The sequence below is a fragment of the Aulonocara stuartgranti genome, assembly GCF_965226115.1.
Source record: "Aulonocara stuartgranti genome assembly, chromosome: 10".
Lineage (NCBI taxonomy): Eukaryota > Metazoa > Chordata > Actinopteri > Cichliformes > Cichlidae > Aulonocara > Aulonocara stuartgranti.
The window spans coordinates 16,839,398-17,056,783 of record NC_138946.1 but is presented as its reverse complement, the minus strand read 5'-3'; the positions used below and the strand labels follow the sequence as shown (position 1 = coordinate 17,056,783).

The following is a 217,386-nucleotide window of genomic DNA, read 5'->3' as shown; positions in this document are numbered from 1 at the left end:
AAAATTGAGGGTATCTTTGGACCTTGGTCTGTAGTCTTAATAATTCTGTCCTCATCTTTACAAATGTAAACAAATATGAAAAGAAGTCATAAACCATATCTCGTAAGGAAATGTATAACTTGATCAAAGAAAGGCTCTATAAAGATGGTATGAGAAGAGTTTGTATGGGGACAGTTTGTCTCATGTTGACTGTCCTGACACGCGAGTGTTCAAATGACCGTCTGGACCACTTAATCAAAATTTTAACAAGTGACAGATTTAGTTTGTGATACCGTTTGGAAAAGCTCAGAGTTCACCTGCTGAAATCCAGATTAGTGACATCAAATGAAGCCGGATCCATACTGTGAGAATGATTTTCAGTTTCAGCTTTTTCCTTCTTTGCTTCCTTCCAACCCTCAATTGTTCATCCAGCTAAGGTCATGTGGAGGCTGGTGCATACTGGAACTGAGACTGGGCCAATGAGGTCTTTACAGAATAAAGCAACCATTATCCTCATTACTGGTTAGTCTAATGGGAGGTAAGAAATGCGTGCACACCTTTAACAAACTGTTTTCCTCATTCAGCTCTGTGCATTTGAACAGGGACGTTGGAGATGAGCGTGTAGTCGCTGCTCGTCGGTGCAGCTCAGCTCAGCGGGGGACAGAAGTGCATGCTCTTGTCATTTATTGAATTTGCCTTGAAAGGCAGGTGGTTTATCTAATGCAGGGAAACAGACTCAGCCAGCAGTCGAACAGTATGTGATTAAGGCCTGGCACGGACCATAACCCGAAGGCAGATTGTGGTGTGTGGGTGTTTTTCCACTGAGCTGGGCTACGCTGCAAAAGTTCAAAACTCAAGTACATGTGCATAAGCAACGAGGAGCACAGCTTGCCTCATAAACAACACAGGAAAAGGAGCAACATTGGACGCTTAGCAGCCTCAGAGTGCACAAACACTGGACTGGACAGCGTGAGTGTGCTTTGACTCTCTGCAAATAAATAATTTAAATACACAGACAATCCACATCTGATGCTGCTTGATGTCCACTCTGACAGCAGTTTAAAGTGCAATCTTCATGTTGGGTTAAAATTTAGTTAAGAAGGACACTGACTTATCTGTTTGCATCTCCTTAAAAACTTGAAATCTGCTGATGTCAGTCCATGGATCCTGAAACCAGCCGTGTTACAAATCCTTAGCAGACCCTACCTGCACATGTCTGAGTGTGCAAGGCGTTAATACATAAACTACACAGTTTTGTTTTAAAGCATCACCTCACAAGGTGTTTACTGTAAGATGCATTAGATTACTGTGCTCAAAGAAATGAAGAGAAGATTTTATACAAACATCAAATCTCAATAAACAAAATCATCAACCCTTTGAGGGCTGGATTCATAATCTACAAAAATCAGAATTACTAGCTGAAATTGCTCATCCAGCTTGCATTATACTGTGGCTCAGTTGTGTATGTGGCTGCATTGCAAACCCTGATTCTGATGAGACAGCAGATGGTGTCCCGGGGGACCCCCCCTCCCCTCCAGACCTGGATGCCAGCACCAGTGAGCCTTATTTGGTGACGTCAGTCACTGATTCATAACATCCCAGAGGTTCTTAATTGGATTCAAGTCTGGGAAACGTGTGTCAGTCAGTGGCTTCACTGTCTACATCATCCAGGAATTGAGTAAACTCTGGCAACATGGGCTGGACAGTGTCTTTCACCAGCAGAAGGTCTGACGCTGGGTCTGAGGACATCATCCCAGCGCCTATGAACAGTCACAGCAGTCTGTGTGACCCTCCCAGGAAATCCCTCATCCTCCCCAGTGCAGACATCCTGGATAATGTTTCAGGGGGTGAAACGTTTCATGTGCTCAGTGTGAGCCTGCTCTCTTCTGAAGGGGACGGGTCCAGTTCTGGTGTCTTCGAGCGAATGCCAGCTGAGCTTTGAGGAGAGGTCCGACTAAAACATGCGAGGCCCTCTGACTGAGTGTGTTTGTGACAGCGTGCTCAGATATATGCACGACTAACCTGCTGGAGCTCATGATATAGAGTTTATGAGACTTTCTCCGGCTCTGTCCAGTTCTCCTTGTGTAAGCGCTCATCTTCTAGTATCTCCTCCACACTGTGCTGGGAGGCATAACATATGGATGTGTGATCCTGAAGGATCTGGACTACCTGTGCACCCTGAATGTGCAGCAGGTACTCATAACAAGGACACTAACAAAAAAGCAAGACTGGAGAAAAATCAGTCAAGAAGGATCCAGAGAAAGCAGTGATCTGTTGAACCACCTGTAAAAACCATTTTCTTTTGAGGGTTTTCACCTGCTGTCAATTTCATTTACAACCACCTGGCTAACACCGAGGAGCGCCCCCCCATAAAAGCTCCAACCCAGTACCTTTGGGGCTGTCTTGTGGTGTCATGCAGTCATTCTTCACCAACGGTTTTAAAGTTCTGGTTAAACAGTGCAGTTGTTTTGAAGTCTACTGACATTAAATGTGTTCACATAACTGTTTTGATTACAACTGGATATTATACAAGCCCTTTAAAAAAAAACGGCTCACCCTTTTCAAACATTCTTAATAGCTAAAATATCTCTATTCACGACAGCCTCTGGCATCAGAGCTAATCATACCGATAAAGCACAAACCACATCAAAGTAAAAGAAAGAGAAAATGAACATGTCAGGTTTTTATAGAGAATTATATTGATACAATGGAGGGTCTGACTGGGTGGATGTGAAGCCAAGTTAATCAGCAGTGACAAAAAAACCAAAACAAAACCAAGAAACTAGCAACACAGCTGCTCATGACTTCCTTCTATCAGCAAGTACAAACCTAAAAATGAGACGCACACTACAATCGTTTCCAGAAGCAACTCTACAGTCGGACAGTTCTGACACTTTCTTTTTCAATATATGGTTTTAAAAAAAGTTTTTAATATACAGAGCTGTAAACAAAAGAGCACGTTTTATTTCTTTGTTTAAAAGTAAATTCACACAATTAACATTACATTAAAAAAAAGGTAATGGTTAATCTCTTTCAGTTTTTAAAAGTTGACACGGAGGGAGGTTTGATAAGCAACGCCGCTTTTTGGGAGCACTTTTAATAACATGAGTGGGCAAAGGCTTTACAGCATCCGCCCAGTCAGCGTCAAACACAACAACAGAACATGAAACAGACATAAGAGACTATTTACAAGAGCGATCTATTTTTTTTCCTTTGTTTTTCCTCGTTAAAATCATTTCTACTTAATGTGGCTTAACGTCATCACAATGCAGCACAAAGCAACAACCCACAGCTGACGATGCGGATGTATTGATGTAGTGTGCACGTGGAATATGCAAGTGTGTAAAGTCGGTGTAACAGTAGGAGCGTCGGCTTATGAAAAGTTTTAAAAAGTTCAATGTCCATTTATTTTGTTTCGTTCTTGCGTCATTCCTCCGTGACTCTCGAGGAGACGTGCCGTCTTCTTTTGTCCTCTGTTTTTGTTTTAAAGTTTTTTTAGCTCATCTTCTTCGCCCAGCTGCCTTCTTGCGACCCTGAAATGAAAAAGGATGAAAACTGAACAAATAACCAAGCATATAAACTCCTTTAAAATACTTGAGTTGTTTTAAAAGACACTAAAATGGATGTGACAACACTTGACACCTTCGGTGTTGGCTCATCCTCCTCTTCCTCCACTTCTTCCTCCTCCTCCTCTTCATCTTCTTCCTCAGACTCATCCTTAGTGGCAGCTGCCTTCCATCGGCCCCCGCGCCTGTATCCGCGGACAGAACAGGAACAGCTTAGCGTGCACATATTACATTTTGTGCCCTTGGAGGAGCAGTCGCAGTCGCTGATGTGCATTTTTGCAAAAGTGAATCTTACGTTGGCTTCTTGGCCGCCGGCTGAGCCGATTTAGGCGGACGTCCTCTCCTTTTCTGCGGCGTGGACTCTGCAGAGTCAGATCTGTTAAAGGAAGACAAAACAAAACGACTTCCATCAAAAACGAAGCTCGCTGACAGAACTTTGAAGCACATCTCGTGTTTCTGCGTGCGCCGGCTGTTTTCGTACCCCTGTGATCGTCGTGGCGCCCTGGCTTGCCTTCCTCCCCTGGTCTTCACCTCCATGTTTTCACTGCTCCTGTCGTCGTCCTCGTCTTCATCCTCTACTTCCTCCTCACCCCTCTCCTCGTCCTCCTCCTCTTCCTCCTCATCCTCCTCGGGTGGAGGAGCTGCCTTCTTCCGCCCCCTCCTCCCTTTGGCAGGCGTGTCCTGACTGGGCGTAGCAGACTTCGGAGGCCGGCCCCTGCGGCCTTTCTTGGGCGGACTGTTCTGTTCGTCCTCCGGCCGGTTGTCTTCGTCCCACGGGTCCTCAGAGTCAGCCGCTGCGGTGGTGTTGGCAGTTGCCTTCTTACGTCCACGCTTCGGCTTGCTCTCCTGGTCATCGCCGGAGGTTACGCCCCGTTTGCGACCCCGGGGCTTTTCGATATCCTGCACACAAACTCATTGTTCACCATTTCTTTGTTTCACAGTAAAAAAGACTGAAATTCAGTTTTTACAGCAGCACAAAGAAAAGGAAGAAGAAAAATGGTGATGAGAGATAGAGATTTGAGATCTTTGGAGTGGTTTCTCACACGTGACTGGTGAATTGATCTGTAAGCAATAACACACAGAGCCCTTCTGTGACCTTACCGAAGGCTGAAAAATTACATAAGTCGTCTCGATTCCTGAGGTTAACCCTTCTAAAACCCACAAACTCAGTGAGAAACTCATGTGAAATTCATATTTTTGCATAAAAAGATACCATTACTTTTTTCTGTTGTTTGTTTTGAAAGGAAGGATTTCTGAGTCAGATGAAATCATGCATGCAAAGCAATAATGATGGTTTACACAATTTGTACACGTTAATCTAGTCTCGACTTCAATCCAGCTGGTGTTTGCACAGTCGTATCATAAAGCAGAGACACGGGGATTTACGACAGGCAGCACTCTGCCGAATCACGGCAACGCTCCCTTCACTACTTTCCATCAGCTTCAGTATAATCTTTTATCACGGTTTTGCTTATTTGCTTTTGTTTTACTTTAAAAACAAACAAACGAAAGAAACAAACAAAAACCACCCCACACTAGAAAGAATAACTTACAATAGAGTAAGTCTGCACAGCCTCTTTGCTTTTAGATTACAGTCATATCAATTTCAATCAAGGTTGTAACAATAACTACTCCAATACACTTTTTCAACACATATTATTAAACAATACATCCTGTTAAGATCTCATCAGAAATAAAGACGTGATCGCCACATCGACGTTTATCTTCCAATCAGTCTCGCAGCGCCTAAAGGAGATTTACCTTGTCGACACTGTCTGCTCTCTTTAGGCTGATGTCCTCGTTTTCACTGTGATCCATCTCTGTGCTGTCATGCCTGAAAAATAACATCAATCATTACTTGTTACTATTTTAGTTACAAACAAAACAGGGTGCAACAAGTGACACAGTCTCCTGAATTTTCAACATTTGAAAATGATCCATAGACCCTACAATATTAGAATGAAACCCCAACAGTTAGACAAACCCCTATGAGCAAGTGCTTGGCAACAGTGGGAAGGAAAAACTCTCCTTTAACAGGAAAAAGCCTACGGCAGAGCAGCTACGTATGGAAACATCCTACGTGCAAACACGGAGTGCCTGGAGCTAATCCGAGTCTTTTATCAGACCAAAATATTGCTGATACGTTACGTTTTCTGAGTGTGGGAGTCTTGCCGTTATATCTCCTACCTGCTTTTGCTGCGCTGCGGAGAGCCCGGGTTGGACGAGGAGTCGTTACTGGTGGTCTCCATACGAGAAGCTTTACTCTGGAGTTGTTTGCCCGCTGATGACAAGGGCTTGTTTACCGCCCCCAAAACGTTAGCAGACTTGGGCTTAAATAGGAAGGAGAGGCGGTCAGAGTGGAGCAGTGAGCTGGATGTGTGATCAACAAAACTAGTGAGCCCACATTATCATTTAAAAAGCTCGAGCTTACCTTTCCTGGTGTGAAGAATGCCTTCATCTCTGCTGGGAGATAATTTTTTGTGTTGCTGAAGTTCTGAAAGAGAGAAGCAGAGAGAACAGCAGCAATTAAAACAAAGCAGAAACACAAGCAGACGATCTCATTAGACAAAACATGCCTGCTTTTTTGTTTTTCCCCCCTTTTTTGATAATTTCTCTTCAAACAAGGACACGTTTATACAAAACTTAAGGCAGCTACTTTCTCATAACTCTTCGGAAGGATCTGCTAACACTAGCAATGCTGTCGTTTACTCATTTTAACAAAGTGAAAAATGTTTTGGATGCTTTAAACTCTTCAGAGCGCAGAGACCGACCTTGTCTGGTTTGGTAAAGAAGCGTGATGGCAGCACGGGGTCCTTTGGAGACTCCAGGCTGTAGGTGGTGCTCTTCGACATGATAATGTGCATGGCAACGTCACACACTGTGTAGAGTTTCTGCACAAGGAAGAAACAACAAACGCACGTCAGGGCAGCACTGATGACGGCGGCTGAAACACTGGCTGGATATCTACTGTCCATATTAGCTGCACGTTAAATGAGCACCTCATTCGTTTTGGGATCGGTGGCGGCCTGGGCGTCTTTCGTCTGCTTGATGTTTTCCACCATTTTTCTTATGAAGGCGTGGCTGTTGTTCTCATTCTTGGCCATTATAATCTCGAGGACAAACCACAGAGCCCTATCCAGGACAGCAAGTTTGACATTAAAAGGTACAAGTCATGATTAACCATCATAAAAACAGACTAAAACGTGACTGAAACCACAAACGCCAGGTTGGAATATTAAAAACCCATTTAAGAGATCATACACCGCTTACTCTTTAATTTCCTTTAGCTGCTCGATGTCTTGTACTTTGACATAGTCCGGGTCGTGTGCCAGAAGGTGGATGGTGTAGGGCACCACATACTCCGGCAGCAGAGAGAACAGCTTGTCTGTGGGTACACACACAGTGAATATGACACCACCCTCAAATGTCATTCGAAATCATCAGATATCGTTTGGTTTCTTTACCGCTGAGGGCAGCGTGCTGTTTGAGGTACTCGCGGCGTATGTTGACGTTTTTCACCAGGCACTGGCGAGCGTGAGCCCGCCTCTCCTTAACGGGGTCCTTGGCGCACAGAGCGAACACTGCCATGTATTCCAGCGGTAGCCGCAGACGGCACAGGCCCCGGTGAAGCTTCTGGGCAAAACACTGTCGCACCTGGTAGCACTCATCCTATAGCGCAAAGACGAGGACACGGAGAACAGGAAACGCGATGATGAGGAGGATGAAATGGGACAATATCAGGGAGAAGAGGCAGAGGTGGAATAAAGATGAGCTGCACAGAAAAGGACTTTAACTGAAAACGCAGAGCCGGCAAATTAAATATGGCAGTTCTTACATTAATGACGAGCGCGCACAACTGATATTGCTCCAACGTGATGATTTCGTGGTAGCAGGGCTCCTGTGCCAGCTTCAGCAGGGCGCACGCCGCCGCCAGCCGCAGCCTCGACATGTCCGGTTTGCTAGAGAGAAACAAGAGGAAGCAGATTTATTCATTTATCTACAAACGTTCTTACCATCAAAACCCTCAAAGGTCCAGAGCACCCATTAAAAGTGAGCGCTTCACTGAAAATTGCACGACCTTAATCTGAGGACAAAGCTTTCTTTGAGCTGCTCAAGGGCCTGACTAGGTTTGTCTGAGAAGCAGAGTTTATTTATTTTAATTACCCCATCTTGCCCTGTTCTGTTAGGTCTCCATCGCTGTGTAAGATAGCAGTCAGCATCCTCAGGGTGGAGTTGCCCGATTTGCTCTGGTTGTTCTTCACGCCTAGTAACCACCTCACCATCAGCTTGATGCCCTGGATCTGAATGAGGAAGATGAAAGAGTGAAAGATTAAGTGTTTTGCATTAATACATCAAGAGTGTGACAAAGTAATTAGGAGAATTCTGGCTCAGAGTAATCTTCAGATTAAACTACTTAAAAAACAAAAACAGCAGCCAGACGGAGCTTTTGAAGAGACACACAAACGTTCACTGCTGACCTTGGCCATGGTCTCTGGGGACACTTCATCATCGGGAACCCAAAGTTTGGTTGTTTTCTTTCCTGGGATCTACAAATAACACAAACAATTTGAATAATTCACATAAACTGAGACTTTAGGTCAACACAGCTGGGAATATTTATACAGCACATTTAAGCCAAAGTGCAATCAGAAGAAAAACCCCCACTTATAATAATTAAATGAGTAAAACAAGACTAATTACATCAAAATGAAAAGTAATAAAAAAGTTACAAATAATAATAGTAAAGGAGAAGCACTAATCTTAGGCTCAAAAGGCTAAAGAGAAGAGGCGTGCTTAAACACTGCAGAACAGTAAGAGGTATACGTGGATGCGTGTGTATACCCTGTCGTTCATGAGCAGATCCTTCACAATGAAGTTGGCGACTAGAGATTTGAGAGGTGCGGCAAACTGTTCTGGGGCCAGCTGGGCCAGGTGACCCAGGGTGGTCAAAGGAGTGATGAGCTGCTCCAGGTTAGCAGTGTCCAGACTTTTATGAAGAGGCTGAAGAAACACAACATGTCACTGACACAGTTTTAGGAGCACATAAAAAAAATAAATTAAAAAATCTCAGGATGGATTTGATGTAAAGTTAATGCAGACGTCACATTGGGGTAAATATTCTGAGCACATCCATGAATGCAGACGGATTCTCTTTGTAACACAAAAAACAGGAAAATCGGCTGAAATAACACAATTAAAGGGTAAAGCACTCCAAACCACATTGGTTTCCCCTCTTAGATTCAGTTGCTTTGAAAGTTCCAGATAATCAGCAGTCACCCAATACTGGCCCAGAGTTCACTCACCGTCTAAAACAACATGTTTTAGGTCTTTTCGCCTTCCTTTTAAATCGAATTTCATTTTGATTGGCTGCCCGTCACAAACAGGATTTAAGCCAGGGATAGGGATATCCTCTCTCATTGACCACATAGATAAAAACTTGGCACCAAAGTGACTGACCTCAAAGATTTGGGCAAAGTGTGTGTCTCTGTTGCTGAACATGGCGTTGATGCAGTGGATGGCATATTTAGCCTGGCGGGGAGGGCCTCTCTTGGCTTTGGCCTGTAGTACCGGCAGTAGAACACTTGGGGGAGCAGACAGGAGAACACCACGAACAACAAAAACACAGCAGAAAGTTGGGTCACAAGTCATGCACAGAGCAGCGTGTCCTAAGTAAGCGTATAAATAATGCATCCCTGCATTCCAGGAGTGTCACTGCACATTACACAGCGCTGCAAGGCAAACAAATCAGCCAAATTTAGCTCATCAAACTCACGATTTGATGTGAGGAAAACTCTCCTCCATCTTGCTGCCTGTATTCTTGAAGATCTGCAGCGCTGCCTCTGCCACCTTCTCGTCATCCATTTTCAAACAGCCCAGCAGAGACTCAAACGTCTCTGCAGAGTGGAATGACACTGGATGTGTGAATGACAGCACCTGCGAGTGATGAAAGGTGAGTCAAACAGCTGCGCAGAGTACAATCAACACCTTTTCACCTTAGAAAGAAAAGAAACAAGCGTGATTGATATTTTAAGCAAACCGTAAAGGGTCGAAAAGATGTGTGTGTGTTTTACTCATTAATTATCTGTTGTGTTTGTGTCACTATAAAAAGGCAGGACTGCAGGAGACATCATCCATCACCGAGTGCTTCTTTTTTCCCCCGTCACTCCACAATTTCAACCAACAACAATTTATATATCACTGATTGCTAGACTGCAGGTAGCAATTGACACGACAGCAGCAGAAGTTACTGAGCGACTGCAGAGCCTATAATTTAGATTAATTCTTGCAGGTATTCTATTTTTGTTAAATGGTGCACTCACGCACGATAATGAAAAGGCTTACAACAGAGTATCCATCGTGTCAATCTGCAGATAAACACCACAGGCGTTCGTGTTTATTACCGATCTTTACCTTCAGCAGTTCCAGCCCTGCTCTGATGGCCTCTTCAGTGGGAACACCTTCCTCTTCGTCATCAGCTGTTCCATCTATAGATTTGTTTACCTGTTTTATCAGAGCACTGAGAGATGATGGTAGAGGTTAAATTTCTGCACGCTAGACTCGGATATGGCTGTTGTTTGCATTCTTTTTATTTATTGGATGAGCTAAAATTTGCATCCTGACGCACAGTACCTGATGGACTCTGTGTCGATGTGCACAGGAGCAATCCTCTCCAACAGGAACTTCACCATTTCCAGGAATGGATTGCTGGGTTGTTTGGGGCTGCCAAGTTTTTTAGTGATGTCTCTCTGAAAGGACGACAATTAAGAACTTCAATTTATTTATGTAGCACCAAACCACAACAATACGAAGACCCTAACAGAGAGAAAACTCCACCAATCAGATGACCCCCTATGAGCAGGCACTTTGTGGCAACGCTTACAGCACCAGCTCAGGGTTTTATGGCCGTAATATTCTCTGTGCCTTTTCAGTATTTCCAAACCAAAGCCACCTGGAGTGATATTTCACAGCTGGACTAAAATCTAATGCTGCTTTTTTTCTTTTTTTTTCTTTTTTAAAATGTGGAAATACAAACACAGCAGCATGAACGCCCAACATCTCATATACTCACAGCAGTGAGCATCATCATTTAGTTCACTTAATTGTTGCCAACTTAGCAAATCTGCCGCAGGATTAAGCAACAAGAAAAAATACCAAAAATACTTTCTAGTGAAATACTCTATTGTGCAAGTGTCTCATGCTTCCCCTCATTTCTTTCCATTTTCCAAGAAAAATGGGAAAGAAGCACAGTGATTTATGTGCAAACAAACGTAAATACAGTGTATAAAGCAAAAACAGAGTCTGTGCAGTTCTAACAGGCTTGAAAGTCAATATTTGGTATGACCACCAACTCTCTTAGCTGATTTTTCCTGTAATTTCTTTAGTTAATCTTCAGGAATACTTCTCCAGACGTCTTGAAGGACATGGCTGCCTTTCGTTCTGTTCTCGGTCAACATGAAAGCACACTGCTTCAATGCTATTGAGGTCAGGGCTCTTGGAAGGTCAATCCTTGACAGATAGTGTTTCATTGTGTGCTTTTCTATCCAGCTATGCTTTTAGTGCACTGGCAGTGTGTTTGTGATCATTGTCATCCTGAAGCTGCTGCCAATCAGATGCTCTCCAGAAGGTACTGCATGCTGGATCTAAATCTGGTGGTACTTTTCTGCATTTGTGCTATTGATTCTCAGTCCAGGTCCTGTATAACTTGGCATACCTGAGCCTTTTCTGTTTCCTTTAAGAATGGCTCTTCCACTGAGACCATTTCTGATGAGGCTTCAGTGAGTAGCAGATGGATCAACTGAAGGTCTCTAGGCATTTCTGAGGTCCTCTGTCAGGGCTTTGATATATTTTCCTCCCCTAATTCTTAAGATGGATCTTTAGGTCTGCCACTTTTTTTTTGGACTCGACTTGTCTAGTTTCCTCAAATTTTAAAGGACACGCTGCACATCATGCTGAGATACGAGTTTTTGGCCAGTAGCTCTTTTCGAATGACCGTCATGTTGCAAAAATACCACGTTGCCAAGACTGTTACCTTTGGCAACGTTCGCAGATTCAACTAACGAACCAGGAAAACGTTTGTTTATGCATCAGGCTGCTACTAACAAAGTGTCTGAGGACGCAACGTAAAATTGTGTCTTTGCTAAGTTGTTTGCGCAGACACAACGCTGGCGCACAGGTGCCTTTTTGTGCTTGAGTGATTCACAGGTCAATGTTTTACAAACAAAAAGAAATCCTCTGTATATGATTAGGTACCATAAATGGATTAAAAATGAGTGAAAGAGCAGCCGACGTCCAAAGAAAAACTTTGAAGGATCTTCAGAAAGCCGGGAGAATTACTGCTCAAGACCGCTACAGTCACACGTCTCAGTCTGTCTTCTGTGTTCGGCGAGACATCAGACAGAGAGACAGAAATTATGGCGGGCAGCCCTAATAACATCCTCCTTACAGCGGAGCAGGGGTGGATTGTTTCAATACATTTCCCCACCGTGACAACGATCGGTCACTAAAACTGTCATGAAACCAAGCTTAAACATTTTAAAACCACCTTTGGAATGTACTCAAGTCGAGTTACTGCTCATTTAAAGGTTATTACAGATTAGATATAATAAAGACAAGGACACTTTGGACTCAAAATACTGACATGTGTATAAAAGTGTTGTCTTATGCACAAAAATTGGAAGATGTGAACTCTATGAACAAATAAGTACATTTACGACTACAGTACCTATATGAAGAATCGGGTCAAATAACACAAAGCTAGTGGAGGGATGAAAGTATTTCGCTTAAAGGAAACCACATCGTTATCTCAAAGGAACTCAACACTCACCACACAGACTTCAGCTTGCTTGCAAGAGCACGCGGGGCTGACCAAGGTTTCTAACTGATCTCTGATTCGCTCATCATCATCCAAGACCTGAGCCAGCTTCTTCACAAAGTCCTGAGCCTTGCCAGGGTCTGGCAGGTTCCCTGTTCACAGAGAAATTTCAGCATGTCACAGTGAAATCGATGTGAAATCAGGGTGAGAAGGTCACCCTGCGATCACTTTTGTTCATTTTTCCTGTTTGAAAGGACGTGCTGAATTCAGAGAGATGCCTTACTTGTGATCACCATGACTTTGGCAAACACAGCCTTGTTGGATGCTTCAGACTGAAAACAAACAAGCACACAGTTACAGAAAAACCTTTTAGAGACAAGTATAGTGCAGTTATTACAGTCTGTGGTGTGCGTTAGTTACCTTGGGTTTTTTGATCAGGTCCAGCAGGTCTTTGACATGGTGTCTCAACAGATTCTGGCACTTCCACATCTCATTCAAAGCTCTGCAGGTGAAAGAAGCAAGGGACACAATGATGTGTTTGCCAGGCCTCCTTTAATACACATGTTGTTGCATAACAATTAAAAACTGACTTACTTAACAGCATTTGTGTCCAGGGTGGCATACAGGTAGTACAGACACTTCATTCTTTCAGTGGTTTCCAGGTTGTGAGGAACCATGTACTGGGCAAAAACCCGCTCCACCAGCAACCTGTACGTACAGAGGGCACATTTTATGGAGAAAATTAAATTAATAATAATAAAATAATAAAAATGTTTGGGTGCGAGTGGTTAGTAATAGTTAATAGATCCTAGCCAGTACAGAAAGCAGCAGCTGAACCTTTAACTAAAACCAGAAGAGCGATATGACATCACTGAGCATCTCTACACAGGTTACTGATTTGATTTAGTACTCTTACTAATGGCTCCTGGGAGCTTTACTTTACTGCAGACATTACTTCATTACTTATTTAAATTAGCCCATTAGCCTGTGGGCAGCCAGAAACCCTCAACAAAACCCTGCTGGCAGCTCCTGGGTCTAAATTCAAGTCTAGACGGGACTGCGCCTTTAACGTCAGGGCACCTCGGCTCTCGAAGGGCCTGCATTCAGAGCTCAGACCCAAACTGCCATCAGCACATCGACTGATCCTCTAAATACTCTCTTTCACTCTTGCTTCTATCCTTCTGTAACAAATCACCTCTGAATCTCCACCCACTCCACCCTGCCTGGACTAGGGATGGGTATCGAAAACCGGTTCTTGTTGAGAACCGGTTCCCACTGTTTCAACTCCTTGGAATTGTTTGGCATTTTTGCAAACGATTCACTTATTGATTCCAGTCGCCCCGAATGACGTCACCACGTTGCGGAGCGTCATTTACCTGGCAGGAAACACGGCGCCTACGCGGCTCAAACGCTCAAAAGTTTGGTTATACTTTACGAGAACGGATGACAACGGGGCAACTTGCAATACTTGCAAAGTAGATATTTCATTTAAGGGAGGAAACACTACGAATATGCAAAAGCATTTGCTCACAAAACACGTGATAACCTTAAATGAATGTCGTGTTTTTAATTCCACTCCGGACTCGTGAATCTCAACCCAGCAGCAGCGTTAACGTTTGCACGTCCTCTCCCCTTAATACGGCAGGTAAATAATCAACTAACAGTGCATATTATGTTAGCGCGATCTGCCTCATTACAAAACCTGCCATTACTGTGTGTTTAGGTGACCATGATGAGAGAGACAGACAGAGTCTGGCTGGCTCAGATGCTGGCAGTTCTCGCTGCAGTCTACCGGTAGCGTCTCCTTTCAGGCCAGGATAGACGGATGTCACCGAGCAGTGACCAAGTTTGTGGTCAAAGGCTTGCACCCATTTGCCACAGCAGATGCCCCCGACATTCGGTATGTGAATGTGTTTAATTGTAGGCAGGGACATTACTGGATATTCTTGTGTAATTGCTACAGAATAATTTATGTTATACTTTGTTATTGCTACAGAAGAATATTTATTTTATTATTTTACATTTACAATTTTTTTTCCTGGGGACCCTCTGACACCCCATTGAAGAGCCGTAGGCTGTGGATCTCTTAAGATCTCACTGCTGGGTTTGTAAGGCCATGTTACTCCTAAATCTCTATCTTGTTCAAAGAGACGATATAAAACAAAGTTCTAAGCTAATCAACCTCAGTGTTCTCCTTTTTAAAAAGAATCGATAAAGAATTTAATCGTTAAACAGAATCGAAAATGGAATCGGAATCGTGAAAATCTTATCAATACCCATGCCTAGCCTGGACCGTCTTCTTCACCTCTCTCGTGCACCACCTGCTGCTTTGGATGGCTGACCGCTAGAGCTGGGCGATAGAACGATAACGATATGTATCGCGATATAACTTTTACTCGATAGAGAAATTAAGCTATCGCGATAGACCTCGCCGCTCTTGTCCTCTTAAAAAAAAAAAAAAAAAAAGTCAGCCAATCCAAATTAAGTAGCGCAGAGCCGAACCAATCACAGCCGCAGCGTCACGTCGCGTGACTTGTTACGTACAGCACAAGTGCCAAGCCGCACGTGTGTTTGTTTGGGAAGCAGCCAGCGGGTAATGGAGCCAGCGCGTAATGGAGGAAATGAGTGTGCCGACTAGAAAAATCAACCGAGCGTGACCGAAGAGAAAACAGATGATGGTTCCAATGCCGGAGAGATTGTCGAACGGAAGAGCCAAAGAAGCTCCGTAGTGTGAAGGTATTTCGGCTATTTCAAGTCTGACAAAAAACAGAGTAGCGTGCACTGTAAATTGTGCCGAAAGCAAGTCTGGAAATACAATAAACTGGTGCACGCGTCACACTGTGCACCACGTTATTGTTTCGGTGAAATGAATTTCTACAATACTGTTAATTCTACTCTCTGCAGTGTTTAAATGCTTACATATACACACAGTTACTGTCCCTCCACACATACGACTCGGTTCTGCTTCTATGCCCCAGCTTTGTTTACTTTTTCCCACCGAGGCTTCTAGACTTCTGATTGGCCAACATTTCTGCACGGTTAGGAATCTAGCGCCACCTGCTGCTTTGGCATGTTCATAGCAGCGTTTTCCTTCATTTCTGCCTTTATGTGTGGACGGGATTATTTTTTAAAACGAAAATGGAAAATCTCCGTTTTCAAAAACACCCGTGTACGTGTGGATGTAGCCTCAGTCTCTGACTGGAAGCGCTAATTCGTCATTCGGCTTTTGTCAGACTAAAGTAACTGTTAAAACTGTTTGAAAAGCTCAGCTATACAACAAGGAGAGATTGAGAATTTCCTTTTAGTTCTCAGTTTATTTGATATTGACAAAAGTTAGTCAGTTTTGTCTGTTCTTCTGTAAAACAAACTAAGATTTATTTTTAGAATTAATATTTTGTTTCTAAGTGGAATTGACAATTTAGTCGTCTGTTTCGTTTGTTCTATTTTGAAACTTAAACGCTTTAGCGGCTGCCTTTTGTGTAGTTTGCAATATTTGCCTTTATTTATCTGAAAAAGTCTCATGTTCCTTAAGTACATCTACCCTGTTGAACTTATTATGGGAAATAAATATTTAAATAAAAACAAGCTGCTGATTATTTCACATTTTACTTGTGAGCAACGGCACATTTAAATCTTACAAATATAGTTATTTGGCTTATATCGTGATAGATATCGTTATCGCCTGAAATGAAAAAAACATATCGTGATATGAAAAAAATCTCATATCGCCCAGCTCTACTGACCGCACATATTTAAACTCACTCGCTTAAACACACTTCCTGCCTCCCTCTCATTCACACACGAGTATTCTGACTTCCTTCTATTGACTTTCATTCCTCTTTACTCCACATCATACCTCCACCTCTCCAGGGTGTCTTCCACCTACTCCCACTTAAGATCAGCCTTCTGTCACTGTCTCTCAGCCCTCATGGTGCTGCACCACCATCACACACCTCACTGATATGTAAATTAATTAATTCAAACATAAGCTCAAATGTCAACACTCGTCACAACAACAACGACAACAACAAAAAACCCTTTTCAGCCTTTATGTGCTGAAGTTTTAGAGCTTTTCAAGGGGAAACTGCTGAACCAACACAAGTAAAGCTACCCTGCTGTTCACACAACACACATGCATACACTCCGACCACATCGGGCACTTTCCTGCCAGCAGCTGAGTGACTCCACAGCAGCAGAGATCACCTACACCCACAGAAAGTCCACTGAGATTCGAGTCCGACGCCTCGTTCTCTTCCTCTCCCTTTTCTTTTACTCAATTTAGGCTTTAAAAACCCATCTCAGTTTGCCTCGTATCATCTAATCTACTTCTAATTCAGCTGGTGACATTTTGCAGAATGATGGTTTCCATGTTGAGTAAGTGTAGGTGGAGAGATGGAGAAACAATCACACACCATCAAAGGAATGCTGCTCAAAGAATAATAAAAAGTCCCACGCACACAACTTGCTTACAAAAATATTTGGGACTGCTCTACATTATGAGCCTCGGCAGGGTGACAGAACCAGTCTCTCTTCCTCCATACAGCTATGACACCGCACTGATAAATGCAGTGCAGAGAAAGGTGGATATTAAAGACAGATTTTAATGTTTCTGCTGGGAAAAAACTTATTAGAGCTCATTTTCTACATTCAGTTAGTTATGCACAGAGCAGGAATTGTTCATCACAGTAAATTAAGACTCTGAAATGCACCACTACCAGCTTTTTCCTCTGCAATCACACAAAAGGTTAAAAAGTTAAACTCCCAGGTACTAAATGAATACATTTTGAACTGTAGCCAACAGAAAAACATGCACACAAACCTGTCATCAATGCTGTTCTGGTAGTAGATGTGCAGCAGCTTGTCTTTGATCCAGGAAATCTGTTTTGAGGCCTCCCTCCCGCCTTCTCCCTGCAGCGAGTACTTCCTGTAGATCGATGCAAGGCCCATCATGGCCTCCTTACGCACGCGCCACTGACGGCAAATTAAAAAGAAAACGTTTCAATGAAACTACTAGTTAGAAAATAAAATATTCAACGGGCAGGTGCAGCGGCTGATGTGACTGTTTACTGCCATTTAAGCCAAACGTGTACCAACAAAAATATTAATAATCAAATTATAAATCTCACTATTAGATCAATAAACCCAAAACAAACAACAACAGTGTAACTATATCTGAAACAATCTGATACATCAACAATAAAATAATACTAATAATAACAACATCATCATCATTATTGACCAGGATTTAAAAAACATGACTTACTCTCTTGTCCAAAGTCCTCTCCTTTACATAATTGAGCAGTGCATCATTGACTAGAGACAAATCCTTCTTGGCAGCAGTTACTATAGAGACAATGACATCATGGCGAATAGCCTCCTCTGGGTCATGTGATCTGACCCTCAAGTATTCTGGGGAAGGAAACAGGAACAAATGAGTGGGACGTGAGAGGACTGGCTACCTCGAACGCAAAGAAAGCACCAGGCAGCTGCTTCTCATTTGACGTCGAGCACACACTCGAGCGGCCTTCACGCACATGCAGTTCTCAGCACACAAAAGCACGAAAGTGTCCGTGTGTTTTTACCTGTAAGGTCTTTGGCCAGGTCTGGGTGGTTCATGAGACAGTGACTGGCGAATTTGACACACTCCAATCTGATAGGCACGTGGATGTCATTAAACCTTTTTTTGATAAAAGAAACGGACGTTAATGTCGGCGACTTTAAAAGGTGGCTCGTACATGAACATAGCTCTAAGAAGACGGCGTCTCATGTGGGTACACAACATACATCAACAAGCTCACTTTATATTACACTCTGTCACATGACTCCCGCCAAACCCTCCCACATATTTTGGACACGCAGTAAAATTCAGGTATATTGGGGCCGAATAAGTCTAACTCTAAGCCAGATAAACTAGCTAAGCTGCACTTGACAGGGTCGAACCCTGTAAAACTAATGAGATACAAATTACAGCCCAGACTCTCTTTGTGGATTAACAACAACATGTAATCTGTTTAACCGTCTACAGACAGGCTTCACCAGACTCTCCCAATGGGTTTAAGAGATATATTAAGGTGAAAAAACTCACACTTCTGGTGTGTGACGTGCTCAGTGTCACACACACCCTGATATAAGAGAACCCAGTAGATTCTATTTTATTTCTCATGGTAAGAGCAGGAAACTGTAGATACGCTGCATGTAAGCAGTCTACTGCTAACGTTTGTTTCCATCCTGTGCTCTCATCTACTCTACTTTAATACATAGTATTATCTATGAGCCATTAAAGGGCCAGTTCACCCACAATTCCACACCTGAAAACTGCTTGATCAGCTGCAGGAAGTATTCTCAACTCTTCCCTTTGTTCTTTGCAAGACTTGATTTTATAATACAATTGTACGACTGTTCAATGCAACACCATGACACGCGTACATTAAAGACAAGCACAGTTCTATTTTTCTCATTTATTTTAATTATCTACGGCCTCGTGCTCACACCCGATTCTCCATCTGTCTTTGTTTTGATCATCTCTCCGGCCTATGGCAAACAGTTCGCTGTGTTTTATCACACAGGATTTGTGTGGCATTTATGTAGTAATAATAAAGTGAAGAATCCAGTGTAACCACAACAAAAAGAAAATATATTTAGTTTTAATATGGTTTAAAATATAGTATTAATCCAAAAGTGAACCAACCAATTGATACTAAATGCAAGCTAAAAAAGAAAAGATGATTCTTTTGTCTCTTTGAAAGCAAAGTTATCAATCAAATCGCAATTATAGAGACATTTGTCAGATCCACAACACTGAATCCCACCTGCCCAGGTAACACTGCCAGAGTGGTTTGTTCTGCGCAGCCAACTCAGAGTCCTTGGCTCCAAACATCTTAGCCAGCAGCTTCACCACCTGCAGCCTCTCATCATTATCATTACTCTGCAGAGACGAGCGGGGAAAGACAAAGAGATGGGGAGAGAAATGATGCACCAAAATCGGCTGAGTCGATTGGAACGAGGTGCCAAGTCATTTACATTAACTACACGGGAAACATTACCGTTTTCATAACAGACAATGGCAGTACTTTCTTTGGTATCAATCTTGTTTGCAAATCAGAAGCAAGACAAAGGGAGACGAGGAAGGAAGAGGAAAGGGGTGAGCATGAAAGAAAGACAAAAGTGCAATAGGGGGAGGAAAGAGGAAAGAAAGAGTGAGAGATAAAAAGATGAAACGAGCGTGAGTGAGAGAAAGGCAAAGGGGGAGCAAGCATCAGAAAGAGAGAGAGAGCGAGAGAGAGAGAGAAAGAGAGCGAGAGGGGTTCTGGTCTAAAGCAGAGAGATTTTATCACAGCTATTATTTTGAGGAGACAGCAGTGATCCTCACTCCCCATGAACAGTTAATGAGCGTTATCCATCAGCGGGATGCCTTTATGAGACACTGCAGAGGCAACATTATGCTGACTGGCTGACTGCTTTATCTTTCTAATATGAATCAACAAACCTGCAGAGAAAGTGAAAATGTGCAGTTCTGTGTGTAATGGCTACAAGACTTAAGGCTTTTGCAGTTTGACTGTAGTTATAATATCAATACTTATTGAAGTATTGCTGCTTAATCTAAAACTACTGCTAACATCACAATGCAACTGCTTTAAAAATATTAAATTCTTGTAAACATCATAATATTATGCAAAACAACTACACAGACAAAGATAAAATAAATAGATAAATGTGGATTTTTTCCCCTATACCTTGAGCTTGAACTCCAGCTGCGGCAGCACTGAGAGCAGCAGGTGGCTGTCTATGTTGTAAAGCTCCAAGATGAGGTCAAAAACGTGCTCGGACAGATCGCTGACTGAGGTCTTTCCCAGCATCAGCACCTGGTTGAAAAACTGATGCAGACGACAGAGCAGGAGGAGTAACGATTACTGATGAAACTCCTACATGATCGCACGACTCAAACTCGGACTGCGTTAGCGGAGAGAGGAGTAAGTACGTGTGTGCAAGACCATAAATCATCTTACGTATCTGAGATCCATCACAGAACAGCTATTGAAGGTGGGAGGGATTCGGTATTTTAACCAAGGACGTGTAAACCACGTGGATTAGGAGGCATTAGAAGTTTGCCGTAATGTTCACCATATCTCTTAGCTTCATTAGCACAGATATGAAACTCCTACAGCACAGAAACATTTCAAGCATGGCAGGCTGTGCTTTAAGTAGAGTTAATATCACATTCTTCATATCACACTACACGCCACCGACTTCAGAGCCACAGTTACACCTCTGAATGTATCACTTTTGAGTGTTATGACTGTTAACAGCTTTAAATATGACTATGTCTCCTGTGTAAAATGAAGTAAAGGATTAAAACAGCACTATAAATAAGAGTGTCAAAGATTTCATCTTACATTGGTGATGTAGGGTTCAATAGCCTGGGCAGTCCTCTTCAGCAGAGCTTTGGCCAGGTCATATGCTTGTTTATTCAAATTCTGGATAACAACAACAAAAACAAATTGGTGAATAAAACAGCAAATCACAGCAATGTTCAGAGATGTGGCTGTGAAAGACGAGGGTGTAGTCCATCATCTCTTGTCTGAATGCCATTTGGATAGTTCGGGAGCAGATGTCCACTTATTCTTGTGGACCAGTGCTTAAGCTGCTTTACCTCTTCCCACCTGCAGGGGTCTCACTGAATTAGACAGGATGGAAAATCATACTGGCCTCTGTCTAGTGAACATTTCAATTTATTTTTTAAGGTTTTCCTTTACTGAGCCGGTTCTACTTGGATCATCTCTTGTGGCGGTACTACGAGCGCGTTACTGAGACAGTTAAACAGATGCGCATCTGCACTTCACCCGACATACCTTGTGCGCTGGCACTAGATTGACCAACACGGTGTCCAGCAGCTCCTGCGATACGGTGTCTCCCTCACAGATGATGGAGCTCATCAGATCCACCATATGCATGTGCACTTTCTGGTTGTGCCCATTGCTAGGGAAACAATGCACAAAGATTAAGGACGGACTCTTTGTATAACTGATGTGACTTGTTTTTCTGACAGGACCTCTCATTTCAAAAAGTAACCTTCCTCTCAAACAAAACACTATGCGTCTTTGAAAATGCACCGCTCACACAAAGGGTGGGTAAACCTGCTCATAATGATCTGCACTACAGCAGGGCAGCAAAGCTTATTAGCTAAAGTTAAATCTGATTGACTGTCTTCCTTAACAGTACCAAGCATTACCAGTCTCATTATGTGGCACTCTCTGGAAACACCACTTCCACACATACTAACACCATCTCACCAACACCTGCTGGATCACTGAGAATATTTTAAATGGAAAGCAGGCTTCTTTAGATTCTTTCAATGCAGTAAAAAGAAAATAAAAAGAATTAAGCACCGTGTTGGCACAACCTTGACACAGACAACCACAATCTTTCCAGTGGCAAAGAGCCAGATTCTGTACTGCAGAATTTAGCCCTGGAGGTTGTGTTCAGCACAGTAAAATTGAGAGGTGGGGGTTTAGAAGAAAAAAGAAGAGAGGCGAGAGGGCAATCACTTAGAAACAACTGTACCGCTACTGTGCATTTTTACGATGCAGCAGCAAAGACAATTTTCAGATGTTTGAATCACAGCAGCTTAGTGCTGTCAGGACTGCAGGAAGGCAAAAAAAAAAAAAAATTAAGGAAGGAATTAGAAAAAATAAAAATCTGGGCACAGACTCACATGCAATACACCATGAAAACCGAGGTGGTTGGTTGTGACTTATAAATAGGGACTCACTTGATGACCTGGAAGAGAGTTCTGTAGAGCTGGGTGAAAATCTCGTTGCTGTCTTCAAGCTCAAAGCAAATGTTGTAGGATTTCACCCATGCGATGTTCTGGGGGGAAAAAAAGAAAAAGAGGCGACAAGATATATATGAAAATATTCATGCAGCACAGCTGTGTTTTCTTGTCAAGTGGTTAAAACACTTATAGGCTTCAAAGTTGATATGGTGACAAAATTCAGCTCTTATGAACGAGCAGCAGCTCAGTGAAGTGTGCATGCGTCTACCTGCTGAATGCTCCTTCCCCCTTTAATTCAATTGTATTTATCTAGCACCAAATCACAGCAGCGGTCTTCTCAAAATGCTTTAAATTGTATCACAGAGATAAAGCCCAACAATCAAAGAGCACCCTTTGAGCAAGCACTTGGCAGTGGGAAGGGAAAAAAAAAATCCTGAGAGAACCAGGCTCAAGGAGGAGCAGCAATCTGCTGTAACTGGTTTACCTTCATTTCTGGTCTCCACCAACCTCTGAAGCCCTTTAACAGTTCAACGCTCCAATAAGTGTCTCCCATTAAGTTCACTTCCCATTTTCTGACTGGGTTGAGCTGGAGGTTGGTGCTAAGTGGGTGCTAGGGTTGGGTACTAAAATATTATGCAGGTTCCAAAACCTAATAGGCTGTACAAACAAAAAATATTGTGCCACTTATCATTAATCCATAAATATACACTGTATGGACAAAAGTACTGGGCCACCTGTATATAACATCTACAGGAGCTGCATAGATTAACAGACTGTAGGGTCCAATCCACCTGTCCTTATCATGTAGCTGGTAGAATCCTCCTCTATGGAAGGCTACTGCTACTGTCAATCCAACACATTTGCAGTTGTTGTCAAAACTCATATTGCTTTACAACATTTAATGGAAATGCATCTTGATGCAATACATGCAAAATTGTAGTTTAACATAAGCAGGCAAACACCAACAAGTACGAGAGACTTACAAATAAAGCAATCTTGAAACAATAAGTTGCAGCAAGTCTGACTGCTTTAGAAGTGCCTACTGTACCGGGTACAGTAATGCATGCAATCTTATGCTAATGGAACTTGCTAAACAAGAGGGAAAAAACCAACAAACAAAAAACCAACAGCTATAAATGCAATCATTTCCAGGTAACATTCAGTCTTGTTTTTTAAAATAAGCCTGAGGGTATTCAGCTGTGACACCGTGACCAGGCACCAGCCGCCTCTTAAGAGGACTGAAATTGGACACTAAAATAAAACTCGCACTCAGTCCCAACAGGTAAGGACAAAAGACACCAGAGGAAACAGTATTTCAGGGCAGTGACCAAGTTTAATGATAAAGTATATCAATACTGGCCAGTGCAAGGGCTTCAGTGTATTAGGGCTGCATGGCTCTGGATCTGGCTTGCTCTGATACACACAGCAGAAAGCACTGAGATAGCACGACAGTGGAGAAAGCAAATGTTGAGAAAGAGTGAGAAATTGTTCTTCCAAAGCCAACAACTACTCTGTGTGCTGTTAGCACAATTAAAACCTTTGCAGTTGAAAAAGCAATTCAAGTTCTTCATTAAGCCACCCACTTAACATGCTTAAAAGTGACCTTTTCCACTACTCCCACTCTCCACTGATATGTTTTACATATCCACCGCATGCTTTGTAAGGATAACATATATTCTTTAAAGCTAGTTAGTATGAACTTGGCCTGCTTTGAAGTTAGTGTGAGCCGACTCTACTGCAGGAAGATTACTTCTTCATCAGAACTGCTTAATATAAGGCTGAGATGAGCTCACAGTGATCTTGACCATCAAATTTGAATCAGTTCATAAATTAGGCCTGTGCCATATCAAACCATCTGTTATAGTAAGGTAGAGATATTTGTAGTGATATAAAAATGTCAAATCATTGCCATGTGTTTATGTTTCCTAGTGCATTTTACAACACAATAAGCCCAGGCACGTCTGAAAGCGAGAGTTGTGTGTCAGCCTCTGATCCAGTACCTAAAAAGAAAGCTCAACAATGCACAATACTTTGTAAAATATGCAAGAATACTGTTCCCTCTGAAGGTGGAACATTGAAGTTGTTTCACTGCTTGAGGCTAAAACACACCGCCGAGTACCAGCAGTCTACAGAGGAGGAGATACTAACAGCTGGTGACATGTGACCCAAAGGTAAACAGACAACTCCACTGAGCTTCACTGGAGCACTCACTAGCTGCGCTCCATATGACAGTAAGAGCAAACAGTGGATGAAAATTACTGATGCAGCTACATGGTGGCAAAGCAGGGCTTTAAGCATTTGGTTAAAAAGACTGAGCCAAGTCACAACATCTCAGGAAGACAATATTTTCCGATTTCATCACATGGCAGTATTTGTGCAGGTTGTTGAAGTGCTTCAAGGCTAAATTTCGAGCAAAAACATTACCCAGGTAAACGATATCTCTCACGACCATCATGAACACTTGTGCTTAGTTTAAGCATGTACAACCCTTGCCCCTCCCCCAAAATTCAATAGGTGTAGTTCCAGCTATTAAAACTCTGTATTACACACTCCCACAACAGATCATTTGGACTTCACTGTTGCTGTATTAACAATAATCATAAAAAAAAGAAGAATAAAAATGGCAAGATTTCCCTCGTCTTCATGCCACAGTTAGAACTGCAGCTTTAATTACAATCCTAATAATCATTACGTTGCATACAAAAGACAATGACTTGCAATTAAAAGCAGTTTGTCTCTTTCAATTTGTGGGGAAATTGCTTCTTGGCACAAACTCATAATTTAATGAAAAACGCACACACACACCGCAATGAACCACACAAGCAGGAAGACCGAAAAACAAAACAAACCATTAACGAGGGAAAAATCAAATCAGAACGAGATTCTTCAAAGAGCTTCCAAAAATGCTAAAGGCTAATTTAGTTTAAATAAATAATTTTCTGAAGGCGCAGTACATTTTTTAATCCTTTAAACGGAGTTCAGATACGGTTAGCTACAGTCATTTATTATGCAACCAGGAGTGCACACATGCATTAGGCCTCAGTCGCACAAAGTTGGAAGGAAAAGGTGTACTCTCCGACCAAACAGAGAGTGGTTGCTAGGAGTTGCTGAGTGAAATCTATTGCAAAGAGGAAGCCATCCTTTCTCAGTGCACGGCTGACCTTTTACCTGCACAATGCAACGCATGCTGAATGCGGTGGCACTTTAACATGCCTTTCAGAGACATCAGAAATACTACTTTATTGTAAAAAAGCATCTCTGCTGCCATTTAGAGATAGCATCCACACACAGAGCAAAGCCTTCAGCAAAAGAAGTAACCAATATCCAAGTGGCTGTTCCTGACAGTTCTGTGATGCACAAGCCTCCATTGTAGCAATCAGGTGTACACCTCTTGGTATTTAATGTCACAACAAACAACTCCACACACTCCACTGTTGCAATTAAAGAGCCAGGACAGCACAGCACAACACAACACCACAAATTTTGTAAAAGCTCAAATTAAACTCCTCGCTGTATTTTGATCAAACTACTTGGGACCAAATTCAATTTACTGTGACCAAAGCCCCAGTGCTACACGTTAGCCACAAAAGCTCAGTCACGCACCTCCAGCAGGTAGAAGTATCTGTTGAACTGTGCGCTTTTAGTGTCCTCCAGGCCTTTCAGTTGTCTGGTGATGAACATGAAAATGTCCTAGACAAAACAAAAACACGCATACAGTGAATCCTTCATGTGAGCAGCTCTACTAAGCAAAATTCAGGCATGATCAAAAAATTACACTAAAGTAAATAGAAATACATTGAAAATGTTCAAACTGTTAATAAAAGGACACACATTGAATGAATTTCAAGTACACCTGTTGACTGAATATATCAATTTGTCCAATTAGCATTAAATTATTCCTCTAGAGAAGCAAAAGCAGAGTTGTCTAATTACAACAGTAACTCTAACAAGACAGAGTGAAGACATTTCGAGAAAATATGAATCACCCTACCTTTAGTTTGTCTGGGGAAGTGTAAGGGGCCTCTGGGGCATAAATCCTGAATATGTCTGCCAGACAGCAGGCCACCAACAGACGCACATCTTTATCTGGGTGTTTGAGAAAGAAGTCTGAGGCCAGGTGGAGGGCCAGGTTCAGGTAGAGCTCCTTCTCTTCCTCAGAGTCCTGGTCCATGTCCATGAAGGTCTTGACGACCATCTAGAAAAGAGATGGGGCATTTTAAATGGGGGAAGGCAAGTCCCCGAGGTTAATGGCCGAGCAAGGGGTAAAACAATCATCACTCCAAGACAATGAGGTTTAAAATGGGTTTATTCAGGTACACCAAGCAAAGTGAAACATTTTGTTTTAAAAAGATGATTATTCTTTCACTGATATATCAGCAATATTCCTCAATAGAAGACGACTCCTAAAACTACTACTGAAGCAGTAATGACCAATCTGACACTGACCTTGAGCCTTCGAACCATTTCCTCCTTGGAGATTTTGTCAGAGATCTCCTTGACCCCCGGGGGGTAGGTCACCTTCCCGTCTGTGGCTCGAGCTTTAGAGTGAGCCATCCTCTTTAGCTCTTCACTGCCTGCAGAGAGACACAAGAGCATTAATTACAAACACAAGAGCGGCAATACTATTTTGACAGAGAGCAAAGGAAGAGAGTCAAACCCCAGAACCTTGAAAACTTGCTGAATCTTGATTTTATTTTATTTTATTTTTTTGGGGGGGGGGGGGGGGGGGGGGGGCATGAAAAGGCACAATGTTAACTTCTTGAGACCCACAGGAAATCTTTTACTTTAAAGCTTCTAAAGCAGCCTGAAAGAGAGCAACCTCTGAAATATTCAGCGAGATATTCACAGCGCAGCAATAGCTTCCTACAAGCTGTGTCCAGGATGAAATTGCTGCATTCAGAGAGCAAGGCTGATTTTTTTTTTCCCTTCCTTGTAAGCTTCTGCTACCATTGTGCTCCACATTTCATTACCGCAGCCACAAGCATTTCACGGATTTACACCCAGTTTGCGTTTTAGGGCATTCACATGATACAAAATGTGCTTTGACGTCCAATTTAGCTGCTCTTAACCAGATAATAATACATGCGGCACCTTTCAAACACCTAAATGAACCATTCCCACTGTGGCTTTCCCCCCCATTAATGACATTAAAAGCAACAGAAATGTGTGCACCCAGTAAGAAGAATTTACTCTTCACCTAAAGCCTGAATTGTCAGACAAACTAAAGCCCGGCTAAGGTTTATGACTATACCAAGAGCTTGAATGAGCTGAGGGGTGCACTATGAAATCATTTTGACATAGCTAGGCTTTCTTTGTGTTAGCTGGCTTAACAAAATCCCAGTCAGAGATAACAGGTATCACAGAAGCGGTTATCGGCTTTCTTTGTTAACCCGGGATTTCTGCTTCAGGCTCCGTGTGCTCTCAGACAAAAAGAGGCATAATTTAACTCTTCTTCTGCACAAAATGGATTAACTGAGTGCAGCCTACTTCAGTCAGAGACATTATCAGAGGAACATGTGATAGAGATCTACAAAAAAAATGTTACTGCAGAAGTTAACAGTGGCAAATATGGAAAAAGAGCAAAGCTGCAGAAAACGGTTAATCTTTTAAGCAGATATCTGTATTCCCCCCCCCCCCCCACCCGGTGCACTCTGAGTGCTCTCAGGCTTTATAATTAAAGCATTTAAACATCAGTGCATTCAGTTCTGACACGGTACCACAGTCTAATAACAGAGAAGGTTGAACTCAAATTAGTTTTTAGTCAGATCAAAGTAAAATTAATTTTACAGATTTAAAAAGTTTTGGTGATTCAAATGAACCGATTCATTTTCTCATTTGTGGGCATTACAGCAGTTTAAAAACAGACTTGACAGCTCTTTAGGATCACAAGCCAACTAGAGCTGGGCGATATAAGATTTTTTCATATCACGATATATTTTTTTCATTTCAGGCGATAACGATATCTATCACGATATAAGCCAAATAACTATATTTGTAAGATTTAAATGTGCCGTTGCTCACAAGTAAAATGTGAAATAATCAGCAGCTTGTTTTTATTTAAATATTTATTTCCCATAATAAGTTCAACAGGGTAGATGTACTTAAGGAACATGAGACTTTTTCAGATAAATAAAGGCAAATATTGCAAACTACACAAAAGGCAGCCGCTAAAGCGTTTAAGTTTCAAAATAGAACAAACGAAACAGACGACTAAATTGTCAATTCCACTTAGAAACAAAATATTAATTCTAAAAATAAATCTTAGTTTGTTTTACAGAAGAACAGACAAAACTGACTAACTTTTGTCAATATCAAATAAACTGAGAACTAAAAGGAAATTCTCAATCTCTCCTTGTTGTATAGCTGAGCTTTTCAAACAGTTTTAACAGTTACTTTAGTCTGACAAAAGCCGAATGACGAATTAGCGCTTCCAGTCAGAGACCGAGGCTACGTCCACACGTACACGGGTATTTTTGAAAACGGAGATTTTCCGTTTTCGTTTTAAAAAATAATCCCGTCCACACATAAAGGCAGAAATGAAGGAAAACGCTGCTATCCACAGAAGGACTGGTAGCTCCCCTTACGATAAGGGTTCAGATCGCGCGAACAGGTGTGAAATGTGCGTGTTTAGTTAGTTAGTTTGTTTGCTTGTTTTAATCAATTTTAAATCATGCTTTTTATTTGTTTTTGTTTCTAATGTCTCTGTAAAGCACTTTGAATCACCTTGTTGTTGAATTGTGCTATACAAATAAATTTGCCTTGCCTTGCCTTATGAACATGCCAAAGCAGCAGGTGGAGCTAGATTCCTAACCGTGCAGAAATGTTGGCCAATCAGAAGTCTAGAAGCCACGGTGGGAAAAAGTAAACAAAGCTGGGGCATAGAAGCAGAACCGAGTTGTATGTGTGGAGGGACAGTAACAGTATTGTAGAAATTCATTTCACCGAAACAATAACGTGGCGCAGTGTGACGTAAAAAAATGCGCACACCTTTGACGCTGCGTTTTCTCCGTTTTTCTAGTCCACAGTAAATGCAAAAACGGAGTTTTTAAAAATCTTTGTTTTCAGTGACCAAAAACGCCGTTTACGTGTGGACGAAAGGTGCAAACGCATAGAAAAATCTAGAGAAAAGTTTATTGTATTTCCAGACTTGCTTTCGGCACAATTTACAGTGCACGCTACTCTGTTTTTTGTCAGACTTGAAATAGCCGAAATACCTTCACGGCGGTACGGTGGCTGGCTGCTTCCCAAACAAATACACATGTGCGGCTTGGCACTTGTGCTGTACGTAACAAGTCATGTGACGTGACGCTGCGGCTGTGATTGGTTCGGCTCTGCGCTACGTAATTTGGATTGGCTGTTCTTTTTTTTTTTAATTTTTCTATCGAGAAAAAGTTCTATCGCGATACATATCGTTATCGTTCTATCGCCCAGCTCTACGAGCAACCAACTGAATGCATGGGCACCGCTGTGAATAAGAGCTGCATTTTGATCACTTGTGACTTAACCTCTGCAGCATTAGTATGACATGACCCAACAGTTTGCATATATAAAATGCTGATGGCCCTCGCTGCCCCTTTTCTGCCCCCTATCTAATAAAGTCAGAAGCCTGTGACACAATTACTTAAAAATGGTACTCCAGACTATTTCAACTCTTAATGTAACCTGCTTTGGGCCAGGTTTTTCTAGCTAGGCAAAAAGCCAGTCATCTGTAATGTTGAGAATGCAAACTTTAAGCTCGACATACCTCGCTGACTCATTAATTTAGCTTTGCAGTGCTCCCCTGTGGGCACTTCATGACACTCAGTTCTTGTTGTTCTACCCTCCACGACAACACTAATAGCTATAGAGAAAAAAGTGTACATGTGAGAGTACATTGGCATGATTTAGCCAACCCTAATTAGTGGTAATAAGGGTACTAAGTCATAACATCTGTCTTGTTCTTTATAATCTTTGCAGGCTGTTTTTTAAAAACATGTTGTGGCTTAAAGAGAACAGCAGGCTGACATTAACTAACAAAATGTCTGCAGCTCTTGTAGCTTTTGCACAATGTTTAGGCCCAGTGAGCTGCTTGGTTTAAATATATCAAAACCCTGATATTAGAAACTAGAATCCAAGACATGGCAGCTTTCCTCGGTTACAGCTCAGAAATGCTGCTATTAACCAAAACAGTAATTTTCTCCAGACTCACGTCTTGGTCTATTTTCATGTCAGCCGTTAACATAAACTCACAAAAACAGCTAACAACGCAGACATGTAAAAATATTTAATAGATGAAGCAGATTAATGTGAATGTAGGTACTTAGCCGAAGATCGTGAGTGCACAGACTCATTTTGCAGTCGTTTACTTTTCCCATTTCAATTCAATTCAATTTCCAGAGAACCATCAGAACATAAAGTCCCCTCAGGATAGCAAGATGGTAAATTGTTGCATCACATGTAATAGGAAGCAATTTATAATTTGCTATGCTGTCCAAAGAAACATTGACTAAAGGAGCCAGTATTCAAAGAGTCATATAATGGGTTTCTCAACAATAAACCAACCAATCTGAAGACGCTTCCTTTGACTCTATGTAACTCGGGTGGGCCATCTTTTATATACAATTATAATTTACATACATCTCATTATTTCCTTATAATTTTAGTTATTTAAAATAAAAATGAATCAAAATCAAACTTGCACATAGTCATCAGTAATGAAATCAGATCAGATGGCGGTTTAAATAATGCAATCAAGTTTCAGAGCGAGTGATAATGATTACCTTTGTGAGTCATATACAAAAACCACACCGCAAAAGCGTCAGTGTTAACACACACAGGTTAGATGTTCTAGCTTGATATTTCTCTGCAACTTTAGTGGCGGCTATGATAATCAGCAGAGGTGTTAGCTGCTCGCTGTTGTGCGTCGCTGTGGAGGAGTTTGTTTGTTAATTTTCTCAGACTCTCCCACATCTCATAATGAAATTTAGCTCCCTACTTGGGGATGTGATTACTTTGTGTCGTGCCCAAGTATCCGCCCCTTTCCGACTCGCCCGCTGGCATGCACTCACACTGTGCTTAATGATCTGGGTATGCTTCAGTTTGTCTCGCACCTAAACTCCTCACACAAAGTCACTGTCGCTTTCAGTCCTAGACAGTGACATTTGTGATTCTCTGCATTTTCAGGTTTAATGGGGCCCTTTTGAATGTGATGACAGACCGTCCAATCACGTGGCTTATAGATTTGTCAACATGGCAAGGTAGCTGTCCCTGAGGAAGCTTTAGAGTTCCATACTTTAGAGCAGTTAGGGCATCACACCGCACTACTATGCCGATGTACAACCTCTTTAAGCAGCCCCCCCCGCCCCGGAAAAAAAAACAAACAAAAAAAACAGAGCATCACCGAAACGTCACATGCCATGGAGCAAGCAGCCCTCATGCATATCATGGGGCTTTCAGTTTTTGCAACCTTGCATCTGTGGCATCACCACACACTGAAGGAATGAGTGTATGATAATGATCTAATGATTCATCAGAGCAAAAGATTTCCAGATTATACCAAGGGAGACGTTGGAAAGACAAAAAAAAATCCCAAAAGACTTTTGTACTCCAGTAATAACACTGATGTGGAGGTTTTGTATGAGTGGTGACACCTCTGCCGCTTAGGAGAATACTGGAGCCAGCCCAGTGCGCCCTCACTGGTGATATAAATGATGACGTCACTACTTGTGTGCACAATGACCACTGCAGCAACCATAATGAGCCCTTAAGCGGTCATACAAAGGTGGCCATTATCTCAATAAGTCAGGTAAGCATGTTAGATCTCCAGAATAACTTACCATTGCAATGCACCCCACTAAGAATTAGACTCTTAATCACCTGATCACACTGAAAACTGGGTAAAAGCTTGACGGTGCTTGGATCAATCCAAATCTTTCTTCATAGCAAAGGCCTCTGGTGTATTCAGGATATGTTAACATAGCAAAAAACCCATGTGCACTTAGTAGTTGTGAAAATGTTACCTGATTTAATGACACACCAATGATCTTGGCCTTCATTTTGCTCACTGTCACATCCACACTATGATGCTATCCTATTGACAAAATCTGTCCATAAAGAGAGATATGGACACCAGCTAAAGGCACATGAGGCACACTTCAAACCCATTGTGAGTTCACCTTAGGGCAGCAAATTACTGTGCTTTCAATTCAGGATATGCAGGCACATGCTGATAACTTGACTGGCAATTTGGACGTGTAATGTCAGGTCACACAAGCCTAGAGACCAGTCTGCAATCACCTGGCAACCACTGGTCATGAAGGAAAGAAAAATGGAGTATCCACTAGGGCTGGGCCATATTATACCGTTCATGGTAATACCGGTATAATGTTAGGCAACGATAGGAAAATGAAATATCGCGATAGAATGGGAGTAAAACGCGCATGCGCAGTGCCTTTGTTTTCATACGCACATGGCCGATTGTTGAGTGAAACAGATGAACCAGAATTGGTTTGTAAAAATGGTGCAACTTCCGTGATGTGGAACTGGTTTGGTGTTTGTCCGTCAGATACACGACAAAGCACATTTTTTTGCAGAACATGCAAGCGGCCGTTGTTATTGTCGTATTTGTTGGACTAAGATGCTCTTAAATCTGGGAGTAATCTGGGTCCTAAACTCCGTATGCTTCAGGTCAAACAACACTGCAGCATCACTTAGAGTTAAAAACTGTCTAAATTCTTTCATCTTTAATAAAACGATCAGCATTGCTGCTTTACCAGGTGTAACTATGAAGTTTAACTTCCAGGCATCCATGAAAACTAAAGTTATTACATTTAATGGAGTTAGACGTTAGCAGGAAGCTAGCGGAAGTGAGCTCGCTAGTTTCGCTAGTTACCCAAGCATGATATAGCATGTTTTGACTGAGAGATTTCTGAAAAAAATCAAACGTACAGTTCTGCTATCACTTTCAACATAAATGAAGACAGGAAACTAAACAGCAGTGACGTTTGTAGGGTTACTGAAGTTGGGCTAGCTGGTATATAATGATGTGCTACGTGATCGCTAGCGACACAGCTATGTTAGCATAACATAAACAGTGAAGCTGGAGGACGAACACTAACACTTTTCCACTTATAAAAGTTAACGTGAAGGTTCTTCATGGTTAGAGACAAATGCAATCGCATGGCAGGATGTTGTAAACGGACCAAACTTCAGTCAGGAGAACAACTGAGATAATCCATCCACAATACGAGGTTAGTCATTAATAGACTGCAACAACATGGGAATAGAGCAGCTGCCAGAGAATTCAACATTAATGAATCAATGGTACAGAAGTGGAGGAAGCAAGAAGAATGAGTTTAATAAAGTTTGATTTATCTGACTGCTTTGTTTCGCTTAATGTGCCTTATAATCCCGTGCACCTTATGGTCCGAAAAATACGTACTGCACACTGCAGTTTAATGTTGCAAAGCACCTCTTTTTAACTTCAGTGGATATTATACATGGTTATGCTCAGGATATGTCAGCCCATTTCTACTGGAAATGCCTTTTGGTTAAACTTTCAGCAAGGAATTTGCATTTGCACTGTTACATTTTTATAAAGCTTTAATGTACATAAAAACCAGCTTCTTGTTTAAGTGAAAATAAATGGAAGGTTGTCTTTTTGCGCTAGTAATGTTGTGGAGTTGTATTTTGTCTCGCATCAATTATATCGTCGGTTATATCGTTATCGCAAATTTTCAAATATATATCGTGATAAATATTTTTGGCCATATCGCCCTGCTCTAGTATCCACAACTGGTGAAAACCACCATGCTGCTTTGGTTCCTAGCTGATTCTGCTGTCACTCGTAGTATGCACAGAACACGCCAGCTTGTCTGCAAACACTCGCCAGCTACTCCTCCAGTAGCAGTGATAATGTGAAAACTGCCAAAACTGAGACAGTTTGCCTTCAAAGTACAAACCAGGCCTTTGCAAAACTTGCTGACTGTCGTGCTGAAACAAGTTTTACTCTGAAGGCAAATGCAGTTTTCTTCACACTTTTTCCAAGTTTACTACTGCTCGGCTAGCACGTTTGCAGAGATTTTTGGTGCAGCAAAAATCTCTTCTTTGTAACCAATTTCACCCAATAACCACCAGCAACATCCAGGAATTACTCACCAAGCACCAATATGACAGACAGCTGTCAAGCAATGTGCATGACATGGTGTTACAAACTGCTATATGACTGCAGAAACCCAGACTACGGTTGGGTATTCTGAAAAAAGGGATCATATCCCAATCTTAGTTTCTGCAATCCTGTGGTTATGCGTGCATATAGATCTCTATTCAATTCAATGTTATTTATATAGCAACAAATTACAACAACAGGTACTTTATATTGTAAAGTAAAGATCCTACAATAATATCTATTAATACCTCTGCAATATCTCTCTGTAAAAAGGCATCACGTCTGCTCAAAAGTAAAAACTTATTTCACAAACCCCAGTATCCTACTTGGAGCTTTCAAAATATAACCTTTCAATATAATTCGAAGGTTGGTGATTCGATCCCTGGCTGCTCCAGCCTGCATGCCAAAGTATCCTTGAGCAAGCTACTGAACCACAAGTTGCTCTCTCATGCGTTCATTGGAGTGTGAATGTGTCAAAGTGTTAGACAGAAAGCATTTAAGCTTAGTAAAAAACAACAACAACAACAAAAAAACGCTCATATAAATGAGTGTGAATGGGTGAATGAGGAAAGTTGTACAAAGTACTTTGAGTGCTCAAGTAGAAAAGAAAAGCACCATAGAAGAACCAGTCCATTTACCATAACAGATAAGTACCTTTTAGTGGGGAAATCTGTACGATTCCTTTGGAAAGTGCACAAAATGCCAAACCGAGATCCTCCTCATCCAACTGCTCACTTCAGCTTCCCTGACAGGCATTTGTTAGGCTGCCCGATCCACAGTTCAGACCAGGCAGCATGAAATTTAGCCAAATGTTTTTTGTTTTACTTGGCTCTAATATTATCTCCTTCTGCTCCTTAAGAAAAAAAAAAGTAGTTGTTTTATTCAATACAACTACATAACAAAATACAATTAAAAAAACAAAACACTGCACATATGCAGCTATTAGAAGCCCTGAAAAATGAACAGATTATTTTCTTCTCTCACAACTGAACTGTTTGTTCCTTCAATTTCAGCTACTTTTAACCCCGAAAGAAAAACTGATTTATGAAGCGGCCTCGGTCAGTGGGTCTGCCGTCTGACAAAAGCGCTTGATTTAGAGACCAGACTCCAAAACCTAGTTATGAATCACAACCAAACAGTTTTCTGTAGCTGTAGTTGAGCTTTTACAAAAACACACAGACACACACACAGGACATTGGCAAGCTGCCAGATTGCTTGATTCTGACCTTCTTTTCCACCCACAGCTGCTGCCAAATTTGAGTCCATCCCTCTCTCATTCTGCCACACTGATACACAGTTGAGCTCTGGCAGCCAATCACAGCAGATTATTTCTCAACCTAGGGAGGCTGCGTGGGTACCATCCACCAGGGAACCAGCACTAAATAATCACAAAGGAGCAAGCTGTCCCATACACAACCTCCTGAACATGAGCTACTTTCAGCTTATTACTGGTTTATCACAGTAAAAACACATTTATCCCCCCCACCGAAAGCCTTTCCTGCCCCCCATTAGTTGCTTATGCTCTTCCCACTTTTGTCTTTTAAAGGCAGCTGCCAGCAGAAATGTGAGAACTTTCCATTCTTCGAACCTAATTCGAACTCTGACAGAGACATCCTTGATTTTAACCCCCCTCCCATTTGGGTGATCACAGGGATGAGGGTGAATGTCAGCAAACAGAGAGGGAACCGGACACCGGCCAGCTTTAAGGGCGAACTCGTCAACCTCCGCACGGGCACTCTCACAAAAACAAAGCGATGGAAACTGGCTGAAGAAGGGAAACGCTTTCAAAGAGTTGAGCTTTTCCTCAGATTAAATGAAATGGACAAGTGAAGGCTGAATCACATCTCTACGGGTATTAGGCAGCACACACATCATTACTCCTCTGTATCCATTCACCACAAGGCAACCATCAAAGAGAAACAAACTGAAAATCTTGGTTTTGAAGAGGAAGAGCTTGACTAAACATAATTGAGCTCAGTTTACAATTCAGTTAATGCTTAAAGGAGCACAGCCTGCATTTGATTTTTTTAAATAGGGCCAAATTATCTCTTGAAGAAGTGCAAAGCAGCTCCTGATAAATGAGTTCTGCCTGTAGCATTATTTTATTTGCAATTCGCACAAAGAATGAATACATTAAAATCCTATTTGGGATTTTAAATTGTGTTATTTTTAAGAGGATTTTTTTAAAATTTATTTATTTTGTTTGTGTTTGTGTGTGTGTGTGTGTGTGTGTGTGTGTGTGTGTGTGTGTAGAGAAATCCATATGAAACAAATATCTAACCCAGCGTTTCATGGCCATGTAATCAGATATTTTAGACTGCTTACAATCTTTAATCCGCTCATCAAAACGCAATGCTGATGATGAAGCGATTTAAAAACAATAGCAATAATAAAATTAAAAACATATACAGAGATTATATTTTTCATATACACATATAGACTGATAGCGGTCACATCAGATGCCCTACAGCTCTCTGGAAGCGACTTAGCTGCAAAAATAAATATGTCCTATTTGATCACACGCTACTTTTTCACCCCCAAAGCTTCTATTTGTGTTCATATTTTCATTGTTGCGCAAACTCGTTAAGTAAAAGTCTTTAAAATCTCGAGAAGCCTTAAATACACAATTACCGCTAGAGGATCAGGTCTCTGCAATTTAAAGAAACAAAAAAAAAGTAATGCGCCTTTCACTAAAAGCCCGCAATAATGAGCGTCACAACGAAAATACTACGAGATCACTACCAGAGTTAGGCTAATAATTTATTCTCAAGGCCGATTTCACGTGGGTGAGTTTATTACACAGTCGGGAAGCTGTTCGTGAATAGAGGGTATTGTTATTGGTACAGCAGCGTGTTCAGGCCAGGCTGCCTTATTGCTGTTATGTTGACTGTGGCTAATCCATCTAGCTGCTGTTAGCTCGCTAGTATCCACGCTAAAAACTAGCGTGCCGAGCTAGCGTTAGCAGCAGAGCAATCTCAGTGACAGAGGGCGGACTGAGAGTAACGCTGCACCGAACAAAACACACCGGCTAACTACCGTTATATCCATATCAATATCCCGAGCCCGCTCACACAACCAACCCGACCCCCACTGTCTGTTCGTGCTGCGGGGAGCCCAGTCAGCAGACTACTATTTTACTAGCTAACCATTTTTTTGTTCCGCCGCAGGACCAGGTCAACCAGCGCTGTGAATCGGACAAGGCTGCCGAGAACACAGGCAAGCGAGGCGGGCTCTGCTCCGCCTTTTTTAGCGCTGGAAACCCGGGAGCTCCGCGGATACATCCTGGATCACATCGACTCTGTGGCAACGACGTCCGAAAATATCGCTGCTTTTCAATCAAAACGATTCGCTTCGTTGTGCATTTTCTTACCTGTTACGGTGAATTGTGATAAATCGTGTCCTCCTCTGCAGCTCTCTTCCCCCTCCTAGCTCCAAAATGGCGCCAATATGTATAGATTCAGTGCCCGTGGGTAAAAACCATCGATGGGTGGGTAGCGCCACCTATAGGGCGAGTTCGGGTACTTCTGCTGAGCCCTTCACGTGACGCGCAGAGCGTCTTTTTCAGTTTTTGTTCGTAAAAATTTCCAAAAAGATTTCGAGTATTCAAACACATATAAAATAAAGTTCCTGTAATATATCTAACAGTCCTCGTGAAGCGCACTTTAAAGATAAAAGCAGGTAATTTGCAATAAAAAAACCCCACACTAAATTAATTTAGAGTGGATTTTATTTAGCACAGGCCTATACAACACGAACCCTGCCAAATAAAACATTAGTCTTCTTAAACAGAGATTACATTTAATCCCACAGTTTTAAAAATAGAGTTTTAAACATCCAAACGATAATGTTTTGACACTATTCTTTAAGGCATTGTTGTCTGTTTTGCATATCAAACGGAAAACCCAGGATTCCGACAGAGCCTGAACTCACCACCAACCCATGATTCAACTAAAGGGGTTTGTGCGTGAAAATGATCGCATGAATATGACAGTAATGGTGCATTTACGTTAATCCTGTGTAAACTGGAATTACAAATATAAATAGTTGCTGCTGAATGGCCCTTCTGGCGTTTTAAGTGCACCCCTACTGTTAGAATATATACCATATAAAGTCATTTATTCACACAGACATTTTAAAAATAAAAATCGCATTTATGGGACAATGCCCATGGGTATTTATTTCTCAATTTCCTTTGTTTGCTAACCTACTCATTCACATTTTTAATACGTCTAACACATTTTTGGCTTTCAAATGATAGATTTTCTGACTTCAGTGGCTTTACTAAAAAAGCAATATTACTGAAGTTATACAACCTTCTTGCCAAGCTAGTTCACATAACGTCCAACTAAAAATAAATAAATAAATAAAGATGTAACTGCATGCCTCATTAATCTCCTGCTTGCTTTGTCTTTCTCCGATGGGTCTCTGGCCAACATGAGCCAGCCCATAGAGGGAGCTCCAATATAACATTTCGGATTTGGATCGTTCAAATAAAGCATCGCGCTTGCTGCAGAAGTGGATTGGGCACAGAGTCTTGTTTCAGCAGAGATTTTCTGTAGTTTTTTGATAAAAACAATTTTAATTTAACTTAAATTTTAAAGATGGCCCCAAAAATGTACCACTACACTTTCAAATGCATAGCCAGCCATTCTTGCTGCAGTCAACAGAGCCTTATTATTAATAAATAATAGAGGGCACCGTATCTCTACCTATATTCGAGCCTGCACGCCGCTGTTCTCAATTAACCAATCAGTGCCTAGAGAAGGTACGCGTAGGCTATAAATCTCACGAGCACGAAGTTGGACTGGTTTCATGGCTCCAGGATGGAGGGGTTCCTGTCCACGTTTCCACCATACAATGTATATGGTAACCCTGTCTGCGCTTCCCCGGCTCAGGTCGGCAACTGGGGCAAGAGAGATGGTCGCTTCATGAACCCCCAGAGCCTCAACTACCTGGAGCTCTACAAGACCCTCCTGTCCCAGGTCAACCCCAGTTTACCCCCTCAGCTCAAGAAGGCGAACACCAAAGAGTGCGGCGTGCAAGTGAACGCCAGGGTGGATAAAATTGTCCAGTGCTCTCTGGGCCCCAAAACGCTGTTTTTCGATGAATTTCCCACTCCCTGCAAGCTCCCCATGAGCCCCGATGCGTCCACACCGGAGGAGAAGGCGCAGTGCCACACGCCGCCAATGAGCAACCTGCGCTTCCAGAGGCCCGTGTCCATCTATTCGCCGGTGTTTGACCGCAGGCTCTTCCTAAAGAAACTCGAAGACTGCGCTGGTGAAGGAGAAGGTGAAGCCGCCGCCGAGCAGGCCACGTCCGAGGCCGATGGGGATCAAAGTGGCGAGGAAGCCCCAGAAGACTCCAAGACAGCTTTCCACCGGTCTCCAAAGGGATCCAACTTTCAGGTGGATGCGTGTGGGGAAATGGCAATGAGCACTGTCTTTAGCTTTCCAATCCACGATGTAACTCAGAAAAGTCCCTCAGTCATCTATGGTTCAAGCCCTCAAACTATAGCCTAATTAGTATGACTGTCATTTAAAACCTATTATCCATCCGAAAATATAGATTCTTTTAGTTAATTGGCAAATGTCATCGTAGGCTCATTTAAATTTGTTCTGATTTTAACTCGGTACTTTTTTTACACTAAAAAACATCTAACGAAACTCGATTTATTTAAGATTTAAGAAGTGTAAAAGATCATAACGTGTTCAAAAATACAAAGAAATAAAGGGCAGTATAAGATACTAATTGCCCAGACTGTTCTGTATTTAGAAAAGATAAAAAATGTTTTTAAATTGAAAAACTATCTTGTTTATTAACTACTTTGTAGTATGAATGGTAACGGGGTAGAGCCATTATTAATGGGAAACTCAAAACATATCACGATAGTTAAGTTCAAAATCTATGCACTCACTCACATTCTCCATAAAAGTATCATCAGAATGTTTACAGTCAGTGCAGCCCACAGGGAAAAACCCAGCTGTGGTAAAAAAAGATTTTGTACAAATTTTATTTATCTTTGTTTTTTCCAGTTCCTGGAGCAGAGGTATGGGTTTTTCCACTGCAAAAAGTGCAACATCCGGTGGGAGAGTGCTTATGTATGGTGCATCTCTGGAACGAGTAAGGTTAGTGGTAACGAGCATTGCACAAACGAATGCCTGCTGAGCTAAAATAGAGCGACTGCTTTGGCAGGTGTACTACAAGCAGCTCTGCCGGAAGTGCCAAGTGGGGTTTAACCCCTACAGAGTGGAATCTATCCTGTGTAAGGTACGTGAACTTGTTTTTGAGGAACTTTCGCAAGATGATTTGTTCACTTGGACTTAAAGTGGAGTCGCAGGGTCAGTCAGATTCTGTGTGGGGCATTTAAATAAACTGGATCACATTTCTAAGGCACTATCAGTCTCAGTAAGGCATTCCTTCTGTAGGGATGAGAAAAGCCTGTGCTGTTTCTTATGCTGGTGATGTTCTTTTACACCCCCTGTCAGGGTTGCTCTCAGACTTGCTGCATCTGTGAGAAGAAGCAGAGGCACATTAACATGAAGAAGCCTCACCGTCAGGACCTGTGCTGTCGCTGCAAGGGAATGAAGCTGTCCTGTGACGCCACCTACAGCTTCAAATACATCGTCTAAGTTGCCCGCCGTGAAAGCCTGAGGTTACACCAATAAGGCTGATGTGTAAAGTCATGCCACAAAGAGAAGCTGCCACCGCCCCCAGTAGCAAACTTGAAGAGTCACTCCAATCGCTGCCCTGGTTTGAGCCAACTTTAAAAATTCATTCCCCCTCACTGATCCTGGTACCTAACATGAAAACTATTTTTGTATGAAGAAATAAACACTGCACCTTAAAAGTTGAGATTCCTGAATGTATACATACACTATGAAGTCAAAATGGAAATGATGGGGTGCTTGCCTATTATACACAGTAGACTATGTTACTCTACTGCAATGATACAATGTTCTCCCATACAAACTGATGGCACAATTTCTAAATTACTCCAAGCTTCTTTTTTTAACAATACTAGCGTGTCTAGCTAAAAATGTTCAGATTTCAAGCTGTTAAGATCAGGAGAAAGAGGATTAGAAATGAATATACCTGAAGGACAATTCAGGTTGAGCATTTTGGAGACACAGTGAAGCAAAGCTGAGAGGGTTTGGACATTTGTAGAGGAGGGATGTTAAAGATGGAGCTGCCAGGAAGGAGGAAGACTGCAGAGAACATTGATAGATGTAGGAAGAGGGCAGAGCCCCTTGAATACAATTAGTTTTTCAGTCATTTATAAAGCACCAAAAGACAACATAAGTTATAGGTCTTTACTTTAACAACTTTTACAGAGCTTCAACTCAAAACAACTTCACAAAGGCTGTGAAAATATTTACAAGGTGAAAAAACAACTACTGTCTTCATCTAAAAAGCTTTAAAAATGTGCAACTTCTTGTTTGGCATGCAAACACATTCTCCCACACACAGGAAAAAGAAAAACATACCCACGTGAGCTTGTGGCTCCCTTTTGTACCTCATACAAACGTATCTTTCAGATAAAATTATCTTGTTAATAAATATTTCAAACACTCCATACAGTAAACAGAAAATGCATGCATGGCAGTTTGATTTGAGAGAACAAACATCATTATAAAACTTAAGTCAAATAAGTGTCGTTTCATATCTGATCAGATATAAATAGGAAAAGAAGACATTTGTACAGCAAAATGATTGCTTGATCCGAACCAAGGGAGAGTCTCTCACACACACACAAAAAGGCTGACAACGACGAGTTCAGATTCAGTAGTGTGTAGCGTGGGTTTCATTTCGCACATCTACAATGAGTGCAGAATGTCAGCATTTCCCTTACGTGTAAGGTAACTACAAACCACACAAACATATCCTACTATGGTTGTGTGACAGTAACGATTAGCAGTATACAGACGGGCAAATACTTGACTGTGTACATGCGCCATCTTCTCTGCATGTGAACACCAAGTCGACAGAAATATAGTGTTTACGCTCACTAAAGATGCTACAGCTAGCCACGGAGGGGTGCACGCCACGCACGGATAATGGCATGATTACTCTACCAATGTTTACAACAGTAGTCAGGGGACAAGTTGATTCACTGATACAGAATATCAATAATAGAAACAGGCCAAAGAGCAGCGTAAAGAAATGCGCTTGAATATTCTGCATCTGCTCTGTCAGCAAGTCTTTCAATCAGGCTGAGGTCAGACGTCTGGGCCAAGCGAAAAGGACAGGACGGGAGCGTACAGTAGAAAGCATTCAGCTGGGTCATGCATTGCACAGTTTCCTCCAGAGGAGGCCTCAGAACAGTAGAGACAAAATCACTCCAGCATTTGGCTTTTCCTTCTTAATAAAAGTGACAGCCTTTTTCTCTCACAGTAACAAAACATACATGATCTCCTTTCTACAACATTTAGAAAAAACGTATAACAAAACTCCACAGAGGAAACTTCTTCCAGTGATGCTACGTAGTGTCACGGCTCATTTCCTCACTGTCTCTTTCATCCTTCCTGAAGGAGGCAGCAAGTGTCAAGCATGTCTAAAAGTTCCTCTGGGAAGCCAGTTTAAGTCCAAGCTAAAAGCCTTCACAGGTCCTCGGAGTGCAGCACAGATTAGATGCTGAATTATGACCGTCAAGCGGGACTTAAACAAGGAGGTACATTATTTTTCACGACATCTAGCTTTAGAAGCAAAGCCTGCGCTTGTATATAATCACATCAGGTCATTCTTATCAGCAGGCAGCAATCTGTAGTATCCAGAGATAAATCCCATTATACATGGGATATGATTCCCTGTCCTTAAACATTTAAAGTGTCCAGTTATTTCTGGTATGTCATTGTCTACTTTTCAGATGCAAAGACCTGATGTTGGATCGTTAGGTCCTCTGGCGTGGTAACTTTAAAGTCTCAGGTTTGGACATCTGACGGTTCAGTATTCAGGAGCCCCCCTACTGTCAGTAAGGGCAGGGCAGCTTGTCCCACCTTCCCCAGGTAGCGAGTCAAAGGCGTAGCAGCACCGCCGAAGGAGCAACAACAACCCCAAGCTGCAGCCTCTCCTGGGCCGGTGGGACAGGGAGGGGGTGGTGGGGGAGGGGGAAGAGATGAACTCGATGAAGGGCTGTGAGTTAAGACCGTGTCACGGCCCGGGTGCAGAATCGAGGACGGGCTTGAGTGTTTGTACGGAGAGCATGGGAAATGGGGAAGATGAGAGCCCCGGGAAGAAATGGGCGATGGGTTCGTGTAAGAGTGTGTGAGCAAGGTGGGCGCTGAGGCCACAGTTGGGAGAGAGCTGGATGTGAGAGATGATATCGGGTGTTTGCTGCAGTGGAAATGTGATTGCGGTAAACTGCATGATGGATGTACTCTGATAGGATAATAAAGGCTTGCGTTCTCATCTAGATAACGTCTCTTTGGCTCTTGTGTGAGCGGCAGTGTAAAATGTGATTGGCCTGGCGTGTTGGAGCTATGAGCAGAGAACAGGTCGGGGGGTTTGGGAAAATTAAGTAAAGAGGTCTCAGAGTTTGCAGTGGATGAGGATGAAGAGTGGAATGAAAGGTTTAATTCAGGTTCTAGTGCTGGGCAGGGTGGTAAGTGGGTATCTGCCTGGGGCAGCTGTGAATCTGGGGCAGCAGACACATAGGAGGCGGCAGGGGCCAGGTATGTGGGTGCTGGGCCCCCTCTGTAAGAGCAGGCTGAGAGGATTGCAGAGGTTGTCTTGGAAGGGTCAATGGCTGCAGTGATGGAGGGAGTAAAGGTGGAGAAGGAGGGGGTGGGGGGCTCCTGAAGTCCTGTCAGAGACTGGTCGCGGAGGCACTTGAATCGGGGAGGTAAGTTGTGACGACCCGGTAACCCTGGGCGTGGCGGATCATGTCGCAGATTTCCCCGTTGAGCTCCAGCAGCTTGGAGCAGATCAGACTGAGGTCCTGCCGGGAACCGACCAGGGCGATTGTGCCCGTCTGGCCCAACGTTTGGTGACGGAAGTAGACGTTGAGCAGCGTCTGAACCTCACTCTCTGAGCTTCCGCCAAACACTCCGTTGGGCCACTGCCTCCTGAAATGGACACAAAAAGTATTATAATTATTACAGGTAGATATAAAGAGACATACTTTCTATATTCAATATTCAATGTAGCTTGATTCATTGGATCAAGCTACAAAGTATAAATACACAATTAATATATTCAACTTGATAAAATGTGTCCATAAGTACAGGAATGCCACTAGACCCACATCTATACCTTGCCAAATAACACCATATAGAATAAACTACGCAAGTAATTTTTCAGTTCGAACTCTTGCCTAAATATTCTGTAATTTATACAGATGCTATTGTTAAACATATCAGGTCTATCAATTTTGCCTCAGGTTTGGATATTCTCATCTTAACAGCTGCTTTTATATAGCGGTCATTCACCACTCCGGTATATCCCCATAAATAAGAAAATCCCGTATAATCAAATATTTGTTTTAACTTCCCTAACCGTAACTTCAAAACACCTTTATCATATTGATTCTTTGGAAAAATAGACATTAAAAGTACAATTTATTCCTATTTCCATTCGATAATCTAAACCTAAAACCAATCATCCTACATTTAACTTTATCTTTATCAACTTAAATCTCCCCACTTCTTGATCTCAATAAGTCAAATGATAGGGTGAGGCAAGGTCTAAAAATGGTTTCACCCGAAGCTTACGCTGATAATGGACCACACCCTTTTTTTCACACCTTGGATCATGTGATGAGCCACATGAGCAATAGTGGGTCAACGACCCTCTTACGGGGCAATCCCCTCTAGGGCTTAAAATCTGGAAGTCTTCATCATTTGGTCTTAGAACTGAAGAAGCTTCTTGGATGAGAGGTGAAACATCTTCAAGACATTTAAAGAAGTTCAGTTGCTTTTCATTCCAAGCTCCTTAGAACAGGGGTGTCAAACTCAAATACACAGTGGGCCAAAATTCAAAACTGGAACAAAGTCGCGGGCTAACATTAATATTTACTGAAAAAAAAATCTTCCTCCAGATTTAAGAATGAATCTCTTCTTATGGACTCAAACAAGTTTTGCTGGAAAACTGAATATGGAACAAGCAAAGCTTAATACTAAACAATATATATATTAGCTGTATAATACCAGTAGGCCAGCTCTAATAATAATTTGGTATGGCTTCGCAGGCCAAATGTAATTAGGCTGTGGGCCAAATTTGGCCCGCGGGCCAGAGTTTGACACCTATGCCTTAGATCCTCCTCTACTTGTATTACAGGATTTCCAAATTTAAAGCCACAGAACTGTCCTACTTTACCTCATGCAAACATTACAATTTTACTTTCATTAGGATTTACACTTTCCTGTCTACACAACATCTTTCTACTCCATCTAAAGCCATCTGAAGCTCTGATTCTGTCAATACTACAATATCATCTGCGTACAGAAGCACAAGAGAGATAGATAGACCTCAACATCTCCCAAGCTTAAGTTTCTCAGCCAGGAATGACAGCCCTTTATAATGTCTACTTATTATATACTTCAAAATCATTTGTAAAGATTGGAGAAAGTGATGGGGACACAGTGTGTTCACATGGTCATTTTTTGGATCATTTGTTCTTTTACGTTGAGACAAAATAATAAAATCATTAAATCCCAGGATACACTCATGTATGCTGATGGCCTCGTGCTGCTCACCTGCATTCCTGGATGTAGCGCACGGCTTTGGTGAACTCATGGTTCCTAAGGCACTCCAGTATGGCCTGCACCGCTGCCTCTGAGGTGGGGAAGCTGGGCACAACCATGGCTGCCACCTGGGTGGCGTGTGAGTGAGTGTGGGCCAAGTGTTTGTGTTCCAAGTCGCTGGCTACGGCTGCCTCTGCTGCCTGCAGGCTGCTCTTCAGATCAGTAAGCTCTCGAGACATGTTCAGCAGCTAAGAGGTGGAGGGACAACAGATGGTGGTGGGTGAGTGTGTATGTGAAATTTATGTCTATATTAAAAGATTAAATGCTCAAGATCAAGTCTGCAGTGTAGCAGGGTTTTTCTAAGGGTCAACATCATTTTAATTTAACTAGTAAACCATACATATACTTATAAAAGCATATGTCTATTTAATAGGGGTGCAATGATACTCGTATCGATATTGAACCGTTCGATACAGTGCTTTCGGTTCGGTACGCATATGTATGAACAGTACAAAATTTGTAATTTATTTTATCAACTTTCCTTCTGATGATGCTGTCTGGGTTGAGCGCTCAGTGAATCTGCGTTCGACTACTTCGCCTAGGCTGCACTGTCGAGCGCAGATCCACTGAGAGTTCAACACAGACAGCATCTCAGAAGGAAGAGCGCAGGGCAAGCTAGCGAGACAGAAGCTCTCCTTGCAACATGGCAAATTGAACCTCCCCCACCCTCATTCAGATCTGGCGTTTGGAATTATTTTGGTTTTCATGTGACGTATGACCCTGAAGGTAAGTGTGTCATGGACTAAAGTAAAACAGTATGTTGGATGTGCCACGCAATGCTCAATTACATGGGTGGGAACTAGTGTGTTAGCGCAGTTAGCTCGTTAACGTGTTGGCCGTCTAGCCCCATGCATGCGGCGATCAGGGGTAGCTCGTTAACGGAGATTTGCCGTGTTGTGGCGTTAACGCTGACAGCACTAGTGGGAACACAACGAATATGACTGCACATTTACGCCAACATCATCCTAGTGCAAAGACAAAAACAACAAGCATGCATGCTACAAACTTTACCCGAGTCATTTAGACAGCCGTTAGCACATGATTCTCCTTATGGGGACCTGATATGTTTAATATTGTGGCGAGCTCAGACAAGGTGGAGACGGAGGTGTCGTTTGGTCTTACTTCCCGTGAGCTAGCCAGGGAGCACAGCCGTTTATCGACATCTGCAGAAGAACACTGCCGCTAGCTAACTGCTCAGCGCGGCAACCGCACAGCAACAACACACAGAGCGCCCTCTGACCCCGGAAGGACACACCGTCGCAGCGAGAAGGCGTCACCCGTCACTATGGCAACATAAACAAAACATAACTGTATAAACAGACCCCCGAACAGCCCTGACCCGCTACATAGCCCCCACCTAAGGGGTCAGTCGTCCCCGACGACCCCATTACCCCACACAAAGTCCTGCAAATGTCCAGGTGCCTTCTTTTGGCGCACCGGCCGGTCACGACCGGTAGGGGAAAATTCACGCGGGTCAGAACATGGGGTGCCACCATCATCCCACTTCTGACAGCAATGTGGCGAGCTCAGACAAGGAGGAGACGGAGGTGTCGTTGGGTCTTGTTTCCCGTGAGCTAGCCAGGGAGCACAGCCGTTTATTGACATCTGCAGAAGAACACTGCCGCTAGCTAACGGCTCAGCGCGGCAACCGCACAGCAACAACAACAACAACACACAGGGCGCCCTCTGACCCCGGAAGGACACACCGTCGCAGCGAGAAGGCGTCACCCGTCACTATGGCAACATAAACAAAACATAACTGTATAAACAGACCCCCGAACAGCCCTGACCCGCTACATAGCCCCCACCTAAGGGGTCAGTCGTCCCCGACGACCCCATTACCCCACACAAAGTCCTGCAAATGTCCAGGTGCCTTCTTTTGGCGCACCGGCCGGTCACGACCGGTGGGGGAAAATTCACTCGGGTCAGAACATGGGGTGCCACCATCATCCCACTTCTGACAGCAATGTGGCGAGCTCAGACAAGGAGGAGACGGAGGTGTCGTTGGGTCTTGTTTCCCGTGAGCTAGCCAGGGAGCACAGCCGTTTATTGACATCTGCAGAAGAACACTGCCGCTAGCTAACGGCTCAGCGCGGCAACCGCACAGCAACAACAACAACAACACACAGGGCGCCCTCTGACCCCGGAAGGACACACCGTCGCAGCGAGAGGGCGTCACCCGTCACTATGGCAACATAAACAAAACATAACTGTACAAACAGAACCCCGAACAGCCCTGACCCGCTACAATATGCTGCTGAGAATATAACCCAGAAGAAGCGTATAGTATAGCTTTTATTTTGGAAAGAGCCATTTCTCTGTAATAAACTCTCTTTTCCAAAGATGAGTGATTCCTCAATCAGATACAGGGCTTGCAAAATCGCTAGCCCGACGTCCCGGGGCTAGCGATCTTTTCCAGTCGGGCTACCAAAATCTATATCTGCCCTGCCCCTCGGGCTATTGTAGGAAGGAAAAATATATGTCAATGCTTTTGCATTCTTTCGGAAATGTAGCTGGGTAATTATGTCATTGGCATCGGTGAGCCACTGTCAATATGTGACATTGAAATCGCGTTTGAATTTGCGCTTGTGTTTTGCTTTCACTTTGCAAATGTCCAGGTGCCTTCTTTTGGCGCACCGGCCGGTCACGACCGGCGGGGGAAAAGTCACTCGGGTCAGAACATGGGGTGCCACCATCATCCCACTTCTGACAACAATGTGGCGAGCTCAGACAAGGGGGAGACGGAGGTGTCGTTTGGTCTTACTTCCCGTGAGCTAGCCAGGGAGCACAGCCGTTTATTGACATCTGCAGAAGAACACTGCCGCTAGCTAACTGCTCAGCGCGGCAACCGCACAGCAACAACACACAGAGCGCCCTCTGACCCCGGAAGGACACACCGTTGCAGCGAGAAGGCGTCACCCGTCACTATGGCAACATAAACAAAACATAACTGTACAAACAGAACCACGAACAGCCCTGACCCGCTACAATATGCTGCTGAGAATATAGCCCAGAAGAAGCGTATAGTATAGCTTTTATTTTGGAAAGAGCCATTTCTCTGTAATAAACTCTCTTTTCCAAAGATGAGTGATTCCTCAATCAGATACAGGGCTCGCAAAATCGCTAGCCCGACGTCCCGGGGCTAGCGATTTTTCCAGTCGGGCTACCAAAATCTATCTCTGCCCTGCCCGTCGGGCTATTGTAGGAAGGAAAAATATATGTCAATGCTTTTGCATTCTTTCGGAAATGTAGCTGGGCTGTAGCTGGAAATGTAGCTGGCCATTTGCTTCAAAAAGCAAATGGCCTAGATCTTGGTTCCACTTGTCTCTTACCCGTGACTTCAGTGGAAATTTCAAATTCAGGATCTGACACAGACTGATTCATGTCCTACACAGTTCTTACAAGTTCATAGAAATTTCTGTTCAATTAGAACCAAGTATTTGAGTTGATGATTGTAATTTTTATACAATGTTGTAATTTGTTTTTCAACAATTTTTTGATTAATGTTTTGTTTCCTTTACAATATTATACATTAAAGTATAATATTGTAAAGGAAACAAAACAGGAAACAAAACATCAATCAAAAAATTGCTCTCTTTTTTATTCGGGCTACTTACATTTATTTTGGGTTACCAAAAACCGAAGAGTCCCTGCCCGAAGGGCTACCAGGGATTTTGAAATTTTGAGAACCCTGAGATATATTTATTTTTTTAATTACTTTTGTTTCAGCAACATTAAATTTAAAAACTGTACTTTTGAGTTAAAATATATATTTATAATTTTAATAAATGACAAATTAAAAAGGCATGAACATTTTTTTTGTATCGAAAAAATATCGAACCGTGACACCAAAGTATCGAACTGAACCGAACCGTGAATTTTGTGTATCGTTGCACCCCTACTATTTAAATAAAAATAATGTGGCTCTATATATCATAGACATTTTTCTTAGAATGTTCCTTATCATACAGCTGGATGATACAAGGAAAGACCAAGTCACAAGGGGAAATTGCCCTAGTTGATATCAATCACACTGACCTAGAAAACCTCAAATTTGATGGACATTTAATGTTTAACTAATACATTTAGAACAACAACAGTCATGCAGATCTTGGTATTTAATGTGTTTGATTGTGAATTACTTGGACTCTGAATCCTCTCACATAGACATAAGGGAACCAGCATGTTCCTCTGTTAGCCTGCAAGTCACACTTAATGAAGAATGATTTGACTCACCTCAGGCACAGAGCTTATTGCATGAACTTGACCAATGAGCGAGCAGTAGGACTGGAACAGAAGGAGGAGCTGAAAGTGAAGCTTGTAAAGCCTCTGACAAAGCTCCAGTTGCTGGAAGACACAAGTGACAAAAAAAAGCTAAGATTTATCAGAAGCAGAGATCACAAACAATCACAATCACAAATTGTTGTAAGCACATGCAAAGGAATACAAACACGTGACAACAAAACTGACTGATTCAGTTGTGCAAAGTTAATTAAGCAGTTTAAGAGGAATCTAGAGTGAAGTGAAGAGAACTTACTGCAAGAGACTCCATTTGCTAGACAGCGAGAGAGCATGTTAGGGCATCAAGAGTGAAGTGAGAGGAAGACAAAGTATCAATCAAACACATGCACAGCAAGTTAAAAATCCTGACTGTTTACAGCCAGGCTGCCAAGAATTAATCAACACTGTAGAGAAAAAACAGCAACTTTAAACTTAACGACTCCGGCACGGAAAAGAAATTTCAGGAGGATATAACGATATAGAGACAGAGCCAGCGTGCAAAGAGGGCAAACATTTCAATCCACAGAGAAAGAAAGCCATTAATACAACACAAAGATTAAGCTACATAGACTGAATCAATTTGCCAGTAAAAATCTGTGCTTTCATTGGTACAGTAAATAATAAATAAAGTTGTTTGTACCTTCTCCTCTGAATCTCCAGGTTGGCAGGTAACCACACTGTCACCAGGACATCTGGGAAATGTGTCCTTACAGTTCCTGAGCCACTGAAAGACAATAAACGGAAAACTTCATTGGAAAGAGGAGTGGACAGAAGAAAAGGTGGTAAATATTTTATCTGGCACACATTTGAAGGAGGAAATAAGTAAACGTGCACTTACCAATACAGCAGCCTCCTCTTTGGTGTTGTAAGTATCCAGGTACTCTTGCAGCTCCAGTGCACTGAACTTCATCTTTTCGAGGAGGCCGTAGGACATGATCTATACAGACCAACAAGAAGAAAGGAGCAGTAAAAATGAGCTCAGTATTAGATTTGTCTTTGGGGTTTTTAGACTCCCATAGACTGAAGCAGCTACAATACTGTGATCAGCAAGAAGCCTGCCAACTGTACTCACCGTGTCAGCATCAATGTAAATGGTAGGACAATCTGAGCATGTGGTGAGCATCTGTGAGGACCTGAGAAACTTTGATCCAATGCCTCTTAATCCCTCGCCAAGATAAGTGGCAACATCTTTTGTTAAGGTGCAGAATTTTCCCTGGATGTTCTGGAAAAAGACACTGTACTGTAATTCATGCTAATGGAAGAGATATAATATATTATTATACATAATATGAGTGATAGCTTGAAAAAAATGGGTGTACAAAAAACAAGAAATACAAACATAAAACAAAACAAAAAAAAAAAACCCCTAAAGGTAATCCTTCATGTGATGTACCTTAAAGAGTGATGAGAAGACCTGAAATGTGTAGACAGCACATGACCCATCTGAGTCTGTTACAAGCTGGTTGATGTGGCAGCGCCATGCCTCCTCGGCATCGTCACACACCGTGGGTTGGAACGCTGCCAAGATGGCGGAAAAAAATGGAGAGGGGGGAGGAGGAAACCCAAGGTCCTCCAAATCATCAACATCATCACGCAAGCTTTAACAACAGAGATGAGAAAGAAGTGAGTCTGTGCTGTTTGCACCCAGTACGATAAGTATTTGAAAAATGTATCTAACAGGGTTTAATAATATCTCAAAAATGTTAAAAATAGGACAAAATAGGCAAAACATCCATGAATAATGTCCCATTAGGTTTTTTCTGGCTTAGTAGTTACGCTTTGGGAGTCATTTTCTGTTGCACTATTAAACAAAATCTACATTTTCTGCCATTTTTGGTCATTATCAGAGTTTCTATTGTTGATCAAACGCAACAAAACTGGTGATTTTCCTTTGGCTTGAGCAAAAACTTCTTTCCGTGTGCCACCAAAAGTTTTTACGGTAGGAAAAACCCTGACAGAGACTCTGGCAACAATCCAGCAGTGTATTCAGCATGCAGGGATTAATATTTAAATCCTGTCTTTCAAACTTACCTGGGCAGACAGTTTGGGTCTAGAAAATCCAGTGGAGGCTGGCAATAGTCTGGGTTAAGACCACGGTCCAGATTTGGCAGCTGATTTTGAGGTTGCCCCGGCAAATCCAGAGTGAAGCTCTCTCCACAGTCGGAGCCGGGGGGGAGCTCGTTGACACTCAGCGACAGTTCATCATCCTGGGCCTGAGTGTCCTCGTCCTCACCACACACCCTCACCTGAGAAAACAAAAGCATTACATTTTTGATGTTTCAAAATGTATCTAGGCAAACAACACATCCACGTCCAAGTCTATTATTTCTCACATGTAGACCAATGTGATCGTCATGGAGAGCTCCCTGGCTCGGGGTGGTGGCGTTGAGGGACTGGGGGTCAGCAGATGTGTCGTATGAAGTAGACAGAGAATCGGTGTGATTGGTTTCCTCTGATGGAGACGGGTTGGTCTGGAACAGGGAGGCAAATCATGAATGTTGACTCAGGAAAAATAATAAGCCTTTTAAGGCTTCAGAGGATTTTTAATGTGTTGATTCAGCAGCTAAGGCTACACACAAGCTGAGAATGGGAGAGGCTCTGGCTAGTTGAAGACTCCTCTTCCTCTGATGACTCGTCTGAATCGTGAGGGTCTTCGTGACCCAGACTGGGGGTACTGCCTGAGTGCTGGCTCTCCTCCAGCAGGTCGCGCAGCTCTGTGCTGTCCAGAGATCGCCGGCGCACACCCCAGTTAAAGTTATCGACAGTCTCACCCTAGATTTAAAAAAACACAACAACAACAAACACACACATACATGTTGGAAGACATGGACACAATGAACGGTAGAAGTAAAATCCCTGCGATGAAGGGAACATTTTTACTTTAATCTCTCAAAACACAAAATAATTGCTTTAGTTACAAGAACAAGATGCAAGATGGACTGTTATTCATGGCATGAATATATGATTATATGTTGGAAAGGTTGTTTTCAGCCTGTAAAATTATCTTTTATAATAACTATAACATATTTATCTCTATTTAAAAAATAGCAGTGCTGTCATAAATGTCGTTCTGCAATCAAGCCGTGAGAGCAAAATGAAGCACAAAGAGGATTTTGTTTTTACGTTCCAGATCAAAACAAAAGAGGCAGGAACACCAAAGAGCTGATGAAGGCTAATGTTAAGTACTCAATGTGAGGGACTTACCTGGAGCTCCTAGGCAGCGAGGGGAAGAAAGAGAGAGACAGAGTTAGAGAGAAAGAGATGAGGTGGGAGGACAGAGAAATACTTTTCAAATATGTTGAAGAAAGACAGGTGGATAAGTTGAAAGACACAGTAAAGGTAAAATGAAAGAAAGGACCACTGTGTCAGCATAAATCAAATGAACACAGGTGAAATACAGTATTATTGTGACTCTCACCTCTCCATCCTCCAGCTCCACATCCAGGAAGTCAAAGTCTCTGAAAACCCTAAACTGCTGCTCACTGGCGGTGTCATCTAATGTGTCCTCTCTGGTACCACCGTCCTCAGATGACACGCCGCTCTCCCGCACCTCCATCATGTCCAAGTCACCACAGGATGAGAAGATCACCTGACAAGAAGACAGAAACAGGTTTTTAGACTTGTCAGAGGCAATTAGTGAAGCCATCTTAATAACAGAAACATCCCCAGAAAACTTTAGAGGTTTTACTCCCTCTACAAAATAGAAACAAAAAAAACAGAAATACAAGCTTGAATTTTGTTGACTGTGTACATAAAGAACAAGTACAACAAGGAAGTTAGCTTACAGATGGGTTCTTGGTAAGTCCAACTTCTTGTCCACATAGAGACAAAACGCTCACCAGCTTCTCTCTGGTTCTTTTCTGCATGTAGAAGAAAAACTCATCAGTAAAGTGATGGATTTTCTTCTCGCTTCACATGCCTCATGCTTTGATGATCAAGGGATAATTTCTAAGCATGTTATAAACAGAAAGTTTTAAATCTGTTTTTCTTGGGCTATTTGAGGTCAGTATGCTAAAGAAGAATGACTTGATCAACACATTTTAATATAATATTCTTTTACAAGTCTTACAAAACCAAGCAGCACTGATGTGAAACCTTAGTTTTGGGCATTGATGCTACCTGAGATAACTGTGGTCGCCTCCAGCTGACAGGCACCAGAATGGTGTTGGAATTGGATCCAGAAGAAGTGGAGGAAGTACTGCGGGTCACAGCCATGGCTCTGGCTTTCCCCTCTCTACCCCCTGATCCTTGGAGCTCATCAAAACGGCGCCCGATCACCGGTGTCTGGGAAGATAACAAACAGAAAGACATGCAAATTTTTTGATGATTTGCATATTGCATGCGTTGAGGAAATCCTTTTCTATTTATGACCTAGCAAAACATGGGGGTGTACTGTAACTGCAAGTCAATGATGGGCATTTACAAAAAGAAGCTCAGTAGCAGCAGCTTTCTTACCTCAGAGATGTCAAATGTGAAATCCAGAGTTTTCCCAGGGAGAGCTTTAGCAGAGCCGTCCCACACTCTGCTGACCTCTAGGTTGGAAAGATCACCCTGTGTGTGGCCGTACACTGGATGAACAAGGCTGGCAGAGCGTGATACCACCAGCTTCAAGATGTTTAAGGCATCCTTCCAGTGTACTGTCTATAAAGTCACATGTCAAAGACAGAGTAAGAGAAACAGCAGTGCATGCAGTGCATTTCTCTAAAATGAAGACCGAGTACTGTCCGACACTCACCTGGACAAACTTCTCAATGGTCTTCAGGACATCAGCGTTGAACTGTTTGACCTGCACAGCAGTCAGGTCCATGTGGCTAAGCAGACAGTAGATGATTTGGAGGAGAGACTGTTGCATACTGGGAAGTCCCTTATCCAGCAGCTTGGAGAGAGAAAGTCACATTCAGTAAGCACGCAGACATAAACCCAATCTTGCTTAAGGGCAAAGTCAATATGTGTATAACCAACTTGTATAACTTGTATAACTTGACTGTAAATTATTGGATTGTCCTTTAACAACTGGCTGAACAGTGAACAGGACAGGCTTCCAACAAATAATCAGCACAAACCACTCACTCAACATTCTTGCACCAGCTTCCATAGAAACATCCAATAAATGTAAAATCCTAAAAATAGAGAAAGATAAGACATATTTTCATATATAGAAGCACTTACCTCAGCCATATAGGTGACCATGTTGAGCGTTATGTCAGAGAAAGCCTCGTGAAGGTAGCGGCAAACCACGCTGACCCAGGAGAAAGGGTCCCTCGTGTAGGAACGTGTCTTATAGAGCGTCATCACATGTGCCAGATGGGACAGCTTTGTGTTCTTTTCCACCAAACATACCTGAGAAAGTAAACAAAAAAGCAGACAGACACGTTATGTGAGAAATATTGCCTTTTTTGATCTTTTAGTTGTTCTTCTGTGTTTTGAAATGTCAGGTTTTTCCAATCCACTCTGGCTTTTTATCTTTCTCCAAATATACATCTTTACTGTTTGTCTAACAAACCTAAAAAAAAGTCAAAGGAAGTAAAGCAAAAGCAAACTAAAGCCTAGACTCAGCCCACTTGAAGAATCCATAGTATTGCAGTACCTGTGCAATCCTCTCAGCACTTTCCTTACAGAACTGATTTGGGTGGCTAAAGTGCTGGACCAGGTGAGGAAGCAGACACAGCACATTCAGAGGAAAGCCTACACAGGGAGAAGAGTTTGAACTTCAGATACAGCCAGTATAAATAAAAATAAACACGTTGCCGTACGACTACTAAACGATACAATATAAAATCCTCAGTACCTACCTATAGACTGTGAGCTGTCGACAACAGGCACGCGGGAGACTGGCGTGAGCTGGCAGAATAGCTGTAAGGTCAGGTCAGATGTAGCCTGGGAGGTAAATCCCTTCAACAAAAGCTGTTGAATCCCAGAGAACCCGCTCCACCTCAGCTGAGCCTGCAGCTTCTCCAGGCGCTCACGGTTCTCTGCTCTGTCTAAGGGCACCTGGGAAATGAGAGATTTTGGCTTAAGTGAAGCTGAAAGTTGCTTGTGGTACTTATTGTCTTCCACCTGCAAACTGAATATCTGAGATGCTAAAACAATGAATGAATCAATAGCCAGTTGCTAGGTCTGTGGTGGCCTTGAATTAATAGGTTCCAAAGCTTTCTTTCATTTTAAAATAGAAGCAGTGTGAGCGTCTTAGGATGACGTAGTCTTCATGGCATTAAGGGAAAACACAGGTTACAGGGAATGTTTGCTTTCTTCTGCTTAATCTTGGCTTTAAGTTAACTGTTGTTTTTACAGATACATACATTGTCCTCTGTAATCAGCAATTTTTTTTATCTCATCTACCTTTGACAGCAGCTTGTGAACGAGGCGAAGTGACATCTGGTATTCAAACTCGAAGTCTGACTCCATGAGCGACACCGCCACCCAGAAGACTGTGGCCAGTATCGACGAAGGATGAGACACGTGCGCGGGATCCGACAGAACGCTGGGATCAATGCGATTTGTCGATGATGTGCAGGAGCCTGAACTTCTTCCTGTTCGTGCAAGGCCGTGACTGTTGCAAGCCTGTAGACCGAAAGCGAGTACAAAATTAGCATTAAGGATTTAGCATTAAGGTGTCAGATTACACAGCAATTTTCCTTTCTTGCCTGTATGCGATCCAGAGTTGCACTGCGAGGGGGATCACTCGACTGGTTGCAACACTCGCCGAACTTCTTGGGGACAGAATAGGAGCGCTGGTGGCGCTGCGATGACAGGCCGACAAATCCTGGGCCAGGGAAGTTCAGCTGACCTGTGCTCTTTCTGTTCATCAGTTTGTCACTTGTCACAAAGTCTGGAGAGGATGTCCTACAAATCAAACACAATGAAAGCAAAATGTTGAATCTGTTTGAGTATCAAGTAGCTCTGAAACACCAGAAGGAGGCTGTTTAAATCTGTACATATGTTGTAATCTTCAAATTATTATTACTTCCAAAGATTTAACATTCAAAGCAGACTAACCTGGTAAGAGCTGCCATAAGGTCACTGTTTTTCAGACACTCTGCTAGATTCACCACTACTGACTCTAGAGTTAACAGCACCTCCATCACATAGCCCTGAAACAGGTACAGGTATGAACATCAGCAATAATGTGAATCTTCACCAAATGCATCAGGTTGAAAGCACTACATCTCTATTATATGTCTCTTCTCTCACCTGCACCTCGTCTCCATGTTCTCCCACCACCTCAACGAGGCGTGAGACCAGATCAGAGACAGCATGGTTGTTGATCGGCTGTTTGAGAGCTCTAAAGATCTGGAAAGATCTGCCGGCATAGTGACGCGAGGAGCTGCACAGAGCCGTCTGTAAGGCCACGTCACTAAGCTGCTGCTCCAGGTGGAAGTCTGTGAAGATGGACATATTTCACCCCTTGTGCAGGTCTAAAATGAGTCGATTATTGCTCCATTTGTGAAGATTGGGTGAGGTCTGCTGTAGCTGTTATTCAGTGGTTTCTCACCTGACTTGGACTCCTTGAAGACAGAGACAACGTGGCGCAGGAAGTTGCTGAGCTGCTCTGTGCTTTTGGAGTTGGGGTTCTTTGGTGTGATGTCCTCATGCACCCACAGTGGCCCAAATGATCTGTGCAATAACAACACAGTACTCCAAGCACTGTATACCCACCACCAGTAGCACCACATAAACGTTACACAAGCAGCTCACACAGTGTGGACTACAGTGAAATTTAAGCGCACGTCACACCCACACGCAGTGTCCAGCTCGAGAACAGCACAAAAGATGACCAGAGTTGTGTTTACCTGGTGGAGAGAAACTCAATGAGTTTGTTCGTCTTCTCATCCGTCTCATTGGGCGCATCTTCAAGATCCTCCAGGTCATCGGGTGTTACAAGGGGCAGATTTCCAACACTGCCGGCTGTGCTGCCACCACCCAGGCTAGCAGAGGATGAGTTGGAGGTGGAGCTGAGACCAGAGTCCACCACGGGAGATGCCTGCCACTCCCGCAAAAAGTCTGGTGCGTCTATAGGAATATTATGACATGCTATAGAGAAGTGTACTGCTACAGTAATATAATTTCTGGAGTCTTTAATCTGATTTTTGTGTACTACACTGTTTAGTTTCTTAGTTTTCCAATGAAAAGTGGTCCATCAGGTCATATCTTTCTAGTAAATGTCAGAGGACTGTTAAATGCTTGTATACACACTCAATATTTTCTACTTACGTGACTGCTGGTACTCTGTGTGGTAGCTGGACTTGATTGTGAGGGTCTTGTTGTCGCTGATCTCTCTCGTCAGCATCAGTACTGAGGCTATTACCTGGACCCCCAAAAAGAAGTGTTGCTCAGTGAATATGTAAAGCTTTGCAGAACTCAGTAAAGTAAGTTTCAGTCCTACTTCATGTAATAAACTGGCCGAATAATAACAAACATTAAAATGGAAATCTGACCTGAAAGTTGTTGTTGCAGGAGAGCGCAATGAGGAGGTGAAGAAGGAGACGTTTGCTGTGTTCATAGACCTCTGACCTGTAGTGGTCCAGACCTAGAAAACGAAGTACACACCGAGTAAGACAACAACAGCTTTTGTAGTATTACAAAGGCTTGTTGTGCCTCAATTTGTGCAACAGTGAATGAAAAAAGCTAAAAAAAATAAAAATAAAAATAAAATAAAATCAAACATGGATTCCTGGATAACTTCATGCAAAAAGACCAGATGATGCTGAATCTCATGAACTTGAAAGTTAGTATGTAGAATATGCTGAGCGCATAATAATACAGCTGGCATCTGGGTGGGGGTAGGTATGTGTCTACATGCTAGATTGAAAGTGTTTCATTGTGATACTTGAGAACGGCCTGTCCACTTCCACGTCTCTGTGTGATGGCGATAAAACACATCGTCACGCTATGAGCTCAGTGGACGTCACAGAAAATACCTTCAACATCTCAAGGCTATTTTTGTGTGTTTGTTTCGGTGGCAAACACCCTGACACCCGCGCTTTTTGATTTTATCTTGTTTTGGTTCAAGTTCTTTTCGATCTACCACGTGTTTCATTTGCTTTATCAGCGTGAGACTGAGGAATTTTTTATATAACCCATCAAGCACTTCCACATTCTCCAAAATGCATGTAGTACATTCTATGCAGGCGATTTTGGCTTATTTTTCTTCTTACCCCATTTTCCCCAAAATTAATCCATACAGGGTTTAACCGATTCAAGCGTGACATGAGTTCAGTTATGCTTACCTAAGAAGAGGGCATGTAGTAGTAGGGGCAGGTGTAAAGCCCAGTCTTCTCTCACACTGTGGTCTACTACCATCTCGGTCATAAAGATCACTGCAATGTTACACCTGAGGAACACACAAATTTTATGTGAGTACGATAAAATCTTGGCATGTTTGATGGAAACATTTGATGTTTGATGTTTCCTGTAATCTGTGCTAGTGCATGAACTGTACATGGATCATAGATTTCAAAGCTCTCTACAACAGTCTTCATTTTATTTATTTAGAGTATTGATCTCTGAAGTGTCAGGACAGGCAGAGAAGATTAAGTGGGAAAGCTCTTTTAATATGAACTATTTTCCTAGTAGACCCTGAGCAAGCTGGCTTGGCTTCATTCTGTGCTTGAGTTTATCCAAAAATCTGAAAGTAGGCGTAACATGTCTCTGAAACGCTGTCTGGCCCTGCTGATTGTAACATCACTCTTCTAGCTAAGATCCTGTTTTTTCAGAAGTTTACTAAAGGTCATCTGTGTTTGTTCGTGTGCACCTGTGCAGTGGTCCTCTAGGTGTGATAGTTTCTGGAAGGTAGTCAACCAGAGGTGCCCAGCAGCCTCCATTAACAGGCATGGGTAACGGCTGAGGACGGTTGGTCTCGAGAATACTCAGCAGCCATCCAGCGTAAGGTGGAAGTGGGTCATCTATGAGCACAGAAAGATTTGGTTAGTAAAATCTGAAACATATATCCCACCAAAGCAATAATTCTGAATTAAAAGTAGTGCACAATTAACCATTTCACTTAAAAAGCATAAGGACTGATCCTTTGAGAATCCTCAAAGCACAGGCCGAGGAGGGGGAGTGGCAGCAATCTTCCACTCCAGCTTATTAGTTACCACAGACCTGGAGTTTTAAATCAATTGAAAGCTTAACTTTTTGCCTTGTCCACCATAACTGGAAAACTCAATAAAAAGTGGTATTTGTTTTATTGTAGGGACCTTTACCTTTCCTTAATACTGTAGTTGTGATTCAATTTTGTTGCGACTTCATTTTATTGTGTTTGAAAAATACTACCAACTGTAGCGCATACGAGGTTGTCATTTTTACACTTTGTTTTTTGCATGAATGAAACAAAGAGTAAGCTTGAAAGATGGCGTTTGGAGTCAGTGTTCAGTCTGTAGCTGTGTAGTAGATGGTTGATGAATTGGCCTGTGTGACTGGGGCCTTAGCTAGCTGTTTAAATTATAGGAATCATCTAACCTACTTTGACAAGAATGTCAATGGCTGCTATTACTAGGTGCATGACAACACATTTAAAACATTTGCTTTTAGTCTCTGTATCTGGCCAGAAAAAAAAAAATGTGGGATGAGAAGTTATAGCACAAGAACTGTCAGTAACAATTACCATTAAAGTCTAAAGTTAAAATGGTGAAGATTTATCACTGAAAAGTCTACATCCTCAGAGTCTCTCCAAATAACAGCTGTAAGCTGTGAAAACCCCTGGGCTCTGTGTGTGTCAAAGATTGTACTTTATTCCTCATGAGAACCAAGTCAGGGCTTACTTTTTTCATCCTCATAGGAGCCTCCGGAGCTGTTGCTGTAACGAGACTCCAGTCTGTTGTGAGCCCTCGCCCGGCTGTGAAAAATCCACCACATTTAAAGTCAAACTCAGCATTTCCAGATTTGATTGACAATATCCTCATGGTATTATCATCGCTACATACAGTAACTGATACGATGCTGACATTTTTTAGCTATCTTTATGACAGCCTCTTGAGAGACTGTCTCACCCAAATAAAACACTGTATCACCATGACAACCCATGCTGCAGCTATAAGTATATAAGGTATAAAAAATGACTTACCGTTCTTCACTCTCTCTGACCATCTTGGTCTCATCTGTCTCTGGCAGGTTTTCCTGACCAGCCACTACGGTGTTACTACTGGAGGTGGTGCCTACACATTTAACAGAAACACAGCAGAGTCATCCATCTGTCACATGAAAAAAGCTGTCAAGTTCAAACCAGGGGTAAGTGTTGAGATGAAAATCTAATTTGACTCCACAGACTGTGACAGGAACACATCCCCTCACCTGTCTGGGATGTGGAGGCTTTGTTGCTGGCAGCAAAGCGATAAAATGGAGGATTATCACAGTGCAAAACCACAGGGTTGACAGGGTCGGTCTGCTGCAGCTCAAACAGGAGCTCCTCCATAGTCTGGATGGTGTTATTGCGACACATGTAAATCACCACCTTCTTAATCTACAACAGATGAGCAAGCATTAGTTAGAAATTCTGGGTTATTTGCATTACTTCTGCATATTTGTTATGATATCTTTGTGAGGATTACTGCATTTAACTAAAAAATGCTCTTACATAAGGCAGTAATGTGGTGTCACTGCTAACACCACACAGGCTGATGAGGAACTGCAGGGTGACTCGCAAGTTGTTGCTCCACCTCTCGTTCGACACTAGAGCGTTCCAGGCATTCTCAATCTCTGGTCCGGGAACCTCATCTCCATACTGTAAAGAGAAAAAAATCTCATTAGAAAGCTAGAGGTGCGTTTGGGAGTTTTCACAAGTAAGAATTAACTCGGCTTCCCACCTTAGCAGTCATGAACATGAGGTTGTTGAGCACCAATGATGTTGCCTGCAAGGAGCCCCAGCCGCTGCCTCTCAGGCTGGGGGATGCACTCAGGCCCCGAGCCTGACCTCGAGGTTCTTCCTCTGGTGTGCAGGGACTTGAAGCAGGAGGTAAGAGACCTGTGTCCACTAGCTCAATGTTACTAAGCCAGGGTAGCAGGTAGGATAGCATGATCTGTCTGCCATTAGGATGGGTGGTTGGGAAACGTTGGCTCACCTCTGCAAATACCAGGAGAATTCACTTATTCATTTTTTTTTTTAACTTATGCTGCTTCCTTATTAACTTCTCTTCCACATTAAAGTGTAAGGAGATACCTTTTTCTAAAAATGCATATAGATATATTAGTTAGTTTATATTTAACTGTTCTTTTTTGTTGCATTTGTACCATTTGGAAGAATTCCACAGAAGAACAGATGAGAAGAATTTACCTGAGAAAAGAGGCAGCGTGAGCTCTGGGTACATGCTGGCAAGCTGGATGGAGAGCTGCGCAAGGCTGACACTGTACAGAGGAGGGAGGGGGCCGTGCGTCCCATACAAAATATTACCAGGCTTCTGCTCCACCATCCGCTTGGAGTATGCACACAGCTTAGATTCCAGCACCTGCAGGAAACATTTATTTTTAAATCTTTGCCAGGTTTTGGCTTTATGACTTTGTTTAATATGTGCCATGAAAGTGAGCATACCTGCATCAGCTGCATGGAGATTTCATATATTTCCCTGCTGGTGTCTGAGGCTTTGAACAGCACGAGGTTGAGCAAAGTCACAAGGTCACATGGATAATTCCTGGCATAATAAATAGAAAGAGCTATTGGTTACTGTAAGAACTCAACCAATGAGTATTAACAAGCAAGCGGGCATCGTGGTAAATAAAGTAAGCTTTATATCTACATCTGTTCCCTGATGGTAAAAACATCAGGAGTTCAGATTAGAACCAGGGTGTGATTCCCGACCTGTTACCGCACACTGTGGCGATGGCCTTGAAGCAGCCAGATGCAAGCTGGTAAGACCCGGTGAAGCAGCGGTCCACGGCCCAGTTGAACAGGTTGATCTGATCTGGATTCAGTTCTAAAAGCAGAATGACCACCTCACACCCCAGACGATGCACCTAAAGGACGACATGTTATTGTGTTGTGGTGCATGTATTAAAAACTGATTTGTAACTTCTTAGATTAAACTAAAATGCCAAAATACATGTCATAGAGAGCTAACTGTACAACAAGTTAAACCAAGAAATCCTTGAGTCCACCTACCCGTAAGTCATGACAGGCCAAGATGTTGTCAAGCCATTTGTAGAGATAACCATCAGTAGAGAGACCCACGTTGTCAAAAACTGGACCACAGCACAGAACTGCTGACATGGCCTGGGAGACAAAAGCAAAGCAATGCTTATATTTCTGTAAAATATCCTGAATTACTGCAAAAAGAAGTTTGGTGATTTGGGACCTGCTTACCTTGAGAGCACTATACTGGTAGCGAGTGATCTGGTGGTTGCGGTCACTGTACCGGTCAAGAGGCGTAAACATAACACTGAAGGGCCCGGCCCACTGGCTGAAGAGAATGAAGAGATGGTGCCTCAGAGACTGCTGAGGGAAGAGGAAGCGCCTGTGGTGGACTGCACAGACGTGAGAGAAAGAAAGAGAGACACTGAGGGTGAGAACAAGAGACAAAATGACTCCGAAAAGGCCAGTATGTTGCCTGATACTGAAAAATGGACGTGTAGTAGTCAAACTAGAAAATTACTATAAAATTAAAAGGGTAAGAAGTAAAATAATAATCTTACCAGGCACACACTGGATGAGATTGGCTACCATCCCACTGAAATGAGCTCGTATGTCTTTGAGCACGTCCAGTTCTTTCTCATTCTCAGCCTCTAGAAGCATCCGGGTTAAGTCCACGTACTCGAGGAATAAAGCACCCAAGGCCAGGGAATCACGCTCCAGAGCTCCATTAGTGCTACAGGAAAACAAGGAGGAAAATATGACCTTGGTAAACTAAACGAGACTAGAGTTACAGACAGGAGGAGATGAGAGATGAATATAGTCTAACTTTTTGTGTGCATAAGGATCAAAGCCCAGTAAACAAAACGAGATGACTCAGTGCATGATACATGTATGTGCTACCTGTCACTGATGACTCCTGCGTTAGCCAGTAGTTCAAATATCCTCAGCAGCTGCAGCCTGAGAAGATCCCTCCTCTCTCTACGCTTCTTGTTCTGGAAGCACAGACAGGTTGTTAGTTTCCTGCCACAAAGCAGATCCAGGATGTCAAAGTCATTTTACTTCCTGGGCCACAATCCACCAACTCTGACCTTAAGTAGGTCAGACCAGTGAATCTCCCCTTTTTGTCAGTGTAAAAAACTTGAACTACACACTGAATCCCTCAGATATCTTCAGCTAAGAAAAAAGAAGTGCAGTATTTCTGTTTTTCTACAGGATAATGGAATACTGCTGTAGTAAATGGAAGAAATTAGCAATTAACTCTTTCTTTCTATTGTAGATTTTGGACAAAATTGAACTTTTCTGTCATTTAAATGTTCATCTATTACTCCTTTACTTTGGTGTAGTATATATGGCCATGGTCATTTGTCAGTAGGAAAAGCTTTAAAATGTTAAGGAAAAAAAATTACAGTGAAAGTCCAAAATCGTGATTAACCTCCTAGGACCCGGGGTCCACATATGTGGACATCACATTTTGGGTTATTTAGACCAAAATACTCAGTTTTGCTTTACAAGGGCCTGATATCCACTTACAAGGACATTATACTGTTACTGTTCTATTGAAATTTTAAATGAATATCCTTATATGTGGCTCTCATTTGTCTTAGAAACAAAAATTAGGTAAAACAAAATCTGGTAATTCTTTGTTTTTACATTCATCATGTCCCAATCAGCCCAAAGCATCAGTACAACATGCAGTACTTCTGATTATAGTGGACTGTGGACAAAACCTATATTCCATTTTCATAAACAAAACATTATTAATCTATGGAAAACATCAGCTACAACCCTGATTTTATAGTAATCTAGTTTTATACTTAATCTAGAAAATATTCTCAATTTTGCACAGTCAGTTTTCTCTCACAACCTCGGTGTGTGTTTTACCTCAGGCCTACGTTCCAGTGCTTCTTTCATCAACGGATGGAGTTCTTCGACAAGCTCCCTGTTTGAGGGAGAAAAAAAACCAATCAATCAATGACCTGATTGCCAAAATGCTAAATGAGATATCCTCCCCTGTATATAAATAGTTATTATTCATGGGAACAATGAAGATGTGTGACATAAATCTATGCAGTGCAACCCAAATGTCATGTTCCCTAAAACCACTAATCCTCAGACGCCGTAATGATGGAACAAATTTGTCTGGGCAGACCTTAATCTTTTTAATAACAATGAGAGCCTTTTCAGAAAATACTCTAGGTTAAAAATAGCTGATCTCCTTTAGAATGAAAATGCCATCCTGTCACAATGGAACCTCTGTGCTTTGAAAAAATGTGATATGTCTCTGCCCCTCCAAGAATTTCTCTTCTACATCACTGACTCATTTTCTTCTCTCAGTGTCAGGTATGCAGCTCATAAACAGACAGGTGAGAGTAGGTAAGATAAAACCCACTGAAGAATCGTGTCTTTCTCATGGAAGAGATTCAGATCAAATCTGGCATATCATCTACTTAGAACTGTATTTGTTCTGTCTATTCAGTCTTTTTCAGTTCATTCTCTGCCAAAGGCAAGAATAACATTAGCACTGAAACCAAGGCTAACATCATCAAAGCAGGATTTGTGTTTTATTACTGTTGTGTAGGTTATTATTCCAGTACCTGAAGACCAGAGCATTTGTGCATCCGAATCCCAGCACTAGGGACTCTGTGATTTCCAGACTCTCAGCTCTCATCAGTGGGACGAGCTGCTTTAAAAGCCAGGCCACAGAGGGCGTGCCTATAACCTATGAAACGTAAATAAATAAGTAAAACACACGCACACAGAGATCAATCTTTACATTTTAAAATATCACACTTTAAGTCCATTTTGCTCTTTGTTTCCAGATCCAATCATTTAAGCTTTTCATTAGTTGGAAATCAATAAATAATAAGATAAGATAAGATAAGATAAGATAAGATAGAACTTTATTAATCCCTCGGGTGGGTTCCTCTGGGAAATTCGATTTCCAAAAAGCACAGCACCGACAGAAGTTACAGAATATTATATATATATATACACACACACACACACACACATATATAAATACAGAGACAAATATAAATAAAATATATGAAGGGGATAAATAGAATAAATAGGAATAAAAAAAAAATTGTGCACATTTCTAAACTCTACGTCTCTGCTATCAACTGAAGGACAAATGCGCACCTTGTTGTCGTAGGTGACGCTGCCATCAGGTGTGGTGGCAGTGATCTCAGGTGTAGACGCTCTGAGATGGCCAGGTGACATGATGCTTGGCTTAGCCACTCCGAGACAGAGGATTAGGTAATTGCGCCACAGTGAGATGTAGCTGTCGCTGGCGCCTGCCGTGCTCGTCTTCTTAGCGTTCACTGGGCTGCTGCATGAAGACAGGTGAAAATGCATTAGTTTAATCTTTCATACACAAGTTGCTATCATTGCATGTCATTTTATTTAGAGTGAAATCCTTAAAGTGTAATGTAATAAATGTGAATTCATGTACTTGGGATCAACCAGAGGCAGCAGCAGCTGTAGCCGTGTGAAAACGTAGGGCCAGGCGTATCCTAGAGCAACGGGGCAGTGCTTAGGCAGATGCTCTTGCCGCAAAAAGATGTGCAAACAGAGCACCCATGGGTCCTTCACACACTGGGCAAAAATCCAGACATGGCTGGGGCTCTTCACGTCGTACGAACTGCTCACCAGTCGAGCCGTCCACTCCACTAGCCACTGGAGGTCAACGTGGTGGCTGAGAGGCAAGGTGGACTGAGAGAGGCAACAGGAGCAAATAAGTCATTTGTAAAATCACTTATCACATCGATACACTTTTGTTACTGATCACTCTCACATTCTAAGCACAAATATACATACTGAGTCAGAAACAGCCACGTGAACAAAGCTGTCCATTACAGCAGGGCTCAGCTGGTCCATGACCTCTATCATGGGTTTGTCATCGTCCTTTAGGGAAAGACATTTATAGAATCAGCTATTTTTATAACAGCGTCACACAATGCATGTCTAATCACAGCAAGTCAGATGGCTCTCCTTCAATCCTATTTCCATACCCTTTCTCCCTCTTTAATCACAGTTTGTCACAAGATTGCTGTTGCATTTGTTACCGAACTGTTTTTGTATTTTTCTTCACTGCTTTGTTACCGTCTATAAAGTGAGACAAGCTGGTGAGCTGGTAGGAGAAGATGTGAGTTTTCTGTGCTTTACCTCAGCATGTCCCAGTGCCGTGAAGAGACAGCGTATTTCTCTTAACACGCCGACTGCCAGCTTCCTTGTGCTGATCTGACACGAACAGAGGAGCAGCAGAGCAAGGCCCTCCACCGCATGGAGTACTGAACAATGAGGGCTTCGCTCTGGCAGTCTAGGGCTGGCCTGATGGAAAGTTAGGAGGGTTAGTAAAAAGTAATTAAGCATGCATTTTCAGACCGACAAACCCAGAAGACCTCAACAACCTTTCAAGCTCAGTGGCTTCTCTAAATGTTTTTAATATAATTTTAAATACACTGAACATCATGTCTCCTAAAGGAAAGGAAATAGTTGGCTTAAGTGTGACTGTCATAATGATAAAGTACTCTATACAAACCTCAACTCCCCCTCGCATCTTCCCCTGGAGCTGCAGAGCTAACCTCCACTGTGTGAGCAGCTGGAGAAGAAGCTTGACGGATGCATCCTGCAGACACTGATGGGTGTCTTGGACCTGGAAGTATTTAGCATACGACACTCCTGTTGTGAAGTGAACCCCCTTCGGTCATAACTGGTAACAATGTTTTATGGCTAACACTTTGAAATTATGAATAAGCATATAATAAAGAGGTCCTATTGTAAGAAGCTACTATGATGGTTCTAAATGTTCACCTTTCAGTTTAAGGACCACATCACTCTGTGAGAATCTAAATTAGTTCTGGGGAAATGTTTCTAATATGTCACTATGTAGGTAGTATGATTTTAACACTTTAGAAGAGCAGCATGAAAACATCCGAAGGTTGTGCTATACCTCACGTAAAAGGAAATGTGTGTAACCAAAAAGGACGTCTTCCCTCCAGTCTGAGAAATCAAGTAACAGGCTCTGCAGGGAATTCTGGGAAATAAGACGAAGCTCATCGTCCATGTGCACTGTGAGTCTGAGGGACAGACAGACAAAAAATAAGCAAGATTTCTGTTACAAAGCTTGTATTTCACCAAAATTAAACTAAAATTGCAACTGAGTGAAAAGAAATTTGAATCAAAAAAAAGGATAAAACAATAATAAAAATATAAGGAAGCAGGAAATCTGGTTAGTTTTTGTGTATTGTTTGCACTGAATGCCTGTTGTGAAATTCCTACATGTTTCCCCTGAAAATATGCAACCACATTAAGACAAAAAAGCCTTAAAGTAACACAGAAACTAAAAAAACTAAACTGAAACCAAGAACTTGTACTGATATAGTTTGACTTATAATTTAATGTATTCTATTCTTTTAATGATTCAGTTTTTTATTGTATTTGTGAGGAACTTGAGCTAGACCTGAAACTTACCTTGATAGCAAGTCTATGAGCTCAGGCTTGGACATGCCATCAGGAAGGATACGAGGAATGGCAGCCACACATGTCCTGAACAGGTCGATTTTAGGCTTCCTTTCACCACTAAAGATGGAAAACGGAGGAGTACATTGGACACTTATTTTCGATCACGTTTGCAAAATTTCAAACGGAATGAAACTCCACTTTGCAGTTACATACGTGATCATATCCTCTGGCTCTTTGTTGAGCATCTGGACGCTTGTGAGCATCATGCAACGACCCACCTCCTTATCCAAGTGCCTCAGGATGTTGTCCAGAGCTTTTCGCACCTGGGAGTAGTACAAGGACATGCCTGTGGGGAACCAGACAGAAACAGAGACGATGAAGGGGGAGACATTCAAATTACAGCAGCCTCCAGACACCCACACAGACCTATTAGCTTGGCTTCCTCTTCAGTGAGTGTCTTGCTGAGATATGTTTTCTTCTTCTTCAGAGAGTTTCCAGAGGGCAGAGTGGCTCCTGTGTTGGGCATAGGAGGCTCTCCATCCTTCTGTTGGAGAGCATCTGCTATCACCAGGAACGCCCGCAGACCAATGTTCATACGCTGGAAGACAGATACAGCGCCAGTTTTTATGCCAGTTTTTCAAGAGCAATGGAAGATATAAAGCAGAATTCAATGTAGATCAACATTATTACATTGTTTCCCAGTAAGACACAGATCCTGCAGTGAATGTAGCTGAGCGGGATCTATTTATATAACTGTTGATATACTGTCAAAAAGCCTCACTGTGACTGTAAACATCCTTAAACTGTGCAAAGCATACTGCACTGTCAGATTACACCAATCGATAGTTTAGCACATAATGTCCAACACAGGATACGCTCACTGCCAAGTCCATCTCTCCTAACTATTATTAGGTAAAGTGAATATCCTCCGTTTCAGGCTAATTACGTTGAAGCTTCCAGCAGACCACATACTGTTCTTTACATTCCTTTGATAGAAATCAAAGTTGGAATGCTTAGATCTATAAAATGTCCCGGGGAGATCCACTGTTGATCTTTGTGCAACTGAATGCCTGTGTCCGCTCCTTTTTACCTCTGGGTTGAGACTGAAGGCTTTGGCAGGCTTCCCAACACTCAGCAGGTCAAATATGATCTCCTTCATAGCAAAATCGAGTCTCTCCTGAAGAAAGGACAAACATGCTGGAGTTACAGGATTTTAGAGGCAACATGGTGTGAGGCAGCAGGTGTATCTGCTGTCAGCAGTGGGACATTTTAATAAAAACTATTTATAAAAAAAAAATCAAAGAGAAAAAAAAAACAAAAAACCGGACACTGATGGTCTTATTTATACTTCTTATTTTGTCGGAGTCACAGAAACTCATGTCATGTAGCAACTGGGGTTTTACACGGTTGCTACATGACAGCAGCAAATGCAAGAGCAAAGAGTGCGCTGCAGGTTTCAAAACCCTCTGCCGCTAATTCAGACATCAGATAGAATGTAATCAATTTTGATAATGGATTCTAGTGAAATGTAAAAAAACATCTCATGTCCTACATTGTTGGTCAGCCTCTACTTTTCATTACTGTTTAGCTTTTGAGTAGTTACTGGAACCGTGTCAGCTCAGAATTTTGGATTAATCATTGCATTGGTCTGTTTTTCAGTAACAGTACAGAAAAAAACACTATGCTATGCACACAAATGTGACTTTATTTCTCTGAGCAAGAACAACACTTTATGTGGTTTGGTCACTCATGCCATTTATCAAGGTATTCATTTTTTACAGATAATGAAGGTTATAATCTTGGTTGTTTCTGTGTTTTATTTTTTTCCTCTTTGACTATATTTAACTGGTTTATGGATTTTTATGTGTGTGTGCTATTAATTTATGCAACTTATGAGCGTACCACTTTTCTTCTTGTCCCCGGACACTCTTGAAAAAGAGATTTTTAATCTTAAGAGTTTATTTTTTTCATGGTTAAATAATAATAATAATAATAATACCTGGGCAATAAACTGGATAATCTTGACAAAAATATTCAGAGGCATGTCTCTGGGCACGACGCTACGACTCCCTTTGGGGAAGAGAGTGGTGGTGATGGACGTCAGGCGACTGAGGGACAAAGAGATGTAAATAATCTTAGCATTGTAATTCCTGATGCATTTGACTATATTTACAAGTGTACCATGTTTAAGGGAAATTCCACTAAATAACTTAATCATACAAGTTATGGCACAATTTAAAAAAAAAGAAGAAGAAGATTATTTCTGGAAAGATAACTAATGATTGCTTAACATGATGATACCGAGCTTCCGATTACATCTTACATGCTATTTTATAGAAAAGTAACAGATGTAGCATTACCTTTGTGTAGCAGTGTTGCTTTCACACTTTATCCGGATCATGTACACCCACAGCAGGCGGTAGAGTGATTCCAGAGCCACTCGTGCCATCTTGGGGTCTTTATTCTGCATTCACACGCATGCAGACAAAAAAACGATTAGACTTAAAACAGGTAGAGTTTGTTACACATTGGTAACAGAAATGTTTTCTCTCAAAACAAACCCTAAGGGGCATTTCTTTCTGTTATTGTACAGGCACAGTATAAATTGTTGCTGTGTGCCCAACATACACTGGATTCTAAAGATTTAAAGTGTAATCATAAACTTTACGAGGCTTTATGAGCCCCGGTCAGTCAGTCTCTAAGCTGCAGTGCTTCACTTGAAGCAATAAACACTGACGGGTGATTTTAAAGCTGAAGGGCTAGCGGGTAGAGCAAATATTTTGTAGTGTTTTGTGCATGTACAGTTCACTTTTCACACATAATTTATTTTTATGAGTATACTGTTTTGGGAAACAAACAGCCCTTTCTACAGTAATTTGTGGATTTGCATCGTACAGACGAAGCAGCTGACCTTGAGGTTCGAGAGGCAGTTGTTGAGAAAAATGTGCCAGCGGCTGAGGAAGAACTGCTTCTGACTGACACACAGCAGGCAGGTCACCAGAGGATACAGGGCCTGGTGCAGGGAGGGAAGACAGATGGGAGAAAATTAAATGAGGCGCATGACAAATTTGGGAGGGATGAACCGACCTGTCAGCCAAACATTGATGTTGATAAACAGCACTTCTCTGATTTGTTACAATTTTACTCTGGATGAAAGCTCAAAGGTAGTGCGATGATGGCACATCAATGCAAATTTCATTACTCATTCTTTCTCCCCAACTACACAAGAGACAGAGACAGTCTGACTAGCTGCAAACTTTAACCCAGGTATTGAAATCCATCTTTGTCCTTTAAAAACAAAAATGTATATCAAACCATCAACAGTGTGAGTTTTCAGAAGTGACTCATATTTACGGATTTTTAACAGAAATTTCATGTCCAGCAGGCTCAGACCTGACATCTCCTCTACACAGTCATTCTTAAAGGTTATGTAAGTCAGAATGCAGATCATTCTTTAAAACAAATTCTTTGCTAATGATCAGCGCGGGTCGAGAGAGGCGTCGCGACTGGTTTTGGAACGTCTAACCTTGAGAAGCGCACCTGTCACTCCTTATCAAAGTGAGCACTCTTTATCTGATTCTCGCCCATTTCTTTCTTTCACTCAGACACCCAGAATGCAAATGAATAACAATTATGGAAAAGCACCACATTGCTATCATTCCTGTCATGTTTGTCAATTATGATCTCCCTGACATGGCAGATGACTGCTTGTTAGTGTGCATGCCTCTGTGTAATTCACTTGGAAAAAGTGAACCCCCCCCCCCAAACAAGAACTTTTGTTTGGAGAGAGGTGTGTCAGGTCTTGGCTGCATATGGGTGGCTTGGAGTATGCAGAGAATCTGCAAAAATAATGCAGCACAGCGGCCTGATGGCATGTCTTGTTATCAAATGTGCCCGTCAAATAACCGCAGGACACATCCCAAAGGTGGGGCTACATCTTAGAGAATGCACCACCTCAGCGAGCGTTGTCATGCATCTAAGAAATTTCTGAGAAGTTGTGTCTATATTTTAAGGAAGTTATAGCACTGAAAATCACATACAGTTCAGTAACCTTGTAATCAAAGCCTAGCCTTAGTGCACTGTTTTAATGAGTCAGATGAACTGCTGATTTCCCTGCCTACCTCCATGCTGTAGGCAAACACTGCCCATCTGGCGCAGCTTCAAAAAATAGCCAGTGCGCTGTACACTACACTCTTATCTCGTTCCCACGAAGAGATAAAAGCCCACATGTTGGGAGAGTTACAGTAAGTGCTTTCACCAACTGCTAGTAATGGAGAGGAAATGAAGAGAGATTACCAGTGGTGAAACCGAATACGGGGAAAAAGTTACCAGAGAGTGTTTCTTCCTAGAGGACAGGTCCAGTGTGGTGTCGTACAAACTTTCGACAAAATTTCGTAGACACGGCACGTTCACCTCATTCTTCACGGTCTGGAGGAGGAGAGATAATGCAGAAGTTATGTCGATATACATTGGATTTCATTTTTCCCCCCACCAGAACAATTTCTGTTAACCTGATCGAGACAAACGGAGCATTATATACTGATGATCCTAAGACATCAGACTTATCATATAAATGGAGAGCAGTAATTTCAATCTGGGCCTGTCCTAATGTCTACTCTTTTTTGTTCTGAGGAGTAAGATTAAATGCACTTACAGCAGCTACAGGTACGAGTATTTCCACAAAGAGTCCAGCTAATGAGTGCTTAATGTCTTTATCTTTCACTTCCAGGAAATACTGTGCACACTCCTGCAGACAGAGAGAAGGAAAGAAAGAAAGAGAGAGAAAGTGATAAAAAAAAATCTCTGTATGTGTCCATTGCTTTGTTTTGCAATGGATCATGGGAATTCTTGCAACTACGACTCACATCAGAGGCGTGAAAAACAAGGCAATTAACCCAGATTACTTTGTAGAACTTGGTTAGAAAGCCATATGATGACACTTAAGAGCTTCCAGGTACAAATATTCCAACCAAAAAAAACAAAAAATCTACATCATTCCTTTAAGCTTTCTAAATACAGCCCACTTTGGCAAGGAAGCTATTACAGTAGTAGCTCAGTCTACCTGCATGAACTGGAAGGAAGCTTCAAAGTCTTCCACTGGGTACATTTTGATGCGGAAAAACTTGAGTCCCATGATGAGGCTGATGGTGGACTGGATGACGTACGGGCTCTGCTCTTTCTGCCTCAGCTCCTTGAGCTCGGAGATGAACTTCTTCCTCACTGCTGGGAACCTGCCGAGGAAATGGTGACCAGATATGAGCAAGTCTCGTGAGTTTTAGTAAATACCATTATATCTATGTCTAAGTGGGGGGGGGGGTTACATTTGAAGAATAACTAAAACAAAGCATCAAGAGTCTTCTAATCTCTGTTCATTTGCATAGATTGAGCACATTTAGTCTGCCCCCCCCGCTCTTTTAAAAACACATGCACATGGGTATATGCTTTTTTGCATATGTACCAACCAGCCAGATAGATTCTACCAACAGTACAACAGTGCTCTACAAGCCTATATTTAGAAAGGCGCTGGAGGGGCAATGTGCAGGGAATATGTACGTGTGTTACTGCAGCAGTTTAGTAAGTGAAATAGTTATTAGCCTTGTTCTACGTGCAGAGAGTTTAAATAAAGCACATATAAACACTGTTATCATTAACTAAACTGAAAAGAGTATGTACTCAAATTTGTCATAGTCCTGTGTGTGCAGAATGCAGTGCAAATAAATAACAGAAAGGTGATTCAGAATGCTACTTGGTTAGTGTAAGAACACAAGACAGTTTTTCTCCCTTTGCTCAATTAGATCTCATACTTGGTCGATAACTTTGTTCCATTAAGTTTGTGGATTTTTGGGGTTATTATCTTTGTGTGTGTGTGTTTGTGTGTGACAGTTTGTGAGCTGCCATGTGTAACTGTATTACATAGTAATAACTCAGTAAAATTAGATTTTTTATTTCTTTTTTTATCCTTCATCGCACATGACATTACGTGACACAGTTGGAGGACCCTTATCATTACCCTTATGCACACAAACACACATTCAGACTTGAGGAACACAGCTATTACTACACTATGTTCTTTACTTGTGCTGAAGTCGGAGAGACGGCATTTGTAATCTCAGATTTCACTGAAAATTGGGTCAAAAAGAGGGCAGATAGCAACTGTTGCCACATATTAAATTTTTAACCCAGACAAACAGGCCCACAGCTGTAACACGACCTGGATTCTACTTCAAATTAAAGACAAAAAATACTTTTTTTTCTCTCTGTTGTATTTCTACTCTATGACCACACATCCTTAGTCAGCAGTTTTTAAAGACTGACGAGACAAGCTGGACTTTCTTTTTATTGTGAGTTCCACAACCCCACTCACTGTAGACATCTGGGAAAACAATAACACTGTGAAATATTAAGATTTCTCGTACCCACTTCAGCTGTTACATTTTGAAAACACTGGCCTCAATATCAAGCACTCGCTTTCAGTTTTCATTGAGCTTTGGCTCTGTACATGTTGGGTCTTCAGGGAGATTTATTTCTGAATAAAAAAGTACTGGCAACAGGTACAATTACATGAGAGACACAAACATTTATTGCGTGCAGCTACACAAATATGCATACAGTGTAAGCAGTAATTAATTCAACAATACCTCGACTGAGCAACGACTCCCACTACTTCAGCATAGAGGTCAGCTACTATGTGCATGTTCCCTGTGTTAGGCCCCAGATACCTAAAAATTAAACATTAACATGAATATTATCAATCAAGTGCACTAGTTAGTTTTTACGAATTTGAAAACTAAAATGCATTTAATGCATTCTATTGTATCAATATAATTTTTATAGGTCGTCTGTCTTACCCTTCCTTGTATTTGAAGTGCTTGAAGGCCAGGTTAACGACTTCTTGGATGAGTCCATCCAAAAGAGGATGGAGGGGGATCTGCAGTAAAATGTAATTTTATTACATTTACTTTGTCACTTAAACACATACGAGCTATTCTGGAAGGACAATAATAATATGCATTATTATCAGTGCTTCTCCTTTAAACATTTAAAAGACGTTATGCCAAACAGATCAGACTGCAAAATGTGCCCCACCTGCTTTAAAACTTCAATAAGCACCAGTGAAAAGATGAAATCTATCGCCAGATCCCTCCGCTCCAATAAGTAGTCCTTCTGTTGCTCATCACTGAGAAAGACAGACATAAGACGATATTAGTACACTTACAATAACGGTGTCTGTTCTGTTAGGCCCAGGTGCACAGAGCTGTGAAGGTCACTTTTGACTGCGCTATGTAATGCATTAATGTTGCCGGGTCTTCAAAGTTGTCATATTTTGGTTTCTACCTCAAATTCTATGTCTATGTTATATTAATGAGTAAGCGCGACATTCACACCTATGTTTGGACAATGACTGACCATCACTCTAATCATCCTCATCTAAATTTCAGGCTGGTTTGGGAATATTTGAGCCTACATTGCTTGAAATAAATCATTTTAAAAGGAAGGTATTTCACGATCCAGTTCATGTGTTCATGTGCACAAACAGCTCCAATATTTTAATCTTCTCTCACTTTTTTGACTTGGTGTTGGCCCGGGGTCGATATTCATGGGATTCGTCCTCCAGGCCATTTTGCCTCTTGTACCAGTCGAACAGAGTCTTCAGGATGGATGGCAGGCAGTACTCAGCAAGAGAACTCATAGAGTTAATCAGCTGGACAGATGACAGGAAGAAGAGACGGAGCCAAGAGACAAAGAGAAAGGATGGCAAAAAGGTTAGTCCTGTTCAAAATATGTGACAGTGTATATAGTATGTGTCCACATGAGACACACACACACCTGGTCAAACTGTGGGTCTTCTCCTCTCTGCAGAGATTTGTTTAGTGGCTTCTCCTGCCAGATAAGAACAGACAGAGGTGGAAAACACTCATGTTAGTCTACTAGCATTAGTAAATATTTTGCTTTGAATTTCAAGGAAAAGAAATTCAGTTCAGTTTCCTGATAGAACAAAATGGTCATTGTGTCCAAAAAGAGAGTGAGTGAGACTCAAAAATCACTAGGTCAGAAGGTCAAAGCTAATAGTCGCATTTATTAAATGTAACAAAAAGTGAAGAAGTTTACTTTGTCAAACAGACAAAAAGGTGAGATGAGAGGTTCAATATTCTGGCTCAGACATATTAGGGTTACTTTGTTGTTCAAAAAACTGGAAACACAGTGCGTCTCATTGTGAACCATAAACTGAAAATTATCATATAGAGACAAGCAAAAGTGTAAACATGCACAGTTCAAGTACACTAACAGGTACATGTAAGCCTGTACTATTTAGGACTGCCTGCTTTTTCAAATGATAACAGTACAGAGGAAAAAAACCTTGGGTTAAATGTGTATTTGATCACTGACTCTGGAGTGTGCGTGGGTTTCCAAGGTAAAATACAATCCACTAAACACAGCGATAAAGAGAAGGCATTCCCTGATTTACTGCTTTGTCCATTTATTGCTTGGCTGAATTTTTTTTTTTTTTTTGCCTTTCCCATTTGTTTTTTTAGCCATCAGAATTGATGTCTGAACGCCAACAGAGATACCCAACGGATTTACTTTGCCAAATGGATCGTCACGGCTTTGTCGTTTTGTTCCATTTGATCGACCTTTGTTGTTATTATTTATTTTATTTTATTTTCAGTTGTTACAGACAGGACAGACATGGCTGGGGGATAGGAAAGGGAGAAATAAAGATGAAGGAACAGAAAAGGATTTCAAATTCATTTCAATTCAAAAGGATTTTCTGGATAGTTAAAAAAGGTTGGAAACTGTGGATTGCATAAAAATGTCGAGCCAATATACACTGTCATCCAAAGTTCCGATGACTAACATAATGAAATAAGAGGGCCAAAATGCGTGTTTATGATGCTGTAACACAGACAGAAGTGGACTAAGCGTCATGGAGAGAAAAAAAAAAGAACGAATCGAAGCTCGGTCACTCACCAGTGGTTCAGCCATGATGATACGGATCTTGCGTTCAGAGAGCAAGGTGAAGTTGGCAAATAAGCTTTTTAGGACAAACTCGCCCGGCTTGCTCTCTGGGTCCACGTTGACAGGCGCCATGACGACGGGGCCCTTCCTCTCACCCAAGGGACCGCTGGCTGGTGGGATGGATGGCTTCAGCCCCACTGGAGAAGCTGATGACATATAAGACAGGCCAGTTAGTCTGAAGTACTCTGACTCTGTGGGTCACCCCTGAGTTACAGTAAATACTTCTGTGCCCCCAGCGTGCACACATTTTTTATCAGCGTTACTGCTAACTGGAGCATATTTAATGCTAAAGGTTTTTGAACTACAGATCTCATCATTTTTGGGCCTTCAGCCTGCTTTTGCTTTCTGAACCATGACAAACAGCGCTGAATATGCATTAGAAGTTCATATTTGCAATGCTCTCATGGTTGATGACTCTCACTTGTAGAGTCACGAGGAATGGGGTAGTGTAAAAATCATCTTCTTGAGCATAAATTGTATTCAAACTAATAAAAACCACATCTGTGTGTTCAAATTTCGACTGAGTTATGGCTCGGCGATGGACACCGATTCTGGCAATCCTTACACGATCCTCCCTGCTTTGCATTCACGCAGCTGAGTGCTATCTCCTGTGGTAATAAATCTCATACTTGGATAAATAAACAGAATGAAACATTTGCAGGTTTGATTCCCAGAATATGCCGGAGGAAAAAAAACGTGTAAAGTACTTCCCCAACCCCCCAAACAAAACAAAGCAATAATTACCACAACATTTCCCAGATGTGTCTAGTGTGCTTGCATTAAGAACGATGCCAGATCCTGACCTTTCATGACCATGTGACCTGACCTCACAGGAAAGGTGAGATGTAAATACTAACTCATGGACATGACAGGCCCCTTGAGTTAAACCTGAGCACTCAGGCTTTGCAAACAGGTGTTCATATGAATGCGCAAGCCTTTACGCTTACCAAGGCCCTTGATGAAGCTGATCACACTAGCCCTGCTCCATTTCGTTGGCACCTCCATGGTGCAGACAGCCTTACAAGGACACAGTGGGTGAAATGGGAAAAAAAAAAAAAAACGGTGGGATTTTACAGGCTGTGAAATACAGCAGCCATGATTAAAAACAAAAGCAATTCCTTGCAAGAGGTTAAAGTCACAGAGGACGTTTGTCTACTCCACCATTGTCAAAAATGCTACAGAAGTCCCTTTGATGTAAAGCTTTGGCACCAGGTCGGTTTAACCAAAGCTAAAAGTGTAAATCTCCATCCTTACGAAAATGAACGACAGAAAAAGCGAAACACACGAGCCTGAGGTCAAAAAGAAAACTGTCATGACAGCAGCACTACAGCTCTATCCCACATTCAGTCCAAATCAAACAGGGTGATGAGCTGCAGCCACACACTGGAGGAGCCATAGCCAGAGCAAATCCGCCCAAGTGAAGATGCCTCGATGCTTCAGAGCCAAGAGAGCTCCAGTTGAAAGTTGAAGAGGAGGTGCAGAAGTGTCTTCTTAAAATAAAAGTAGACAACCAACAACCATTTATTCTGTCATAAGGGCAATCTACGAACAGGGATCAAAAAACCTTTCCAGTGTCCTGCTCCAGGAGAGGTTTGAGTAGATTAGAGGCTGCGTAGGGCCTCGTGCTCGAGAGCTATATGAGCCTACAGGTCAGCTATCAGTTTCTACTTTTGCTTCTGCTCCGCCTCCGACCTGCCAACACTGCTCTGCACAACAATTCCTGTGACCTTGAATTCTTTGAAGCCCTTTGGAAAGAAGTATTGAAATTAAGTGCTTCTTTGAAAATGGTTAAGGGCTGTCCTTAAGTAGCCAATAGCAGTTAAGTAAAGTCTGCCCTTTGTGGAGATCTGACCAGAAGAGTTAGGCTGGAATTTCAACACTGCTCCGAGAGCGAGCCGAGGGGCGGAGGGAGGTGCTATATATAGACTGCTGGCGGTCACTCTCTTACATACCCACCACTCCCACTGACCCCTACTCATACACAATTGCAGACACATGAGCACAAAGACATAATATACAGAAACACACACACTCACACACACAATAGAAGGTGGTCTCAAACTGAGATAATCTATTACAACTGCTCAGTGAAACACAGTGGTGTACAAGCTTGTGTTTGAGAGTCGAAAGTCGTGGCGGCCCAGGAAAGCTGCGGTGGAGCACTTCCTGTGATCATCTGTAGACCATTTGTATGACTCAGCAATGAAGGGAGTAATTCAGCAGAATTCTACCATGTCCAGTCAATACAAGCCTGCCTTGGTTTAATTACATTTACAATAAATTTCAAATTTTAATTGAGAAAAATGTATTTAAAAATGTGCGAGCGAGAACGAGACAAAGGACGAAAGGGACTGAAATGGCAAAGAGACGAAGAGGAAGAGGAATAAAAAGCAGAATTGACAATAACAACACTGTTTTTCCTTGAGCCACAATTCCACTGAAGGAAATTCCACTGCCGTTTTGATGCTGGATGGAGACAGCAACACATTTTAAAACCCTGACTTGGACTGTGGGCATCAAGTCTTAAAAATAATCAGCAGATTATCTGATAAAAATAGACCAAGTGGAGAGAATTTACATCTGGTGTTTACCTCCAACCATCATGTCATACTAGCAGACAAGCACCCTGGTGGGATGAGTCATGAATAACACGCATTATGAGACAGGGTGACTGCATACACATCTTGATGCATCAACAATGCAGCTGTCACACAGAAATCCTAATATGGACGTTTAAATTAAGGTTAGCATTTAATACCTTTACGTTTTTCTGGGCTTGTGAAAAGACATCAGTTGTGCACATGCTTGCACAGTCTGAGGGCAGTTTAATATGGACTGTGATGAATCACTTGTAAAAGCACAGACAACAACACAAACACACACTGACTCAACTCACCAAGACCAAGAAGAGCTAAACCTGTATGCTGGTAGAGAAGGTACCTGATAGATAAAGGTATTCTGGAGTTTTTATTGTGTTATTCTTGGTCATTTTTGAACTAACCCATAGTTGTGTAGTTATGAGAGGTTTAAATTTGAATGAATATCAACAGCAGTGCAAATCTTAGCCACTGTAATCCAAAATACTGCCGTGTTGTTGTGAACATTACAGGTGAAAGAATTTAGAAATGTTTTTAAGGATGTAATTTTAAAAAAGGATTAAAACTAAAGCCGAAGTAGTTGACATTACGCGCATGAATATTTCAAAGCGATGGCAGGAGATGATGAGGTCAGCTATTTGTCTAGTGATTTCACTCCACAGCAACTTAAAAGTTAAAACACCAACCTAAGTTGGAGCTAAAAGCCTGATTCTTGGCTTTTAAGTCTTCTGATTGCTATCGATATCATGACCTTGAGCCAAACAAAACCAACATGTCTGCGTCTGGTCTACAGCTGTGACAAGTGAGGAAACACGTCTGTTTCTGCAGTGATTTCATTTTTTATTACATCACCAATAGCTCAAGGGGAACCATCGACACGGCCCATGAAATTCCTCCTTAACCACTGCACCGACGTAACCCCTGCTGTCAGTAACCTTCAAAGCACACCTGACACATGAGCTGTGTGGAATCTAGAGACTTCTCAAAGAGGCACACATAAACAAACTGAAGACTGCCACAAAAAGTGATCAGCCAGTACAGGAAAATCACTGCAGTACAACAACAACAAAGCCTTATTTTTGCATTCTCTACAAGGTAAACTACAGGCTGCACGCAGATGAGTCCAAATGGGGCGATAATACAGCGATGTGTTCTGACTACTGTAATGTCTCAGATTTGTAAAGTACAGTATGTCCCAGTTAAAACAGTCGAGAGAGATGCTGCCGGTGACGGACTGCCTCACAGCGACCTACGGTGGCTTTACCTTCTGTTTTGTAAACAGATATTTTGAGTCTTCTGGACCGCACATAATAATATCACATGTAAACAGACAGCTTTGTTTTGTTTTTATTTATTGACAAATTCTGATTGACTTTAGAATTTCTGTAAAAGGCTCAAAGTCAAATAGTGACACTTTTTTTCTGTTAAGTAATGTTATGTATAGAAAACTGCTGAGAAGCCAGATTTACCCTCATTCTCTGGAGCTCTTGCTCAACTACTTGTCTTCCATTATTACGTTACGTAATATTGCCAAATGTTGACAGTGTCGATCACATTGTGTGCCGTCCGTTTGTCCCTGAACTCCAAACGTAAACACAAATAAGCATAGTCTGCACACTGCAGGATCCATTAATGATGAGTTGAGGGCAGACTGTATCACACATTTGTTGGGCACAGCAGCAAGCAACAACAACAGTGATCTGTTAGCTGTACTCACTGCCTCCAAAGGACTTCAGCAGAGACTTGAGGCTGATGTCAAAGAAGCCCGAATCCTGCTGGCTGGTCGCCATGGCTGCGGAGGCTATGTCGCCACGGTGACAGACAGCAGAGCGGGGACAGGACGGCAGGATGAGGCGTTGCAGACGGAGCAAGTAAGAGAAAGAGGAGAGCGCTCCGACAGGAATAAGGCTCGGAGAAAGGGGGAGAAGGATGCGGGTGGGCAGCGAGCGATGCGGATGTTGCGGCTGTCTACTGCTGAGTGTGTGTGTTTGTTTGCATGTGTGCACGAGGAAGAGTGTGTGTATGCCAGAGAGAAAGAGAAATAGTGTCTCTCAGGCTTGCCTGAGCTCTGTGTTGCTATCTTGCTGGCTAACACCCCCCATCCCCTCTCTGTTTTGCTCTCTCAGGACAGTGATACACAGATGTTGGTAGACGCAAGCAGCCAATCCTCTTAGAGGGAAGACAGAGAAAGAGTGCGGGGTGGGGGGGGGCAAACACACACACACACACACACCAGCTAGTGCTACATAGAGGGTATGTTGAAAATAGAGGGCGATAAACTGGGATGGTGAAAACTAGTGAGTGAGTGACAATGAAAAGGCAGTTTTCATACCGCTGTAGCTATAATGGAGCAGACTAACAGCACTAATGTTTCTATTGTTTTCCTGCTCTGTTTCATATTGTGCTGAGTGAGCATGCCGTCAGCCTGCACTGACCAATAAGAGCCAAGAGTAGCAGTGATAGGCAGGCTGAACCAGCAAATTGCCAGAAACAACTGGTCAGTGCAGCACCACCTCAGGTATCACACACAGATTTTAACTGGCTTCTGACTTTGTGTGGTGTGGAGCATGCTAGATTTTATATAAATATGGATGGAGATCAGCTGGGGATGGAAAAAAATCTCCTTCAGCAACTATTATGTATCCAGAAGGGGCCAGACAGCCAATATATTAATTCAGCGTTCCTACAGAACAGACTGTAAATCATTCCCAACACCAAAAGTCAATAAAAATAGTTTAGCAGCTGATTTCTGTACTTAAACCCCCCAGAACATTTATTATAGCTCTATTATGTAGAAAAAACCCCACTTTTTTTCCCTCAATCTTTTCACTCAAATATTAAGTTAATTTTGAAAAGGGTTTTAAAACAATATTCCCATTCTAAAATGCCATGTCACAATCTCATTGGCAAGGAATCTTAAGTCCTTTGATTATTGATTTTCCATAAATACAAGTGAAAAGCAGCAATTTTTAGTCAGTTTGTTCACAGTCTTCAAACGTTCGACCAGATACATTTGGAAATATTTGGAAACCTTTTCAGAGTAACTGTGCACAGATTCCAACATGTATCCAAGAAAATACCAACAAAGAAAAAAGGATTACGCCGCCTCTCCTTCCTGGTGTGGCCAGCCAATTTCCCCAGATGGCGCCTTATTCATTCAAAGGGCATTAGAGGAAAGAAGGAAAGGAAAGGAGAACTACAACCTACCAAACAAAATTAAACACCTTGAAGAAGAGAAGCTTCAACTCCAGGAGAAGTGAACACAAATAGAAGCACAAAATAGACACCTTGAAGAAAGACAACAACGCCAGCCTGACATAAACATTATTAATGAGGGCTGGGGAATAATGTTTGGTCAAGCACGAGAGCAGATTGCGTTCCTGATTAAAGAGAACAAGAAAAAGAGCGCCGAAGTAAAAGAGATATCTGCCCAGCTTCAAGACAGGAACGCTACTATTGAGGTGATGCAGTGGGATCTCCGAGACATGAGCCAAAAAAATCAGGAGCGCCAAGCAAAACTTGATGAAGCACTGGAAAAATTTAAAGAAATCCTCCAAGAAAAGGAGGAAGAAGACAAAAAGCAGAGAGAAATGCAGTGCAAACTCAAAGGCATGGAGGAACAATACCAAATGCTCAAGGTAAAGCTTGATGAAACAGAATTCAAAAATAAAATGCTTCTTCAGGTAGAAGAGGAACAGAAAGAACAACAGAAACAAGAAAAACTTGTTCTCCAGGACGTTGAGAGGAAAAATGTACAACTGCAAGAATTTTGTAATGAAATGAAGGAAAAATCAACTGAACTGGAAGGAGAAAATGAAAAAGTGGAAAAGCTATGCTCGGAGATGCAGCGTAGTATCAGTGGAATTGCAAGAAATAATCAGAGCTCATTAATGGGATCTTGTTGAACTTCAACAACTTGAGGCGCCAGAACAGTGAAATGCAGGCGGAAAAGCAACAACAAGAGAAAATACATGACGACCTGCAGCGTACGCTTAAAGAAATCCAGAGAAGAAATGAGCACTTTGAACACCTGCACAACAACGCACAAGAGAGAAATAGAGACATGCTTAAGGCAAATCTAACACAGGAGGCATCAGCTAAAGAACTGAAAGAAAAGCTTGGAGAAACACAAGCAACATTAGAAGGAGTGAAGCAAAGATGCCAGAAACTGGAGAAGCAAAATGCAGAAACAATTGATGAGTTGACGGCCCTCATCCTGGCCCTCCCGACCCTGTGTTCTCAAATGAACACAGGGTAGAGAGATGATAATAAAATGATAACAATAAACACAATTGGCTACATTTTACATGTGTCAGATCAATGTCTTCATTTAAGAATAATTCATCTTAAGTATAAAAACAAGAAATGGGCAATAGTGTGTTTTTGTGTATAGTATGCATACTTTTCTTGTTGTATCCAAATCCCAGAAGGAAGAAGAAGACAAAAAATAAACAAAAATAAAACTAAAATATATTTCTCTTTCTTTAAATGGATATTTTTAACACCATTCAATACATGTGCAAGTTACATCGGGTGCAGACATTCATGTTCCCTCCATGATTCATCATCATCTTTGTCACTAGTTTGCTTGCAGTGATTTTTTATTCATTAAATCAAGCAAAAGAGTTATTTTTTAACCTTTTTGTTACACCCTTCAGATGAATAGAGATTTTTTTTTAATTAAATGTGTTGTTGTTGTCAGCCAGCCTAGACATTGACACTGATAATGAAGTCTGACTTATTCCTGACTTATCAGCTGGTACAACTGCTTCACACCTCTGGCAGAATTGAAATGATTCATGTGGCACATGGGAAATTAACCTGTCAATAATTTAGATGCAATGTTCATGCTTTACAAATTTGATCACGTAATTAACAGCGCGACATTTGAGTGAATGTTTTTGTGATCATTTCAGGTGCCTTGGTGCTGCTGGATATCATTTCCAGACGATAAATATTTAATGTGGCGAATGTGAGCTTGATTCTTTGTTTTTTTTGCAAACGAGGTATCTCTGCTGTCTTGAGTGTGTAGTGAGAAGATACAGAGTCATGGTGTGAAAAGTCAAATCGAAGCAAAGAGTTGGCTCCCTTTGCTTATCACAGCTTAAGAGATTTGAATCTGCTTTGCTTGATGAAGCATCCCTTACCTCAGCAGTGCAGCTGATATTTAATTTTGTCTTCCTTTAAGTAGATACACAGGCCAATACCAACACACTGTATGTCAGGACTCTGCTAGCATCTCATAATAACCTGCCACATCTCATAGCTTTAGTTCAACTTCTAACTGAGTCTTTGGTGTACCTAAGTACAAACTAAATTCTTTCTACCTTAAAAAGCCTTTGAAAATGTCTGCCTAAGCATAAAGTTGTGGCAGTGATGTTACGGTTGGCTGAAAAAGCTTGGAAGTACAAGTGGATAATTAGGGTCATTGTGCAATTCCCTGGATGAACAGCGGAAGTGCCACAGGACATGTGAGCGGCCGAGGGAGGGAGAGCAAAAAAATGAGAGTGAGAGGAAGAGTAAAGAGTGTATAGGATACAGTATTATGCAAAGCTTGGCAGCTCACAGGAGAGCTGCCAAGCATGGATGGCCTGGTTCATATTAACAGACAATTACAGTTTAATCCCACAGGAGGAGAAATATATCAAAGAAGCACTGAAAGCCTATTCCTGTCTGCAACGTCTGTTGTCCCATCACAGTGCTGGGCCTGACAGAATAAGCAAATCACAATTTTGTCTGTTAACCTGCATACAAGACAATCAAGCCCAACTGACAATCATTAGATATGAAGCAATTTTCAAAATGTTCTCCTGAAACTTTCAAAACATCCTGTGTATAACAACCACTTGACTTCTGGTGCACCAAGTGCTGTACTGATGAGATGACAGCTAAATATTTAAAAGTCTGCACTCTTATCTTTCTCATCCAGTCTTGCTCGTGAGACTGCATGAAAATGTTTGCATGTTTGCTTGTTGACCCACATTAGGTTAAACAGTTACATGTGCCGGCTGGTGGTGGTGGTGGGGCTATATATGGGAAATTTGAAATGTTATGTACTGCCGTTTGACTCTTTCTGCTCTGACTGATGTAAATGAAGCCTGCAGAGTGTTCGCCGGAGCACAGCGCAGATGCACAATAGGACAATCAATAAAATTTCAGGACTTACAACGGGGAAAGGGGGCATATTTCCCATTGGGTTACAATGACACACATATGGAGCCTATAAGAAAGAGAGAGAGAAAAAAATCATGGACATAGAGATGAACACACCCCTATGGAGCGGCTGAGATTCCTCACATTCTGAGCAGGGGCCCGGGCATGCCAGCTGTTGGAATGTGACTCCTTTACTCACACAGGCAAACACACATGAACACACACATATATACAGGGTACTTATACATGTGAAGCGTAAATTAAGATTTCATTTATACTTGGTCTACAAGTATAATGGGTCACCAATTCATTTTTATTGTATTTATACGTCTGTTTATAAGTCTAACATAATAACCTGACCTTTTGTGGTGCAATGAATGAGTGATACAATCAATAAGCATGAGGCTGCTCAGCATCAGATAATGCAAACCTGTTGTTCTGAAAATGTGGCAGTTATAAGATGGTTATAAAACAATACATTAGCGAGGAGGTGTGAGGACGCTATCCACATCAAGGTATGCTACCTTTGAGCCTCGGAAACATCGAGCCACTGCACACTTCTACAAAGCTTAGCCCAAAAGACTCCACTGCTAATGATGGTTACTAACTAGGGGGCCACTCCATCTAAACAATCAAAGGTGGAGCTTAAATCATGTGCAGTGTGTAAACCAGCAACGCTAAACAGACTATCTGCAAGATAAGTAGCTGAGTCATCTCCATTAATGGTACTCATTCTAAATCAAAACCGTTTACAGGCTTCAGATTGAACTAATGCTATCAACAGAATGTGAAGAAACAACACCACCCTTTCAGCTTTTGAAAGTACAAAGGGGCCTTTTGTGGAAAACCATTCTGTATCATGAGATGGTGGAGCATGTCAATGTATCCCCAACCCTGCCCTGAGTAGAAGAGAAGAAGAAAATCATGTGTGGAGTTACATATATTCTAGTCAGACAGCAAACAGTGGCTAATGAGAGACAGAAGCCAAGCTCAGAAGTGATAAGAGAAGGGAAGCAAACAAGAGTAAACTCCAGAACAGCTTTCACTGCTGGGGCTTTTATTTTTTATTTTTTTATTGTTTTGCTTTTAAAGTAAAGGAATAAATGATGATGATGATGATGATGATGATGATGATGATGATGATGATGATGATGATGATGAGCTGACGTCATCTCTTCTAGACTGGAAAGATCAGAGCTGTTCATGCCAATATTTGCCATGTGTCAACTATCTAATATGACAGTGAAAATGTTTCAACCAGAAAAGTTGAGTGGCTGTCACAGGGAGGGTGGAGACAGTCTTACACTACATGAATATAACACTTCCCACTTGCTGAGTGGCACAGAATGGGTACAGAGGTGTAAATAGCTGCCCTCCACATCAGCACAAACACAGAGAGTGATGCAGAAAGAGGCGATTTCTCACTTTCAGCATGAGGAGAAAGTTTATAACAGGCACAGAGTCACAGTCATAGTTAACCATGTGATCGTCACCGTACCTCAAAACTGAATCACTTTTTAAAAAACTTTTTTAGTATCACACTAATTTGCCAACTTTTGAGATAAATCAAGAATTTATTGTTTCTCTTAAATTAAAATTAACAGTTGTGACTTTAACAATTTACAATAACAATAGAGGGAGCGAATGGTATGTCCTTTAAACAACATCTTTGAATCAAAGACACACACTTGAAATGTAATCCCAGTGAGATTACACAATTTCATCAGTCAAACAGAGACTGTTTGATACATTGTGTCTAGCACAGACAGACATCGTTTCACTGGAGCATTATCATTCACGACCTAATGATGGAGATGTTGGAGCTGTGGATGTTTAATATTACATTTCAATCAAGGAATGAACTCCTAGCATAAATGTCTATTCATCTGTGATTGTATTACTCATTTCAGCTTCATAAATCAAATTGACACAATCACAAAAACCATAGTAAACAAGTCAACATGTGTCAGACATCTGTTAATGTGATGTGTTTTTGTCATGCTAACCGAACCAGCATAACACAGCACATGAGCACACTCTCACGCATAAACACAGATTGCAAATAAATTGCTTCAAACGACCACAGAGAGGCTGTTTGAGGCTCGGGGCTCACACAGTGTGTGTCCTTGACACAGCTGGGTCAGATAACTCTAGTGAGAACACATTTGTGTACCATCAAAGACTAACACATGTACATTATCTCAGCAGCAGAGGCTTCTATAATCTTACATTTCACCGCATTTCTTTAACATTTGCACTCTACAAGCTCATTTATTGAGAAGTCTCAATAAAGGCATGTTTGTGCAGGTGCTGCTTTGTTGCACAGACACTACCTCACACCAGAATTCCCCCTTTTCACTCTTCAACATGCACCTATGTTTCCATCTTTTTTCAAGTCCAATCAGAGACACAAAATAAGCATTCTGCTTTTCTTATCCTAAAGTGCCTTCAATTGGATCTTCCTTCAAATGCCATTCAGTATTACTTGACTTAATAAATCTAAAAACTGATACATTATTACAAAATTTAAACAATACTCTGATCCGAAGTGTACCTGTAAAGACTCCCTAAAATGTTGGAAGTGTATAGACATACAATTCACAGAGTTTAAGGTAAGCTGAGAGAGAACAAGTGGTTTGAGGAAAACAACAATCCTGAGGCCAGAAATGGCATGCCTCTTTCTGGATTCATGATCAGTGGAGTAACCTTGTGGCATTTTCTAAAGACACAGAGGGTATCAGTTTTCACAGGGTCTTCAAAACCCACAACAAATACACCTGTCGAGTCTAGTTTCCAAGTGACAACAAAGACGAGCTTTGCAGTGGTGTACATAAAGAGGCAGACGGGGTCTAAACAGGTAGCAGAAGATCTGAGTTATTTAAAATCTCAAAGCGGCTAAAAACCGCACACACCCACATTCCAGCTGGCGAGCGGAGGATCATTTTTTCAGCTGGATGTTCGACCGGTCTTTCTGCCATTTCCACCCTTAAACTTAACTCCTCAGGTCATGACAAATAAGCAATCACATTCAAACTTCCTGGGAATATTACAAAACATGTATCTCATTGCCTCCTCTCTGTGTTGACTCATCTTGTGTTCATTCACATTTGTGCTCTTCAGAAGAAGAAAACAAAAAAACCCCCAAAACACACAACATTTGTAGAGCCAGTCTCCACATACCTCTATTAATGATCCCTCTCCTCTTTCTGGACCTCAACTGGATCTTTGAAAACCTCCCTGTGAAGTCACTGGGATCAAACTTATCCACTGACAGAGAGGCAATACGGTCTAGAACGATCTCATCCTGGCCTTCACTTTGGTTCACCCCGTGATCCTGATGTTGGTTCAGACAGTGGCCATTGCAATGATCTGAAGCACTGCTTTCAGCCCCAAGGCTGGTGGTGCTTTTGACATCTTCTAGAGACATGTCTCCCCTATTTGCTCATTAGCCAGTCTCCACAGGAGCTCACCGACACCTCGTAGAATATTGTCAAAATGTGGCCCTCCTCAGAGGAAGAAAGACAACTTTACATTGTTCCACAGAAGACTCAAAATATAAAAAAAAATCCTTGTCCCAGAGGAAGGAAAAATACTTAAAAAGGCCATTCAGTCCATTTTCACTCTTCACCTTTTTCCCCACATTTTGGTATCCAGTTTCAGGGTTTATTCGCTTTATGTTGTGTTCATTCAATCCCGAGACAGTGAGCTCATCGCTTTGTTGTTACACAGTTCTCCTGAGAGTTCAGGTCTTCCTCTCGAGGCTTTCTCACAGTTGTTTAAGATTTTGAAAACATTTTTTTTGTAAAAAAAAATCTTATTTTATTTGAAAGCAGATTTTCTGTAAAACCTTTCTTCTCTTTGCGTGCCCCACTTCAACTCTCACCTGCTCTCAGAGCGTTTCTCCTTCTGTCTTTTTCAGCCCTCTGAGGCACAGCTGTGTTTCTTCACTCTCAGGTGGTGAAAAAAGGGGAGGGAGCCAATTCCAAGAACGCAGCTTGATTGGGTGGTTTGTTAAATCTGGGTGGTTCTTTTACCCCTCCACTCCCTCGCATTTTCTTCCTCTCTTTTTCCTCTCTCCTACTCACCTTCCCTCACAGAGGCATTTTTGGCAATGAGAAAAATGATTTCTTTCTTGCGTCCTCTCTCACACACCTGCTTCCTGACTCTTGTTTCATCCTTTTTCCCCTCTCGCGTAGCAGTAGAGCATTAAAGAATGGCATCTGTTTACTGCTTTGGATAGCCGGAACACTGCGTGTTGGTGTGTCAGATACCCTGCGCTCACTGGTCGAAGCTGTTTAGCCAGTTACAGTAACCTCAATTGTTAATGGTGTAGGATTCCTGAGGACAGACACACCCATTAACAAAGCTTGGAGGGGTGGGGGGTAGGGTGTTTGGGTGGGTGAAAACACAAACAGGAAGCACAGTAGCCTAAAATTATGTTTGTAACAATCAGCTGCTGATTAGTACACACATTTCAGAGACAACTGTGGGGTGTGATTGTCATGTGGTTTTAAATCTGTCAAATAAAGTCTGGCAAATGCATATTTATGTACACTCATGAAAAAAAAGAAAACAATGACAGCTATACACGGAAGTGTTACAACATTATGATATAAGTAGGCTACTGTTACTGTTGAAGGTAAAACTTCCTTGATCTAATTCTGGAAAGGGACCAGGAATTACGCCAAATGTCAAAACGCAAATGACATCCCAGCCCCTTATCCAAAAACAAATCTCACGGGGAATACACTGCACTGTTTTAGTTTAACCCTAATTATGTGGTTCTTTAATGCTAATCCTTTAATCCTAACTCACATTACTAAAAGTCTTCCTCAATATGTAAATGGAAATTTTTAAAGTCAAAGCCTCGCAAATAATGTGCAGGGTCTTTTTTCAAACACTTACACTACATGAATTATTCAAGTAAATGTTCTTTATTAAAAAAGTGTAATCTTTCTTTACTCCTCACTCAATCTTCTCTCTGCAGGTAAGGTGGTAAACATCTCTTGGGAGCTCCATATCCTCCGGTGACTTCCTGCTGTGTATGCCATCGTCATGACATCAGCTTCACTTGGTGAATCATCCCGGGATTTTGCGCATGTAGGTGTGAAAACAAAACTTTCACGCCCTCCATGTAAAGACTGCAACACAGGTTTAATTAGGATGATTAAAACTCTCTCGTATGGGAAAACACTAAACCCACTTTACACATTAAACACTGTTTGCAGGTTCAGTGGAGTGGGAAACCACATTGTGAAAAATGCTGGATAAAGCGAGATGGTGTTGTGCAGAGGGTGATGCTTTTTATACACAGGAAGTGATGTCTTTGTTGAAAATGAAAAAATATATACGTAAAGCATGTGGAATTGACGTTACCACAACTCTGTAGCCCTCTTCTCATCCCTGCTTCAGGCCATCTGCTTGAAGCTACACCGGCCACTGGCTGCTAACAGGAAATGAGAATTTTCCTTCCTTGAATTTTGTAATCTGTCTTTCTTGAATCTCCACAATCACCACAAACAAAGGAGACTTCAAATGCCATCAAGGTCAAAGGTCGAATAAATACATCACACAAGCTAGTGTCTGGAGACAAAACAAAGAGCAAGGAAATAACTAACGGCTGGCAAACAGGCACAGTGAGGCTCGGTGCCAAAGTCAGTTAGAGAGGCGTGCCGTCCCCTAAGGCAGTACAACAGCCAACTATTAAAAACAGACTCATTCACTCTTCCTCACATGAACACACACAAACAGGAGACTTTTATTCTGTATTTAATCTTTAATTCTGACCAACCAATCAAAGAAACCCCACAGATAAAAGTATCTGTCTTTTCTGCATTTTCATTTTATCTGCATTAAGATATGTATTAGAAACAACCTGACCTGACTATTAGTATAATATTAGTTTTTTAGTCATAATTTCTGAGTTACTTAACAGCCTGCACACAAATCAGCCTGAATATGAATTATGAGATAAGCACCAGCTTCTGCCCGCAGTACAGACATGGTTTGGTGTTATGGGACAACCAAATAGACCCAAAGAGACACACACACAAACCACAGGGTCATAGGCTAAAATAAACAGCTGCCATTCCTTAACTGTGATTCCTCCCCTGAGCGTCCCTCTGTTTTTGTTCAGTTTTATGTAGACTGTGCAGCTTTTCAACTTTAGTTATCAGCCACAACACTGCCAACAAAGAAAGAAATGTGTCCCTGCAAGTCAGAGGTGAAAGTTGAGCTGAGAAGACAAAGCGGAGCCATCCAGTCTCACATTCAACATTCAGTCTGAAATGTAGAAACTACTTCCTCCCACACAGTCTAGGTCAAAGGAGACTGTGCCACAACCATTTTTTGTGGGATCTTTTATTTTAAAAATCAAAAATTGCAATTTTGCTGCTTTTTCCATGTGTTCACATCCCAGATTAACAAGATTCATAGAATTAATTATTAATCTGAGAATGATGGTCATTTTAAACCCAATTTTTTTTCCACCTTTTTCTGCTTTGTACCTCTTAGTTTAACCTCAGCAGCCCAAAGCAACCCCTTGTATTTCTTCTCTGATCATCCCTCCACCTACTATTTAAATTGCACCATCTGGGACCTCTGTGACAGGGGACTTTTATCTCTCTTGTCAGTCAAATACGTTGTCTTGTTAACAGTTTCCAGACTCCCCCGTACACTCAGCAAGCCGGTCGAACAAGAGAAGATAAACAAGTTTACTTCTGGTCTTAAGCAACAAATCAAGACTAATTCAGTTCACAGTTAATGACACCCGCGCCTCACCACAAGCATCAGTCCAGATCACAGGGGACATTTGCTCCCGCAAGAGCGTATGACTGAGTGCATATTTTGAGTTAACACTTATAATAAAGGAGAGTGATTTTACTTTGTGGTTAAATCAAGCACCAAATACCTTTCAGCCTTACTAAATCATTATCATCATTGATGCGTGTGACAATAAAGAAAATGAAGGTTAGTAAATTGTTATTGTTTAAGTAAAAGTTACATGTAAGAATCCTACATTCAAATTTTCCTTGTGAACAGTACAAAGGAGTTAACATTTAATTAAAAGTAAGGGAATCCTTCATGATGTCACTAAATGTTAGAATTGGCTGGTTGGTGTGTGATGAACAAAGCTGATTAAGTACAACACCTACTTTATACATGCATGCCTTCATAAAACTGGTTTAAACAGGCAAAGTAACTGACATGTTTATATTTACTGCATGTTTGGGCAGGGTTTAAGCTGAGAGTGACTTCTCGGAGTGAAAATGAAACTTTCACTTTTAGCGGCTGCATTTTCCGCATGCTTTCAAAACTACTTTGATTTTTGTTTTATAGTGTAAAGTATGAACACCACATTGTACACTGCGTACAAGGTTGTACGCAAAAGAATTGCATTCCATAAAGGTGTGTAATTATTTTTAGCCAGTGCTGGGGAAGAATGGAAGGCTTGATTATCAGACTAATAATTCATTTTTGTTGACTTAAACTCAAACATCAAACAGATTCAATTGATTAAAACAGCCTATACAAGTGAAAAGATGTGTCACGAGTTTAAAATTGATCACGTTTAAAAGTTTGCAATGCACCACTACAATTACTGTACTGTCTGCCACCCTATTGTGATATTTTGCCTCAGGCTCTCTGCAGGTCTTTTAAAATACCTTTTTCAATCACTTTCAGTCCGGTCCTTGTCTCTGACCATTTTCAGAGGATTGTCTTTCAATTGTTAAGCAACTTAACACTAATCTAAGAACCATTCAACCATAACATAAGACAGCCTGTCACAAAAAACAAAAAAATAAAACAAAACATAATATGACCCCATTTCTTTAGTTGAATCAATGAAAATTACCGACATGAAGGCAGATGTGAAGGAGCTATTATCTCAAAATGTCTCATATCTTACAAAAAGAAGTGGCGGTATATAAAAATGTATTAATAGCAGATGAACAGTATCTGAAAGTCATGTCTTTAAGGAATAGAAAACAAGCCAGATCCAGACAGGACCTGAGAGATGCATCTGGCCTTTCAGTTGACCCATCTACTGTTTGCTGTGGTCTCATCAGAAATGATCTCAGTGGAAGGGAAACAGGGAGAAATAGCCAAGGTATGTCAAACTGCACAAGAACTTGACTAACTAAAAATCAAAAACAGATCTTAACTACTTGGTTTGAACCAAGAGATCAGGAGAGCGGTACAACAGTCTACAGGTATCAGTAAAACATAGTGGAGTCTTCTTTTTTTAGCATGACAATGATTTCAAACACACTTCTAATGCAGTAAAGGCATACCTGGAGAGAAAAACACACAAAGCAACACTATCAGCCATGGATTCGTCTCTCTACAGAGTCCAGACCTCAACATTACTGAAGCAGTGTGGGATCTTGGCAGAGAGCAGAATAAAAGGCAGCAACATCCAAAGAAGAGCTTTGAATGTGCTTCAAGAAGCCCCAAGAACTATTCCTGAAGACTACTTAGAGATATAACAAGACAGCTTGTCAAAGAGATTTCAGGCTGTGTTGAATAATAAAGGTGGTCACACCAAATATTGACTTTCAAGTTTGTTAGAAGTGTAAAAACTCTGTTTTTGCATTATATAATGTACTTGCATTATTTTTGCATGCTTCAACAAATCACTGCACCTATTTTTCATTTTCCCGATAAAATATAAAGAAATGAGGAGTGACTCAGCACTTTTTCTCAGTATTGTAGCTGTATTGTCCACATTGGTAGTTTAACAACTGATTATCTTCCATCTTTTTTTTCTCCTGCCATTATCATGCCCAAACACCGGCTCTACAATGGTGCCCTCTTGAGCCCATTACAGAAACAAAAGCTCTGCTTACCAATAGCGTTTCTTTCTGAGGAGGTCAGGTTTGTTAGTTTGTACGTTGACAAGATTGCTTTAAACACAATTAGCTTTGCCTGCAGCGCAGAAAAGATAAAAGCAAGGACTGATGGCTTGATTTTAAAAACAAAATGAGACATCAAAACATCAATTACAAAAAAATGCATCACGGCATTACATCACACTAGCCATTGAAGTGTACGTGTAAACAGACACACACACAGCAATATGTCTTTCCATATAGAGCTGTGTTATATAACAGTATCTCTGGAGTCTCCAATGTGCGGGCTAATGCATAATCAAACAGCCTCAGAGCTCCATTAAATCTACAGGCGTGAAACAACGCTCCCTCAACAATTTCCTAAAATCTTAAAACAAACACACACACACACACACACAAAACACACACAAGCAAATTCAATTAATTCTTTGTTAAATCAATACATCGACACGCCGCTCAAACAGGCTTAACAGGCCATGTAAGACAAAAACTATTTAGCTGCTCTCTGAATAATATTCGGAGAACAGCACACCCATAAAATGAGCACCTGGGGCAAAACAAACAGGGAGCGTGATGGTAAGGACTGTGTGATGATGTCTTCTGTGTGTGAGTCAACTGGTGTGTCTCTGGCAGAAGAACCACGTTATGTAAGGCAGTGGGAGTGAGGTGTCTAGTGGTATCTATGGGAACAAAGAGGGTGAGGAAAGACAGAGAGCTCAGCTGACTGAGGTTCACCAGTCCAGAGTGTGAGGTCGCACTTTCTGTTGTTCACACATACGCGCGTGTGTGTGTGTGGAGATGGCTGAGCAGTTACTTTCTGGCAGATTTACTTAAACAAATAAAGGGTGGCCATGCTCATCCACACCGTACAACCTTAATTAAGCTTCCAAAAATATATTTTGGAAACTTACAGCAGCATTATACCAGATTAGTCTCTGCCACTCATGTTAAAAGTTGTCTGGAAAAAATAAAAAAAAAGTTGTCATGAGCTCCTTAGATCTGATCTCTGTGACCTGTGAGCGGGATTGAAGGGCCTGTCGACAAATAGACGGTAAAGCTTAAAAGAACTCAGCCATTTACACTAACGTGCCAAAAAACCAGAGATCAGTAATATCTTCCCCACTCGCTGTCTGAGGAGGGTGCACAGTATCCTGCGGGACCAACATCACCCTGCGCGCCACCTTTTCCATCTGCTGCCCTCAGGGAGAAGGTACAGGTCTATACAGGCCAGAACATCCAGACTGGCCAACAGCCTGTATCCACAGGCTGTGAGGCTCCTGAACTCTCTGCCCCCCTCTCACGGACAATAACCATATCCAACTTCTTAATAGCAATGAACTGGTCTGCATTGGTGCATCATATCTTTATTCTCTTCCCCCTCCTGCCCCCCCCCCCCCCCCCTCTTTCTTAAATAGATAACTATCATATCTGATATCATATCTCACAGTACAATAATATTGAATGGGTTGCATTGTTGTATTTTGTCATGTTTCTCAGGTCTTTGTCTGAATTTCTACGAACATTATTGCTAAGGATTGTCTTATTGCATTGGAGTCACACTGGGTTAAATATGTACACTTGGGTTTTAAGGGGTATTTATTATTTTCTTCTTTTTTTTGGGTTGTATGGAAGCCCCAAACGCAATTTCATTGTTCTTGACAATGACAATAAATAAATAAATACTAAAACAGAGTCTCAAGTATCATAAAAGGGGTGAAAGAAGGCTTCTCTACAAAACTTGAGAAACCCGATAATAGAGGGCCAAAAATTTTATAAAATGATACTCTCACATGGATAGTGGCTGATAGCAAACTCTTTGTTTGAATAGCCAATATTCTCTACAACTAAATGCACAGAAACAAATGCCAATTCTAATTTTAAATAATAAAGTTTCTCTCAAAATGAATTTTTAATGTGGTTTGATGATGCTAAAAGGTAATAAATGCAGGGCTTTTTGCTCCACTACAGTGGTGCTGATGTATAAATCAGTCATGCTACAAAGGCAATTGAAGCCCGAGTGGGGCAGCGCATTATAAAGCACCTCCACGTATTAAACAGCAAGTACAAGAAAATTTAAATCTTAAAAAAAGTTTCAGATTCAAACAATTAAAGAAGGACTTCCTTAAATAAGCTTTGAATCTGTAAGAATAATCACTATCTGTGCAAATGCATTATGCTTATTTAAAAATGAAATCAAACTAGACTGGTGTAGAGGAAACTTATTCCAAAAACACCAGTCTGGATTTCAGGAATTGTACATCTTGAAATCCAGATTGGGAACAAACTTAAAGGGATCGAAGGAACCTCAGAGAAGCACAATACTCTGACACACATGTCAAACTGTGTGTGTGTGTGTGTGTGTGTGTGTGTGTGTTACTTGTAGCGTAAATCCATATCCAGAACAATAGAGTTAACTGGGTCACTCCTACTGCTGCTGCTGACTGGCTGTGCCAAAAAAGCTGGAGTGATGAAGAGGACTATGATTCATGAGAAAGAAAGGGAGTAAGCCTGAGATGTGTGAACAGTGTGAGCAGCACACTTCACCACAGCACAGTACAACACAACACAACAGAAGAGCACAAAACCCCTATTAAATATCAATCAGATTTCAAAACATTTAAAACAGTCAGCAGGGTACTGCTGCCTGCAATGATACATCCTCAAACACTGGCTTCCTCTCACAAAACATCCAAGCTGACTGCTTCTGGACATCTCAGCAATGGGATAATAACAACGGGAGACCACCCGACCTGGACTACACATTGATCCACAGCCCACAACTCTATACGTCTTCTCAATGACGAAAAACACCTCATCGGTGAGGGGTCCAAAAGGCCCAGACAGGGTATCAGACGGGCACCGGAACTGAGAGACGTGCGTGTTTTCTCTTCCAGACGTGACACACTTTTTTTTTAATGCTCCCAGATTGTAATCACTGGCAAGTAGCACTGCTGGTATTTACATTAGCTCCCTCGCTGATAGCTAAAGTGTAGCGTAGCCATCATAAAGTGTGATTTACTATGATAGTCGCTGTTTTAGATAAACACTGTTGCTTTAGCTAACTTGCCTCACAAAGCCGCTCGGCATTGTTCGCTGTGTTGGTGGCACCGAGGCAACTAAAGAAGCGAGTTTAGGTTAAGTCACATTCTCCTTTTCTTTCTTTTAATGGCCGACCACTGTAACCGGCTAAGCCTATGGCTAACTCAGCTGCTAAAGAGCTAGTAGAAGCCCCCCGTGGTAGTTAGAGCTATCGATGTTGTATTAAGAAATTGCTCGGTTCCCTTTGTGGTTGACACAGAGCCGTTAAACAGCACCGGGCATAGCACTGGCGAATCATTTAGATTAACTGTACCTTTTCTGCGTCGACCTCGGCCACTACAGGATCATTTCCTAGCACCAGTTCTTTGTTTATGTGATTCGGTGGCTTGTTTTCATCAATCCTCCTCGTCTCTCTCCTCCAGGAGTCGTGCCGCCTCAGCTGACAGCGCTACTGCTCGGGATGTGAGTGCCCCGCCCTTAGCAACCAATCGAACGCCAAGAAGCCGGTAACTGAGGCAAGACAAGCTTCCTATTGGTTAGCAGCTGTGTCCATAAACGTGTCGCTAGGGGCGCACCTTGGACCAAGGGCAGGACACCTGCTATGAAAGGATGCTGAGAACCGCAGGTGAGACCAAATCAAGAGAAGTAAAAGCCGTGGAAAACAAGTCCAAAGACACGTTGTAGCAGGATAACAGGCACGTGTATGATACGTAGCTGCACAAACTAATATGGAGGTGAAACAGCTTCATTTTTGTATTGTGATTATCATTACCTTTTCTTTTTTTTTTTTACCAAGAACTCCCACTGAGAACAGCATCTCGTTTACAAAAGAAACCTGGCTAAACTAGAGACCATACAACCTAACACATCTAAAAAAAAAAAAAAAAGCTAGAAATACAACAAAATGTGCACAATCCTACACATAATAATATGAATATAAAATATGAGTGCTATTGTTATGGCTAAAAATAGTCATAACATAGAAGATTAAAGCATTAAATGACTTCTCAAAAGAAACACCCACAAGTGTCCTTCACTACATTACTTATTATGCTTTTAAATTGAATATATAAATATTACTTCATTTTTCATTTAAATTGATTAGAAATGTTATTTTTTGTATTAAAAATTTATAATTTTTTATTAATATTTATTAATACAAAAAAATCAGCAAGGAGGACAATTTGTATTACCGATAGCAAGTACCAATTCAGTTATAAGAAGTATTTTAGATGGTGCTATTAAGGAATAGAATTTGGTGCCACTGCAGATAGAGAGAAACACTTTTGACTACGGTTAGAAACTGTTAACATGAGCCTGGATCTGTAAAAGTTATATCAGGTATAATTTGTGCTGTGAGAAGCTGTTTTTTGTTGTTTGTTTGTGTGTGTGTGTGTGTGTGTGTGTGTGTGTGTGTGTGTGTGTGTGTGTGTGTGTGTGTGTGTGTGTTTAACAGCAAACTATTAAAATGTAAGGATTTGTGACCCCAGGAATAAAGGTGCTGCACTGCTTCAGCTAATAGGAATCTTGAGAAAATAAACTGAAGATAGAAGGATGTTTAAATGTAGGTCTGTTTTGTAAATTATCCCATGTCCAAAGTGACAAAGTAACCATTTAGAGAAGTGTAGCTGGTAGCTATTGGTATGTGGACAGAGAGGGATACAGAGCTAAACTGGAAGTTTAGCTAGAATGGTTTTATAGAGGAAAACAATGCCAGCACTGTTTTTTGGTAATCAAGGTTTTCAGTCATGTTCATTTTATAATAGGGAAATATTCATCTCCGTGTGTATGTAAATAAACATACATAAAGTACACCACTGCTTATTTTTGTTTGCGCTGTCTTCCTTTCAGGTTACAGAAAGCCTTAAAGAATGACCTACTACTGCTCATACAAAAAAGCCAAAAATATATGAATGTGCTTCATGTTAGTTCATGTCTTTTTATTGTTATTTAATTTAAGAAAAACCAATATAGAGCCTGACACCAACAAACACCATCAAAAAGCACACAACTCACACCAAGAGGATGCGTACCGAATTTTATACACTAAACAAACATAAGCAATTAGATATAAATAGAAATAATAATAAAAGATTATGGGAAATCCTGAACAGTGTTATAAAATGTGGGACTGGACAAAAGAACTATCCCAAGTATTTCATTTGTAATGACCATGAAGAATACAATATGGATGTTGTGGCAAATAGTCTCAATGAATTCTTTGTAACTGCTGGACCAAATTTAGCAAGAACAATCACTCATCCTGGGAAAGCACAGGAAAAACCCGATACACTGATTGACAGAAATCCATATTCTATGTTTCTCACAGCCGTTGATGAAAATGAAGTTCTTGAAATTGTCAAAAAATGTAAAAATCACAAATCTTTGGATTGTAATGATATTGATATGATAGTGGTTAAAAGAGTCATTGAGGCTATTATAAAACCATTTACATACATCTGTAATTTATCATTTCAAACTGGTCGATTTCCAGACAGAATGAAAATAGCAAAAGTTATACCTCTATACAAATCTGGAAACAAACACCATTTCACAAACTACAGGCCTGTCTCTTTACTACCTCAATTCTCAAAAGTTCTTGAAAAACTGTTTAAAAACAGACTGGAAAAATTTATAGATAAACATAAACTACTCACTGAGAGTCAGTACGGATTCCGATCAAGCAGATCAACATCATCGGCACTATTAGATTCAATAGAATACATCACAAATTCCATAGACAAAAAGCAATATGTGGCTGGGTTATTCATAGACTTGACAAAGGCATTTGACACTATAGATCATGATATATTAATAAGAAAACTGGAACGTTATGGTGTCAGAGGGGTAGTTTTAGATTGGGTCCGGAGTTATTTAAGTGACAGAAAGCAGTTTGTGAAAATAAATGGTGGTTGCTCCTTATGTATGGACATTGCTTGTGGTGTACCCCAAGGGTCAGTTTTGGGTCCAAAATTCTTCAACTTGTACATTAACGACATCTGTAAAGTGTCCAAAGTATTAAAAGTGGTTCTCTTTGCTGACGATACAAACATTTTTTGCTCTGGTGATGATCTGCAGAATTTATTGGAGGATATGACTAATGAAATAAGTAAAGTGAAGTTCTGGCTTGATAAAAACAAATTATCATTAAATTTGAATAAATCTAAACTGATGTTATTTGGAAATAGTAGTTTAAATACTAATGCAAAGATTCAAATAAATGGTGTTGATATTGAAAGAGTCAGTGAAAATAAATTTCTGGGGGTAATAATAGATGAAAAACTTAACTGGAGAGCTCACGTAAGATATATTCATTCCAAAGTATCACGAAGCATTGCAGTACTAAACAAGGCAAAACAGGTATTCGACAGAACATCACTTCATATTCTCTACTGTTCACTGGTTTCACCATACTTAAGCTATTGTGCAGAGGTCTGGGGCAATAACTATAAAACCACATTACATTCACTTTTTACTCTTCAAAAGAAAGCAATTCGAATCATCCACAATGCAGGTTATAGGGAACATACAAACTCACTATTTTTGCAGTCTGAAATATTGAAAATTGACGATATAGTGAAATTCCAAACAGCACAAATTCTATTCAAAGCAAAAAATAAAGAACTGCCAGGTAATATTCAGAGTATGTTTTTTTTGAAAGAAGGAAGTTATAATTTAAGGGGTTTTTGTAACTTCAAAACAATGAAGGTACGTACTACAAGAAAAGGCTTTTGTGTTTCTGTTCATGGAGTGAAACTATGGAACAAACTGAATATGGAATTAAAGCAATGTCCAAACATAAAACTGTTCAAAAAGAGTTATAAAAATATGATCTTCTCGATGTATAAAGAAAAGGAAAATATTTAAATTAAGTGAATGTCTCTATTTAAAAACAAACAAACAAAAAATTCATGATGTGATATTATAGTATATAGTATATCAGAAATCTGTTCACTATTTTTATTACAAATTATATCAGTAAGGAAGCTGACTAAATATTCACTGATAATTTATGGGACAGGGGTGGGATTAAATAAGTGTATACTTCTTCCCACTCCCTTTCAACATGTAAATTAATCAGAACGTTTTTTTGTATGTAATTTGTATAGTATATTTTTTTTCTCTCATTTCTTTTCTAAATGTACTTGTATATTGTTCACATGTTGAAATAAATTACCAATCAATCAATCAATCAATCAATACAGCATAACAGGAAATAAGGGCCTTGTTAGGATTCCATTGCTTGGCATATTAATGAGAAATGTATGCAAGTATTAAACAGCCATTTTTATTTATCTGTCCAGCTTTCCTTTTCATGTCATCAGTGTCTAAACTCCTCCACGTTTAATGATTGTCACTAAGTTAAAGGAGCTTTTAAAGGTCCATTGGTGCACTGATAAAAAAAAATAAAAAAAATCAGTCATCAAAACATGAAAGAAATCTGGAAAAGTCCAGCTCCAAAGTCTCATGTGCAGATGTTGAGAGTGTCGCAATTCAGTCTCCTCATTTGTCAGTTTGTTAATTACATGTAATATGACATACGTGTACAAAATGCTTTCATCCAAGTTGTCAGTCAAATGAAGAGTTCAGAACAGTTCTCTTAAACAGCATGACTATGGCACAAAGGGCCAGCACCATATTGGTTCAGTTTCAACATTAGTTCAGTCAAAGCAGATACAGTACATGTAAATGGAAGAATATGACATGAAACCAAGAATTATGAGGATAGTTAAACAAGCTGATAAAAACCCAAAAAGTGATGGGCATGGAGGAATTAAAGGGCAAGACAAAAAAGAAACCAGTAGGTAAGCAGAGATTAACTGGATAGCTCTGTATATAAAATATGTTCTTCATTAATATTATGCCACTGGTATTTGTCAGTCTCTCTGTGTTTGTCCCACAGCTTCTAAACTTCATAAAAAGTTCACCATAGGGACTGTTTAGGATCTATGTGTGTATTTTACAAGAGTCATCTAAACACTTTTCTTGATAGACTTAAGGAATTTTAAGGCAGGGATGTCAAACTCATTTTACATGAGCCACATAAAGCTCATTTTCATCTTAACTGAAATGCGCTTTTCTATCGTTTTAAAGAAGTTAACTGCACAGTTAATCCCTCCTATATCTTAACAGATTAATGAAAAGTGCAATTTAAATTGGGCATCTCCTTTTACGTGATAAAGAAATGCTGCTGTAAGTAAATAAAAAGAAATCTGTCAGAATGACTTTTGGGCTTTGACAGTAAGAAATAAATGTGTAAAATTACATAAAAAGTTTTGGTAGCTCATTGCCCAGAGTGTCCTATCATTAAAAAAGTTCTGTTTTCACTGGGAGGAAGTGGGGAGCGTGGTTTTTATCAGTAGAAAAAAAGCTGTAAAACTTATGAGAGTACGGTAAAAAGTCCAAGATTTATGAGCTCCTTCAATTTCCCCAAAGCAGCCCAATGGGACTAGAGTTTTTGCCTGGCCAATTCTAGCCCCTGGGCCCTATGTTTGACACCCATTTTATGGTCTGCGCCATCCTCAGGATGGCTTGACATTAACAGTATATTTTATAAATTATGACTGGACCAGTTGTAAGATCTTGAATTTTTATATTATGTTCATTATATTTTATTAATTCAAGTGGTGAAGTGCAACAGTGGTTAGGTCTTTTGCCTCAAAGCAAAAAGGTCTGGCCTGCATGGGCTCTCTTTGGGTACTATTTGTATTTGGGTCCAAATATGTTCATGTTAGGATATTTGGTGATTCTATCCTGGATGTGGGTGTGAATGTGAACGTAAAACAATAAAAAAGGACTAGTATCTTACAAAATGCTGTATCTTTACAAATACATCATCAGGCATAGAGAGGATCTGCGCTTATAAGTGACACCTGCTGGAGGTAAACGGGTGGCTTTTGCGGTCTTTCTTCAGACATAATACTCCTCCTGGCAGAAGAGTATTAGGAGTATTGCCAGTGACAGAGTAAAACTTCCACCTGCTCTCTGAAGAAGCTGGTGGTCAAGGTGTACAGGATGGGGTTCAAGGCACTGTTGATGGGAAGGATGAAGATGACAACCCAGCTGGAGATAGTGCCTAAGGAAGGAAACATTTCACAAGTGATTGAAATCTAGAGAAATATAATTGTGTTGATGCTTGTTAGCAAACTATTCAATAAAGTAACACAGTGACCTATACATACACACACACATGTATATACACACACACATATATATATACATATACACACACGTATACACACACACACACACACATATATATATACATATACACACACATGTATATATATATATATATATATCCATAGGTCCCTCATCCTATTCATGCAGCCCCTTCCGCCGGGGTTACTTGCGTAGTAGCATTCCAACAACGCCCTTTTTTTTGTCTCTTGCCCACCGATGCCTTCCTGTTCCAGTAGCCCACTTTTCGTCAGGGTACCCTGGTTCCTCAACACCTGACGCGGACCTCGTTGATCCGGGCGACGTCCGAGCCGGCATGCCTTCATATTTATCCGTCTCGCTCATGTCTGCGGTAGGCTTGCTTAGTATAGGGGGTCTAGCCTTAGGACCCTTACTGGATACAGACGCCCCAGGCAGGAATCGAACTCGCAATCCTGTGTTCCAAAGGCGTGTAGTCTAACCACTACGCATTCGTAAGAAGGGACTGCTAGATATATATATATATATATATATATATATATATATATATACACACATATATATCTATACATACACATATACACACATATATATGTTTCACTTCTTACCAGGGATCTCCACCTCCAGCAGCGAGAGGACTTTCACCAAAAATATAGGAATCCAGCAGAGGGCATCAGAGAACACGATGAAGAAAAACCTGTTGGCCACAGCCACATCTCTGTGCAGTCCGCTCCTCAGGTCGGTGGCATTGATGCCGGTTTTATAGATGGAGCAGAACATACTGGAGTAGGAGAATACAATCACCAGGAAAGCCACCAGGTTTAGACCTAAAGAGATACAAATGCTTTTCATGCTGGCTGGGACTATATCAAACACCGTTATGCAGTTCATACAGTATTAAATACAGTATTTAAGTGGTTTTGAACACAGGACAGTTCTGCTTCACAGATTTGTACTGCGTAGTTTTTTTTACTTTACACTTTGTATATTCTGTGATAATGAACAATTTCGCATTTCTTTGGGTGTTTAAAGTTTAAATGGAAGATTGTCTTTCTTTTCTGAAAAAGACAATTTAAAAAAAAGATTTTACTGAACTCCAATTCAATTCAATTTCATTTATACATCACCAAATCACAGCAACAGTTGCCTCAAGGTGTTTTATGTTGTAAGGTAAAGACCCTACAATAATACAAAGAATTATTCCCACTTCTGAGTGCTGTCTCTTACTTATGTAAGTATAAAATATGGAATGAAAATTCATGAAAAACAAAATCTTCTATTCACCCAGAAAAATCCCTGTGGAATATCCTTTGGCAGTAGGTTTTTCTTGCCTGTCAGAGTGCAGGGGAAAGCAGACCCCATTACGTCCGTAGTAGTTCCCAAAGACGTCCTCATTCATTAGGGGCACGGCTGCAATAATAAACCCCAGCAGCCAGATCGAGGCCAGGACCACCTTAAAGCAGGACAACATACATGCTGTCAGGATTTCACACAAAGTACTCTTCAAATTCCCCAAATAAGAAAAGTTATGACTGCCTGGGTTTCCAAACTCTAGTTGACATTTATTTAATCAGATTTCAAGCATTTGCTTCAATCAAGTTGCCTCCTGCTGACTGACGAGTCACTTCATGTTCTGCCTCTGTGTGGACAATCTGGGAGAACAAGCAGTAGGTCTTTTAATTCTTTACTGGTGGATGTGAGGTGGGTGGAGGCATATTTACAGTAAATGGCTGACTCTTAGACTTGGTTCAAAGCAGTAAAATGAATAGTAGACTGTAGTAAATCTGGAAATGATCAATATTTTGGGGATGGTGATGTTCAGGGGTTACTTTATACTTCATACCAAACCAGTAGAACAAAGGATATCTCTCTTTTGTTCTTCACACAAACTGTTTTCCCTTACAGCTAAGATTACTAGTGGACTAAAATGAGCTACCTGCACTTTACACCTACTGAAGGCATGAAGCTCCCAGCAAACAGTTTTTGTGCTGATGTTAATGCCAGAGGAGGTTTGGAGCTCTGCAGTTACTGAGTCAGTGAGCGTTGAGGACTTTTGTGCAGTGTGTTCTTCAGCAGTTTTTCTTCAAAATAAGAGTGACGATTACTTTGTAGACAAAGACAACAGCTGGATGACATTCATCAGGCACATTGTTCCCCATTTTGAAAAGTGCAACTTACCCCTGTCTGAAATTTGCCTGGGCGCAAATTTCTAAAAGGGAAAACAATGACAAGGAACTTCTCCAGAGTCAGGTAGGTCAGGAGGAGAACAGACACCTGAGGAGAAACATGCACCGCAAATGAAAACAACATGTTTTTAACTTATAAACTGAACACTGCTTTGAATATTGGCTGCACTGTTATTAGTAGAACCTCTATTATGACAGAGGAATCAACATGCAGAGGATGGAACTTGGGTTCACATCATTTATAAAGTCAGTCTAATGATGATTTATCCTGGAAAGTGCATAAAGTTCTGAGACAGGTTGTTAAACTCCAGCTGAGGCTTGTTATGTCTCCATCTGCAACAGCTAAAAGCAATGAGTGAGAGTGAATTATAAACACGTTTTTAAAGTAAAAGAGAGCATAATATGAGTACCTTAGTCTGCAAACATGATATTTATATAATGCAGAGCCGAAACAAGCTGATACAGCCAGTGAGCGGAACAAAAGATGATTTTAATCTTGAAGCTACTTTAGCTGAAAACAGCAGGGCAAAAGTACAAGCAAAAAGCGAAGGATGTGTAAGTGCAACTCCTTGTGATGTGTCAGTTTTACAGTACAGATCAGTTTGTCTCAATCTGCATGCCTATTTGCGTGTGTTGAAGTGTGATATATACATGGGCAGTACCTCTGAGGAGAGCATGGCCAGGAATCCAATGGTCCGACACTCCGCACTTTCCATCCACAGCAGGGCGTTACGGTTGTACTGACCGCGGAATTTTACATCAGATACGCCAACAAAAAACAGGTACACGCCCATGAGGCAGTCAGCACCTGGATGATAAGGATGACATCTATGAGTCTATTTACAGGCAGATGTGCCCTGTGTGATTATAAGCCCATCTGTCAGCTACATCCTTCCCAAAAACAGTATCATAATATTTTTTAAGTCACCACAACAGGCAAGATTAATGGAACCACAAGCATGGATGGATCTTGCTATATGCAGATACACTCAACAAAAATATAAACGCAACACTTTTGTTTTTGCTCCCATTCCCCATGGGATGGACGTAGAGACCTAAAATTCATTCCAGATACACAATATAACCATCCCTCCCAAACAGTGGTCACAAATCAGTCCAAATGTGTGGTAGTGGGCACATCTGCTATATTGAGATAATCCATCCCACCTCACAGGTGTGCCACATCAGGATGCTGATCTGACATCATGAGTAGTGCACAGGTGTACCTCAGACTGCCCACAACAAAAGGCCACCCTGGAATGTGCAGTTTTTTGCGCTATTGGGGGTCTGGGGTCCCAGAACCGGTCAGTATCTGGTGTGACCACCATTTGCCTCATGCAGTGCAACACATCGTCGCATGGAGTCTATCAGATTGTCAATTGTGGCCTGTGGAATGTTGGTCCACTCCACTTCAATGGCTGTGCGAGGTTGTTGGATTTGCATTTTTGGAGTAGGCTTTGCAACAGTGGCATAGAAAGGCACAGGGAATGTGAAAGAGGAGAATGAAGGAGAAGTGTGTAGATTGGGAAGTCTCCAAGCAGTTTGATCCCATCCCAGTATAACAAACTTCTTCATCCTGTTTCATTGGATAGAAGCAAGGCTAAGCTGACTTATTCACTTTCCAAAAGAACAGCTTGACATTTAGATTTATTGCTGCTTTTACAAGTACTTTTATTTTGCGAGACTGTCTCACCCGGTGCTACGTTGTTACTCACAGCAGAGAACTTTGATGCAGGCAGCATGCAGGTTGTTCTCAGCACGAATCAGCGACCTCATGCCGATGACAAACAGATTACCAAAGCAGGTGATGAGGGCCATGACCCAGACAGACACCCGCAGCACCATGCTAGCCAGGAGGTCCTCAAAAGAAGAGATGCCATCTGTGTTGGGTTTACAGGACCTCACATGAGGTGCATAGGAACAGTACTGAAACTTCTTGAAATAGCTTGTAGAGAAAAGAGAAAAATTGTAAAAAACAAACAAAAACACAACCGACAAAGAAGAGATGACAAAACATGCTGGTTCTTCTGAAGTGACGGCTGTGTGTTACACATACATGTGGGAGAGGTTCTTCATGGGAAGGAACACCTTAGTCTGAATATCTGCGATCTCAATTCCCTCCAGCGCTCTGTAGGAAATAACAGATTTCACCACCGCACTAGACTACAGCAAACTCTGAAGACCAGTTTCAGCATTAAGACATCAAAGTGAAGAAGCCATTAATGCATTAGAAAGATATTCTGGAGAGTCCCAGATGACTTCAAAGAAGTGTTTGAAGATTTAAACTAGTATTCATGATTGAGGTTAGAATAACATTTAGAGGAAAGTTATTAAAATTAAGCATGTAGTTGTGATGTTTGAGGCTCAGGGCAATAAAGGTCCTCACATGTATAAAAACAGGCAAACGTGTATATGTCAGAGTACTTACAGAGACTGAAGATGTGTCAGGTGGTGGAAATGGCTTGGATGAATACGGAGGAGAGGATTATGGGAGATATTTCTGAAACAAGAAACAGATGATAAACACAACAAAGCCTGTCAACATGAAATATAACAAATGGCCAAATGACAGTACATTCCTGACATCCTTGATTGTTTAAAACAAGTAAAAAAACAGGTCTGTGTCCAATTACACCTGACATTAGATACAGAATGCTTTCTGCACTTTTCCCCCTGCTCAGATTACATAGTTTAGAGTAGATTTAAAGTCTTCTTTAGAGGGCCTGAATAACTACAAGCCAGAAATGTTGCAATGAGCAATGGCAGGATAGATCTGTGCAATAGCATATTTTGATACTTTGACATAATAAATTTTTTCCTGCTTTGTAAGTCACTTCACGATGGACAGCTTTTGAAGTGACAGCAGTGATCTGTGAGATCAGCCTGCACTTCCAAGAAAAAAAAAAGGGCAAGCGTAGGGATTTCAGCGAGTTTGACGAGGGCCAAACTGTAATGGGTTGACGACTGGGTCAGAGCAGCTTTTTTGAGGTGTGCCCAGTCTGTAGTGGTCACTATCTATCCCAAGTGGTTCAACGAAAGAACAGTGGTGAACCAGCAGCAGGGTCATTGATGCACGTGGGAATCGAAGGCTGGCTTGTGTGGTCCGATCCAACATATGAGCTGTTGTACTGCAAACTGATGAAAACATGTCAGAATATACTGTGCATCACAGTTTGTTGTGTATTGTGCTGCATTTTCACAGATCATTCATGGTACCCATGTTGACCATGCTGCTTTTTGGACCCAGTGTGTCCACTGCAGGGCACCAAAAAGCAAAAAGTAGCACAACGATGAGTTTGAGGTGTTCACATGGCCTCCAAATTCCTAAGATCTCAATCCAATCGAGCACCTGTAGGATGTGCTGGAGAAATAAGTCTGATCCATGGAAGCGCCACCTCACAGTTTACACGATGGAAGGATCTGTTGCTAACATCTTGGTGCCAGATACCACAGCACACCTTCCGGGGTCTAGTCGAGTCCAACCCTTGATGGGCCAGGCCCGTTTTGTCACTGAAAGGGGGATGCACTCCATTGGATGTGTTACTGTATGTGCATTATGTGACATCGAATGAGGGCAGCAGATTGTCCCAAAAGTCTCAATAAACAGCAATTCTTCTGTGATGCGAGTGATTCAAATAGCAGACCCCTAATCCGCCTTTTCCGCCTGTCTCTTTCCTGTGAGGTGTGGGATCAACAAGACTCAAAAACATTTCCATGGATAGCTCGTGCTGTGGAAAATAGCCTAATCTCATTGTTCTAGTTAAGTCTTAGCTAGTGATCGTTAGGGAGTCACACACACACACACACACACACACACACACACACACGGAGCCAGCGGACCAACTGGAGCGCAATAGTTTTATGAAAGCAATTATTCATGCGCTGTTACTCTGACTGACAGCATCTCCAGTCCTGGCCCCTCCTTTCCCAAAAAAAGGTCTTCAGCTGCTGCTCATAAACAGGTTTGTCTCAAAGTTCATTCATTTTGATAAATTTTTTCCCTTCAGCACTAAGAGGCAAAAGTACAGAAATGTTGTTTTTACGTAATAAGTGGAAGATTTGAGTATGCATAGAAAAGGCTGAGACATTTTATACATACAATTAACACTACAAAATCAAAACAGTCCATATGCCTTAATGCACGACACAATGCATACGAGGAGCAGCTCTAAAACTGTGAGTTACACGGACGATCAGAGTTAACCTTGTAACGCTGAGTGTATCATATTTGATTTGATGAGCCTTTGAAACCGCCTACATCAGAGAAGTCAAAGTCATCATACATTGTGGTTCACAAACAGTGAAGTAATACTTAAATATCAAGTACAAAAAAACCCTACTACATACTGCAGTTTGATGCAGGATTTTACTGCCTGTCTTCAGTTTGTAAATATTTCTTATGTTACATTACTATATATCATTTTCCTCTCACACAGTGGAAAAGAAGCTCAAAATACCACTAAATGAAAATGAAGTAAGAGGATTAATGGAGGATTATATAGAATTGGCACATAAATAAACTCAGTTTATCTAAAAATATGATGCTTGCACTTATTATTTTAACTCAATGCAACAGTTTCGTGATTGATTTTTCTTTTACATTATAAATTCTTTCTTTCAGAGCTTCCAACAAAAATAGTTTTATTCTGCATCTGATTACAGCCACCATGTATCCCACTAAGAATAAGTCACATTCTCAGAAACGTTCACAAAGTTATTTTTTCTTAATCCTACTTTAGACCTTGTCCTAATTCAGTCCTGTTAAAAAACCCACATAATGACGAATGATTTTCCACACTATCATTTACTCACAGTTTAAGGAGGGAATTGGAGAGACTCTTGAAGGTGTTTTTTGGCAGCTCCCTAATCCTGTTCCTAGACAGATCCCTAAAGAGGATGAAAGAGAAACAAGGGAAAAATTAAACCTCCTGACTCATTTTATAGCACATTTACATTTTTCTCATTCAATTCCAAACATGGACAGCGTAAACATGCATAGAAAACAGCAAAGGCTTTAAATAAATGTGCAGATACATAATGTTTGCATGAAATTCTACACAGGTTTCTTTTCTTACTCATCCCTGACACTTCATATCTCATCAGAACAAAACCTCTCTAACACCAGCCTCACCAGAATCTCTTTGAGTGAACTTGAAGACAGTGGTGTATATTTATTTATTTATTTTGACATGGTTTTACTGGCTTTCTGTGAATATGCTCTTACTCACAGTTCGGCCAGCTTCCACAGAGACTGGAAGGTGTTTTCGGGAATTGTCCTAATCCTGTTGTCTATCAGTAACCTGAAGAAGGCAGAGCTGCTGTCAGAAACCATGCAGAGAGCTGCAAAGTGCTGTTGGAAAACTGGTATAAATGGATACAATCTCATTTACTTTAGTCAGTCTTAACCATGTCCTCAAAGTTTGCATGACCCTGCTTAGGCCTCCGTACTCACTGAACTTCGTGTGAATCCTTTCCTCTAATTCAGCTCATTTCACTGCCAAACCTCATGGCTCATCTCCTCTCAGCCCTATGTTGTGTTTTTATTTGTGGAGTTTAAAAATGCCGCACATGCATTCATTTGAAACAAACCTTGATTGCACTTCTGTCTAGATCTCAGTTTAACCTCCTCTGAGGCACATGAGCTGCTCTGATAGGTCCTAAAAACAACAGGCTTTACTGTTGGGCTTTGCAGGGCCATTTGTGAAACAGCAAGTCGGCAGCCTTGGTGAGGTCAGGGATGCAGCATCCACCAAGGAGATTGCGACTTGGCTCACCGAAGTGGAAGAGCTTAACCCTTGTATGGTGTTCGGGTCTGTGAGACCAGTGTTCAGTTTTTTTCAAAAGAAAAATTAAACAATTAATTATTTTTTCACGTGTAAATGTGTTGTGTCTTTCCACTCACTCCACTTGATTATAACTGATTTATTTATAACATGTTATATAAAAGAAAAACGAGAAGCACATTAATTCATAAATGTGATCTAACAAAGGTAAAGGGAAAAAATTAACCATGTTTGCTGTTCATATGTCTTGTAATTGGGATGAAGTAAACATCTGTTGAGTAATTTAACATAAAATTGTTTGATAGTGTTAATTTGGAAAGCCAAAACTCTAGCGGGTCCACCAGACCCATGAACACTGGCTGAGTAACAAAAATACGAACACCACACAAGGGTTAAATTTAAGTGTATGGCATTTGTCTGGCTTCTGTTGGTGTATGAGGTGATCGTGTTGACAGTGGGAAGCAAAAGATCCATATACACAATCCACTGACCCTATAGTTGAATCAACAGACATGGTGTTCTGGCAGATGTGGTGACAAGTGAATGAATAGGTGCCATCCCACAAGCTCACTATCACATGGTAGTGACGGACCTGGAATAATAACCTGGCAGACTAAAACCCAGAGCATTAATTTCTGTTTATGTCCTATTTAACCCAGTGACCCTCCACATCTGGGATAAAAATAAATGAAGAGCACAATGTGCCCAGGAAAAGCTTTACTTAAGCATATTCTCCAGAGCTATTGGGTCTAGTGACATGATTGCATGCCGAGGCCAACTCCAAGTATGACTGCAGGAAAAGAGCTGGTGAGAAGCCTAATTAAGCCAAGATCAGCAGGCCTGCCTACCACAGTGTAATTTTTGGCCTGAGCCAAGTTTCCAAGCAAGTTTAGGCCAGGCCTGATAGTCACATTTAGTTGCGCCAATTTCTATTTCTATGCTTGTTTGACCAATTTCTTAAAGATCTGATTGCACAGCAGAATTTGTTTTGTTAATTAATGAAATAAATAAAAAGAAAACAAGTGTGTCTGAGGGTGGGCGCGCCAAGGGGAGAGAACAGGAGATAAACTTAGATGAACAGATAAAATAAAATGAATAAAACATAATTAAAGGATTAAAGTGGGAGATTTTCTAAAAACTTAAGCCACTTAAGTCCCTTAAGGATGATTAACTAACTGCATTGATATATGAAAAGTCCATCATTTCTAATGTATTTCCTGTAAACACAACATTAACTGCGTTTAGGCACAACTGAGACCTCAGAGATATATTAAACATGCACAAACACATCCTCATTACACTTAACTAACACTTGCTGTAGACTAACAATGCAACAGCTGTAATATTGTATCTATATCACATTCTGTTATAGTTCTGACACGAGCAACATTTCAACAAGTGATTCTTTTTACTGTGGACACTTTGTAAAATGCAAAAAAATGAAAGACACAAACTTTTTATTTAATTGTTTATCTACTAATTTGAATGGCTGTGGGGGGGGAGGTCTTGTCTTATGCATAGTTTTGTCTTTGTTGGGCCATTGTGTTTGAAACACCTGCTCTACTGGGTTGAGATGTTGAGAGGCCATGTCCAAGAAACCAGTTCGAAGTGATCTGAGCCATGAGAAGATGGGTGCACTGTGGTCATGGTCAGCAACAATACTCAGGTAGGCTGTTGTGTTTAAACAATGCTCCACTGGTCTGAAGGGACACAACGTGTGCCAAGAAAATATCCCCAACACTATTCCACCACTAACCCGATCTTTGACACAAGGCAGGATGGATCCATGCTTTCTTGTTGTTAATGCCAAATGCTAACATCCAGATGTTGCAACAGAAATCATGACTCATGAGACCAGACAACATTTTTACAGTCTTCTTTAGACATCCTAAAAACTTGATTATGTTCATCTGGGCATAGTGTTTTCAGTGGGAGAAACGTTTTGTCACTCATTCAAGTGACTTCTTCAGCCTCGTGACATTCATTTGAACTTCAGCAGGTCGTCTTGACCATGTTTTCATGCCTACATGCACAGAGTTGCGGCTATTTGTTTGGCCGATTAGATATTTGTGTTATTGAGTAGTTCAACAAGTGTACCTAACAAAGTAGCTGCTGAGTATATATGCAGCATCTGAAGATCAAACAACACCTCTCGTTACCTTATCTTTTGGGAAACTTTCTGTGTGGTGCGCAGATTTAAACCCTGAGCTTTCAGCATTCTTATTGAACTTTTAATAAAGCAGGATACTCACAAAACTTCAAGCTTGCTGCATGTCTTTAAGATAGAGTAGTTAAGAGTTTGAATCTGGTTTCCCTCAAGATCCCTGAGAGTAGTGAAAACAGGAGGAGAGGGAAAATAAAAATGTACATTTACTAAACATACAAATATAAGGGTGTAATTTTCATAGATCTTTGGTAAAAGTTATGAAAGAAAAAATAAATGGAATATTTTTTCTTGCACTTAATCTGCTCAGAAAAAAATAAAGCAAATCTGAGCAACCCCAGAGATATCGGCTGACTCAAACCGTCATGCAACTCAGTATCACCTCTATAATACCAGTTTAATTTGTTATTTATATATGCAAACAAGGACAAACACACATCAGCATAACTGCTACACTTTTTAGTGCACTAACATCACATGCACTACACACCTGCATGCACACAAGTACACTCTCACTCACAGCCAGTCCAAGGCAGGCATGTGTTGACAGAAGCTTGGATGAGGAAGCTGCTGCAGTGAAGTGTTCACCATGGACCTGAAGGGGGGAGGAAGACATTTAATCGCAAAACTAAATAAGACTGAACAGAGTTGTAGAGTGACTACTAAACAGATGTAAGGCTTAGACTGTGACTTTTAAGGGCCAATTTACTCCTGGACTTCTTGTCATCCATATGGTCAGTCAAGCAAAAGTGAGTCAAAAGTCAGACAGACAGCATGAAGCAGCAACATGTTTGCATGGAAAAATGTTCACATGTCATATACTTGACTCATAACTTTATTATCTTTGTTTATGTACAGGCTGTTATTTCACCAGCAAGGCAGGCTGTAAATTCTAAAAAGAAAAGTTAGTGTATACACGACATTATCACACAGTTTATATGACTTTGGGATGTTATTAAATTATGTCCCAGGAACTTTTATATACATTTTGAAAGGTAAGTATTAGAGATGGCACGATAGCACTTTATGTCTGATACCGATATCATAAATTTGGATATCGGCCGATACCAATATGAATCCGACATAATGTGTTTTTTAATCAATAAAACGTTTTTTAAATATCTTGCTGCTTTTTGTATAAGTTCATACTTGAGTTAAAAAAAACAAAAAACAAACAAACACTAAAGCTATTCTGTTATATCTGTATGCAAAAAATGCACTGCACCCAAAATATTTCATAGTTCAGCAATACTGATCAATCTAATAAACTTAAACCTACTCCATCCTCCCTATTCTGGTATTTTAAAGAGTAAGCAACCTAACTAATAGGGCTCTAAAACTCCCAGCAAAAAAACAAAACAAAAAAAACAAACAAAAAAAATAAGGAACCACCCTCCACCTCATGATGCTTAATCGACGTAATCAACCTTAATTTGATGCAGTGTGAAAGAAAAATGCACAGAAATAAATTATTTTTCAAGAATTATTAAATAGATTCAACATCTTTCTTTAACAGAACTGCACAGATGGTACCTCCCCAAAGGAAAAAGTAATATAGCTTACTAGGGTATATTAGACTTAATAGTTACTATATACAGTAATGGACTTATTTACATTTTACATCAAATTAAAACTTTGGGTGTAAGATTCAGATAATTATTTAATAAAAGCTAGACATTTTAAATGAGAATAAGAAAGAAAAGTATGTCTTTGTGCCCCCTTCTCCCTGTTCATGTCCTATCGGCCCCCCTGGCTAAACTTTGCTAGATCCGCCCCTGCACAGTTACCAGCCATCAGCTGCATAGAAAAGGATCCTGGTCTAGAAAGTAATATTAAATAAATTTTAACAACAGATTATCAAGCTTAAATGTGCTTCTGTTATTCAGCCGCTGGTTTCCTCTTTCTGGTGCAAAGTGGGAGATAAACAAACAAGAGAGACGGACTCGCCACAGAAAAGCCGATCAGCTGATCATTAAGCAGTTTCATGATTGAAGTAGCAGCAGGAGAGGGAGGGAGAGAAGAGGCAGTCGCTCCATATATGGGTTGTTAAGCTTAACGCGGGAATGCTTTACAAACATTCAGAGATGAACTTACACACTTGCTTTACTTCTCTCTGCATGGGATCACTTCCTCGGAGATGAAATGCTGGTTTGGTAGCGAAGCTACAAATACACAAAGCCGCTCTATCACGTGAGCACACTGCTCCAACGTGGTACGGTTATGAGGAGAGTTACGCCGTGTCGAAAGTTTTGTGTGGTGCTTTTTTGATATTTAATGGATCGGATTACATTTTTTATTTCTCTCCGATATCCGATCCAGTAATTTACGTCAGTATCGGACCGATACCGATATGTAATATCGGATCAGTCCATCTCTAGTAAGTATATTTGCATGTACAAAAGAATGTCCACCCACGAACCTTTCAAAATAAAGTTACAGGTACATCTTTGCTGAGAAAATCAGAAATTCTGAGTATTTTTTTTCTCTCCATGAAGTTGAAGCTTGATTGTTTTGCACGGACCTGTTTTATCTAAAAGCTTACAGTTCCTTGAGTTGTATCTTTTGTTCATATCACACAGGTGGATGTATTACATTTATTAGAGGCTAATTAACTAAATGATCTTGCAGCCATTGTTCACCTGCTATAAATCAAGGGGTTGAAACTGGAGCATTTTTATCCAAAGCATGGCCGGAGAGACCAAAATGCTATGACCTCAAAGAAGATACACATCAAGCTTCTCATCAGTGATAGAAAAAGGTCTCTTCTAAATCACTTCTCGGGAAAGGAACACATGTCCAGATGCTTTGGGTGGGCTTAGACATATCCGCATTTCACCGCGGATGACTGGAAAACTCAGTTTTCTGATGAAACCAAGTTTTTGGTTTCTGCCAGTAATAGAAGTCTGAGATGTACAAGACAGAGAATGATATGGCAGCGCATCAAGCCCACACTGAAATGAGGTGGTAGGAATATTCAAGTGTAGGGATGTTTTGCCAGTTCTGGACTTGGACAGTTGTGTCAAACTGACTTCCCTCTAACCAATGAGAAGCGTGCTTCATTCCTCAAGAAATATGCTAGATACATAAGTTCTTCCAAGGCAGGAATGACATATGCTCACAACTGCACTGCCAAACAATAACAGAATGGATGTACCAAACTGTTCACTGTAATTTTCTTTCTTCAAATCTCTGCTGATGCTGAGATGAACAAAAGAAAAAAAAAATCAGACATTGAGCCAGCTATATAAATGGTAGCTGATGGGGTTTTATTAACTATGTGGAGTAAAAAAAATCCCTATTTGCTTAAGAATTATGGCACAGGCAGACCTCAACTCTGAAACAGTTTCCATATCAAAACAATGTTTAATATTTTGGGTGGCAACACTTCAGCGGGCAGTAAGGACAAGGGACTCTGATTCCAAAGATGAATGGGGAATCAAATGAGAGACATATGGTCATCCCCGTCTAACAGTCCCTCCGTGGAAGTGCAAACACTCTTTGAGGAGGCAGGTGGAGTGAGAACACATTTTATGTCTGAAACATAAACATTAAAAGGGTTATTTCGTGAGACGGATACCTGTTGTGGTTGGATTTAAGAAAACATGCAGAGAATGAGCCAAGCAGATGCAGCTCAGGGTGACGGGTCTGAAGTTGATTTCCAAGAAATTGTATTGTGAGAACCAAAATCACGTTCTCATGTCGTGGAAAGAGCAGCAGCTAGGGTTGAGCTAGGCCAGGTCTATGAGTCAGAGTGGACAGAGTAGAAGGAATTAATCTAAAGGGAACGATGGGCGGAAAATAGGTAAAGAGAGATTGAGCATTACCTAGTGTAAATGAATCCAGGGCTTTAGGACCTGACCTCCTGAGACCCTGCGTCATATGGGTACATAACGTTTTGGCTTTTCTGCACCTTATACGTCATCCTGCTCAGTAAAGTGTTTAATACTTTGTTGATATTAAGCCATTGTCCCCATAAGATGACTTAATATCTGTTAAAAGATTATGATTTTTTTTTTTTTTTACATTATCTGATCCAACTAAACCCAAACAGCTGGGAGAAATTAAAAATACTTCCCAAACGACAGCTCAGGTTTCAGAAAGTATATTAAAATATGATTAAAGTAGTCTGTGAGTCATGAAAAACGAAGTTAAGCGTGTTACTTGTCATCACTTTACTCCAGTATTCACATTTCTACCACTATATCTCTGTGTTGAGTTCAAGGGGTTAAGTGAAAGTAGGTAAAACGGTTGTTCAAAGGAATATGACAAAACTTCCTGTCACAGTCTTTCTTCCCTCCCTTAAATGGCTGGTTTCACAGACTAAGCTCAAATTAAGCCAGGCCTCAATGGATTAGTTAGCCTACTATCAGCTGCCCTAAATTCAGCTTAGTTAATCAGAAGTGTGTCATGGCCCAGGATATTGGACTCTTTGGAATATTTGGCCTTGTTTACTAAAATCTTCGATCATCAGTTCTTAGTTTGGTTATAGCGTTTATTTTGTTTTGCTCTTAACTCTCATTTTGGTTTGTATTAGAGGTTGTTTTTTAATCCTTTAGTGTTTCATGTCAAGTGTATTTATTTGTCTGCATTTCTCTGTTTAGTTATTGTTTCTAACTTTCCATTTTGTTTGGGCAGTTATTTGTCCCGTGTCTTGAGTTTAGTTTTACTTCCTTCCTCTTGTCTCGCTGACTTCATTGTCTTCAAACTGTGTCTTGTTTACCTTCTGCTTTCACTTACCCTGATGACCTTAGAGTATGCGTATGTGTATAAATAGACTCGTCTTTCCTTGAAGTCTTTCTCACTGTGTCTGTTGAATCATCGCTGTGTCACTGCTCGTTTGAAGAATTTGGATTTCATTTTTGTCCCAATGTGCCCTGCCACCACCTTCAATAAGAAGTTTGCCTTTTGTTTGATGATTTTATCTCCCGAGTCTGCATTTAGGTCCTTGAACCAGCATTATGTGACAAAATCAATGCCTGTTGTAAGACATTCATAAAAACCCAAAATAAAAGATGAAACATCATCGTTGGTACAAGTCTTGAGAGAAACCAGTGGCAGAGGCAAACATTCAAAAATATTTTAGTGAGCATGAAAAAAATAAAAGGAAACAAAAAAATTCTGTTAATCCATGAAATTGTTGTTGATAATCAAAAACATGTAACTGCTACTGAGCAAAATAAAAAGAGAGGCTGAATCCACTTTGCTGTGACTTCAGTGGAAATGAAACTACAAGAACAATAGTTATCTCATATTTCTTATATTCATAACATCAATTATTTTGAAAGTTCTCTACTCTTAGAGACAAACCTTGTTCTGCATCACTTAAAGCCAGGCCGGTTTTTGACTAATGAATAAAATGAGTGGGCGTAGAAACCAAGAATATGGAAGATATTACACAACTATCAAAGTGAAAGATTGCAGATGACGAAAACCTCAAAGTGATCTGAAGTGCACTGGAATTAGCGGCTTCATTTTTGTCCTGACAGGCCTCCGTACTGCATGCTAGCTCCCTCATAAGCAACAGTAATATGAAGTTAAACATGCATTAAACTTAATTCTTAACATTAATCATAGATTTACTCTCACCTTTCCTCTTGCAAATAGCTTGCATTGTAGCATATTTAAAGATAAGTAAAGTTCAGTGCAATGCACGATATTACTTTTGTAAGATGATAAACACTTTTTTTTTTACATGTGCTGCAAAGTAAGGTTTATTTTCCTACTGAGTGCTTTCAGGTTTGCAAGAGTTTAAGACTTTTGATTTTGTAAGTGAAGACCTCAGAGTAGACCTAGACTAGAAACAAATCCAAGTCAAAATTATTACATAATATTAAAAGAAAAATGCAACTCACAAATACATGAGAGACTGGAGCCCAGTGAAGGTGTCCTGGGACAAGCTGCTTAGCGGGTTATGGTCCAACATCCTGACACACAAAACAAGATTACCCAGTTTGACTGCTTAATTGCATTAAATAAGTCATTGGTGATTACAATTTCTTTAGATAAGTGTTACAAATGTGACCCAATATGATTTTTAAACAAATGTGATTTTCAGTATTTCACAATAGCAGCATACAGTACAACATTAGCTCTTGTGTTTTACAGAAGAATTTAGAAAGAAGGGAAAAAACTACTTGAGTCAAGTAAGATTTCACGGGTAGAAAAAAAGCTCAATCCACACATCTGTGCACCGTTTAAACTTGTTATTTTTGCACCATTTCCACTTCTCCACTCTGCTGCTTAAATAAATAATTTTATATCCAGCTAGTGGATTTGTTTCCAACCTGTGGATCAAATGGACAACTTTTGCATCTCAACCTTTAAAATTAAAAGCAAAATTAACAAAATGTTGCAGTCTTTGGATAACTTTTTTTTAACACAGTCTCCTTGCTACCATGTATTCGTATTTGTGACTATTGAAAGTGCACATCTGTATGCTTTTGAGTTACTTACAGCCACTCCAATTGATTTAGATCCCCGAACACACCGGGACTGAGGAAGGAGATTAAGTTCTCACTGAGAAACCTGAGAGAAAGCATGAAAAGCACAAGAAGTTTGGTCATAAAAAAAGGCAACTATAATGACTACATTTGAAAGTAACAAAATACAGCAAAGGTATAATCATAGGACATACCCGTAGTTTTGGGTATGATTCTTGGTCAGACAAAAATTGAAGTCATCTTTAGACAGTTTAAATAAATGATGGCATTTTTTCCACAGTTTTATTTGTTGACATTTCATAAACTAAATCTCTCTCTCTCTCTTTTTTTTTTTTTTTTTTTAAATGCACAGCTTTGCTCATTCCCACAGACTCCACAGAAAAGCCTGGAGTCAAAACACAAATTACAACTGCTTTTCTCCATGTAAGAAATGAGTACCACTCAGGTTAAAAAAAATTAATTGAAGTTGACCTGTAACACAAAAGAGAACTGAAGGAAAACAAAATTAATACACTTGCTTCAGGGGAAACGAGGCAGGATACTTACAACCTCTTTAGATTGTGCAGACTGCTGAATGCATGCTTAGATATGAAGTGGAGGCTGTTGTTCTGCAGAAACCTGAAAACAGAACAGAATAAAAATAACAAATGCTCTTTTATTTCAAACTATGTTTGAGACAATAGGAAAAACAGAAAACTTTCATATGCTCTTAAAATCCTATTTTCACCTGTAAGAGAAATATTATTGTTACCCTTTATTACATGATTATTAAGAAATAACACAGAAAATGTATCTTCTTGTCAACAGACAAGTAGATGGAACAGTCATCTACTGGAAAAACTGGATGCTCAGGTCCAGTATGTCACACTATAAGGCCGCTGTACCAAACTACTAAATGAAAACGTGTATGAAAAGTGTAGAAATCAATACACCCCTTGAGCCGTTGTCATTTCTGAGCTACTATTACTACAGATTCTAAAGGAAGGATAAAATCAAATAAAAGTGATTTGACATTTGCCATTACTAAAAACTAAATTGCCCAGAAACAGACAGCGAAAAAACAAAAACACAAGGATGGCAGCATAAAAATACTCACAGTCTCTCCAGGGCAGAGTATTCTGAGAAAACAAAATCGGACAACACTCGGATCTCATTGCTCCTCAGGGACCTGTAACACAACCCATCAAATGTGGCTGTAAGAAAAACACAAACATACGTTTTGCACAAAGAGGAAAAAACGGAGAGAAAGCGATGAAATGTCTGACACGTTATGTGCAATAAACCATCACACAAACTACAGGCATGCAGAAATATGTATAATATATATAAATTTAATTTGGCACTGACTAATAAAAATAAGTGAATGCGATTTTTGAAAGAACTGTAGCTGCAATTCACACAAGGCTCAGTATACCTTTTGTAATTAGTCTGCTGACAATCATACCCTATTTTTTCCCCCAGGATATTAAACTGTGCTTCAATATTTTAATATAGATCTAAAATATAAATAAAAATCTTTTCAACTTTTCAATCTCAATTTTTTAAACTTTTATCTTCAGTATTCAAATCAATGGATCAATAAATTATTACAGTAACAAGCAATTGAGCTGATGGAATGAGAAAAGCAAGATTAATGAGATATATATATTTTTTTTTTTTTTTCTTTTCTTTAGAGACATGCAGAGAGGTTTTTCTCCATTTAGTCAGTATCCATGGGCTCTCCAAACCTGTAAACCTTTGTGGCTGTACCATGTATGGTTGTGGGACTGTGACAGACAGAGAAACACCTTTGAGTACTCAAAACTACCTCTTTTGTTGTTCTTGGCGTATAGCTGTCTTCAAGGCCATATTTTGCCACGGTGACACACCCACAATGACATGGGCTGTTGTTACCTGCCAAGCCGTTACAGCTTGTAATAACCTAACCTACAAAATAACAAATCACTTGAAGAGGACAGAGTGCTTGGAGTCAAAGGACACTTACAGCCAGGTAACATTTGGCGAGAGCGACGGAACATCCTGCAGGCTGACCTCCACACACTCAACATCTGTCTGTATGCAGTCACAGCTCTCTGGAAACTCCTGCAATACTACACACAGACACACACACATTGTTTTTTATTTAGAGGCTCATTGAAAATTATTTGTCGAATGAAAACATGGCATTTGTTTTTCTCCAGAGCCCAACACAGTTCTCCCTCAGTGTCAACATAACAGTCAATTCTGTAAGTCGTGTGCTGTCGTATCCAGCTGTCAGAATTTGCTAATTGCTGTCCATTAATCTTTGGTGGGGCAACTTTTTCTTTTCTAGGTCACATCATTTGTATTATTTGCTAGCTGATGTCAAAAACTGATCATATTTTCCTTCTTTGATCATTTGTATCATGTCTCTCTGTGGTCTACATGTATTAATGTATCTGTGAAGGTTCTCAGTCATCCAGGTCATCGTAGTCTAAGGAGCTTGCAAAGAAAAGCGTCTGGACTTCTTTAGGTTGGTTTCACCTCTCATCCGAGAAGCTTTTTCAGTTCTAGGGTCAAATGGTGGAGAGTCCCATATTTCTACCCCGGGGTGTATTAATGTGCACACACACACTTACAACACTCATTGAGGAAGTACTGGTCCACAGGGTTAGTCTTCTGTAGTGTGCGGGCAAATAAATCTGCCCATCCGATGTTGTCCCCTGCCAAAGCAAAGAACAAAGAGTTAAATTCACTTGACTGGATAGTAATGATAGTTTATCAAGGTTTTCCTACACTGGCATCACCAGCACATGAGCATTATGGGTACTTTCAGCTGCTCCCTTCTTTTCAAACGAATCACCACAGTACATGGATCCAAACCGGATGCCATTCCCGATGCAACTCTCCCATTTTTCCTGGCTTGGGAACGGCGCTAGGAGTACATTAGCTCGTGACCGCCTGACGCTGGGTTTGTCTACTCCCAGTCGCAAATCAGGAATGTGTTGACCCACCTCACCACGAAGTCACCACCAGAGTATAAGCATTATACTGTGTCAAATGACCTGACATATCCTTGGAACATTATAAGCATTTTAAACGCATCCCTAATGCTATACTGGGAGCTATAAGTGCCCACAAATCAGAAACAGCTTTGACAAATCAGTACCGATGAGGAACAGCAATGATGGAGCAATATTTTCTGTTTTATGGGACTGAGCTACTTTTTGGAACGATTTTATCCCAGTTTTTTCACAAAATGAACTCTAAAGCCTCATCTACCATAGCTACATCTTTCTAAAGCTACTAACAAAAAACCCTAATCTGTTATCAAGCTTCTCTTTAAGAAACATACAAAATATGCCAATCATTATCACAGTGCTGTGTAAAAATGTTCCAAGGAGACAGATTTCTTGTTTTTTTTTTGGGTTTTTTTAACGGTCTTTCAAAGTTTCTCTTTGGACATTGTCTGCTTTTTCAATCGTTTTCAGTCCAGTCCTTGTATATGACCATTTTCAGAGAAATATTTGTTTGTTAAGCCACCCATAAATCATTCAATCATATAAAAAGCACCTGACTCAAGGGATGAACCACTTCTGTGTCTACAGGTAACATACAACTTAGCACAAAAAACCTGAATTAGATCTTCAGGTAATTTCTTACTAGAAGCTGGTCACAATGTGCATGAAAGTGATTTGAGCCTAGTGTAAATAACGGGGAACAAAAACACAGAAATCTTATGGGTGCAATCATTACCAGGGATTATCGCATAAAAAGGAAATGAAAAAGAGCTTCATAGTACTTTTGTCATGGGGGCAGAACGATCTGGAACTGGTGCAGATGTCCTTCTGTCTTCTAGTTGCAGTACTTCTTCAGTACTTACAGAAGCAGAGCGAACAAAAAAAGGGATAAACATTTTTTAACTGGCAGGTAATTTTTGAAAGTTTTCTGAAACTATCTGCAAAACAAACAGTGTGCAGGATAAACTGGTTAGATTTATGATGTCCTTCAACAAAGTACTTACTTTCCTTCTTTGAGTACATTTCAGAGCAGATTGAACTTGTATAAAGTAAAGAAGTAAAAGCACTTCAGTACTTTTTAACTTCTACTTAAATAAAGAATACCTATACTTTTGTGCAAATTACACAAGAACTGGACTGAAAATTAGTGGGAACAGGTCTTATGGAGTGATGAATATGAATTTGATATCTTTAATTGGTCTGGTCTGGTCTGTGTATGGAGGAGGTCAGGAGAGAGGTACAACTCCTGTCAAAATTGATGGAATTCACGTATCATCAGTACCATCAGATTCTGATCCAGCCTGAATACCAACTGGTCTGTGTCAAGTGTCTGATTGGCAGTAGCTTCACTTTTGAGCATGATAATGGTAAAAACGCACCATGGAGCACGATTCCTGAAGAAATTACAATAGAGCTTGTCTAAGAGAGTTCAGGCTGTATTGAAGAACAAAGGTGTTCATACCAAATATTCACTTTCAAGCTTGTTAACATTGTACAGACTCCATTTTTGGCTTATATACTGTACTTTTGCTGTTCCAATTTTCCTAAGAAAATTAAAAAAAAAAGAAGATTGATAAAGTGCACAAAGTGAACTTCTTTACTGCTGTGCTTGTCATCGTTATGGCAGTGTTGCATAGTGTGGTGGTGAGGCAGATGACAAGAATGGAGAAGTAATATAACACAGAGTGGATTTCTGATAACTAGCATGCCCTCGCAGACAGACTGAAACTAATTTGCGCTCCTTCTTGACCTGGGTGATGAGAAAACTATGCTCTGCAGAAATGAAAACGTTTCATAAAAAGGGCTTAAATGATTAAAACAAAAAAACACAAAAAAATACTAACTCATGTTTACCGTGGGACTAATGCTAAAACAAGCATCCTAGGGAGTGTTTACGAAATAGTTACAAACACATTGGCATTTTAATTGACAATGACTGATGAATATTTGAATGGCGTAGCGACTCTCGACTGTTGATTAAAAGAAATAGATTATTCTCGGATGTCATGGTAACATTTATAGTATTCTTTTACACAATAGAGGTAATATCCAACAGATGATGACCCTGGTCTTGAATGGTAATTTGAAACAGATTAGTTCTCTAAAACTGGCAAAAACGGGATGTTTCTTTTGGAAAATTACTCTTGGCTCTTGGCTTCAGTCTTTTTCTGAGGCTTTGGAGATTGTCAGGATTACAGTCTTCGTGCCTATGCTCAGCTGGTTGATTTGCAGTTGCAGGAAGACTGTCATGAGAGTTTGATCCAGTGGCTAATACTCCGAGGCCCAAGAGAGGTTGTAGGAAAGCGAGGCTCGATTTGGTCTGGAGTCCCACCAAAGAAAAGAAGGGTTCTTTTGTTTAAGGCGCATGTCACTCCTAATTATCGATGTATAACAAACAGAAGTTCCTTCACTGCTTTATTTATGACACTCAATGGCAGGGGGTAAGTGAAGGTCTGGAGAGGTATATCTCTAGTGAATGAGAACTGAAATGCATAATGCTGGGCTGCGGCAACAGGCCAGAATAAAGGAAGTCAGGACCCGTTGCCATCCTCATGGACTCTGTTTCTGACAGTTTAGTCAGAAATATGCACATGAGTATCCCATCTGAGGTCATTTTGTGTGACTCTGGCATTGGTAGTCCTGGTCCTCCTCCCACAAAGGAGTACACACCAGACCTGATGCTTGATCGACGCCCTTCTACAGTACTTCTTGTGTAACAGCTTTTCTCCTGTTTCAAGTAGTCTTGCTGCAAGACTACCATGCTGTCTGTACCTCAAAATTTTGAATGAAAACTAAGGTATTCAAGATCAGCTTTATTGATTGAAAATTGACCAAAAGCTTATAACCTAGAAACTACGATTCTTACAAGTGTGGTGTGAATTCTCAACAATAATATTGTATGAAGTTTTAAAATATTTCATATTTGATCACTGACTCTCTTTTTAGGGGCAATAGATTGATCTGAAGGTCAAAGTGTTAAGAAGAAGCACTACAAGAGTGCAAACTCCAACTATATAAGGTTTTGCACTCTTTTAGTGCTTCTTAACACTTTAAGAAGAAGCAGTATTTACCTTAAAGGGAATCTGCCTGTTAAATATGACATCATTAGCTATTTCCAGGTCCAAAAGCCCTTCAGTTCTCAAACAAACGCTACAGCATGACTGAGAGTTAAAAGCCGTCAAAATTCTTTCATCTTTAATAAAATGATCAGCATGTCTGCCTAACCAGGTGTAACTATCAAATTTAACATCCAGGCATCCATGAAAAACAGGATTATGAAGTTTAACAGAGTTAGAAGTTAGTGGGGAGTTAGCTTGCTAGTTTTTATTTAAGATGATATACCATGTTCTGACTGAGAAAAATTAAAACATATAGCTCTGCATTCACTTCGGATATAAATGAAGAAGGAAAACTAAACAGCAGTGACATTTTTAGGGTTACCGATGGTGGGCTAGCTAGCATATGGTGGTGTGCTACGTGGTTGCTAGTGTTGGGATTAAATAATTTGTAGTGCCTCAATAATGCTATGCTTCTTATTAATAATAACTGTTATAAAGTTATATAGTGTAGTATTAAGTGGACACAACCCTGAAAAATAAAGGCATGAGACCACGTGTCCTTGGGGAGTAGAAAGCTGTAGCCTCTCGCTCACGCTTCCCTGGGAAAATGTAGATAAGAGGGGACCATCTCTAGAGGAAAGTTACTGAGACACTGTTGTTTAGACTAGAATGAGAGAGCTTCTGTAATAAAACTGTTAGTGGCACACCACCATTTTGAGATCCGTGGCAGAGTGTCATGCAGGACGCATCTCCCTTCTAGAAGTAATAAAGTGTTAAACATTCTACTGAGCAGTGTTTTGTCTTCCATTAGATGCCTCTGAGGAATCAAAAGAACTTGGTGAAGTGTTGATACTTAGAACTGGGGGCTCGTCCGGGATTTGAACCCAGAATCTCTCTACACAGCTATGGTTAGGATAATATAAACACATTAGCACAGCGACACTGGAGTATAACTGCTAACTTTTTCCCATAGATTTTATTTCCAATAAAAGTTAACGTGAGAGTTCCCGATAGGTGGAAACAAATGCAATCGCACATCAGGAAGAAGCTTCCAAACTTCAGTCAGGTCAACATCTGAGATACATCGACAGCACAGGGTTAGCCATTAATATACTGCTGCACGTTTTAGATTACTCGCTATGAAAAAGTCCTGATCCTCACATTCATGTACTCACTCAAATCTTTGTTAGCCTCAAAGTGATTCTTTTCTGACCCATTCAAATATTTGGTGTCAGGCAAACCGCGAACAGCTGTAGTTACATCGTTAGGTTTTAAAAACTGAGCTTTAAAATGTGCTGCAGATGAACAGGGGTAATAAAAACCCAGAGAAGCCCATGGTGATCACTGACTATTTTTAGACAGTTGTTTATATTAAATAGAACAAGATCCAACACAATAAAACACAAAAGAGAAGACAAGATCCTTAATGAATGCAGTGTAGTTTCGACCAGGAAGCAGGGATTGTACATGATCACTAAACAACCTGCTAGTCGTTAATGCTACTATTGAATGCTGTTTATATTATTTATTCCTTTGTTTTGAAATGTACAAAAAAAAAAGTAGGAGTAGGTAATGGACAACAGGCACTGATTTATAAATAACTAAACATGAATACCTTAAACTTATTGTATAATATTATACTACAGGATATTTCTGACTGGGCTTGTCGTTCTCTTTGTCTTGCTAAAACTTTTAGTGTCACCTTGAAAGAAAGACAGTTATGAAGTGAAATCACAGGTTAAAATGTGAATTTTCGACTCATGTAAGGTTAAATAAGGCCAAATCTTCATTTCATTAGTTCAGCGTTTCATAAAATGCGAGCTACAAACATCTAAAGTTTATTTAAAAATTCTAACTTATATTAAAAAATAAGAAAATATAATAAAGTCAATATAAACAACATACTATTCCCTTAAAAGTAAATACTGCCTTTGGTCATTTATAACCACTGTTACACTGGCTCACACTTACCACACTGTCTCTCATCAGCTCCATTGGGACAGTCTTTGTGTCCATTACACTGCAAAACTTGAGGGAGGCACTCACTCGTGTTTCCACATGGGAATTGGCCAAGAGGGCATCTAACCCCTTCTTCCACCCAGCTGGTCTCCAGAGCTGAGAAAGGGAGAGGAAAATATAAGAAGAAGGTGCAAATTTATCCAGATAAGAATTAAAATACACAACAAAAATGAAAATAATGCAAAAACATATTTAAAAGAAATGAAAATGGGCTGATAATATTGCACTGATACCTGTGAGTTAGGAGAGATCAACTCGTGCAGCTCTAGGCAACAAAAACGTCAGGTGCAGACCAAATTTAATCATGAAATTCATAAAGAATTCATCAATCTGAGGGTTTTCTGTGTATATTTAAAAACTATTTCAAAAACACCCCTAATAAATCCATCAAAGGTATCATTAAATCTTTGACTAGACTGCTTTTTTTCTTTTGCATCTGTGTCCCACACATAACGACTTGTAAACCATCGTGTCTGATCAGAGAATTCATTTATTTTAAGGTCTTTCACAGTGAGTCAGACACATGACTCTTTAGTTAGCATGACGTACTTTAAAACAAACCAGAAAGAAATTCCTCATTATTTTTATTTATTTTTTGCCTGTTGTAAAGAAACATGAATTACTGAATGCAAACCTTTTCCTGACATAAAAAAAAAAAATCACAAAATGTTCCGTCTTTTACATGTTTTTTTTCCCCGTCCACTAGATTTACCAGTAATCAAACCTAAATATACATTGGCTTTTTAGTGCTTTTTTCCATCTTCTGTCTTGAAGTATTTCTTTCAGACGGGGTTATTAGCTGCAGATTTTTGGCTGCACATTCTTGATGCTCTGTTGAGCTGAGATCTGGGGGGCTGTGGAGGTCATTTGGGTACAGTGAACTCATCGCCATGTTCAAGAAACCCGTTTGAGATGATTTGACATGGTGCGTTATCCTGCTGCCATCAGCTGATGGATACACATGGATACCCAAAGCGCTTTACAATGCCGCTATTCATTCACTCTCACATTCACACACTGATGGAGGCAAGCTACAGCTGTAGCCACAGCTGCCCTGGGGCAGACTGACAGAAGCGATCGGCCCCTCTGGCCAACACCAGTAAGCGGTAGGGTAAAGTGTCTTGCCCAAGGACACAACGACCAGGACAGAGAGCCCGGGGATCGAACCGGCGACCTTCCGGTTACAGATGCGAGACTCAAAAATCCCAACCCCCTGAGCCACGGGGCGACCAGGGGGTTGGGATTTTTGAGTCTCGGTGAGCCTGTGCAAATTAGAGCCTAATTTTCTGTTCTTAGCTGTGTGGTCCCTGTTTTCTTTTTTCAAAAACCACTCTGTATTACATTTGCTTTCCTATCAGCTCACAGCAGTCTAGCCATTCTCCTCTGACCTCTGACATTTACAAGACCCTAGAGCACTGCCGCTCACAGGATTTTTTTATTCCTCTTTTTTGGAACATCCTCTGTAAACCCTAAAGATGGTTGTGTGGGAAAATTCTGAGACCAACACGAACAACTGTGCCACATTCAAAGTCCCTCAAATCACCTTTATTCCCACATTCTGCTGCTCAGTTTGAGCTTCAGCAGTTTGTATTAATTTTTTTTTCATACCAAAGAGGTATACTGGAAACCAAGAGTGACAAACCCACAGGCTTTCTTAGCGTTAGCTGGTTCAACAAACACAGAAATCTCTCTGGGCTATCCCAGTGACAGATATCAGCTTTTTCTGCATTTGTCACTTTGTCTCTTCTTCTACACAAAATAGATCAAGTGTTACCTGCTTTGATTAAGAGGAACAGGGATGGGGAAAATAAAGCAAAACAGCACTGCTGGGGCTTAATTTACCATTTATCATTACTTATCATCTGTTATTACCATTGTTTAATCATGGCAGCTGCTCACTAGAGCCTCATTCTGTTTGCTTGATCATGATACTGAAGAAAAATATTAAGGTCGGAAACTCACACTGTTAAAATGCTTAACCAATATTAACAGCAGGGCAGAAATGAATCAATCTGCAGAAACATGTAAAATAGTTTTTATCTAATGAACAATGAACCTGATGTTCTGTGGGCTTGAAACAATTACCGGGATTATTCAAACAGGCCAAAGTCTCATCTTGTTCATGCTGATGATAAACAAGAATCAGAGTGCAGAGATAAACCGTTAAAGTCCCAAAACCCAGAGTGTTCTTGTCTCCTAATGTAATTTCCTAACGTAACATTATTACCTCATAAAACATGTGCAGCATTTCAACCTTAAAATACATGATTTTATTGCCTTTTTTGGATGTAAAACACAGTCCTGAGAAACACATTTGGGTCCTTAAGCTGTTCAATGCTCCGGTATGTACACACGTTATACTAAATGCTAAAGGAATATCAGTGATAGCTGTTTAGCAGAACTCTGTGTAAAAACAGACACGTGAATATTTCAAAATACTTTTTTTGTTAATCAAAGCAGTTCTCAAAGTTTCAGCAAGAAAACAGGCACATTTGTGACCCATCTTTCTTTCCTCAGAAACTCCCTATCAATTATCTAAAAACTTTTATTGTTCTTGTCATATTCACTTAGTACTATTGCAAAAAAGGTAATAAGCGTTACTTCGTTACTTAAACCATGATTTTTTTGTGAGTGTCTCATGACAATGATGTAAGCAAGTGCGACGTTCGTGACAACAGCTCAAGAATGGATAATATGTCAGTGCGGGAGAGAGTATGAGCGTGCAGCGTTTAAAGTGTGGAAGTACTGGCCTTACTTTGAGTTTGATTCCATAAAAAGTGACAAAAACATTAGTGTCCATTGTGCGTGGGAAGAAAAATTCTTTTTACAGCGAAAAAAACCCCTAAACTTCCAAGCAAGCACCGAGTGCGCTGCCACATAATGGGAAAGAAACTCGCGGATTCTTCCACTGACAGCTGCGGCACACCTGCACCAGGGTAAACCTCCGCCTACCACAGTCCTGCTTTACAGGTGAAAAATAGAGCAACAGGACCCCTAGTCTTTGATTTTATTTATTTTCGGCTGTGTTTTACTTGCATCTATTTGAAAGATATTTTAAAAAATATTTTATTTTATGTGCTGGAATGTGCAGAAAATAGGTTTAAATGTTAAACAAATTTCTTCCAGTCTGAGAATGTTGCATATAATTTCATTTTTGCTTGATGCATAAAGTAAAAAGATTAAAACTAATAAAACAAGTTTTAAAAACGGACTTTTCCATTTGATTACATTTTGTATGATGGATTATGCAGAAAAAGTAGAATTGGGCTGAAAGATCTATTTCTTTATCACATATTCAGGTTTAAACCATGTTTTTAAAAAGTAACTAAGTAATTAATTACTTTTGAAAATAAGCAATCAGTAAAGTACCCAGATTACTTTTTTGGGGAAGTAATCAGTATTAGTTACTGATTACTTTTTTCAAGTAAGTTGACCAACACTGCTTACGAGCAGAGATGGGCGTGTTACTGTAATCTGATTACTTTTTTCAAGTAACGAGTAAAGTAAGGGATTACTATTGCAAAAACGGTAATTAGATTACCGTTACTTTCCCGTGGGAACGCTGCGTTACTGCGTTACTAAAACCGTGATTTTTTGCAGAATGTCTCATGACAGTGACGTAGTGACAACAGCTGTGTGCAGATCAACAATGGATCATATATCGAGTGCAGGAGAGAGTATGAGCGTGCAGTGTTTAAAGCTTGGAAGTACTGACCTTACTTTGAGTTTGATTCCATAAAAAGTGACAAAAACATTAGCGTCCATCGTGCCTGGGAAGAAAACTTCTTTTTACAGCGAAAAAAAACGCTAAACTTCCGAGCAAGCACCTAGTGCGCTATGACGTAATGGGAAACTCGCAGAGAAACTCACGGATTCTTCCATTGACCGCGGCACACCTGCACCAGGGTAAACCTCCACCTACCACAGTCCTGCTTTACAGGTGAAAATAGAGCAACAGGACCTCTGAGTCTTTGACTTTATTTATTTTCTGCTGTGTTTTACTTGCATCTATTTGAAAGACTGAGTGCAAACACAAAAAATATTTTATTTTATGTGCTGGAATGTGTAGAAAATAGGTTTAAATGTTAAACTCATTTATTCAAGTCAGAGAATGTTGCATATAATTAAATTTTTACTTGATGCATAAAGTTAAAAGATTAAAACTGATAAAACAAGTTTAAAAAAAGAGAGTTTTCCATTTGATTACATTTTGTATGATGGATTATGTAGAAAAAGTAGAATTGGGCTGAAAGATCTATCGCTTTATCACCTATAGGGGCAGGGATAGCTCAGTAGGTAAAGTGGTCGCCCCATGATCGGAAGGTCGGCGGTTCGAATCCACTTAACGGCTACCCTGAGGTACCCCTGAGCAAGGTACCGTCCCTACACACTGCTCCCCGGGCGCCTGCTTAGTGGGCTGCCCACTGCTTCACTGAGTGAATGGGTCAAATGCAGAGAAAAACAAGTAATTTCCCCATGGGGATCAATAAAGTATCCATTATTATTAGTATTCAGGTTTTTAAAAAGTAACTAAGTAATTAATTACTTTTGAAAATAAGTAATCAGTAAAGTAACAGGATTACTTTTTGGGGGAAGTAATCAGTAATTAGTTACTGATTACTTTTTTCAAGTAACTTGACCAACACTGCTTACGAGTTATGAAATTATTCTTGAAAACTGACAAGATATTTTTTTTTGCTGATCCCTTATTTCTCCAGGGGTCTCCACAGCACATGTATCTGCATGTTTGAATTGGCACTGAGTTTACACCGTATGCCCCTCCTGAAGCAACTCTCCCATTTTTCTAGGCTTGAGCCCAGCACTAGTAGTTCTCTAAGTCATGACCTCTGAGGTTGGGTTTGTCTCTGCTCACAGTCTCAAACTGTGGGTGTTTTGTATGTATAGTAAATCTGTTAACCAGCTACAGATTAGCACTCACAGTGTGTCATGGCTCTGGAGCCAGCGTTTATGTGTTTGGGCTCTTGATTTTGGGTTATTTAATATTCTGAGGCTTTGCTTCTTACTATAGTTGTAATTCCTCTGTTTAATATTTGTTCTCGGGTCTTCTTATTTTTTTTGTAGTCTTTGTGTATCCGTTATCATGCCTCCCCTGTGTTCCACGTACCATGTTTAGTCAGTGGTGAATCCATGTTTATTTTCCCTTTTGTGAAGTTTGTGTGCCTCAGTTTCAGTTTCTGTCTGTTGTCCTGTGTTCATCGTGTTCTGTTTTGTGACATTAAGTGTATTCAGTTTAGCTGTGTGCCCATGTGTCTCCTCTTCCTCTAATCACCTGCCTCTACATTTACTTTCTGAGTCTCTCTTTGTCCCTTGACAGAGCATTAGTCACCATCCCCTCCTAGTGTTTCTAGTTTTCCAGAGTTTGTTGCCTTTTATTAGAGATGGCACAATACCACTTTTTTACGTCCGATACCGATATCATAAATTTGGATATCTGCTGATACAGATATGAATCCGATATAGTGACAAGACAAGAACTAACAGACTTAAAAACTCCTTTGTCCCACACGCCATCAAACTGTTTAACTCCTCTCTGGAGGGGAGAGGGAGGGGAAACAGGAGGACAAAGGAGGGGGGAACAACTAAGCTGTAGTGCCTCTTCACCTCACTGTGCAATACCTTTTGTGCAATACTTTTGTAAATAGTCAACAGTGCAATAGACCTCAATACTTGAAATGTGCAATTCACTTGTATTTTTATTTTTATTTTTTATTCCTATTTATTCTATTTATCCCCTTCGTATATTTTATTTATATTGTCTCTGTATTATATATATGTGTGTGTGTGTGTGTGTGTGTATATATATATATAATATTCTGTAACTCTGTAACTTCTGTCGGTGCTGTGCTTTTTTGGAAATCGAATTTCCCAGAGGAACCCACCCGAGGGATTAATAAAGTTCTATCTTATCTTATCTTATCTTATCTTATCTTATCTTAGTGTATTTTATAATCAATACAACTGGTTTTTTTTAATATCTTGCTACATTTTGTATACGTTCATACTCAAGTTTTAAAAAATAAAACATTAAAGCTATTCTGTTATACCTGTATGCAAAAAATACACTGCACCCAAAATATTTCATAGTTCAGCAATACTGATCAATCTAATAAACCTACTCCATCCTCCCTATTCTGGTATTTTAAAGAGTACTTAGCAGAAATATGTGTTTGTAAAGCATTCCCACGTCAAGCTTAACAACCGATATATAGAGCGACTGCCTCTTCTTCTCTCCCTCTCCTGTTGCTACTTGAAATCATGAAACTGATCAATGATCAGTTGATCGGCTTTTCTGTTGCGAGTCCGTCTCTCTTGTTTGTTCATCGCCCACTTCGCACCAGAAAGAGGAAACCAGCGGCTGAATAACAGAAGCACGTTTAAGCTTGATAATCTGTTGTTAGAATTTATTTAATATTACTTTCTACGTGTAGCTGACGGCTGGTAACTGTGCAGGGGCGGGTCTAGCAAAGTTTTGCCGGGGGGGCAGGTAGGGCATCAACAGGGGAAAGGGGGCACAAAGACATACTTTTCTTTCTTATTCTCATTTAAAATGTTGAGCTTTTAATAAATAATTATCTGAATCTTACAACCAAAGTTTTCATGTGATGTAAAATGTAAATAAGTCCATTACTGTATATAGTAACTGTTAAGTCTAATAGTTAGTAGGATATGTACTCTTTTTTCCTTTGGGAAGGTACCATCTGTGCAGTCTGCAATTCTGTTGAAGAAAGGTGTTGAATCTATTTAATTACTGTAGAAAAATTATTGATTTCCGTGCATTTGTTTTACACATGCATTAAATTAAAGTTGATTACGATGAGGCAGAGGGTGGTGGGTAGTTCCTTATGTTTTTTTGCTGGAAGTTGATTGTTGTTTAATATTTCCCCCAAGTACTCTTTAAAATATCAGAATAGGGAGGATGGTGTAGGTTTATTAGATTGATCAGTATTGCTGAACTTTGGGTGCAGTGTATTTTTTTGCATACAGGTATAACAGAATAGCTTTAGTGTTTTGTTTTTTAAAACTTGAGTATGAACTTATACAAAATGCAGCAAGATATTTAAAAAAAAACAGTTGCATTGATTATAAAATACAAATGCTCAACCAGACCGCCGACATGTCTCGCACGCCACAGCTGCTCTATCACGTGACGCATACCGCTCCGACGTGAGGTCACGAGTTGGGCTACGCCATGTCGCAAGTTTTGTGAAATATTTTTGTGATATTTAATGGATCGGATTACATTGACTGATACGTAATATCAGGTTGGTCCATCCCTACCTTTTATATTTTGTTGAATTTTTGTATTTACTTGTGAGTCTGCATTTTGGGTCCAAACTCGTCACTTCACAACATGACACAGTGAGGAAAAAATGCTGACATTCACTTTGAATGTCCTCGCTCTCATCAGAATACAGATGTAAACAACGAGTCAAGGTTTTACTTCAAACCCACTGTGCCAGAGAACAGGGCCAGTGCACACGTGGTTTCTTAATCATTTATTATTAATGTGTAATGATTAGCTAGATCCACCAGCTTTTATTGTTGTTTTTTTGCACATTAAGCATAAAAAACGAAAACACATTCAATGGAATGCAAGTGAATGTGACTGACCAGGGAATAAAGAAAAGACGTCACAGTTTTTAAAGCCCTCTGCCGATCAGATCCAAAATATGTTATGGATATTTTAATTCCCCAATTTCCCTTCAGTTCATTGAGGTCATCCTCCCAAAAACGTCTCTCAGTGGTCTCCTCTCTCCTAAAAAACGTGCCGAGGCGAGCTTTCTCTGCTGTTGCTTCTGGGCTCTGGAATAATCTGTCTTCCCACATAAGAACCGGTCCAGTGATTCGCAATTTTAAATCAAACGCAAACACAAGTCAAGCCTGAGATGCTTCGTGGTTTTGTCAAACCATGTTTCCATTACATTGGATTTTATTTGTGCATTTAATTTTCTAATTGATTTTTTTATTTAAGCCCTTTTATAAATTTAACCCAGGGCGTTTATACAATTTTATTTTGTTATCTCATTTAAATGGTTACTGTCATGTTTTTTTTTTAATCTTTGTTTATGTGATCTTGTTGCTATGTACACTTACAGTGTAAGTAAAGTTACCTGACTTAATGAGTGAGCTCTCCAAATAGGGAATTTTAAGGCTCATAGTGTTGGTATGTTAAACCGAATCCCCGTTTTCTTTGTGTCATGTCAGAAAATGTGGGCCCTGATCCACAGTTTTAATAATAGTGATTAACAGTCCTGTAAAAATTTGCGATAGAAAACATGCAATTTAAACAATGCAACGATTTACTTTCAACATAAATATTAAGAAAAACAATGCACTTAAAGTTTTTTCCATGCTTTATGTAATATGTAGAACAGCGATGCTGAACTCATCTTAAATTGAGGGCCACATACAGCTCACATTGATCCAATTTTCCAAATGGGCCAGATTTGAGTCTTTGAGGATCAATTCAGGCCCCTGAACCTTATGATTGACACCACTCATGTAGAAACAACAAAAATTCCCTGACCACTTTTATGTGGTTTTTCAGGTTCCTGGCAGTTGCTGTGAAATCAATTTCTAAAGCCCTGGTCATAGAGACCCGTCAGTAACGCCCTAGTAACCACTGGTTGCTAAGGAAAATAGATAATTCTCTATTCAGTTGACAATAATAAAAAAATAATAGAAAAAAGAAAAAAATTGTCTAATATACAATAAATAAACGATATAGTTAAAATAAAGGTGTGACAGGCGCATAGTGAGGGCTTACGGAAAGTTTCAGGCTTTTTAAGATTTACTACTGCTTGCTGATGTTTAGTCAGTGGGTGTTTGGAGGCAAATTGCCATCTTCAGTGCAAACTACAGGCAGCCCTAGCAATCTGACACCAACCAAAGCAGTCTTAGGGAAGTTTGTAGCGTGGAACCCTCTTTGACGCCAATCGAGGAATACTCACTTTTCCCTAGTGACCGAAGGTCCTGCAGGCTGCCAGGACTGTGAGACTGAAGCTAAAAGCAGCAACTAATAAAAGAGAAAGTGAAATGTGGCTGTGACCTCTTCTTTTTGTGAATGCCTGTTTCAGTACTTCGAAACCAGAGGTGTCAGTCGTTTTATATCACGGGCCACATACAGCCTGCTTTAAACATAAGTGGGCAAACTGGTGAAACTCTGCTTCCTGTGTAAAGAAGTCAAATTTTTTAACTGTTTTTCTACATGTTAAAGAAAAAGCTGCTGTTACAAAAACGGAAATCTGTCAGCGTGACTCTGCAAAATTACAGAATAAGTTCTGGCAGCTCATTGCTCAGACTGTCCAGTTTTCTATTTTTATTTTTGTTTATTTTTTTAACAGTAGTCATAAAACAGGATTGGAGAAGTTTGAAACCTTTTGTCCTCCACAATAGAAAATAGCTGAAAATAAAAAAAGGTATCACTGTAGCCAGCCCCTAATTCTATAAATTCTGCACTCAGCTTTGCATTGAAATGCAGCCAGACACTGCTCAGTTTGCTTCACTTTTTCCCAACACGCTTGCATTTGAATCCAGTGTTTTGCCAAAAATTGATTGTCCGCCAAAAATCGCTATAAAAGCTATAAATCACTCGTTGGTCCATAACATGTGAAATTATGGTCCCTCGTGAACAGTATAATTCATATAATTCATCTTGAGCTACAAACATTCCTGTCAGCATGTAGTTTTTGGCACTTTTCATATATCCTTTATTTATCCAGTTAAAGGGTCTGGCCAAGTGGGCGGCAGAAATTGCAAAAATATAGCAATAGTTCTACAAAGATATTTTAATTGGTTATAATGTAGGTAAAATGATGAGGTCCTTAAGATACTTGCAAACATTATATTTCATATATAACCCCTTTGTCCTGCCCACTAGTCTATTTACCAATACGAGTAAGGACATTACAGATAAAAAAGGTTTTGGCAGTTCTGCCATCTCTCTGTGTACTTGACCTGCAGCACTACACTTGCTGTCTTGGAACGTCTGCCCCGTTCCTTCCTTCACACAATGGCCGATTGATTGGCTGAATGGTGTGCCAGTCCCATCCCTGCCTGCAAGGATTTTCAGCAGGGTTTAAAGTTAGTCTCCCACTTACTAACGGGCCAATAATAACTGACACATAAAATTATCTAGTGGGGTGGATATAATTGTATTGGACACCACATCCTGCCCACGGGCTGTACATTTGACACCCCTGGTATAAACTGTTGCTGCTGTTATGTCTATGACTGTGAAAGAAAACCCTCTCATGGGCACAAAATATGGCTCAAGGGTCAGAACAACTCCGTGAAACAGCTGTAAAACCCAAGTGCTCTCGAGCTTCTGGACACTCTTGTTCAGGGTTTTCTGCTGGAGAGACGAATTCGTGGTTCCATCAATTACAACAAGTCTTCCAGCAGCAAAGCAACCCCAGACCGTCACACTATAGTGGTATACCACCACCATGTTTGATTGTTGGTATCATATTCTTTTTACGTAATGCCTTGTAATGACTTTTTCACACACGGTCAGGTCGACTTTTTCCCCTTAATAAATAAAATCAGCATTTGAACACTGCATTTCGTATTTGCACTGCATGTTTTTGTCCAATATTAAAATTTGTTTGATAATCTGAAAAACCTAAGTGCAAGAAATATAAAAAAAGATGAAATCAGGATGATGGAAATGTTATTTTCACAGCACGATTCTTTTAAGTTTGTGATCTCACTCTTTGATTTTAAAGCCAGAACTTACTCGTGCAAAATTTGTGGAGTTTAGTATAATCCCGCACTGCATGCATCATGTTTTAATTCATGTTCAAATTGTTGGTGACTGAGTTGTTTGTTGGATGAATTACAGGCCACTTCCATCAAAGGATCAACACTCTGTTCTGTTTTTGTGTATGATGAACATAGAAAGAGAGATACAGCCTGCTTTACTTGAAATATGACCACATTTGAGAGAACTCAGGCAGTCATGGAAGAAAACAGTATACCGGTGTCACACCTTTGTCTGAGGCAGAGGGAACATTCACACATAAAGAGAGCAGTGGAGAAAGAACACAAAGTGACATCATGTCTGCCTCTGTGCTGCCTGTTCACCTCGAGTGTTTCTATTCAGTCACCAACGGGTCAAATATCAGGTGATCAACGCCAATACATACTCAAATGATGATTTTATGCATATCTGTAAATATATTAAATATATTAATAAAATCAAAACTTCTTCAATTTGCAGATTTTTTTCTCCAAATTTTAAAAATAAGCATGATTTTGAGATAAGCTGAGGAGCCTCTGATTCACATCACTGTAACTTCAAAACCTAAATTAGCCCAAAACACTGAATTGTAAAAACAGTAATGGGTTTCACTACTGGCTGAATTATTGCTCTTGCTTCACTGTATTTTCTGCAGTTGAACCTCCCTGGCTGCACAACTGGAAACATCTGTAGTGCAGGTGAGCTGAACACAGAAAATATGCCTGACCAGAACGAGGGAAGGACTGGCGCAACCTGTGCTGTCAGCTGCTTGTTGATCCATGACTCATAGATTAAATCAGTAAACTCAAGAGCGTCCTGGACACTGAATTAAAATGTAAAAAATGGGGTCCGTTCTGTAAACATGTATTAAATAAACTCTTGTAAGTGATGCAGCTGATAATTTCCTGAAGTGTGAATGTTGTGTGGTCTCTTGTTTGCCGCCTGACTCACACATGCCTCCGTCATGATGTTAGCACTGCTCATTATTAATGTCCCCCTTTTGTTTAAAAAAAAACAAAGCCTACAGTATTAAACACATATAATTTATTGATCTTCATATTAGGAAGTGGTGATTTTCTTAAGAGTTAATTAGGCGCTTATAGACAACATCACACAGTCAAACTTTTCTAATGCTGTGGGAGATGAGATGAGTCTCAGGGTGGCAAGTTGTGGAAGAAATGTTCATTCATGTTGCAGTGGATGGAAAAAAATCAGAAAAACGTAAAATAATATCATTCATACTTTAATTCGTCACAATGGTTGATACAGTTTCGTCCCGTTGAGCAATTTAGCGCTTACACAAATTCTCGGCAATGCAAATTCAAGCCTATCAGAGCGTCCGTATCGCATCCTGAATTTTAGGGTCTGTGTTCGTTTTGTTTCTCTCAGATCATTCTGCTCACGCTGAAATGAGCACTCGCAGTGTGTTTGAGACTTTTCCACCCTCTGCGGCAGGAATAACACCTCAGTCCGTCTCAGATCACTGCAGGACAGACGAGACTCTTTGAAAGGGGAGCGCATGGTTTCAATCCTGCAGTTAACAGTGTAAATAATGCTGCGCAGATTTTTTGCCCCTTCGTGTTTCTCGATATTCGTGTCCATCAAACATGCTGGCACATGAACAAAAAATTAAAAAAAAATTGAATCTGTTTAAAGTACGAAGAATAATTGAAATAACCTATTGAATGCATTAAAGTGTCTTTACCTTTCAAATGAATGTGGGTCAAGTGGATGAGCAACATGACGGCAGGTACATTCATCCTGAGGCTGTGAGGCTGTCCTGCTCCCGCTGCGCTCCGGCGGCGATGCTCAGACCAAATAAAATAACCTGCAGGTCGCCAAATAAAATAGGCCTACAGGAGTGAAGTCCGAGTCCGACCAGTGTCTCAGAGCATGTCCGACATGTGGAATTCAGAAAAAAAAAACCCTCAAAATGTAGGATTACTATCGAGTTAAGCATGTACCGTGCAAAGTTAAACTGAGATGGTGCTTAAATACATCCCGATAACACTGTGGACTTCCAGGAGCTCAGTGGATCTCTCTCTCTCTCAGTGGGTTGGCTTTATTGGAATGTAGGTTAAGAGCCTCCCCAGAAAATAACATATTCATCCACCTCTTGCCACCTTTGCCTTGTTTACGGCTGCAAATTAACCCCACCCCATCATGCAGCTTTCCCCCACTTAGTTTTAACTCGATACCTCGATACCTGTTCAAATGCCTCTCGTGTTAAATATATAAAATTTATAAAATATATAAAAACGTATATAAAATGTATTACAGAACTGAATCTGATAAATGCTCCCCACAGCTAAATTCACAGAGGAGGTGCATTACTGCTTTAGCCTCACCTGCTGACCAGGTTATAAGACAAAATAAAATAAGATAAGATGCTACATCTGAAGGTGCATTAATACTGAAAAAAACACAATGAAATACAGACATGTAACAGAAAAGTCATGAAAGCAGACATCAAAAAGTAACAAACACAAGTAAACAGGCATGTTGCTTAAATCACACACAACCAAATTATTGGATCTGAGAGTTATACTGTCCAAATCCAAATCCAATTCATTTATATAGCACATTTAAAAACAGAAAGTTTGCCCAAAGTGCTGTACAGAAACAAAGGGGTAAGACAAAAACAATGACACTCACATAAACACATAATAAACATATCAACTCACACCAGTCTATAGAAAAAAGGTGTGTTTTCAAAAGTGACTTAAAAACAGGAAACAAAGATGCCTATCTAATATTGAAAGGCAGCGTATTCCAAAGTTTGGGAGCCATAATTGAAAACGCTCGTTCTCCTCTATGTTTTAGCCTATTTCGGGACAACCAAAAGCAGCTGGTCAGCTGATCTAAGGGCCTGCGAAGGAATATAAGGCTTGGAAAGGTATGCAGGACCAAGACCATTTAGGCATTTATAAACCAGCGTTAGGACTTTGAAATAGATTCTGTCATGAACAGGAAACCATTGAAGAGAGGACAGGATAGGTGTTATATGTTTGTGCCTGCGGGTATCAGTCAAGAGGCGGGCAGCGGCATTTTGAATGAGCTGAAGATGTGCAAAAGATCCTTGGGCTGACTCCAGCATAAAGTAACACTGTGTGTTATCAGTGTTAGGAGTGTGTATTTAGTGTCCTTACCGCCCATGTGGAGAAGCTATTTCTTAATCAACTTGTTCTCCCATATGGAAAAGAAATAGTAAAAACTTATATGTGATTACTCATGAAAGTGGCCACTTTCTCATTACTTTCATACATTTTTTTAGTAAGTATCCAAAACATACAAGTTTCATTATATAATTTTTCAAGGGATCTTATATCTGTTTTCACTCTTATATGCTTTTCATACAAGTTTCACACAAGACAGATACAAACTTTATAAGATATATCTTTTCCATATGGGCTACTTTTGATGCTTCTGCACTTCCTTCTTGAGGGCGGTATGGCTGAACGAGTGGTGGCCAGGATGAGGCGGTCTCAGATTCTTTTTGCTCTGGTGAGAGCTAGCACTCCCATACAGAGAGGTTAAAGGACATCCTATAGTCCTTTTTTAAGCTGACCTTAACACCATTTGCAGTGTTTGCTTGTCAGGGATGATGGTATTAAAAGTCGAGGTATAGTCGAGGTATAGTTGCCAAAGAGCAGTCTTACAGCAAATCTAAGGCATTCCAGGTGACTAAGAGCAATATGGAGGGCAGTGGAGATGGCATCACTGGTGGATCTGCTTGCTTTATCGCCAGACTGATGGGGGTTAGTCTTTGATCTGTTGAAGCACCAGCCTTTAAAGCATTTTGTTCCCACAGGTGTAAGAGTGATGGGTCTGGAGTCACTGAGGCTGCGGGACAGCAGCGAGGGTGACAGGGTGAGATCGATCTTTTCATGTCTGCCCTTTTCACTTTGTTCACAGTGAGTCTCTCCTTGATTAAGTTTTTTTTTTAAATTCTGGCTCAAACTAGAGAGACATTGTGCTTATTTATCTCTTTTCAGGTCCAAATAACCAGTTTTTGCCTTTAGTTTTGTCTTTTCGGTGGCTGTGCTTTGTTTTTCCTTTTGTGTGATGAGACTGTGTCTTGGTACAGAAAGCAGGCAGTTGGTCTCATCATCCAGTGGCATAGGTTGTACTTTTCTGGCCTCAACTCTGGTGTTTGGAGGGCATCACTGGCATCACAGCTGCTGTGGTCCCATCAAGATGTTTAAATGTTGATTGATAGTTCAATGATGTCAAGATCAAAGAGCTTATTACGATTACGAGACAACAGTCTGTGACACAAAGATGGTTTCTTGCTGAATAATAGCCACTAAACATTCCTGGAAGTGAATTTCAGAGGTGGTGAAATCTGTTTTGTGTATGTCTGTGTGCTGTGCATCTATACTCATGAGGAGCCATTGGAGTTTCAGACTTCGAGGAAAAATTTTGGAAGTGAAGATATTTTATGTGCTGTGCTGAGTGTTCTCTGTATGACGCTGAGGGACGGGAATACTCAATAAAGCTGAAATGAGTTGGCACAGCGCAACTTTTCTCTGGATGTTCCTCATGAGATGACAGGGTTGAACAGCAGCTGTTCTTATTCTCATGCTTTTCTCTCGGTCTCACTGAAGAGCCTGGGGGTGCACTCGGTAACATCTTTGTTTTCTCGCTGATTTCTCAGAAAACACAATTTGATATAGTTCAGACGGTACGTGTTCATTTATCATCAAATTCCCAAGACGGACCTGTTATTTCACCTTCGCAGAAGTAACGTGAGCTGGAACAACAGTCACGTGCAGCTCATGGCACAATACTCAGTGAAAGCACTGTAGATCATTTAGAAAGTATGCAGGTTATGTTATGCTGCTGGCTGTTAACGCTCACCACAAATTACTGGTAATTCCATTGTTTTTGCTGTTATTTATACATTTTCAGTTTTCCCCATTAGTTCAACATATCAAGTCATGAAATCACTTTCAGCATTTGGCACAAAACTGGGAGAAATTCTTAAACAACCTCCCAATAAAACACTTTTTTTCCTCACACAGTCAAACGCTGAGAGGCACTAAGGAGGATGCAGGCATAATAAAAGACCCCTGCCATCGATATGGAATCAACAAACAGAGAAAAAAAATCTACCAAACTAACTTTCAGCAGAACTCAGTCCTCACCACCATCTGCAGTGGATTTTGCTTGGAATGACAAATACACACCCGCTGAAGCGCTTCATCGCAAAAAAAGGGGAAAGGGCTTATGTTGTCGCCTTATATGTATTCAGCAGGAGATTGTAAACAGCTGGAACGGGAGACGGTTTTCTGCTTTCTGTTGCGAGAAGCGCTGCATTAATCAACATCTATGAACGCGAGAGATCAGAAAAGGGAGCGCTCTTCCTCGTCCTTCATCGCTACAACCCACTTGTTCATTCAGTCACAAAGAGTATTCAGTATTTAAGTTTGTTTCAAGAAATCAATTTTGAAATTTAAGTTATTTAAGATTTTAATAGACAAAAAAAATTAATAAGCCCGAAAAAAGGCAAAATAAAAACTTCTCCCATTTTGTATTTAATTAATTTTGACTGAGTGAACTGCACACACTACAAATTGTTGCAGACCTCTGTTAAATTATTTGAAAAGCTATTAACAACATAATCACAGTAACTTGCTTGTTTAAGAATATGAAACAAATAATTTTTTTTTACTGGAGTAACATCAATCATGAGGTTTTGCTAGTAATTAAGCCACTACATATGATGCACATTGATGGGAAACATTTTTTTGCTCTATTCATGTGAAAACACGTTTCTCTGAAGTTATGTTATAATAACAATACTACTACTACTACTACTACTAATAATAATAATATTACAGCACAAGTAAATCAGTAAAGCAAACACATGAACCCAGTTCATTCATTTCTACCTGCATTTAAAAACTATTTAAAAACGTATTTTTTAATATTTTTCTTCCCTCAGAAATGTAATTCATTTGATTTAATTACTTCTTGCTCATTTTTGGATCATTTTATAATGTTCGTCTTGTCGCCCGGTAGTCTGTTCGTGTCTGTCTGCACTGAAAATTACACGTTTAATGGAAAAATTAAGTTAGTTTTTATGACATTAATATTTCTGATGAATACAAGCAATGAATACAGTATTTGTGTGTTATAGGAGATGGTGTTTGTTCTGTAATTTTACTAGAGAGAAATGTATTTGTGCCACAGTTACACAATCAGTCAGTTGTAGACACATCACATATTGTAACTGAACTACATATACTTCACATTTTGCATTTTTTTCATATGCAAATGAAAATGATGATATGCATATTTTCACTTTAGAAATATCACCTCCCTTCTTAACCACTAATTTGGTGCCATCTTTCATCTGAGATCATTTAATAAGATTATAACCAAGAGCTTGATGTTCTCGCATGACGCAAAAGGTTTTTTTGTGTTTTTCTCTCTCTCTATGCTGGCATCTCTCTGTGCTGTTCTACTGTCTATACATCAGAGAAATACATCACATGAGTCACACAAACTTAAACGTGGGCTTGGATAATAACTAATTCTCTGTGTGTTTTTGTTTGTTTAGAGAGGAGGCTCCTGGCATTGCCACCATTCAACTTGTGACAATTAATTCACTGGTAACGTCTCACATTCCTGGTAGCGTTTTACTTATCTGCATTAGTTTCTGTTTTAGATTTCAGTCTGTGTTTCTGTGCAGAAGTCCTCATGCTTTCTTGGTGATGGTGTGTGTTTGTGCGCCCACATACCCCCAGCATTATCTCTACCATCTTCTCTATAATTCACAGCAACTTCAAATCAAATCAAATCAAATCACTTTTTATTGTCACATCACATGTGCAGGCACACTGGCACAGCACATGCGAGTGAAATTCTTGTGTGCGAGCCCCACAAGCAACAGAGATGTGCAAACACAACAACACAAACGAGCAAAATACAAGACTTCCTCTGTCTCTAATAATTTGTGAATAATCTTTTTCACAGTGTTCTGTGTGGGTCTATCATTCTGTTGGTCTTATGACAGACCGATCTGACCACCATGGAGCCATCACCTCAGGACACAATCACATCCCTAGGAGAAGAGCTGAATGAACAAGATTTTCAAAAGCACAAGGGAAGTGTTTTTGGAGAGACAATGGCTGTGTCCCAATTAAGAGATTGCACGCTTGAAGTACGCATTTAAAGTGCGGTTACGTCACTGCCACGCGACGACGGCTGTCCCAATTCGAAGTGTGCTTCAAATGCATACTCCAAATGCTCCGTCGATTTCCCCAAATATCAAGCGTGCTCCGGTGCACACTTCGTGGTCCCATATATCCCACAATTCATAGCGCGGCGGTGGGTGTGGATAATTTTGCCGCAAAATACGGCAGAAGGGAGCGGCTGAAGAGGTTGTTTTTTGGTTATTTTTCCAAACTTTATTGAAATCATAAAGCGAACAGTCAGTCATTCCAGTTCAGTTTGTACAGTAGACATACAAGGCAAATAAGAGTAACAATATACAGTACAATGAAATAAGAAGGATAAATAAATAAAGGATAAAAAAAGAAAAAAGGGGGGAATGTGACAGACTTCATAACAACTTTGTATTTGAAAGTTGTGACAGCTCATTCGTTAAACATTTCTGACTGAATTTCAATCAATGATAAACCTTTTTTATTGGAAGTTAATTTAAGAGAGTTTAAGTAATATTCAATCAAAAACAAATTAAATGATGGGGTTGAGTTTTGAAATTTACATTTATGTATGTGGAATTTCCCTAATAAGATGGAGCGGCCGAAGAGTGAACTGTCAAAAGTACTGAATATGACGTCACTTATTTATGTGCCAATGTGTAATAATTAAAGTCAGTCATATATCCACAAACACAACAAGCTGAAAGTCAGTGATATATATATATATATATATATATATATATATATATATTTGATTTGTGTGTGTGTGTGTATGATAATAAAAACAAAAGATTTTCTCCTTCATTTCTGTCAAACAAAGCTGTATGACACGTTTCCAGTGGTTAGTATCATGGTTGCTAGGCAACCTGAACAGCGCGACGAAGCGTATACAGTCCCATTTCACAAGCCTCTCACTTCCGCACTTCTCGTACTTATAGTACGCACCGTACGTGGTACGCGTAGTGCGCGTACTTCAAGCGTGCAGTCTCTTAATTGGGACACAGCCAATAACCCGACGGACCAGTTGCAGGAACCAAAATATGCTAAGAATTGCGCTGGGAGACACTTAAAAGAAGTGGAGGATCTATCGGTTTTGTGAGAAAAGAAAAGATGAGGTGAGCTCATCTTTTCTTTTCTTAGCCTAAAAACCCTGATAAAACAGGAACACCACCCCAAAAACAGTTGTTTTTTCTGCAACTGGTCCGTCGGGATATTGTCTCCCCAGGAACACTTCCCTTGTTCTTTTGGAAATCAATTTTTTCCTATTTCTGTTTTCTTTTTTTCTTATTTCCGTTGTGTTTTGTGTACTTTTGCAAACAGGCATAAGGAGCAACAGACGAAGCCATACATCGCAAACACAACCATCAATGAATATTATTTTAATTTGTTAAGGCACTGCATAAGCACCAAGAAACCCTTTTTCATAGATGTATTAAAAACAGCTTTAAAAAAAAAAGTTTAAGTTTTACAAATATTTTGACAGCAAAGATTAAAAATGGTCTAAATCAGCGGTCCTTTTTTGCGCCACGGACCGGTTTGTTCCTGACAATATTTTTACGGACCGGCCTTTAAGGCGTCGCGGATAAATACAACAAAATAAAACTAGTACCAATACCGAAAAAAGATTTATTCATAACACACGTGAAAAGACCCAGGAAAACCAAGTTAACGAACCCCCCCCCGCTAAAAGCCGATGAAAAAAACTGAAAACCATACATTTCGCACCCGAGTCTCAACTCTCGCGGCCCGGTACAAAATGACTCATGGGGACCGCTGATCTAAATGATCGATGACCAGAACTACAACCTGCTTACTCAATGAAGTCCATTTCTCATTACATACAGCTGCATGTTTAATCTTTAAACTCCCTCTGGAACCCCAGAAGCAAGATGTCCTTCCTCCTCCTCCTGCCAGCAAACCACCTCGTAGATCTGTTTACTAATTCAAAAAAGCAAATAAACCTCGAGACAAACGTAAAAAACATGTCGCAGTGATGTTCATTCTAACATTTGCACTTCCTGTCATTCACTCCAGTGTTGCCAACTCCTCAGTAAGGAAAATCGCTCGGTTGTCCTAAAAGTCGCTAAAGCCGCTAAATGACGTCATCGCCTAATTTGCATAATTTGTCATGCTAATATAATTGTAACCTATGTTGTTGGAGAGAGAAATAACATCGTGGAAGAGACATAAAGTGAGTAAAAAACGTCCTAAATGCATTTAGAGTTTATTTAGAACTACAAATTAAATTTATTTTAGCAATTATTGTTTTTTTTAATGTCACAATTCCAACCCTGCTCCTTTACCCGGGCTTGGACCGGCAAAAGTGACCCGAAATAGGCACTCTGGTGGAGTTACTTTGTGTGTGTGTTTATAAGTAGTTTTAAACCTTGTGATCCACAAAACAGCATAAGAGTAAAAGAGTAAAAGAAGAATTGACTGCGTTACAGCACCCGCTGCTTGTTGAGAGTAAAAGCGATAGGCGCTTTCACGTCTTTTTTTTTAGCGACTTTTTTTTTTTAGAAAAAAAAAGTCGTTAAGGGGTCTGAAAACTCGCTAAATATAGCAACAAAGTCGCTAAGTTGGCAACACTGATTCACTCTCGCATTGCTTAACATCACTCTTCCCTAGTGAAAATATTTAATGGTTTCCGTGGTTATGCTGAAGCACGTGGTCTCTGTTTTCAATCAAAGGTAGCAGCAGTGGCTTTTTTCTTTTAGGGTTTTGGCATTTTAGTAATGTCAGAATTGATGAAGATGCAATCCAGAGACAATGTACATTTCCTCTAAACTATATCTGGCAAACAAAAATGCCAGAGTACTTAATATTATAGTTATACAACAAGGCAGCATCTGTTAACAGCAAATGGGACACAAATGATGATTAAAGGCAAGAAAAATTAAACCTATTAATTGTTTTTTTGTAAACTTCAGTTGTACATCTTTGGTTTTAATTTACAGCTTCTGTTTCTTTTTAATGTGTTATAGTTGAAACCTTCAAAACTGGAGATTATTTTCTGGAGCACGGAGGTCTGTGTGTCATTTTCCTCGTTTGACAGTGCAGGATGAGAGACACAAATTTAAAAGTTTCAATATGTATATAGCTGGAGGAAGGTTTTGGAGAGTTAAGAAAGTAAGGCAGATCTTATAAATATTGAATTCATGCAGTTATTTGTTAATTACAGGTAAGAGAATAACCAGGTGATTGTTAATCCAGACTTTTAATGTTTGTCCGAATAGTCATAAAGTACGCAGGGGTTTGGAGTGGTGAATAAATAGTAGGTTTCAAAACATCTGCTAATATTCAGCCTGCTGAAGAGCCTTCAGGCATTTTTAGAAACCATTCATTTCATGTGGTCCTCTGCACTAAATTAGCTTTTGTTCCAGGGTGTGGACAACTTAATTCAACAAAAACAGAAGCAGGGCCAGCTCATCGTAGTTGAAACAATTAAAACATAAATTAATAAATAAAAATCACTAAAAACAAACAAACAGATGAAACCGTCATGGTCCTGCAGGCCTGATCGCTCTGCCTCCTCTCTCCCTTCTCTTACTTTTTCTCCTGATCTCTTTGCTCTCAGGTGAAGCAGGGGGCATCCTTTGGTTCCTGGCTTGTTCTCTGGGAATGGGGTGTTCCCAGCTTCAGTCCAGCTAGCATGCCAACCTCTCATTAGTTCATTAGGCCCTGTGGCTAAAGCCGTTTTTCTTTGTGGTGTTTTCCTCTGGTGCGTGCCTTGGCTGGACTTGAGGCGCCTGCAAAGGAAGGATTTATTACAAACCTAAGCTTCTCTGATTCACACTCTCCTGCCCACCCACTCACCAACAGACAATGCTTTATGGAACGAAAAACACTATGAATCGCCTATAGATTATAAAGGAAACACGAGTAAGGATTCAGTTCAAGTTTGATAACAACTCTGCTAAAATACTCAGCTGCAGCAGTACTTACTTGTCTTCTCCTTTCTGGTGGTTCCCTGCTGACTTCCCCCCTTTGTCCCTGTGCTGAAAGACAACTTAGCTGAGTTAAATTAACCTGTTTCTTTGGAACGAAATGAGATCCTGTCAAGACAAATGTGCATTGGTCTTTGGGGTTCTCATTTCATGTGCATTGATTCCTGTAATAATGGCAGAGATGCAAGTGCAGAGACCCACCTGAGCAGCACCAATTAGATCATGATGAGGCAGAAATGAGCGTGAACCAAATATTAACACTATCATGGTTTCGCCCACCCAAGATTTTGGCTGCTAGGATGTGAAGGGTGTGGGTCTGTGTTTCACATGCTTATTCCTCGTGCCACTGACTGTGGTCCATGTAGATCCCAGAGGTGTGTTTTTTGTTACATCGCACAGCATTTTCTTTTATCATTACAATTTTTTATGACCTAACGATGTCACTACATTAGTGCTTTTTAAAAATACAAATGTTTTAGGGTCGCAGTCAAAATCTGCAAATTCGCCTTTACATTTTCAAACATGTGAACTTTTTGTTCACTTAATATTTGCCAATCAGCCTAATTGAAAGTCTCATACAATTTCAATAGGGGGTAAGGGTATGCAAGACATTGTTATATCTACCTGAGACTGATACATGCTGTGGTCATGCAACACATGAAAAGGAAAACTGATGGTGCTACACAGCGCTAATCTGAACAACAATGAGTGACGGAAAATTTCACCTGCTGATGTGGCTGTTCAAGGCTCGGCAAGAAAATGAATTTGAAAAAGGTCCTGGAAGGCAGACAGGAAGGAAACGGCAGCTACTTATTTCTCCGGTATGATGCCAGCTTGTCCCTAGCAAAGCATGAGGGAAACTGCGTGCTATAACCGCATGGTGTGTGCGTGTGTGTGTGTGTTGTTTCCAGTCCATGTGCAGCCATAGTAAGAGCCTGTTTCCCATTGCCAGGAATAAGTTGCACACATTCCTGGTGGATACTGAGCTCCACCAGCGCTGCTCTTTGTCACTGATTTTGTTCACAATACTTTTTGACAGAATTTGGCAGCACAGCCAAAGGCTGGAGGGAAGAGGGTGTTGGGTTTGGTGATCTCATCTCTGCTGTTTGAAGATGATGTGATTCTTTTAGAATAGAATAGAATAGAATAGCCTTTATTGTCATTGTACAGAGTACAACGAAATTGGAGTGCCACTCCCTTGGTGCAAGTTTCAATAATAAATATAAATGTAAAATATAAAAAGTACAATAAAACAATCGCAAGTATTCAAACAATAGTAAGTAAGATATATACAGGATAGCAGCATCAGTCGGTGATGTCCCAATTGCACTGTAGAAGTTTGCAGCTGAATGTGAAGTGATTGACACTCCAAGTCTGCAGCTATCGTTCTCAACCAGAAAGGAGTGCAATGCCCACTCTGGGGTGTGAAGGATTGCTGCCCCAAAAAGAGGTGTATAGATATATATCTCTGGATTTGTTCACAAGGGACGGGAGAGTGCAGCAGGAGACTTACAGATGGATTGGTGCAGTGATGTGGACACTGTACCAGTTTGTTGTGGTGAAGAGAGAGCTGAGCATGTAAGAGAGGCCCCAGGGCAGACCCAGGGCACGCTGGGTGGCTGGTTGTGTGTTAATTTCAGCTCTTTTATACTGGGGTTAAAATGATCCCAATTGTTTTCATCATGTAACTATAACACAAATAATGTTTACTTGAAATGACTGCACGCTAAGTGATAACTGAATCAAAAGTATACTTTGGATAAAAGTTGAATGCTAAATTGTAATGTGGTGATGATGGAGGCGACAGATAGAAAAATAGACAGGTGACACGACAATATATAGATGATTACCACATGCAGAGCGTGTAACCAGTATTATAGATGAACATCTGTTATACTTGAATTTTGTTCTTCTTGACTGACAGTACAAACCACCATCATCCCTCCTGCTCAGCGTGTAATTCATTTGGGCCTGGTGTTCATGATAGATAGATAGCCAGAGGGAGTGTTCGCCCAGGGCGCCAAACAGGCTAGGACCGCCACTGCACACGAACACGGGCAGCCCCGCGGCACTCTTAACATTAAAGCAGAAACACACTGAGTAAAACTACAAACATACTGTATACCAAGCTTTATACCAAGAGTTATAACTCCTCACCCTGTCTCTGAGGGAGAGGCCAGCCACCCTTTGGTGAATGCTCATGTCCACCGCTTGTATTAGCAATTTTGTCTTTCTGGTCACTACCCACAGCTTGTGACCATAGGTGAGGGTAGGGAAGTAAATCAACTGGCAAATTTACAGCTTTGCTTTTAGGCTCAAACAGAAAAACAGATACTTCCATGCAGCAGACTGGCATTTTATCAGGATCTCTTGGGTCTCTCTTCAGCTCACTGCATCATGGATGATTAATTCTGCTAATGTATCCTATTTAAAATGTCACGGGTCAAAAGCTCGGGAGAATCTGTCGGACACATTGGCACAGACATTTTCACTTTGAAACCTCTCATTAATTTCCAGCTTTAATGCCTTTGTGAATGCAACATCTTGACACGATATTTGTTTCATGATCGGAGTTATTCTGGTTTTATTCAGTTCCCTGGTGCACACTTGTTCAGTACTGCAGCAGGATAAGGGACTCTTCACCTCGAATCTGCTCACCATTGAAGAAAAGCTTTGATTTAAAACTTCTTTCATACGTAAATTTATTTTTTTTTAAATCAATTGGATCTGATTTATTTATCTTTAAAAAATTATCTTACGTTAAACCAGATAAACTAAAAACATACTGTATACCAAACTTCCTACAAACATGCACATGAGCCAACATTTTAAAACAAAACAATACATAAATTGGACTGGCACTGTGAAACTGCAGTGATTAATCTGTTAATTAAATACTGACAAAAAGCAGATTTTTAATGCTTCGATATTAATTTTATTAACTATTAGGTAATAATCCCAAATGCAAAAGGATTTGATGCTTTATATGTTCGAATTTTGGATGGTTAATATTAATATTTAATATTAATATTTAATATTTCTGTTATTTTATCGACATAGTGATTTATCAAGGATCTCATTGACAGATAGGTATTGAAAATTATTAATGCTTGTGCTTTAATAAAGGTCTGTTATTAGTTTAGTTTAGTAGTTTCTCCCTGGTACGTGCTCTATGCTCTTCCATTTCATTTCATAATTATCTACTCTACTTAGCAACATGTACTAAAGACATTAATTACATATACAATATTTTAACAATGATGGGTGTGTTTAGATTTTATAGATTTTTCTGGTATTTCCCAGTGATGCTTCGGAATGTCTTGAGAGTATTGGTGAAACTGTAGCCCTCCTACTATCCATGCCCAAAGATCTTCCAGGAATGGTGACTCTATTTTCCGGTGAATTGAATAGTCAGTAGATAGAGATTCCACACCTGCTGAACATACCAACATGGAAGGACAACATAAAGACTCAAAGACACAAAACAGAGAATAACAAAGATGAAGAGGTGAAAAAGACAAATAAAAAAAACTCAGATGGGAAGAGCAGATATCACCTCCGATATCCCCAGCACTCAACACACAGTGACCAGCTGTATTTGCAGACACATATCTTAAAAAACGGGGGGAAAAACCCACTCATAACTCTGCAGCTACAAAAATACAAGACAGAGGGAGAAACAGAGCAATGCTAAAACAACTAAAGCTGCTGCTTTTAATAAAACTTGACACAAACCACAAGACATGATTACAAAAGTGAAACTCAGCACTAGAATATCAATAAAGCAGAAACAGGAATCAAATACTCAGTGCTAAAATCACCAGAAATAAAAGTGACACACTACTAAAATAATAAAACCCAAACCCCAAAATATTCACTGAGAATCCTGGTGTCTACAACGAGAAGAGTGGGAGGGTGAGGATCACAAATAAGGAATGTGGGACATGCTGCTCTGATGCTGTGATAATGAGTCTCTGTGGTAGCCTCCATAAGAGCAGATCCAAGCCAGCTTCTTGATGAAGAATAACACCCTGTCCCATGATGGCAATTCATGCAACACTGCACTGGGAACAGTCGGTACGACAGAAGCTAAAACACACCATACTATGTACCTCCTTATCTTAAAATGCCATGCAATCCTCTCTCCCCCTTCTGAAAATCTTAATCCTTAACAGACCTATAATTTACTCTGTGAAGAATGTTTACTTCTTATGCTAATTTTCCCTTCAGTTTTCATATCTGTGTAAAGTCATATTGACTACAGCGACTGATGTATGTGTGGAAACAATCTGAGCTTTATTCCTCTGTATCGATGTTTCACTTGGCAGCAGCTAAATGACATCTCAATGCTGCGCTTTCAATATGCGCGGTGTGAAACTCACTGGAGCGTGTCAGCCTACATTTTCAGCCTCTGAATGTTAATAAAAGACTATCCGCCCCCTTTTCAGCCAACTCGTGTTGTTTGTACAGCATGCGTTGCACAGTTTGTGTTTCACACGGATGAAGGATGTGCGACTGCATACTCAGAGAGATCTGCTAGATCAGTTCAAGCCAGAATGAACGACTTGGAGTTTCATATCTCTACTGATAAGTCACAGTTCATATCCATGTCTTCCATAAAAGATTAGTGTCATCCAATTAGTATCTGGAAAATTACAAAAATATATATTTCTGTTTGTTGTGACTTATCATGTCACTGTGAAGTTAACTTTGGACCTTTTGGTTGAAAGACTACCACTTCCTCATCTTATTCTTTTAGACTGACTCATGAATAAAAATGATGGAGAGGAGGAAATGAACAACTTCCCCGTGTAGAGATTTGACACTGCCGTGAATGATCCAGAGCTCAGTATTTAAATTTAAAATATCAATCAAATTCACTGCAGTGGATGTGGTTTTTTTTGTGTGGTTTTTTTTGGTTAAAGTTTAAATCCTTCATAAACACAAACATGTTTTCTCACCTCTGTCCTTTTACGCCTTTATGCTCTTCTCCCCCTCAGTCTCACACTTTTTTCTGTTCTTTCTACACCTTGAATTTATGTAATATCCTTCGTTTGTTCTCATCTTTTCTTCTCTTACTGCTTTCATGGAGTAAAGGCACCCTGCCCCAAACCTTACTTAGTAAATTATTTGCTAGCTTATATAAAACAAACTGCTAGGAGACAAATTGGCAGAGTAAATATAGTCAAAATAAATATGGTCAATTATGCATGTTTTTTCTGTTAATTATTACATATTTGAAGATATGGAATTGGGTAAATGTTACTGAAATTAAACTGTTTTGTTTAAGAATTATACTTGTGAATGTACAAATATACCAGATTTTTACAAGACTTTTATTGTGAAATTACAGATGAAAACGGGAAAAGTTTTTAAAAATAATTTTCTTATAATTGATTGAACGACAGTTGATGCAGTTTTATCTGAGAAAAAAAAATTCTGAAAAACTGTTAAAGTCATAGCTCCATTCACTTCTGGGGGCCCCCGAGGCGTTCTTAGCCCAGACGAAAAATATAATCTCTCCAGCAGGTTCTGGGTCCACCCGGGGTCTCTGTGCTGTCTCTGACTAAATTAGGAGTCCAATGATAACAGGCAGCAGATGAGTTGCCTGGCATGGACTACATTTGTTCTTTAACCTTGTGTTGCAGATGACAGTCTGTCTCTACACAGCAACATACGTTTTTGTGCTGTGAAAACACTCCTGACAACCCCCCAATCCACCCCCCCCACGCCAAATACAGACATGGAGACACTGAAATCACACATTGTACACAATGTTTTAGGAATATGGTATAAAGGAACTGCAAAAAGGCAAAGAAGACATGCACCTACTGTTGATTTATAGCAGTAAACCGCTTATTCAAACTATCTATCAAAAATTACAGTTGTCAGAATAATTGTACATATCAAATATGTTTGGCCTGCCTTCCTTGTCCGTCTAATCCCTTCCTGTTTGGCATTGGTAACATAAGACTAACACTACTATGTCCAGTCCACTCATCCCGACTTCACAGCAGCAGGGTGTGGACACAGATGTTGAGAGAGGGTAAAGCGCCAAGCTGATGTCAACAAGAAACGTGCTGATTTATTCTGACAGTAAGCATCAAGCAACAAAAGCACATGATGAGTTTCGGATTTCGCATAAATGCAGGTCAATGAAAAAATAGCCTAGCGTTGAAGAGCTTGACTGGCCCACTTAAAGCCCAATCTCAACCCACAGCTGGAGACATCTGGAACATCACTTCACTTCACTGTCTGACCTCAGTAATCTCTTTTGACTTAATGGGAGCAAATCCTAATAGACAGGTTTCGAAACCTTGTAGAAAATCTTGTAGAAAAAGTTTATTATGACAGAAAATGAAAAAATTAAATCCGCTCCAACAAAAAAGCCTGATAAAGTTGCAGCAATGCTATACGCTCGAAGTCTTTCTGTGAAGATTTAACATTGAGGGTCGAAAAAAATGTCAGCATGACCTTAAGTGACAAAAAGAGTGTTTCTAATAAAGTCTTTAGTATTTATTACAAATAACTGCTGCCTAATTTAAAAATGCAATCAATCTGAGTCAGTCTGTCACAGTGAGCCCAGCTCAACGTGGAATAGAAGAGTCAAATCAGCTGGTTGTATTCTGATTATAATCCACACTAGTGTCTTTACTATTTTGTAAATGTCACTATTGGCACTAGAATTTTAGAATTACTTGTTCAGATCTGTGAGGTTGTGGCTAGATTACTGTGAAAGTAGATATGTAGGTAGATATTTTGATGATTTATCACATTTAATCACTGTATTATTGGAAAAAGATTTCACGCGATTGCCAGCTTGACCCGATTCAATCATAAACCAGTAGCAGACTGACAGGAGACTGGCTCAGTTTTATTGCATTACCACGGCGTCTTGGAGCACCAAAGTTGCGCTGAAGACAGCAATTAACTGCAAGTTGTTGCACACCCGTTTCCCGTCTTCAAAGCGACCCTTTCAAAGTCAACAAGACAGCGAGATGATTGTAAATATTTCACTGTAAATCGTTTTGGTCATGCTGTGTTTCCCAGCCACTCTTGTGTGACTGTAGCATTAGTGTAAACATGTGAAAAGAGGCAATGTGCAGGGATGCCCTGTTCTGAAGCACATCAATAGGAAATTACAAAACAGTGACAACAAATTGCAAGAAAATAACCAAAAAGTTGATACGCTTTGTAGAATGAAAGTAAAAACAGAATGCAATGATTTTCAAAACTCGATAAACTCATAAATCTCATTAAAATGTTTAAACTGAGAAGATGTGCCACTGTGAGAAAAAGATGGAAGAAAAGCATCTCCAAAAAGTTTACGCCTCTGCAGCATCCTCTCCTCTTTTAACTACAGTCTGTAGTCCCCCATGCCATCAGAGATGTTTTAGAACTGCGTGCTGACAACAAGCTGGATGGTCCCTCTCCTCTCTTTTGTCCATCTTTTCTAATTCCAATTTCAAATGGTCGAACCAGAGAACAGCTTTTTCCATTTTGCCTAAGCCCATTTGAAATGAACTCTGACCCAAAGAAGAGGGGACGTTTGTGGAGCATGTTCACATGTGGCATGATAGAGAGGGTGATTTCTGGGAGCCTTCCTGAGCCCACACACTGATTTCCATCACAGAATCATGTTTTTAATGCAGTACTAACTGAGGGCCTGAACATCACAGGCATCCAACACTGAGTTTTGGCCTTGTTCCTTGCAGGCAGAGATTTCTGCAGATTCTCTGAAACTTTTGACGATATTATCTTTTGCAGATAATGAGATATTCAAAATCTTTGCAATGTTAAGCGGAGGAACATTATTCCACAATTTGCAGACACATGTTTTCTGCAGATTGGCAACCCTTTGCAAATAAATGTAATTACAAACAAAACATTTCTGCAGCTGTCTCTTTTTTGTGCCACTTACTTTTCGGTTTTTTTCCCAGCATCCCAACTTTTTTGAGACAAATTGCAGTTATCAAATTTAAAATAACTTAAAATGTTTCTTTTTCTCAGTTTAAACATTTGATGTTTTCTATCATCTACATTTTACACAGCACTCCAGCTTCATGAATTTGGGGTTTATATTGAATTAGTTTGTAATTCACTGGCACAAAACACTCAAAATACACAAGCCAAACGACAGACAAAGCTAACTGCCATTAGCAAGGCAAATATTCCTCAGAGAGGACACCACCCCAAAAGAACACGTGTAACACAACAACGTAAAATAGCTCGCAGTGTCTGCAGATCTTAAAGCAAACACAAAATGGCAAAATCCACCAGCATTAAAAGCAAAGTTTGTCATCAAGACTTGATTAGCCTTTGAAAGGGATGACAGATGACTGTCTGGCAGGCAAGCGCAGAGAAAAAAATGAGTCTTTTAAGCCTTCTGAAAGCAGTTGTTGGCAGAAGAAGCACGACATGAGCATAATAACAGCTTCTAAATAAATCAGAAGCTGCATGGAAACATTTTGCAACCTTGAATAGGACGATGTGCAGAAACTGTTTTGTAAAAACTATGATGACAAACTTGTGCACTAGCTCCAACCTAATCAACTTAAATGATCCCTGTAGACCAAACAGCAGAACAGCAACTGTTTTTACATGGATCTTTCTTAAATTCACTCAATACCATCTGTTTGTTTTCTGGACCGAGCCATTCCACATGATATTCCTGGGAATCGGCTATTTGGGGGGAAAATGCCTTATAAGATTTTAAATGTTCTGGGGTGCAATTTGTTTAAGTGTAGAAATTGTAGGCAGAAGGATTCCAGATGTGTAGTTGAAGAAAATCATAGCATAGAGAATCATATCTAGTGATATAAGATTTCATGGTCATACAGCTCGATGTCCCCACTTTATTTATGATGACTTCCTCATGACAGAAAAGAAGGGGAGCATGTGTGCATTGTGTTATGCTACACTACATTAAAGGCCTAAACTGGTTAATAAAAAGCAGGATGCAGAAAATGACGTGCTTTGAAGTTCAGATGTCCCCCTTAATGCGTCACATTCATGAGTGGTGACGTTCTCTCAGTGCAAACACCCACCTCTGTCCCACCATCAGGACATTTACCTGCATAGTTTTGATGATTCTATTTGGTGTTATTCGGCAAAGTTTAGATGTGGGACAGGCAGATTTTCTTTTCTTTTCTTTTTTCTCTCTTTAGAGATTTTCTTTTATGCATACTCTGTAGTTTGTAGATGAGTATTGTTATTTATCTGGTCTTAAATTGCAAAGACAGAAATATCTGTCTGTATATTTCAGGTCGAGTCCAAATGCATATAAGATGGAGACGTTGTTTAACTCGAAAGATGTTATTATGAAGGGTAAACTTGCAAAGGTTTGCACTTTAATTTCATCTACATTTGGACTTTGGGTAACTTTTTGATACATGTATTTACTTCTTTTCCTTTCTTTTTTTCTTTTGAAAAAAAGAAGTTGCTTATTAACTGACCGCTTTATTTTCCTCAGGAGGGTCTAATGAGAATAAATGAAGTAGAAGCTATTGGCACAAACGTGAGCAGTGTTCATAGGGCTTTCTTTTTTTCCATCTCTGCTACTTTTCTCTCTATGATGCCAGGTAAGACTGATACCTACTCTTTTTGTTTGGGTCTGTTGGGATCCTCAGCTCATATTAGCAACTGTTTTACTTGGCACACTAAGTGCAAAAAACACTAAGTGCAAAAAATTGTTCAAAAACAGTGAAAAGTCATAGATGGCTGGGCTGCAGGCATGGCTCCAGGGAAGCTTCTGGTGATATCTGTAAGTAAGTGAATTCAAACTTTATGGATAAAGCAAAACTTTATTATTATTCAGTTTGGTTCAACACACTGTAGCCAGTCCTATCGGTTTTGTCCCACATTATACAACTTTACATCAGGAAAGACTGAAACACTGCATTTAACCTTAAATTATATGGAAAGAAGAAACACGCTGCCAATTCTGAAAAAGTTAGAATAGTGTGCAAAATGGAAAGAAAATCCACATATTTTTAAGTCATATTATGGGGCGATCGTGGCTCAAGAGTTAGGAGTTCGCCTTGTAATCGGAAGGTTGCCGGTTCGAGCCCCGGCTCCGACAGTCTCGGTCGTTGTGTCCTTGGGCAAGACACTTCACCTGTTGCCTACTGGTGGTGGTCAGAGGGCCCGGTGGCGCCAGTGTCCGGCAGCCTCGCCTCTGTCAGTGCGCCCCAGGGTGGCTGTGGTTACAATGTAGCTTGCCACCACCAGTGTGCGAATGTGTGTGTGAATGGGTGGATGACTGGATATGTAAAGCGCTTTGGGGTCCTTAGGGACTAGTAAAGCGCTATATAAATACAGGCCATTTACCATTTATTAGAACAGAAAACATATCAAATGTTTATACAGAATGATTTTACTATTTCATGAAAATATGAGCTCATTTTGAATTTGATTAAAGCAAATCATCTCAGAAAAGTTGAGACAGGGGCAACAAAAGGCTGCAAAAGTAAGTGGTGCTAAAAAAAAACAGCTGCTGGGACATTTTGCAACTAATTAGGTTACCTGGCAACAACTCAGCAAGGTATATGAAACAGTTTCACCAACCTGGAAAAATTATGTCTACAAATTGCAGATTTGTCTTAAAATAATAAATTGTCTGAGTTCGAAGATGTTAGGAAGCCTTCTGTTTTCACATTTTTCACAGCATCCTAACTATATTGACATGGGGATGTAAAATGCCATAAATACAAGAGGGAGAGGGAAAGCTTTTTATATGATTTTTTAATACAACATGCTGACATCTGACCTTTGACTTATGACACTGAAACATCGCGCATTAACATTGTCTGTTTTATTATCTTTAACCATATGATTGGACTAGAATTGGCTGACAAAACTTGAGATTTTAAGATATATTCATGCAGCGTGTGATTTGTGTCTTTATGGTGTCATTGTGACGTCGTAGGGCATTGCGTTAAAAAAATAAAAGTGCGTTGTACGGCTCTAGCTCTCTCCATGCCAGTGATGGATCTAGAACATTTTAATAGGGGAGGGGGGCATACACCTCTTCAGTGAAATAGGTGACAATCCCCTTCATGTAATTGGAGTCAACAAAATATCCAGAAAAAACACTTTAAAACTATTTATTGTACTATTATATCTTCTAAGAAAACAAAGCCAATTTTTAGGTATAATTTACACCTAAATGTGTCTGTTGTTGGTAGATGACGTTTGATATAGGGGGACCCTAAGATTATTATTAATTTTATATGGTAAGTTAATATTTAATTTGAAGGCTATAAAAGGATTTTGGATGTGTTTTAAGGACATAAAAGTTGGGGGCAGCTAGAGGACAAGCCTCTACAGGAAGGGGGCAGTTGCCCCCCTGTAGAACCCTTCATATGCTATATTACTCAATATGGTTTCTTGACCTTTGTCCAAGGGTCAACTTGGGCAAAGGTCAAGGTCAACGCTAACACTGTTTCCTGGGGTCATAAAATTGACATGGGAGTAACTGCCTCAGTGCTTCAGTTACTTGGTAAATAATCTGTTTGTGCTTGCAGTGTGGTAGAACATACTCAGTAATTGTGGACAAACCTGATTTATTACCACTTAAAACAATGATAATCAGTGCTTGCTTAATGAAAGTAATTTACTGTTTATTGATGGAAATTCCAAAAAAAAAAAAATAGTGAAGCACTGGACCTGCCGAGCAGGCCGTGTCTCATCTGCACCACTGAACGTACCCAAAGGTTTATGAAATCTACATCAGTGTCTGCATGTGTGAAAGTGCAACGGGAACACAATGATCCATTTGTGAAGTTTGCCACGTGACACCTAGAAGTCAAAGACAAACATAATGATAGGAAATGAGATGTGTGACATTGTCGCAGCCGAATCCGGATATTAACGCTGGAAATGGAACTTCTGGGAGTCAAGGAGAGCAAAGGACTCCGAAACAGTGTCTAAATCAACCAATTTTCCTCGGATGAATAACGTCAATGTGATGAATTCATTACTTCTGCAAGAATTCATGCTGAATATAAGGGTCTACCATGATACACAGCCCCCACTGTGGCCCCTGTTCCAAAAAATTACTGTCACAGTGACATGGCGCCAAGCTGCCTCTCGGGGGATTTTGGCCTCAAGGATGTGATGAGCCAGGAAAAAATAAACGGCACACAGCCCCAGGCAGAGAAAATGATGAGTTTGCTGTAATATCATCCAGGAGCGGTGCCCCCAGCGTGATACTCAAATACTTATATATGGCAAGACAGACAAAAGAAAGAAGAATTTCAGACGAGATGCGAATTCGACACAAAACAAAAGTCACAAAAAGCCAGCGTGTCAGTCGGATATTTTATTAGTGCCTTACCAACAAGCTTTGAAGGAATTTCCCCCTCAGGCTACTGAATCCACATCCACACTATGAATAATAGCTTTGTTTGGGCGACTGCATTATTTATTCATTCATTCATGTATTATTTACCCCTTTAGTTTCATTATATGACCTTGTGAGGAATAATTTCTTCGAATCTTAAAACCAAATCTAGTTTTCCAGCAAATCTTACCAGCAGAAAAAAGAACTGTTCAATTCTGCACTTATCATAATGCCAGGTTTGGACTCTGGTTTGAGTTCAACATTTTATTTCTGTTTATTGTTATGTGTTGTTTTTCCTTCTTGCTGGTTAGTTTCATATTCTGGTTTATATTTTGTTTATTGTTGTTTTATATGTTTTGTTTTATATTTTGTTTTCCATGATTTTCCTCTCTGGTTTGGTTGTTTTATTGATAATTTGTCATCGCAGCTGATGTTAATTCCCTGAGTTTCAGATTTCCTGCCCTCTTGTGTTTCCAGTGTCTGTGTTTCTCTGTTAGATGTTAGTTACCTTTTTATTTTGATAGTCTCTCCTTTTGTGAGTTTCACTTGTGTTTTCCTTTTTTTTCGCATCTCCGATTAGTCTTGTGTTTTTAAATCCTCCCTCTGTTGTGCTCTTTGTCGTGTTGTATTGTTGGTACTCGGTTCTTCTCCTCTCGTGTGTCTTCATGTTTGGATTTTTTTACTAGATTTCAAAAATAAAGATCTGTTTATTTCACGAGTCTACATCTGGATCCGCCGCCACACATAATACAACAATTCTTAATGTCAGTAACTCAACAAAAAATAAAAAGGCTTTGTTAAATGTTCCTGAATATTTATTTCAACATTACGAAAAAACCTCAAAAGTTAATTTAAAGACATGGCAGATTTTCAGTTAACACGCCAACATTTCCACACAATGGATGAAACATTACATTTTAATTCATCTCGTCACCTCTGATGGCAACTCTTTAACTGACCCACATTCGCACAGTGCTGCCGTTCACACATCAAAAATAAAGTTCTGCTTACTTCAACTGAACCTCAGATTTTCAGATTTATTCACAGAAAATAGACAAAAATATGCACACGTGGAATTTACTGTACAGATAAATAGTCTTCACAGTGTGCATTTCAGAATCTTTCTGTATAGTGATGACATATGAAATGGTAATTAGTGTACTTTATGAGACTGATCTCAAATCGTCTTTTTTCAGGTTTCAGACCGAACCCCCCCCCCCCCAAAATAAATAAATAATCTAATTTTACAACACAAAGTTAACAAGTTTTCACAATCCAGGCAACAGCTAGTCTTTAACCAAGAAATAGGAAAAAATTATCATGTCCTCCAACTTTTGTCTATGCTGACCAGAAAATACGTCAAAACTGGACAAATTCACACAAATCGCTGTCCGATTTTGTGTAATAGTCTGTGGGATTTGTGGCTTTAATTTTGCCCTTTTGGACAGGTTTTCAGCTGTTCTGTGTTTGATTCCAGTTTTTCTTTGCTTTATTATTCCAAGTATATTAGTTTGACTTCTTGGTCCTTAAGCAGAAAAAGCTGATGACTGCAGTCGTCAGGCATTCTTTGGCTTTGTTGAACTTCCTCTGTTGATACCCTTCTGTTTGTTACCTGGGGCCCGTTCTTCGTACCTCGCTAAGTAGGTTAGCTGGATTAGATTGTTGACGATTTCGCGTGATCCTGGATCGTTCGGTTCCCCGAAGCTCATCCGGGACTTGCTGTCATAGCAACAGAGCCGTAAGCGTAAACCTGCTCGGGAGCAGGTTTACTTTATGTAAACAGGATTAGATCGCGGCCACGCAGGTATGTCCGCTTCATTTATACGAAAGCAACAGCGATATTTTACCACTGTTTCACCATAAATAAATATCATCAATGTAACTAAAGATAATGCAGCACTTGATCCTTTTATTGATGTCACACAGATACATACAGGTCATTTCCTAAAAAAGGGAAATGTACTATTAACATTCTATTACATGTATGTGATTATTACAGATGTAATTCATATTTCAGAGTAGTAATTGCAAATCACTTCGTGTAATCAAGATGAGAGACCACGGCTATAAAAGCGAAGGTGGATTTGGGAAGCCTGTCGCAGCCATGTCCTGTCCGTATACGTGACCAACCCATTGCGGAAGGTGCAAGATTGATAAGGAGAGTCCTCAGAATTCAGCGTATATTGCGGGATAGACAGGATCCTTTAGCTCAGCGCGACAGTGTGCTCATAGAGAGATATCGATATTCCCGTGAGGGTATTATTTACTTAACCAACTTGTTGACGAGGGGGTGCAGGACCACCACCTGTCTTTTTTTCCTCTGCCCTTTTCTTGGTTGCTGTTATGAACAAACTAACAGAGTATTACAGGCCAGTATTACCTTGCCAAGAGACGCAAAGCAATCTAAGAGATAAATATTACCATTCTGTAGAATACTCCTGTATTCCACTTTTACTTGTTCCCATGTTCTTGTGGGTCCTGTTGTGGCTCTAATGTGAAAGGGGATATAATATAACATATTATAATATAATATAATGCCATATGATATTGGACAATATAGTGTCATATGATAGATCTACCCTACCGCCTACTGGTGTTGGCCAGAGGGGCCGATGGCGCGATATGGCAGCCTGGCTACAACCGTAGCTGCCTCCACCAGTGTGTGAATGTGGGAGTGAATGAATAGTGGTATCGTAAAGCGCTTTGGGTGCCTTGGAAAGCGCTATATAAACCCAATCCATTATTATTATTATTATTAAATTACCTACGAGTTTGATTTGTCAGCAACTTTCTGCCAGCCCTCTCTCCTTGCTTTTGCAGCCTTTGCAGTGTTCTCTTGCGTTTTAATTAAACTCTGAAACTCCTGAAATCCCTCACTCAAGAGTTCTTGCTCTGCTGCCGGAAAATACCGAGCACGCCCCTTCGACATTTTCGCCGACCAATCAGCGGGTTGCCGATCAATGTTTCTACTATCGATGCGTAGCCCCTTTTACGACACCCAGTGATGTCACATTACTGCGTCCAGCTGTACTAATCGTCAACAGCAGGTGTGTTCGGGGAACCGGATTAGCGAGCTCACGCTTAGCGCGATGGTTTGGTCTTGGATGTGTCATTTGATCTTGGATGTAGTAAGCGACGTACGAAGAACAGGCCCCTGGAGTTTTCAGATGCCGAGTGTGTTTTGGACTTTTGCTTGTGACCAGAGATGGGCAGTAACATATTAACGAGTAAAGTAAGTAAAGTAAAGTAACGAGTAAAGAGGTGACAATAGAGTTGAGAGTGACGGGACTTAGTGCTGCGGAATCTTTGATTTTATTCATTTTTTGCTGTTTTACTTGCATCTATCTGAAAAAGCGAGTGTAAACACAAAACATTATTTTTATTTTATATGCTGGAATATGCAGAAAATAGGTTTAAATGTTAAACAAATTTCTTCAAGTCAAAGACTGTTGCATATAATTTAATTTTTGTCTGATGCAATGTGCATAAAGTCAAAAGATTAAAACTAATAAAAAGTTTTAAAAACAGACTTTTTCATTTGATTACATTTTATATGATGGATTATGCAGAAATAAATAGAATTGGGCAGAAAGGTCTAGTGCTTTATTATGTTTTTGTTTTTTTTAAAGTAACTAAATAATAAAGTAACTCATTACTTTTGAAAATAAGTAATCAGTAAAGTAACAGGATTACATTCTTGGAGAAGTTTTTTTTTCAACTAATTACTATTTTTAAGTAACTTGACCAACACTGCTTGTGACCTATTAATATTTTGTTTGTTTACTTTGTCCGACTCTGGATCCTAATTCTGCAAAATATCACATGTTGGGCAAATTCCTCCTCACTTTACCATCATCACAAAGTGCATTCATTAAACTTTTAGTCTGAAGTCCATTACTCACAGAGTGCGTTGCAAATAAACAATGGTTAAATGTCCAGATTCAAACGTGTCGCGTAATGTATATAGCATGTCGAATGCGTTGCGTTTTTGCTGAAAATTTGTCCTACAAAAAAAAACGTACAGTGAAAAACAGAAGTCAACATCAAGCAATGATGAGCCGACCCTTTTCTAAAGAAGAAAAGGAAGAGACTAAGAATTTGGTTCAATCCACGTCTTACAAGAAGGCAGCAGCAGGGAGAATTTCATGCTTTGATCCAGGAGTTGAAGCTGTATCACCACCACTTTCGTACATTTCGAGCTCTTGTTGGCAGAGTTGAAACTGTGGAGGTAGAGAAATAATATCAATGAGCTGAATGACCCACAGCAGCGACTAGCTTTGTGTCTGAGGTAAAATAGTATTATTTTACTCCTTGGACCAGTGTGTGTACTGAGCTACGGAGCATTTGTTGCCAAATGCAGCGGTGGGATTCGTCAGATCTGTTTATTGGGATCTCAAAAGTCTACACACCAATGTCAAAACAAATGTGGCAAATTCCCCACATTATCTGGATGTTACAGCAGCCTTAACAGTGGTTACTGATTCTTGTCTACGACATACTTACTGCATAAACACAGTTTCTACAGTTCATCTCGTGGTCGCGTGTCCTGCAGCCAGTATCTGTAGACAGCCACGGGATCTACATTCCAGTGCTTGTGGAAGGAGATGGCGTGCTGCGTGGAGATCATTTCCTCGGAGTAGTCATCTGGTCGGGCCTGAAATATCAAGGACAAGCGGTTTGTCTGTCTGTGCGTGTGCCCCGCACGCCTATCCACAGAACAAGGATATCTGTATTATCTCAAAGAGCCAGCAGTAAACGCATAATCATAAGTTAAACTATAATTAACAGGCAGAAAACACAAGAATAAAATTCAAAAAGCCCCACCAGTTTAATTACAAAGCTGCAAGCTTCTGGGACAAAATGATTAATGTCTCAATTATTTTTCTACGTGGCAAACAGATTGTTTCTCTCGGGTTGCGAGGTTCAGCACTCTGTTAGGAAAGCAGAACTACATGGCATTCTCTGGGTCTCTCTAATTGACCTTCATTTAAACAAGGCAAACAGGAAGAGAGTATCACACTCTGCATCATCTGGTCCTAAGTAACGGTTAATGTCTTCATTAACACTTGGGGCAATTTGGGCTCATTTAAGTGGCGTCTCTGTGCATTTAATCAAGGTGTGAGTCACTTCGCAAAAGCAAGAAAACAAAGACAGAAATGGTTTGAAAGGCTCTTCTTCTATTCTCCTACCCACACGTCTTAAACTTTAGCACTTTGGATTTATTTTTACTAAACAGCCTCATATTAAATTGGTGCTCCAGTAAATGAAAACATTACAATAGATTTTAAGTTCATAAGCAGCTGCTCTTAAAAAAACGATTCCTATTTAAGTCAAGCAGATATTTACTGTTTAATTAAAACTTCATGCTTTACATCTGTCACACATTTTCTGTGTTCAGCTGACCTGCTTAAACAGACCAAATTAATTTACGCATTGCTTTCCCAGGAAGTTTTAGACCCATTTCTGTAATATACTTACATATCTATATTATTGCTAATATATATTGTAATATATCTATATCACTAAAGCACTTCTGGATGGATGCAAACTGCATTTCGTTGCCCTGTACCTGTGCATGTGCAATGACAATAAAGTTGAATTCTATTCTATTCTATTTTACAACTCTCATAAAAATAAAAACAACGTCATCAAGAGAGCTGTTCACCGTGACAAGAACACGTGCGTGTGTGTGTTGCTCTCTACCTGGTGGAATAGTGGACTGTGTGTAATGGGAACACCGAGCGTAGTGAAGCACCTGCCCAGCACCATGTCATCAGGAGCATCATCGCTGTAGCAACCACAACTACTGGAAAGCAGCCTGGACACCGCCGTCCTGCTGAGCACCATCCTTCACACACACACACACACACACACACACACACACACACACACACACACACACACACACACACACACACACACACACACACACACACGGTGTTCAGTGTGTAGCGCTCCCTCTGTTATGTTCTTACTATGTAGGCATATTAGGTATGTATACATTAACCCCTCCAAAAACTATTTTTATTTTAGTCATCAGTTAAAGATTTTCAACAAGAACAAATGTGCAAAAAACATTTGACTGGATTACATAATGCACAGAAGAATGTGGTTATATTATTATCAGTATTTAATTCAAAGCTGACATGAAAACTGCAAGGAAAGCCAAAGGTTTTGGGACAAACCCCGTGTAAGAAGCATAGAGTTTGTATTGCAACATTTATTTTTGCTTTAGGCAAGGCAAGGCAAGTTTATTTGTATAGCACAATTCAACAACAAGGTGATTCAAAGTGCTTTACAGAGACATTAGAAACAAGAACAAATAAAAAGCATGATTTAAAATTGATTAAAACAAGCAAATAAACTAACTAACTAATTAACAAACAAACAAACAAACAAACAAAACAGTATATAAAATCAAAACAGATAAAATCAGAACAGTAGATAAAATCAGTAGTTAAATGTAAGTTTTGAAATTTAAGCTTAAAGTGTGGATTTGGTGCTTTATTCAAATGCAGCTGAGAACAGGTGAGTCTTCAACCTGGATTTAAATAAACTGAGTGTTTCAGCTGATCTGAGGCTTTCTGGGAGTTTGTTCCAGATATAAGGAGCATAAAAGCTGAATGCAGCTTCTCCGTGTCTGGTTCTGACTCTGGGAACTGATAAAAGACCGGATCCAGATGACCTGAGGGATCTGGATGGTTCATACTGGGTCAGGAGGTCATTGATGTATTTTGGTCCTAAACCATTCAGAGCTTTATAGACCAGCATCAGAACTTTAAAGTCTATCCTCTGACGGACAGGCAGCCAGTGTAAGGACCTCAGAGCTGGACTGATGTGGTCCACTTTTTTGGTCTTAGTGAGGACTCGAGCAGCAGAGTTCTGAATGAGCTGTAGTTGTCTGACTGATTTTTTAGGTAGACCTGTAAAGATGCTGTTACAGTAATCAAGCCTACTAAAGATGAATGCATGGACTAGTTTTTCCAGGTCCTGTTGAGACATCAGATCTTTTATCCTTGATATATTCTTGAGGTGATAGTAAGCTGACTTTGTTATTGTCTTAATGTGTTTTTCTAAGTTTAGGTCTGCATCCATCACTACACCCAAATTTCTCGCCTGGTTTGTGGTTTTTAGATGTATAGATTGAAGTTCTCTGGTGACCTGTAATCGTTTTTCTTTGGCGCCAAAGACTATTACCTCAGTTTTGTTTTTGTTTAGCTGGAGAAAATTGTGGCACAACCAGTCATTGATTTCCTCAATGCATTTACCAAGAGCCTGTACAGGGCCTCGGTCTCCTGGTGACATTGTGATATATATTTGTGTGTCATCTGCATAGCTGTGATAGTTTATTTTGTTGTTGTTTATAATCTGTGCCAGTGGGAGCATGTAGATGTTAAACAGAAGGGGTCCCAAGATGGAACCTTGGGGAACTCCACATGTGATACTTGTCTGCTCAGATGTGAAGTTACCTATTGATACAAAGTATTTCCTGTTTTCTACGTATGTTTTGAACCAGTTTAGTACAGTTCCTGAAAGACCTGTCCAGTTCTCCAGTCGTTTGAGTAATATGTTGTGGTCAACTGTATCAAATGCTGCACTGAGATCCAGTAAAACTAGGACTGACATTTTTCCACTGTCTGTATTCAGACATATGTCATTAAACACTTTGGTCAGAGCGGTTTCAGTGCTGTGGTTCTGTCTAAAACCTGACTGGAAGGCATCGTAGCAATTATTCTGTTTTAAGAAGTAACTGAGCTGTTGAGAAACTGCTTTTTCAATGATCTTACTTAAAAACGGGAGATTTGAGATTGGCCTGTAGTTGTTCATTTGTGTCTTGTCAAGATTGTCCTTTTTCAGTATAGGTTTGATTACAGCAGTTTTTAGTGATTCTGGAAACACACCTGATAATAAAGAAAAGTTGACGATCTGTAACAGGTCTGACTCTAAAGTCTTTGAGACCTTTTTGAAAAAACTTGTTGGCAGGACATCTAAACAGCAGGAGGAGGAGTTCAGTTTACCTAAGATGTCCTCCAGGTCTTTGCTGTTAATAGGTTGAAACTGTTTCATGGTGTTTAAACAGTTTTTTGGTGGACACAGTACATATCCTGGATCTGCTGTTGATGTACCAATTGCTTGTCTAATTTTTTGGATTTTTTCAGTGAAGAATTTGGCAAAGTCATTGCAGGCCATGGTCGAATGAAGTTCAGCTGCCACTGACACAGGAGGGTTTGTTAGCCTGTCAACTGTAGAAAATAAGACCCGAGCATTATGGCTGTTTTTAGTGATGATGTCAGAGAAGTAGGACCTCCTTGCATTCCTCAGTTGTAAATTATAATTGTGAAGTTTCTCTTTATAAATGTCATAATGAACCTGGAGGTTTGTTTTTCTCCATCTGCGCTCAGCTTTCCTACACTCTCTTTTTTCTTTTTTCACCAGTGTGGAGTTTCTCCATGGAGACTTTTTCCTTCCAGAGATAACCTTCACCTTAATGGAAGCAATAGTGTCCATTACATTTAACATGTTAGCATTGAAGCTATTGACGAGCTCATTGACTGACCCTCTGGGCAGGTCAGGTGTTAATGGGAAGACCTGGTTAAAAATTGCACTACTGTGTTCAGTTATACACCGTTTTGTGATCACTGTTGTTGATATATTTGTGTGGGCTGAGATTTTACTTTCAAAGAAAACACAGTAATGATCAGACAGGCCCACATCAGACACAGTAACCTTTGAAATGCTCAGGCCTTTGGAGATCAGTAGGTCAAGAGTGTGTCCTCTATTATGTGTGGCCTCTGTTACATGCTGAGTCAGCCCAAAGTTGCCCAGAGTGTTACTCAGGTCTTTAGTCCCTTTGTCCTGAGGGTTGTCCACATGAATGTTAAAATCCCCAGCAATAATTACACAGTCAAAATCAACACAGATCACAGACAGCAGTTCACTGAGGTCATTAAAAAAGTCTGTGCAGTATTTGGGAGGCCTGTAAACATTAAGAAACACAACTTTGGATGGGGCCTTCAGCTGTAAAGCCACATATTCAAAAGACTGAAAACTTCCAGGAGATAGCTGCTTACATTGAAATGATTCATTAAATAAGACAGCAACCCCTCCTCCTCTCCTGCTCGCCCTGACCTCACTGATAAAACTGTAGTTAGGAGGGGTCGTCTCGATGAGAACAGCTCCACTGTTACTTTGGTCCAACCAAGTTTCAGTTAAAAACATAAAATCAAGGCTGTGCTCAGTGATTAAATCATTAATTAAAAATGTTTTCCCAGCTAGAGATCTAATGTTTAATAAAGCCAACTTAAGTGTTTTAGAGGTATTACTTGTCCCCTCGTGTTTGGGAGCAGTCTGTGGCACACAAGGTATGTTTACTATGTTTAAAGATCTTTTAGAGTGCAGCTCTCTGTGTTTTGACCAGGCCACATGTCTCCTGTCACCTAAAAGTACAGAAATTTTAAAACCTTCTAGTAAACAGGGTCCCAGCTTCTCCTGGGAAAAGTCATCACTGCCATAATCCTCACAGCCCGGACCCTTCACACATCACGCATCAGACTGCGGAGCCAGGGCATGAAGAGGAACTAAGGGGGGCGAGGCTGGGCAATGTGACTTCGATTGCTCTGTTGAGGGTGGGGCTCGATGGCGAACCTTTGGCCGCTCTGGTGGGGGGTTTATTGCAACACTGGTAAATCCTCACACAGCCTAACAGCTTTAACTCCCTTTTACTATGGTCTGGCTCTTTTAATGCAAATTGAGACCAAAGCCAACGGAGAAGTACAATGTAACAGAAAAAAAATTACTGGTTCCAGCTAATATGGGCCTTGATGCCATGCCTTGCTTGTATCTGATTGTAGCTATGTAATAGCTAAGGTACAACTATTGCCTCTAATGTTAAATAAAGAAAAATCAGTAATGTTCAAATTTTCACACAAGGTTTTGCATGTTTTGGCTCAACAATCATTAACACCGACAACCCAAAAATATCATCTGACCCAGCCTCACCCTCCTCCTCCGGTGGTGTAGCTGTATCCCTTCTGGGTCAAGCCATAGCCATATCTTTCCCCCAGGCTCACTGCTTCCTTTGGGTCATAGCAACGCAGCAACTGTCTCAACCGGGGTAAACTGTTGGTGGACCAAGAGAGAGAAAGTTTGCATAGCATACGTAGTACCTACATGCCTACAATAAAATATTAGTTATGTCCATGTCTCATCTCCAGTCCCCTTTTCCCTCTGTATGTTTTTACAGTGTCCGTGTTCCTCGTCCGTCCGTCACGTTAAGTCCACATCTACGTCTGTCGTGTGTTTCACGTCTATGTCTATGTCGTCAGGCTCGCATTGCCATGTCTGCGTCTCGTTATGTTTCCTGTTTTATTTTGAAGAGGTCTGTCCCATGTTCATTGAGTTTAGTTTCCCTCTCCCTGTCGCGTCATTATGTTCATTCCAATTAGCTGTGTTCCACGTGTGTTTCCTTTCTCCTCGTCTGCCTCGTATGTATTTATGTAGTCTGCTGTCATGCATTCATTGTCAGGTCGTCTGTTGTTTCAAGCCATGTTTCCGGGTTTCATGTATCCATGTCCTGGTTTGTTCATGTCAAAGTTTTTCATGTTCTATTTTAGTTTACCCAGTTTAGGTTAATGCTTAGTTTTGCACCTTGCCCTTTGTCTGTACCTTTTCATCAGCCTTATAAAACAGCTCGCCTTTTGTTAAATCAAATTACGTTCCATGTTCCATTGTGTGTGCGTTTGGGTCCACTATTCAAAGGCCACGCAGTGTGCTTCAGCCAGATTGTGACATTGTGGAAGTTAATCTTAGTAACAACAAGTAACAACATTATGATATAAGGATCAATTGAAAGGCAGCAACCCAAACAGACATGTTTTCTATGCTACAGTATACATTAGAGGTGGGAATCACTATACATCCCACGATACGATATTCTCACAATACTTAACGCACGATACGATATTATTGCAATTTTTTAAAATATTTTGCGATATTCAGATTCTGTACATAAAGGTAAACTTTATCAATATTCATTTTATCTAATATCAAAGTCTCCCACTCAGTCTTTCTCTCATTTCAGTCAGTTTTATTGTTGACAAACTGAACGGTTTGTATTACAGTCTAGTCCAACTTAACTGAATGTAACCATCTGGTACAATTATAGCTATTCTGAACTATGCAATTTATGAAAACTGCAGCCCATTCAGCAATTGAAGAATTTGAAAGTAAATTAAAACAAAATATAATTTTACATTAAATAAAAAAGTTTTAAACTTAATTAAAATAAAACATGTCTTAAATTAAAATAAGTAAACTCTTATGTTTATTGCTGCCATAAAAAAAGTTAAACACATTTGGACAGTGAAGGAATGTCAGGATTCTTGCTCAGAAAAAGTCTCTGAAGTCAGAGCACAAAAACCTTTTTTGTAACAAAATATCGATTTCTGCTGTCCTTTTATCGATACATTATTAGCAAACAAAATATCACGATACTACACAGAATCGATTTTTTCCCCCACTCCTAGTATACATATACACTATAAATAGAAAAAAGTACTGGGCCAGTTTTTTGCTCATGCCAGAGGATGTTTGGAGCCCTGCAGTTATTGAGTGTCGGAGACCACAGCGTTCGATGAGTCTGCACTGTAACTTTACGTGGTTTCTGCTACGGCTGAGCTGCTGTGGTTCCTGATTACTTGCATTTTGCAATAATAGTATTTACAGTTGATTGTGGATTACCTAAGAGGCAAGAAATGCCCCACACTGACTTTTTTCAACTGTGGCATCCTATTTTAAGGCGTGACGCTCAAATCCAGTGTGCAGGGCTACATGTTTGATTTTATACAACAGTGTAAATGATACTAAAAACAGTTGAATTGAAACATTAGACATTAGACATTAGACATTGTGGCCATATATTCAGGATAGGAGGATACACAAGATTAACATTGGGGACTTTTTTGCAAACTTCACTACAATACTTCTTTTTTTTTGCATTTCATATTAAATATGCAGATTAGAATGAAAAAGTACATTATAAACCTTTTTATAAACAACTTTCATGATTATAGTTACTGGCTGACTGGCTGTAGCTTTTTATTTTATTCATAACATTGTATTGTGATATATATGGGCTCAAAATGTGGTCATAAATATTTTGTACTTGTAAAAAAGATTTGTATGTGTAAAAAAGATTTGTGTGTGCGGAAAAAAGATTTGTATGTGTAAAAAGAATTTGTGTGTGCGTAAAAAAGATTTGTATGTGTAAAAAAGATTTGTGCGTGCGTAAAAAAGATTTGTGTGTGGACTTAGAAAAAAAACCCCTGCAAGTTACAAGTACGGATTTTGACCCTATTTTTCTTCCTTTCATCTGATTGGTCAATGTCATGTCAATCACAAATGTAACAATCCAATCAGAGAACAGATGGGTTTGGCTGTCGGGGGGGGCGCTTTTTTGAACTGCAGGTCCTTGAAGGGTGATACAGTTTGAAGCTGGAGGATCGCTATATAAATATCCGATAGCAGCTAGGTCCCCTAACTTTCAGTAGCTGTTGAAAGGAAAAAGTTGTGGTATATCAGTGGCTAGAAATACCATTATTACTTTAGGATTAGTTTAACACAAAGTCAGGGCTGACCCAGGACCATTGCTGTGAGTCACAGTGCGCAGCATAAAAGTCCTTTCACATCGGACGCAGGATGTGCTGCTAATGCTAACTAAAAGCAAAGGATCCAGAATTTGTTACGCTGGCTGCTGGGCTCTGTGGGTTTTTGCAGCAGCTCTACCTGTACTAGATGCACCTGCTCCTTGTCTTTTCTATCTCTGACTTTATGTCCTCTACAAGAGTTTGTTTTTTTTGCTGGTTCTTCAAATGTTCAATAAAAACATGTATGCTAATTCATAACGAAGAAAGCTTTGTAATGAAGACTGTCATTTCCAAAACACTGCCCGCCCCCACCCCGCGGTCCGCAGCGCTGTTGAAAAGGCTGTGGAAGTCCCTGTATTAAACACGTAGACCTGTGACACAAAAATCACCAAACTCGGACGACCACAGACTGTTTTCCTTCGTGGTGATGAAGGAAAACGCTGGGTTGGCATGTAAAAGGGCATTTATTCCCTTCAAAGACCTGCAGTTCAAAAAAAGCTCCCCTCGACAGCCAAACCCATCTGTTCTCTGGTTGGATTGTTACATTTGTGATTGACATGACATTGACCAATCAGATGAAAGGAAGAAAAATAGGGTCAAAATCCGTACTTGTAACTTGCAGGGTTTTTTTTTTCTAAGTCCACACACAAATCTTTTTTACGCACACACAAATCTTTTTTACGCACACACAAATCTTTTTTACGCACACACAAATCTTTTTTACAAGTACAAAATATTTATGACCACATTTTGAGCCCATAGATATATCAATGTATTAATTTCTGTGTGTGTTAAATAAAGAGAAAAAATATTTTCCAGCTTACCTGATGAGAGTATCATCATCAACGATGAGCAGCCAATCGGCTTTCGGCACAGCTTTGCCTAAAAACCGCCTCAAGATTGCAAACGTCTTCCCACAGTGTCCTTTAGGGGAATAAAATATACAGAAGAAAATGTGAAAAAGATTCAACATCACATTCAATAACAGCTCGAGCTGATTTATTTTGGTTGATAATCATGTCAAGGTCATGACCTTTGGATGAGCTGTCCTCTCTTAGTGCACTTGTTAATGTTGTGTTTCAATAAAATGGAAGAAAATGTTTACAAAATGATAAAAAATGGGGAGAATTGGAAGAATGAGCAAAAGCACCTGCATGTGTGTGAAATGACAAAGTAGAGCCAAGAAAAGGTTGTGGACAAAGTGCAAGAGGAGAAAGCATAGATATGAGGAATAGATGGATGTGCAACTCCCTTCCATGTGAATGGACTTCAAGTAAAGCACAAAGGTGCATCTCAGACAAGAGTGATATCATTAGAGAGATAAAACTGGTGTCCGTGTCTTTTTCACAGAAGCTCTGTTTAGTATTTTTTGCTCGAGCGCCTATTATGACAAAGATTAGGTGACATACACACTTCTTTTCACCGCTAACAGCCAGTTAACTGATTAAATCAGACTGTCTTTTGATTTGTCTGCTCATAGACTGACTGTGGTGCACTTCAAATGTGTAAGGACAGGAAATATGGAGCTCGATACTTCAGTCCTCAGGAAAGGAGCTATTACATCCTGTGATTAGCCAGCTGTGCAGAGGTGAGCCAGGGACCAGGAGCTTTAAATTTTCCTTCATTAACTTTAACACTTGCAGCTTTTATGCCTGCAGCTCAGGGCAACATTGTGCTCCAGTATCCCCAAATGTGTTCCATGTTTCACTGAGCATGATCAGACGACACTTGCATAAATGCTGATACAAATCAGGCACAATGTTTGCCATATTTCTCAGCATACCAGCATCTCCTAAATAGTACGAAACATAAAGTGCATTTTTGGCTTATGACCAACTCTGCCTTTCTTATTGTCATGTAGGTAGTTTCGTGATGACTTTATTAATGCATATTCTGGAGTGTCTACACAATCTGACTAGTCTTCCCAACAATTTTAAGCTACAAATGATCTTCATCTGACCTCTGACAGGGGACACATCTCTGTGCTTGTTCCGTTAGACCTCAGCGCAGCATTCAATACCAATGACCCCAATATGTGACCACAGAGATTAGAACACAACATAGATTCATAGCTATCTGATAGATTCCAATTTGTTCATGTAAACGGGGAGTTTTCCTAAAAGCCGGATCCGTACACTATATTGCTATTATATATTTGTCTGCTGTCACATGCATATGAACTTGACAACCCATTCTTAATCCATAGGGTTTACTATGATGCCGGCCCACCCTTTGGAGATATAATAGCTTTAACACTTCTGGGAAGGCTTTTCACAAAGTTTAAAAGTTTGGTTATTGGACTTTAAGTGATGTACAGTTGTGTTCAAAATAATAGCAGTCCAATGTGACTAACCAGAGTTGTGGTAAATGGCCTGTATTTGTACAGGGAGTGCAGAATTATTAGGCAAATGAGTATTTTGTCCACATCATCCTCTTCATGCATGTTGTCTTACTCCAAGCTGTATAGGCTCGAAAGCCTACTACCAATTAAGCATATTAGGTGATGTGCATCTCTGTAATGAGAAGGGGTGTGGTCTAATGACATCAACACCCTATATCAGGTGTGCATAATTATTAGGCAACGTCCTTTCCTTTGGCAAAATGGGTCAAAAGAAGGACTTGACAGGCTCAGAAAAGTCAAAAATAGTGAGATATCTTGCAGAGGGATGCAGCAGTCTCAAAATTGCTTCTGAAGCGTGATCATCGAACAATCAAGCGTTTCATTCAAAATAGTCAACAGGGTCGCAAGAAGCGTGTGGAAAAACCAAGGCGCAAAATAACTGCCCATGAACTGAGAAAAGTCAAGCGTGCAGCTGCCAAGATGCCACTTGCCACCAGTTTGGCCATATTTCAGAGCTGCAACATCACTGGAGTGCCCAAAAGCACAAGGTGTGCAATACTCAGAGACATGGCCAAGGTAAGAAAGGCTGAAAGACGACCACCACTGAACAAGACACACAAGCTGAAACGTCAAGACTGGGCCAAGAAATATCTCACGACTGGTTTTTCTAAGGTTTTATGGACTGATGAAATGAGAGTGAGTCTTGATGGGCCAGATGGATGGGCCCGTGGCTGGATTGATAAAGGGCAGAGAGCTCCAGTCCGACTCAGACGCCAGCAAGGTGGAGGTGGAGTACTGGTTTGGGCTGGTATCATCAAAGATGAGCTTGTGGGGCCTTTTCGGGTTGAGGATGGAGTCAAGCTCAACTCCCAGTCCTACTGCCAGTTTCTGGAAGACACCTTGTTCAAGCAGTGGTACAGGAAGAAGTCTGCATCCTTCAAGAAAAACATGATTTTCATGCAGGACAATGCTCCATCACACGCGTCCAAGTACTCCACAGCGTGGCTGGCAAGAAAGGGTATAAAAGAAGAAAAACTAATGACATGGCCTCCTTGTTCACCTGATCTGAACCCCATTGAGAACCTGTGGTCCATCATCAAATGTGAGATTTACAAGGAGGGAAAACAGTACACCTCTCTGAACAGTGTCTGGGAGGCTGTGGTTGCTGCTGCACGCAATGTTGATGGTGAACAGATCAAAACACTGACAGAATCCAGGGATGGCAGGCTTTTGAGTGTCCTTGCAAAGAAAGGTGGCTATATTGGTCGCTGATTTGTTTTTGTTTTGTTTTTGAATGTCAGAAACGTATATTTGTGAATGTGGAGATGTTATATTGGTTTCACTGGTAAAAATAAATAATTGAAATGGGTATATATTTGTTTTTTGTTAAGTTGCCTAATAATTATGCACAGTAATAGTCACCTGCACACACAGATATCCCCCTAAAATAGCTAAAACTAAAAACAAACTAAAAACTACTTCCAAAAACATTCAGCTTTGATTTTAATGAGTTTTTTGGGTTCATTGAGAACATGGTTGTTGTTCAATAATAAAGTTATTCCTCAAAAATACAACTTGCCTAATAATTCTGCACTCCCTGTATAGCGCTTTACAAGTCCCTAAGGACTCCAAAGCGCTTTACACATTCATTCATCCACCCATTCACACACACATTCACACACTGGTGATGGCAAGCTACATTGTAGCCACAGCCACCCTGGGGCGCACTGACAGAGGCGAGGCTGCCGGACACTGGCGCCACCGGGCCCTTTGACCACCACCAGTAGGCAACTGGTGAAGCGTTTTGCCCAAGGACACAACGACCAAGACTGTCAGTTCGAGCCGAGCCACGATCTTTTTGGTAGAAATCGTATTATTACATGGCAAATAATTTACCAGTAGGTGTAGTAGAGTCAGAGAGACCAACAGACCCAACATTCATGATATGGATGCACCTGAGTCTGTGTAATTAAATAATTAAGTGAAAGGGGCATGTTCAAAATAATAGCAGTATGGAGTCCAATCAGTAAGGTCATTCATTATGTGAAGAAACAGGTGTCATTCACATGGAACTTATTTAAGCATGAAGCCAGCACGTGTTTTACATGCAATTCTCTCTGAAAACCTGAGAAAGATGGGTCGTGCCCGACATTGTTCAGAACACCATGCTTTAATCAAAACATTGATTGTAGAGGGGAAAACATGTAAAGAAGTGCAGAAAATGATAGGCTGCTCAGCTAAAACGATCTCCAATGCTTTAAAATGCAAAGCCAAACCAGAGAGACGTGGAAGAAAACTGAAGACTACCATCTGAAAGGAATGAACAATAGCCAGGAGGGCAAAGACTCAGTCAATGATCAGCTCCAGGAAGATCAGAGTAGAGCAGGGCGATACGACCAAAAATATTTATCACGATAAACATTTGAAAATTTGCGATAATGATATAACTGACGATATAATTGACATTAGACAAAATACTTTACAACTCCACAACTTTACTAGTGCAAAAAACCCATTAATGTATTTTCACTTAAACAAGCAGCTGTTTTTTATGGAAGCCCGTTTCCGCCACTAAAAAAAAAAAAGCTAGTATCCATAACTCGAAATTTCGAGTTATTTTCTCGAAATTTCGAGTTATTATCTCGAAATTTCGAGAAATATAACTCGAAATTTCGAGTTACTTTTCTCAAAATTTCGAGTTAGCTCTGCCAATCAAAAATATACGTGAATGAGGTCGCTTTCTTGTTACCCGGAAGCATATGGCGCAGGACCGCGCACTCAAAAACGGATCCCAACAAATTAAAGTATGTTTGCTGATAGTAACACCATGTGATTCAGCTAATAACACAGGGATTTCATCATTTGTGAAGCCAGGCTGAAAACACTCAGCAATCTGTGCATTCACGACTGGATGTAATACCGGTAGCTTAGCTGTAGCATTTGTAGCTGAGGGCTTCAGCTTCCGGGTAACATGGAAATGATGTCATTCACGTAGATTACTGATTGGCAGCGCTAACTCGAAATTTCGAGTTGCTTTTCTCAAATTTTTGAGTTAATATGTCGAAATTTCGAGAAAATAACTCAAAATTTCGAGAAAATAACTCGAAATTTTGAGTTATGGATCCTTTTTTTTTTTTTAGTGGCGGAAACGGGCTTCCATAGTTTTTTATGTGCATTAAGGTTACATAAAAATTTAACAGTGCAAATGCAAATTCCTTGCTGACAGTTTAACCAAAAGGCATTTCCAGTGGAAACTGGCTGACATATTCTCAGCATAACCATGTATAATATCCACAAAACCTAAAAAGAGGTTATACACACACAATACGGTGCATCACATGATTGTTGGGGTTTCATTCTAATATTGTAGACTCTTTACTTTACAATATAAACCTCCTTGAGGTGACTGTTGTGAATTGATGCTGTATGAATAAAATGTAATTGAATATTCTGATCTGTATCCAGCAGTTATCAGTAAAAATTGTTGCTGCTAATGAACTTACCCCTCTCAGTATTGGACACTCCCAAACTGACTGTTGGTATGGAGGCATCAGTAACATCGCTATAATACTCTAAAAACCCAGACTCTTTCTCCCAGGTCGCCTTCACCACTGGTACTGTGGAAATGAATGGGGAAAGATAACCGAACCTGCAACAACATTAAGCCTTCACCACTGAGCTGTAGACACATACAGTAGCTATGACTAGTGAAGCACTGATTGATGGCAGGCAAAGCTTCTATTTAATTAATAGACTATAATTTATAGTCTTTAGTCTTTAGACATGACACAAAAAACCTACAAAGTAATAACTTAAAAGTGATCCATGGTAAGGGGGACTCATCTTACCTTAATTTATTCTGAAACACATCCACTAATTATTCACTTGTACAGAGCATCAGTGCTTTGAATAATTGCACAAATTATTACAAATACAAAAACTTTAATATACTGAAATATATTATTATATCTGAGTTGCATTGTTATTATTCCTGTGTGTCTCAATCACTTGTTTTTAAAATGATCACAGTGGACAAAATGTTGTAAAAGTATAATTATTAAAGGCAATGAAGTACAGTCATTAAAAAAAGGGATTCCCTCTTTTAATGTTTTAAATCTCAGAACACGATGAAAAAATAAATAAATGAATAATTCGATATTTGCCTGGTCTCAAAATTAATAAAAGAGAACCTCAGATGAATAAGACATAAACACAAAAACTAAACTAAAAGAGAAACTATGTACAAATCGTGATTCTATGACTCGCAGAACCACTTTTAGTAACTATAATTTAAATTTTGCTGCATGACTTTAAAAGATTCTGAGATTGTTGTGGGTGATTTTTGCTCTACTTATTTAATTTTCAGGCAGTAAAACTTTATTTGTTGGACACAACATCTGACTCTAGAGTGTTTGGGTATACAGAGAAGTTCACTGTCAGCTCAGTGGGCCTAATTTATAACCAGTGCATACACACAAACCTGTGCGTAAATGTGTGTAAACATTTCACACAAAAAGATCAGTGATTCATCAATTTATTGGTTAGCGAGTGTATCGATATTCAGCCAGAGCATCGCTCAGGTTTTTTTCCTCCTTCATTTACTTGTTTGTTTCAACCTCTCATAACTCCTGTGGATTCCTGCGCTTCCTTCTCCGACAGTTTTATATAAGTTTCTTCAGGAAACTTTCTCATGTTTCTTTTTTACCTTAGCCAAGCCAGTCTCTTTACTTAAAGTAAAGTAAAGTAAAGTGTGCGTGTTAGTCCCCATAGGGAAATAGTTCCTCTGCATTTAACCCATTCACCCAGTGAAGCAGTGGGCAGCCACCAATGCAGCGCCCGGGGAGCAGTGTGTAGGGACGGTACCTTGCTCAGGGGTACCTCAGGGTAGCCGTTCAGTGGAGTCGAACCCCCGACCTTCCGATCATGGGGCCACCACTCTACCTACTGAGCTATCCCTGCCCTTACACCTCAGTCTCTATTGTCTCGATGCATGCTCAATTATCCAGGTGAGTAAATCCCAAAAGGCTGATTCGTAGTTGATGACGTAGCGTTTTCAGTGGGAGAAACGTTTCGTCACTCATCCTTCTTCAGTCTCAGCTGACTGCAGGTTTCCCCAACTTTATAAACAGCACATTTGCACAATAACTGAATGAACGATGGGCTGTTACATGAAAAGTGAAAGACCATCCCTGAATCGAGGAGGAGGCCTAAGGCTAAATCTGTCATTGCAGCCATGCCCCAACTCTTTGTGAATGGTACTCATGGCCATTGATCAGTGGCTATTGACCAATGTTCATGACAATTTCCATATTAATGATCGAGGAACTCCCAGCCCATTGTTCATTCAGTGGCTGAGTGACAAAACGTTTCTCCCACTGAAAATGCTACGTCCAGATGAACAGAATCAACCTTTTGGGACTCAATCTCTATTACATGATGTTAAGCATACGGTATACAGATTGGGGGCGACAAATAGAAGCCTGCAGTTGCAGCCTGCAACACGTGTAGTGTGGTAAGAACAAAATTGGCCATTGCGCACATGTAATGAATCTGTTAGTGAATCTTCATGCAAACACATTTCTTGTGAACAAGGTAAGAATAAGAACGATTCCATGCACATTAATGAATGAGGCCTACTGTTCTATAAGTCTTGTGCTTTGTTCAGATGCCACTTTGCAAACCTAAGTCATAGCACCATGTTCTTTTTAGAGAAAAGAACAATTCTGCACAAGCCGTACTTGTTAAATGTTAAAGTTAACAGCAGTACAATTATAAAAAGACTGAACATGTTTAACTGAAGCCATGTTATAGAGTCGCTCATACTTCAGTTAATCAAGCGCATTTGATTATCAACACTTTAACCTTTTAATTTGATGGAAATATTAAATAAATAAATGATAAATACATAAAGACACAGATAGCAACATGCAGAACCTATAAAAGACCAGATGTTTTCTTTAGTTTCACTGATATGTAAATCCTTAAAATTGAAACACAATGTGCTTGACAGGCACATTTACGCCAGAGGTATATTTAAGTATGGTGTGAAAACCATCACAGGCCACAACACCAAGAAAAGCACAGTGGGGGGGACTGTGGAGAAGGCAAACAAACTTAACAACTTCTTCAACAGGTTTGACCAGCCCACAACCCCCCCACCCTCACCTTCACTACAGAGTCCAATCCCCACTCTCCTACCTCCCTCGCTTCCCCCCCTTCCTGACACCATGATACCCCCCTCCTCCAATCCCTCTCTCAGCAGCAAGACATCTCCCCCCTCCCCTCCTCCCAAACATCTCCCAGTGTCACAGTGGATCAGGTCAGGAGACAACTGAGGAAGCTTCGCCCCAGAAAGGCAGCAGGCCCAGACAAGGTGTGTCCTAGGATGCTAAAGGCGTGTGCTGCTGAACTTGGGGAGCCGCTACAACGAGTCTTCAACCTCAGTCTGCGACTGGGGAGAGTGCCCGCCCTATGGAAGACATCCTGCATCGTCCCGGTCCCCAAAAAGAACCGGCCCAATGAGCTGAATGACTTCCGACCGGTGGCACTGACGTCACATCTTATGAAGACTCTAGAGTGGCTCTTCCTCAACCTCCTCCGACCACAGGTACAACATGCCCAGGACCCACTACAGTTTGCATACAAGGCGGGTGTCGGAGTGGAGGATGCCATCCTGTACCTCCTACACAGAGCCCACTCACACCTGGATGGGGGAAAAGGCACGGTCAGGATCCTGTTTCTTGACTTTTCCAGTGCCTTTAATACCATCCGGCCCTGTATGCTTCAAGAAAAACTGAACAGGATGGAGGTGGACCCCTGCCTGGTGGCTTGGATCTCCGACTACCTCACCGACAGACCGCAGTACATCAGGCTGAAGGACATCACGTCTGACACAGTGGTCAGCAGCACAGGAGCACCACAGGGAACTGTGCTGTCCCCTCTTCTCTTCACCCTGTACACCTCTGACTTCTGCTACAACTCTGAATTATGCCACATTCAGAAGTTTGCAGACGACACAGCCATCATGGGGTGTATCTGGGATGATCAGGAAGAGGAGTACAGAAGTCTGGTGAGGAACTTCGTCACATGGAGTCACACAAACCACCTGCAACTCAACACCTCAAAGACTAAGGAACTGGTTGTGGACTTCGGGAGGTCTAGAGCAGGTCCACTGCCGGTTCAGATAGAGGGGGAGGAGGTGGAGGTGGTCAACAAGTACAAGTACCTCGGGCTGTGGGTGGACAATAAACTGGACTGGTCATGCAACACAGAGCACCTGTATAAAAAAGCCCAAAGCCGACTGTACTTCCTCTGGAGGCTGAGGTCTTTTAACATCTGCAGGAAGCTCCTGAGGATGTTTTACCAGTCGGTGGTTGCTGGAGTACTTTTCTATGCTGTGGTGTGCTGGGGGAGCAGCACAGCAAAGAAGGACTCATCCAGGCTGGAAAAACTGATCAGGAGGGCTAGCTCTGTGGTCGGCATGAAGCTGGACACTCTGGTGACAGTGGCAGAGAAAAGGACATTAAAGAAACTGATGGACATTATGGACAATGCCAGGCATCCTCTGCACACGGCCATTAACAACCAGAAGAGTCTGTTCAGTGACAGGTTGCTTCTCCCAAAGACAAGAACTAACAGACTTAAAAACTCCTTTGTCCCACACGCCATCAGACTGTTTAACTCCTCTCTGGAGGGGAGAGGGAGGGGAAACAGGAGGACAAAGGAGGGGGGAACAACTAAGCTGTAGTGCCTCTTCACCTCACTGTGCAATACCTTTTGTGCAATACTTTTGTAAATAGTCAACGGTGCAATAGACTCAATACTTGAAATGTGCAATTCACTTGTATTTTTATTTTTATTCCTATTTATCCCCTTCGTATATTTTATTTATATTGTCTCTGTATTTATATATATATATGTGTGTGTGTGTGTGTGTGTGTGTGTGTGTGTGTGTATATATATATATATATATATATATATATATATATATATATATATATATATATATACACACACATATATATTAGGGGTGCAACGATATTCGTATCGATATTGAACCGTTCGATACAGTGCTTTCGGTTCGGTACGCATATGTATCGAACAATACAACATTTGTAATTTATTTTATCAATTTTCCTTCTGACGATGCTGTCTGTGTTGAGCGCTCAGTGAATCTGTGTTCGACTACTCCGCCTAGGCTGCACTGTCCAGCGCAGATCCACTGAGCGCTCAACACAGACAGCATAGTCAGAAGGAAGAGCGCAGGGCACCTCCCCCACCCTCATTCAGATCTGGCGTTTGGAATTATTTTGGTTTTCATGTGACGTATGACCCTGAAGGTAAGCGAGTCATGGACTAAAGTAAAACAGTATGTTGGATGTGCCATGCAATGCTCAATTACATTGGTGTGAACTAGTGTGCTAGCGCAGTTAGCTCGTTAACGTGTTGGCCGTCTAGCCCCATGCACAGAGCGATCGGCGGTAGCTCGTTAACGGAGATTTGCCGTGTTGTGGCGTTAAGGTCATTTCAACGAGATTAACCTGAAAGCACTAGTGGGAACACAACGAATATGACTGCACATTTACGCCGACATCATCCTAGTGCAAAGACAAAAACAACAAGCATGCTACTAACTTTAGCCGAGTCATTTAGACAGCTGTTAGCACATGATTCTCCTTATGCTGCTGAGAATATAGCCCAGAAGAAGCGGATAGTATAGCTTTTATTTTGGAAAGAGACATTTCTCTGTAATAAACTCTCTTTTCCAAAGATGAGTGATTCCTCAATCAGATACAGGGCTTGCAATATCGCTAGCCCGACGTCCCGGAGCTAGCGATTTTTTCAGTCGGGCTACCAAAATCTATCTCTGCCCTGCCCGTCGGGCTATTGTAGGAAAAATATATGTCAATGCTTTTGCATTCTTTCAGAAATGTAGCTGGGTAATTATGTCATTGGCATCGGTGAGCCACTGTCAATATGTGACATATTGAAATCGTGTTTGAATTTGCGCTCGTTTTTTTGCTTTCACTTTGCAATCGTGCGAACTGTGTATAGAGAGCGACAGCACTGATCTGTGAGTGATGATAATTTGTGCACCAATTCCTCTGACATCGTCTTATTAATCGTTAGCTTACTATGCAAACATGACAAGTGAAATCTCCCGCAGCTTACACATGTGAGAGGTTGATCGCGCAGAGAATCGCTGAGCTTATGTGAGTGCGCGTGTAAAAGCATTTCAGTTCTGCTGAGCCAAACAAGACAGGTCAGGGTGAAGAAGTGACAGCCAAAGAAAAGCTTACCACAAAACGGAGAAGTTATGACAAATCAGACTATAAGGCAAAAAGAAAGTGCAGCTTTATGGTTTCATGGACAAAAGAATTTCTGTGGCTGCGATATGACGAGCTAAATAACCAGGGCTGCACATAAGTGGACCGCAGGTGCGCATTCGCTGTCAAAATAAAAAACACGCACAAGGGTTAGGGTTAAATTTAAAAACTGTACTTTTGAGTTAAAATATATATTTATAATTTTAATAAATGACAAATTAAAAATGCATGAAAATTTTTTTGTATCGAAAAAATATCGAACCGTGACACCAAAGTATCGAACCGAACCGTGAATTTTGTGTATCGTTGCACCCCTAATATATATATATATATATAAAATATTCTGTAACTCTGTAACTTCTGTCGGTGCTGTGCTTTTTTGGAAATCGAATTTCCCAGAGGAACCCACCCGAGGGATTAATAAAGTTCTATCTAATCTAATCTAATCTAATCTAAAGTATACTTGTACTTTAAGGTTCTTTCTATTATTTGAGATAGCTAGAGCTGTAGCTAGAAGATATATTTTAGATAACCAAATGTATTGAATGTTAAATAATTAATTTAGATTAACAAATTTTGAATTAGTATATGTGTGCTTACTGACATGATGGATCTTGTTACCTACTTACACCTCTGCAGAACAAAGTATTGTTAATTTGTCCGAAGTTGTACACACACCTCGATCTGAGTGGAACTTTTGGCAAGTTTTCACAGCAACAAATACATCATTCTTCGACACTGGATGCCCCTAAAATAAGAGAGAAAGAGAAAAAGTGTCTGCCTTCATTGGGGGAAAAAAAGCACTGTAGCCATCAATGGGTAAAAAAAATGTGCTTCAGAATATGTGTTTCATATCAGCAATACATGTAATGTCTACATAATATCGCATATGCTCAACTCGTCTTATGTTTCAGATGCATAAAAATCATGTAGCAGAGATTTATACTCGATCTGTTCAAATAGTTTTTAAAGCATTCAGTGCAGGTACCTGTGCACTTGATTTCCATTAACCCTTCAGATTAAATCAGCTCACTTGCTCACAGAAATTTCTGTTTGCATTCCCATACAGCAGACTTTGGCAGTGGCATAAAGGGCTGACTTCAGTCTAACTAATATGGACAGCTCAGCTGTAATTTGTTGTGACTTAAAGTGATGGATTACTGCACACTGGAAAAAGGTCCAACGCGTTTAGCCAGTTTTTCCTGTGCTCATATTTGACAATTTAAACTAAATAAGAGGAATATCTTAAGATTTCATTGAGTTTGTTGAGTAAACAATGAACGTTACGTATTATTGCCAAGATGTTAGCGATAATAAAACAGTCTTGCCGCATACGTGAGTCAAAAATAACTATTGTTGACTTAGAAAAAAAAATCTACAGGTAGCTGTCATAACAGATTTGATTTTACACCAAAGTTCACACAAAATGAGAAGAACTGAAATGAAAGTTATATCTAGAATAACCAGACAGAGTGAAGCTGTTACATACGCAGTCGGGCAGGTAGGTTGTAAACGCGGTAGCACAGCCGTCTCTCGGCTGTGTGCAAAACTCTGGAACTGCTGTCAGCTTTGGGCCATGTCCTTCCTCCCAAATAAACAAAGCAATCTAGAAAAACAGAACATGCATGAAGACAAATTCAAAGGTTAAAGTGTTTTGTCACTATATTCAAATTAGTGATGGTAAACTTGACAAAAAAGTAAAAAGGCACAAAAAAAAAAAAAAGTCAAATAAGGAAACAGTAAAGATAAATTCCAGTCTGGTCTCAGATATTAACAACAGCTAATCCAGGTCCTTTAAACTTTAAACGTGTTTTTACTTCCACTACTTTCTCTGTCAGCATTTGGTCTGACCTGGAAGACTGTGACATTGTGTTAACACACACCTGAATGCTCAGAGCAGCAAACCACCAAAACTTCTGCTTTTTTAAAGGTGCTCAAACTTGCTGATGATTATAAATTAAAGTGCATTTCAGCTGCATCTGGTTGCTACTTACCCTCTTAATTCTTATGGAAGTAGTAGAGGTGTACTTAAGTTTTTCACAGGACTGTAAATGCTAACTGCTCCAGTGATGTGTTGAAAAATAATAAACGATCTACCAAAGCTGCAGATCAAAAGCTACGGGGAGGAAATGCTGTTATAATGTACTTTAGCTCAGCTCGTAGACTGAAAGACACTGATTTCAATTTTCACAGAAGAAGAAGCACAAAGTTGAACTGAACCAGTTTTTGTTTGGTTATAATTGATTTAAACGCTCCAAGAAAGTGACAAAGTACCTCATGCTTCAGGTCGATTGTAAAATCTGACTTGAGATTCTCAGACCGTATCCGCTCTGTGAGTCTGAAACACATGAAGGTTGAAGAAAGAAGGTAACAAAGCACAGATGAAATGAGCAGGTTCCCATATTATATAATGAAATTAACAACAATGACTGAAAGTTACTCAGTTATTATTTTGCAGGAAAGCAGCCAATCAGAAGTCAAGCTTGAAGGGTAGGCGATTTTAAAGGTAGAAAGAGACGGTGGACAAAGTAAGGGCCTGCAACAAATCCTAATATAAAATATATAAGATGTATTTTACACTGTGAGTGAAGCAACAGGTAATGGTTAAGATTAGGGATGGGTACCGGTGTCCGGTGCCATGATGGTACCGGTTCTGACATAAACGGTAGTAACCAGACCGAAAAGCAGCGCACATTTCGGTGCTTTATTTCGGTGCTTTTTTTTTCCTGAGCTGTGATACACTTCTAGCCAATAATTTTACGTTTCCGAGGATAGTAGGCGGGTCCAGGTACGTACGTTCTTTTAGAGCAGAGCTACAGATTAAAATGTCCAAGGCGAAGCGGTCAAAAGTCTGGCTGTACTTCACAGCAAAATATGCAAACTCAGCAGCCTGCAACAAGTGCTTTAAGCTGATACTGTGATACTGTCAAAGGAGGAAACACCTCGAATCCGATGAAACACCTGGCGACGCATAGCGTTTTTTTTAAAAGCCCAGAAATGCGCCGTATGATAGCTTGCTGCGAGACCTCACACCGAGCGCATCTACTGTGCGTGGGTTGCCTGTTATCTGACCCGGAGTTAGCAATATCCCCCAAAAACCCCGAAGAGGAGAGTCCTGGCCCCTAGCCCTGCCAGTGTAGCAGAAATGATGACGGATGATGATGGCAGCAGCAGCCGCTCTTCTCTGCGTGAGTAGCTTAATGTTCGTGTGTAATTTACGTTGAGTAGGCTAACCACGTTATTACATTAATGCATGTAAAGTGAACTAGCAAACATCATCATAACTACATGCGGCTGTCTTCTTGTTTGATGGCAGATACTCCCTTCACCCTGGCCAAAAAGGCTAAAATGACCAAAGAAAAAGTGGAAAACAGCTAAACATGAGAGGTTTAGGACAAAGTTTGTGTTTTTTCCATTGTTTAAGCACTGCTTCCAGCCAAGAGTGATGCCATATATGCCCCATAGCTGCAGAAAAGGCTAACATTGTTATCTTTTTACAAAAAACCAGCTGAACATGAGAGGTTTTTGGACCAATTTTGTGTTCTCCATTCTTTAAGCACCGGTTTGAGCACCGTTTGAGCACCGGCACCGTTTCAAAAGTACCGGTTTGGCACCGGTATCGGATAAAACCTAAACGATACCCATCCCTAGTTAAGATTGCAGCTGATAACTTTTTTCTTAGTGGGACAAAAAATAAGTGCTGCATTAAAAGTCATTCTGGGAACATTTCTTTTTTAAAAGATTTATTTTTAGCCGTGCCTTTTCTTTCTCATCTTTTCTTTTTTGTTTTTGTTACTGTAAACTGTCTCCCTCACTCTTGTAGGTCCTTATTTTTATTGGCTGAATTTAGCTTAGTCTTTACAATTAACAGATGTCTTATTAGAAAGCTTATAAAGGTCTGCTAAATGTGTAAAAGAAGAGAGGAGAGCAACACAGGGACTCACTTTAATCTTTACGCTCACCTCTTGAGCAGCGGCGCACTGAGAGCCCAGCCTGCTGTGGTGTCAGGGTAACTGAAGGAACTGGGGTCCTCAGAGAAGGCATAGTGGTGAATGATGGAGGCCTCGTTGTCATGGAGACGCTTACCCAAAAACCACTCCTGTATTGCAAAAAGATCACCATGATCATCATTTTATGCATAGCAATTGAGTGCACAGTCACTACTGTTATTGAGGTGCGTGTGTGTGTGTGTGTGTGTGTGTGTGTGTGTGTGTGTGTGTGTGTGTGTGTATCCCACCTCTTGAGCTGGATATCTGTTGAGGACCTCCAGCAGAGCAGACAGTGTGACTTTGGTTTCCTCCTCTATGAAGAACAACCAGGAAGCTGAATGTCCATATTTGACAAAGAGCCTGAGAAGATTGACAACTTAACAACGCCAAACCATCAAGGTTAAATAAGCTGTCATGCAACGTAATTTTAATAAGTTACTCATCTTCATTTGAGGGCTCAACACTCACCGAGGAAGTGCAGGGAGGATACTCCAGTCCCCTTCATACTGTGACAGCTCATGGAGAAGAACAATCACTGGAACTCCCTGCATGGCACATAAGAGCTGAATCATCCTGCAGTCACATGAAAAACACTGAGCTGAACCCCTACAGAAGCATTTTAATGATTCATTTATGATGATTTCAGTTTCTCTGCATAAGCATCTTATGTCCCCACTATGTCCCATAGTTTACTAGTACGGGTAGTACCAATACATCAAATAACATATTTCGCATACATATGATGACCGTAGTCTTACAACAGACAAACGCACAAAACACCAGAACTACAAAGGTGTAAATAAATGCAAATGTGGACTAAATTTCTATTTCAAACACCTAAACTTTAATGAATGCAGATTTAAATCAATCAAAAACAATACGTTGAAGCCCATTGCTTTGTTATATTAGCTAGCATTTTTCTTTAAAACATAGTGATTCATCAGTACTGTATGTCAACTTCAAACTTATGTTACAGGATGGATATTTAAACTTTTTATTTATTTACTGGAAAAGTTCTAGTGACCTACCCTGCAGCTCTGTTGGAGTCGTTTTTGGATGTTTCTCTGATATATTTACCTTAAATGTTATTTTTTGAGTTTTTTTTCTGAGTTCAAGATTTGGTTTTGTTTTGTGTCTCAATTGTTTCTTACTTTGGCTCTTTTGTAATGTTTGTAAGATTCCTATTTTTCCTTTGTCATCATCATATCCTCCAGCAGTCTGTTTGTATTCTACGTTCTTCTTCTCTGGTTGAGTCTTATTTTTATCTTTTGTTTTCCCTTTCTGTTTCTGTTTCCAGAGCTGTGTCCTTGTGTCGGTCTGGTCTCTGCATCCTGCATCTGTATTTGTGTCAAGCTGGTGTTTCTGTTCCCACGTTCTGTTTCTTCTTCTTTTATTCTGGTGTCTATTCTTCTTCTTGTATCTTGTGCCTAATTCTACTTCCTCTGTCTTGTCATCTGAAATGAGTCCCAGCTGGGCTCTTGCCTGTTCCCTCGCCTCTCGTTATCCTGTGTGTATCTTGCTAATTTTGAGTTTTTTGCATTTTGCGCACAGTTTTCATAAGCTCAGTAATAAAGCTGCCTTTATTTTATCCCTCATTCCCGAGTCCTGCCTGCCAAAATGTTTCATGACATTAAAATGTAACTCAAATTCCACCATCTGGGAACACAGACATCTGAAATATGACAAGAGGCACAACTTGACCTGAAGAGAGGTAACAGCAAGTTCCATTTATAGGTTTTGACAGGATTTTGAGTGCAATAAAATGGCTTTCCAAAAGTGTTTGGGACATCCCAGTCACTTTATGGGATTTGCCAGTTTTATTCCATGCTTCAAAAGAGTCATAGTAGAGAATTTGGGGGAGCTACCATGTGATGTCAGTCAATTTCAATAACCAGAAGAAGCTGCTTCTTATTCAAATTCATAAACTGGTTCTGGTTTTGATTTTACTGAACTCCTAACATCTGTTGCAGCTTTGGTAGAGTGCCATCAAGACTACATTATGTAGTAAATCCTTAAGTATTTAATCTGCGTCCATTTTTCAAATTAAAAAAAGTTAGTATGGTTTCAATTAAAATCAAACATAATCAACACTTTATTTCTGATAATTAAAAAATTTTTAGACAAAAAAATGCTTTTTTTTCTCCCTAAAATCATTACTTCAGTAACTTAGTTCTCAGTGAAGAAGAGTTCAGGAAACAATCTTGCAGACACCCTCTGCAGCAGGTTTCAGTATAGTGGGATTTGTGCTACTTCATATAGAGCCTATAGTCTCGGCGATTACAAGCTCAGAATGAGACTAGAAAATAGAGGATTCGTACAGTCATAAGTCTTTTCCATGTAGCTATTTAAATTGGTTGTAAAGAAGCAATTGGGAGGAATAACTGATGTATGGGTCAACTGAAGTGAAAGCTGGTGCAGAGATTAAGCCCCTCGTTACATATGTTGTTACAGAACCAGGAGACTAAAAGGCCTTTAACTGTCTGGCAGCAAGAGAGGTGTGCAAGCTATTAAGTTATGTCAAGTGTGCAAATTGATTTATGCAAGATGAACGGCTGCTACAAAACATGACCTGTGACCAAAATAAAATGCTCCACTCTGTTGTAAATTTATGTCCGACCACACGGATGTTCTTTGCCAGTATATTGAATAAAGCAATTATCTGATGTTCCATTTACAAAGCTTGGTTTGATGATTCCCCCTCTCCTTCATTTTGTACAATCATACAATGCTGGCTTCAGACTGAAAGAGCATATGACAGCGCTAACCACCTCCTCATTTAAAAAAGGACACAACACTTTTCCAAAACTGTTATAAAGGTCACTCAGACATGTTGCTCTACGTACAAGTGGGCTGTGTGTTTTAGTAAAGAACTTTCTCACTTGTAAGTTGAAGCGCTGTTTTCTGGTGAATTAAAACCTGAGATGCTATTGATGATATTTTAGTCACATTTTGACCACCACCATTAATTGCTGCAGGAAAAAAGCCTGCAAGAGAGTTAAACAACAAGCTGGCAGGACATCAGAGTCAGCATTTAAACCGTGCCGTCAGTGAAAATCAACATCAGCAGAAAAGTCACCTTAAACAAGGATTACGCAACCGCTTTAAGGTCTTTATGCTGCAATAAGCATCAAATCAAAAGCTTTCAGTTCCAATCACACCCTTCCAGCTTTTGTGAAGAAATGACATTATATCCATGAAAAGTCATCAGATTAACAAGATTCCTACAAGCATGGTGCTGCACCCATATCCGTCAAACAGTCTCATTTCCAACTACTTTCACTGAACCTTAGACGAAACATTATAGAGATGCACAAAGCTTGAAAAGCCTTTCTAAGGACCTGTGTGTTCTCCCACCTACGAAACGAAACTGTCTACAAAAGGCAGATGGTTTTTGTAGACAGCACATGGAGACAAAGAATAGGTAGAGCTATTTTGGACCTGTGCAGCTGAGGGATAGCGCATATATACTGGACAAAGACATTAAAGATAGAGGTGCCAAGCAGTAAGAAAAGAGGAAGGCCACTGTTACAGGAAAAATGATTCTATGTTTCTTTACCTTCTTTTAAATGTACAAAGATGCCTTTTGTCTGCCCTCTGCCTATGGTTAGATTAGTTTAGAATTATCTTTTTAGACTTTCCCAGCAAACACATCTTGTTTCTGGGACATATTGTTTTAGATTGTTTTATCTTCCCTAGCTCTCTGCTGACGAGACTAGCACCATATATGGAGTTGTTTTATTTTATCTGTTTATTATTTGTTATCCTGTTCTCACTGTCTCTGTGCTCTGTGCCTATAAAAATTACCAAGCCACTGTGCATGGTGTGAGTTGTTCTTAGCAGCTCACCCGTATACACGTTTGATAAAGAAAGTAACTTTGTCTCATTGTGTCTTTATTTCTCCTGGGTCTTTTACAGAGTTTTCCCCCAACAGCCACAAAGAAGATTCATTGATGCAGTGAAGGAGGCCAGAGATAGAGACTTTACTAATGCCGCACTGAGGAAATTCACTTGTTAAAGCAGCACAAAGGCCAAATGTCTTACAGCCAATTTAGAATCACCAATCAACCTGGGAGGAAGCCAGAGTACCAGGAGCGAGGGAAAGGATAACATGTTTAAATGTTACATAGAATGGCTCCAGCCAATCACAATGCTGGAACTCTTTTAGTTTTTGCCAAAAACTAAAAGTAAAGCATATTTTTCTGGGGGGTTTTTTAAACATTGATTTCATTAGTAACTCACCAACATTCATCGCCCTTTTCTATTTTACGCCTTCACTACAGTTTTCGATCACCACCTGCTCTTTAAAAAAAAAGGGTGAAAGTGAAGATTTTACGATTTGTGGAAAGGAGGACATCTATTGGTGCCATGTTAATACCGCAACAAAGCATAAATCAGTTTTAACATTTTTTGACACCTAATAAAAGCTAAAGTACTTAAAGGATTGCTGTCCTGTCCTGCTGGCACAGTAAAGTGCAATCATAAAACAGGCATAAGAATCAGCCATAAAAATCCACCATAGAAACTAAAGTAGCTCACTTATGAGCTTTAAACTAAGCAAGCGTGGAGGTGGCTTTATGTTTTGTCCATTAACACCAGTGATGCTTATCGATACAAAAAAACCCTGAGAAATAAATTGTATTCTAATTAGACAAAATTCACCCATTAAAGCTTTAAAATTATGGTGTAAAGTGTAAATGAACCATTGGATTTAATGAACGCCTATGGCAGCAATAACCTCCAAATTGTGTTTCAATTATCTGCGGATTAGACCTGCACGATGCTCAGGAGGACTGTTGCGTTTTACACAACTGCTTAAGCTCACCCATAATGGAGTCAATACATCAGCATCTGCAGTTGAATGCGGTCTGTGTGTGTGTTTAGGTTTACTTTGTTTGGAGTAATCGTCCACCTGAATCACCAAGGCCCAGAAACAGCAAAGCAGCCCTAAATGATGATGCTCTCTCTGCTGTACTGCATCAACGTGACGGTGTTTTCATGCTGGGATGCTGGCGTCTCTTTATGCCATACGCAGTAATGTGTTTTTTCCACCTTGTTTGCCTTTTTAGTTAAAATACACTATATCTGTCCCGTTTGTAGCAACCGAAAATAAAATAAATTCATAATTATAATAAAGGTCAATCAAATGGACCAATATGGCAAGGCCATGATGATCCACTTGGTAAAATAAATCCGCTTGGCATCTTTCTTGGCCTTAAGACAACAATTCTGATGGCTAAAGATCCAAACGGGACACAAAAAATGAAAAAATAAAATAAAATAAAATACACTATTGCAATTTTTAATTAGAGGTTGACCTGGAGATTTTCAAGACAAGTTTATGTAAGAACCTGCCCCCAAATGTCAAAACAAGCATCTAATTAGGAGAAAACTCTTGTAATCTTTTAAACTGACTTGAGTAATAGTTCTCCAGCTTTTCTTTCTTTGGACATTGGCTGCTTTTTCACACATTTTCAATGCAGACCTTGTACCTGACCATTTTCACAGGAATGTTTGTTTCTTCTTGTTGAGTCATTCAATACTGCACACAAGCATATAAGCACCCAAGTGAAGGGATGTAACAGTTTTGTGTCTATACATAACAAACAAATTTTGACATTTGATCCATCCACTGTTCACTGAAGCCTCTACAGAAATGGTCTGAGTGGAAGGGTGGCTGCCAAGAAGCCATTTTCAAAGAAAGGAAACAGGGAGAAAAGGCTGAGATGTGCCAAATTATGCAAACCTGACCTGAAAATCAGTGGCGACAGATCTGATGGCGTGATGAATCCAAATTTTAAAATCACTTAATTAATTAATTAATTAATTAATTAATTAATTAATTAATTAATTAATTAGGTTAATGATTTAATGAGTCACCAAACATCCAAAGAACAGCTTTCTATGTCCTTTAAGAAGCCTGGAGAACTATTCCTGTAGACTACTTAAAGAAATTACAAGAAAGCTTGGCTAAGAGAGTTCAGGCTGGAGTTTTTTTTAGCCTGTCTTCATGTCTGGCAGCTTTTGCAATCAGAATCAGGATCTAAATGAACTGTTGTGCCAAACATATTTGCTTTTCCAAGACGAGCTCTGGAGTCTTTAGGCCCCCTTTTGTTTGTGTTTGTGTTTTCTTTCTTTCTTTATTCATTTCTACTATTACTCACATGAGTGCATGTCTAATACAGCATTGCCAGAGTTGACAAGCACAAGAAAAAGAGCAAGAAAAAAAGGGAGGGGAAATAGATGAAATGAAAAGGACAAGAGGACAGAGCACAAGTGAAAAAGCATGATGGGCCTCCAAGTGCTGCACCTGTAAGAATAAACATGCAAAAAAGTAGCACCTGGATGGATGGATACACAAACTAACAATTTTGGTAATAACGGCCCCATCAGACAGAGAAAGACCCAGGAGACCCAGGCATCTGCTGCTCCCACAGAGTACTGAAGAGCCGAGACCACATCTCGATGACAACTGTGTGCACATAGCAGCAGAGGAAGGAAGTGGGCCCCAGATGGAGCCCTTAGAGCCAAAGAGCAAGGCCCCCAGAGACCCAGAGACGGCAGGCAGCCCATGCCACCAAAGACAAAAACAGGGCCTCAGATGCCTGAGAACCGCCCAACTCTCAGCAGAGCCCCCAACTGCACTGAAGAGGCCACCCTGGACCACAACCTCCAAAGGAGTGGGCCAACAAGTACGGCAAAACATCAAGCCATGCACCCTGGAACCAAAAGTACTTACATCCCGGGGGAGGGGCAAGGCCACCCTCCTCAACCATGTCCCACAGGGGCCAAGGGTCACCCAGGCTGAGCCATACATAAACACACCTACACATATACAGACACACACAGACCACTCACACACACACACAAGGACACACAACCATCACTATCAACCCCCCTGTGAACAGATGTGACCCCGAACCAATCGGGCTGTGTTAAAGAATAAAAATGGTCGTATCAAATATTGACTTTCAAGCTCATTAGAATCATGCAATCTCTGTTTTTGACTTATCTACTGTATCTCCATGTATGCTCGCACATGTTTCAATAAATCACTTGTAGAGAAATGTAAGCATAAGAAAAAAACCCATCTTGGCTGTCAATCTCATTCTGCACTGGGAAGATGGTTGATACAGGATGATGGCACAGAGATTCATTTCCCTCTGAAGTCGGCTGCTGCTGCTGATTTTCAGTAACATCAGGAAGTTAGTTCCTTTAGAATACGAGCCAAGAGCCCAAAAAACTGAAGAAAGCCACAACATCTGCTCAAGATGGCTGATGGTTGATGAGAGCTTTTGTAACGGGAGATAGCCTTTGTCTTCACTGCCTCTCTCAGACACTCATCCAAGAGGCTTCTTCTGTAGTTCTAACACCTGCAGAAACCTCTTGGATGAGCAGTGACATCTTCACAAGCTTAAAGAAGTCCAGTCGTCTTCTTTTTAATCTTCTAAGAGGTTCCAATCAAAGCGAGCACTCTGACCATCACTGACCATGACACTGTCATGAGTAGAGCCTGCTTGTAGCGCCTCATTACTTCACCTTATGATTGCAAATGACTTCAAATGGTTAACTTCCTTTATTCATTATCACTGTAAATGAATTCACATAAACGATTATAGCAGATTTTTATAACATAAGAAGAATGTTGATATTTTCTTATGGAGACTATACTCAGCGTGCCTTCTGTACAATACATGTATGAGCGTGTACATGAAAATAGGAAGATTATAACAAAGCATGGCAGATGTTACCTGCCCAAGTCGGGCTGCCTGCTGCAGAATCTCCACTTTCCTTTGACCACTGCGACGGGCATGGTAGGAGTTCCTCTGGCTCTGGATCACTATCACTACGTCCTCCAGCTCTGTGAAAAGACATGCATGGAATATGTATCCTGATGACTGGTTAAGAAAACAAAGAGGAAGCGCTAATCCTTTCATCCTTTCATGTTCGAATTTAAACTCATCTACAATATTTCAAAGTACGCTCTTAGACACATTATTATAAGATGCGCTATAGAACTTGTTTATTTCCCAAATAGTTGTACAAAATGTTAGATCGCCCTCTCACTCACCGACAGAGTGTTTCCTGCGCTCTGCTGCCTGTGGACAGTCAGAGAGATTGACAAAAACACATTGCTGAGGCACGTGGCAAAGCATTAATTTACAACAAGAAACTAAAAAGCAGCACTTACATGATCAGGCCCTGTGTGTTTGTCTCCAGCAAAGACGTCTTGGTATGGAAAGAAAAGACAACTGAACAATTATTTGTGAGGAGACAAAAAATATCTTTTTTTGATTTTTCAGTTTAAATCAAACCAGTACCTACACTCAATGGCCACTTCATTAGGTGCACCTGTTTAACTGTTTATCCAGTCAGCAAGTCATGTCAGAGGTCAGAGGAGAATGGCCAGACTGCTTTGAGCTGATAGAAAGGTAACGGTAACTTACGTAACCTGTTACTATCGAGGTATGCACAAGAGCTTTTCTGAACACACAACCTTGAAGCAGATGGGCGGCAGCAGCAGAGACCGCACCGAGTAACACTGTTGTCAGCTAAGAACAAGAAACTGAGGCTCCAATTAAACACGGGCTCAGACAAGAGAAGATTAGAAAACTGTTGCCTAGTTTGACGGGTCTTGATTTTTACTATGACATTTGGATGGTAGTTGTATACAACTAAACTAAAACGACTTTTTCTGGTAATAAAAGAGAACAATTATAAAGTGTAGAAATTATCAGCATGTATCAGCATGTTTTTTAAGACACCTTCAGCTTCATTTGCAGCCCCCCACGCTTCGGCAGACCTGTCAGCAACCACAGCGGATGATAACGATACCTGCGCATTAATACCATTTCCTCTTTTGATTTTAAAAATAAAACCATGCGCTATATCTCTCACTTTCTTTAGAAAGACAGAAAAACAGAACAAATGTCATTATGACTTTACGTTAAAATTTGACAAGGTTAAAAATGACCTTGGTTCATAATTTTTAATGCAGAGTTAAACAACGTTATATTTCACTACTTTCAAAGAACAACTCAAAGCCACTTCCGGCTGCTGACACAGTGTGTGCAGCTTTGTGTGGCGGGTAAGCTAACTGCACCCCTGCCTCGGATCTGCAGACGTTTCACTTCACTTACCGAGACAAATGAGAAGCACAGCGACCAGTCTGCATCCGTAAAACATATCACGGTGTGACATGACTCCTAGTGCTACTGGTTCAATCACCGTGTTTCCATGGCGAACTGAAGAAATCGGTTTGCTACATCTCTGTACCGGAGGCGTGAGCTTTCATGTAGTGGCAGTTAGTGCGGAGCTGTAGCGACCTCTAGCGGACAACAAATGAGTAGTTTGGTTTTCGATGTCTGGTATTGGACCGGATTGTTACAGAAACGGGATATAATATAAATAATTGTCTCTGGTCACAGTAAATAGGAATTCAACCTAAATTTTTGTACTATTCATGCCAATAAAGGTATGCCCTCCTAAAATCTAAGATTAACTTAAAAAAAATCAGCAGGTTTTAAAATTAGGTAAATACACATTCAGATTAACAACAACAGATGGTATATTACACTGTATTATTATTTTTATTATTACCATTATCATTATCATCCTAGGACATCACATTTTGGGGTATTTAGACCAAAATACTAAATTTTGCTCTACAAGGGCCTGATATCCACTTACGAGGACATTATACTGCTACTGTTCTATCAAAATTTTAAATGAATATCCTCATTTGTGGCTCTTATTTTTTTAAAAAACAAAAATCAGGTAAAAAAAAAAAATCTGGTAATTCTTTGTTTTTACATTCATCGGGCCCCAATATGCCCAAACATCAAATAGAAATTAAAAATGCATGCTGTGGAAGAGTTCAGGTCCTAGGAGGTTAATATTATTATTATTCACGTGGAAAATATTCAAGAAATTTGGCAGTCTTCTCAGGAGTGGACAACCCAGCCAGTTTCCCCCAAGGTGAATGAAAGGAAAGGGAACTGCAAGGAAACCACGATATACACCTCTGACTTCACAGGCCTCAGTTAGCATGTTAAATAATAAAGGTACAGTTAAGAAAAGACTGAACAGGTATGGAAGTGCTACCAGGAAAAAGTCTCTTATGTCTCTCTAAAAAAAAGAACATGGCAGCACAGCTTAGATTTGCAAAGATGCATCTGAACAATTCACAGGATCTCTGGAATAATGTTACACAAGCCAAAGTGGAGATGTGTGGCCAAAATAGACAGCACGTTGTTTGGAAAAACAAACACAGCATATAGCACAAATCGCATACCAGCTGTGAGCACAGTGGTGGAGGGGTGATGATTTTGGCTTGTTTTGCAGCTGCGGTCGACCATGCACTCCTTTGTATACCAAAGAATCCTTGAGCTAAATGTGAGCCTGTCTGCCTGAGAGTGCAAGGTTGGCTAAAACTGCTTCTTATGGCAGGACAATGATCCCAAACACAGCAGCAAATCTAAAACCGAATGACTGAAAAAGTGTATCGAATGAGTTTAGTTTTAATCTTAATTAATACCATTGCCATTATGGCTTCTCGTGTTTGTAAATAAGTAGATCGATCCTGTTTGGGGTTTTTTTTAGCATTAGCAAAGTTTTTTTTTTATTACTCTGAGTCAGAGGAACATAAAATAGGATAAGGTGCACAACAAATGCCTCTGCACTGAGTTTGTTGACATTATTTTGCAACCACCAACTGTCAAAAAAACATGCCAGCATTGATGCTAAAAAGTGATACGCTTCAAGGCATTTATGATGGGCAATTATGAACAGTTTCTGCACTGGGACTGTAAATCCTGCCACATTTAATAACGCCAGTGTAGTTTTGCTTGAATTGAGTTTCTATGTCTCATCAACAGTAGACGAGCGAGACATATGAGCTGCATGATTAAATTATATAAAAGATTACACCACAATATTTCTATTACTTGCTGTATGCCACAAAATTATGCACTCAAAATCAATAATTTAAAAAAAATGCTCATAGAGGAAGTCATACCTTCTGTTTTCAGAGATCAGAGTTGTACCTGCTGCACATTGATATACCGTACTGATATTTCTCAGCTAATGTGAGAACCACCACATGTTATAAAATATAGTAAAAATTCACGTTTTATATTCACTCACTGACCATTTTGTTAAATACAGCACCACCACTGGCCTGAACTGTTAATGCAAGGTAGGATGGATCCATGATTTGATTTCTCGAGGCAGAAATTGAGACTAATCACTTGTTTTGGGTGATCCTGTGTGACTTTGCCTTTGTTTCCTATTCTTAGCTGACAGGAGTGACACCGGTGTGGTCTTCTGGTGTAGCTCACATCTTTTTCAAGGTTCCACATGTTGTGCATTCACAGATGCTTATCTGCATACCTTGGTTGTAATGAGTGGTCATTTGAGTTACTGTTGCCTTCTTATAAGCTCACGTGATTGGCTGATTAGATATCTGCCATTATAAGAATGAAGTATGAATAAATAAGACTGAAGCTTCTCACACTTGGAATGGGCAATGCCTCTACCTGTCCTACACAGGGAAGACAAAGTTTAGCTGCACCTAGATAATAAATAGATATAATCTAAAACAAAAGGAAGGTTCAGTGAGAAATACAACTGGAATCTAGGTCAAACCACTTTTATTTTCCAGAGTATGATAGGCTTGTTTAAAGTCTCGTCTGAGTACGTGTGGAGAAAACAGGCTGAACGTACTTTTTCTGTGGAAGCACACGCAGACTGGTGGAGACATCCAGAACAAATGAGTCAACAGGCTCCTGACCACAGAGGCTAAAAGTGAACTGCTGAGCCACAAACATTAAAGTAGGCTGGTTCTGTTGTGAAACAGCACTTCAGAGTTCTCACATTGTTTTGCAGATGGAGTGAACTGTAAAAAAAGAAAAAGAAAAAGAAAGAAATCCAAAATTGGAGAAAGCTTTAAAGAATCCAGGAACTGCAGGCCTAAGTATTGTTTATTCACAGGGATAGGCTGTATAATGTGTCACATTGTTACTCACAGACAGCAATAACGCATGAATGTGTTTGAAGTTAGGTAAAGTAATACTAAGCCCTTTTATTCACAAAGTACACCACAGCACACATTAGGCCTGTTGATGAGAAAACATGGCAACGTGATCAGAAATTCCTGTAAGAGGAACAAAAATGCTGCACAGTAATTCTATACGTGAAAAGTGAGCGCGAGAGCCCTCGGTGCGCCTGCTCGCTGCTGAAGTCAAAGTAAACTTTATTGTCATCTCCGCTACATACAGTCCAGTATATAGAGAGACGAGACGACGAGGCTCCAGTTACAGCAGTGCAAGTAAACAAACAATATATATAAGAAGAGTAAGCAAATAAATATACACTTTAGGACTCGGGGTAAAGGGATCAATAACAATTTAAAATTTATAATTTACAGTTTGATGATTTAAAGTCTCACACACAACCCGTCGAAAGGGGAGGAGAGTCCTGCTGCTTCCAAGTAGACCACATTTCATTCATAATGTTGTAAATCCAAGCCCATTATGTATTCATGATTTGAATCCTGGATTGTGTGAAATCCTCGAAATAAACCCTAGACAAAGTGAACTAAGTTGTAGGTTTATTAGGTTATGTTGTGGTGATCCCTGAGTTGGGGGGTGGGTGTTCATACTGGAGTGTAAAATTAAAACCAATGGAAGATGGACAAGAAAAGTTCAAAGCCATCATGTCTTCAGTTTAGAAAAAAGAGAAAAGAAGAGGAGGAGAAACGAGCAAAAGATACAGGCGAGCAGATGTGTCATTGGATAATGGCAGGTCATCCTGAAACAATCAGAATCGGAATACTTTATTAATCCCTAAGGAAATAATGTAGGTTACAGTTGCTCCAAGAAGAAATGGTAAAAATACTAACAGACTAAACTCCAAACAATACATTATGTTACAGATTTTAATATTAATTAGTCGTTGTCAATTGTTGATTTGTCCTGTTGTATGATAAATTATGATGGCTGTCTGGTGGCTGTGTGTGTGTTTTATGTTAATGTACAATCCTTCGCCCAGGGCGCCAAACAGGCTAGGACCGCCACTGGGTGTTAGTGTGCAGCAAAGGCTTGTATGTGACTAGCTTCAAGTGTTTATAGCTTCTTTCTCAGTTCAATAGTCCACCTGAAGTTAATTTCAAACAGAACAAATGCTGTTTTACATGCCTTCGTGCATTTATAGAGGTCAACATAAGTAACAGCTCTGTGACATCCCTCATTCTCACCTGTATTAGTTATGTACAGTATTGTGCAAAGGTTTTGGGCCACTGTCTCTTTATATTTTGCAAAGAAAATGGGAAAATAGCGCAGTGGTTTATCGAAACATGTGCCAGCATACATGGAAATAAGATACTATATGAAAAAAAAACGGGCCTTGAAACACAACATTTTGTATAATCACCTTTATTCTTCAGCACAGGCTGAACTGTCTTAGCCAAGCTTTCTTGTAATTTCTTTAATTAGCCTTCAGGAATAGTTCTGCAGGTTTCTTAAAGTACATTCAAAACTCTACTACGAATGTTGGATGCTTTTTGTTGTGTTATCTGTCCAGATGATCCCACACTGCTTCAATAATGTTGAGGTCCAGGCTCTGGGGAGGCCAATCCATGACTGGCACTGTTAAAGTTTCTCTATCCCGGTATGCTTTTACTGCATTGGCAGTGTGTTTGGGATCATTGTCATGGTGAAAAAATGACCTTGTTGCCATTCAGATGCTTCCCAGCTGGTACTACCTGGTAGATCAAAATCTGATGACACAGAGCAAAGGGCCCAGGTCAGCCCAAAACCATGATAGAGCCTCCTCTGTGTTTTACAGATGATTGTAGAGTCTTACAGTTTACCTCTCTTCAGTTTAGATCTCTTCAATACATGTTGATGACGGTTTGATCCAAAAATGTTAAATGTCAAGTTTAATCACTTCATAAGACCTTTTGCCTCTGGTTTGCAGTCTAGTTCTTGTGTAATTTGGCACACCTTTCTCACTGTTTCACTTCCTTAAGAATGGCTTTTTGACAGGACACCAAACTGAGATATGCCAAGTTTGCAGCTAATAGCTCTTAAGCAGTCACATTGTCAAACTATGTTATGTTTAGAATTTTTCATACATTCAACTCAATACACCGGGAATAGACACCTGAGACAAAGTGTCAAAAGATACCAATTAAAAGTTGCCATTTTTTGTGCTTTAACAATCTCCTTATAACCATAAAGCCCAGAGGAGGACTGCTCGAGAGGACTCTTTAAAAAATGACATTAAGAAATAAAGAGTTAAAATAAAATAAATTAACGAACGTCTGGCTCCTTGGAAGCAAATTAAAAGCAAATGATGCGTGGCTCCAGACTGTTGCACAGTACCTTAGATAGGAGGGTTAGATTTGTGTCACCGTCAGTTGGTCAACGCCACCTTTTCTGGGAAGACGAGCTTATATCTAATTTCTGCTTGTGACTCACATTGTCAGAGGCTTAGTCTCTTTTATGTGTGTGAGCAGGTCAGCTGATAAAGTTTGGCTTTGAAATGATCTCATATCAAGCAAAATTAAAGAGAAGAGGCGTTCCTTCAAAATAATAGCATTTGTGGAAGAGGGAAGTTTCTGCTGTTTTCTTGTTCTTTATGTATTTATTTACATAAATGTAATGTGATTTAATGTATAAATTAATGACATTTGCATAACATTACATTTTAATTTAATTTAGGTTTTAATATATTGACTTGTGTGTGCTCAAATGGATTATTACATCGATATAAATGAGGAAAAAGCGGTTCTTTCCTTTTGAAAAGGTAGCACAGTTTGAGGTTTTTTTTAAAAAACAAAAAAAACATTTCTTATTTCTCCATTTCATCAACTAACAACTGCAGCTATGGATCACCACCAAAACGTGGTAACTAAAGGCTTTTATTTTGGCTCAAAGGGAGCGGAAATCATATTAGTTTGTCTCTTCAAACTTGGCGGTCGGTGGGCGTTACTAAAGGCTCAGAAGTCCATCAACTAGACCACATTACACCATTTTGCTGTTTGCCAACCCTATACAGAAGAAGAAGAAGAACTAGACCACATAAACGTCGGCAGGAGGTGAGAGAAGAAAACGTGACAGCATGCCGGTAAACAAGCAGTCGGGCAGCAGGATGAGAGTGACAGAAGTGGAGGAGTTTGTGAGAAATCCACCGCCAGGTTTCTCTGTGGAGACTCTCGGATCGGGTTACCGAGTCCGCTGCAACGAGGAGAAGAGCCTGGTGCTCATCGACGACTTCCAGTCCTGCGGGAAGAAGTTCGTTTTCCACAACTCGCTGGGAAGGTGAGAAAAGACAGAAATGCACACCCAAATGTATATTCATTTATTTATGCGTTCATATGCACAAGCAATGAATATGAAACTCTTTCTGTTTTGCTTTTGGCCACAGAAAAGTGAAAATGCACAACTTGTGGGAATACAGCAGCACGAGGAAGAGTCTGCTGTCCAAGGAGATCTATCTGCTGATTTCAGCCTGCGAAGAACAATCCTCAGTGAGCAACAAAAAGGCAGCCAGAGAACTCAGCGGTAAGTGTTTCCCTACACACAAGCTGTCATCTAACAGTAATTACACACAGTACAAAGAGCTGACAGTGGTGAAAACAACTCCGTATGTTACAGCTGTGGGCTGCTCGCTGGCACAGCTGACTCATGCAGGCCTCCAGATTTGGGTGGAGTTCACATTACAGTGAAAGCTTGCTTCTTACACCATGTTTCTGCGCAAACTCTCTCCTTTTCTGACTTTTTTACTCTTTCCTCATGAACTTTCAGTGGTGAAGCAGTATGTGGTGTGCATCGATGGCAACGAGCCGTTCACCAAGTGGCAGCTGGAGAGAGGCATGGATGGGACCATCTCTTCTGTTGCTGGAGAAAGCTACAGAGTGGATGTGAGCAGGACTTCATGGTGCTTCTGTTGCACGAGCCTCTTTTATTCAGAATCACTATATGTTACCTTTCCCTTCATTTCAGATTGACCTGACTGAAGAAATGGAGAGCTGGGCAGCAAAAAACCTCATATCCGACGACCTCATGAAGGTCAAGCCCGTGTGGAGAGACGCCTCCTTCACCCTCAAATATTATTCTGATGCTCTGTTTGACTTTCCACACTGGCTTGGCTTCAGCAAAAGAATATTTAAGGTGTGTCTCTAATTGTTCTTATCAGATCTTAAACTAAATCCATGTTTTTGAGTCTCTTTAGGTTTTTGTCTAACTTTGCTTTTCTTGCATCTGTTCTTATTACAGTTGAGAATGACATGAGCCAGCTGAGGATGAAGAACGATACGAAGTTGAGTTTAACTGTTCACTTTAACCGGAGCTTGTTTTTGCATCTTCAGTAAAATAGATGAATGGTTGAAATATCATCCTGCCAGACCGACGGCTTTCCTACCTCTAGATTTTTTAGGATCTGAGTCCAGATATTCTGTCTGTTCAGTGGGTGGAAACTACTGACAAGGACTGAAAAAGACTTTCTGAATGTCATAAAGATTGTTTTAACACAATATGTGTATAAAACTTCTTTTGTGTGCCTGTAAATATTAATTTTTTACACGATTTTTAACTACTGTATGTACTGTAAGAAGGGTTTAAAGTAGTCAAATCTGTGCTGCTGCAAAATGAAATGCTCGTACTTTTGCACTAAAAAAAGATATTTGTTCATGACAATTGCTTGTTTGTTTTTCTTTAAAAAAGCAATAAATGCTTTAATAGCAAAAAATCTCATATTTCAGTGCATAATGAAGAATTCCCTTTGGGTCTGTATTTTATGGTTCGGGTCTATGAACAATGATATTCCAGGTAATGGTGTGCTTCTTGTGACAATGGGACCCAAACGAAATGTAGTTGTATTTTACATTTTTTTTGGCAGAGAGTTGACGTAAACAGGAATGTGTTTGATGTGTTATTTTAATGTTGTAAGACTCAGAGTTATTGCTTTGTCTCTAAAGCTCTCTGGCGACAGTCAGTTGCTTTTTCCACCGCAAAAGTAGCATTTTGATCTCTAAAAACACAAATTCTCTCTCTAGCGGGAAAGCATTTTCTAATCACCCCCTCTAATATCAGTACAACATGTCTAAAAAAATTTAGACTGCATCTATTTTGACCTGACTCCAACGCGATCGTAAGTGTTGCAGCTTTACATTAGTAAATTCTTCCGACATCCACCTGAACTTATTGTTCTGCCATGTTGGACCTGCGATATCAACATTATAGGAGGGGCTCAGGTTTTTGCTGAAGACTGTAAAAAAGTTGTACAACTAATTTCACCTAAAGCATGATAAGGTAGCAACAGGATGAGTGAGAGGTCCAGGTCAGAGGGGCTAGTTTGTGACAGTGAGGCCCAGGAGGCACCGATCAGCTACAGCAGCTTATGAAACAAAGCTACGATTAAGGCTTCAATTGATCTCCACCCATCATTCCTGAATAGGGGAAAACTACCCTTAGAGATAAAACTCTTTGTATCAGGTTGTAAACATGTGCGATAAGGTTGTTTAGTTCAATGCAATTTTAATTATGTCACTAAATCACAACAATATAGATATATTGGTTTACATATTGCCAGATTAAAGATGTAGATCTAAACAATGTGGTGACCCCTGGTAAATAAAGGAGCAGCCAAAAATAGACAATTGAGGCTTTTGAGATGGGAGCCTATGGGTATTGACTCCACTCCAGGAACTACAGGTTTTTGCACTTCTTTGCTGGCTTTGCTTTTCAGCAACAGATTGTAGTAACATAGTTGTCTTGTCTATCGTTTTGAAATAACTTCTCTAACCTTTTTACATATGAATATATTGTGTGTCCACACACCTTTGGACATATAATGTAAGCACCACTAAATTCAGAAGCAGGTGTGATTTTGTTCTTCTCAGAAACATACTATGATCTACAAGCAGAGAGCAAACGCTGCTCTCATCTGTTTGCCTTTATATCATAAATTAAATTCTCTGTGTGGGTGTGCAATGTTTACACTGTCCTTTACATTCATTTATGAATCAGACATGACATTAATACTAAGAAAGTGTGAGAAGCATCCATGCAAATGCGACCAGAACAAGCGTAAACACAAGCTGTTATTAGCACATTTTGAGGTCACCTAGGAAACAATCACAGATCATTTACAGACAGCAGAGCTGAAATGGCTGTGACAGCAACAAAGCACGCAGATTTCTGAGTGCCTGAAACTTTTTAAGTGTTTGAGGAACAAAGATGAGAAGGAAAGTCAGGAAATGCTGACAACACTCTCTTAATACAGTGCAGTAAACAATAAAGCACGTTTGACAAAGTCGGTCTCGTGTAATAAACACATACTTCACAAGACGCGTTATTTATGTTTTTTGTCTTATAGTTTCCTTCAGTACACTCATTTATTTATTTATTTTAAATAAAACAAAAACAAAAAGACAGCAGGGATATTATACCATCAGAGATGAGCATATCTCTGTATGGTTGACGCTGTACTTCAGAGAATTTCACAAACCTTTTTCCGTGTTTGCCTTTGCTACTCAGAGACACACAGGAACCGTGGGAACAGAGCAGGAAATGGCATTCAGTAAAAGGACGGCCAAGGAGGAACGGTGACTGGCAGTAGTTGGAAAATGATTAATGACGGAAGTGTGTAAAAGTATGAATTTAGCTAAAGTAGTGCAAATGTTGTTCGCTTATCCCCAACAATACGTGCACTGTAGCCTGTGATATGTACTCAAACCAATTGGTCACCAGGTCACTTGATCCATAGCCTTTAAAAAGAGGTTATGAAGGGAGTAGCACCATTTAGGGGTCTTATCAGTGATTATTTAGATGCAATTAGTTGCAATCATTTAACAAAATATACATTTCTTGCTTGTGAAACATGATATCTGTTGGCTTTTCTGTCTACATGATAGAAAATGTTCGGGCAAATGAAATAAAGTGTAGATGACAGGCTGATTTTTTCCCCTATTTTTTGTCTTTTCATTCAAGATTGAGCCATTATCCATCCATTCCCTCTATTTATCCTCATTAGGCTTGCAGGGGACGGGGCTGGAGCCTATCCCAGCTACTACAGGGCAATACTGGACAGGTGTTACTCTCATGTCTGCCTCTGTGACGCAGAAAGCAGACATGAGCCATTAGGTGAGTTAGAAATATTAGAGATAACTTTGTGTCTGCTGCAGTGTACCTGTGAAAACTCATGTAATGGATGATGTGTGGAACATCAGGTATTATTGTCATACTGTAACTATTCACTGTTCGTTACAGATGAATTTGATAACTATGCCTGCTGTCTCAGAGACTTCACATTTTCTGCATGATGATGGAGAGTCCTTATTTCTTCTACCAGCACTGTATGTGCTGTATGTGTTTATTTTTTGCTTTTATGAAGAATTATAACATTTTTGTGTGTTTCTTGTCTCTGATCACATATTTTTACTTTGATTTTGGTGTTTCTTTTTCCATTTCCTCTTTTATTAGATTTCATTTATAAATGGTAAATGGCCTGCATTTGTATAGCGCTTTTCTAGTCCATAGGACCCCAAAGCGCTTTACACTACATTCAGTCATTCACCCATTCACACACACATTCACACACTGGTGATGGCAAGCTACATTGTAGCCACAGCTGCCCTGGGGCGCACTGACATAAGTGTATAAGCCTCTGGAGTGTTAAAGTCTCTCCTACAGAACAACATTTGATCATTTAATGCACTGAACTAACTGAGCTCTCACTTTGCTGGGTAAATGTTTTGTCTACAGAATGCAATGGAAAACATAAAAAATAATGAAAACCTATTTCCAAAACACTGCTGTCAGATATTCTGATTTTTTTAATGAACAGTTTAATACAAATAATCAGTTAACAGCAATAAAAAGAGATGAACCAATGTCTGCTTCCTTTCAAACAGAGACAAAAAAATCACTTGCCAAAATTGCTTTAAACTCCTGAATTTATCAAGATCAAGTGAGTGCTTTGATCCAGTCTGCCTCACACTGTCCCCCAGTGGGTGCATTTGACCCCAGCAGTGAGAGCCCGCTCAGAGTTCGCCTCCCCACCTTACCAGGTAAATCAAAATCGATATTGGCAGCATAGCGGTGAGGTGGTTAGCACTGTGACTCTCTCAATGCATGTTAGCGTAACTAGTTATTTCTAAAGTGGCTCAAGTTTGAACAGAGACTGGAGCCTGTGCAGGAATGGCAAAACATGAGCGATATGTGATTTGTAAATGTGATCTGAAGTTAAATAAAGCAACAATATAACAGCAGTTCTAAGGGACTGTTTGAGATATAATGTGTCACATAGGACCCTTCAGAATGACATGCAGCAAGTTTGAAGCAGAAATAGTATTTCATTAACAAGATATAGGCCACAATCACTTTTTGGCAGGCTGAAAATGGCTTATTATCAATGTTAATGTTCCTTTACAGGTTATCCAGCAGTTCTAAGGGACTGTTTGAGATGTAATATTTGACATATGACCCTTCTAAATGACATCCGCCAAGTTTGAAGCAGAAATATTGTTTCAGTGACAAGTTATAGGCCACAATCACTTTTTGGCAGCTTGAAAATGGCATATTATCAGTTTTATTGTTCCTGTACAAGTTATTCAGCAGTTCTTGGAGAGTTTTTGGGATATAATATATCACATGTAACCCTTCTGGAATATATCCAACAAGTTTGAAGCCGAAATATTGTTTCAGTGACAAGTTATAGGCCACAATCACTTTTTGGTAGCGCTAAAATGCCATGTTCTCAGTCGTTATTCTGAACAAACAAGAAAGAGTCATGGTGATACTGGCACAATAGGTCTTTATTGTTTTAACTACTATTCGACAGTCTTATAACAAATATGAACAACGAGAGTAGACATACTAAACCTGTGGGCATTAATTATTCCATCGTGATGCGTGTAGTCATTCGTGACTGCGCTACACACTGAAAGCAACCTTCTGATAAGCGTCATAATTCGGTTACAAGAAACGTTAAAGCTCCATAAATGCATACCTTTGCCTAATAACAAAGGCATAAATGTGTTTGGGTTTTTTTCCCCCCACGTTATATCAGTTGCACGAAAGTAGCTGGCAACGCAAGTAATCCGGGCGCTGAAGCTTTAAGCAGCTGCGCGCGCTCCCGCGGACGGCAATCAGTTTCTAGCAGACAATCACTTTTTGGCACAACACCTGCAATAAGTCGGACTCGTTCCCGGTGGGTGATGGGCTCCGCCAGGGCTGCCCTTTGTCTCCGGTTCTGTTCATAATTTTTATGGACAGGATTTCTAGGCGCAGCCAAGTGGCGGAGGGCTTTCGCTTTGGTGGCCTCAGAATCTCATCTCTGATTTTTGCAGATGATGTGGTTCTGTTGGCTTCATCGGGTGAGGGCCTCCAGCTCGCACTGGAACGGTTCACAGCCGAGTGTGAAGCAGCGGGAATGAGGATCAGCACCTCCAAATCTGAGGCCATGGTTCTCAGCCGGAAAAGGGTGGAGTGCCCACTCCGGGTCGGGGATGAGTTCCTGCCCCAAGTGGAGGAGTTCAAGTATCTCGGGGTCTTGTTCGCGAGTGATGGGAGAAGGGAGCCGGAGATCGACAGACGGATTGGGGCTGCAGCTGCAGTAATGCGGACGCTGCACCGGTCCGTCGTGGTGAAGAGGGAGCTGAGTGTAAAAGCGAAGCTCTCAATTTACCGGTCGATCTACGTCCCTACCCTCACCTATGGCCACGAGCTGTGGGTAGTGACCGAAAGAACGAGATCGCGGATACAAGCGGCAGAAATGAGCTTCCTCCGAAGGGTGGCTGGCCTCTCCCTTAGAGATAGGGTGAGAAGTTCGGCCATCCGGGAGGGGCTCAGAGTAGAGCAGCTGCTGCTCCACATCGAAAGGAGTCAGCTGAGGTGGTTCGGGCATCTGACAAGGATGCCCCCTGGGCGCCTCCTGGGTGAGGTGTTCCAGGCATGTCCCACCGGGAGGAGGCCCCGGGGCAGACCCAGGACACGCTGGAGAGATTATATCTCTCGGCTGGCCTGGGAACGCCTTGGTATTCCCCCGGATAAGCTGGAGGAGGTGGCTGGGGAGAGGGAGGTCTGGGCCTCTTTGCTTAGGCTGCTGCCCCCGCGACCCGGCCCCGGATAAAGTGGATGAGGATGGATGGATGGATTATGCAAAATCTTCCTTCTTCTTCAATCTTTCCTTCTGAGAAGCTGGAATCGGCCGCTGGCGTCTTTGAACAGGATGAGTTAAAAGGTTGAATCACCTGATCAAGCAGCTATGGATCACCTCCATAGCGCGGTAACTAAAGGCTTTTATTTTGGCTCAAAGGGAGCGGAAATCATATCAGTTCATCTCTTTAGACTTGGTGGTTGGTGTAGTATCAGGTAAATGTTAAGTGGTAGGAACGTTGCTGCTGGGTTGTTGTTGTAGGGGGGGATGGAAAAATAATAAAGGACACTCATGGAGTAATGGCGCGTCTCGTGTGTCTGTGAGTTATGCCTCCAGTCAAATAACATCCATAACCTCAAATAACGGAACAGGGTGTCAGAAGACAATTGGAAACGTTAGTTGGGCATAAGTGAAAGGTTTCGGCGTCGGTGCCAGGTTAAAGGTCGGCCATAGAGGAGCTGCGCGAAAAGAGACGTGGCGTCATGAGTCAGTTTCAAGTCACCCCGCCGGAGAAGTTCACTTTTAGGTCCGACGACTGGACCAAATGGATAAAGCGTTTTGACAGATTTCGCATCGCGTCTGGATTGGAGACGCAAGCGGACGAAAATCAAGTGAACGCCCTTATCTACACTATGGGCGAGGAGGCAGAGGACATATTGGTATCCCTGCACCTGACTCCCGAAGAGGCGAGCGATTATGAGACCGTTAAAAGGAGGTTGGATGCTCACTTCGTAGCCCGAAGAAACATCATATTTGAGCGAGCGAAGTTTAACCAGCGCCAACAAGAGACGGGTGAGTCAGTTGACAACTTCCATACTGCACTGCATTGTCTGGCAGAACATTGTGGATACGGGACTTTGCATGACGAAATGGTGCGAGACAGATTTGTCGTGGGTCTGAAAGACAAACGATTGTCAGAACAGCTACAAATGGATCCAGAACTAACGCTAGAGAAAGCGCTTAACAGAGCCCGACAAAGTGAGCTTGTAAAGAAGCAACAAGAGATGCTAAGCACTAACTTTAAAATGGATATTACCAACTCACAACTGAACCGCGTCCATGCTAAACGGCAAGAAGGGGCACGTCCCAAGCAGCTGACACCGCTACATAAACAAACCGCCAAAACACAGAAAGAAAAAAAGACACAATGCAGAAGATGTGGAGACATAAAAGGTCACAATCTTCAACAATGCCCTGCGAGGGAAGCCGCATGTAATTACTGTAAGAAAAAAGGACATTTTGCCAGGATGTGCAGAAACAAAAAACTGTGTGAAGTCAATGCTGCAACAGTTTCAGAGAACAGCGATACAGATGATGAGGTCGCTTTCTTGGGTTCCCTCTCTGCGGACACCAAAGAGAGTCCATGGGTAACAGAGATACATGTGGACAAATGCAACACATTCTTTAAAATCGACACCGGAGCGGATGTCACAGCAGTCCCAGAGACTTTCTACACACAGCATCAGTTGGGGAGATTGGATAAGCCCAAAAGGGTTCTGCAGGGCCCAGGAGGAACACGTCTGAAGGTAAAAGGCATGTTCACAGCCACTCTCAGCAAGAACAACCACAAAACCAAAGAAGACATTTATGTCGTAAAGGGTTTATGCACACCGCTGCTGAGCGGGCATGCTGCAGTGGCACTACAGCTGGTTGCTAGAGTTAATCATATTAGCTTAGACTCTATTGACGCTGTCAAACAAGAATTCCCCAAGCTTTTCAACGGCTTAGGCAAAATGGAGGGGGAGTACAATATTGTTCTGAAACCAGAGGCACAGCCGTTTTCCCTCTCGACCCCTAGGCGAATCTCTCTTCCACTCTTACCAAAGGTTAAAGAAGAGCTGAACAGGATGGAGCAGCAGGGTGTCATTTCCAAGGTGGAGGAGCCCACTGATTGGTGCGCGCCTATGGTGGTGGTTCCTAAGCGCACAGGCAAAGTGAGAATATGCAGCGATCTCACTGAACTAAACAAATATGTCATGAGAGAGAAGCATCCACTCCCTTCAGTAGAACACACACTAGGACAGCTTGCAGGAGCAAAAGTGTTTTCAAAGCTGGATGCCAATGCAGGATTTTGGCAGATTCCCTTATCCAGGGACTCTTCTTTGCTCACGACCTTTATTACACCTTTTGGTCGGTATTGTTACAATCGTCTGTGCTTTGGAATCTCATCAGCCCCAGAACACTTCCAGAAACGGATGGCACGCATTCTTGAGGGTTTAGAAGGAGTCCTCTGCCAGATGGATGATGTGCTCATCTGGGGGACGTCACAAGCAGAGCATGATGAGAGACTTCGAAAAGCACTGGTTCGACTGCAGGAGGCTGGAGTAACATTGAACGACAAGTGTGAGTTCTCCAAGAACAGGATAAAGTTCCTGGGGCAGGTCATTGAGGCATCGGGGGTTAGCGCAGATCCTGACAAGACGCATGCCGTGAGTTCCATGGATGAGCCCAGCAACATAAGTGAGGTGAGACGCTTCCTGGGCATGGTGAATCACCTAGGAAAGTTTCTTCCTCACCTGGCGGAAAAAACGCGCCCCCTAAGAGATCTACTGAAGAAGTCCAACCTGTGGTCATGGGGGCCACAGCAGCAGCAGGCTTTCGACGGCATCAAAAAAGAACTGACAACACCCCCAGGGCTTGCTCTGTATGATCCAAATGCTGAAACGTGCGTATCAGCTGATTCATCTTCGTATGGCTTGGGAGCAGTGCTTCTCCAGCGGCACGCCGATCTAGGGTGGAAACCAGTAGCATACGCTTCAAAAGCTCTCAGCGCGACAGAGCAGCGATATGCTCAAATTGAGAAGGAGGCCCTCGCTTCAACATGGGCCTGTGAGAGGTTTGCAGAGTTCCTAATTGGGAAAACATTCCACATTGAAACAGACCACAAACCTCTGGTCTCGTTGCTTGGCTCCAAGGGCCTGGACGAGCTTCCACCTCGTATACAACGTCTACGCATGCGATTGATGAGGTTCTCTTATACCATATCTCATGTTCCTGGTAGAGACATTGCAACAGCAGATGTACTGTCCAGAGCTCCTGTATGTGACACAACTGAGGGTTTGCCGGAGGAAGAAATCAACTTGTATGTGGAGTCCGTCATAGCAAGCCTGCCAGCCACAGAGCCACGACTCAGAGAAATCCAGACACATCAGGACAATGACAGCATTCTAAGCCAGCTGAAGAAGTTCTGTGTGGAAGGATGGCCAGATAAGTACTCCATCGGAAGGGTTTTCCAGCCTTATCTGCCATTTTCAGGTGACCTCACAGTCCACAATGGTTTGCTTCTTTATGGGAGCAGAATAGTGATTCCCACATCGCTCAGAGCAGACATTCTGTCTAAACTACATGAGGGACACCTAGGAATAACGAAATGCAGAGAGAGAGCTAAACAATCTGTTTGGTGGCCAGGCCTGAGCAGTGAGCTGATAAAAGTGA

At 40.5% G+C, this 217,386-nt stretch overlaps 6 protein-coding genes across 18 annotated transcripts; 2 read left to right on the top strand and 4 right to left on the bottom strand.

Annotated features, from left to right (window-relative positions):
• Window positions 1-2,647: 2,647 nt before the first annotated feature.
• Window positions 2,648-37,751, bottom strand: pds5b (PDS5 cohesin associated factor B). The gene is made up of 35 exons (XM_082549767.1): window positions 37,645-37,751; window positions 26,576-26,703; window positions 26,121-26,324; window positions 25,733-25,819; window positions 22,127-22,224; window positions 21,207-21,333; window positions 20,751-20,831; window positions 20,091-20,231; window positions 19,167-19,282; window positions 17,940-18,034; window positions 17,621-17,766; window positions 17,177-17,328; window positions 12,952-13,065; window positions 12,778-12,859; window positions 12,641-12,689; window positions 12,370-12,509; window positions 10,176-10,291; window positions 9,957-10,062; window positions 9,319-9,479; window positions 9,003-9,126; window positions 8,388-8,546; window positions 8,024-8,092; window positions 7,710-7,846; window positions 7,381-7,504; window positions 7,010-7,214; window positions 6,816-6,930; window positions 6,545-6,677; window positions 6,317-6,436; window positions 5,977-6,039; window positions 5,733-5,875; window positions 5,307-5,379; window positions 4,027-4,445; window positions 3,841-3,921; window positions 3,622-3,730; window positions 2,648-3,512 (listed from the first exon to the last, which is right to left on the bottom strand). Exons 2-35 carry the CDS (start codon window positions 26,681-26,683, stop codon window positions 3,480-3,482), a joined length of 4,230 nt encoding a protein of 1,409 aa, XP_082405893.1. The 5' UTR covers window positions 26,684-26,703; window positions 37,645-37,751; the 3' UTR covers window positions 2,648-3,479.
• A 1,035-nt stretch (window positions 37,752-38,786) lies between these two features.
• zar1l (zygote arrest 1-like) lies at window positions 38,787-41,108 on the top strand. The gene is made up of 4 exons (XM_082549793.1): window positions 38,787-39,679; window positions 40,307-40,399; window positions 40,467-40,541; window positions 40,760-41,108. Exons 1-4 carry the CDS (start codon window positions 39,098-39,100, stop codon window positions 40,901-40,903), a joined length of 894 nt encoding a protein of 297 aa, XP_082405919.1. The 5' UTR covers window positions 38,787-39,097; the 3' UTR covers window positions 40,904-41,108.
• A 462-nt stretch (window positions 41,109-41,570) lies between these two features.
• On the bottom strand, window positions 41,571-98,962 carry fryb (furry homolog b). Of its 8 annotated transcripts, none has more exons than XM_082548010.1 (67): window positions 98,792-98,962; window positions 86,601-86,654; window positions 77,790-77,983; window positions 76,647-76,700; window positions 76,382-76,521; window positions 75,906-75,996; window positions 75,668-75,747; window positions 75,458-75,538; window positions 73,882-74,050; window positions 73,474-73,566; window positions 73,149-73,247; window positions 71,731-71,832; window positions 71,180-71,283; window positions 70,819-70,927; window positions 69,910-69,996; window positions 69,246-69,417; window positions 69,033-69,165; window positions 68,829-68,936; window positions 68,308-68,434; window positions 67,897-68,010; window positions 67,521-67,685; window positions 67,173-67,259; window positions 66,808-67,067; window positions 66,495-66,684; window positions 65,948-66,072; window positions 65,235-65,292; window positions 64,254-64,345; window positions 63,914-64,086; window positions 63,585-63,745; window positions 63,384-63,494; window positions 63,084-63,238; window positions 62,817-62,916; window positions 62,562-62,733; window positions 62,095-62,351; window positions 61,866-62,012; window positions 61,583-61,751; window positions 61,356-61,446; window positions 61,054-61,127; window positions 60,045-60,195; window positions 59,521-59,624; window positions 58,729-58,820; window positions 58,505-58,598; window positions 58,084-58,303; window positions 57,786-57,937; window positions 57,485-57,672; window positions 57,290-57,384; window positions 56,938-57,136; window positions 56,633-56,854; window positions 56,086-56,284; window positions 55,881-55,978; window positions 55,463-55,633; window positions 55,029-55,169; window positions 54,749-54,934; window positions 54,413-54,577; window positions 54,079-54,153; window positions 53,712-53,882; window positions 52,871-53,065; window positions 52,627-52,764; window positions 52,325-52,539; window positions 51,687-51,891; window positions 51,366-51,515; window positions 51,132-51,230; window positions 50,934-51,017; window positions 50,550-50,567; window positions 50,249-50,359; window positions 45,965-46,200; window positions 41,571-44,335 (listed from the first exon to the last, which is right to left on the bottom strand). In XM_082548010.1, the coding sequence occupies exons 3-67, from the start codon at window positions 77,907-77,909 to the stop codon at window positions 44,077-44,079; spliced, it is 9,003 nt and encodes a 3,000-aa protein (XP_082404136.1). In that variant the 5' UTR covers window positions 77,910-77,983; window positions 86,601-86,654; window positions 98,792-98,962; the 3' UTR covers window positions 41,571-44,076. The 8 variants fall into 8 exon arrangements, with proteins under 8 accessions (XP_082404136.1, XP_082404137.1, XP_082404135.1 ...); XM_082548011.1 differs by lacking the exon at window positions 86,601-86,654 and adding an exon at window positions 97,817-97,916 and having other exon boundaries at window positions 98,792-98,914; XM_082548009.1 differs by lacking the exon at window positions 86,601-86,654.
• A 5,414-nt stretch (window positions 98,963-104,376) lies between these two features.
• Window positions 104,377-142,237, bottom strand: rxfp2a (relaxin family peptide receptor 2a). 2 transcript variants are annotated; one of them, XM_082549774.1, is made up of 20 exons: window positions 141,734-142,237; window positions 129,219-129,362; window positions 123,808-123,891; window positions 123,195-123,300; window positions 122,307-122,378; window positions 121,757-121,828; window positions 121,224-121,295; window positions 120,623-120,694; window positions 115,291-115,365; window positions 114,859-114,930; window positions 112,052-112,123; window positions 111,636-111,710; window positions 109,252-109,323; window positions 108,880-108,951; window positions 108,539-108,768; window positions 107,486-107,631; window positions 106,816-106,911; window positions 105,922-106,090; window positions 105,246-105,464; window positions 104,377-104,554 (listed from the first exon to the last, which is right to left on the bottom strand). In XM_082549774.1, the coding sequence occupies exons 1-20, from the start codon at window positions 141,786-141,788 to the stop codon at window positions 104,421-104,423; spliced, it is 2,109 nt and encodes a 702-aa protein (XP_082405900.1). In that variant the 5' UTR covers window positions 141,789-142,237; the 3' UTR covers window positions 104,377-104,420. The 2 variants fall into 2 exon arrangements, with proteins under 2 accessions (XP_082405900.1, XP_082405899.1); XM_082549773.1 differs by lacking the exon at window positions 141,734-142,237 and adding an exon at window positions 132,022-132,235 and having other exon boundaries at window positions 122,307-122,403.
• Window positions 142,238-167,566: 25,329 nt separating this feature from the next.
• b3glctb (beta 3-glucosyltransferase b) lies at window positions 167,567-201,099 on the bottom strand. Of its 5 annotated transcripts, none has more exons than XM_082549786.1 (16): window positions 200,928-201,099; window positions 199,979-200,016; window positions 199,859-199,886; window positions 199,539-199,648; window positions 192,259-192,335; window positions 192,039-192,150; window positions 191,764-191,900; window positions 190,076-190,139; window positions 189,291-189,407; window positions 188,480-188,549; window positions 181,979-182,092; window positions 176,959-177,058; window positions 173,490-173,609; window positions 169,194-169,338; window positions 167,994-168,144; window positions 167,567-167,710 (listed from the first exon to the last, which is right to left on the bottom strand). In XM_082549786.1, exons 1-15 carry the CDS (start codon window positions 200,986-200,988, stop codon window positions 168,010-168,012), a joined length of 1,428 nt encoding a protein of 475 aa, XP_082405912.1. In that variant the 5' UTR covers window positions 200,989-201,099; the 3' UTR covers window positions 167,567-167,710; window positions 167,994-168,009. The 5 variants fall into 5 exon arrangements, with proteins under 5 accessions (XP_082405912.1, XP_082405913.1, XP_082405916.1 ...); XM_082549787.1 differs by lacking the exon at window positions 200,928-201,099 and adding an exon at window positions 200,109-200,694; XM_082549790.1 differs by lacking the exon at window positions 200,928-201,099 and adding an exon at window positions 200,113-200,694 and having other exon boundaries at window positions 192,259-192,363.
• Window positions 201,100-206,731: 5,632 nt separating this feature from the next.
• LOC309714986 (mesenteric estrogen-dependent adipogenesis protein-like) lies at window positions 206,732-208,479 on the top strand. The gene is made up of 5 exons (XM_082547754.1): window positions 206,732-207,110; window positions 207,217-207,353; window positions 207,597-207,712; window positions 207,795-207,962; window positions 208,068-208,479. Exons 1-5 carry the CDS (start codon window positions 206,911-206,913, stop codon window positions 208,080-208,082), a joined length of 636 nt encoding a protein of 211 aa, XP_082403880.1. The 5' UTR covers window positions 206,732-206,910; the 3' UTR covers window positions 208,083-208,479.
• The last annotated feature ends 8,907 nt before the right edge of the window (window positions 208,480-217,386 follow it).

Coding starts and splice junctions, on each gene's coding strand:
- pds5b (XM_082549767.1), bottom strand. CDS start 26,683: ATGGCTCACTCTAAAGCTCGAGCCACAGACGGGAAGGTGACCTACCCC. Junction 13,066..17,176: donor CAGAACAGCATTGATGACAG/GTTTGTGTGCAT, acceptor CTGTACGTACAG/GTTGCTGGTGGAGCGGGTTT. Junction 6,437..6,544: donor CCGATCCCAAAACGAATGAG/GTGCTCATTTAA, acceptor TTCCTTGTGCAG/AAACTCTACACAGTGTGTGA.
- zar1l (XM_082549793.1), top strand. CDS start 39,098: ATGGAGGGGTTCCTGTCCACGTTTCCACCATACAATGTATATGGTAAC. Junction 39,680..40,306: donor CAAAGGGATCCAACTTTCAG/GTGGATGCGTGT, acceptor TGTTTTTTCCAG/TTCCTGGAGCAGAGGTATGG. Junction 40,400..40,466: donor GCATCTCTGGAACGAGTAAG/GTTAGTGGTAAC, acceptor CTGCTTTGGCAG/GTGTACTACAAGCAGCTCTG.
- fryb (XM_082548005.1), bottom strand. CDS start 90,014: ATGTCTCTAGAAGATGTCAAAAGCACCACCAGCCTTGGGGCTGAAAGC. Junction 54,154..54,412: donor GGCGACCACAGTTATCTCAG/GTAGCATCAATG, acceptor TTCTACATGCAG/AAAAGAACCAGAGAGAAGCT. Junction 51,018..51,131: donor AAGAGGAGGCTGCTGTATTG/GTAAGTGCACGT, acceptor ATTGTCTTTCAG/TGGCTCAGGAACTGTAAGGA.
- rxfp2a (XM_082549773.1), bottom strand. CDS start 132,066: ATGGACACTAATGTTTTTGTCACTTTTTATGGAATCAAACTCAAA. Junction 121,296..121,756: donor CTGCACAATCTAAAGAGGTT/GTAAGTATCCTG, acceptor GCTTTCTCTCAG/GTTTCTCAGTGAGAACTTAA. Junction 114,931..115,290: donor ATGCCTGCCTTGGACTGGCT/GTGAGTGAGAGT, acceptor CACTACTCTCAG/GGATCTTGAGGGAAACCAGA.
- b3glctb (XM_082549786.1), bottom strand. CDS start 200,988: ATGTCACACCGTGATATGTTTTACGGATGCAGACTGGTCGCTGTGCTT. Junction 189,408..190,075: donor CAATCGACCTGAAGCATGAG/GTACTTTGTCAC, acceptor CTGTTTTTCTAG/ATTGCTTTGTTTATTTGGGA. Junction 169,339..173,489: donor TACACCACCGGAGGAGGAGG/GTGAGGCTGGGT, acceptor GTGTGTGTGAAG/GATGGTGCTCAGCAGGACGG.
- LOC309714986 (XM_082547754.1), top strand. CDS start 206,911: ATGCCGGTAAACAAGCAGTCGGGCAGCAGGATGAGAGTGACAGAAGTG. Junction 207,111..207,216: donor TTCCACAACTCGCTGGGAAG/GTGAGAAAAGAC, acceptor TTTTGGCCACAG/AAAAGTGAAAATGCACAACT. Junction 207,713..207,794: donor GAGAAAGCTACAGAGTGGAT/GTGAGCAGGACT, acceptor CCTTCATTTCAG/ATTGACCTGACTGAAGAAAT.